The sequence below is a fragment of the Phyllopteryx taeniolatus genome, chromosome 9 (assembly GCF_024500385.1).
Source record: "Phyllopteryx taeniolatus isolate TA_2022b chromosome 9, UOR_Ptae_1.2, whole genome shotgun sequence".
Lineage (NCBI taxonomy): Eukaryota > Metazoa > Chordata > Actinopteri > Syngnathiformes > Syngnathidae > Phyllopteryx > Phyllopteryx taeniolatus.
The window spans coordinates 3,541,746-3,830,103 of record NC_084510.1 but is presented as its reverse complement, the minus strand read 5'-3'; the positions used below and the strand labels follow the sequence as shown (position 1 = coordinate 3,830,103).

At 42.8% G+C, this 288,358-nt stretch overlaps 5 protein-coding genes and 1 long non-coding RNA gene across 50 annotated transcripts in view; 2 read left to right on the top strand and 4 right to left on the bottom strand.

Moving 5' to 3' along the window:
- Nucleotides 1-6,229: 6,229 nt before the first annotated feature.
- LOC133484099 (uncharacterized) lies at nucleotides 6,230-14,289 on the top strand. The gene is made up of 2 exons (XR_009790288.1): nucleotides 6,230-6,354; nucleotides 13,913-14,289. It is a non-coding gene; the product is annotated as an uncharacterized LOC133484099 (long non-coding RNA).
- A 37,482-nt stretch (nucleotides 14,290-51,771) lies between these two features.
- On the bottom strand, nucleotides 51,772-259,819 carry nfasca (neurofascin homolog (chicken) a). 24 transcript variants are annotated; one of them, XR_009790021.1, is made up of 35 exons: nucleotides 190,552-190,785; nucleotides 168,043-168,092; nucleotides 160,575-160,742; nucleotides 158,171-158,188; nucleotides 156,803-156,908; nucleotides 154,901-155,097; nucleotides 154,282-154,404; nucleotides 149,379-149,549; nucleotides 148,954-149,001; nucleotides 143,663-143,774; nucleotides 140,618-140,802; nucleotides 140,400-140,531; nucleotides 140,095-140,238; nucleotides 136,776-136,887; nucleotides 136,536-136,702; nucleotides 127,702-127,849; nucleotides 127,274-127,398; nucleotides 124,957-125,001; nucleotides 122,655-122,756; nucleotides 110,647-110,844; nucleotides 110,402-110,472; nucleotides 104,884-105,106; nucleotides 97,876-97,991; nucleotides 97,583-97,793; nucleotides 97,082-97,204; nucleotides 96,712-96,885; nucleotides 92,303-92,329; nucleotides 85,115-85,357; nucleotides 82,204-82,326; nucleotides 78,956-79,105; nucleotides 77,997-78,125; nucleotides 73,618-73,669; nucleotides 73,240-73,309; nucleotides 68,293-69,312; nucleotides 55,708-55,822 (listed from the first exon to the last, which is right to left on the bottom strand). XR_009790021.1 is itself a non-coding variant. In XM_061783730.1 (33 exons), the coding sequence occupies exons 3-33, from the start codon at nucleotides 160,666-160,668 to the stop codon at nucleotides 55,594-55,596; spliced, it is 4,116 nt and encodes a 1,371-aa protein (XP_061639714.1). In that variant the 5' UTR covers nucleotides 160,669-160,742; nucleotides 168,043-168,092; nucleotides 259,673-259,819; the 3' UTR covers nucleotides 51,772-55,593. The 24 variants fall into 24 exon arrangements, 21 of the variants coding, with proteins under 21 accessions (XP_061639714.1, XP_061639712.1, XP_061639715.1 ...); XR_009790019.1 differs by lacking the exon at nucleotides 73,618-73,669; XR_009790020.1 differs by lacking the exon at nucleotides 68,293-69,312 and having other exon boundaries at nucleotides 55,744-55,822.
- LOC133483105 (uncharacterized) lies at nucleotides 100,024-104,415 on the top strand. Of its 12 annotated transcripts, none has more exons than XM_061783759.1 (5): nucleotides 100,028-100,289; nucleotides 101,145-101,208; nucleotides 101,705-102,629; nucleotides 103,723-103,834; nucleotides 103,916-104,340. In XM_061783759.1, exons 3-5 carry the CDS (start codon nucleotides 102,053-102,055, stop codon nucleotides 104,112-104,114), a joined length of 888 nt encoding a protein of 295 aa, XP_061639743.1. In that variant the 5' UTR covers nucleotides 100,028-100,289; nucleotides 101,145-101,208; nucleotides 101,705-102,052; the 3' UTR covers nucleotides 104,115-104,340. The 12 variants fall into 12 exon arrangements, 9 of the variants coding, with proteins under 9 accessions (XP_061639745.1, XP_061639743.1, XP_061639741.1 ...); XM_061783757.1 differs by having other exon boundaries at nucleotides 101,686-102,629; XM_061783761.1 differs by lacking the exon at nucleotides 101,145-101,208 and having other exon boundaries at nucleotides 100,025-100,289; nucleotides 102,458-102,629; nucleotides 103,916-104,415.
- A 1,910-nt stretch (nucleotides 259,820-261,729) lies between the features above and the next one.
- LOC133483478 (zinc finger protein 226-like) lies at nucleotides 261,730-267,229 on the bottom strand. The gene is made up of 2 exons (XM_061784796.1): nucleotides 263,930-267,229; nucleotides 261,730-262,662 (listed from the first exon to the last, which is right to left on the bottom strand). Exons 1-2 carry the CDS (start codon nucleotides 264,171-264,173, stop codon nucleotides 261,830-261,832), a joined length of 1,077 nt encoding a protein of 358 aa, XP_061640780.1. The 5' UTR covers nucleotides 264,174-267,229; the 3' UTR covers nucleotides 261,730-261,829.
- A 1,008-nt stretch (nucleotides 267,230-268,237) lies between these two features.
- Nucleotides 268,238-273,532, bottom strand: LOC133483479 (uncharacterized). Of its 2 annotated transcripts, XM_061784797.1 has the most exons (4): nucleotides 270,678-273,532; nucleotides 270,517-270,608; nucleotides 268,925-268,947; nucleotides 268,238-268,370 (listed from the first exon to the last, which is right to left on the bottom strand). In XM_061784797.1, exons 1-4 carry the CDS (start codon nucleotides 270,800-270,802, stop codon nucleotides 268,308-268,310), a joined length of 303 nt encoding a protein of 100 aa, XP_061640781.1. In that variant the 5' UTR covers nucleotides 270,803-273,532; the 3' UTR covers nucleotides 268,238-268,307. The 2 variants fall into 2 exon arrangements, 1 of the variants encoding a protein (XP_061640781.1); XR_009790127.1 differs by lacking the exon at nucleotides 268,238-268,370 and having other exon boundaries at nucleotides 268,772-268,947; nucleotides 270,517-273,532.
- A 3,938-nt stretch (nucleotides 273,533-277,470) lies between these two features.
- zc3h11a (zinc finger CCCH-type containing 11A) overlaps nucleotides 277,471-288,358 on the bottom strand; it is a 43,510-nt gene continuing 32,622 nt past the window's right edge. For 8 of the 10 annotated variants that reach the window (XM_061784789.1, XM_061784792.1, XM_061784788.1 and 5 more), the window contains one exon: nucleotides 277,471-278,357. In XM_061784789.1, the coding sequence (XP_061640773.1) occupies nucleotides 278,162-278,357 (196 nt within the window). In that variant the 3' untranslated portion in view covers nucleotides 277,471-278,161. Of the gene's footprint in view, nucleotides 278,358-286,648; nucleotides 287,332-287,408; nucleotides 287,671-288,358 lie in introns of those variants that run through there. The other 2 variants (XR_009790126.1, XR_009790125.1) reach the window with 2 other exon arrangements.

Below are 288,358 nucleotides of genomic sequence, written 5' to 3'. Positions count from 1 at the left end.
GCTGTTTGGTGCGTAGGCACAAACAACAGTCAGGACCCGTCCCCCCACCCGAAGGCGGAGGGAGGCTACCCTCTCGTCCACCGGGTGAACCTCAACATACAGACGCTGAGGTGTATACCCACACTCGCTCGCCGCCTCTCACCGAGGGCAACTCCAGAGTGGAAGAGAGTCCAAGCCCTCTCGAGAGGACTGGTACCAGAGCCCAAGCTATGCGTGGAGGCGAGTCCGACTATATCTAGTCGGAACTTCTCGACCTCACACACCAGCTCGGGCTCCTTCCCTTCCAGAGAGCTGACTGTCCACGTCCCTAGAGCCAGCTTCTGTAGCCGGGGTTCGGATCGCCAAGGACCGCCTAGCTCGCACTGGACCCGACCCCTATGGCCCCTCCCACAGGTGGTGAGCCCATGGGAAGGGGGACCCACGTTACCCTTTCGGGCTATGCCCGGCCGGGCCCCATGGGTGCAGGCCTGGCCACCAGGCGCTCGCCTTCAAGCCCCACCTCCATGCCTGGCTCCAGAGGGGCGCCCCGATGACCCGTGTCCGGGCAAGGGAAACCTGAGTCCATTTGTTGTCGTCATCATAAGGGGTCTTTGAGCCGTGCTTTGTCTGGTCCTTCACCTAGGAACTGTTTGCTTTAGGTGACCCTGCCAGGGGCATAACGCCACAGACAACTTAGCTCCTAGGATCATTTGGACACACAAACCTCTCCACCACGATAAGGTGACGGCTCAAGGAGAGGATGTTAATGATTATTTGCTGAAAACAATCAAGTTTATCAGTTTGAACGTTAAATATCTTGTCTTTGTAGTGTATTCAATTAAATATAGGTTGAACATGATTTGCAAATAATTGTATTCAGTTTTTATTTATGTTTAACACAATGTCCCAACTTCATTGGAATTGGGGTTGTAATTGCAGTTGGTGACTTAAACCATCATCATGATGAAAATGACATTTACTGTAAACAGAGGTGGGTAGTAACGTTCTATATTTACTCCGTTACATTTACTCAAGTAACATTTTGGATAAATTGTACTTGTCAGAGTAATTGGAATGCACCATACTTTTTACTTTTACTTGAGTATATATGTTAAGAAGAATCAATACTTTTACTCTGTTACAATGATCGACATGCCATTTGCTTCTTTTATTATTCTGGGCGTGATCTGTTTTTAGATTTCATCTTTTTATATTTTCATCAACCTCATTTCATCTTCAAGTCCCCTTTTGATCTTCAGTCAAAATGCTCTCTCAGCAGATTGACAGAGACCAGACATCCAGTGAGAACAAGGGGTCACTCCTTATTGATAGAACACGGTCACCCCGAAGTGGAGACCGAAAAGACTGCAAGATGGACCCCTTGTGGCTCTTTATTATATGTGTAGAGAATGAACAATGAAAAATCCCTAGTCTGTACAAACGTGTACAGGTCTGCATGAGTACCATACATGTGCGCCTTGATTTCTGTGTCATTAATGTGTTGATTATGCAAGTTTGGCGATGAGTCTGTTCATGAGGACTGTACAACAGTGTTTTATGCCAAAAGTATGAAATAACAATATTATTTGGTATGCCAGAACTAAGATTTCGGAAACAAGCTTGTTTTGTATATTTAATCTCTTCTTGAGACAGTTTCAAAGTTGGGAATATTTTTTGAAAATGTGCGAAATCTACACGTGAGTAGGGCGTGACCAGGGTACTTAAGAAACTTGGAACAGAAATCCGAGTTGGAGTGTGATCTCATTCTCCCACGACTCAGAGGTATAAAGGCAGACACACTTCCTATCTTATTTCTCTTGTTCCTGGCTCTGCTTCTGCGCCTGTCTACAGGACCCTCCCAGCTCCGGCTGTCCCCTCCCCCCTTTTTTCTTTGTGGTCGCCACGCAGCTGACCGGACCAAAAGAAAGACTTGGTCCGGCGCCAACACGGTGGTGCTGCTTTTGTTTTTCCCAGCCTTTCTAACTTGTCATGCGACTCGATGATTCCCGCAAGTTACCCTTCCAACTAAGCGTAAAAGTGTGGCCCGCCAAGATGTCCCACGACAGGAAAAGTGACGAGTACAACTTCCTGCAGCCACGTGACCATTAATTTACATTTTTTGTCCTTTTCCATTTTTCTTCCTTTTGTCCATCTTCTTCCCTGACATTTCAACTGCCTTACTTCTGTCTAAGACGATTTAAAAAAAAAAAAAAAGAGCCTCCCACTCTGCGACCACGTGATCCACGAATAGTGAGTAAACATTGCAGCAACTACCAGACTAAATACAAATTGGTGCACAATAGCTTGGGGTTACTTTTAAGATCTTATGAGTCCAAACTTGATTCTTTCTCAGCATGCATCAGTTCGAGTTCAGCCATTCACTTCTGTGTTCTGCTGTGTTATGTACTGTATTCTTGTCTTTAATTACGTAGTTAACTCCCTTTGCGTTTGTACCCCATTTCCCTTTAGTTTCACATTAAATGTTCTACATATCAAGCATCCTGTTGTGTACTGTATGTGTTTGAGTCAAAGATATTGACCTCTGCAATCGACAACTATTTCTATCCATTTTCTGAGCCGCTTCTCCTCACTAGGGTCGCGGGCATGCTGGAGCCTATCCCAGCTGTCATCGGGCAGGAGGCAGGGTACACCCTGAACTGGTTGCCAGCCAATCGCAGGGTACATAGAAACAAACAACCATTCGCACTCACAGTCATGCCTACGGGCAATTTAGAGTCTCCAATTAATGCATGTTTTTGGGATGTGGGAGGAAACCGGAGTGCCCGGAGAAAACCCACGCAGGCACGGGGAGAACATGCAAACTCCACACAGGCGGGGACAGGGATTGAACCCCGCACCTCAGAACTGTGAGGCTGACGCTCTAACCAGTCGTCCACCGTGCCGCCCAATCGACAACTAATTTTACATATCTTTGCAACCCTTTCAGAAAAAGATTGATCCACAAGGTTTTTCGTCGTTTTGCCCTGCTGTTAGCTCATCAACGACGTGGTGCCCCATTTTTACACTAACTTTATACAATACTCCTTAGTTAAAATATCCTCCCGTTTCACTTTGAACAGACCCCAAGGGAACAAAACAAACATCAAACATTATCGTGAGTTGGAAAATGTATGTTTCATATACTGTATACCAAATATTGCTTCTATTAGTTTTATACAACCTTCACATGCTTGATTGTTCCATGTTGTGACTACTAGCTGTTTTCCGGCCATGCTGTGCGTACTAGTTGTTCCCAGCCATGTTGTGACTACTAGCTGTTTTTCAATAAAGATAAGTTGAGTGCAGCTGGACAAAGATAATTGTTTGGCTTTCCTTTTCTTCTCTGTCTCTCTCACTTCTATAAACCGAAGGTGTTGCTTACTCAAGTAAATAATTGGACTACTTTTTACTTTTACTTGAGTCATATTATTCTAAAGTAACAGTACTCTTACTTGAGTACAATGTTTGGCTCCTCTACCCACCTCTAATTGTAAATTTAATTTATTGTATTTCATTACTAGATGATATTAGTTGGGTGCTCTCTCTCACTCTCTCTCTCTCTCTCTCTCTCTATCTCTCTCTCTCTCTCTCTCTTGCTCTCTCGCTCTCTCTCATTACCTTTGACCTTACTGATACAATTTTTAACACTGTGTTTAAAACACATCTTTTCTAGAATACACTATATGTAGCCATTATTGGTTTCTGGAGAATAAACAGTTTTTGGTGAACTGTTATTCCATTTAACAAATTCTGTGCCTTTCTATTTATTAGTGAGACTTTACATTGCTTTTGGGGCAGCAGTGTGCACCTCTTTACATGATTTGAGGAAATTAATGTTGTTGCAAATGGGCAGGAGTATCGTATTTCTCAACTGCTAAAACACAAAACCCTATTGTCTTATTACCCACTTATTAAATTGGTCACCTATTTGGTAGAACCTTAAGCACTTTTTACCTAGTTGTACACACTTTGCAAAGATATTTTCACCCACTAAAAAATATTTTGCAATCTGATGAACAGCTTTATGATCTGATCTTTGTTTTCCTTTTTCTCTTTTTTGTGTGTAATGACTGTTCAGTTTTTTATTTTTTTATTTTGATTGACTGAAGGTCTGTTTTGAGGCAATGGTTTGGTTTTGTGAATGGGATTGAATGAGGGACCTTCAGATCTTCAGTATAACATTCTCTAAACTGAGCTATTTCAGGCTGGAGAGAAGTTCAATGTTGAATTCCCAACGAATACATGGGCCTATGCTGCTGTCGCGAGGACAAAAAGTAAATATTCTGGGGAGTACAAAATGACACCAAATAGTTAAGTCTTCTTTGATCACCTGAAGAGGAAGTTGAACCCAGGGCCCTCAGAATAACACGAGAATGCCCAAAGCCCTGACATTTGGCTTTTCTACCTATAATGCCTCAAGAGGAGCCGAGTGGCTGGATTAGTTTGAAGTAATATCCCAACTCTGGTGTGAGCAGCCCAGCATTTTGGCTTTTTTTAATTTGCATGCCCAAAGGGCTGGCTCGTTGATTTTTTTTTTACCAGTCTTCACCATCTTGTCACCATTTTCTGTAAATGAGGCAATTACTCTGTACTCTCTTTACAGTTACTGAAAGAGAACTGATGTTGTTTTGCCTTTACCTGAATAAGTTGACAGAAATTACTGGCTGTAAGCTTTCACAACATTGCATACACTTTTGTTTGATACATCCCATTACAGATACACACCCAGACCTTTTTATAAACATATAGTTTATAGTTACTGACGTATCCCTGCCAATAGCCAAAACGTTCATTAGTAAAATTACAGAAAACGGAGCTCGCTCTGTCTCTGAGTCTCGGTCGGGTCACGGTGAGAGCGTCGGACTGAATTTCTGAACGTACCCTGTGTTGATATTTTGTTGTGTTCCTGTGACCAAGTGTAATGCAACTATATGTTTATAAGGAGATCTAGGTGTGTATCTGTAATGAGATGTATCAAACAAAAAGCCTGCAGTGTTGTATAAGCGTGCAGCCAGTAAGTATGTTGTAATGTAACGAGAGAGAGGTTGCGGTTTAGAACGAGTGTATAATAGTTTCTCACACCATTGTGTTCAACAGGCTAAAATTAGTAATATTTCCACTTTTGTGATCACAACAAAAAAATATTTTCCCCTCCCTTCTTAGTAAGAGTTTGACAATTTGTTTTTAATTTCTTGTTGATATTTATTGCTGATGCGTTAGATTCAAACAAGACTTCTTTACTTATAAATTACTGCAATGAAATATATAAACACACAAATCTGTGCAGCATGTGGATAAAGTGAGCTCTTCAATCCTCTACATCATGGTGTCAAATTCAAGGCCCGGGGGCCAGATGCGACCAACAACATTATTATTTTATGTGGCCTGCGAAAGCAAATCATGCTCGTCAACTTCCGTGATTTTTGCTAAAATCTGTACCCACATTCCAAATTGTCATAATAATAAACAATAATGTTGAGATTTTGCATTTTTCTGTTACCAATCCCTTCTTCTACAGTAACTTAAACAATACTTGAACAAACTATTATCCTTGTCTTGTGATTTCAAAAGTAGTTATCCCTCAATTTGTTGTGTAATGTAATGTTGTGTCTCCAGTCAACCTCTCTTTTCTGGTGGCGGTGAAGTCTACTCATCTGTAGGGTGATCATATTTTTTAGTTGTGAGCAATGAAATATGATGTGAGCTATAAAAACCATAACCAAGGTTAGAAATCTATGCAAAGATATCATTTGAATTATAATTCCAAAACATCAAGTATGCTTCCTCTGTATTGATTTAACATTGTTTTCATCTTTTCCTAAAACACAACTGCCATAATCAGCAAATGAAAATAGGATGTTTAGGAAATCTGACCAGAAGAAATTTTTGAGTCTGAACTCAGCTGCAGGGGAATGTCTTCTCCATCGGAGTCGCAAGGGTTGACTTGACTTGACATCGTTCACGCCGACACCGACCCTTCCTCCACATCAAACCCAGTAGGCCTGCTTTTACATTTTCCATCAATGTTTATATCTATTTTTTATTTATTTTCTTATTTTGTTGTTTTTACCAGGATTTTCTGTTTATTTATATAGCACACTTACAATGTCCACAGTGCACAAAGTGCTGCATGGTTATAAAAAAAAGTATGCATATATAACATGCACATTTCATATACACATGAAAGTAGTGCTATCAAGAAAAATTTAAAAAGCGTACCGCAATAAAACACTTCAAAATAAATTGAAGGGAATATAGAATACTTTATATTCTAATATGTAATTCTATATGTAATAGAATATAATATAGAGTTTCAGGGTCTAACTAGTTTGGAAGAGGATGTGTATTACAGTATAATCAGATAAGGGGGTAGGGGTTTTATTGCAGGAAAACCCCCCCATCGGGTGGTATTTGGAGACACATCTCAAGGAAGAAAGGAACTGCGGGGAGCCACTATAAACATTGAATGCAGGAATGTGAGCCGACATCTGCAGGCGACACCTGGAGCAGAAGTCTGGAGCCAGATCAAATGGTCATCATTCTGCAGGACAACGATGACGTCAGATTACGGACCAATCAGACGACAGCGATTACATACTGGCCTGTTTGAAACATTGTATAAGTCTGGGGTAGAATCAGATAGTTTCAGTTCGACTACTTTATCTGCTAAGGATAAGATGGGGTAGTTACGAACCCAGAGCTCTGCAAATGTATAGACTCCTCTGTCAGGAATAAATTGGTTGGTTTTGATACATTGTTGTGAACGAAGTTCTTTCACGAAAACGAACACGCTTGGAACCACGGGAGTTAGGAGATTTTAAAACACAGGTTCCTTTAAATGGTGACCCCGACGTGATCCTGAAAGGACATTAGTTAAAAAGACAGAGGTGCGGGCAGGAATTCAGTTGGACTGCAAATCTCCCCGGTGCACCGAAATAAAAAAGGTGAGCGGAAGCCTGTTTGATTATATCACGAATTCTGCACATTGGAAATGGCGAAATTTGGGAGACTTGTGGTACAGTTGTTTTGTTGTCAATAGTTAATAAGACGTGTTGTTAAAATTGCATAATTAAAAGTCAGGGTAACGGAGGACCTGACGTCAGGGTAACAAGGTACCTGACAGACCAGGATCAGAGAAAATCCTGGAAGTAGGGTAACAAGGTACCTACTTGTCCCGTCGTAGACTGACTTGAAATCGGACGCGGTTTCAAATTGTAACGTTTCGGTAGACGTTGGGGATTTTGGGACCCCCAAAAACCGATTTAGAACAAGATGAGTGTGCCACCAAAACTCGGGGTTGTGAATTGGACAGTCGAGTGTCGAGGTAATGAATGTGATAAGTGTCGGATTTGTGGATTGAAAGAGAAAGGCAGAAAAAGAAACAAACAGGATTAAGAAGTGTGTGGGCAAAGTGGAAAAAAAAGGAATGTAAGTTGTTTCACGTAACAGAGAGGTTATTCTGAAAGGGAAACAAAGAGGAAGGAAAAGTTGGATGCTGCAGGGTGGAGAGAGAAAAGAGACTTGAATAAGAAAATAGAAGAGAATGAAAAATTGAGTAGAAAAATGTATGAGATTTGTCTGGTGTGCCCTGCCATGGCAGCTGTTCAGCGAAGAAAAAATAAGAGCGACAAATTCCCCCGCTAAATACAATTTACGGACCTTTCCGAAAACGGCCCCAGTGACGTCACTATAACCGGCATTGCCGGTCAAGGGGCGGCTCAAATGGCAGACCATTTGTAGAGGGGAAATAAAACTCCTATCAATTCCGCACGAGCCCGCATTCAAAAAGGTGGGTAAATGTACAAAAATTGTCTTTAAAATGTTTTGAGTTTTTACAGAAACGGCTGCCCGGACTGGCTGTTGTTGGTGTAATTTGGATCCAGGGGCTGAAAAGTTGACGGACAACATGAGCCTGGCGTGTGGTGGCATAGTGAGATTGATACGCGCCTGTTGCATTTCGGTTCACCAATCGGATGATATTTTGACACGGTCGGGTCTGAATAATGTCGAACCTGAAATTTTATTTGCCCCTTTTGCTCCTATAGTATTTGCTGTGTGACATGTTCCCGTCCTCTTCCCCAACGGTGCCGAAGCTTCCGGACTTCAAACCTCTCATGGATCCCAGTTCTCACTTCGAACATTGCATAAGTATTTGGACAGATAAGAGAGGATCACATCCCTCCCGTTTAAGAGAGGCAAATGTTATTTATAGAATAGCTTTACTTGAGACCTTGCCGGTTGAAGTTAGGACTGAACTTATTAAAGACCCTGACCTCATGAAAGGGGGAGATAGCTTTTTTAATTGTCATGTGTCACACCATTTGAAACTTTTTGTCGACAGAAAACACAAATCATCAGATGAGGTAAAGGACATGCAGGAACAACTTTTGAAGCTACAATTGGCCCAGGCCCGTAAAGTGGCCATTAAAAAAATAAATAAATAAATAAAAATGGAAGCAGAAAAACAGATGTGGATGGCGCAGGGGTCAACGAGGAGACGAGGCGGGAGTCGTGACAGAGGACACCAACGGAGGCAGGGGAAGCCCTTGCCGACCTCCAACGGACCAAGCGTGCTTCAATTGTGGTCAGTATGGACACTGGGATTGCCAATGTACTGTTTACCCAATGATTCAACAATGACCTCCAGTGGAACCCGGAGAGGCCACACCTCAAAGAGGAGGCTACAAAGCTTCATGAGGGAGAGGTGGGCGCGGCCCGGCAACAGCATCTGCAGCAGGCTCCACAGCAACAAGAACCATCTCGCCAGTACTACTGCAATGAGGACTGGTCCGAATGCCCAATGAGCCCGGAGCCGGGGGACGGAGGAAAGACAGAGCCTCTGAACCCCGCTAAGGGAAGACAACCACCTGAATGAGCTGTGCAGGGGTGCCCATGAGTCTGCCGATTACGACACCATTAAAGACTGAAATTGCTGGACAGACACATGAACATCAGTTTGTCTTCATGAAAAGAGGGGCTCCAGTGAACCTGATGGGCAGAGATCTGCTTATCAAGACCAGGGCTACCATCCTTTGTAGCCCGGATGGACTGACGATATGGTTCCCCGATGGGACCATGATGAACTGTGGAAGAAGTTATCCTCCGGATGGAACATGATACAACATGAACTTCCGGAAGCAACTGCTGACATATATTGGGCCCGACTAAAACCTGAAACAAAGGAGGGAGGCGGAGTTTACTCGGCCTTCCTGCGGTGAAAGTCCTGGATCGACTCTCTTGCCCCCTATCGTCCACCAATTGATCCTCTCCATCTCACACTGTTGTATGATAAAAATGATGATTTGGTTTACAGAGAAGCGTTTGAGCCAATACAGGGGGAAAATGGGATGCTCAATAAGTAAAAGTATTTACATAAGGAAGCAAGGTGTGGCAGCGGCCTCCACCTTGACGCCAGAGCAGAGTGAGTGGTTTATGATGAGTTTGACATCTTTTCCACACTTTTTCACTTGCACTAGGTCATAAAGCTTGAGAACTGGGACCCATGGTGAGAAAATGCCAATTGGCAAATGATTGGCAACAAGATCAAATACCCAATGTGTTGTACTCTCCCAGTACTGAATGTTTTTGTATTCAAGGTACCATGGTGGACGGAGGGGTGTTGGAGCATGTGACTTTAGCGCGATTCCATGGCAGAGAACTCTCGGACCATGAGGACGCCGCACAGCTGTTGAGCTCGCTGCCGGACTCATTGTGGTCCGAGGGTCCTGCAGACGGGGGTCTGTGTACATCCGTGACTCCGGTAACATTCGAGGTAAACCCGACTGCTTTTGTTAACGTGCCGTAGTATACTTGTAAACAAGAGGCCATAGAAGATATCGCGGAAACCCAAATTCTGAAATCCCAATGCTTTCGTCCATAAATGATGTTATGAAACCCTCCGCTCAAGCTGCAGAACTGCTGGCCAGGTGCGGGGCACTAGAGTTATCTGAAGGTCAGAGTGTTACTATTTATTAATGGTGCTGAAAAAAGTAGCAGGCTAATAAATGGATGCTGAAGGAAAATATGTTGTTAAACGGGATCAGTTAATTGACTTTCTCCCTGCAGTAACAGTTGATGTGGTGCGCGACCTCCAGGAGGCGGCGCCGAAGGAAGACAAGCGTAAGTGGCAAGAGACAGGTGCTGAGTATGATGACAAGGAGAACCTAGGAGACTGATGTTACCTACAGGAAAGTTATGTGTCAATGCTGAAGAAGCTGCGCTTTTGGTGGCACCCTTATCTTCTGTGTAAGGTAAAAGATTTTTGTGTTTTTTGTGATATATGTCGAGATATCAGTGTTTGCCCTACAACGAAGAGGGAATTGCAACACACTGAGATGGGCCGAGGCCTGAATTTATGTGGTGGTAATGGACTGAACCGGCAATGGTAGTCCCTGTCCAAAGCATAAGGTACTTATTAATAATTGTCGGCACTTTTTCTGGATGGCCCAAAGGCTATCCTTGTGCAAAAAAAAACGTGCCGTCTGTCGACAAAGCGCTGGTTAACCATTATATTCCAACGTATGAGCTTCCACGAGTAATCAGATCGGACAAGTGATTCTACTTGTCCCAAACATGTCCTGCGCAGGCCTCTATTGTGAAAAAAACGTGGACTAAGTGTGAATGGTATAAATATTCGGTGCGATACGTTTTATAAATTGTGTACACAATATAAAGCAAACCTTAGAACTTTGATGAATAAAATTATATGACTATATATGTAAAAAGGTATAAAGCGCTTCAAAGGGTACCCATTATATTTATTAACTAAATAAATAAGGCATACATATTGTATGTATAAATAGGTATGCATATGATATTCTGGAAGATAAATTAAATAATAGATAAATTAAGACGTGTGCCGGACGGATGTGATCAAGCAGGAGTGGTATCGTGACTTTCTATTTCCGGGTCAGCAGAGCGGACCAGAGCGGCTCTGCGTGCCTGGGATAAAAGCCTGACAACAGTACGGGAGGTTTGTGGTCTAAGAAAACGCTTCGGAGTTTGAATAAATGACGTGCAAGTTGCTATCTGAGCTGGTGAATGGGATTTGATATATATTGCTTAGAGAGGGGGCGGCACGGTGACCAACTGGTTAGAGCGTCAGCCTCACAGTTCTGAGGAGCGGGGTTCAATCCCCGGCCCCGCCTGTGTGAAGTTTGCATGTTCTCCCCGTGCCTGCGTGGGTTTTCTCCAGGCACTCCGGTTTCCTCCCACATCCCAATAACATGCATGGTAGGTTAATTGGAGACTCTAAATTACCCGTAAGTGTGAATGTGAGTGCGAATGGTTGTTTGTTTGGATGTGCCCTGCGATTGGCTGGCAACCAGTCAAGGGTGTACCCCGCCTCCTGCCCGATGATAGCTGGGATAGGCCCCAGCACGCCCGCGACCCTAGTGAGGAGAAGCGGCTCAGAAAATGGATGAGTGCTTAAAAGAGCACTTGAAGTGAAGGTGCACCAAATGGTTTATGAAAGGTCACAGGGGTCCTCAGCTGGGGGGGGGGCAGCTTTACGACGGGCGTGTGTGAGTTTTCCGAGTTTATGGTATTGCAAGGGCCAGGGAGATTTACAATAGGATCGTTTAATTAATGCATTGTATAGAAGCCTGGTCTGTAGTGGTTTAGGTGTTATGGTTCAACCAATAAGTGTGCTGTGTTCAGTTTTGTCTGTGTGGTGTATGTGAGAGGACATTCACTCCTGGGTCCAGGTTAATGTTATTGTCTGTGAAGTCTCGATTGTCATGTCATGTTAATTGTTTATGTTTTGTGTTTAATGTTTGTGTCGTCTTAATTAAAAGCAGAAATGGAGCACTACTGAGCTGGCTGACAGGAGTAGTGAACGATGTGATCACGTGAAAGAGACTATAGACCTTTAGTTACCAATGAATAACGGTCTACAGACTGTTGAAAGACTGATTTGTTGAAATAACATTATTTTACAGGACGCCCAGGAGGATGGAGCTTGATAGTGTATTGCATGATGTTGGTGTGCTGACTTAACGCTGATTTTATGTGATGTGGTTTATCGACATTAACACTTTTGTGAGACAAATTAACAATTGGTTGGGGAATCATATCAATGTTGGGTGACAATTGCCGACTTGTCCCTTCTCTGGAGTATGTATACAGGAATTATGTAGTCCATCCCTTTGGCACGGGTATCTTTTGCAGAGTTGTGATTAATTTATATAAGGGTTTGTTTGCAGGTCTGGTCAGGGGCCTCTCCGACGAAGGAGACGACCTGCTTGTTTGTGTATGGTGTTGTGTGTGGGTACTGTGTTTTGGTGTTAAATTAGTCATTTAACAAAGGGGGAAATATGTACATCCTGTATGTCTGGTCAAAGAAGGTTATAATCATGACTCTGGTGATCTCCCTGATTACAGTTACAGGAATCTATTTTGGAATGCCTTCAATACAAGGAGAAAGAGTAACAAAGAGGGCCGTGAAGCCAGCAGGGGCCCTAGAATTGAACTACACATTGGGGGAAAAGACGTTGGAGGCAAGTGATTATCCACTCGAAACCGGGATACTGGGAGCCGACGAAGATTAGGACAAGATCAAATTGGAAAGAGTTAGTATGCACTCAGTAACCCCGAGGGACCGACATCCCGTATTATTGACCTTGTATGATATAACTAGCACCCCGTGGAGAGAGTGGGGTAGCGACCTTTACAGTCTTGACCTTGGGTATAGATGTCTCAGGGACTGATCCACTAGGACAGATTATTATTAATTGGATACGACCGACAAAAAGTTCATCTAGTCCGATAATGAGAAAATTTGCTAAGATACCAGCTTCAAAAAATGAGGATCCAGTGGTTTTTCGAACCTCTAAAGTGACGGGATACGACCTGAATAATGACTCGGTCAAAGGATCGGTAAATAGTCATTTAGTACAAAAGGCAAAGGGACGAGTGGCAGGACTTAATCTAGGTAATTATTGTCTTAAAGAGATTACTATGGAAGGTAGGGACGCAGGCAAAATCTATCAAAAACACTGTCTTGTTTGTGCTACGATGAATAACCTCAATTGGATTGTAAACCCTGTGGTCCAGGAAAATTATACTCCTGCTACTAAGTTCAAATTGACCTGTGCCTACCAGCTGATGACTAATGACAACCTGGAGGGTGAGTGCCAGCACTGGGATCAGGTTTATCCTCTGACTAAGGTGAAAGGTGCTCCCCTCTATAATGTCAATATAGGGGAGGGGTCCCTTCCCTTCCCTACCCTGCATCACACAAAATAAGAGTAAGGTAACTTTGGGCCCAAATAAAAAACTTTCCTGATCAATTGGCCACCTGGATCCACAGTTTTGTAAATTCACACTTTTTATTGATTGTTAGGATGCGGCCCGATTAAGTAAGATGAGGTCTGATTTGTGGTGGATGTGTGGTGTTGTTCTGTTGTGGGACTTCCTGCCTGGGGAATGGACAGGCACTTGTGCATTGGTTTCTATGATAACCCCCACTGTGATCAAGCCTCTCTCTCAGCAGGAGATCAACCATATGGGGAATTTCACCTGGGAGAGTGGGGGGTGTTAATTCATTTTCTCAGGAGACTTGTTCTCAGGTTTGCTCTCAAGGCCTTTGAAGAGAAGAACCCCCACTGCCAAGATCTGCAGCTGCCGTTGAAAGAGGACGGGGAGACGATGAGCGCGCTCGCTGCCTTGATCGACGCCTTTGTATTCACAAATTTTTTCAATTTGCTGTGTTTACATTAGGTTTTGTTGAGTTTTGTCGTGAAATAGGCTGCAGGTATAGGGGTTGTTGATCTTCTGATTATCAGAAGATCAACTTGGGGGATTGAAGGGAATATAGAATACTTTATATTCTAATATGTAATTCTATATGTAATAGAATATAATATAGAGTTTCAGGGTCTAACTAGTTTGGAAGAGGATGTGTATTACAGTATAATCAGATAAGGGGGTAGAGGTTTTATTACAGGAAAACCCCCCCATCGGGTGGTATTTGGAGACACATCTCAAGGAAGAAAGGAACTGCGGGGAGCCACTATAAACATTGAATGCAGGAATGTGAGCCGACATCTGCAGGCGACACCTGGAGCAGAAGTCTGGAGCCAGATCAAATGGTCATCATTCTGCAGGACAACGATGACGTCAGATTACGGACCAATCAGACGACAGCGATTACATACTGGCCTGTTTGAAACATTGTATAAGTCTGGGGTAGAATCAGATAGTTTCAGTTCGACTACTTTATCTGCTAAGGATAAGATGGGGTAGTTACGAACCCAGAGCTCTGCAAATGTATAGACTCCTCTGTCAGGAATAAATTGGTTGGTTTTGATACATTGTTGTGAACGAAGTTCTTTCACGAAAACGAACACGCTTGGAACCACGGGAGTTAGGAGATTTTAAAACACAGGTTCCTTTAAAATGAAATAAAACCATATTGAAAAATCTAAATGTCAATGGCAGTTTTGCACAAGGTCATTGAATATGGACTACGGAAGAAATAGGAGGGAGGCCTGTTGACTGTCTCGCCCTTATTTTGTGAAAAATAATCATCAACTTGCCTATGCTATTTTCAACATCACACAAAGTGGTGTTGACCAAAACTTGTTTTGATAAAACTCTCTTTTTTCGAGCTGAGCATTCTTGTGGACGACCACATTCCGATGTCCCTGTTGGACAATCAGTCAAGCACTTAACGCATTCAGGTCTGTGTACCGCTAATCTGGCAAAAATGGCTGCATTTACAAAAGAAAGGTGGATGATTGTAGGCCATTGAGTTGTTAATTTTAAACCAGAGAGCCTTTGGGCTGTCCTCTAGGCATTGCACCAGGAGTAAGAAAACCCTGGGTTTTCTAGTGTTAAAAGACTGATGCTCTACCAAGTGAGCTTTCTAGGTTTCTCTCCCCATATCCATTTGGCTTCTTAGGAAAGTCATCTACAATTCTGGGCAAGATTTTCTGTTCTAGGACAAGACACTGATGTCAGTAATCACCCAGTTCAGGGAGAGGTACACACTCTACTTATTAGAGGCCTCAGAAGTCTATTCACTTCAACATCAGTCCAGAAAAGACAAAGAACTATGCCGAAACCCCTGATTGAACTAGAGACCTTTAAAACTTCAGTCTAATGCTCTCTAAAAGACAAATTCAGTATTGCATATTGCATGCTGGTGTTGTCTTCGTCTTCGGAGGTCAAACGTTTTCAACAAAAAGGAGATAAGTTAACCTTTCTTTGGTGGCCTGAACAGCAATGTGAACCTTGGACCCTTGGATGTAAAGTCGGCAATGAGAAATTTCAGTTAGGGTTTTCAATTCTGAAGAAAGACACTGACATCTGTCATCATCCATTCCAGGCACAAATACATGACTCATTTGAGTGCTCACTTTTACCGTAACCTGGGATTGTCATGGGGGTGTGTTCCGGTTTTTGTCTTCCCCCTGTTTCATACACACCTGCTCCTGAAAGCATCTTCACCACCTGTGCCTCGCTCAGCCTAATTACACCTTGCATTTAACCTCATGTCTCATTCTTTCTCTCGCCAGTTCGTTGTACCTTGTCGTTGCGTTCCAGCATTCCTTGTTTCCACGTCAAAGACTCACAGTTAGACTAGACCCTCTTCCGATTATTGACCTTGCCTTTTTGCCTCATGTTTTTGGATACTGTTGCCTTTTTTGGATTTGCCTGTGTACCGACCTCTGCCCGTATATTAAACCTCTTTTTTTTTAAACTGTCCATTTGTTTTGGAGTCATGCATTTTTGGGTCCTATCCTCTGTTCCGTTCATGACAGGGATTGAACCAGGGACCTTTAGATCTTCAGTCCAACACTCTGGTTATTGTTGAATTTCCAATGGTTTGGAAGGCGTATGCTGCTGTGCAAAAAGTAAATGTTCCAAGTAGCACAGAAAGGCGGCAACTCTTCAACCCCACTTTAATCACCTGAACAGGGACTTGAACCCTGGATCCTTCATTCAAGTCTGATGCTCTAACAACAGAGCTCTTTAGGCCATTCGATCCCAATCTAATAGCCCACCAAGGACAGTCATCTATAAATGTCAGCAACCGATCAAATGGTGCAACTGGAAGGCACGCCCGCCATGGTTTCAAAAACGGTGTTGTTTGGTGATGGTCACTTTATTAGACCGTGCAACTTGTTGAAAATTATGAGCTAAATGTCACATTAGTATCAACCTTCCACACATGGACAAATCACCAGCCTATACTTTTGCATGAACTATATTCTGGGTTTCTGTCTAAAACATGGGTGCTGTTGTGACGATAGAGAAACAGCCACAATTGCACTGTAAATCCCAGTAAGAGTTTTCAATTCTGGGACATGACACTGATGTCAGTCATCATCCAGTTCAGGGAGAGGCACACACAAGTTATTTGAGTGCTCAGAAGTCTATAGACCGGAACATCAGACCAGAAAAGACACGGCAAGCTTAGTGTTGGCTTCCTAATGGTAACAAGGGCACTTGCTGCTGCTTCTGTATTCAGAGGCCAAAAAGTAAACATTCCAAGTGGCACAAATAGCAGGCACCAAATGAACCTCTCTTTGACAGTCTGACCAGGGACAACCTTGGAGCCTCAGATTTAAAGTGTGGACTGAGAAATTGCAGTTGGAGTTTCCAGTTGTGAGACAAAACAACCGTGTCAGTCATCATACAGTCCGTTCAGAGGTCCACACTTAGTTTATCTGAGAGCTCACATGACCATTCACCTCATCATTTGGCCAGAAAAGATACAGAAACATGCCAAAGACAGGATTGAACCAGGGACTTTTATATCTTCAGCCTAACGCTCTCCAAACTGAGGTATTTCGGCCTGGACAGGAACACCATCTTGAATTCCCAATGAATACAAAGGCCTATGCTGCTGTCGGGAGGATGAAGCAAAATGTTCCAATTAGCTCCAAAAGAAGCCAACTCATAAACCCGTCTTTCATCGCAAAAACTGGGAGTTGAACCCTGGACCCTCAGATTAAAAGGTTGATTCCCTCCCAACTGAGCTCTCCAGGCTTCTCTCCCCATCTTCTTTTGCCTCCTAGGACATCCATCCATCCATTTTCTGAGCCGCTTCTCCTCACTAGGGTCACGGGCGTGCTGGAGCCTATCCCAGCTGTCATCGGCCAGGAGGCGGGGTACACCCTGAACTGGTTGCCAGCCAATCGCAGGGCACATAGGAACAAACAACCATTCGCACTCACAGTCATGCCTACGGGCAATTTAGAGTCTCCAATTAATGCATGTTTTTGGGATGTGGGAGGAAACCGGAGTGCCTGGAGAAAACCCACGCAGGCACGGGGAGAACATGCAAACTCCACACAGGCGAGGCTGGGGATTGAACCTGGGTCCTCAGAACTGTGAGGCTGACGCTCTAACCAGTCGGCCACCGTGCCGCCCCCTCCTAGGACAGTTATCTATAATTTACAGCAACAAATTGTGCAAAGTCAGGAGGCACGCCATGGCTTTCTTTGATTGCCTGAACAGGGGTGTGAACCTTGAACCTGCTGATATAAAGTCTGCACTTTAAAATTCCAGTCAGGGTTTTCATTTCTGTGACAAGAGACTGACACTGATCAGATACTCTAGACAGTTACATTGGGTAATTTGCTCATGTTTATTGAGCTCAACATTTGGCCAGGAGAGAGAGAGTGAGAGAGAGCGAGAGAGAGAGAGAGAGCGAGAGAGAGAGAGAGAGAGAGAGAGAGAGGGAGAGGGAGAGAGAGAGAGACTTTTTAAATTTTGAAATCAGGCATATACACATTTTGCACTAGTTCAATGCCTAATAAATTATTTTTAAAACATACAAAAAAGATTAATAAATTAAAACATCAAAAGTGAATCTGCACACATTAACTCTCCTGCTGTGACACAACACAAAATATTCTGGTAACACCATTGGTTTTTGAATGAGTCCAAATTGCTGCTTGATAATATGTAAAATCAACCAATAATCTGGATTTTACCAGATTTTTACATACCAGAACTAACTCAACATCAAGGTTTTTCTTCACCTTTCTCTTTCTAGTAATGTACACTGCCATTTTTGCCTGCCCTAAACTGACACTTCTTCTTTTGTTGGTGTGTGTATTTAAAACCATAAACAAAGACCTCCTTACTAAAACGCTCATTAAAACTAGTACAAACAAATTGCGAAAACACAAACAAAGCTGTCAGACAGTGACGCTCACAAAAACAGTGAAAGATTCTCTCTTGAGCCACAAAATGGGCAACTTCTCCCGACAGAGTCATTGATTTTTGACACAAAAGCGTTCACTCTCATAATTCCAAGCAGCACTCTCCACTGCAAGTCTCCATGTCTCTTGCTCAATGGATACTTGTTGGATTTATCTTACCCAACATTATAAAAAATAGACACAAAAGGAATGAAGACGCTGGTTTCTTTTTCTCATGAGGAGGGCGTATGGGAGATTGTTCAGATCACAGCCTCTCAACACGCTCTAACCAATCTCTCCCGTCGCTCCTGCATTTATTTGAAAATAGGAGGGTTTTTCCCAGACATAATGTTCTAAACAATAAGACACAACACAAAACATTGGACCAACACCTGTCACGTCCCCGACCACATCCGATCACGTCCTTGGTCCAGGCGCCCTTCCATCGGATGATGCTGAGTCATCTTTTCGAAGGCGAGACATCTAAAATCGTCCATAATACTAATGCAAGCTAAGCAAATAAATGATAACTTCTAGAATATATTTAACATTTCCCTCCTGTTTATCATGTATTTGCACAAATTCTCATATCATCTTACAGTCACTTCATTTCGATTTTTAATTGTAGAATCATTTTTATGAAACAAATACATTTACACTCAGAGTAAACTTGTCATACATGAATGTTGTAGTTTAAACATCGTAATCACCTGGATCAGGAAACAAATCAGGTAAAACAACATCATCATCATCATCGTCATTATTATCAACCTCCAATAAAGGATAAATCTGCTCCATACGGTTCCATGTGGGTTATGGCTGTGGTGATTAATTTACTGATTAATGCCCGAATGCATGGGATACAACAACATCCACACAATGTCAGAATGGCTGCAAAAACAGCAATTGATATCAATATTGGTGAAATTAGGGTTTTATATTTACCAAAAACGTCCATTGAGCTGTTTCACAAGGAGTGTTGATTGAGGGTCCGTAGACCATCGATGGCTCTGGTCAAGCTGCCATCTGAAGCAGTATTGTTTGTTCTCCAAACATACCGCAAACACCTCCCTCTCTTGCGAGGAGCATGTCGACAGCTATGCGGTCTTTGGAACGTCCTTGAGCTGCTCGTGCACAGCTTCCAACCCACTCTGAGTCCAATTTCCTAATCTCTGTACATTGAAGTGGATATAGTTTATCCCATCAACATTTTTATTAATCGTACACCAACAGCATATGAAGTATTCAAATCCTCCTGCAACTTGGTCAGCTAATTTGTATTGATTAGGAACCCCACGAGGAACACCATGTATGTTTTATGTTGGATAATTTTGCCTCTGCCAGGATAAATCTCTTTTTTGTCAAGTATGTCCAAAACACACAAGGAATTTGTCTCCGGTAGTTGGAGCCGCTCTAGTACAACAGACAGTCAATTTACAGAACACTTTGGAGACATAAAGACATTGACAAAAAATAATTGTGCAAAAAGATGCAGTCCTCTAGCAGCAGTTTGAATGACTAATATCGCAATAGTCCGGTGCAAAGATCATTGTGCAAAGGGCGCTGAGACTTCAAGGAGTGTATGCGGTTTAAAGTGACGAGTAGTGCGATAATCTGGGACAATGGTTGTGCAAATGTTGCAGATGCTCCTCAATCAGTGTGCAAATGGAACAATACAATCTTGTGATAATTATGCCGGAACTATGCGCAACAAAGGCCTGGGACCCATGCAAACAACACAATCTTTTCTCGCTACATTTGCTGCTTGTTCCATCAATAGTAACCAATTGTTATTTTGTCCTGAAACTCCTGTGAAAACAAGGAACCAATCATCAGTAGTTATGTTGTTAACCATTAAAATTTGTCTACCTTTCTCTGAAGTTTTCAATGGCATTTTTGGTTTAACACGGTTCCTATAACACAATACTACTTGGAAGTGGGGATCTTTTCCACCAGAATAGGCCCACAAGCTCACTATCAAACACATTGGGTGACTTGATTTGTATTTCAATATTAAACTATGGGCCGTTTTGCTTATGTTAAACTTCTTTCTTTGTTCTTTTGCTGTTCTTTTTGACCAACTGGACCAATCATAACCTGTTTCACCAATAAGGTGTTTCCATTCAAAACCTATAGTTGCATACCAGTCATATCTAAATCCCCAATTCTGCCCATTCTCTTGAGCGTCATTGGTGAGAGCCGCATATGGAATTATGATTAAAGCAGCTTGATTTTGGGGGCACAAAATATTAAACCGTTTTGCCGCATTTGGAGGCCATGCCCACAATTTTGATCATCAGCTGTACTCCTTTTGATACGAGTTAATGATTCAAAAATTTTTTTTTATTATTATTATTGGGTTCATCATATTGGTCCAGTTGGTAGGTGATTTTCTATCTAAAAAATGGGTTTTATCATTGAGGGTGGGACGTCCCATGTACCACAAAAACAAAACCAACATCTTAGTAGCCAAAGTTGCTACGTAACAACTTATCGAATCTCATAACCAACGTGGGTGTGCCTTTCTGCTGAGTTCTCACTAAAAGGGTTGGTGTCTTTTTTCTTCACTGACCAGCAAGCGTTTTCAGAATCTACACATCTGCTCCCGCTCTGTTATCAGACTTTTGCTCACCTTCCCAATTTGAGTACTCAGCTGAAATGACTCTTACAGTGTGTTAAATGAACCCACGTGTTTCTTTCTGCTATTTTTTAGGGCTGTAAAGTGTCAATCTATCTGTGCCACCATCCCTCCAGTTGAGACGTGACACAGCATGTCTCAATATAGCAGCCCATTTGAATAGTTTTTTTTTTTTTTTTTTTTTTTCCTGTGCTAATGTAAATTTCATTCTGTAGTTTTGCACTTTGTTTTTCCCAATAATTGCGTTCTTGTTGTGGAATTCTCATAATGGCTATCAGTATAGATTGTACCATCTTTATTTATCATTAGTTTGCATGCCTCGATTAATGCTACTAATTCAGCAGCTTGTTCAGCCAATTCCTGTCAATCATGCTGCGTGCCTTCATCATTAAGGGTGTTAGTGTGGCTGGATTTAAGGTTGTGCATCGCTCAACAGTCAAATGTGGTTCTGATAGCAAGATGGCAATGCAAGATAAATGTCTTGCAGGTGATTTGCAATAGGAGAGCAGACACTGTATGTGGGACCTTTAGGGTGAACTGCTCTCTAGTTGAAAAATAAGCTATTGGTCTTATCACCGTATTGTTGTGTAAGTACGGAGGTCATGCAATAGCTTTTACAATCTACCATTTGAATGAATGTTTTATCATTAAATTTGGAAGGCCTAGCGCAGCACTGGAGACCAAATGTTGTTTAATGTCACAGAAGGCCTTTTCTGCCTCTGTACTCCATTAAACAGGTGATGTCATTTTAAGGTTGTTTTCATATATTAATTTTGACAATGGTGCAACAATTTCTGCATAGTTTGGAATCCATGCTGTACAATAATTTGTCAGACCTAAAAATGATTATTATGTTTCTTCGTCTGTGGTTTAGGATTTTTTTAAGACTATAGCTCTCCTGTCTTCTAATATAGTCTTTCCTCCTATACTTAAATTATGGCCTAGATATTTAACTTGTCTTTTACATCATTGCAATTTATTTTTGTTAACTTTATGTCCCTCTTCTGTTAGATGATGCAGTAAGGTCAATGAATCTTTGCATGTGTCTTCATCTGTAGATGCCAGAAGACATGCGTGTTGTCATAACTTGTGAATAATTAGTTAGACTTTCACAGTAACCTTGCGGTAATCTAGTAAATGTATATATATATATATATATATATATTTTTTTTTTTTTTTCTCAAATGTGAATGCAAACCAAAATTGACTGTTATTTTCTATTGGTACTGAAAAGAATGCATTAATGCATTAATGCATTAATGTCCACTACTGTAAACACAGTAGCGTCTGGTCTTAATGAATTTAACAATGTGCGTGGGTTTGGTACGCATGCTCTGTATTACTGCAGCTCATCACATTCTTTTTTATCTTCTATTTTTGTGATAAGCTCCAAGGCTGCAGACAACAGCCTTTCCCACGTTTAACGGTGGCTTGTCTTTTATTTTTTATATAATTTGATTCCTGCAACGCGGCTATTTTTTGTGTATTTAACCAACCTGTAAAGCCGTGTTCGGTTATCCCTGTCTCTAAATATAAAATTTTATCAGGATCCTGTTTCTTTTTTTCTTTTAAATTTAATTTAATGAACCTCCAACCTTTACACTGCAGTGTATTCCTGTTTTTTATTTTACTACTTCCTTTCCCCATTTGAAAGAATTTGGTTCAGTGTAATACTACCTAGGGTAGTCTAGAACACTGTTTCTTTTCAGTAGGACGGTGATTCAAATTGACTTTCTGTGGTAATTCTCACTTCAACTCTTTCGAGTGGAGAATTCTTGCCTTTGCATCCACAAAAGTCCACCGTTTACTTTCCCACTGTTTTGGTATGGAATGAAAAACCTAGTGGTTTCCCATTTCCCATTTACACTCTCATTCAAACAGTTTTCATTCACACTGGCTCGTCAGAGGACTCCGCCGTCCCATACGGAATTTAACTACGTCTGTCAACAGCTCATTAGAGGACTCCGCCATCCTATACGGAATTTAACTACGACGCCACGAAACTTTCCTAGTTTCTTTATTCTACCCGCCATTGACTAGTATCCACAGGGTTTATTAAACACGGAATTTAAGTACGTACAGGACTCCGCCGTCCTCGCGGAATTTCTGGACTCCGCCGTCCTTTTTCCTAAAAAAAATTTAAATTTAACTCACCAGTCGTCTTCAATCCTGTGGATTGTCGTCAACCTTCAGATCCCAGTTGAGGAGAACGAAGACCAGTCCCGTAAAGGGTCTTACTTGCCGTGGCCACGGTCTCTTAACTGGAAGTCGGCTTCCACAACTGGAATCCTCGGGTGTGTTGACATCCGGCTCGAAGGACCAATTTAATGTTGGATTTATCTTACCCAACATTATAAAAAATAGACACAAAAGGAATGAAGACGCTGGTTTCTTTTTCTCATGAGGAGGGCGTATGGGAGATTGTTCAGATCACAGCCTCTCAACACGCTCTAACCAATCTCTCCCGTCGCTCCTGCATTTATTTGAAAATAGGAGGGTTTTTCCCAGACATAATGTTCTAAACAATAAGACACAACACAAAACATTGGACCAACACCTGTCACGTCCCCGACCACATCCGATCACGTCCTTGGTCCAGGCGCCCTTCCATCGGATGATGCTGAGTCATCTTTTCGAAGGCGAGACATCTAAAATCGTCCATAATACTAATGCAAGCTAAGCAAATAAATGATAACTTCTAGAATATATTTAACAATACTTATACAACGACTCCCAGTGAGGTTTGGCTTTCAAGTCCAATACCAAGCGTTTTCTCCACTGAGTGTCAGTTAGTCCAGCTAGCCGTTTTTTTATTAAAAGTTTTTCCCAATAGTTTGTACAAAGTGTTCCCTGAGTCCTCTCCAGAGGAACTGGGTGTTCACGCTTTAGTAGGGGTCCAGAGCAGTCTTTAAAATCCACCCCCAAGAAAATGGTGGGAAACAGGTCCTCCTTATTGCAAAAAATAGATCCATCATGAAACATTTTGTCTGTCTTGAGTTGTCAATTTGTCTTTCAAATCGTCAAGACACTATTTTATAAACCTTGTGGATCTGATTTTTCAGAAAATCCGATTGTGTCCACCACCTGGGGCCCTGCCAGCTCCACTACCTGACCAAGTGTGGAGACCCCTACAGTTTGTAGCAGTCTGCACATTGTGGCCCCTGCCCAGGCAGGATAATCCAGAAAGGTTTCATGAACTGTATAATACAAAGAGACTCTCTGCAGCTCCCTTTGTTTTACAAATATGTTCCACACTATAAAAGCACTTTTTTAAAAGCCAGGAAGAGAGGATGCAATTAAGCCAAAACTACACAGGTCAAATCCCAGACCTAATAGTAGGATCTCAAACTCTGACGCAATTGATCATTTATAGACACATATGTACTTTTTGACGCCTGCAGGAGGGACAACTCAACTACTAGGAAACCCTCCTTCTCCTCAACAGTTCACCATTGTTTTCAAAGACGGAATTCTTCCTGGTAGACAGGAAGGGCATCCGGCTTAAAACTTTGCCAAACTAATATGAGCGTTCATCCAAAGAATTCCATACCGGATCGGTCGTGGCCCAGGTTAACAACGTCCCCCATCGGCGCCGTCAACCTGCAGGGCGCCGTTGAAAATTCAGCTACTGTGGGTCGAAGTCAAAGAAGAAGAGGTAGAAAGCGGGTTCTTTGGCAGAAAGAGAAGAGGAAAGCACAGAGCCTCGAACTGAATGTGGGGACTTTGAATGTTGGGACTATGACTATGACTCTGTTTAATTTATTTATTTTTGTGAATTATTCTGATGTTTATTGAAAATGCAGCCGACAGAAAATTATTTTAGGGGTCAGACAGAGGGACAGAACAGACAAGGGGATTAGGGGCGTGAACCACAGCAGAACGATAGTTAAGACCGTCTAGATATTTGACTACAAGTCAGTCAAATTGCATTCTTATGTGTGGACGGCAGGGAGGACACATCCGGTGAGGACATGCAACAGCTAACTAATAGGACAAGATGAGAGAGGACAGAAAGTGGTAGGCCCGGGTAGGACAGGACGTGGGAGATGAGAAAGGCAGTGGTAGTGATGAGCAACTTATTTGTGCAGTCACAATTGAGACAGTGCGGTGAGAGGTGTGTGGAGCTCCCAAAAGGTCAGTACTATCAAACAGAAAGATAGGAGAAAGATAGCATAGTAGGAATGAAGAGGATTTGTGCTGTAGTGACTCTGACCCAGTTGTCAAAAACTCCCCCACAACTTGATAAACTGCATTCTTCCCTGCGCCCCTGCTGTGAGACGGCCACTAAAAGGACGCCTGGCGTATGTCAAGTTGACACTAAATTAATTAGCAGAAAATCTCAAAATCTTGGTTTACAGTCATCAAAGAGTAGTTTTCTCCATTTGAACTGACAGCAGCCAAACGGTGGGACCCTCTCTCCAGGGAGACCAAGCTGGGACAGATCGACAATGGAATGCAAATACAGTAATGAACTATTGACTTCATATTCAAACATGCACGCAAGGCGCCACCCACTGGCGTTTGAAAGTACTGCAACCTGTGGGCTTCCATTCAGGGTTTTAACTGAAGATAAAATATCTTTTTTCATAGTTCACGAACTCTGCAGAAATATTCCAAATGTATGCCTTTGATGTCTGTGTCAGTGTGTCAACTTTGCAGGTGCAGCTGTGAGACTTTGAGAACTGTTTGTCTTGATTTGAAGCCCGAACAGCATGAAATGTGATTGAACCATAAACAGTTGATTTGCCAAGACTAAAGTTGAAACAATCATTCTATACGCTAGTTCTATGAGTAAAGAGTACAAAGTTGAGAGTATTTTATATTAAGATATTATTTTGAGATCACTTTTATGGCAGAATTTGTAGATTAAATTCAAGTCAATGGGCGTGGTCTTGTCAGGTTTCCCGCTCCCTTAGACACACGCCCTTGGTATTTAACCTCTTACTCCTGCCTCCTCTTTTTCTTTCGTTTCTGGCTGTCCCCTACCCCCTTCCTTTTCTTTTGTCGTCACCATGTTCGCCAACGCCCGCCGCAACCAAGCTGGTGGCGTTTTGATCAATGAAACCGGCAATGCGGGTTAGATCGTTTTTTTTCCCTAGCTGTGATTGGTTGGCAGAGCCTCAGCAAGCAACTAAATGCATCCCGTACCGGTCATGCACGCAGCTATTTTTCTTTGTTTCACCCTTATTCGTGTTTCCTTGTTGTAGTTAGACCCCTCTTTGTGTTTCCCTATAGATTCCTCATAGATTTCATAAGACTTTCTATAAAATTCCACTCTTTGTTGTGTTTTGCGGCGGCACGGTGGACGACTGGTTAGAGCATCAGCCTCACAGTTCTGAGGACCTGGGTTCAATCCCTGCTCCCGCCTGTGTGGAGTTTGCATGTTCTCCCCGTGCCTGCGTGGGTTTTCTCCGGGCACTCCGGTTTCCTCCCACATCCCAAAAACATGCACGTTAATTGAAAACTCTAAATTGCCCGTAGGCATGACTGTGAGTGCGAATGGTTGTTTGTTTCGATGTGCCCTGCGATTGGCTGGCAACCAGTTCAGGGTGTACCCCGCCTCCTGCCCGATGACAGCTGGGATAGGCTCCAGCACGCCCGTGACCCTAGTGAGGAGAAGCGGCTCAGAAAATGGATGGATGGATGTTGTGTTTTGCGTGTCAGGGCCGTGTGTGTCCAATTGTTTTTCTTTGTGTTGCAGTGTCTGGGTGAGTGAAGGTGGGCGTTGACATCGGTGACGCACCTGTCATGCATTGTAATCATCAGCCTTTTTAGGGGGCACCATGACAGTGTGTGGGCGTCGGAATATTCACTCGTTTTTGACCCGTGTTTGCCGCCGTTCTGACCGCTGTCCAAATTTAGGTTAGGTTTACAATTATACCACACTGAACTTTTGTCGTGTCTCACTGCGTTATCTGTTTTTTGATTCTCTCTGGTTGTGAGTCCCTTTAGCTTTGTATGTCTCGCCATCACATGCTCTGTCATTGAATTAAAAATTTTCAGACCTCTTACCTAGTGTCTCTTTTTTTAGATCTGCCCTTACGGCATTGCCGTCCGTGACATTGCATGTGTTTTGAGTTTAATAAGGAGACATCTGTCATCTAGGACTACATCCATCCATCCATTTCCTACCGTTTATTCGAGGTCGGGTTGCAGGGGCAGTTGCTTTATCAGGGACACCCAGACTTCCCTCTCCTCAGCCACTTCATCCAGCTCTTCCGCGGGGATCCCGAGGCGTTCCCAGGCCAGATGAAAGACGTAGTCTCTCCAGCGTGTCCTGGGTCTCCTCCCGGTTGGACATGCCTGGAACACCTCAGCAGGGAGGCGTCCGGGAGGCATCCGAATCAGATGCCCCAGCCAACTCATCTGGTTCCTCTTGATGTGGAGGATCAGCGGCTCTATTCTGAGATCCTCCCGGATGACCGAGCTTCTCACCCTATCTCTAGGGGAGAGCCCGGACACCCTGCAGAGGAAACTCATTTCGGCCGCTTGTATCCGGGATCTTGTTCTTTTGGTCACGACCCACAGCTTGTGACCTTAGGTGAGAGTAGGAACATAGATCGACCAGTAAATTGAGAGCTTCGCCTTTTGGCTGAGCTCCTTCTTTACCACAATGGACCGATACAAATTCTGCATCACTGCAGACACTTCACCGATCTGCCTGTCGATCTCCCGTTCCATTCTTCCCTCACTCGTGAACAAGACCCCAAGATGCTTGAACTGCTCCACTTGGGGCAGGATCTCATCCCCAACCTGGAGAGGGCACGCCACCCTTTTCCGACTGAGGACTATTGTCTCAGATTTGGAGGTGCTGATTCTCATCCCATCCGTTCACACTCAGCTGCGTACTGCTCCAGTGAGAGTTGGAGATCACGGCTTGATGAAGCAAACAGAACCACATCTTCTGCAAAAAGTGGAGATGCAATACTGAGGCCATCAAACCGGACCCCTTCTACGCCTCGGCTGCGCCTTGAAATTCTGTCCATAAAAGTTATGAACAGAATCGGTGACAAAGGGCAACCTTGGCTGAGTCCAACCCTCACCCGAAACGAGTCTGACTTACTGCCGGATATGAGGACCTAACTGCCCGTATCAGGGGGTACCCCATACTCCTGAAGTACCTCCCATAGGACTCCCCGAGGGACACGGTCGAACGCCTTCTCCAAGTCCACAAAACACATGTAGACTGGTTGGGCAAACTCCCATGCACCCTCGAGGACCCTGCCGAGGGTGTAGAGCTGGTCCACTGTTCCACGGCCAGGATGAAAACCACACTGCTCCTCCTGAATCTGATATTCGACTTCCAGACGGACCCTCCTCTCCAGCACCCCTGAATAGACCTTACCAGGGAGGCTGAGGAGTGTGATCCCCCTGTAGTTGGAACACACCCTCCGCTCCCCCTTCTTAAAAAGGGGGACCACCACCCCAGTCTGCCAATCCAGAGGCACTATCCCCGATGGCCACGCGATGTTTCAGAGGCGTGTCAACCAGAACAGCCCCACAACATCCAGAGCCTTTAGGAACTACGGGCGAATCTCATCCACCCCCGGGGCCTTGCCACCAAGGAGCTTTTTAACCACCTCGGTGACCTCAACCCCAGAGAGAGGAGAGTCCGCCTCAGAGAACCCAGACTCTGCTTCCTCATGGGAAGGCGTGTCGGTGGAATTGAGGAGGTCTTCGAAGTATTCTCCCCACTCCCCGAGTCGAGGTCAGCAGCGCCCCATACCCACGATACACAGTCTTGATGGTGCACTGCTTTCCCTTCCTGAGACGCCGGATGGTGGACCAGAATTTCCATGTATTTTTGTTTTGTTTTTGTTTTTGAATTTGTTTCTGAAATAAATTAAGTTTTATCCAAACGCCAATATACGCTACAGTGCCATATCCTTTGTCAAACATAATTTGACATTTGACAATATATAAATAGAGTGTTGTAGTGTATTTTTAATCGGCTTGAAGAGAAATTTTCACAGTGTAGCGGGATGCTTGCAGAGGTGTTGACTGCTTCAGGGATTTCTTTTTCAACTTTAAGCTTCAAAGAGGACAATTGCATTCCTTAGACCAAATGCTTAATAATCTCCCCTGCAGTTTACAGGGCAATTCGTCCTCTGGATAAACTATGAATCGAGCCATAAACGGGGCTGTTTGTGTCACATCAAAGGTTACGATCAAATCCAGACTCATTCATTCTTTTGGGGCTTCGGTTGATTCAATGATAAGAGGGCCACCTGGTGGACAAATCGTGACACCAAGTATAGGTAAGAGGAAGTAGCTGTGAAATTTAAACCTTAGTGAACCAATCAGGCCTAGGGGCGGTACTTAAGCGTACGCCCACAGATGCGAGACTTTATAAGCTCGGGCTGGGCTCATAGCAAACCTGACCATGAAAACAGCTGCTAAGACAAAGGCTTGTTCAATAAACCTGATTTAGCCCAACCGCCTGTGTCTCTGAGTATTCTTTGCTTCCACTCGACGTGAACGCTTTCTCAGACCTGGAAATTCACCTCAGTGTTAAATAAACATTGCAGTCATGCCTGTTTCTTTCATAATTAATTGTATGTCAATATTTGAAAGGTTTTATAGAACAAGCACATATCTGTTAAGTACTGTGTTTTTTCTATTTTTTGAAGAAAACGGGAATCTATAGATCAAAAAGCTGACGTGGTAAAGAAAAACTGAGATCCCGCGACCCTAGTGAGGAGAAGCGGCTCAGAAAATGGATGGATGGAATCTATAATCTTAATTATTTTTGTCTGTGAACGAATTCCATTTACATTCCATGATTCCATGGAATGTTCCATTCCATTGTTATCTCTGACCATGGCCCAGTACAGCTGGATGTTTTCCAGAATGCGTTAAACCATGGCTCACACGGTGGTTCGATCCTTTGCTGTTGTCTAGGGACTCTTTCAAGAAATTAAATTCCCAATAAAAGGATATTTTTGGGGAATTTAATCGCACACCAGATATGCTCTTAACCATCCTTTGTGAAGCTCTTAAGGCATACCTAAGGGGCGAGATAATATCTTATGAAGGCTACAAGAGAGAAAAAAACACAAACAACCTTTGGAAGAACTATCTCATAGCATAGCAAAGGTGGACCATAAATACGCAGAGAAACCAACGTCTGATCTTGACAGAGAAAAATTGTTAAAAACTGAATCATATAACCTCTCTACTAAACAAACAGAACGGGCATTCTTTAAATCGAAACAAAAGTTTTAAGGGCACGGAGAGAGGGCGGGGAAGTTTTAGCCCACCAGGTTAGACAATCTGCAGCTGTAAGTACTAGTCCTGAAATTCGAACTGATCTGGAGGAGACAAATACTAACCCCAATATGAAGAAATGCAAGTGATTAAATGCAGAGTGGCAAGGCCACGGGGCCTGATGTTGAGATATACAAGGAATTGGCTGACAAGCTAGCACCAATACGTAGCTAGTTGTGCCAGGACATTTTTGCACAAAAGAAATGACATCAAATCATGACACAGACCATCATTTCACGACTGCTAAAAAAAATAATAATAATAAAAAAATTGTCTTAGCACTTCTCCAGAGTGCTAAGGACCTCAGACTGGGCCGAAGGTTCACCTTCCAACGAGACAATGACACTAAGCAAACAGCTAAAATAACAAAGGAGTGGCTTTAGAACAACTCTGTGACTGTTCTTGAATGGCCCAGCCAGAGCCCTGACTTAAACCCAATTGACCATCTCTGGAGAGACCTGAAAATGCCTGTACACCAGCATTCACCATCCAACCTGACAGACCTGGAGAGGATCTGCAAGGAGGAATGTCCCCCAAATCCAGGTGTGAAAAACTTGTTGCATCATTCCCAAAAAGACTCATGGCTGTATGGCACTGTATATAGCACTTTATCTACACTATCACAGTGCCCAAAGCACTTTACAAAGCCTCACATTCACCCATTCACACACACATTCATACACTAATAGGTGGCTGCTCCCATGCAAGGCACTGCCAGACCCACTGGGAGCAAATTAGGGTTCATTGTTGACCAAGGAAACTTCGACATGCGGACAGTCAGAGCCGGGATTCGGACCAGCGACCCTTCGGTCACCGGACAACCCGCTCTACCTACTGACCCACAGCCGCCCAGTTCCTTCATTCAATAATATATGACACTCCCACTCAGCTGTCCGAACCAATCGCATTATTTCTTACTATTTGCCCTTTCACAGGTCTTGCAGAAGTGGGCATTACTGTTATCCCACGTGGTGACAAAGTTCATTAAGTAGCACTGTATGCGGATGAACTGCTTTTGTATACAGTATATCCAACCCAACATTATCAATACCAAAGCTGCTGTTTCTGCTGGAAAGATTTACACACCTCTCAGGTTACAAGCTGAATTATTCAAAAAAAAATATGGCTACAGTTCAGAAGACATTTTGACCTTAAACAGTATAGTAGGAAATTCCCAGTACCAAATAACCACTTCTTTCCTCGATCTGGGTTTGACAAAGCATTTCATTGTTGGCATGAATGTGGGTTGATATTTATTTTGTGACAATGCACCAAAATACCCCAGACATCTACAGTATTTTCATGCTATATGGGAATGCGCATCAATTCAATGCTTTTGGTCTGCAGAAACTCTCTTATATTTTGAACTGTAGGATTCCACTTTCCCCAATCGACCTCCCTAATAAATATTCACAAAAATTACTCGTACTTTAGCTACCGATAAGAAAACAATTCTATTCGACTGGAAAATCCAACAAGCTATTAACATCAATCACTGGCTAAATCTAAAAACCACTGGATTGACCTCCTGGAGAGCATTAATGGTGTGATGGAGGACTCACCCATGTTCCGTGGGTACTGGGACTTGCGCCCACCTTGGTCACCCGCTCTTGCTACTGGTGGGGGGCGATGGGGCCCCCGTCACTCCCTGGGCCTGCTTCCTCCTTTTCTCTCCGTTCCTTGTGTCCCGCTGTGGTCGCCTCCTCCTCTTCGCATTGGGGGGCCAAGTGGTCCCCTGCGAGGTGTGGGGCCTGCTGTGGGGTTTTTGTCCCTGCCTGGTTTGAGGCGAGGGGTCCACCTCCCACACTCGGGGACAAGTAGTGGGTGCTGGCTGGAATGTGGGGGAAGTCCCAGGGTCAGTGCTGGGTGGGGCGACCCTTTTTGTCTGTGGTTGTCCTGCCTGATGGGTCCGACCTGCAGGAGCCATACTTCCTAGCACACACTCACTGTAAATATTTTTCTCACTATCACATCACATATGGGGACACAGACATATCCAGGGTGGATATCGTGGATGACTGGTATGGGGTCGAGAGGGTGCGGGTGTTGGACCCGGGTCAGTATGTCAGTGCTATTTCCCGGTCTGGGCACCCTGCCCCTACGCCCTGCCTGCCCCCCAGGATTTTAATGCATCACACACACTCATCCCCATTTCTTTAAATGCACCACATGCACTCATCTCTGTGGGGCGGTGGGTCTTGTGTGGGGGGGGGGGATTTGGCTGTTATTTTTTTGCGAGCATCTCACCACTGTCTGCCCACCCAGTCTTTTCATTACAATAGTAGCATTTTTACGTATAGAAAATGTCTAAAAAATAAAAATTGGGTTATATCGAGTTATACACCTCTGCTCCCCTCTGATGTACCACAGTAAACCGAAAGTGACAGCAGCTATAGTAAAATATAGCATGTGAATGATTCATAAAGATTACTTTAAGGCTGTAGCGCCAATTAAAAAAAGATGTGCTTGTTTTAGCCTCCACCCCCTACTGATTTTTCTCCTCCACCATGCCTATCCCGTGTCAGCAAAACAGACCATACACAAGTTTATTCCCTGCTGGGACCCAGTGTTTGGGTAAATTGTCTGTTCAGTGAGGTGCTTCTAATCATGTGGCACTGGGGAGCTCCACACAAAGGTGGAGATGATACTTAGAGGTTTAGTTTATCAATCCAAACACAAAACCTAAAGAAACAGCTCATTCATAAAATGAGATGATTGAGAAAAATGATCATGCTTGCTAGATCATCAAGACACACCACACAGTCTTGAGTAAAAATGTAATGTATAGATTCTAATACATTTCTTCATGTAAAACCCATAACAAACCAATGACCAATTAGGACAACCAAGACAACGTCTGGGATTGCTGACTGCACATTGTGCCCAGCTGATGCGTCACATTTTGAATTACAATTACATACACAACCCCTTTAGACCACACATGCATTTCCTTAACGAAACACTTTTATTTCCACTTTCTAAAACAATTATTGGAGCATGCTTTTAGTTTTAATTGTGAGTGATTTTAACAGGTGCCCAGCAAACCGCGACTACTTTTAAATTTGAAAAATATACATGAATAAATAAATAAATACAGTGATGTGATGATCTGAGGCTTAATATTAATTAATTTTGAAAATCCTTCCTCTGTATTTCATCCAGCTGTATTTGGAACAAAATGCACTCTGTTTTGATTATAAACATTTTAAAATATGATTCCTGAAGACCAAAATGGTCTGTTAAAATCACTCACAATTAAAACTAAATGCATGCTCCAATAATTGTTTTAGAAAGTGGAAATAAAAGTGTTTAGTTAAGGAAATGCATGTCTGGTCTAAAGGGGTTGTGTATGTAATTGTAATTCAAAATGTGACGCATTAGCTGGGCACAAAGGACCAAACTAATTGCGGCTCATTGAATAATATCAGATTGCATTTCTAGGCATTAATTAACAAAGAGGCAAAAAAGGCAATTTTAATTTAGAGACTGTAAAATCTCATGTGAGGCCTGATTTATTATTATTATTTTTTAAAAAGCCTAAATTATTCAGTACAGTACATTCAGGCATTGTTAAAATTAATTGGACAATGTCTTTGTAAAGAAATAGAGCTAATTTAATGTCATCTCAATATGAGGCTATGCTAGTATGTCAGGTCCCACCCAAACACCCCTTCTGCTTCCCTTGGGGGTTCTTCCCTGACTCTTAAATGAGTTGCGCGTATGCACATTAGCCAGATGCCAGCAGAGAGCCATTAGCTCATGTCACATTGACAAACCCCTCCACCTACCCCTGCCCCAGGCACTTCATGTATCCAGACCACAGCCCCCTTCACTCTTCACTCCTCCTTCCTGCTACTGTATCTTCCTCAGTCTGGAACTTACTGTATTATCATATATACATTTGCTGAACAAGCGGTCATCCAGCCATCAATTTTCCATACCGCTTATCCTCACTTGGGTCGCGGCCGTGCTGGAGGCTATCCCAGTTAACTCTGAGCGAGAGGCAGGGTACACCCTGAACTGGTCACCAGCCAATCGCAGGGCACACATAGACAAACAACCATTCACACTCAGATTCACACCTGCGGGCAATTTAGAGTCTTCAATTAACCTACCATGCATGTTTTTGGAATGTGGGATGAAACTGGAGTACCTGGAGAAAACTCACGCAGGCACGGGGAGAACATGCAAACTCCAAATAGGGGGGGTCCTCAGAACTGTGAAGCAAGGGGGGATTGTAACAGATTATCGACTCTCAGCACAAGGACCACCAAAGTCCCAATTTGATTCTGTCTCAACACGCATCAGTTCCTTCACGCTCATCTCACAAGTTCAGCAATTCACTCTATATTCTGCTGTGTGTATTCTTGTCTTTTATTACATCGTTAACTCCCTTTGCATTTGTCCCCGATTTCCCTGTAATTTCACATTAAATGTTCTACATATCAAGCATTCTATTGTGTACTGTGTGTTTGAGTCATAGACATTGACCTCTGCAATCGACAACTAATTTTACATAACTGTGTCAACCCTTTCAGCAAAAGATTGATCCACGAGGTTTTTTGTTGTTTTGCCCTGATGTTATCTAATCAACGACATGGCGCCACATTTAGATGTAACTAAACACCCTTCATTACAATATTCTCCCGTTTCATTTGAAACGGACTCCAGGTAACAAAGGAGAATGCAAACATTATAATCTGACCCCTTAAGACACAAATTGCTTTTTTCTTTCTACAGTAGTATACAGTAGGTGTGGAACAATGAATTCACTACATTGGTGTATTGATTACATTTTCTACGAGCCAGCTGCATCGAACAGGGCTCTGAAATTTGGCCTTTTGGGGAAAAAAAAATCATTATAAAAAGGTAATCAATTGATTGTAACTGTCAAGGTTTTCCGTAGTGGTGTTGGAGGCAAAAAGGTGGCAGGACCCAAGTGGAGAGAAGCAAGGAGGCAAGGCAGGAATCTCAAAAGAAAGTATTTATTTTAAAAAACACAAGAGGGGCAAATGAGGCCCAAGAAAAAAATCTAAAGTAAATTAACAATAGTCTCAAAAAACAAGGTTCAAAGTAACAAAGAAACACTAGGGGTAAACTCACGACATAAAACAACATGATAAGAGAAACGTGACTCATAGCACAGACAACAACATACAACATCGACATTTGACAATGAACCAACAAGGACTGAAAGAAACCAGGGAACTAAATACAAGCAAACAGACGAGACTATGAGGAACACCTGGGAAACACAAGAGTGTCTGGAGGGAAATGATAGGTTTACACAGAAGAGGTGGTGAAAATAAACAAATGAGCACACAAGACATGAACAACATGGGACACAGGAAAACATGACATGAAACTAAATGCACTTTAAACTAAAACACAGACCATGACAGTTCGATGCTGTAGGAAATAACTCATTGGATTTAGGCACTGCAGACTTTAAATGGATGTGTGTGTGACTCACCTCGCTAGTGCGTTGAAGCCTTTCAAGCAAGCTTAGCTTTGTTCACATAAAGACTCATTTGTGATCAAAACATCGCTATAAGCAGAGATCAAGTGTCAGTGTCAAGTGTTGTGACTAACCTGTGAAAATGTTGCTGAAAAGTGTGACTATGTGCAGCCTTTGAAGAAATAGTAGTAGCTTTAGAAAGAACGGTAGAAGAGTAAGAGGAGATACTTTCTCATAAAAAGGAGACCAAGTGACGTCAACTCCTGGATGCTGTTTCCAAGCATGTTGTGTTACAAAGAGCATGTTTGTTCACTTGTTTACAAGCTCTCACACTATTTCCTCATGGAAAGCTCATGCTGCTTTGTTTCTAGCCATTAGTATTTGACTTGTCACTGATGGTGTAATGGTACACTCGCCTGACTTTGGTGCAGGCAGGGTGGGTTCAATTCCCACTCAGTGATGGTGTGAATGTGAGTGCAAATGGTTGTTTGTGTCTATATGTACCCTGCGACTGACTGGCGACCAGTTCAGGGTGTAGTCCGCCTTTCGCCCGAAGTCAGCTGGGATAGGCTCCAGCATCCCGCGACCCTAACCAGGATAAGCGGTGTTGAAAATGGATGGATGGATAGTATTTGACTTTTTAGAACAGGGATTTTCAAAACTTAAAAAAATCGATTTCAAGCCACTTGAATTGTTTCGTATGGTATTGGTATTAATCAATATTGTCCTTGAATCTAATCGGCAATCACGAATCGTGATACGAATCCTAATGTTGTTCAAGCGAATCATTGGTATAATAAATAATAACAATAATTACAGGAGGAGAGATTTCTTTGAAATAATGTGTTTTAGGCGGCAGGGTGACCAACTGGTTAGCACATCTGCCTCACAGTTCTGAGGACCGGGGTTCAAATCCCGGCCCCTCCTGTGTGGAGTTTGCATGTTCTCCCCGTGCCTGCGTGGGTTTTCTCTGGGCACTCCGGTTTCCTCCCACATCCCCAAAACATGCTTGGCAGGTTATTTGAAGACTCTCAATTGCCCATAGGTGTGAATGTGAGTGTGAATGGTTGTTTGTTCATACGTGCCCTGCGATTGGCTGGCGACCAGTTCAGGGTGTACCCCACCTCTCGCCCGAACATATACCTGGGATAGGCTACAGCATGCCCACGACCCTAGTGAGGATAAGCGGTACAGAAAATGGATGGATGGATAATGTGTTATAGCAAGCCTGCAGTTGTGTTATGTGGATTGTTGCAAGAGTTGTATAACTGTGGTGTCTGAATGGGATTTGTAAATGGATGGGTGTGTCGGGGGTGGAAGGAACAAGAACAGCAGCAGTGTGTCTGATGCATGAAGGCCTGAGGGAAACACTAACTGTCTCTTCAGAAAGTCTAATCTTTTACTTTTATACCTCCTTTCTTTAACCTTTGTGGAAAACATCAGATGCTTCCTTTCGAACATAGGAAAAGATAGCACTATTCAAAATGAATTTTACTCCACTTTTCCTAACCGACGTCATTGCAGGACAGCTATGGCCCTGAAGTAAGTTCCTTACATGAAACTCCAAAGTGTTTTCTCGTAGAGTAAACTTTGTCGGTGCCCTGTTGCCGTTAAGGTTTGTTGGTAACATATCTCTTTGCCTTCCACTAAGGTTGATCAGGAGTAACCTATTCTACAGTAAATGTGGGTTAAAAGTTGCATCAAGACACATAACTCAGCGTTTTCAGAATTTGAACAAACTTTCCTCCAAGTACTTCCAGGTCATCTCGCTCATTTTCTAAGCAAAAAACTAAATCTTAAGAGGCCCTAGTTGTTGGGAACATTAAAGGTCAGATGACAAAAATGTTATGGGGTGAGTTAAAATTCATATTTGCATTGTTTATATGTTATGTAATACATGCACGTCACTTCCAGCAAATTGTCAACTGTAGTTTTGCTAAAAATGAAGTCACTTCCCGAATATACCCGAAGCTTAAGACACCGGGGTGTAGTTACCCTATCCACCGCAAGGGTTTCCGGAACTGACGTTATACTCGATATATACTACACGCTATACTCTATACCAGTGATTCCCAACCAGTGTGCCGTGAGCACTCGTCCGGTGTGCCGTGAGAAATTCGAAAATTTTACTTAATTGCTCCAATAAATATTTATTTACAAGAAAGAATGTATATTTGTTCATTTATTTATGCCAATGAGGCATAGTGACAGACAGAACAAATGAAAGGTCTTCTATTAGATGGCAGGAAGTATATACAGTAATTAATGAATCCACTTTTTGTGACATTTTTGTTTGTTGGTGTGGCGTGAGATTTTTTAACTGTAAAATATGTGCCTTGGCTCCGTAAAGGTTGGAAATCATTGCTCTATACGCAATGGCAAGCAATGTGTTGGAACATGAGGAGGAGGAGGAGGATTTCGACATACAGGAGCACCCAACTGAACTTGGCATCGTCAAACCGTACATTTGAGCCGATCAGGAGGTTGGAACCTGACAGTGACGACAACGATCAACCAAGTAGCAGCTGTACAACAGAAAAAGAAGAGACGACACAATACCATGCAGAGCGGATTGGAAATACAGACTGGTATGTTTGTGCAGCCCATAAATCCATAATTTACTTGCTCCGGCATCCTCACTTGTCGATAGAAACATAGAATCATGAACAGACGCAGTATGAGCAGTCGGCCGTTCGTGTGGAATTCATAACGCGTCGGTTCATCCATCCATCTCTGTACCGCTTACATTTTTTTGTTGTCATATGATAGATAATTTTATTGTACGTGCATTATGTACATTTGGTCAGTGTCCGGGCTCTCCCTGAGAGATAGGGTGAGAAGCTTGGTCATCCGGGAGGATCTCAGAGTAGAGCCGCTGCTCCTTCACATCGAGAGGAGCCAGATGAGGTGGCTGGGGCATCTGATTCGGATGCCTCCCGGACGCCTCCCTGGTGAGGTGTTCCGGGCACGTCCCACCGGGAGGAGACCCCGGGGACGACCCAGTACACGCTGGAGAGACTACATCCTTCGGCTGGCCTGGGAACGCCTCGGGATCCCCCCGGAAGAGATGGATGAAGTGGCTGGGGAGAGGGAAGTCTGGGCGTCCCTGCTAATGCTAATGCTAGGTACATTGCATAAAGATGATTCACACGATAGATCTATCACATCCTTGGGAAGAAAAACAGAAGAGTTCTGCATCCTATGTTGTTAGTAGAATGCATGCTCAGTGGGAGAGTGAAAAGTACAATTTTTGTGGATTTAAATATCCATCCATCCATCCATTTTCTGAGCTGCTTATCCCCACAAGGGTCGCGGGAGTGATGGAGCCTATCGCAGCTATCATCGGGCAGGAGGCGGGGTACACCCTGAACTGGTTGCCAGCCCATCGCAGGGCACATATAAACAAACAACCATTTGCACTCACATTCACACCTATGGACAATTTAGAGTCTTTAATTAACCTACCATCCATGTTTTTGGGATGTGGGAGGAATATCCAAAACTCTAATTAAAACAGAACTTTGTTGAACCTGGTGCGTTCCTTTTTTCCACATACCACCTGCATCTTGTCAACCTTGTCATATTTCTCAACAACATTTCGCGGCACAGCTATCTCGCTTGCATCAACCCCAGCTGCCTCCAACGTTGGAAACTTCTGTCTGCTTTGCATTAGTTCATTCAGCAGTGTCTGGACATAGCAGTGTCTGGACAAACAAAAAATGTTTGGACAAATCTGAAGGAGCAGTATTCTTATTAAACACATACAATGCTGACCATACTTTCCATACCGAATCGGTCGTGGCCCGGGTTAACAAAGTCCGCCACCGGCGCCGTCAACCTGCAGGGCGCCGTTGGAAATTCAGCTACTGTGGGTCGAAGTCAAAGAAGAAGAAGAGGTGGAAAGCGGGTTCTTCGGCAGAAAGAGAAGAGGAAAGCACAGAGCCTAGAACTGAATGTGGGGACGTTAAATGTTGGGACTATGACAGGAAAATCTCAGGAGTTGGTTGACATGATGATTAGGAGAAAGTTGATATATTGTGTGTCCAGGAGACCAGGTGGAAAGGCAGTAAGGCTAGAAGTTTAGGGGCAGGGTTTAAATTATTTTACCATGGTGTAGATGGGAAGAGAAATGGAGTCGGGGTTATTTTAAAAGAAGAGTTGGCTAAGAATGTCTTGGAGGTGAAAAGAGTATCAGATCGAGTGATGAGGCTGAAACTTGAAATTGAGGGTGTTATGTGTAATATGATTAGTGGCTATGCCCCACAGGTAGGATGTGACCTAGAGGTGAAAGAGAAATTCTGGAAGGAGCTAGACGAAGTAGTTCTGTGCATCCCGGACAGAGAGAGAGTCGTAATTGGTGCAGATTGTAATGGACATGTTGGTGAAGGTAATAGGGGTGATGAAGAAGTGATGGGTAAGTACGGCATCCAGGAAAGGAACTTGGAGGGACAGATGGTGGTAGACTTTGCAACAAGGATGCAAATGGCTGTAGTGAAGACTTTTTTCCAGAAGAGACACGAACATAGGGTGACCTACAAGAGCGGAGGTAGAAGCACGCAGGTGGATTATATCTTGTGCAGACGATGTAATCTGAAGGAGGTTACCAACTGTAAAGTAGTGGTCGGGGAGAGTGTGGCTAGACAGCATAGGATGGCGGTGTGGAAGATGACTCTGGTGGTGGGGAGGAAGATTAGGAAGACAAAGGCAGAGAAGAGAACCATGCGGTGGAAGCTGATACAGGACGAGTGTTGTGCAGCTTTTCGGGAAGAGGTGAGACAGGCTCTTGGTGGACGGGAGGAGCTCCCAGAAGACTGGACCACTGCAGCCAAGGTGATCAGAGAGGCAGGCAGGAGAGTACTTGGTGTATCTTCTGGCAGGAAAAAAGAGAAGGAGACTTGGTGGTGGAACCCCACAGTAAAGGAAATGATACGAGGAAAAAGGTTAGCTAAGAAGAAGTGGGACACTGAGAGGACCGAGGAGAGGCGAAAGGAATACATTGAGATGCGACACAGGGCAAAAGTGGAGGTGACAAAGGCCAAACAAGAGGCATATGATGACATGTATGGCAGGTTTGACACTAAAGAAGGAGAAAAGGATCTATGCAGGCTGGCCAGACAAAGGGATAGAGATGGGAAGGATGTGCAGCAGGTTAGGGTGATTAAGGATAGAGATGGAAATATGTTGACTGGTGCCAGCAGTGTGCTAGCTAGATGGAAAGAATACTTTGAGGAGTTGATGAATAAGGAAAATGAGAGAGAAGGAAGAGTAGAAGAGGCAGGTGTGGTGGACCAGGAAGTGGCAATGATTCATAAGGGGGAAGTTAGAAAGGCATTAAAGAGGATAAAAAATGGAAAGGCAGTTGGTCCTGATGACATTCCTGTGGAGGTATGGAAGCATCTAGAAGAGGTGGCTGGGGAGTTTTTGACCAGCTTGTTCAATAGAATTCTAGCGTGTGAGAAGATGCCTGAGTAATGGAGGAAAAGTGTACTGGTGCCCATTTTTAAGAACAAAGGTGATGTGCAGAGCTGTGGGAACTATAGAGGAATAAAGTTGATGAGCCACGCAATGAAGTTATGGGAAAGAGTAGTGGAGGCTAGACTCAGGACAGAAGTGAGTATTTGCGAGCAACAGTATGGTTTCATGCCTAGAAAGAGTACCACAGATGCATTATTTGCCTTGAGGATGTTGATAGAAAAGTACAGAGAAGGTCAGAAGGAGCTACATTTTGTCTTTGTAGACCTAGAGAAAGCCTATGACAGAGTACACAGAGAGGAACTGTGGTACTGCAAATCGGAAGTCTGGTGTGGCAGAGAAGTATGTTAGAATAATACAGGACATGTACGAGGGCAGAAGAACAGCGGTGAGGTGTGCTGTAGGTGTGACAGACGAATTTTAGGTGGACGTGGGACTGCATCAGGGTTCAGCCCAGAGCCCCTTCCTTTTTGCAGTGGTGATGGATAGGCTGACAGATGAGGTTAGACTGGAATCCCCGTGGACCATGATGTTTGCAGATGACATTGTGATCTGCAGTGAAAGCAGGGAGCAGCTGGAGGAACAGTTAGAAAGATGGAGACATGCACTGGAAAGAAGAGGAATGAAGATTAGCCGAAGTAAGACAGAATATATGTGCATGAATGAGAGGGGTGGTGGAGGAAGAGTGAGGCTACAGGGAGAAGAGATAGCAAGGGTGGAGGACTTTAAACACTTGGGGTCAACCGTCCAGAGCAATGGTGAGTGTGGTCAGGAAGTGAAGAAACGGGTCCAAGCAGGTTGGAACGGGTGGAGGAAGGTGTCAGGTGTGTTATGTGATAGAAGAGTCTCTGCTAGGATGAAGGGCAAAGTTTATAAAACAGTGGTGAGGCCAGCCATGATGTACGGATTAGAGATAGTGGCACTGAAGAGAACAGGAAGCAGAGTTGGAGGTGGCGGAAATGAGGATATTGAGGTTCGCTCTCGGAGTGGCCAGGTTGGATAAAATTAGAAATGGGCTCATCACATGGACGGCCGAGGTTCGATGTTTTGGAGACAAAGTTAGAGAGAGCAGACTTGAATGGTTTGGACACGTCCAGAGGAGAAATCGTGAGTATATTGGTAGAAGGATGATGAAGATGGAGCTGCCAGGCAAGAGAGCTAGAGGAAGACCAAAGAGAAGGTTGATGGATGTCGTGAGGGAAGACATGATGGCAGTTGGTGTTCGAGAGGAGGATGCTCCTAGTAATCCGGACACCATCTGGAATAATAGTGATGCAAGATTAATAAATACTGGCACCCCTGCAGTCCCAATGCAGACACATAATGCTTTTTTTGTTGACTGTCTGACATGAAATCAGACTAAACTTTTCCTGTTTTAAGATTACCAAAATTATGTCTATTCCCTAAATCCCAGAATAGTGAGAGGAGGATACTTTTGTTACAATAAAATATAACAGGGATGCTCATAGGGTCAGACAGTTGAGGGGAAAAATGCATGTCTTTTTATAGTTATGGCTAGAAATAATGGCACCCCAGGGGTGCCAATATTTTTTAGCACAACTATACATATATATTCATATGTTTCAGTGACACTGCACAAGATTTTACATAGTATGCAGTATTCCTATACATTGTGTGCCCCTCGCTCGAGTAGCTTTATAACACGCTGCACAGAAAGTTTTGCAGTGTGTCTGTTGGCTTGTTATATAGGCAAAGGTACAGACGACACTACTGAAAAGTACTGCGTGGGTCTTTTTTTCCGCCCCCACTGCCCAGTGCATAATAACCATAATAGAGTCGTAGGTATATACAAGGAAATCCTCACCTCTTGTCTGCGCCGCTTCGCCGCGGCAACATGGCGGCTGCGAGATTTAGTTCTGTTGCTGGCGGTTGAGGTCCCGTTGACCGTAGGAAAAATAGTTGGCACCGCAGCTGGTTTCAGTCTCTGCCTAACTACACCTGTGTATCAAATGCTTTATGCTAAATGTTTCTCAAAACACGCTGGTTCGAAGTGATCAGCACAGAGTTTGGAATGCTTGTTAGGCACCCATAGGTGACCACGTTTCCTCCCCTGTCGATTGACTTTCCCTATCCACTAGTCACGTATTTATTTTCACAATAAAGAGGTTATTGATCGACTTTGTCTTTGTGGTCTAAACAGACCCTACGGCAGTGTTCCCCAACCTTCTTTGCACCGCGGACCGGTTAGGAGTCGGGATTTTTCTCACAGACCGGCTGTGGTGGCGTGCGTATGTGTGTGTGTGTGTCCTCAGTCGGAAAAGGGTTGAGTGCCCTCCGGGTCAGGAAGGAGCTCTTGCCTCAAGTGGAGGAGTTCAGGTATCTCGGGGTCTTGTTCACGAGTGAGGGAAGAAAGGAGCGGGAGATCGAGAGGCAGATTGGTGGAGCATCTGCAGTGATGCGGAAACTGTATCGGCCTGTCGTGGTGAAAAGGATTCCATTTACCAGTCGATCTACATTCCTACCCTCACCTATGGTCACGAGCTGTGGGTCGTGACCGAAAGATCACAGATACAAGCGGCCGAAATGAGTTTCCTCCCTGGGGTGTCCAGGCTCTTCCTTCGAGGGTGAGAAGTTCGGTCTTCCAAAAAGGCCTCAGAGTCGAGCTGCTGCTCCTCCGCATGGAGAGGACCCAGATGAGGTGGCTCGGGCATCTGGTTAAGATGCTCCCCGGACACCTCCCGGGTGAGGTGTTCCGTGCATGTCCCACCAGGAAGAGGCCCCGGGGATGACCCAGGGAACGCTGGAGAGACTGTGTCTCTTGGCTGGCCTGGGAACGCCTAGGATCTCCCCGGAAGAGTTGGACGAAGTGCCCGGGGAGAGGGAAGTCTGGGCTTCCATATTTAAGCTGCTGCCCACGCAACCCGACCTCGGATAAGCGGAGGAAAATGGATCGATAGATAGACATAAGAACATAGAGTATGTCTCTTGCTTCATGTCTATACCCAAAGATGTGATGCAACATGAATAATTTAGTCCTAATGCATTGAGTCTTTAGAGGACTTTTAAGCCCCTCAAGGGCTGTCCAGACATCATGCTCGAATAGTTTCCCAAATGAGAAATGACCATTGATGACATTATTTTCTGCAAGACATTGCATTTTTCTTCTTTGTCTAATGAACATGACATATAATAGACTGATGCGTGAAGGCGGACACAAACATTTACAACCATGAGGACCTTTTGTCCTGTTAATCAGGTTTCCTCACACTAGACAAGGAATGGAATAAATGTAATGGACTTTTAAAAAAATTGGATAGTCTTGGCTACTCTAGCTAATTGACTTGTCGTAAAAACCCAGATGAATTATATCATCTACAACAAGATTAATAGATATTTCTGACAGGTTAAAAGAATAAGAACTGATTAGGAGAGCAGATAAAAAAAGCAGATAAAAAAAAAATATATACAATATATAACTTACTCAACAGAACAGCTCTTCAAAGGTAGGAACATCTTTTATTTTGGTTTTGCTGCTTTCCACTTATTGACCATAGTAGCTGTTATTAATTGACTACTGCTCAGGATGGTTGCTTTTTGGTGGAACATTATATAAGAGTTAAATTACTGTTTGCTCATCTCAATGAGAATATGCAGCATTACAGGTTACAATCAGATGTTTGAATTGCTGCTCGTGTAAATTGGATTAAGTTAGTTTGTTGGATTCACATTTGAAGGTCAGGCTCATATCCAATAGACTGTATAGTAATAGAATCTATTAGCTATGAGGATGTTGCGCATGGCTATTAAAAGTCACTGATCATGCTGCTTTGACTATAATGTGTAAATAAATCATATTTGTTAGATCCTTTAAAATCAAATTTTATTTATATAGCATTTTTCATACATTAAAATGCAACACAAAGTGCTTTACAGAGATTAAAACAGACAATGGCTAACAGCTGAAACCAAGGATAGATATAAAATAACACTCAGAAAAATAAAACAAAACTAAAAATAATACTCAGGTACATTATTCCACATTCCATGGTTAGTGCAGTGCTTTAAATTGTCAGTTCAAATGAAAACAAACTATCTTTAAAAGAATCCTTCCCGAGTTGCCAGAGAATGTAAATTTCTTTAGTTTTCAGACAGTGGCTCATTCCTTATTAATATGCTTCACTATAAGGCTCGTACACAATTATTTATATGGATGTCAACAGAGATGGAAGCTTAGGGGTTAATTTTCACAGCCTTGTGCATGAACTGATGAAGCCTGCTCGGATTAAAGGCGAAACATGTTCGAAGACAACCAGAACAGTCCAGTTCCAATTGATTTAATGCCCTCAAAATGAAATGACCTGGATGAATGAGAATATTCTCGGGTAGTCCAGTTGAAACATAATATTTTACTACCAAGCACTCCAAAGATCGATTTTAGGGAGTAGGTAGTCAGTCCCAGTCAGACAGTTCTTTTTCTCAAACTGCCTTTTATATACAGCAGAGTAAAAAAAATTGCTTAACATTTTGCATTCAAATTGAAAAGAAACGGATTTATACTAAAATGGATCCTGGATAACATGGTGACGGAAAATCAACTTCCGGGTCACAGATGAAGCATTGAGGAGTTTCAAATAAGAAGCACCACGTCAGCACTGGTGGAGTAATGAAAGGTTATGGGTTTGACCATTCTGTGTGTAGTTTGCATGATCTCCCCACCCTCGTGTTTTCTCGGGAACTCAGACTTCCAAACACTAAAAGCGCGCATGGTAGGCTAATTGAAGACTAGCATTGGCTCCAGCTCTTGTTGTTGTAAGTTGTACGTTATAAACATTGAATGCAACGTAACATTACATACATTATCTAGTGATGGGCATGGCAGTTCTTTTGAGTGTACTGAAACATTAGAATCATGCATCCATTTTCCATACTGCTTCTCCTCACTAGGACGGCGTGCTGGAGCCTATCCCAGCTATCTTCGGGCGAGAAGCGGGGTACACTCTGAACTGGTCTTCAGCTAATCACAGGGCACATATAAACAAACAACCATTCGAACTCACATTCACACCTACAGGCAATTTAGAGTCATCAATCAACCTACCAGGCATGTTTTTGGGATGTGGGAGGAAACCGGAGTACCCGAAGAAAACCCACACAGGCACGGGGAGAACATGCAAACTCCACACAGTTTGAACCCCGGTCCTCAGAACTGTGAGGCGGATGTGCAAACCAGTCATCCATAAGATGCCGCCCCATAAGAATCAGTTCTTTAAGAAGATTCGTTCACCGAATCGTTCAGTTCTTTTTTTCACAAAATCATTCAAGTGCTTCCTCATTCAATAAATGATCTATCCCTGTGGATCATGTGCACTCAACATGTTCACCGAAGAACTATGCGTTGTTGTTGTCACATATTGTTAACTAGTGAGTTGGAAAATGTATGTTTTATATATACCAAATACTACTTCTATTAGTTTATACAACCTTCACATGCTTTATTGTTCCATGTTGTGACTATGAGCTGTTTTCCAGCCATGCTGTGCGTCCTAGTTGTTCCTAGCTATGTTGTGACGACTACCTATCTCTCTCTCTCAGAAAACTCTCGAACACCCGGCTTCGGTTGTGACTCGTGAACATGCGTGCAAGTGAGCTCAGCTACCGAACATCTTGTGACATCCTGTGACGTCCAGCTACGGTCTCACCGGTGTGACTTTTCTGCATTACACCGCGGTGGACAGCCTCGCTGACACCAACACCAGCACCCGCCACCCAGGCTTCACTCGCCTTACTGTTATTGTCATCTTATTCTTTTCCTTTCGGCTTGTCCCTTTAGGGATGCCACAGCGCGTCATCCTTTTCTATGTAAGCCTATCTCCTGCATCCTCCTCTCGAACACCAACTGCCCTCATGTCTTCCCTCACGACATCCATCAACCTTCGCTTTGGTCTTCCTTAAGCTCTCTTGCCTGGCAGCTCCATCCTCATCATTCTTATACTCACTATTTCTCCTCTGGACGTGTCCAAACCATCGAAGTCTGCTCTCTCTAACTCCAAAACATCGAACCTTGGCTGTCCCTCTGATGAGCTCATTTCTAATTTTATCCAACCTGGTCACTCCGAGTGCGAACCTCAACATCTTCATTACCGCCACCTCCAGCTCTGCTTCCTGTTGTCTCTTCAGTGCCACTGTCTCTAATCCGTACATCATGGCTGACCTCACCACTGTTTTGCCCTTCATCCCAGCAGAGACTCTTCTGTCACATAACACACCTGACACCTTCCGCCACCCGTTCCTACCTGCTTGAACCCATTTCTTCACTTCCTGACCACACTCACCATTGCTCTGGGCGGTTGACCTCAAGTATTTAAAGTCCTCTACCCTTGCTATCTCTTCTCCCTGCAGCCTCACTCTTCCCCCACCACCCCTCTCATTCATGCACATATATTCTGTCTTACTTCGGCTAGTCTTCAATCCTCTGCTTTCCAGTGCATGCCTCCATCTTTCTAACTGTTCCCCCACCTGCTCCCTGCTTTTACTGCAGATCACAATGTCATCTGCAAACATCATGGTCCACGGGGATTCCAGTCTAACCTCATCTGTCAGCCTATCCATCACCACTGCAAACAGGAATGGGCTCAGGGTTGATCCCTGATGCAGTCCCACCTCCATGTTAAATTCGTCTGTGACACCTACAGCACACCTCACCGCTGTTCTGCTGCCCTCGTAGATGTCCTGTATTATTCTAACATACTTCTCTGCCACTCCAGACTTCCGCATGCAGTACCACAGTTCCTCTCTGGGTACTCTGTCATAGGCTTTCTCTAGATCTACAAAGACAAAATGTAGCTTCATCTGACCTTCTCTGTACTTTTCCATCAACATCCTCAAGGCAAATAATGCATCTGTGTTGCTCGCAAATACTCACTTCTGTCCTGGGTCTAGCCTCCACTACTCTTTCCCATAACTTCATTGTGTGGCTCATCAACTTTATTCCTCTATAGTTCCCACAAGCTCTGCACATCACCCTTGTTCTTAAAAATGGGCACCAGCACACTTTTCCTCCATTCCTCAGGCATCTTCTCACGCGCTAGTATTCTATTGAACAAGCTGGTCAAAAACTCCACACCCACCTCTCCTAGATGCTTCCATACCTCCACAGGAATGTCATCAAGACCAACTGCCTTTCCATTTTTTATCCTCTTTAATGCCTTTCTAACTTCCCCCTTACTAATCATTGCCACTTCCTGGTCCATCACACTCGCCTCTTCTACTCTCCCTTCTCTCTCATTACCTCATTCATCAACTCCTCAAAGTATTCTTTCCATCTATCTAGCACACTACTGGCACCAGTCAACATATTTCCATCTCTATCCTTAATCACCCTAACCTGTTGCACATCCTTCCCATCTCTATCCCTCTGTCTGGCCAACCTGTATAGATCATGTTCTTTAGTGTCTAACCTACCTTTGCCCTATGTCACATCTCAATGTATTCCTTTCGCCTCTCCTCGGTCCTCTCAGTGTCCCACTTCTTCTTAGCTAACCTTTTTCCTTGTATGATTTCCTGTACTGTGAGGTTCCACACCAAGTCTCCTTCTCTCCTTTCTTGCCAGAAGACACACCAAGTACTCTCCTGCCTGTCTCTCTGATCACTGTGGCTGTAGTGCTCCAATCTTCTGGAAGCTCCTCCTGTTCACTGAGAGCCTGTCTCACCTCTTCCCGAAAAGCTGCACAACACTCGTCCTGTCTCAGCTTCCACCACATGGTTCTCTGCTCTGCCTTTGTCTTCCTAATCTTCCTCCCCACCACCAGAGTTATTTTGCACACCAACATCCTATGCTGTCTAGCCACACTCTCCCCTACCAATACCTTAGAGTCGGTAACCTCCTTCAGATTACATCGACTGCAGAAGATGTAATCCACCTGCGTGCTTCTACCTCCGCTCTTGTAGTTCACCCTATTTTCCTGCCTCTTCTGGAAAAAAAGTGTTCACTACAGCCAATTGCATCCTTTTTGCAAAGTCTACCAACATCTGTCCCTCCAAGTTCCTTTCCTGGATGCCGTACTTACCCATCACTCCTTCATCACCCTATTTCTTTCACCAACTTGTCTATTACAATCTGCACCAATCACGACTCTCTCTCTGTCTGGGATGCTCAGAACTACTTCCAGAATTTCTCTTTCACCCCTAGGTCACATCCTACCTGTGGGGCATAGCCACTAATCACATTATACATAACACCCTCAATTTCAAGTTTTAGCCTCATCACTCCATCTGATACTCTTTTCACCTCCAAGACATTCTTAGCCAACTCTTCTTTTAAAATAACCCTAACTCCATTTCTCTTCCCATCTACACCATGGTAAAATAATTTAAACCCTGCCTTTCAACTTCTCGCCTGACTGCCTTTCCACCTGGTCTCTTGGAAACACAATATATCAACCTTTCTCCTAATCATCATGTCAACCAACTCCCGAGATTTTCCTGTCATAGTCCCATCATTCAAAGTCCCCACATTCAGTTCTAGGCTCTGTGCTTTCCTCTTCTCTTTCTGCCGAAGAACCCGCTTTCCACCTCTTCTTCTTCTTCTTCAACTTCGACTCACAGTAGCTGAATTGCCACCGGCGGCGTCAACCTGCAGGTGGCGGACGTTGTTAACCCGGGCCACAACCGATCCGGTATGGAATTCTTTGGATGAACGCTCATTTTTGTTTGGCAAAGTTTTAAACCGGATGCCCTTCCTGACACAACCCACTGCATTTATCCGGGCTTGGGACCGGCCTACAGTTTGCACTGGCTTGTGCCCCCCATAGGGCTGCATTTGACTGTTATTGTCATCTGAGTAGTGAAAAGTTTATTTTTATTTATTTTAAATGTGTGCTTGTTTTCATGTGCTTGACTGACTCAACATTAGCCGTTGGCTTGGAGAAACGGCTGCTAGTGAAAGCTATTCCCACAAGGACATCAGGACTTGCACAAACTAATCACTCATCATACTAGTACATCGCTCCTTAGCAGATCACGAACGAAGAAGCACAACGAGCAAATCACTCGTCTAATGGATCACGAACGAAGATCAACGAATTAATCACTCTTAAGTTCTGCAGTTCTTCAGTACACCAGTACATTCAGTTCATTTAAGTCCCTCCCCCGAACGAATCACTGTTCAGTTCTTCAGTACACTAGTACATTCAGTTCACTTAAGTCCTTCCCTCGAATGAATCACTCATCAGTTCTTCAGTACACCAGTAGATTCAGTTCAACCCCAATTCCAATGAAGTTGGGACATTGTGTTAAACACAAATTGCTGGGCTGTTCACACCTGAGTTGGGATATTTGTTCAAACTAATCCAGCCACTGGGCTCCTCTTTAGGCATTATAGGTAGAAAAGCCAAATGTCTGGGCTTTGGGCATTCTAGTGTTAATGTAGGTCATTATGGTGGTACTTGAAGAGCCAAGTACTTGTCTTTTGAGGTGGTACTTAGTGTGAAAGGTTTGTGAACCATTCCTGTACAGGTATTTGATATAGCTTTTGCTATTTCTAATGTATAATGCACATTTTCCCCCGAAAAAATTGGCAAAAGTCAATAGTGCACATTATACACAGGCATAGGGGAAAATGAAAAAAACTCTCATTTGATAAATGTATGCCGCCATCTAGAGGTTATGAAAAAGCTGTACACTTTCATTCAAATGTCACCGCCACCTAGAGGTTATGAGAAAGGTGCACACTTTCATTCAAATATGCCGCCACCTAGAGGTTATATAAAAGGTGTAGCTTTCACTTTCATTCCAATATGACAGTGGTACGTATGACTGCATATACTGTCTATACAGTTGTGCTCATAAGTTTACATACCCTGGCAGAGTTTGGGAAATATATATATATATATTTTTAAATATGACTGAACAACAACCATCATTCATTTCTTTATGGTTATGTTTTATTTAATGCTAATGCTTTTATGAAATGCTTGACAGTTTAATTTGAATCCCATTAAAATTAAATTAAATGTATTTCGCCTACCCCAAGAATTATACCCATTTTACAATTTATGCCTGGGTAATCAAACATATGAGCACAACTGTGTTTTCTCATTTACTTGATAAAAGTAGGGCTGTGAATTTCAAAATAAGAGGAAGTAAATAAAGTATTACATGTTCAAATAAAGTGCTTAACTTCCAAATAATTATTTGAAAAAATACTTTTTGATCATATAGGTAGAAAAATCGTGCATGGTAAAAATACATTATACATAGGTAGAATGGTTTTCCAGAATTTTGAGGTCAACTTTGGGGGTGCATATTATACATGGGTGCGCATTATACACGAGAAATTATGGTAGTTATTTTACTTTTTGCATGTGGTTATTGCATGGCATTAATGTAGCTCATGTAGTTATTTCGTGCAAACTGTATGGGTATTTAAATTGGATGTTTATTGCTGTAGCTATAATTTATAACTATTATTGTTTATTCACTTATGTGCAGGATTTTTATTTTGTGGTAAGGGTATTCATATTGTATTTCAGATTTATTTTATATTGCAATTTGTGACATACAATAATATGTAAATTGTGTGATATGTTATCCTGTAAATGAAAGACATTGGTAAAAATTATTTGATTTTTTTTTTGTAGCATAAAGTAAGTCAATTGCTGGTGTAGCATAAAGTAAGTCAATTGCTGATGGAGGGGGCGTCATAAAATCTCGCCAACATTGGCACTGTTGTGTGTGCTTTTGGAAAGAAGTTGGAACTGTTCTTTCCTTACAAAGTCTTGGAAATTGTTTACTGTACAACAGCATCCAAATCTGGTTAGACAAAAAGACCAGCAGTCAGAAAGTAGAGAAAAGAAAATAGCTTTACTATAAAGAGGGCTTCGCTAGCAGAAGTTGCAACATCGCATCATACACGCGTACATGGTGAATACGTTTGACTTTTATTTTATTATTGGGTAGATGTTTCTTACAAAAGCTGTTAATTACATGTCAAAACAAGACACACTGCTTTGATAAACATAATAAAAAAGATGTCCATGTGATAATTGTATAAAAGCCAAAGAGCATAATAAATCATTAAGTTGCAAATGTTCTATTGTATAAGTAAAACACAGTGTACAACGGCACATTGACATTTTTTCCTTTCATGAAAGGTCAGGGGTAGACAGTGAGAAGATACACTGGACTCGTTTCCAATGAAAAAAATGTGCACAACAAAAGGACAAGGAGGGTAAATATGCATATTTTCTCTTGTTTGTCATGTGACCAGTTTACAACATCTGCTTTCTATGAGCTCCTGGCTGTGGGCATTATTTTGAGTAAGCTGCTGAAGTACAGTCAAGTACACTTTGGAGTGGACCATGATTACAGGGAAAGAGGTATCCCTGGGGTTTAAAAACATGGCCAGAACTATGGCTGTTGCTTGAATCAGTGTTTTTGTTCCATGTATTGGATGTATAGGACTCATTTCACACTCATCTTGAAAATGTTGGAAGACCTTTTCAGACACTACAGTTTATAGTGTGGAATTTGCCATAAGTATTTTCTTGCACCTCACAAGATTCTTAAAGGTTCAGATTTTATATGAGATTATTCATATTGTATGAGAAATAAGAATAACACCAAAACGAAAGTTAGGTTTACCAAATGTATATTTTTCCAGGCCTATAAACCCAATGTGTGCTACAAATGCAAAACGTCAGTTAAACTTCTGTACTGTCATATTTTCATAACAGAGAACTTCTTTTCCGTTCGGTTTCTACAGTAGTCATTTTTGAATATTTACTTAAAACCATCAATAAAAAATAAACTGATGTATTTGGGACAGTGTCTTACAATGTCAAAGCAACGGGTAACATTAAGTGGAGTGTGATTTTTTTTTTTCTTCCATTGTGCAAATGTTAGTCAAAGCTACATAGCAAGGGTGCCTGACATATTAAATGCCTGTTGCATTTTCTTTGTAGGTACAAATTAGTGACTGTTATTTTTTGTTGTTGGATAAAGCATTTGGGAAAAAACATTTCAATATTTACAAGAGTGGTTATTTGTTTGTGTGGATGCAGATGTACATAATGTATGCCAAATAAATATTAAACACCAACATTTCTTTTCTGTGTGGACGGACATAATTCTGAATAACAAGAGCGACAGTAATAGAACATGGGTACAAGAAGAGCAGCACAATGTCTCAATGAACATGACCATTTTCTGATGTATGACAACAAAATTAATTTGTTATTTCAGAAAAGCCAGTTTCTACAAAAATATATTGAACATGTAACACTTCCATACTGAGTTTAAGGTGTCATAATGAAAAATAACTGATTCTGGAAACATTTTGGCTATTTCTCACATCAAACAAATTGGTCTAAAATGTTTATCTAATAATTATTAAATAAATGCTTACTTTATTATTAGTATTAATTAATTAATAGTCGCCACATAAAGCAATAAATATAAGTACAAAATAAAAGTCTAATATAAAATGTTAACTTCAGTTGCTTACTGAAGAAAATTTTAAATCTTTTGGATTTAGCACTACTTTCTAGTGCTAAATTTAATTGTGCTGAATAAATGTAGATAGTCAGCCATTCTCGTTAGAATACAGACATGACAAATCAGTAAGCAGCTGTGGGAATAACAAGCGACGTACATTGTGTACACCTGTTACTGACTTGTTTTTCTTCTAAAAAGAGGGCCTTGATGTTTCTCATTTCCCTGTTTTGTGTCAAATGAATGTATTTTTGTCATGCTACGTTTCTTCAATTTATATGCATATCTGAAGCTTTGTTCAACTGTTTAAGGAATGGATTGCATTTAAAAAAACAAACAAGGATGTTTAAACTACTGTAAAAGATAGGTTCATATTAAACTTGAAGATGATTTTATGGATTAAAATTTGATGCAAAGTTGCCAAAGGATTGTTTAAAAAGCCTATTTGGACAGACTGACACATTTCTGTCCTCCAGAATAGAGAAAAGAGATTTGTGCCATTACTTTGCCATCAGGTCCTGCTATTGTGATGAACAAGACCATTATTGTATACTCACAATGCTACGCATACTGTGGTGTGTTTTGCAATTACTTGCAAATAATAATAATAATAATCAAACATTCCTATTTGCCTTGATATGTGTATGATATCGTTACTACTTCAGTGGGCTGTCTTCCCAAACTCAGCACTTCATCTATTCAGCTGGCCCAGGTCAGATATTAACAACCTTATTCAGGTTGGGCGAGGATACAACTACCTACATATTGCAGTATACAGTACCGTGAATCTTGATTGATGCCAAATCTATAGATGCAAACTGTTTTCTTATTAGATGGAAAGAGGTGGTACCAAACTAAAGAACCAATGTGAAATATTTTGCTTGAAATGAAACAAAGAAAAAAAAAAAATATAAACACACCTTCAGGATCTCAGATTCTGACACTCCATTCATGCCCTACAATGAGACTGCATGCATACCTGTATATGTTCTAATCGGTATTGATCTCAGCTAAAAACAAATGGGGAACTTTTGCTGCTGTCACCAATAAGAAAATACTTTTAAGAAAGTAGTAGGCTATAATAATATATAATAGCTATTTATGCCATTATCATGTGTGATTATGAGATTATTATGTTAAATAGATGCTGCAGTTTTGGTATGAAATGAATTAAATAAAGTGTGAGTAAACAGTGGGAAAAGATAATCATCATGTACACTTTAGAATAGATCAGTAAACAAATGTGACAGAATCAGTCAGCATACTTACAAGAGAATATTTTTTTTTCTAGTGGTGTTCCTCAAGCAAAAGTAACTCTTTGTTGCCTTCCAATTTTTCTTTAATTAAACTACTACCATGCTCAAAAATAAGTAGTTTTTGTACAAATGGGATACATTACCAACATACTCTGTCAGAGCTGCTATTAGCAGATATGGCTTTTTTTGTGTTTACCATATAGGACATCTGCACTACAACATTGGATTCAATGTTAGAAAAGCATGTTTACCACAGTTTAAAAGGCAAAGTGATTGTAATAGTGTGATATAGCCAGCAAGGGGTACACAAAAGAAGCTGTGTATTAAGGAATGTGGAATGGCATGGTGGTGGTGGTAGTGCATAGATGTAAGGGGCACTTAATTGTGTGCCAGGACTGCGTACAGTATTCATTAATATTTAATGAGTCATCTACCAGCAAACTCTTTCTTTGCGTATATCTCAATATGATAAACATATCTGCTAGCATCCTGGTGAGTTTGTTGGTTATAGGCTGAACATCACTGTCTAAAACCAAAAGAGTGACTGAAAATTTTGATGAAATAATGGAAAAAAATATGCAGAGTGCTTTTCGATGGCTTAAACCGCTGAAAGCTACCCCGAAGGCACACTGAAGTCTGTGTGGATAAAAGGTAGGCTGAGCACAAAGCGAAATGAGCACTTTGACCAAATTTCTTCTCCATGGGACGATTTTCCAAGTTCTGGAAATGTAAAATAAAGGCATGAATTATAATTTCTCTCCAGTATTATCTCACTTTACCTGCAGAGGAGGGCCTACAAAGTCACTGAAGAGGACCAGTTCTTTTCCTATTTTCATAGACAGTCTTCATCTGTGTGCGCATCAACAACACTCCAAAGCAGGCCATGTAAATGAGTGTAAAAAGTTGTGTAATGCAGTACTATGCCAGGGAGTAGATGGCATTGACCGGTGAGGTGGCCTCTGAGCTCTCATTGCCTTCTGTCTCATCCTTGTCCTTCTTCACTGTGTACTGACCGATGAAAGACCCATCCTCATTGAATTGGCCATCGCCGCCTTCACCGTAGTCCACCAGGCTGTCGTCGCTCTCCTTCACATTGCCCTCCAGTGATGTTTGGCTACCTTGAAGAGGCTTGTTGTCCTCATCGCTGCTGCAAGTCAAAGCGAAGCAGGGTCTTATTCTGTGATGTCAGAATGAGTATGGAAGGTCATGTATCTCAAAGAATCAACTGAGCACTCGGGCCAAGCCATGGAAATCTATTACCCAGTTCTTTAATATGATCTATCACTAAGCTGTGGCGTGCAAAAGAGTGTGCCGAGAGGACGGAGGCGCTGGGCATCTAAATCAGGGGGGGGAGCATCCAAATGAGTTTGGGTGGGCATTAAACCCGTCTCACCCGTATTTTCATCGGGAACATTTTTCATGAGCAGCCACACACCTCACACCCCCGGTTAACAATTGTTTGGTTTTGTTTTGGCAAGGGGCATCACTACCATTTGCATACCAATGTCACTGTGTCAATTTTCAATAATTTTTTCACATGCATGCTCGTGCCATTTTTACGTTTTCTATTCCTGTAATAAAAAAATACATGTCTCTCTTATATACAGGGAGAAAAAAAATAAGCCTTTTGTTTTTTTTGAGGGACTTACAATATTTCTTTTTCCCCTAATTACAACAATATTGAAGCCATGTAAATCATAAATATGAAAAATGAAGCAGCAAAGTGAAACACAAAATATGAGCCACAGGCAAAGCCTTTCGCCAAGTCTGTTGTACTAGTGACACCCACAACTTAAAAGAAATTACTTGATCATTAAAAATAGAAATTAGAAATAGATATACTTCCACGCAGGACAAAAAGTGTGTGTGTGTGTGTGGCCTCAACGAGCAGCTGCTGGGATCCCTGACGGATCCCACACGCCTCTTTGGGCCAGAGCTCGGCTCGCCACCAGGTCAACCGGCAGGGAAGTTATGAGCGCATCCCAAATGGGACAACAACTTTCCTGTCCTATTTCTTTTTCCTTTTTGCGCATCTGGGTTTTCTTCAACCAAACCTCCTTCGTTTCCGCATGAGATCTGGAGGAAGACCACCCCCAAAGACCAGCTGATCAGCATTCGTGAGTCGACACTGCAATCCTTACTATGATGTACAACATGAGTGCGTAATAATTGTGGGGAAATTACTAGCTTCATACGAAATGCCAACTTTGCCTTCTCTCGCTCTGACTCAACGCATTACCCGCTCACACACTCATTTAGTTTAGCACAGCGACCACACACGATGTCCTAATTTCCATTTTCGTATGCCTTATTTTCTTTCTTTCGTTTACCCTTAGTGTTATTTTCTTGTTGTACTTTCTAGTCCCCTCCTTGAGCCGTCACCTTATCGTGGTGGAGGGGTTTGTGTGTCCCAATGATCCTAGGAGCTAAGTTGTCTGGGGCTTTATGCCCCTGGCAGGGTCACCCATGGCAAACAGGTCCTAGGTGAGGGACCAGACAAAGCACGGCTCCAAAACCCCCTATGACGAGTACAATAAATGGATTCAGGTTTCCCTTGCCCGGACGGGGGTCACCGGGGCCCCCCTCTGGAGGTGGGGCTCGAAGGCGAGCCTGCCCCCATGGGGCCCGGCCGGGCACAGCCCGAAAGGGTAACATGGGTCCCCCTTCCCATGGGCTCACCACCTGTGGGAGGGGCCATAGGGGTCGGGTGCAGTGCGAGCTGGGCGGTGGCCGAAGGCTACAGAAGCTGGCTCTAGGGACGTGGATGTCACCTCTCTGGCAGGGAAGGAGCCCGAGTTGGTGTGTGAGGTTGAGAAGTTCCGACTAGATATAGTCGGACTCACTTCCACGCACAGCTTGGGCTCTGGTACCAGTCCTCTCGAGAGGGGTTGGACTCTCTTCCACTCTGGAATTGCCCACGGTGAGAGGCGCCGAGCAGGTGTGGGTATACTTATTGCTCCCCGGCTCGGCGCCTGTACGTTGGGGTTCACCCCGGTGGACCAGAGGGTAGCCTCCCTCTGCCTTCCGGTGGGGGGACGGGTCCTGACTGTTGTTTGTGCCTATGCACCAAATAGCAATTCAGAGTACCCACCCTATTTGGAGTCCCTGGAGGGGGTGCTGGAGAGCGCTCCTGCTGGGGACTCCATCGTTCTGCTGTGGGACTTCAATGCTCACGTGGGCAATGAAAGTGAGACCTGGAAGGGCGTGATTGGGAGGAACTGCCCCCCCCGATCAGAACTCGAGCGGTGTTCTGTTATTGGACTTCTGTGCTCATCACGGATTGTCCATAACGAACACCATGTTCAAGCATAAGGGTGTCCACACGTGCACTTGGCACCAGGACAACCTAGGTCGCAGTTCGATGATCGACTTTGTGGTCGTGTCATTGGACTTGCAGCCGCATGTCTTGGACACTCGGGTAAACTGTCAACTGATCACCACCTGGTGGTGAGTTGGCTCCAATGGTGGGGGAAGATTCCAGTCCGACGTGGCAGGCCCAAACGTATTGTGAGGGTCTGCTGGGAACGTCTGGCGGAATCCCTTGTCAGAAGGAATTTCAACTCCCACCTCCGACAGAACCATCGCGTGGACATCGGGGACAGTGCCTCTGGATTGGCAGACTGGGGTGGTGTTCCCCCTTTTTAAGAAGCGGGACCGGAGTGTGTGTTCCAACTACAGGGGGATCACACTCCTCAGCCTCCCTGGTAAGGTCTATTCAGGGGTGCTGGAGAGGAGGGTCCGTCGGGAAGTTGAATCTCAGATTCAGGAGGAGCAGTGTGGTTTTCGTCCTGGCCGTGGAACAGCTCGACACCCTTGGCAGGCTCCTTGAGGGTGCATGGGAGTTCGCCCAACCAGTCTACATGTGTTTTGTGGACTTGGAGAAGGCGTTCGACCGTGTCCCTCGGGGGGTCCTGTGGGGGGTGCTTCGGGAGTATGGGGTACCGAACCCCCTGATACAGGCTGTTCGGTCCCTGTACGACCGGAGTCAGAGTTTGGTCCGCATATCCGGCAGTAAGTCGGACTCGTTTCCGGTGAGGGTTGGACTCAAAGGCTGCCCTTTGTCACCGATTCTGTTCATAACTTTTATGGACAGAATTTCTAGGTGCAGCCGAGGCGTAGAGGGGGTCCGGTTTGGTGGCCTCAGTATTGCATCTCTGCTTTTTGCTGATGATGTGGTTCTGTTGGCTTCATTAAGCCGTGACCTCCAACTCTCAATGGAGCAGTTCGCAGCCGAGTGTGAAGCGGCTTGGATGAGAATCAGCACCTCCAAATCTGAGACCATGGTCCTCAGTCGGAAAAGGGTGGCGTGCCCTCTCCAGGTTGGGGATGAGATCCTGCCCCAAGTGGAGGAGTTCAAGTACCTTGGGGTCTTGTTCACGAGTGAGGGAAGAATCGAACGGGAGATTGACAGGCAGATCGGTGCAGCGTCTGCAGTGATGCGGACTTTGTATCGATCCGTTGTGGTAAAGAAGGAGCTAAGCCGAAAGCCGAAGCTCTCGATTTACCGGTCGATCTACGTTCCTACCTTCACCTATGGTCACCAGCTGTGGGTCGTGACCGAAAGAACAAGATCCAGGATACAAGTGGCGGAAATGAGTTTCCTCCGCAGGGTGTCCGGGCTCTCCCTTAGAGATAGGGTGAGAAGCTCGGTCATCCGGTCATCTCAGAGTAGAGTCGCTGCTCCTCCACATCGAGAGGAGCCAGATGAGGTGGCTGGGGCATCTGATTCGGATGCCTCCCGGACGCCTCCCTGGTGAGGTGTTCCGGGCACGTCCCACCGGGAGGAGATCCCGGGACGACCCAGGACACGCTGGAGAGACTACGTCGTTCGGCTGGCCTGGGAACGCCTTGGGATCCCCCGGAAGAGCTGGATGAAGTGGCTGGGGAGAGGGAAGTCTGGGCGTCCCTGCTAAAGCTACTGCCCCCGCGACCCGACCTCGGATACGCGGTAGAAAATGGATGGATGGATGGATAGTTTCTAGTTGTATTTGTGTGTTTCATTAACTATACCATAAAATTCCACTCATGGTCGTATTTTGTGTGTGTTCTGAATTTAAGTAAACCTCTGTAACCTAGGACTCAAAATGTCAGAGTATAGCAACCTACAGATCATGAGACTGATTTAAAAAGGTTTGTCGTCATTTCGCCTAAAGTTAAACTTGAAAAAACTGATGTGGAGCCCTTTTCGAGACATTAGTTTGATTTTTAACAATTAAATTAAACATGATAAACCGGAAGTAACGCAAACGTCGCTCCCGGCTTATTACTTTATCCTAAATTAATTACAATTCTTATTTCATACATAATCGCTACATTATTGGTGCCCTGTGTGACGCGATTTCAAGTTTTGAATTCAGAACACACAAAAATACAACGTATTTTCAGTAAGATCGACACATCGCCCGCCATCTTGTGTGTGGCATGTCTAAACGTAATCTGTGTTGAGCTGCATTCCGTACCGTAGACGCAGCGTTGCAGTGCTTGCAAACGTGAGAAAACTCAGATTAGCCTCTCAGTAAAACTAGAGTGTTTTTGGGGGAAAACGTGGCATCTGCGGCGGCCGCCATTTTGTCTGTCTGCTTTGTGTATTTCAACCATGAGGTTCGCCATGTGGTCGTTCGCGTAACACTTAGAGCCTTATGTAGCCCGCCATCTTTGCCGTCCACGTGACATCATGTGGCTCTTCTTCGGTTGGTCTGTGCGCTCGACTGCCATCTCATGGACGTTTGCGTCATGATGTAACCTCTGACCCCCCACACACCCCATTCGAAGTTAGCCATTAGCCACCTACCCGCTAGCAAGCTACTGACGATCGCCTGACCAATCGATGATTGTTACTTTGGGAACAATAAACTTAGCATGTGTCTGTCGCACCACGTTATGATTTTCTGCTGTTTGGCTTGTGCCTTTTCGACTAGTTTTAACCACGCTGCGCGCCGCGAGCCACCGCCCTGTCCGGGAGCCTAGCGTAACCTAGCAACCGCTAGCCGCTAAACTACCGCATACGCCGAATGCCGCGATTGCTTTTATTAATTTAAAAGCTTCCGTTTGTGACCGCTTTCAAAACGCTGAGAGCCGCGATTTCTTTTATTAATTTAAAGGTTGATTTTTTTCTTTTTCTCTCGTTTGTAAAACGGCTAAAGCCATTCAATCCGATTGCGATTGTGATTAATTTAAACATTCCGGTTGTCGCTAGTTTGCTTAAACACAACCGCTACAATTTTACGATTGAAGCTTTGTGCTTTTTTAAATTTTTAACCAATTTTGAGACTTACATCATGAGAGTATGACAAGCTTTAACAACGAAGGCCCTGCATCACCCAAGCGATAAACTCCATCTTCCGTCTGCATACGTGCACTACACATTACAGTAACCAGTGACTTACTCTTTTACAAAGTGGTTTATTAATTAATTGCTTGTCTATTTTTTATCACTTTGGGTTTTATTTACAAAAACAACATTTTTATTTTTGCTTCAAAACTAATTTGTCTGGAAAGTTTTGCTTTTTGAACTTTTTCTGCTTTGCCTCTCTCCTCTGTTAGAGCCAATATTATTGGAAGCCATACAAGCAATTAATTAATTCACAAACCTAATTATGAGTACATTTAACTTCTACCCAAAGTTAAATAAAACTTATGTGAATTAGCTAAAGTCCTACTTGAGTTCACAAATTGAATTGACTTGGAGTGACACCGTCACACACCGTCAAATCAATTTGCATAACTAAATCATAACTAGATTTAATTTATTTACCTGAGCCAAATAAATTAATTAGTTGAATTAGTTTAAAACTTAGTTGAAAAGCTGATTCTTCTCACTCCACCTGGATGCCTTCGCAAGGGTTTTGAATCAAAGATTAAATTGCTCAACCTCGCGCAGCAATTTTAATTCGATCGAATTAATTTGTATACAAAATTTTACGACAATTTTGTTCTATGTGATTACTGCTTCTAAGCATGTTCTCAAATACTTTTAAAAGTTACGTGATGAAGATTGACACCATAGTTTGCAAACGCTATTTAATTGTTTAACAATTAATTACACTGCTTACATTGTGCATCTCTTCCAAACTAGACGCACCGTGTACAGCAACTGCACACACAATGCAATTATGGCAGAACTTGTAAAAAGTCCCAGCCATTATGACAGTCTCAACTTGTTAACACAGCTTGTAAGTAAACTTACAAAAGACCTCGTTCCAGGCTATGCAGAATCTGTCAAAGATGCTAGCCTTGAAGCCCTCAATAGCAACATGGCACAAATTATGACTGACACTGAGCATAAAACCTAAACAGATAAAAATCTTTTGCGGACGCTCAGATGCAAAGTTGTAAACTTAGTGTCGCAGCTAAAATGGTGCGATGGGGAAGAGAACGGAATTAGACTCAAATTAGAAGCTGAACAGCAGCAACAAACCAATTTAAGGGCACAACTAGCAGAGTCCAACACTCGTTTAAACCTTGCACAAGCTCGCCTCGTTGATTTCGAAACGCAGCTTGAGATGCTGAAAGAGGAACATGCTCAACGTGTCGCGTCCTAATGTGAGCCCCTGCTTGGAGGCCACGCCCCCGAGCTCGGCCAGCCCGCCGTGATGGTCTGTTCTGGCTCTGACGTCTCTGTGCATTCGGCTAATTACCAATGACAAGCGTCCCGTCCAACAGACCGTGGGCAAGCACATAACCGACCACTGCGATGACCAGTTAACACCCGTTACTAAAATCAAAATTCGCGGACCAAAACCCAGTTCGACAATCCGAACTCGATAGTCTCCGACCATGCCCTGTGACTCACTGAATGACTCACAGGGAATGTTAATGAAACATCAAGGAAATTTTACTTGACAACCACACTTGAACTTAGGTTCCAATAGGACAGACTCGTGGATACTGCAGCAGACCTCACTATCATGTCCGAGGATGTGTTTGACCTACTGCGTGACAAAGTACAGGAAGACAGCCGTACATTCAACCTTCAACACTGAAATGACAATTTGCCCCCTTGCTTTGGTGAACACCCACTTAAGCTCGCGAGTGTTGTTGCAATGGACAATAGGGCCACATTCCATAATTCATCCTGTGTTCGTGTCATCTGTCAAGTCAGTACCTTTGCTCATTGGACAAGATCTGCTAAGTCGTTTCATGCCATTAATTGACTAAACGAGGCGCGAGATTTATGCACAGGTGCGCCGGCCCCTGGAGCGGCCAGAACACAAAAGAGAATCCTCCCAGTGCTACACAAGACTCCACCCACGATGCACCATACACGAAACAAAGGATTGTCAACACGGTGAGACTGGACCGGGCAAGCAAGCCCAGCCTCCGTGACAGCATCCTTGCTACGCCAAGTCCGCCAACACAGATGCTCAACCAAGAAACAGGTGAAACCAAACTTGCTTCTCCGCTGCAAACCGCTAACATAAGGACCAAAATAAAACGCATCCACAGTGCCCCCACCGGGGACGTCTGTAGCGTTACTACTATCGAGAGACAACTTCGGGAATTGCAGTCCAAAATCCCAAACACCCGACAACGCATGGCTGACAAAGTAGTCAATTCCTGGTCAATAAGCAACCTGCTACAAGTAGCCATTTTAGTTCTTAACATTTGCTGTGTAATTTTAAACCAAAATAGCCAGGCCATAACCACACTGTTGATAAACGACTATGTGAAATTGCGCCCTTTCTAGACAACTTTGCAAAAGATAGAATTCTCCCACATTTGGGACCCCTCAGCTCTTTTAAAATCACTCTGTCTATGGCCCTGACAGGCCCCACCAATCCGGCCCATCTCAGGTCTTTCCTTACAAGCTCCACGGCTCTGCATGTCAATCCTGAGTTCCAAAGAAAAAACATTCTTGTCGCTGGCGCAACCAAAGATGCCCTCAAAGATGCCACGCTGCATAGTGAGGATGCTGCTTGGTACCACCTACCATCCAGCAGTTATGACAGCCCAATTGTGATTTCTAAGTTTCTCAAACAGCGCAAATTTGAAAAATGAAAAATTAGATTTGAAGGAACTCAGGTGTTTGAGATCACCAACACTAAGGTGTCAAAACCCCTGTTTGCACATTCCGGCTGTGCTACAGATCTTAACTTTGTGGCCCTAACCATCCTCGACCACTACATGATTTTCAGCCGAGCCTCCCTGCTCTACCGAAAGACCCAGGAGCAGTGGCGCTGCTCAGAACAGCACTCCAATGCTTGCCTGAGGTCTTCTGGTAGAAAGGAATGGCCGAGCTCGTAAATGTCCCAGCTCAAAGCGTGCAGGAGGTCCTCCCCCTCTGACCGAACGTTCCCGGATCTCCTTGCTTCCTCTCTGACTTAGGCTAAGTTTCCTTTCCTTTGTACAGACTAGAACACCTGGCTTTCACCTCTTCTTTTTGGTTACTATTTGAGTGATTCACCCCTTACAGTAGAGTTTTATTTTTCCCTTTTTCTTGTTTTTGGAGACTCCCTCTGTTTGCTTGGAGGGAGCGGGGCTGAATGACTTTTTTTCTTCTTTCCCTTCTTGTCTCCTCTTTCTCTTATTTTTGGAGAGGCCAACAAAGACTCTTCGTCAACGTTTGTGGTAGTCTTTTCCCCTGTTTCTCGCAACTGCACAGCCTCTTGACCTCACCACATAGAAACAACATTGACATCTATATTCACATATTGACACACACATTGAGTAAGAAGCTGTCATGGACACCTGTTAAAAAGGGGGGAGGGGGTAGTATGCACTAATGTTGTACTCTGGGAACCGCATAGATGTCGCCAAAGCCCGCCATTGAGCCGAACTTTTGCCGACGAAGGGGGGATATGTAGCGGACATGCACGGCGCAACTTTGAGGCGTCACAGAGACTCGCGACCACCTGAGAACTCCCACTCCTCCACGCTGCCCTGCTGTGAGATGGCGACTAGGACAGGGCCTGGTGTACGTCAAGTGGACCTTAACCTAATTAGCAGCTTCCCGTCAAATCTTGATTCCTGTCTTCAAAAGACTCCTTCCCTGACCAAAAGATTGGAGGGACACTCCCTTCAAGCAGCCTATGTGGTTAATATTCACCCATACGTGTGAGGCGCCACCCACTGGCGTTGAGAGGAACTGTAAACAGAACTTGTGGACCTTTGTTTGTTAACAGAAAATAAAATGTCCGTTTTTATACCTTGCAAACTGTAGAAATATTCCAAATGTATGCCTTGGTGTCTGTGTCCCCATTTTCACTTTGACAGGTCCTCTGCATGATTTCGAAAGCTGTTCATGATTTGAAATCAAACAGTACGAAATGTTGTATTGAATAATAAGGAACCCATCTGCCACGACCAAAGCTTAAACAATGAATCTATGCGTGAGAGTACAAGGTTGGGAGTGTTTGAGATTATTATTTTAAAACCTATTTACTCAAATTTGTGGGCAAGATTCAGGCTGGTGGCGTGGTCTTCTCCAAATCGGCACTCTCTCTTCCTACGCCCCACCCCTGGGGTATTTATCTCTAAACTCACACCTTTCTCAGAGTAGAGTAGAATTGAGCTGAGTTGAGGCTTCTTTTTCCTTCTGTGCTGGTAGCTCGCCAGCTGGGTGGCCTCGGGCCACCCCTCCCCCTTCTTTTGTTCCCCTTTTGTCCTCGGGCACCGCCGGGTGCCACCACGTGCGCGAACGCCCGCCGCAACCAAGCTGGTGGCGTTTTCGATTGAAGAAGTCGACCATGCGGCTCCGATCGCTTTCCCTAGCCACGATCGGTCGGCGGGGCCTCAATGAGCAGCTGCTGGGATCCCTGACGGATCCCGCACGCCTCTGAGGGCCAGAGCTCGGCTCGCCACCAGGTCAACCAGCAGGGAAGTTATGAGCGCATCCCCTTTTGTCCACATCTTTCCTTTCCTATTTCTTTTTTCTTTTTGTGCATCTGGGTTTCCTTAAACCAAACCTCCTTCGTTTCCACCTGAGATCCGGAGGAAGACCATCCCCAAAGACCAGCTGATCAGCGTTCGTGAGTCGACACTGCAATCCTTACTATGATGTATAACATCAGTGCGTAATAATTGGGGGGAAATTACTAGCTTCATACGAAATCCCAACTTTGCCCTCTCTTGCTCTGACTCAACGCATTAAACACTCACATGCTCATTTAGTTTAGCCCAGCGACCACACACGATGTCCTAATTTCCATTTTCGTACGCCTTATTTTCGTTCTTTCGTTCACCCTTAGTGTTATTTTCTTGTTGTAGTTGTAGTTGTGTGTTTCATTAAATATACCGTAATATTCCACTCGTGGTCGTATTTTGTGTGTGTTCTGAATTTAAGTAAACCTCTGTAACCTAAGACTCAAAATGTCGTAGAGTGTACCAACCTACATATCATGAGACTGATTTAAAAAGGTTTGTCGTCATTTCAGCTAAAGTTAAACTTGAAAAATTTGACGTGGTGCCCTTTTCGAGACATTAGTTTGATTTTTAACAATTAAATTAAACTTACGATAAACCGGAAGTGACACAAACGTCGCTCCCGGCTTATTACTTTATCCTAAATTAATTACAATTCTTATTTCATACCTAATCGCTACAATTATATAAACGCCCAGCCCTAGTCTGGGCCAAGATTCAAACCCAGAACCTTTGACTGTGAGGGAGACGTCCTAACCTCATTCGCCACTATGCTGCCCTTTGTGGGAACTGCTAGAGGCCGGGTGATCATTAAAGATGCTATATTTTACCAAACCAACTTTTTCTACTATTTGGGATGTAATATTGTCTCAATGGTGCCTCAGTAAACATGTGAAATATTAATTAAAATCTTCCACACATTCCTGTGTTCCAGATGTTTTTCTGCCAAGAGGCCTGAAATTAGGTCATTGGAATTTCTCTACCTTATCTACATTACTACCGAAGATCTCCGCCTTCCCTTTCCGCTCCCGAGCCAGCGCTGTCAACATAACAAACGTGCGCTCTCACAAGTGTGTCTTTCTAAATGGAGGCAACCAATCTGAGGAAATATGGACAAAGTGGATACAAAACTGTGTCAAACCAAAGTAGCTGTCAGAGGGGCCTTTTCTGGAGACTCATATGACAAAACCAAGGTGTTCTTTGAAATGAAACTGGCACTTTTATACTAAGTCCATATTAGAGAGTCACTCTATGGAGGTCTAAATAGCCAAAATACGGGACCTTCAAGGATGTCAGATATCTGGCTCTCCCTCTGATCCAAAGTGATTTTTCTGCATCACTTTGTGTATTTCTCAGTGTGCATGCTTTTTAAATAGTAACTAATCTATAAACGGAAGGAAAAAAATCCTTTACAGGTAACACAATTATGCTAATTATCTCATACAGACCACTGGGTTCACAAGCAAAGCTAATAGCAGTCGGCTATATCATGATGTGACTAAAGGGACAAATGTGACTTTCTTGAATTAAAAATATCTTGAATTAGATTCAACTATAAATTACCATTGACTTATCCAAAGTCGATAATGTGTTTAAGGTTTGAACTTGAACTGCATGTGTGTGTGTTTAAAGAGTGGAGATGAAGGCTTTGGGCTTTATTTTCGTAGACTGTACATCTGCAGCGGGGCGCAAAAACTGCCGTATCCTGATTTTCATGAAAGCGCAAGGTTTGCTTGCGTGTTTGCCAATTTGGCAGACTGATCAGCGCCAAGCTGAGTGTTTCGGCACAATGAGGGTGTGTCCTTGAAGTTGGGACACATTTGGTGGCAGAAAGTCTGTTTAAACTAAATTTACTGCTCAGACCCTGTCCAACTGCCAGCACAGTTGGTCGAACGCGTTTTTCATATATTTGATCAGGGCAAAGGCAGACAGATTCTGAGGTCTGCAGACATGTGGTGGATGTCAGACGTATTCCATTCATGAATATGTGAACAGTGGGCATTAGACCCTCTGAATAATTGTAGAATCAATTCATTGAAGGCATTATTCTTCTTCCTCTACTTATTATTATTATCATTATTATATTTTGTAAATCATCTCACTGGCCGGTACAGCTACGGGGCCACACATACGATTGGAGATTAGGATAAATGCATGAGCTCATGGACATATTTATGTCATCAGCGGTTATCACCAGCTCATTTTGTATTGAATAAGGATGCCAGCTCACATTGTCTGTTGCCACACCGGCCAAGAGCGATTACGCATTGTCCTCTTCCGCACAGAGAAATCTCCATGTAAGACTGTGAGTGCGCTGCATTCAAAGGGAATGAGAGGAGCCGCTTTGATTGGACAGGATTGATGTCGACTGTGATCACGCTCACAGCAGTGCAGATGTCCTTCTTTTAGATGCACTGGAGTGTGCTGGTACACAAAATTACAGTGTAACCCACTGCCACGCAGAGTTATGTCACGCATCACCGTGGATTTGCACCAGCCATGAAAATAGAGCCCAAAATCTTGGCTTTTATTGATTGGTTTATTTTTATGCGATCAAAATTGAAAATCCATAACAAGTAAGGATGGCACTCTTTCGAGATTGACCTCGACCATAAAGCAGATGTTTTATTCTTTTTTATGCTTTAGTCAAACAGGCTGTCAACACCTATTCTGATATCCTCATTGCAAATCCTGGACATGCACAGTGCCAGGAGAAATACCTTGACAAAACCAAAGTACCTGCGCTTGTTTTGGTACCTGTATAGCATAGATGAGTCATTTCGGCGTATGAGAGAGAGACAAGTTGGGATGAAAGGGCAAGAAAGGAGTGAAGTGTTAGCTTGGAGGAAAGCGGAGCGCTTCACAAAAACACGGGGTTCAACACGCTTCAGAAATGAGTACATGAATCTGACCACAGGGTCTGAATGTCACAGTGATTAGTCATTACCATACATAAAGATTTCCCACAGCACTAAACCAGCAAACACCAGCACCCATCGGGTGATAATAAATGCTCAATGTACTGTATACTGTACATTGCTCGCATAACTGAATAGGAACAAAATGTTGTGACATCAAAGATACCTCCCTATCATTCATTCCAAGACAGAATTGCATACTTCGAGCATTAGCTTTTCAGCAAAGGTGAGACTTTAAAAAGCATGCAGTAAAATTAGTAATTCAAATAAGTTTTATATTATGTAGTATCAAAACATCCATCCATCCATCCATTTTCTGAGCCGCTTCTCCTCACTAGGGTCGCGGGCGTGCTGGAGCCTATCCCAGCTGTCATCGGGCAGGAGGCGGGGTACACCCTGAACTGGTTGCCAGCCAATCGCAAGGCACATAGGAACAAACAACCATTCGCACTCACAGTCATGCCTACGGGCAATTTAGAGTCTCCAATTCATGCATGTTTTTTTTGGGATGTGGGAGGAAACCGGAGTACCCAGAGAAAACCCACGCAGGCACGGGGAGAACATGCAAACTCCACACAGGCGGGGCCGGGGATTGAACCCGGGTCCTCAGAACTGTGAGGCTGACGCTCTAACCAGTCGGCCACCGTGCCGCAAGTATCAAAACAATGTGACTAAAAATAAAGTTTTATGTAAGGTTTACATTGATTCAGAATTATTTCAGCTAGTAGTGTAAAAAAAAGGTAAGGGAAGTTAAGTGTTGTTAGCATGCAACACAAAACACGTTTTAGTCTAATTGGAGGGAAACAAGACATTAGTCATTGTTCTTTAACAAGAATGATGCCTCAGCAATCAGTAGGACCTGAAAGGAGCAAAAGAGACAATACACCACAGTAAACACTTTTGGTCTGACGTAAAACACTTAAATATGTCCAACTGCTTGTTGTTTGGAGACAAAGTTTCTTCGTTTAAGGATGACAGAATACATTTTCAGAACCACTGAACCATGCCCGCTGCAAGTCACACAGGAGGTGTTTGGGAAAGTCACATTCGTACAATTAAATGCGTGTTTAATGCCACTCTTTGCTACGTCCAGGTTGAATCTCAAAACGTTCGAGGAATTCATGGCCGCGATTTACAGCCTGCTTTTGACAGTGGATGAGTTCAATGGGCCTCATTCACTAATAAATGCATAGAGATGGTCTTACTCTGCACAGTTTAGCGTATACGCAAAATTACCGTCGGATTCATGACACCTGTGTACGAGCCACTTTTCTTCTCACCCCCGAGCATATGTTAGTGAATCAGAATTCATTCAAAATGAGGAGTACATGTCCGCGAGCAATTTGTTTAAACCACACCCCTATTTCCCTATAAAAGGCTATCTGTTTGATACATCTAAACCAATGCGAGGAGGTTTAAAGTTGTGAGAGATGTCGCCCAAAACTGAATATTTTCTTAATCTTTATCCTATTTTCAAAATTATCCGAAAATTTATCCGAAAGCTTGCTAAACATTCAGAAACATCCATCCATCCATTTTCTGTACCGCTTATCCTTACTAGGGTTGCGGATGTGCTGGAGCCCATCCCAGCTAACTACGGGCAGGAGGCGGGGTACACCCTGAACTGGTTGCCATCCAATCGCAGCATTCAGAAACAGAGGATATATAATAAGGATGTTAATTATTCATCTATTTTCTAATTGAAGACTCTAAATTGCCCATAGGTGTGAAGGTGAGTGCGAATGGTTGTTTGTTTATACAGTGGGTACGGAAAGTATTCAGACCCCCTTAAATTTTTCACTTTTTTTTATATTGCAGCCATTTGCTATAATCATGTAAATTCATTTTTTTCCACATTAATGTACACACAGCACCCCATATTCAAAGAAAAAAAAATGTATTGTTTAAATTTTTGTTGATTTATTAAAAAAGAAAAACTGAAATATCACACAGCTATAAGTATTCAGACCCTTTGCTATGACACTCATATTTAACTCGGGTGCTGTCCATTTCTTCTGATCAGCCTTAAGATGGTTTTACACCTTCATTGGATTCCAGCTGTGTTTGATTATACTGATTGGACTTGATTAGGAAATCCACACCCCTGTCTATATAAGACCTTACAGCTCACAGTGCATGTCAGAGCAAATGAGAATCATGAGGTCCAAGGAACTGCCTGAAGAGCTCAGAGACAGAATTGTGGCAAGGCACAGATCTGGCCAAGGTTACAAAAAAATTTCTGCTGCACTTACGGTTCCTAAGAGCACAGTGTCATGGGTGTGTGTTCCGGTTTTTGTCTTCCCCCTGTTTCACACACACCTGCTCCTGAGAGCATCTTCACCACCTGTTCCTCGTTCACCCTAATTACCCCGTGCATTTAACCTCGTGTCTCATTCTTTCTCGTCGCCAGTTCGTTGTCCCTTGTCGTCGCGTTCCAGCATTCCTTGTTTCCACATCACAGACTCACAGTAAGACTTGACCCTGTTCCGATTATCGACCTCGCCTTTTTGCCTCATGTTTTTGGATACTGTTGCCTTTCTTGGATTGCCTGCCTGTGTACCGACCTATGCCCGTCTATTAAACTTCTCTTTTTGGAAACTGTCCATTTGTTTTGGAGTCGTGCATTTTTGGGTCCTATCCTCTGTTCCGTTCATGACAGAACGAACTGGCCATAACCTTGTCGTCGCGTTCCAGCATTCCTTGTTTCCACATCACAGACTCACAGTAAGACTTGATCCTGTTCCGATTATGGACCTCGCCTTTTTGCCTCATGTTTTTGGATACTGTTGCCTTTCTTGGATTGCCTGCCTGTGTACCGACCTACGCCCGTCTATTAAACCTCTCTTTTTGGAAACTGTCCATTTGTTTTGCAGTCGTGCATTTTTGGGTCCTATCCTCTGTTCCGTTCATGACACACAGTGGCCTCCATAATCCTGAAATGGAAGACATTTGGGAGGATCAGAACCCTTCCTAGAGCTGGCCGTCCGGCCAAAGTGAGGAATTGGGGGAGAAGAGTCTTGGTGAGAGAGGTAAAGAATAACCCAAAGATCGCTGTGGGTGAGCTCCAGAGATGCAGTCTGGAGATGGGAGAAAGTTCTAGAAAGTCAACCACCACTGCAGGCCTCCATCAGTCAGAGGTTTATGGCAGAGTGGCCTGACGGAAGCCTCTCCTCAGTGCAAGAGACATGAAAGCCCGCATGGAGTTTGCTAAAAAACACCTGAAGGACTCCAAGATGGTGAGAAATAAGATTCTCTGGTCTGATGAGACCAAGATAGAAATTGTTGGCATTAATTCTAAGTGGCATCTGTGGAAAAACCAGGGACTGCTCATCACCTGTCCAATACAGTCCCAACAGTGAAGCATGGTGGTGGCAGCATCATGCTGCGGGGGTGTTTTTCAGTTGCAGGGACAGGGGGACTTTTTGCAATCGAAGAAAAATGCGGCCAAGTACAGGGATATCCTGGACGAAAACCTCCAGAGTGCTCAGAACCTCAGACTGGTCGAAGGTTCACATTAAAAAAAGACAATGACCCTAAGCACACAGCTAAAATACCGAAGGAGTGGCTTCAGAACAACTCCGTAACTGTTTTTGAATGGCCCAGACAGAGCCCTGACTTAAACCCAATTGAGCATCCCTGGAAAGACCTGAAAATGGCTGCCCACCAACGTACCCCATCCAACCTGACAGAACTGGAGAGGATCTGCAAGGAGGAATGGCAGATGATCCCCAAATCCAGGTCTGAAAAACATGTTGCATCATTCCCAAAAAGACTCATGGCTGCATTAGCTCCAAAGGGTGATTCAACTAAAAACTGAGCAAAGGGTCTGAATACTTATGGCTGTGTGATATTTCAGTTTTTGTTTTTTAATAAATCAGCAGAAATTTTAACAATTCCGTTTTTTTTCTGTCAATATGGGGTGCTGTGTGTACATTAATGTGGAAAAAAATGAACTTACATGATTTTAGCAAATGGCTGCAATATAAAAAAAAGAGTGAAAAATTTAAGGGGGTCTGAATACTTTCAGTACCCACTGTATAAACAAACAACCATTCGCACTCACCTTTACACCTATGGGCAATTTAGAGTCTTCAATAAAAAGAAATTGGGGATGTGGGAGAAAACCGAAAAACATGCATTAATTGGAGACTCTAAATTGCCCGTAGGTGGGAATGTGAGTGCAAATGGTTGTTTGTTTGTATGTGCCCTGCGATTGGCTGGCAACCAGTTCCGGGTGTACCCCGCCTCCTGCCCAATGATAGCTGGGATAGGCTCCAGCACGCCCGCAACCCTAGTGAGGAGAAGCGGCTCAGAAAATGGATGGATGGACAGAGTAGTGAATCGGTTGTGTATCCTTTAAATGTTTTTGTATTCATTATGGTTCTTTTTTCATTTACTTTTTTTCCAACAAATTACCATACTTAATTTGTGTCTTTCTAACATTGTCTGTTTGCCTGCATTTGTTTCTTGCACGCTTATACTGTTTTTGCTATTACTTTCAACTTTAACACGACTTTAGAGTTGAGCTTTTTCCACCTGTCGTAACCATCTTTGGCCAAGGTAAGTTGCCCAGCTGCGTGGGGAAGCGGTGAACTCCCCAACGTTTGAAACATCTTAGTGAACGTAATAGCATGGAGGCAAAATGAACAATAGTTGTCAACAAAACTTCTATTACAAGTGGCAAAGCAAATTGGATGCTTCGGAGAGGCTTGCTTTATGGTGGAGATTCTCTAAGTGAATCTGAACTGATGATAAACAATGGCAGGTTGTGTTTGGTGACACTCACTGGTAATCAAAGGATCCATCTGGGTCTTTGTGATCAACAGCATCCAAAGGAAGATCTTTTTTATCTCGGACTGAAAAAAAAAGGAAAATGTGCCAGACTGTTGTTATCTTTTGTATTTATTGACCATTTAAAAATTACATATTTAACTGGATGAAATTTGTGTGTGCAGGTCATTTTATTCATACATACAGTACATTCATCTAGAATGTATTACTTTGTCAGCTGTTACAAACACCTTCAGTTCTACTGCCATTATTTAGTCCCAGTGTGGTAATGAACTCCTTTCAATGGTCATATTTAGTTCATTGCTTTTCTGTTATTGCACTCTGTTCAATGTGAATGTTAGTTCAAAACCTTGCACATAACAGCACCACCTACCTAGACGACTTGGGAAACCAGTGATGCAACCACCATCTAGACATTATAGAAACTGCAAAACATTAAAGTCATCTATAAAGACGTAAAAATGAATTAAACAAAAAAAAAAATCTCGTGTTCATTGCTAATTGTAACACTCCAAAAACTGTTAATTGTAGCTGTTAACAGTAATCACTTGTTAATAAATAATCAAAAACAAATTGCTGTTTTACTCTTTAGACTGTTCAAACAGAATCAGAAACATTTTCATAATATTTATTGAAAAATTAATGAATGTCAAATGTGATTCTATTTTACTGAGTCAGTTGCCATATTTCAACTTTTGCCCTTGAATTGTACCTTTTTTAACCAATGATGACATAATCCATAAATAACCTCATTTTACACTCTAACTCTTGTGTTCAAAGCCCAAATGAAAATAAGGCAGACAGAACATCTGCTGAGAACCTTATACAACTCCAATTCCAATGAAGTTGGGACGTTGTGTTAAACATAAATAAAAACACAATACAATGATTTGCAAATCATGTTCAACCTATATTTAATTTAATACATTACAAAGACAAGATATTTAATGTTCAAACTGATAAACTTTATTGTTTTTAGCAAATAATCATCAACTTAAAATTTTATGGCTGCAACACGTTCCAAAAAAGCTGGGACAGGTGGCAAAAAAGACTGATGAGCATTCCTCAACTTTCTCAAACACCTGTTTGGAACATCCCACAGGTGAACAGGCTAATTGGGAACAGGTGGGTGCCATAATTGGGTATAAAAGGACACATGGGCTCAGGAACACTTCAGAAAACCCATCCAACCATCCATTTTTTGCTGCCAATTATCTTCACAAGGGTCGCGGGCGTGCTGGAGCCTATCCCAGCTATCTTCGGCAGGAGGTGGGGTACACCATGAACTGGTCCCAGCTTTTTTGGAACGTGTTGCAGCCATAAAATTCTAAGTTAATGATTATTTGCTAAAAACAATAAAGTTAATCAGTTAGAACATCAAATATCTTGTCTTTGTCGTGTATTCAATTAAATATAGGTTGAACATGATTTGCAAATCATTGTATTCTGTTTTTATTTACGTTTTACACAACGTCCCAACTTTTACTGGAATTGGGGTTGTACTACTGGTTGCAGCTAAAATTTTCTGGATTTGCAAATGTACTTAAACATCTATCCATCCATTCTCAACACTGCTTATGCTGTTCAGGGTCACGAGGCGCTGGAGCCTTTCCCAGCCGACTTCGGGCGAAAGGCGGACTATACCCAGAACTGGTCGCCAGTCAGTCGCAGGGACTTAAACATTTTTTTAAATTTTACTTTAGTTCATTCCCAGATAGGAAATTTTCGTTACATTCAGCTGTTTAGGTTACAGTACATGTATAACAGACACACATCCAATCCATGCCACGCATGTACAATGGATGTTACAATCATGTAGGCAAGGGAGGAGTGAGGTGGTCTTGAAATGTCAAGTCATTAAGAGTTTGTCGGTTTATTCGTTCAAAGGCACCTCGAAAATGCTCATCAACTGACAGGGCTTCTCTCCACCAGCCAGGAGTGATTTTGCATCAGTTCTCAAACCAACAAGCCTTCAGTCTCCAAGGGAAGTTTTGAATTTTTGCTGTATGTTTAATTTTGTCTGCTGGGATAGGCTCTAGCTCACCCATGACCCTCATGACGATAAGCGGTACAGATATTGGATGGATGGATGTTAAAATAATGTAATTATTCTCATGATTTATTAATAATTAATGGTAGATTGAAGTTAGAGATATGCCATTGATTGAAGACTGCAATTAGTACAGATATTAATTTAACAATGTGACTGTTATAAAATCAGGTGTTTATTTGCAACAAACACCAAATTAGGAAAAAGCTTTCATTTTTTGGGGTTCACTTGGGCAAAAGGGCCTCAGCACTAGGGATTTAACAAGGCATGTATTAGTATTCCTTATTTTTAGTCTGGAACATTTGGTACAGTCGAGCGTTCCCAGATGGAACATACCTGTATTAGGTAAAGTATAAGGAAATATAACTCAAGCCATACGTCTACTCCCTGAACAAATACAGTCAGCCTCTGACGAGTGGATGTCATGGCTAGCAATATGCTTTTGGCCGTATGTCAAACTTATTGACTAATTTGAAATGGCTTCACACAAACGTGAACATTAGCGCAGCATAGAAAAAAAAACTAGCAAGATGAGAACTCGACTTATAAACAGCCTCTCCTGGGTTCTTCAGACCAAGCCAAAGCAATAAATACCATTGTTGGTTCGAGCTTAGCATAATAATTAGGACTGTTCCGACTATATACTGTATATGTGTGTGTATATATATATATATATATATATATATATATACACACACATACACACACACATATATATATATATATATATATATATATATATATATATATATATATACACACACACAGTGGGTACGGAAAGTATTCAGACCCCCTTAAAGTTTTCACTCTTTTTTATATTGCAGCCATTTGCTAAAATCATTTAAGTTCATTTCTTTCAACATTAATGTACACACAGCACCCCATATTGACAGAGAAAAAAGAATTGTTGACATTTTTGCAGATTTATTAAAAAAGATTCAGACCCTTTGCTCAGTATTTACTAGAAGCACCCTTTTGAGTTAATAGCCATGAGTCTTTTTGGGAATGATGCAACAAATTTTTCACACCTGCATTTGGGGATTATCTGGCATTCCTCCTTGCATATCCTCTTCAGTTCTGCAGGTTGGATGGTGAAAATGATGCTCAATTGGGTTTAAGTCAGGGCTCTGGCTGGTCCATTCAAAAACCGTCACTGAGTTGTTCTGAACCACTCCTTCAGTATTTTAGCTGTGTGCTTAGGGTCATTGTCTTTTTTTAAGGTGAACCTTCGGCCCAGTCTGAGGTTCTGAGCACTCTGGAGAAGGTTTTCGTCCAGGATATCCCTGTACTTGGTTACAATTTTTTTTTTGCTGCACTTAAGGTTCCTAAGAGCACAGTGGCCTCCATAATCCTGAAATGGAAGACGTTTGGGACGATCAGAACCCTTCCTAGAGCTGGCCGTCCATCTAAACTGAGCAATCGGGGGGAAAGAGCCTTGGTGAGAGAGGTATAGAATAACCCAAAGATCACTGTGGCTGAGCTCCAGAGATGCAGTTGGGAGATGGAAGAAAGTTCTAGAAAGTCAACCATCACTGCAGCCCTCCACCAGTCGGGGCTTCATGGCAGAGTGGCCCGACAGAAGCCTCTCCTCAGTGCAAGACACATAAAAGCCCGCATGGAGTTTGCTAAAAAAAAAAAAAAACACCTGAAAGACTCCAAGATGATGAGAAATAAGATTCTCTGGTCGGATGAGACCAAGATATAACTTTTTGGCCTTAATTCTAAGCGGTATGTTTGTGTGGACTGTCCAATACAGTCCCAACAGTGAAGCATGGTGGTGGCAGCATCATGCTGTGGGGGTGTTTTTCAGCTGAATGGACAGGATGACAGGTTGCAATCGAAGGAAAGATGAATGAGGCCAAATACTGGGATATCCTGGACGAAAACCTTCTCCAGAGTGCTCAGGACCTCAGACTGGGCCGAAGGTTCACTTTCCAACAAGACAATCACCCTAAACACACAGCTAAAATAACAAAGCAGTGGGTTCAGAACAACTCCGTAACTGTTCTTGAACTGCCCACCCAGAGCCCTGACTTAAACCCAATTGAGCATCTCTGGAGAGACCTGAAAATGGCTGTCCACCAACGTTCACCATCCAACCTGCAGAACTGGAGAGGATCTGCAAGGAGCAATGGCAGAGGATCCCCAAATGCAGGTCTGAAAAATTTGTTGCATCATTCCCAAAAAGACTCATGGCTGTATGAGCTCAAAAGGGTGCTTCTACTAAATACTGAGCAAAGGGTCTGAATACTTATGGCTGTGTGATATTTCAGTTTTTCTCCTTTAATAAATATGCAATAATTTCAACAATTCTGTTTTTTTTCTGACGATATGGGGTGCACGCAGCACCCTATATCGTCAGGAAAAAACATTAATGAGGAAAATAATGAACTTAAATGATTTTAGCAAATGGCTGCAATATAACAGAGTGAAAAATTTAAGGGGTTCTGAATACTTTCTGTACCCATTGTACACACACACGCGTGTGTATATGTATGTTTATTGTATAAATTTTGTTTATTCAAATCATCATTAAATCTGTATCTGTTCCTTTTTACAAAAAGGACAAGCCCTTTTGTTTTGATGTTTCATTACTGTACCAAATGCAAATGTAACCATGACCTTAAAACCAGGGAACCGTAGCGTACTGTGAATTTTGGCACACTGTTACACCCCTTCTCAGCACCTCAGTCAAGTCTCACCTGGATATTTGCCTCCACGACTCCTTTTGATGAAGCAGACAATAAGAAGGATCAGTATGATGAGGGCAATGGCGCACATCAAGCCAATGAACCAGCCCTGAGTTGCGATGTCTACCTGGTCAATGTAGGCTGGTGAAATGCACAAAAGACAAGACACACAGGCATACACACATACACCAAGTGGGGCAGGAGAAGAGAGAAAAGTGAAGACAGTATAAGTTTTTTTCTCGGTCAAAGTATAGGGCAATTCGTTTAAATTTCTGCACGAAATCCTTGTCACATTATTATTAGGTACGCAAGGAGATCTCATTAAGAATAAGTTATCCAATGATTCAGTCCTAAAAGAAATCTTACTGAGAAAACAAGCTATTGTAAACAATATGAAGAGCAATAGTGCCTCAAGTACACATTGCTATCTCATATAGAAAACACCTCATTTGATTAACGAATGGTTATCACCATCTCTGGGACCATACAATACAGAGCAGACCTTTAAAAAAATAAATCACATTATTAACAGGTTTATTTTTAAGAAACATGAAAACCACCTTCCATTAGTAAAATGTGACAATAAAATGAAGTGTGTTAAATGTGCTGTGCTCAAATTCAGTAATTTTAAGAGAGATCATATTACCATAGATGCTGGTCTTTATAAAGCTGATATATTTTAAATTCAGTACAATGTGTGGATGTGCATCCACGGTAAATGACCAGAATATAAATGCTGTTTCACCAAGCCAGTTTTAAATACTGTATTTTCCAACTAAATTCAGCTCAGATATCATGATCGAAGCTTTCCCACTCTTTCAAAATGACAACTTTTACATCCATTTACAGTATATGTAGACCACAATAAAAGACAAGGATTAGGTTCGGCACTTTGAAACCAATTCAGCCTCGCAACCAGTGTAGCCCATCTGCCTGCGAATCTGACTCCACAAGGCCAGGTGCGGTCTCACCTGCTTTGGTCTCAAAGGTGACAGATTTGCTGGTGACGCTGCTGAGCTCATGGGAGTAAACCCTCAGATGGTACTTGGCACCCACAATCAAATCCGCCACTGTAATAGGGGGTTGTTGTGTCACTCGTACAGTTTTCATTGTCTTGTCGCCTTGGAGACACAAGAAAGGGCCAATCATACTCTAAGGGGGTGGTGGCGTTATGTTTAACACTTACGCCTACTACTAAGGTTTTCAAAGGACCAAAGATCATCATGACTTTTTTCTTGTTTATGACAGTATTAATTTCAGGGAATTGAAACTGTGTGACGCACATCACCATCATTATCATCCAGGCTGATTTCCCTCTGGAATATGTAGAGTAAGCACACATACTGTAAGATCATTTTGAAACTTCATCATTGTAGCCAGTGGGTGAGGGTCAGTTATACTGACAGCTTCATGTTGTGATACATTTGTTTCAAATGGCATTTTTTTCCAGAGGTAATCACAAAAGTGCAAGGAAATGGAGCACGTGTTCAAAAAAGCAAAACCAATAGACATCAGAATCTTTTTCTTCAAAGTGCCTCTTCTCATTGTTTCCAACAGAGTGAATTGGAAAAAACAAACCAGTGTTTGCAAGCCCTCAATTAAGGAAATTGCATCTCCAGTAGAAAATTATAACTTGGTCAAGACATGCATGACACTGAGGAGTGAAAGGGAGAAGGCAGCACAATGTGGTGATGTCATGCATCATGCTTTCAACCATTTCAAGGTTGAAGTTATTCAACAGAACTCATTCAAAAGTGCTCCTTTCAACACCAATCCATCAGCCAAGCAAAACACAAATATCACAAGGGAAACATGCCACTCCTCTACCTCCTCCATGAATTCCAAGGTAGGTATTTAGACCACTTAATACCCCATTGTTATAAAAGAGTAAAGATGATTCATCTTTCTTATTCATGGTTGGATATAATAATGAATTATTTTATTGTGAGTATTTTTCCTCCATCCCCCTTTTTTTAACCCGCTAAACACACTGTATGTATATATAGCTAAAATGGATACCTTTGTAGAAATCATTATTTGCACTTGCACTGTGAAAATAATGGATGCCATTGCCAACACAAAGGCACTTATTGGAGTTAATTAAAAACAATATACAACAATTGTGACGTGGTTGGATTTTAGGTTAAATTATTGTTCTTGCAAAAATGGCTGGTTTGTGCATTTGAATGCAAGTAGGTTTAAGTGTCATTTCTTTTTTTGTTTTACAAAGGCATTTCTCATTTTATTTTTATTTTTCTCATTTTTTTGCATTTGAATGCAAGTAGGTTTAAGTGTCATTTATTTATTTAAAAAAAAAGGCATTTGTCATTATTTTTTGTTGAATTTAATACTGAACAGAACTGTAATTATTTAAAGACAATACAGTCAGTTAATTAATTGTACGGTAATTATTTTTGTTTTCTAATTTCTATAAATACCACAAATAAAAAAAAAAACATTGCTGTGCCAGAATCATCTAATCTTTTTGTTCTAATAATACACTGATTGAACATGTGACCTATACCTGTGTTTATATATTTTTTGTAATTTGAAAGATAAATGATGTCTCCAAAAATCTGAAGACACAGAACTTGCCAAGTCCCCTTAGTCACATTCTGGGAAGGTAAAAAACAAAAAAAGGCTCAAGTAGAATAGCACAAAATAAGGGCCACTCCCAGTTTAGAGTCAATACTTTTAAATACGACCTTGAAGCACAAATGATGGCTGGGACAATGGGTGGGGTGGGGAAGTCCATTAGGTCAGTATCTTTTTCCCACCTCCCCCAGGCACCCTGTCTTTCTCATGCTGTTGAAAATCTAACATCATTAATAATTAAGACATGGCCAGCGTACATAAAAAATAAATAGGCTCGTCCATGCTTGATAGAGGATCAAAGATTGTTGAATTGGTAAAAAGCAATGACAGAACTTATTTATAGTGCCTACAAAATATATTCATGGGGTTCACTTTTCCCATATACCAATGGCTTGAAATAATTAATCTCTCTTTCAAAACACAATACTTCATGAAGACAAAATCCATCCATCCATCCATCCATTTTCAACACCGCTTATCCTGGTTAGGGTCGCGAGACGCTGGAGCCTATCCCAGCTGACTTCGGGCGAAAGGTGGACTACACCCTGAACTGGTCGCCAGTCAGTCCCAGGGCACATATAGACACGGACAACCATTCGCACTCACATTCACACCATCACTGAGTGGGAACTGAACCCACGCTGCCTGCACCAAAGTCAGGCGAGTGTACCACTACACCACCAGTGACTTTGAAGACAAAATACAAAATAAAAAAAACTCTTCTCATCTTGCTCTTGAAATCTCTTCAATTTCTGAATCATGTAAACCACTTTGATGTTTAAGACCTTCAACGCTGCGGAATTGTTTCGATACCCAGATCTACAATACGCCTTAACACACTGTTGTCTCTTGAGGTCTGCAGACAATTTCTTTGGCATAATGGCTTGTTTGTGCTCTGACGCTCACTGTCAAATGGAGGATCTTACACAGACGTGTGGTGCCTCACCATTTTTACTTAACCACAGGAGACTGAAGTCAAGGTGTAGTCACAACTAATAAAACAGGATGCACTGCAGAGACATTTTAAGTTTCATGTTTCATTTTCTGAATTTTTTTTTACATTCAGTTTAAAGTTTTCTTTCACTTGTTATAATTGGTTAACTCATTTAATATGTGTAGAACTATGAGGGTCATCTATTTCAGGATGGGGCTCTAACATAACAATGGAAAAAATGAAGGGGGTGCATACGTTTGTATAGGCATTGTATGTACATGCAAGGGTATCCAATCTCAACAAGCACTATGATTCCAGGAAAAGAGGGGTGATGCATGTTCGACAAAAGCCGACTCAAAACATGCACAAGACACAAAAAACAAAAGCAATTCTGCAATTATGGACTGCAAGAAAGATAAATTCTCAAAAAGCAAATGAGAGAATATGAGCCAAGCCACTTATTCAATGTACACTGCACAAGTGTATACGTAAAGTACAAAGTCTATAAATATTTTTTTTTATTTATGGATTTCATAATGATTGCTGGAAAACTCTACCATAGTATGTTTAGCGCTCCCAACAATATGTTTTTGTCATAAAAGGACACATCTGATTTTTATATGATTAGTATCTCACAAATGGCATTGTCTTTGAGCTTTATAAAGTAATGGGCTTGATCTGGATTCTTACTGTCCAGTGTGAACTCTAGCACAAACTTGCTGCTGCCGGCCGGGAAGTTGTGTCTCCAGCTGACGTTAGTGTAGTTACTGTTGTGCTCCACCGTCAGATTCCAGATCTCTCGCCCATGGGCCACTGCATAATGGGTGTCAGAGGTAAAGGGTCAGTGATGTCAGGGCACAGATCCAAACACCCAATGGGGGACCAAATTTAGACCTATAGATGGTGGTACCACTAGGGGGTGAATTTTTTGTTTTAATAACAAGAATTGCAAATAACTTGTGTATATATATATATATGATATAATGGATTGAATATTCACCCTTAATAAAATAAAATGTCTGATGATTTTTCAACCCATTAAACTAATCGCAATGTTTATCTCTGAGTTTGGAGTGGACGTTGGAGTGAAAAAAAGATGAATTACACATTGAAGGGTGCACCCAAAAACAATAGTTCTAAAAGTTTAGCTTCACACTTCTCGACTACATTACTACATTTCTGACTACGTTTCAATACAGTGAAGTATTTTCCTTTTTAGTGGGAGGTAAACTTTATGTTTACTGTTTCTTCATGTGAGAACGGGCAATTCATTTCACATACAGTATCTACAGTGGAACCTTTAAAGTCAAACACCTTTAAACACTGGTAAATGTTTTTTGGTTTTTTACAGAATTTGACATCGGATTTAACATTTAAGAAGGCCTATAAAATCTGACTTTGAACAGTCATCATGCATGAGATCACATTAGACACCAGCATGTTGTACTTCTTCAGCAAGCAACAAAGGGATAATTCTGTGCATGGGTTTTGCCATTTATATGGAATTTTCGCAACTCTTATCCTAACCTAAAAGCGATAGGAGAGAAGAAGCCACACTGGAAGTTATGTGACGTAAGATATTTATATTTAAAGCAATTAGACTCCAGAATTAGCATACTTATCACTTATCATCAAATTTAAGATACAGTAATCATTCATCGCAGGGGTTACGGTCAAGAAGACCACTGCAATAGACAAATTCCGCTAAGTAGCAATCAATTTTCCATCCATCCATTTTCTGTACCGCTTATCCTCTCTAGGATCGCGGGCGTGCTGGAGCTTATCCCAGCTATCTTCGGGCGAGAGGCGGGGTACACCCTGAACTGGTCCCCAGCCAATCGCAGGGCACACATAAACCAACAACTACTCGCACTCACATTCACACCTACGGGCAATTTAGAGTCTTCAATCAACCTACTATGCATGTTTTTGGGATGTGGGAGGAAACCAGAGTATCCGGAGAAAACCCACGCAGGCACGGGGAGAACATTCAAACTCCACACAGGCGAGGACGGGATTTGAACCCCGGTCCTCAGAACAGTGAGGCAGATGTGCTAACCAGTCGGTCACATGCCTTTAAAAGGTGGGTGTGCTCTGCTTGAGTGACATGAACGTCAATCCAAGCGGACGTGTAAAAGATAGGTGATTTGCTGGCTAAACCATTAGGCAATGTGCCTCACAGTGACGGCCTCGGTGTTGTAGACAGCGCAAAGCATCATGGTGCTTACTAATGCTTCCCAGAATTCCTTGCAATGTTCTTTTTAACTACAGGTTAGAGAAAATCAAGCTAAATGTTGCTCTTTACTTGCATTTGTTCCATATAGTTATGATTGTGTGCATTAGCTATAATGTATGTCTGGCTAGGTTGGTATCTGGTATTTCATGAAACTCACTGTGGCTTGTGTGTTAACCAATGGCGTGCTGATCATGTTCACTGAATTATTTGGCAATTTACCAAATGTGTGAATTGAAATTACTCAGCAAGGTTTCCTTATGTAAGTCATTGCTGACACATGATAGTCAAATAGCCACAAATGATAAATGAAACAGAGACGTGTAGGTGAGTAACTGTGCTGTACTGATCATCAAAAAATTATCTGCAATGTACTGAATCAGCAATAAGTGAACCGCGATACAGTGAGGGATTAGGGTAGACTGTTTAGTTTAGTTTTACATTTATAGTTAATAAGCCGTTTGGAAATCGTCCCTACACTTTTTTATTATTTCATTTTAATTTTTACTTAACACCGTCACCATTAGCATTAGAAGGGACATTTTATGAATTTAAAAAAAAAAAATTATTTCCAAAATTACTTGGATACAAAAAGCTTTCTGAAAATGTGTCTGTGAACGAGCTGTTCTGAATTTTGTTGAAGGTAACTGTGCAGCTAATTTACATAATGCTGCCCCCACACTGAGTTTCTCCACCCATAACTTGGCAGCTAGACTGGGCAAAGATCTGTGACTTTCAAGTCACTATCGTACGACATTGTTTGAAACACTATGTCAAAGTCAAAGATGAGGACAGCTGCATTGTTAGCTAACAGCTTTTATCAGAATAATGGAATGTTCAGCAAAGGTGGCTACCATGGGCCAGAGGGTGTTCATGTTTTAGTGATGAGTCCACTACATGCGCCGCATGCACGGATTCACTACACTAACTGACCATGTGTAATTTGTTGGCTTGGTGATAAGCGTTCACTGTTTTCTTCACGGGCAGGACTTGTGGTAGCTCTCACCTAGTTGCAAACCCTCCAACCATGGTAACGAAAGCCATATTCTTTATTGGCCCAGTAGTACAGGGGCATGGGGTGATGAGACCCCCCCAGAAAAAAAAAACCCAGAGAGATTTCAATCTGAGAATTACAAGTGGCTGTTAAGTCCACTCTAAATCTCTATCCTTGTGTAGTTTGACCAAACAATGTCAAAGACATTATCAAGACACCTGTAAACTGTTTCCAATTGTGTACTAAAAGACTTACTTTCATATTAATTTGGGAAAAAACATTAACAAATCAGACCCAGCTTCCTAGAATGTTTTAAGTTCAACCTCAGAGGTTCCACTGTATCTGAAGGCCATGAAAATCACAAGAGAATGTACCCAACACATTCTTATCAATATTCTTGTTGATGACCAGCACAGGAGGTGGAGTGGTAGGGCCTGCCTCAGTTGTATCGATGGTAGTAGCAGTTGTTGTAGTCGTCGTAGACATTGTAATAGTGGTCGTGGTAGTAGAAGTTGAGGTACTAATGGCTGTAGGAGCAGCAGTAGTGGGAGGAAGAGGAGCGAGAGGAGGAGGAGTAACAGTGAAATCTGAAGCCCAAGAGGCATCCGTAAGCTCAACTACAAGGGAGGAGCGGTGAAAGAACAAAGAGTTACAGACAAGGCACAAGGAATTTAACATGTATATAAACACATGACAAGGTTCATAAAGGCTCGAGTGAAAACAAAGATTGTTCCTCACAAGCGACACTAAATAATCACATCTGAATTAAGTCATTTTACCTCCTATATAAAAAACACTGTGGGCCGAGTGCGATTAATTTAGGATTGAAACTTGGGTATCACTACCACCAAGTGGACAAACACAAATATTACATTAGGGGAATATTTGTGTGGATGCTATGAGGAAGTGTCTGGGGGTGGTATAAAGGTATATGTGTGCCAGTGTCCGATGTCGATGTATATCTAACCCGCTACTGTCTTTAAATTGATGGAGTTTGTGTTAGTGTTGTTTCCCATGTATTTCATTCATGTGATGTAGCTCTTTTTTTTTTCTCTGAGACAAACTCCCCCCTGCAGGAGACCAATGAAGTAGCCTGAAATGGAACCTGAATGCTGCATATTTGATCAAAAACATTGACGCCCACGTGCATTGTGTATAATACATACTACAGTACAGTACAAAACATCATGACCACTTGTTCAATATATCAAACACAAGCACTATATCTGGCTGCCTTTACAACCTTAATAATGTTCAGTTTTGAGATGTCAAATATGTTTGGTATTGTGATTGTACTTTGCAGTGGTGAACAACTGTCCCAAATATTTTTGACTCTCTCATGTTACTGAGGTGAGCAAAATGTGAGACGCATCACTCATTATTATGCTGAACAGTTTTACACCACTGCTAACAATCACAATAATTGGCATATAGTATTCTTAAGGCCACTAAATTTGAATTGAGGCAACTGGGCAGTGACACACACATACGGTGTCAATTAAAACAGGGCATTATTGTCTTCATGATGATGATATATCCTGAGTAAGTGGTCATAATGCTGTGGAAGGTCTGTCAATATGTGAGTATATCGGTATTTCAACTTTTATTTTACCTTCGTCTAAATGTCGTTTCCTTCAAAATATTGATTGTTCTTAGAGTTTCCATCGTTGAGAATGAACTAAACATGTTTTACCTTCTTATATACAGCGGCTGAAATAAGTATTTAACACGTCACCATTTTTCTCACAAGCTATACTTCCAAACGTGCTATTGACCTGAAAATTTCACGAGGCGTTGGTAACAACCAAAGTAATCCATACATACAAAGAAAGTAGAACAAATAAGATCAGAAATTAAGTTGTGTCTAACGATGTGAAATGACACAGGGAAAAAGAATTGAACACTCCAACTGGTATGTATTTAATACTTTGTACAAAAGCCTTTGTTTGCAATGACAGCTTCAAGATGCCTCCTGTATGGAGAAACTAGTCGCACACATTGCTCTGGTGTGATTTTGGCCCATTCCTCCACACAAGCAGTCTTCAAATCTTGAAGGTTCGGTGGGCTTCTTTTATGGACCTTGAGTTGCAGTTCTTTCCATAGATTTTCAATTGGATTTAAGTCCGGTTATAGGCTGGGCCATTCTAGCAGCTTTATTTTTTTTCTTTGAAACCAATTGAGAGTTTCCTTGGGAGTACAGTATGCTTTTGGATAATTATCCTGCTGAAATGTCCACCCTTGTTTCATTTTCATCATCCTCGTAGATGGCAGCAGATTTTTGTCAAGAATGTCTCGGTACATTTGCCCATTAATCCTTCCTTCAATAATGTGAAGTTTACCAGTACCATTTGCTTAAAAGCAGCCCCACACCATCATGTTCCCACCTCCCAACTTTACTGTTTGTATGGTGTTTTTATGGGCAAAGTGCAGTGTCATTTCTCCTCCAAACGTGGTGTGCATTATGGCATCCAAAGAGTTACATTTTGCTCTCATCAGACCAGACTATATTCTCCCAGTATTTAACTGGCTTGTCCAAATGTTGTACAGCAAACTTTAAATGAGATTTGACATGCTTTTTTTTCAGCAATGGGGTCTTGAGTTGCGGCACGGTGGGCGACTGGTTAGAACATCTGCCTCACAGTGTTCAAATACCGGCCCCACCTGTGTGGAGTTTGCATGTTCTTCCCGTGCCTGCGTGGGTTTTCTCCGGGTACTCCAGTTTCCTCCCACATCCCAAAAACATGCATGGTAGGTTAACTGAAGATTCTAAATTGCCTGTAGATGGGAATGTGAGTGCGAATGGTTGTTTGTTTATATGTGCCCTGCAATTGGCTGGCGACCAGTTCAGGGTGTACCCCCCCTCTCGCCCGGAGTCGGCTCGGATAGGCTCCAGCACATCCACGGCATACATACATAAATATGTACATACATTACTCACTGTTTTCCTTGTGACAACAGTACCCGCTAATTCCAGGTCTTTTTGAAGCTCTCCACAGGTGGTCCTTGGCTCTTGGACAACTTTTCTGATTACTCTGCACTTCTCTGTCATAAATCTTGCGAGGAACACCTGATCAAGGGAAATTTATGGTGGTATGATTGGCTTTCCACTTACGTATTATGGGCCCAACCATGCTCACTGGAACGTTCAGATGCTTAGATTTGCGCCTGTAACCATCCATCCATCCATCCATCCATCCATTTTCTACCGCTTATCCGGGTCGGGTCGCGGGGGCAGTAGCTTTAGCAGGGACGCCCAGACTTCCCTCTCCCCAACCACTTCATCCAGCTCTTCCGGGGGGATCCCGAGGCGTTCCCAGGCCAGCCGAAGGACGTAGTCTGTCCAGCGTGTCCTGGGTCGTCCCCGGGGTCTCCTCCCGGTGGGATGTGCCCGGAACACCTCACCAGGGAGGCGTCCGGGAGGCATCAGAATCAGATGCCCCAACCACCTCATCTGGCTCCTCTCGATGTGGAGGAGCAGCGGCTCTACTCTGAGATCCTCCCTGATGACCGAGCTTCTCACCCTATCTCTAAGGGAGAGCCCGGACACCCTGCGGAGGAAACTCATTTCGGCCGCTTGTATCCGGGATCTTGTTCTTTCGGTCACGACCCACAGCTCGTGACCATAGGTGAGGGTAGGAACGTAGATCGACCGGTAAATTGAGAGCTTCGCCTTTTCGGCTTGACTCACACCTTGGCAATGAAACCTTTTTGTAGGCCATCAATTAGGACTGAACTATCCATCCATCCATTTTCTGAGCCGCTTCTCCTCACTAGGGTCGCGGGCGTGCTGGAGCCTATACCAGCTGTCATCGGGCAGGAGGCGGGGTACACCCTGAACTGGTTGCCAGCCAATCGCAGGGCACATAGAAACTAACAACCATTCGCACTCACAGTCATGCCTACGGGCAATTTAGAGTCTCCAATTAATGCATGTTTTTGGGATGTGGGAGGAAACCGGAGTGCCCGGAGAAAACCCACGCAGGCACGGGGAGAACATGCAAACTCCACACAGGCGGGGACGGGGATTGAACCCCGCACCTCAGAACTGTGAGGCTGACGCTCTAACCAGTCAGCCACCATGCCGCCCAGGACTGAACTAGCAGATATTAATTTGCACTGACAAGGGGCTGGATTGCTGTTTGATTATTGATAGATTTTAGATTTTTGGCTTTCCATGCCTTTTTGCACTTCCCTTTCTATGTGGTCAATATTTTTTCCCTCTGTCATTTCACATTTTTACACACAACTTAATTTCTGAGTTTATTTGTTCTACTTTCTTTGTATGTATGGATTACTTGGATTGTTCCCAACATCTGGTGACATTTTTAGGTCAATAGCACCTTTGGAAGTACAATTAGTGAGAACATTTTTGACGTGCTAAATACTTATTTCAGCCGCTTTATGCAGTGGCTATGAACCAGGTTTTTGTGACGTAAAAAATGAGAAAAAGATAAATCATTTCAAAACTTTTTCCAACATTAACATAACCTATAACCTGTACAACTTAATTGAAAAAAAGAAAATAAATATTTTCAGTAGGGGAAGTAAAACATAAACAACTGAGGCAATATGTAACTGGGTATGTGGCTGTGTTCAGAATTAACCATTCAAATTTATGTTACATGGGAGTTAGCACACAACTACCATCATTTAAAGTGCCTCTGATTAACACCACATACAGTAACCTGACATTTTCTTTGCTTTCTCCACAAGTCTGAAGGTTTTGCGCTAACAGTGAATGGTATTTGGGACTTCATAATTGCATTCACCTTGACCAAGGCCCCAATTCCAGCTGAAAAAAACAGACCCAAAGTATAATACTGCTACCACCAGTGCTGGACTGGCAATCGGGCAGTCTGCTGGAGCCCTTTGTAATATAGGTCCACCTCCCGCTCCCTCACATAATTCTTTTTTTCTAACAGACCAGCCCACAATTTAGAGGGGGCGGCCCATGTGTCCATTTTCAATATAAAAAGTAAATTTAACCATAAAGAATATAGGACAAAATTAATAATGGGATGAAAGGGGATCAGCTCTGAGCCCCTTCCTCTTTGCAAGTGATGGATAGGGGGACAGATGAGGTCATACTGGAATCCCCATTTACCACAATGTTTGCAGATGACATGGTGATCTGAAATTGGAGGATGTAGCAGGTGAAGGGACGTTAAGAAAGTTGGAGACTTGCAGTGGAAAGGAAAGGAATGAAGATTGGCCAAAGTAAAACAGAACATATGTGCATGAATGAGGGGGGAGGGGTATTAGTGAGCGAGGGTGAAGGACTTTAAATATTTATAGGGTCAACAATCCACAGCAATGTATGGTAAGGAGGTGAAGAAACGGGTCCAAGCCAGGTGGAACGGGTGGAGGAAAGTGTCAAGTGTGTTTTGTAAGAGGAGTCTCTGCTGGGATAAGGGGAAAGGTTAATAAGACAGTGGTGAGGCCAGTCCTTATGTACAGGTTAGGTCAATGTTGTTTTCTGTGTTTTGGTAGCCAACCTGACCAGTTTTCTTCCGTACCATATTTTCTCCGCTTCATGCTGATTGTCTTCACTGTGTTCCAGAGTATATTTAATGCCTTGGAAATTCTTTTGTAGCCTTCTCCCGACTAATACCTCAGAATAATGATATCACTCTGATGCTGTGGAAGCTCTCTGCGGATAACGACTTGGCTTATTTTTCAATTGAGTTGTAAAGGTTACAAGCCACATTAATGGTGTAAAAAGTTTTGAAATGATTTATCTTGGTCGTTTTTCTTTATTTATATCGTCAAATCCTGGCATTTGAAGAGACATTCATGCATACATAGTTGTAGTATTGTGGATCTTTATACATCTTTGGCTGCATTTCATATGCAGTTTTGGTAAAGCCTATATCCAGAGTTCTTGAGAGTTTTGCTCAAAAACAATACCTCTTGCAGACTAAGATAAAACACTGATGCAACTACAATTTTTAAAGTTCTATTCTTGTTCTCAGGGCATTAAATCGATCGCACCTGTCCAGTTGTGATCGATTCGATACCCTGAGAATTAAAATACCTGGATGAATGGGAATATCCATTTATAGGCATGTTCTATTCTTGTTCTTGTCCACATGTGGCTAATTCAAATTGGAAACCATTTCTCAAAGGTTCCAATATGAACTGCGGTTCACTCATACTGTACCTTGATGTTAAGGTCATCTACAGCCACCAAAGCTTCCATTAACAATGTTTCCATCACAAACCACTCTATTACATGATAGGTCAAAATGCCAGCATGCTTGCATAATATTTTCCAAGCATGCTCAAAAGCAATGAAGACATTGGCATGTTTGGTAGCAGATGCAACGCAGTCACAGAACTAGTTCAGTCAAATGTACCATGTATGACTGAACAAGTTAATGTTTAAGGATGGCAGAGTGACATGACCTTCGAAAAAGCTCTGAAACCAAAATGATCAAGCCAGTGAGTAAGTGGGCTAGGCAGTCATGTGCTGTCCACCTAAGATTCAAACATTTCACGTGTTTCCTTCCATTCCAAGCATACTCAGCAACATGCCTGTTATAAACTGCATTTTGTGACAAACTGTGTAAAAATAGCTGTTGTGACAGAATTCTAACTTGCAGCAGTTGGCAAAAATTAGGAATACTGCAAGATTGTACAAAAACAGAGTACCATCAGGGATCAGTTCCAAAAAAATCTCAAATTTCAAGGTCAACATAAAGTAAATACGGAGAGCATTCATGAAGACTCGTAATACTGTAGTTAAGCATGTATGGGTAATCAAGTAATCAACACATGAAAAATAATCAATTATTTCACACACATATTGTGTGAAATATGTAATCTGATTTCTTTTTGTGCCATACAGAGTATAATAATCACTTGGGATATGACCAATAGTAATGGTCTTATTCAATCCCTGATGGCAACTAACCACAACTTTATGCAAAGGAAAGAGATCAGAAGGCAGATCGGCAGATAGATGTTCGAGAAAACAACAAAACGCATGAACAGCAGCACAGTCCACGTCTTAATATTGTGACCAGGAGCAATGTAATTGACGTTATCTTATTTTCATTTAATAACATTTAATAAATAATATCTAATCAAGATAATCAAGATTAATAAATTATGAAAGGGGATAACAACTGTTCTGTACACAATGGTTGACACAAGTGTTTCTTCACAATAAAGAAATTTTTTTATGTACTCTGTACTGTATTTATTCATGATGCACTGGTACCAGCATTTCAGAGAATACATTGAACTGGAATTGTATTGACACACAATTACCGTATTGTTAGAATCCCATGATTAGACTTTAAATTTCATGTGCTGGAAAATCTGTTCTTATATTATGTTTCATTTATTTCTAGACACAGGATATTTGGCTGAAAAGTTATGAGACATTAACTCATACAGACAGGTTTAAAGACATTTTTTAAACTGCAAGCACTGATCCTGCCGTGTAAAAAAAAATGTAGTGGACTGCACTGCTGCTATGTGCTCAGGTGGACAGATATAAAGTGAGACATGAAGGATGGAGGTGGGAACAGGCAGATGAGTTTTTCTTTCTCTATTACCTAGACCTGTAGCATCAGTAAAGTTTTCTGCCAACAAAAAGAACAGAAGAGACAATGGACAGGGAACAAGTGATGGACAGAAGATGGTGACAAGAACTATAATTTTAAAAGGTAGATAAAACAAATACATTCACATTCACACAGTCCCCCTTATGTAGCTTGGTTTCATTTGTTCCCGTTTTTTTTCTATAGCCTTTAACTGTAAATAAATTGGAACATGTAAACAACATTTTCCACAAAATACCCTTTTCATGAGAAGCCAACCACCTTTAAGGTGGTCATTACTTCTGCTACCCATATTTGTCAATGGAATAAGACTTGAGCAAATCAATAATGTAAAGTAAGGTGAGTTTGTTTTATTATTAAAAGTTTATTCATGTCCGTCTTAGCATGCATCAGTGCAACAGTTTGTCAGATCCAGGTTACAAGCATACAGGAAGACTAATCTTTTATTTTTTTGTTAGATTTTTTTTTTTGCACAAAAAAATGCCTATATCATATACTTTTTAGACAATAACAAGTGAAAGTAGTGAAAGTGATACATTTTAGTAGAATAGGTTGTTTAAAAATGGACCGTTGAAATGCCTGGAACGAAGACAGCCACGTCATCCCACATGAGGTAAGTGCTTGCAGATTCATTTCCGCATATATAAGCGGATATTGTCAGCTCCATTTGTATTTGTATTGACAAATGCCTCTAAGACTTTTGAAAAGAGTTCTGTTGGATGACACAGATGTTTGTGTAGGGTGCATAGTGGCATTAGTGGCTGCATTGAGAGCTGTAATGGACTATGGCCATGGTTGTGCCTCATGGGGTCCTCCTCAGTTGCCATATGTGGCTCCTCTTTAGCCACTATTCTGGGGCTCCGTGCTGGTGTCCTGTGGCTTGTGTCTGTTGTCTGCTTTTCGTGCAGACAGCTCCCTGAGATGGTGTTTCCTCACTTGGATTCACTGTGACCATTACATTATTATTTTTAACCTGTGTATGTGCATGTGTGTGTGTGTGTGTGTGCGTGTGTTTGTGGGTGTGTGTATGTGTGTGGCCGTGTGTTTTACTAACGTCGTAATTTTGTCCGGACAATTAAATTGTGAGCCAAAATTGCCCTTCTTTTCCTACAAAAAAAAACTTTTGTTCTCATTTATACTATTATATCATGTACAAAAATGTAATTTAATGATCTTATTAATTTTAAAGAAATTAATTTGGTACAGACTCTTATTAATTCTCATTCCTGGGATGTGTAATTTGTAGACGGTACCTAACACAGAGAATAGAATCAAGTGCCGTTTTTGCTGTTATTGCATATACATTTGTAGTGACAACAAACCCAGCTGTGTTTTTTTTTTTCCAGTTTCTGAAATTCTCCTCCACATACTACACATGATTTAGTGTAGTTATGAGGCCAAGTACAAACATGTGAGAACTGAATGTTCGGTGAATGTCAACCGTCCGGCTAACTTTCTCTCGCTCAATTCTGACCACGCTGAGAACAAACTAATTTTAAGATTTACATAAATCTTCACAGAAAACAAGAATAACAATAGCTCATCACGTCGATATACATATCAATTGTGTCGAAATCCTTTGGCGCCAAAATCCGGTAGGCCAAAATTGAGGAACATTTTGATCTTTCCAGGAAGTACAAAGAAGACTAGAAAGAAAAGTATGCATTCATCCTACCTGCGTTTATAAACACCAAGCCAACTTGTCTCATCTGCAACGAGGTTGGAGCCAGAACCTGGGTTGAGCGGAGCGGTGGTCCACCGTGGAGCAAGTGTAACTGTGGCAATCCTGCGCTGTCCAGCATACTGGGGCTACAATCGCATCACCGATTGGTGGCGATTGAAAATAGTATCTTAGACATTTTCACTACAACGTAGTGCATGTAAGACAGTAATTGCTCCAATAACTACAGCCATGGCCCAATGGTTAAGATCATCGCCTGCCACCGTGGGGGACCTAGGTTCAAGACCCCGACTGGACCATCTGCCAACATACCCCGGACTCATGGCTGTGGTGTCCTTGAGCAAGTCACTGATACCCCGAAAAGCTCCCTGGGTGCTTCAGCTGCCCCCTGCTCCAGTGTGTTCCACTAACATGTGTATGGGTTAAATGCAGAGAACAAATTTCGTGTGCATGCATGCATGTTCATGACAATAAAAGATGATTCTTCTTCTTAACTATTTTCTTCAAAGAGGGCAATTACATTCCTGGGACCGTTTGGTTACCTACCAGATAGGGCTGCAGAATTAATCGAATTTGAATTATGATCGCAATTTTGGCTGTCACGATTAAATTAGCCTGATCGTCGGCGATTTTTTACATTTAAAATGCGGGTACTGCTGCATGGGAAAAGTGCTTTATTTGCAGCACTGCCCGCAACGTAGTCAGCCACCCACCTGGGGGGCGAATGTATGATTAAGGCTTTTTTTAAGGGTTGGCACTGTGCTCCGCAACCAATTTAAAAAAAAAAAAAAAAAAGCTTAAAATGGCATTGGTGCCCAATGTAGTATTATATGAAGCTTTTATTTTGAATTTGGCCCTCTCAGCACATTGGCGGGCCACGGTAAGACACTATTAACAATCGTTGTAGCGGGTGCATTAACTTCAACTTCTCTGCTGGCCTGACCACAATGAAAAAAACGGCGGGGGTAAATAGAGTGGGAAGTCACAACTGTTGAGTTCTTTGCGGTTTCTGACTGTGCATGACTGACCAATGGTCAAGCAGAACAACCGAGATGTACCCGTCCTTGACAATTCACTTTATGGACGAAGATTTTAAAATGAAAAGTCGGTGCTTACAGCCTAATGTTTTTTTGTTTTGTTCATGCATTAATTGTATTTGTTTCCATTAAGTCGCAATTCGTGATTGCACTTTGTAATAGCAGTTATTCAGTTAGCCCTTGGTAAAGTAGAATTATTTGGGGTACATTTATATTTTTATGATTATCTATCAAGTACTCAGTCCGCCCTTGGTAAGGTAGATTTTTTTTGGGGTACACGTTTTTTTTAATTGATTATCTATCATGAATTCCTATTTAAAGATTCATTTTGCACTGAAAACTGTTACATAATGTTTGTTGGAAAGTAGTGCAATAAAAACAAAGATTTTTCCCTAACATGAGGAATAATCGTGATTAAAAATCAGGATTACAGTATTGATCACAATAATTGTGATTATTATTTTGGCCATAATCGTGCAGCCCTACTAGCAGGTCTCCCCTGCTGTTTATGGGACAATACTTCCGCTGGTTAAAACAGGAGGTGAGCCATAAAACGGGACTGCCGGTGTACTATCAAAGATAACGATTACCATTTGGTGCAGGGGGGGGGCTTTTTGGCACCACATGAACCTCCAGGGATACGGTAGATTTATGGACTTCATTGTTCCAGCTAATCGGAGGGTGTCGTTCGTCCGGAAGAACGACACCCAGACTCCCACGAAAACCCCTCCACAACTGAAAAGAGAAAAGTGCCTTTTTGAGGTCACAAAAATGATTTTCTTAGTAGACCACAAGTATAGGGGTGGAACCTGATCAGTTAAAACTGCAAGTTTATTGGACAAGTCTGCCCCTACTGATTGGCAAGCTATGGGAATGACTCACTTCCTTGCTGAATGCATTCCTAATGTGACCGCAAACCACTCATATCCATTAGAAAAAGGAACTTCAACAATATTTCACCCAGAATACAACATATGATGATGGCCTTGCATCATTATGACATGATTAATCTGCAGGCCAGGGAAATACATAGTGCAGCATGGCGTATGCTTTATCAGGAGCACCAACATTAAGCAATGACAAGCTCTATAACTGATGATGCTAAAAGTCACATGGTGACTGCTTCATTCCCAGCGTCCGATGTTATGTTGCATCAGAGTGTACAGGAGACAGAAGAAGATCCTTTGCTATAAACTGTCCCATCATATCCAAAACGGCTGGACAGTTCTACTGTGCGTGTGCAGATATGCGTATGGCTGATTGTTTGGTGCTGAGATAAGATAGCATCTCACAGTCAACGCTTCAGTATATCCATGAGGGACATCTCAGCGTGGAGAAATGTAAAAGGAGAGCAAGAGAATGTACTGTACAAAGAACAGAAACAGAGCATGTTTTTCTTGCTTTCCTCAGTCTGTCCACCAGTTCTTCCGATTGAATTGCAATTGTTAGTTCGTTCAGTTATAAATTTTGGCCTGAACTTGATTTTGAAACACACTTAACGAATTTGTTTGAAAAGAAAGCATTTCATAATACCCTTGTCACAGGAACTGAGAAACCAATGCACTGGTGCACCGTTATCTTTATATCTTAATGAGTTTGTCTAGTGTATGTTCAGATAAGGCCAAGTGTTATGTCTTTGATTTTGTTGTGAGCCAACCCAGACAAGACCACAGAGAAATTCTAACCTTCATTGGCAAAGAAGGGGGATTCCTCAGCAAAGATCTCCCCTGCTCCCACCTGGGTGAGCGCTGACAGGTAGAAGTTGTAGCGGGTTGATCGATCCGGAAGACGGAGTGTGAACTCTGTTACATTTGGAAGGAAAGTCTCGAGACGAGGTCGACCTTGCCTGGATCCATTGACTAACACACACACACACACACACACACACACACACACACACACACGCACACACACACACGAGTGAAAGACACAATTACATAATGAAAAAGCTGCTTTACACATTCTCATTCTGAATGTCATTTCAAATTTGCAATTAATACAAATATACTGTATACTGACAAGTAAAATTTAAATATAAAAATTAAAGAGTTAAACCTGTTTGGTATTTGAGCTGGTATCCAATCAGAAGGCCATTTGGCTCCAAAGGTTTGTCCCATTCCAGGTGAATGGAATCAAAACCTCTTCGCTTGATCCTGAAAAAACTGGGAGCATCCGGCACTACACATTCACAAACACACAGAGGAAAAAAAGATCACAACTGAAAAAAGATGCCACAATTATATGCTCAAAGTATGTCAGCAATGCAATGCATATCATATTTTAATGTTAAAGGCAGTCCAATAATTTTGGCAGTTGCAACTGGTTTTACATGCCATATTGGGTTGAAACTTTTTTTAAATGTTGCTTTAATCTGGATTCCAAACAACCACCTAATCTATGTTTAATGTATGTACCATAGGAGACAATGGATTTACACATTTGCAAAAGAAATCCTGATCCAATGTTTCTTTTTTTTCCCCGACTTGTACCATTTAATATGGTAAGAAGACATTTTGTAAGTACAGTACGTATACATTATGAATTAAGCTTTATCACCTCCTTCCTTTGTGCTGAATTCAACAGTGTTGCTAGGTGGACCCTCGTAACGATTGTTGGCTGCAACCATAAACATCTTGTATCGCGAGAAGGGCACAAGGTCACTGAGGATGGCAGACGGCTCAGCCACGGTGGTGTAGAAACCTTTGGTCTTGTTCTCCTTACGAAACACCAAAGCAGGGACATGACTGGATTCACGCCAGTAGTACAGCTAGGAGGGACCAGATGCAGGTTTAAGAGGGATTAAAAAGTGTCAGAATAGTCTGCTCTCATTAAATTGGTGTCACGCTCACTCTGTACTCTTTGAATTCTCCCCGGACTGAGACCTGGTCGACAGGCTTCCATTGGATGTTTGCTTTGCTACTGTCCACCTTAGAAACGCGCAGCTCAGTTGGAGCACTGGTGGGTTCTGAAGATATAAAAAGGTGATACAGACAGTGAAGACTAAAAATGGTAAAATTTTTTGACAAGCTGATTCTTCTCACTCCACCGAGATGCCTTCGCAATTGTTTTAAATCAAAGATTAAATTGCTAAACCTCCTGCAGCAATTTTAATTCCATCGAATTAATGTGTACACAAAACTTGACGTCAATAATTTTGTTCTATTCGATTACTGCTCCACAATATAATCAAAAGGTTCAGAGAATCTGGAGAAATCACTGTAAGCGGCAAGGCCAAAAACCAATATTGAATGCCCGTGACCTGCGATCCCTCAGGCGGCACTGCATCAAAAACCGACATCAATGTGTAGAAGATATCATCACGTGGGCTCAGGAACACTTCAGAAAACCAATGTCAGTAAATACAGTTCAGCGTTACATCCGTAAATGCAACTTGAAACTCTACTATGCAAAGCAAAAGCCATTTATCAACAACACCCAGAAATGCCGCTGGTTTCTCTGGGCCGAGTTTATCTAAGATGGACTGATGCAAAGTGGAAAAGTGTTCTGTGGTCCGACGAGTCCACATTTCAAATTGTTTTTGGAAATTGTGGACGTCGTGTCCTCCGGGCCAAAGAGGAAAAGAACCATACGGATTGTTATGGACGCAAAGCTCAAAAGCAAGCGTGTGTGATGGTATGGGGCTGTGTTAGTGCCAATGGCATAGGTAATTTAAACATCTGTGAAGGCACCATTAATGCTGAAAGGTACATACAGGTTTTGGAGAAACATATGCTGCCATCCAAGCAACGTCTTTTTCATGGATGACCCTGCTTATTTCAGCAAGACAATGCCAAACCACATTCTGTTACAACAGTGTGGCTTTGTAGTAAAAGAGTGCGAGTACTAGACTGGCCTGCCTGCAGTCCTATTGAAAATGTGTGGCGCTTTATGAAGGGTAAAATACGACAACGGAGACCCCGGACTGTTGAACAGCTGAAGCTGTACATCAAGCAGGAATGGGAAAGAATTCCAACTCCAAAGCTACAACAATTAGTGTCCTCAGTTCCCAAACATTTATTGAATGTTGTTAAAAGAAAAGGTGATGTAACGCAGTGGTAAACATGACCCTCTGCCAGCTTTTTTGGAACGTGTTGCAGCCATAAAATTCTAAATTCATGATTATTTGCTAAAAACAATCACGTTTATCAGTTTGAACATTAGATATCTTGTCTTTGTAGTGTATTCAATTAAATATAGGTTTAACATGGTTTGCAAATCATTGTATTCTGTTTTTATTTATGTTTAACACAACGTCCCAACTTCATTGGAATTGGGGCTGTACTCATAAAAATTAGGTGATGAACATTGACACCATAGTTTGTGAATGCTATTTAATTGTTTAAACAATTAATTACACCGCTGTTATTGTGCATCTATTCCAAATTAGACGCACCGCTCAAACAAGCTAACATTACAAACCATTCAGTTGCGTACCACATACAGCTACTGCACACGCAACGCAATTATGACAGAACTTGTAAGAAGTCCCAGCCATAATGACAGTCTCGCCTCGTTAACACAGCTTGTAAGTAACCTTACTAAAGACCTAGTTCCGGGTTATGCAGAATCTGTCAAAGATGCTAGCCTTTAAGCCCTCAATAGCAACATGGCACAATTTATGACTGACGCTGAGCATAAAACCTTAACAGATAAAAATCTCGCTCATTTGCATAGTTGTAGTGTAACTTAGTGTCACAGCTAAAATGGAGCGAGGTGGAAGAAAACAGAATTAGACTCAAACTAGAAGCTGAACAGCAGCTACAAATCAACAGCACAGCTAGCAGAGTCCAACACTCGCTTAAACCTTGCACAAGCCCGCCTCGTTGATGTTGAAACTCAGCTTGAAAGGCTTAAAGAAGAACGCTGTAAAAGCATTGAGTACTCATTTGAACTCAGGTCACAATTGACAGTACTAGAATCTGACATGCGCCACCTGCAAAACCTAAGGCTGGAGCAGGAAGCCGAAATAATACTTGTTCGACGGGAATTACAGGCAGCCCTCGAATTACCTGTCAACTGGCGAAAGTCTTCCTACAGCAAACACTGTCTAATGACATCAATGAATGCACACCTGTCAGTCTGCCTTCTAGGATCGAGAAAGCAGAGCTTGGTTCCGATCTCCCTGGGATAGGGTCAACGGCCCCTGCCCCTTCGGACCACCCCTCTACAACCCTGGCACTGCCACGTCGGGAGCTCGCCACGCGAACTGCAGCCCGCCTCAATGCCGCCCCTGCGTTTGTCTCTTATCCTTGCATCACTACAGGTATGAGCTTAAAAGACTTTGACAGAAATGCTTGCAACATTCCGAGATTCTAACCTAAATTTGACAGCTCACGCGACACAGCCGCGTACCTCAAAGACATTGACTTTTACCTTAAACGATTTCCTTGCGCTACCACGGATGATAGATTGTATCTTATTAAAGTTACTTCTAACCAAGAAGTAAGTAGCTTAATTGAATGACAACCAGGACTTGTACTGTCTAACTATCAAGACCTCTGTCAGGCTTTGTCCCATGAATTTGACAATCCGGAGGCTGCAACCGGCTTATCGGCAGCTCTTACTATTAAACAGGAGAGCCTCGAAACGCCACAAGCTTACTACTGTCGGTTGCGTAATGCGTTGTTTGAAAATTTTAACGAACCGAACATGGAAGAAGACATACATTTTAAGACGCTTTTTGTTGAAAACATGCACACATATTAAACAACATTTGGGCGTGGCAGTATGCCCCCGCACACTGTCCAGCTCACAACTGCGCGACCTAGCCGCTAAAGGTTTCGCTAAGCACAAAACGACCAACACAAAGCTGTCGGATCATAATATTTTTGGCTTGAGCTACCAAAATAATGACGCGCGCCAAAACTTTGAACATTTGCTGGAAACTGACGCCTGGTCAACAGTCATGCATCCTCTTTCACAACCCCACAAGGGGTCACTAACAAAGAATTGAGTAGCCTATTCTTGAGATCATCCGCAGCTTGGCGAATAATATGAAGCAAGACCTATGACAGCCTGAGCCCCTGCTTGGAGACCACGCCCCCGAGCCTGGTCAGCCCGCTGTGATGGTCTGTTCTGACTCCGACGTCTCTGTGCATTCGGCTGATTCTCCAATTAGCGATGACAAGCATCCCGTCCAACAGACCGTGGGCAAGCACATAACCAACCACTGCGATGACCAGGTACCCCCCCTTACTAAAATCAGACCAGAACCCAGTTCGACAATTAGACCTCGACAGTCTCGGACCATGACTCCAGCGACCTATCAAACAAAAAAGACAAACCGCCATTTCAGCACCTAGGTAAGCTCACCGTTAATGACACGTCAGGGAAATCTTACTTGACAACCACACTTGAACGTACGTTCCAATATGACGGACTCGTGGATACTGCAGCAGACATCACGGTCATGTCCGAGGATGTGTTGGACTTACTGCGTGACAAATTACAGCAAGAAAGCCATACACTAAACCTGCAACACTGCGAAATGACAATTCGCCCCTTTGCTTTGACGAACACCCAATTAAACTCGCTTGTGTGGTTACATTGGACATTAGGGCCACATTCCATAATTCATGTGTTCGTGTCACCTGTCAAGACACTTTGCTCATTGGACAAGATCTGCTAAGTCGTTTCATGCCATTAATTGATTATACTAGGCGTGAGATTTATGCCCAGGTGCGACGACCAGAACACACGAGAGAATCCTCCCAGTGCCACGCTCTGTGCCTCCTGGATGCGCCGCCTCTCTCAAAATTGCAGCCAGATGACAGCTTGACAAAAGGGGGGTGTACACCGGTAACGCTGAAGATGTCCACCAGTGGTCGCTCTCGCAACACCAACCAAGCTTTTGAGACCACAGGACCCTTTGGTGAGATGCAAAACTGCGCCCTCTGAGTCGCATAACATCATTGGTCCACCTATTCAGCTGTCACGCTAACCTTGATTGTGTCTTTCTTGAATAGCTGGCCATCACTCTCAGTGGCCGCTAAGTCATTGTACTTTTTTTGTGATTTTCACACACGCATGGCTTCAACGGCACAGGACATGTGGGCGTTGTCTCTTATCAGAGACCTCGGACTTCCTGTGCACTGGTTCCCTACACCTTGCAAAGTGCACCCCGGTGCTATTTCGCCCACCCCTCCCACCAAATGCCGGGGACCCGACTATTCTGGTGCTCCTGCAATGACCACTTGTGATGTGCAATTCCTTCTGTGTTGGGTCCCAGCCTTCCTCTTCTCCACTGCGTTATTCGTGATGTCGACTGCTTTTCCTTTAATCTTTCCGTGGCTTGCCTTGGCGGCCACCCTTTCAATTCTTCCTTCCTGCGCGTTGTGCAAGCTTAACTCTGGTTGCTCCTTGGCTTTGCACCTGCTCATTTGCATTATCGTGGACTTTTGTTACTGCGCCTCCATGGCGCTCACTTCTCAGCCTCTCGGAGCACCACGGAGCGAAAGGGGGGGTCACACAAAGTCACACGTCTGTGCCCGAGGAAAGACTTCACACCTGCCCCCAGCTGGTCTGCTGCGTCCCTTGCCTATCCCGAGCCGCCCTTGGTCCCACATCGCCTTGGACTTTATTACCGGCCTACCCCCCTCTGAAGGTAACTATCATTTTTATTATTATCGTTTTTCCAAATAACATCCATTGCAAATCCCTCCCCAAGCTACTATCTGCCTTTGAAACTGCTAACCTCCTTGTCCAACATGTCTTCAAAGTCCATTGAATCCCCATCGATATCGTCTCGGACCGAGGTCCTCAGTTCTCCTCCCTTTTCTGGAAGGAGTTCTCTAAAGCGATGGGCACAGCAGCCAGCTTGTCTTCGGGATACCATCCACAGACCAATAGCCAGACGGCAACGTGGGCAAATCAGTCCCTGGAATCGGCCCTTCGCTGCGTTGCCGCACGCAACCCCACATCCTGGAACTCATTCCACACATGGATTGAGTACGCCCACAACTCCCTCATCAGCTCCGCTACTGTTATGTCTCATGGACTGCTACGGTTTCAAACCGCTATTATTCAGAACAGGAGCAGGTGGTGGCGGTTCCCACGGTAAGGGATCACCTTAAGAGGATCCAGGCCGTTTAGAAAGACGTCAGGGCGGCCTTAACCCGGTCCACAAAGAGAAACAAACGGCTCGCGGACCTTCGTCGCTCTCCGTCAGTCCGTTTGGCTTTCCTCCCGTGACCTCCCACTCCAGAAGGAATCCCGCAAACTCACTCCGTGATTTATTGGAAAATTTACGGAAAATCAACAATCCCACGTCTGTTCAACTGAAACTTCCGCAATCTCTGAAAATGTATCCAACGTTCCATGTGTCACTACTCAAGCCTGTCTCCACCTGCGCTCTTAGCCCTCCGGCCGTAAGCCCGCCGCCCCTCCGCGTTATCGCCAACCATCCGGCCTTCACGGTTTTGCACATCCTCGATGTGACGCCCAGGGGGAGGGGTTACCAGTTTCTGGTAGACTGGGAGGGGTATGGTCCGGAGGAACGCTCCTGGATTTCCCGTAAGCTGATCCTTGACGACTCCCTCATTACGGCCTTTTACGCGGCTCACCCAGAGAAACCGGGCAGGACGCCAGGAGGCGTTTGTTGAGAGGGGGGTACTGTCATTAGCTGTGCCCCGCAGTTCTTTTGTTGGAGCTTAGGTGGCGCTTTGTGCCCCTCTCGCCCTCTCTCTCTCTCTTCCCAGTAATCAGCACCACCTTGGCCACACACCTGTCATCAATCAGCCTTCATTATCACCTGCATAAAAGCCTGCCAGATCCCGGAAACCCTCGCCAGAGTATTAACGTTCTCCCGTGGTACACCGGCTCTCGAACCAACACGTAAGCTACGTCAGTCCTCGCTATCCTTCTGACCTCCGTGTTTTTCCTTGTCCTCAGTGCTCCTTCCGTGTTCCCCGCCGTGTTGACCTCTTCCACCACGCTGCCAAGCCATCCACCTGCTCACGCCACAGCCTGCCACTCGTTCCCTGTCTCGACAACCCGCCAGTACGCCTCAAAGATCCCTCTCCATATCCTCTTCAATAAACCTTTCACCACAAACCTCTCAGAGCCTCCACTTGCTTCTGGGTCCAGTTAAAACCGTATCGTGACACAACAGTTCCGACACTTTCACAAATTCATATCTATTCATTCATATCTAAGAAATAACACCATTTATTTTACCCTTTTCTATTGTGTGAATGCAAAATGGCTGGCTCATCCTGGTACTTTAGCTCACAGATCCCTCTGGTGTATTGCAACAACATAATGAGGCTCTTTCCAGTGGCATTAACCATAAAGAAAGCTTGAGTGACAAAGACTAACCATTTGTAAAAGAAGCAAAAAAAATAACTGAAGACACTAAGATGCATTTGTGTTAGATTTCATGGAAAAAGCATATAAAGCAATAGGGAAAAAAAGTCCTATATATCCAAAAATGTAATTAGCATCTTCAGAAACTTGTTGCAAATAATGAAACTTCATTTGGGAAAACTAACAGCAAATACATTTTGGCATTACAAAGTTTGAAAAATATTACTTTAGAATATTTTTTTCTTAGGAACAATCAATGTTTGAATGATAACAACTGCCAATAATTCAAATACTCACATCAGTAAAATTGAGTTTTAAAAGGAAATTCAGTTGGCCATGTCTTTACTGTTATTGATCAAATATATGAAACTGACCCATTTAATTTGTTTTTATATACAAACATGAAAGTACTTCTCAAATACATACACATGAAATTGGAAACAAATGGAAGAAAAATATACATATAGTATAAAATAAAACAAAAGTTCTAAAGAAAGACTTAAAGTTACCCCAAAAGATTACTCTGAGTTGGGACTAAGTGTGCATCTACTTACTGTCTTCTCCTGAGTATCCAATTACCACATTAGACTCTGGTCCTGCTCCAAGCTCATTCCTGGCCTGGATTTTGATCTCATAGGGCACATAGGTTTCTGTGTTGCGAACAACATGTTTGATTCCTATTATGGTCACATTGTTCCACTCGCCATCAGAATCTTTTCGTCTCCACCACACGCAGTAGTGCAGATTAGGACCGTTTTTCTCCAGATCTAGCAGGGGCTGAAGAAAAAAACCAAAATGCAGTGACTGGAAAGTAGATGCCTTTTTTTGTAAATATCTTCAAGATCCTGGAATTTTTGTTGAGTTAGGTCTGACAGCTGTTTTTAACTAATTTTTGGGTGTGGAATCCAAAACGGATCTCAGTTTTTCTCTATCATGTCAAGTTTTTGAACAAAGTGAGAACAAAGTGGAACAAAGGAAATATATACCTATGTAAATAAAACACTATGATGGAATCGTTACAAGCTTTGAAAACTTAAAAAACAGCATAAAACGAAATAGAACTTACAAAGGTATTCCCATGGTTACAAGGTTAAGAGAAAAGCCAGTACAATTCCTCTTAATTCCTACTATGCTAGCTTTCTCTTTGCAGATATGGATAGTACTGACCTATTGGGAGCTGTACACACACATCACCGCACTGTCTCAATTGTGACTGCACAAACAAGTTGCCACGGAGTTGTAGATGAGTCCAATCGTAATGAGCTGGCAAGTCTTACTACAGCTAATCAGTGGAATTTTGCTTTTCTGGAGTGTAAGCTGTGGAGAAAAAAACTCGACATGCTAAAAAAATAAAACAGACTACAATTTTGGAATCAGGATGCCAATTTTAGTTTTAATCAGCATAAAAATCTAACTCAACAGAATGTTTTTTTCAAATTGTTCCCCAGTGTATAATCAGTGTTGGGCAACCAATGGAAAAGGTAGCGAGCTAAGCCACAAGCTATTCTACATTAAATGAATCTTAACTACACTGAAGCTATATAACATAAATGGCTAAACTAAATCAAAGCTTTTTTTGATATCAAACCAAATTTTCTACTGTAATTTTACCATCGTGGGATGAATGAACACTTAATTCTACAATGTTTGGATAGTCATGCTTCTTACTAGCAATGCAATATCAATGTCCCAGATTAATGCATTGACTGCAGCTGTGATACGCGCACACTAACAGTTACGGCAAGTGAGGAGGGACACTAGTATGGGGAATTTGCAGCCTCTGGTGGAGTTGCCCTCTAGACTTGTCTTACATTTGCTCTCCTGCTTCCTGTTACAGTATATCAATATTTATTTCAAGTTTTAAGTCTCATTGTACCGCTGCTATTTATTTCTGTTGACTGAGAGACTAGAAGTCGTTTTGTTTTTGTTTTTTTAGGTTTTATTGCATGTGCTTTACATTTTATTAGTCTTAGTCCGAGCCAGTTCTCAGCGGGTACACACCCTATGCATACATACCCGTAGCAAGACATATTCATTTAGACACATTGTATATTTTTTCATGCCTTGCATTCTGTATATACCTGTACTTATAGATAGATACAGTATTTTCACTCGTTATTGTCTAAAAAAACATCCAGACTCTCAATCATGAGGCATAATGCCATGGCTGCCACAGCGTGACGGAAGAGGCGGAGTTTTACAACACTTTTCAGACAGTGGAACTTTCCAGATCGTTAATAGATTTCCTCTAAAGCTATCTTCAACACTTAAATTTGCTTAAAATGCGTAAAATTGACAGATGATGTGGGGACAGACCAATAGTTTAGCACCTGCAAAATCCATCACTCTCTACATTCTAAGTTGACAGTTCAATGGCGCGCTCTGGGAGCAGGCAGTTCTTTAGTGGCGCTTCGACATCACTTCCGGTCTGCAGCTGATAATGATTTTGCTTGATCAATTATTATGTTGCCCTTTGTCACCGATTCTGTTCATAACTTTTATGGACAGAATTTCTAGGCGCAGCCGAGGCGTAGAAGGGGTCCGGTTTGGTGGCCTCAGTATTCCATCTCTGCTTTTTGCAGATGATGTGGTTCTGTTGGCTTCATCAAGTCGTGACCTCCAACTCTCACTGGAGCAGTTCGCAGCCGAGTGTGAAGCGGCTGGGATGAGAATCAGCACCTCCAAATCTGAGACCATGGTCCTCAGTCGGAAAAGGGTGGCGTGCCCTCTCCAGGTCGGGGATGAGATCTTGTCCCAAGTGGAGGAGTTCAAGTATCTTGGGGTCTTGTTCAAGTGTGAGGGAAGAATGGAACGGGAGATCGACAGGCAGCTAAGCCGAAAGGTGAAGCTCTCGATTTACCGGTCGATCTCCGTTCCTACCCTCACCTATGGTCACGAGCTGTGGGTCGTGACTGAAAGAACAAGATCCAGGATACAAGCGGCCGAAATGAGTTTCCTCCGCAGGGTGTCCGGGCTCTCCCTTAGAGATAGGGTGAGAAGCTCGGTCATCCGGGAGTTTCTCAGAGTAGAGCCGCTGCTCCTTCACATTGAGAGGAGCCAGATGAGGTGGCTGGGGCATCTGATTCGGATGCCTCCTAGACGCCTCCCTGGTGAGGTGCTCCGGGCACGTCCCACCGGGAGGAGACCCCGGGGACGACCCAGGACACGCTGGAGAAACTACATCCTTCGGCTGGCCTGGGAACGCCTCGGGATCCCCCCGGAAGAGCTGGATGAAGTGACTGGGGAGAGGGAAGTCTGGGCGTCCCTGCTAAAGCTACTGCCTCCGCGACCCGACCACGGATAAGCGGTAGAAAATGGATGGATGGATGGAATTATTATGTTCAATTCTTATTCAACGAACGCTAATCAGAGTACTGTGTTTTGACTAGTGCTGGCACATACAATGTATTATTGCTGTAAATTTTGGGAGCTTTAGTTCCCCTTTTACTTCGGGAAATACCTGACTGTGTCCTTAAATTCGTGTTGGTTGCCTTGGATGTTAACAGGAGCTTCTTTTTGGGTTTGCACAGTAAACACACCCAACACAGTGTTCTGTGAGGACTGAATAAGTTATGGCCATGAGGACTGACAAAATGTACACACCTCATCTGCCATTGTCGCCTGTTGTGCTGCATTATCAGACAATTAATTCACAGGCATCTTTTTATATAGTGGGTACGGAAAGTATTCAGACCCCCTTAAATTGTTCACTCTGTTATATTGCAGCCTTTTGCTAAAATCATTTAAGTTATTTTTTTTTACTCAATAATGTACACAGAGCACCCCATATTGACAGAAAAAAACAGAATTGTTGAATTTTTTGCAGATTTATTAAAAAAGAAAAACTGAAATATCACAAAGCCAGAAGTATTCAGACCCTTTGCTGTGACACTCATATATTTAACTCGGGTGGTGGCCATTTATTATGATCATCCTTGAGATGGTTCTACACCTTCATTGGAGTCCAGCTGTGCTTGATTATACTGATTGGACTTGATTAGGAAAGCCACACACCTGTCTATATAAGACCTTACAGCTCACAGTGCATGTCAGAGCAAATGAGAATCATGAGGTCAAAGGAACTGCCTGAAGAGACAGAATTGTGGCAAGGCACAGATCTGGTCAAGGTTACAAAAAAAGTTCTGCTGCCCTTAAGGTTCCTAAGAGCACAGTGGCCTCCGTAATCCTTAAATGGAAGACGTTTGGGATGACCACAACCCTTCCTAGAGCTGGCCGTCCGGCCAAACTGAGCAATCGGGGGAGAAGAGCTTTGGTGAGAGAGGTAAAGAAGAACCCAAAGATCACGGTGGCTGAGCTCCAGAGATGCAATCGGGAGATGGGAGAAAGTTCTAGAAAGTCAACCATCACTGCAGCCCTCCACCAGTTGGGGCTTTATGGCAGAGTGGCCCGACGGAAGCCTCTCCTCGGTACAAGACACATGAAAGCCCACATGGAGTTTGCTAAAAAAACACCTGAAGGACTCCAAGATGGTGAGAAATAAGATTCTCTGGTCTGATGAGACCAAGATAGAACCTTTTGACCTTAATTCTAAGCGGTATGTGTGGAGAAAACCAGGCACTGCTCATCACTTGTCCAATACACTCCCAACAGTGAAGCATGGTGGTGGCACCATCATGCTGTGGTGGTGTTTTGCAGCTGCAGGTACAGGACAACTGGTTGCAATCGAAGGAAAGATGAATGCGGTCAACTACAGGGATATCCTGGACGAAAACCTTCTCCAGAGTGCTCAGGACCTCAGACTGGGCCGAAGGTTCACCTTCCAACAAAACAATGACCCTAAGCACACAGCTAAAATAACGTGGCTGCAGAACAACTCCATGACTGTTCTTGAATGGCCCAGCCAGAGCCTGACTTAAACCCAATTGAGCATCTCTGGTGAGACCTGAAAATGGCATTCCACCAACGTTCACCATCCAACCTGACAGAACTGGAGAGGATCTGCAAGGAGGAATGGCAGAAGATCACCAAATCCAGATGTGAAAAACATCATCATTCCCAAAAAGACTCATAGCTGTATTAGCTGTAAAAGGGTTCTTCTACTAAACACTGAGCAAAGGGTCTGAATACTTATAGCTGTGTGATATTTCAGTTTTTTTTTTAATAAATCTGCAAAAATTTCAACAATTCCATTTTGTTCTGTCAATATGGGGTGCTGTGTGTACATTAATGAGGAGGAAAATAAACTTAAATTGTTTTAGCAAATGGCTGCAATAAAACATCCATCCATCCATTTTCTGAGCCGCTTCTCCTCACTAGGGTCGCGGGCGTGCTGGAGCCTATCCCAGCTGTCATCGGGCAGGAGGCGGGGTACACCCTGAACTGGTTGCCAGCCAATCGCAGGGCACATAGAAACAAACAACCATTCGCGCTCACAGTCATGCCTACAGGCAATTTAGAGTCTCCAATTAATGCATTTTTTTGGGATGTGGGAGGAAACCGGAGTGCCCGGAGAAAACCCACGCAGGCACGGGGAGAACATGCAAACTCCACACAGGCGGGGCCGGGGATTGAACCCGGGTCCTCAGAACTGTGAGGCTGACGCTCTAACCAGTCGCCCACCATGCCGCCGCAATAAAACAAAGCGTGAAAAAATTTAAGGGAATCTGAATACTTTCCGTACCCAAAACACCGAGTAGGGCAGGAATCAGCAGGAGGATAGGTACTTGACGGCAAACAGAAGAGATTCATTTAAGGTTTAAAACTGCCTAGGGAAATGTAGCTTCTGCTGAGGGTACTGTGGTATATTATCATGAAAGTAGCTTAGCTACTTAAACTCTATTTGATGTTGAAGATTGCAGCGTTATGACCACACTACTGAGAAATGTAGTTAATCTAGGAACACCACTGTTTACATCGCCACTGTCCAACACTTAAAAAGACACTATTCAAAACCACAAAATATATTTTGGTATGTTACGGATGGACATGGTATAAAAGAGTATACAGGGTGTGTTTATGTGATTTTGTATATAAAGAGTTTCATATGGTACACAACCCCAATATGAACCCTCACAGGATGTGCTGCTAATGCCCAACATGCACATAACTTACCTCCCAAGTGATCTCCATGTTGTCTTTCTCCGAGCCCCAGCCTCGGAGGCCTCTGGGTATGACGTCAGGAGCTTTATGTGAAATATAACAATCTCAGACAATAACTCATACAATAATTAGAACAGGTAGAGGTGATTTGTAGTCCTTCACAGCCTGTTCTTGGTGAGTAATATAATGTTTTAGTTAGCAGTTATCTTTAAGACCAATTTTTTTATAGGCCTACTCCCAAGCAGGATGCTACTCACCAGCGCTACTCGTCTGGTATTTTGGTGAGGGGTGGCTTGGTTCACTGTGGCCCACTGCATTAATGGAGATAACTCTGAACTGGTAGTTGACAAAAGGAGTGAGCTGCAGAATGACGGAGTTGAGGTCCCCGGGATAGGTGGCCAGGTCCTGCCATCTACCTGGCTCCCAGCGGTCCTCCTCAAACTGGACCAGAAATTCTACAAAGACACAAAACAAAAAAAATCTGAAAGACTGAACAAATGTATTGCTCTCATCTCCACTTTGCACCTAATTTACTCTACCCGTGATGTTTTCCTTACAGCTGCCAAGTGTGAAACCATGAGCTAGTTTGGATTGCCATTTGCTGGTTTGTTTGTTAATTTGCTGGATTATGCAAAAACTACACAACACATTTCCTTTTTAAATTAGGGAGGAGTATCTGAGCAACAAATTATTTTGGTCAATCAAAATAAAATGGAGTTAATTAGTTTAGAATAGATCCAACACAAGAGGCTGCACCGGTTGGCCTGCACATTATGAAGCCTTCTTGTAAACCTCTTGTTTTTAGCTAATTGCACAAAACTAGGCAATTATTGTCTATATTAAAAATAGCATTTCCTGCCTTTTAAAATGTCCTATTTTTGTCATGGCCTTTTCTAGTCCACGTCTTCGAGAGAGAAATTCTACCATTTCACTATTTTGTAAAAGTTAGGGATAGCTTTCAGGTGATACCTAAGGAAAAACCTCAAATGTACAATAATTAAGTATTCAGTCCTTCTGATGATCCCACTCTGGAGAAGATTGTTCCTGTGGTCCGATTAGTGGTGCGCTCCCGTTGAAGTTGGAAAAGAGGATGGCTGATGTTCAAGTTCGGAATGTCCTCAAGACAAGTCCTCTCATAATTCTCCTACTGGTCTACTGCTTTTTTGCTTATCCCATCCCACCCTTGGTCTCAAACTGCCCTTATTTCATCATCAGTCTTCCGACATCTCATGGCAACACAGTCATTCTAAGCGTGGTTGACTAATTTTCGAATACGACTCATTTCCTCACCCTTTCCAAGTGAAACTGTTGATTTGGCATGTGTTCCCCTTCAACCTGCTTTCTGGTACCACTCTCCATTTCAGGTCTTCTCCCAGGCCTGGAGCGTGCTTTGCAGGGCAAAAAGGGCTTCTGCAAGCCTTCATCTGGATATCATCCCCAGTCTAACGATTAGACTGAGCGGGCAAATGAGGACCTGGAAGCTGCACTCTGTTGTGTCTCCCACTGGCATCATTCTTCCTGGTCACTTCACTGTCTGTTCGGCACAGGAATGTCATCTTTTAAGACTGCTTTTGGCTTTCAGCCTCATGTTTTTCCCTTGTAAGAAACCTATATTTCTATACCGTCAGTCCACCTTGACCGCCGACAAATCCATCGTGTATGGTGGGCTACACGAGAGACGAACTCGTCATGCTTTTCCCTCGTCTACTTACATTTTTAGGTTTTACTTTTACCTTTGTTTTTACTTTTTGAGACAATTTTGAGTTGAATATGAATTGAGAGCGGAGTAACCCCGTTTTTGAGGCTACAAGCTTCAGCTACACGGCTGCCGGACACCAGATAAGGCTCTTCAGCAATCTCCCAGGCGTCGCCTCCAATACTCAGACCAAATAAATGTGAGTATGGACTCGTGCACCACTTGCACCCTTCTCATTGAGAGGCTTTCCCTGCTAGAAGGACATGGTCACCAACTAGAGCAGAATAGTTTTCTAATTGTAGATGTGGCGGGCACACCTGATAGTGTAGGTTTTACCCAACCTACTTGTCCTGTTATCATTAGCCCCAAGTGGCTAGCTAACCACAGCCAGCCTGTTCAGATGTGAAACAGATTCACTCCTTTAGCTAGTCCCATTCCAACTCAGTCTACTGGCTCCCACACGTTAGTCATAGGTGACTCCATCATTTGTAACATCAAGCTTTAAAACCCAGCCACTGTATTGTGTATTCCGAAGGCCAGAGCACCCGACATTGAATCTAGCTTTAGGGATCTTACCCTCAAGAGGCCTAAACAGCAGCATGGGACTAACAACACTAGCTACTTGGATATGGTGATACATGTCGGCTCCAGTGATACAAGGATGAGGCAATCAGAAATTACAAAGAGGAAGATAGGCAGGATTTGTAATCTGGCCAGAAAGGTGTGTCGGCATTGAGTATTTATCTCTGGCCCCTTGCCTGCGAGAGGCAATGATGAGAGGTTTAGCAGATTATTCTTACTTAACCGGTGGCTGGCTAGCTTCTGTAGCGAAAAGGGACTGCAGTTTGTAGATAATTGGCTTTCGTTCTGGAGGACTCATGGTTTGATGAAGGTGGACGGCTTCACCCTAATAGCTTCACCCTGTTTGAGCTTTCCATGACAGTACACACTAGAGCAAGGTGGGACACAGGTGATAAGCGAGCCTCTTAGAACGGTTGTGGAGTCTGTAGGGTTAAGGCTAATTAGCGCTATGCTGGACTCTAACAACAGACATAGTCCTATATGTAGAATAGAGTGATATACTACACATTCTGATCACTAATGCATTCAATCCATCCATCCATTTTCATCAACCCTGAACTGGTTGCCAGCCAATCGCATGCATTGCAGACTGTTATGCTTTCTACTGAGGTAGGACTGTGTGATGAGTTTAAGCACTATTCCCCGGTTCGTTCTACCCATGACAAGTTGAGAAAGAACTACCAGATTCCTGCATCATTAGTCTCTCCCCGTGCCCACAGCAACTCAAAGTATAATATGGGTTCCCTACGATGCAATCTTATTAATATTACTACTATGAATACTCTGGGGTCAAATAGCACCTATCAGCTCACTTAAATGAAAATCAAACTTATGACTATTAGACCAGTTTTCTTACAAGCTTTGCTAGTAAATGATCTTATCAGAGACCATAATCTTAATAGGATTGGTGTTTGCGAGACTTGGTTAAAACCAAATGAGTTTTCATCACTTAAAGAGGCATCTCCCCCAAACTTTGTGAGTTCACGTTGCGCGTCCTATTACGAAGAGAGGGGGCATCACCCTCCGTTCCGAATCCGTTCTCAACCTTAGCACTAGCCCAAATATCAACTTAAAACAGTCAAGGTTCTCGTTATGCGATCTACAGCACCATTACCGTTCTATCTCTTTCTTTCTACCGCCCCCATCCCATACGCTGGCTTTTTAGAGGAATTCTCAGAATGTATTGGTGACTTGGTGACCCACGCAGCCAATATATTAATCATGGGTGACTTTAATATTCATATGAATTCCCCGTCAAAACCTCTTAGTGCAGCGTATCAAACAATAATTGTCACTTTTGGTTTCATGCAATTAATACATCAACTGACCCATAATAATGGTAATACTTTAGATCTGGTTAAAACCTGGGGCATTGCGACCTCAAATGTAATGGTACTTCCCTATACCACAGCTATGTCCAACCATTACATCATAAAATTTGAGGTCTTGGCCCATTGCCATCGTTCTGACCACAACCAAACCTATAGCAGTCATAACATTAGTTCTCCAACAACTACTGCACTCGCTGAGCTATTACCTCAGCATTTACCTGATGTCCTTCTTATGTGGGTCCTATTGATAATCTCCCAAATTATTTTAATGCGACTCCCAACACCGTGGCACCATTCCGACTTAAAACGTGTCCTAAGAAATGTACTTATTGGTTCACAGATGAAACCAGAGAACTAAAACAAGCATGAGTGCAAAAGACATGCGACTAAACTTGAGGTTTTCCGTCAGCCATAGCAGCGTAGTTTTACTGAAATACAAACAAGCTCTCATTTCAGCTAAAAGTAATTATTTTTCCAATCCATCCATCCATTTTCTGAGCCGCTTCTCCTCACAAGGGTCGCGGGCGTGCTGGAGCCTATCCCAGCTATCATTGGCCAGGAGGCAGGGTACCCCCTAAACTGGTTGCCAGCCAATCGCAGGGCACATAGAAACAAACAACCATTCTCACTCACAGTCATGCCTACGGGCAATTTAGAGTCTCCAATTAATGCATGTTTTTGGGATGTGGGAGGAAACCCGAGTGCCCAGAGAAAACCCACGCAGGCACGGGGAGAACATGCAAACTCCACACAGTCGGGGCGGGGGGTTGAACCCCGGTCTTCAGAACTGTGAGGCTGACGCTCTAACCAGTCGTCCACCGTGCCGCCTATTTTCCCAATAGTTAGTCTTAATAAAATAACACTAAATACTTATTTGATACAGTAGCAATGCTAACCCAAAAGCAGCCTGCTTCCAACAGCCCCTACTTTTCAGATAAAAGAACTTATTAGGAATGAGATTAACTCATTCACTGCCGCTGACGAATACACTTGTCAAATAAAATCTGAGAATTCTGATGAAAGAAGAGAAGCTTTTTTTTTTTTTTTTTTTTGTTTTTTTTTTTGGTTGGTTGCATGTTTACATAGCCCGAGAACAATATTCCGTGGGCCTTGAAAGAGCAGCCGAAATGCTCTAAAACAGCTGGCACCGAGAAGCTGTTAAAGACACAGTGCCTCAAGCCTGGTTTAATTAATGAGATTAATATGGGCACCATTGCGGATACCCATCCAGCTACCCCCTCTCATTTTGAGGAAGTATCTCTTGACAGACTCACAAAATTTGTTAGTGCGACAAAACAGACATGTTTGTTCGACCCCCTTGCTGGGAAACTCGTTAAAGAGCTGTTTTTAATCAATCTTAAATATTATAAATTGATCACTCTCCTTCGGTGCTGTACCTGCAGCTTTCAAGACAGCCGTTATCAAAAGACCCAACCTCGACCCTGAGCGTCTTGCAATTATAGGCCGGTGTCAAATCTCGCATTTATTTCAAAAATTCCTGAAAAGAATTGGAGCACAACATCTTAAAGGTCAGAGGACAAAGATGTCAAAAATCTTGATAACTCTAGAACCCCTTTACAAACCACATCTGCTATTTTGAAGTGGTTATATAATAGATATACAGCAGTTAAATAGATAAATATGATGCTGAATGCGCCTTCTGCTTTTTGCATCCAGCGCCTTCCGGTCTTCGGATATCACTGTGACGTCACACGAGCCAAACAGCCTGTTCATTCAGCTTTATGTGCTATTGTTCCCGTCCTTGTATATTTGCTGTCCTATGATTTAGCGATGTCACAATGGTTTATTGTGTGGCATTTGGTTGTACAAATGGTTCAGGCAGTGACAAGAGTTTTTCTTTGGCTTTCCAAGTGAAAAAGGTATCCGTGACCAGTGGATATGGAAAGTCAATCAACAGGGGAAGAAACTCGGTCGGCTATGGATGTCAATAGCAAGCCTATATCAAGCATTCCAAACTGTGCTGATCACTTCGAACTGGCTTGTTTTGAGATAGACTTATGAGAAAGCATTGGATAAAGAGGTAGAGGCTGAAACCAGATGCGGTGCCAACTATTTTTCCTACGGCCATCAGGACCTCAACCGCCAGCAACAAATCTAAATCTCTGCATACTATGTAAAAGCGTGTACGGTGGCACTGAAACATGTATGAATACATAATACGTATAGTCGTGCTAAAAGCTATTGGCAACCCTGGGGTGCTATTATTTCAAGCCATGACTGTATAAAAAGACATGCTTTTGATGTACCGTCACATGGTTCCAGTGGCCACTTTTTTGTTGTTCTACAGCTGCTTCTTGGCTGCTCGTCGTCTACATTTTCAAATATAAAATTAATTTAAATATACCACAACAATTTATTTTGTACAGAAAATAATCTGCACAAACAAACAATACTTAAGACCCAAGGGGGGGGGGGGGGGGGGGGGGTGTCTAGCACAAGGTGCCATTTAAGCTAGGAGCGCCACTGAACACACACACACATTTTATTTTATTTTTTTAACAATTGCACTGCTTGCTGAATGGTGACTAACTTTTTTAACTTTAAGTCGTGATGACTACCTTTGGTTCATAACTGGCTCTGTGTCCTCCTTAGTTTCTTCTTGGGTCGCAAACTACCAACACTGGAACGTATAAGTGGACTGAATAGGCTCGAGAAGAAGCATTAGTTTAATAAGATATATAGCCCATTGGAATTCTCGACATGTACCCACCTTTGCCTTATTGTTTGCATGTTTACAATCTGCGGCGCACATTTCGCCCTCAGCCCCGGTGTCGAAGGCGGACTTATTACATAAGGTACGTAACGTTACGTTGCATTCAATGTTTACAACTGCCGGAGGAAATATAGCATCTATACATGCAAATCATGTCGCTGACGTCATAGTGTCATGTTTCGTACTCCTTGAACACTGGCAGGTAGATCCATTCAACACATCCACCATCCACACACAGATGTTCTTCTTCTTTTCCTTTCGGTTTGTCCCATCAGGGGTCGCCACAGCGTGTCATTCTTTTCCATGTGAGCCTGCATCCTCCTCTCTAACACCAATTGCTCTCATGTCTTCCCTCACTACATCTATCAACCTTCTGTTTGGTCTTCCTCGAGCTCTCTTGCCTGGCAGCTCCATCCTCATCATCCTTCTACCAATATACTGACTCTCTCTCCTCTAGACGTGTCCAAACCATCAAAGTTTGCGCGCTCTAACTTTGTCTCCAAAACATCTAATCTTGGCTGTCCCTCTGATGAGCTCATTTCTGATTTTATCCAACCTGGTAACTCCCAGAGTGAACCTCAACATCCTTCTACCAATATACTCACTATTTCTCCTCTGGATGTGTCCAAACCATCGAAGTCTGCTCTCTCTAACTCCAAAACATCGAACCTTGGCTGTCCCTCTGATGGGCTCATTTCTAATTTTATCCAACCTGGTCACTCCGAGAACGAACCTCAACATCTTCATTTCCGCCACCTCCAGCTCTCCTTCCTGTTGTCTCTTCAATGCCACTATCTCTAATCCGTACATCATGGCTGGCCTCACCACTGTCTTATAAACTTTGCCCTTCATCCTCACAGAGACTCTTCTGTCACATAACACACCAGACACCTTCCGCAACCCATTCCAACCTGCTTGCACTCGTTTCTTCACTTCTTGACCACACTCACCATTGCTCTGGACTGTTGACCTCAAGTAATTCGAGTCCTCCACCCTTGCTATCTCTTCTCCCTGTAGCCTTACTCTTCCCCCTCCACCCCTCTCATTCATGCACATATATCTTAATTCGGCTAATCTTCCTTCCTCTTCTTTCCAGTGCATGCCTCCACCTTTCTAACTGTTCCTCCACCTCCTCCCGGCTTTCACTCCAGATCACAATGTCATCTGCGAACATCATGGTGCACGGGGACGCCGATCTAACCTCATCTGTCTGCCTATCCATCACCACTGCAAACAAGAAGGGGCTTAGGACTGATCCCTGATGCAGTCCCACCTCTACCTTAAACTCCTCTGTAACACCTACAGCACACCTCACCACTGTTCTGCTGCCCTCATACATGTCCTGTACTATTCTAACATACTTACATAGTCCACTACTCTTTCCCATAACTTCATTGTGCGGCTCGTGTACTTTATTCCTCTATAGTTACCACAGCTCTGCACATCACCTTTGTTCTTAAAAATGGGCACCAGCACACATTTCCTCCATTCACTAGAATTCTGTTGAATAAGTTGGTCAAAATCTCTACAGCCACCTCTCCTAGATACCTCCACAGGTATGTCATCAGGACCAACTGCCTTTCCAATTTTCATCCTCTTTAGTGCCTTTCTAAATTACCCCTTACTAATCATTGCTACTTCCTGGTCCACCACACTTGCCTCTTCTACTCTACTTTCTCTCTGATTTTCCTCATTCATCAACTCCTCAAAGTATTCTTTCCATCTATCCAGCACACTGCTGGCACCAGTCAACACATTTCTATCTCTGTCCTTAATCACCCTAACCTGCTGCACATCCTTCCCATCTCCATCCCTCTATCTAGCCAACCTGTATAGATCTTTTTCTCCTCCTTTAGTGTCCAACCTGGCATACATGTCATCATATGCCTCTTGTTTGGCCTTTGCCACCTCTACCTTCGCCCTACGTCGCATCTCCATGTATTGCTTTCTCCTCTCCTCAGTCCTTTCAGTGTCCCACTTCTTCTTAGCTAACCTTTTTCCATTTATGATTTCCTGTACTTTGAGGTTCCATCCCCATGTCTCCTTCTCCATTTTCCTACCAGAAAAGCCGCGCAACACTCACTTCAACCAGCTTTTTTTCTCATTAATGTACACACAGCACCCCATATTGACAGGGAAAAAAATGGAATTGTTGACAGTTTTGCAGATTTATTAAAAAAGACTGAAAACTGAAATATCACACAGCCATAATTATTCAGACCCTTTGCTGTGACACTCATATATTTAACTCAGGTGCTGTCCATTTCTTCTGATCATCCTTGAGATGGTTCAACACCTTCATTGGAGTCCAGCTGTGTTTGATTATACTGATTGGACTTGATTAGAAAGCCACACACGTGTCTATATAAGACCTTACACCTCACAGTGCATGTCAGAGCAAATGAGTATCACAAGTTCAAAGGAACTGCCTGAAGAGTTCAGAGACAGAATTGTGGCAAGGCATAGATCTGGCCAAAGTTACAAAAGAAATTCTGCTGCACTTAAGGTTCCTAAGAGCATAGTGGCCTCCATAATCCTTAAATGGAAGGAAGGAATGCAGAGACCTGAAAATGCCTGTCCACCAACATTCATCATCCAACCTGACAGAACTGTAAAGATTGGATGAACGCTCATATTTGTTTGGCAAAGTTTTAAGTGCCCTTCCTGATGCAACCCTCTGCATTTATCTGGGCTTGGGACCAGCCGACAGTGTGCACTGGCTTGTGCCCCCCATAGGGCTGCATTAGCCCCACACAGATGTAATTGGGAATATTACACCGGGGCGGACAAATATGGGAGCGCTTTGGCCTGAGGTTCCGCCTGTCACAGGAGTTGACGAGACCAGAAAAAACACTTCTGCCGCTTCTGCTGTAAAGAAGTAACGGTACTTTTACTCCATTAAAATGTCGCTCGCTACTTTTATTTATCAATTATTGCTTATTTATCAACTATTTAGTGCACGAGACTACGACTTCGATTTACGCATCGGGCATTGTTTGTGCCAATCCAGTTTAAGCGCCAGTGACTAATTCACCAATCAAACGACCCAAGAAAGTCACATGACCTCACACAACGTCTTCTATTGAGCTTCCCGTGCATTGGTATTAACACTATATAAGCTAGCCCGGCGGATTCTCGTGGCTACGTGGCGGCCATGTTGGGGAAGGTCGACGTTATTATGAAGGCAATGGCGTGCTACTCTTGTTTACATTTAGATGAACAAAACAACAGCTTTCATGTATTGAAGTATTTGTCTGGCACTGTCTGCCCAAACGCGGATATTTCAACTCACTTATAACTTTATAAAACACAGTGCAGATGTTTTGACACACACACCGCAACATCAGAATTTGCACATTCACATTTAATTTTGTAATTTTTTATTTTTTTTTTAATTGATGTTCATGCTGTGGTTAAAAAGAAAATCAGAAGTTACTCACTATTTACTCAGTACTTGAGTACTGTGTACTTTTTACTCTTAAGTAATTTTTGGAGGACTACTTCTTACTTTACTTTAAGTAACAGTACTCTTACTTAGGTACAATATTTGGCTACTCTACCCACCTTTTATTTTCACAGAACTGTAGTGCAAAGGTGACACAGCAATTTATATTTGTGTGCTCTTGAAACTTTGGATCCTTTAGCCTTAAGTGTCAATGTCGTTTAAGTGTTGTGAGCCCTCCAGTTGACAAAATTAGCAACAACGGTTTTCTTGAAAATAGCAGTAAATGTATTCTACAGCCCCACGGGCCAGATTGGACCCCATGAGGGGCCGGTTCTGGTCCGCAGGCCGTACATTTGATAAACTACATATGGAGTACGGCAACCCGCAGCAGGCAGTTTGCAGACTGCCACAGGATTCCAGCTCCTTCTTCCTGTGCCGGTCAGGAGGTTTTGTTTTCCACACAGGATCTTCATTTGGCGGAGGTTACTTGGAAGTCTGGTCCTTGTTTCGTCCGTCCTTTTAAAATTGACCTGGTCATTAACCACATTGCCAAGCTTCCACTAACGCTCAAAATTCACCCAGCGTTCCATGTTGCTCTGTTGCAGCTTGTCTTCATTAGACCGCTGAGTCCTCCATTAGGGTGTCCTCCAATGGGGAGCCAGTTTACATGGTAAGGTCTATTTTAGATTCCAGAAGGCGCAACGACCCCCACAATATCTTGTCAAGAGAAACGGATATCGTCCAGAGCAGCATGAATGGGTCCCCCGCTCCTGGATCCTTGATCCAATCATTCCACTCATCCAAACCAGGTAGACAACCAGGGGCTCATTTGTTGAGGGGTTGGGGGGGTTATATTGCTAATCACCATTGTTGTGGTTTAGCATTGCCAGTTACCAGTATTCAAGAGGTGGGTAGAGTAGCCAAATATTTTACTCAAGTAAGAGTCCTGTTACTTTAGAATAATATGACTCAATAAGAGTAAAAAGTTGTTCTCCAAATATTTACTTGAGACAGAGTAAGAAAGTACTCAGTGAAAAAACTAATCAAGTAACTAGTGAGTAACTTCTGATTTATTTTGTAAATAAGACCATGAATGTCAACTAAAATAAAAAATATATATATATTCATACATTCATCTTCCGTACCGCTTATCTTCACAAGGATGAATGTGCAAATTCAGATATTGCTGAACAATGTCACTTAATCTAAAAGATTCATTCATTCATTCATCTTCCTTTCCGCTTATCCTCACACATGTTTTTGGGATGTGGGAGGAAACCGGAGTACCCGAAGAAAACCCACGCAGGCACGGGGAGAACATGCAAACTCCACACAGGCGGGGCCGGGATTTGAACCCTGGTCCTCAGAACTGAGAGGCAGATGTGCTAACCAGTTGTGGTGCCACCTTAATCTAAAAGATAATAAATAAAATCTTTATAAAATAAAATATTTATAAAAGGCAAATTCAGCTCCAAGAAATGCTTTTATACTATATTCTTTCGAGTTGTTAGACAGCACAACACTGTAGGCTCACCAGGCAGATTACAAAAACAGGAACAAGGCTGCAGCGGATTTAAGAGGTATACACATCCCTGTTCAAATGCCAGGTTTTTGTGTTGATCGACCAAGATAAATCATTTTAAAAACCTTTTCCACCATTAATTTGGACAACTCAACTAACTACAGGCAATTTAGAGTCTTCAATTAACCTATCATGCATGTTTTTGTGATGTGGGAGGAAACTGGAGTACTCGGAGAAAACTCACGCGGGTAGGGGAGAACATGCAAACTCCACACAGGCGAGTCCAGATTTGAACCCAGGTCCTCAGAACTGTGCGGCGGATGTGCTAACCAGTCGATCATTGTACCGCCCTCTAAATTGCCCGTAGGTGTGAATGTGAGTGCGAATGGTTGTTTGTTTATATGCCCTGCGATTGGCTGGTGACCAGTTCAGGGTGTACCCAGCCTCTTGCCAGAAGATAGCTGGGATAGGCTCCAGTACGCCCGTGAGCCTAGTAAGGATATGAGTTACGGAAGATGAATAAATGAATACTTATGTGATTCGTGCTTCTACCTTGTGTAGATCATGTTGTTTTGGTTGTTTAGGAGTACTCATGCCTTCCTTCCACCGTGGCTCAGTCCACCTCTTTTTGGTCGTGTAATACCTCCGACTCATTGTTATTCATGATGAGCTCTTGTCGTCGTTGTTTTACGGTTTCACTATTTAGGTCGTGTACTTCACATTCATGTATTCTTTTGGTTTAATAAATTCTGCTTGATAGATCGTCATCTGTGGTGTCTACTTTGTGATCCATCCTTCTGCTGTTTGCCGACCATAACAAATACATTTCCTGATTTAATTAGAATTTGTTTTCAAACAGTCCTCTTCATCATTCTATTCACAATTGTGTGTGTGTGTGTGTATGTGTGTGTGTGCGTGCATGCGCGTCTGTGCATGTGTGCTTGTGTTTAGTGACCTGTCACAGGGCTTCTGTGGTCATTTCCAGGGATCCAGGTGAGGCGAACGCTTCGGGCTGCTGGATCTGACAGTTCTAGATCCATTGGAGGATCTGGGCGGTCTGCAAGTAAACAAGATCTTAACACACATTTCACAGGCACTGTACAGTGGGTACGGAAAGTATTCAGATACCCTTAAATTTTGCAGCGATTTGCTAAAATCATTTAAATTCAATCTAAGAACATGGTCCTCAGTCGGAAAAGGGTGGCGTGCCCTCTCCAGGTCGGGGATGAGTTCCTGCCCCAAGTGGAGGAGTTCAAGTATCTTGGGGTCTGGTTCACGGGTGAGGGAAGAATGGAACAGGAGATCAACAGGTGGATCGGTGCAGCGTCTGCAGTGATGCGGACTTTGTATCGATCCGTTGTGGTAAAGAAGGAGCTAAGCAGGAAGGCGAAGCTCTCGATTTACCGGTCGATCTACGTTCCTACCCTCACCTATGGTCACGAGCTGTGGGTCGTGACCGAAAAAACAAGATACAGGATACAATCGGCCGAAATGAGTTTCCTCCGCAGGGTGTCCGGGCTCTCCCTTAGAGATAGGGTGAGAAGCTCGGTCATCCGGGAGGATCTAAGAGTAGAGCCGCTGCTCCTCCACATCGAGAGGAGCCTGATGAGGTGGCTGGGGCATCTGATTCGGATGCCTCCCAGACGCCTACCTGGTGAGGTGTTCCGGGTACGTTCCACCGGGAGGAGACCCCGGGGACGACCCAGGACACGCTGGAGAGACTACATCCTCCGGCTGGCCCGGTAACGCCTTGGGATCCCCCCCAGAAGAGCTGGATGAAGTGGCCGGGGAGAGGGAAGTCTGGGCGTCCCTGCTAAAGCTACTGCCCCGCGACCCGACCTTGGATAAGCGGTAGAAAATGGATGGATGGATAGATGGATGGATTTAAATTCTTTTTTTTCCCCCATTAATGTACACACAACACCCCATATTGACAGGGAAAAAAACTGAATTGTTGAAATGTTTGCAGATTTATTAAAAAATAAAAACTGAAATATCACACAGCCATAAGTATTCAGACCCTTTGCTATGACACTCACTCCACCAGTCTGGGCTTTATGGCAGAGTGGCCAGACGGAAGCCTCTCCTTCGTGCAAGACACATGAAAGCCCGCATGGAGTTTGCTAAAAACACACCTGAAGGACTCCAAGATGCTGAGAAATAAGATTCTCTGGTCTGATGAGACCAAAATAGAACTTTTTGGCGTTAATTGTAAGCGGTATGTGTGGAGAAAACCAGGCACTGCTCATCACCTGTCCAATACAGTCCAAACAGTGAACCATGATAGTGACAGCATCATGCTGTGGGGGTGTTTTTCGGCTGCAGGGACAGGATGACTGGTTGCAATCAAAGGAAAGATGAATACAAGTACAAGGATATCCTGGACGAAAACCTTCTCCAGAGTGCTCAGGACCTCAGACTGGGCCGAAGGTTCACCTTCCAACAAATCAATGACCCTAAGCACACAGCTAAAATAACGAAGGAGTGGCTTCAGAACAACTCCGTGACTGTTCTTGAATGGCCCAGCCAGAGCCCTGACTTAAACCCAATTGAGCATCTCTGGAGAGACCTGAAAATGCCTCTCCACCAACATTCACCATCCAACCTGACAGAACTGGAGAGGATCGGCAAGGAGGAATGGCAGAGGATCCCCAAATCCAGGTGTGAACAACTTGCATTATTCCCAAAAAGATTCATGGCTGTATTAGGTCAAAAGGGTCCTTCTACTAAATACTGAGCAAAAGGTCTGAATACATATGGCTCTGTGATATTTCAGTTTTTCTTTTTTAATAAATCTGCAAAAATTTCAGTATGGGGTGCTGTGTGTACATTAATGAGGACAAAAATGAACTTAAATGATTTTAGCAAATGGCTGCAATATAACAGAGAGTGAGAAAATTAAAGGGTTCTGAATACTTTCCGTACCCACTGTATGTTTAAAATTATAAGATGATTTGAACAAAGTCAGTGCACTTCCTAACAAAAGTCAAAAGAGCTTGATGACGTCAAACTATTGTACCAATGAGCAAACGAGACACATTTATTGTGCTACTGAATGACTAATTGAAAATAACTGGGGGCATGCCTATAAAAAAAAAATAGTACTGAATGCAGTCACTTCAAAATCTGTGAATGTGAAGTACTGATCATCATTAGAATATAAAAGAGGCACATGTGAATAGTGAAGCAGATCAAATAAGGCAAAGCAGTAATGAAACACAAGAAAGGGAAGAAAATCCATCGAAATTGTATGTTACCTGGAGGCAAGGCACTAGAAACTGAGGGGTTGAGGGAGGCTTCTTCTGTAAGGGGGGGGTCAAGGACCAGGAAATGTGTACAGTGGTTAGTTGTTATTAACAGAAGTGATTTGGTGCACAGTAAATCTAACTAGGCATTAGTTTGAGAAACAGTTACATTTGACACGTTTGAATTGATGATTTCAAATTATTGCCAGGAATGTGAAAACACGTTTCATACTTGTGCCCTGTCTATAATCTGCCCAATCAACCATTAAACAACTGCCCATTTAAGCCCCTGTGCAAAAGAGGATTTTTTTTCCCTTCCAATATATAAAGTACCGTATTTTCACGACCATAAGGGGCACTTAAAAGTGTTAAATTTTCTCCAAAATGGACTGGGCGCTGTATAATGAGGCACGCCTTATGTGTGCACCGAGTTCCAAAATCTATAAATGTTGTTGTGTGATGAGCGCTCCGCTTGACTGATTGGGAGCATTTCCTGCCGACACGCTGCTTATATAGAGGAAAGGCGGACGTGGCTGAGGACAGCATCCGGCCGTTAAAGGGGGAACGGTGCGCGTGAAGGAGGACGCTAAAGGCACGCCCCCAGTAGATATATAGCGCCGGTATGTACATTGTGTAAAACAACATCGGTTTGGCTAAGGACCCCTGAAAATGGCACCTACGAAGAGACACGCTTTCGAAGCACGGTTTAAACTGCAAGCTATCAGTTACACGGAGGAACATGGGAATCGAGCATCCGCAAGAGAATTCAAGATCAACGAATCCATGGTTCGCAAGTGGAGGAAGCAGGAAAACGATCTTCGCCAAGTCAGGAAGACGAAGCTGAGTTTCCGCGGAAACAAGTCGAGGTGGCCCCAGTTGGAAGACCAACTCGAGCAATGGATTAATGAGCAAAGAACAGCCGGGAGAAGCCTTTCTACAGTCACCATTCGACTGAGTGCAATAACTCGGAGGTTTCCATCATTCCGGGAGGCTTGACGAAGGAACTACACTGGACATCGGTGTAAACAGGGCGTTCAAAGTGAAGTTGCGAGTGGCGTGGGAGCGATGGATGACAGATGGCGAACACAGCTTTACTCTGACTAGGAGGCAGCGCCGGGCGAGTTACGCCACAATTTGTGAATGGATTGTGGATGCTTGGGCTAACGTGTCTGCTTGCACTGCACTGTTGTTTCGTAAAAGCCGGCATAATTTCTGAGGAGCCGCACGGCAACGAGACTGACTCCAACAATGACGAGAGGGAACCTGGCGTGTTTGATAAAAAATAACGTGAGTACAAATAATTGTATTATTAATTGTTAAATACTTCAATAAAGTACAACCAAACTCAGTTTTGCTCCCGCTGCCTTTTTAAAAACATTGTTTTAGTGTGGATGCAGGCTATCATATGTTTTACCATGCCTGAGCCCAATAATACGGTGCGCCTTATGTATGTGTTAAATACAGAAATAGACCCCGTAACTGAGACTGCGCCTTTTAATACGGTGCACCTGATGGTCGTGAAAATACGGTATATCTTCTGAAAATACTGAATATTATTCATGGAAGTAACATACAATCATCACTGTAAATGTATCAAATGTTTAAAAGCAGGTGTACACACAACTTTGAATTTTACGACAATACTTTCGACGAAGCACACAAAATATCTTGTTTAATCATCCATCCATCCATCCATCCATTTCCTGAGCCGCTTCTCCTCACTAGGGTCGCGGGCATGCTGGAGCCTATCCCAGCTGTCATCGGGCAGGAGGCAGGGTACACCCTGAACTGGTTGCCAGCCAATCGCAGGGCAAATAGAAACAAACAACCATTCGCACTCACAGTCATGCCTACGGGCAATTTAGAGTCTCCAATTAATGCATGTTTTTGGGATGTGGGAGGAAACCGGAGTGCCCGGAGAAAACCCACGCAGGCACGGGGAGAACATGCAAACTCCACACAGGCGGGGACGGGGATTGAACCCCGCACCTCAGAACTGTGAGGCTGACCCTCTAACCAGTCGGCCACCGTGCCGCCTTGTTTAATCATATAAATGCAAAGTTAAAGGAAAGTTAAAGTACATGCAATGTAATTAGTGTGTATTAGTATCATGCATGATATGCGTGCAACATACAACAGCAAAGGCTTTGTGTGAGTGTGTACGTGCGTGTGTGTGTGTGTGTGTGTGTGTGTGCTTGCGTGTCTGCCAGTCTATTCCACATGTGGAATTTGCTTCCACTTTTAATGGAGTACCACAGTGTTGTGTCTGAAAGTGAGGCTAAATGCTTTCTTCCAACACTGCTGTGTAAAGTACTGTATGTGAGTGTACCTAAGACAGTAAGACGGGCCGAGGCTGAGTCCTGGTCAATCTCTGTTTTAACAGTACATGTGTAAATTCCCTCATCTCCCTCGTTGATGTTAGGGATGGTCAGTGATTCCTCATCTTTCCTCAGCCTGGTAGACAATGACAAAGGATAAATCATTACATAGCATATAATCTTTATTTATGGTTTACTATTTATCAGAAAAGTCATAACTGCATAGAATCTGTCAGAATGTTTTAAGACAGTATGGATAGGGGCAAAATGAGGTAGAATACGAAGCTAAAGTGTGTTAAAAAGATGGAAAAATAAGACATAAATACCATATTTCCATGCTCCCCGCCACATATTACTGAACTGCTACTCATTTGGATATGCACTTTAGTTCAGGTCTAAAATTCAGAGCTGTGTGAGGGCCACCCAAAGGTGTCATTACCTCCATCCGAGATAGATAGGCTTGTCATCCTTTGTCCAAGCCACAGTGACAGGCAGGCTGGAATCAAACTTCACTTTACAGTCAAAACGAGCTGTGGAACCTCTGATGGCTGACTGGTGTTCGGGGGCACGAACTATACGACTCGGCTCTAAGGAAAAGTGAGTTTGAAGAGGAACACATACATACAACTGTGTGACTATCACAATGATTTTAGTATAGTGCTTATGGGCTGAAATACGTGCCAGCAGGAAGTGAATCATTACGATTTGAATTTGAATTGATAAACTTAAATAATTACATTAAAAAAAGTGAATTTGAAAACCCTAATTTGAATTTGTATTGTTTAATTTGGAACATTGTATTTAAAAACTGAATCTGAATAGTGTAATTTGAAATTGAATTTATTAGTTTGAAACTAGTCCAGTAAACTTGAATGTGAATGTAAGATTATTTTATCCACAATAAAGGATAAGCGGCATGGAAAATGGATGTATGGATAGACAATTCAAATTGTATATTTTCACATTCAGTTTGATCATTTCAGGTTCAGTTCGACAAATTCAAACTCAAATTTGCTGTGACAGAAATCGGGGTACTGTAGGAATAGCAATCGATTGGTGATATACAGGGACGGTGGACGACTGGTTAGAGCGTCTGCCTCACAGTTCTGAGGAACGGGGTTCTATCCCCGGCCCCGCCTGTGTGGAGTTTGCATGTTCTCCCTGTGCCTGCGTGGGTGTTCTCCGGGCACTCCGGTTTCCTCCCACATCCCAAAAACATGCATGGTAGGTTAATTGACAACTCTAAATTGTCAATGAATGTGTGTGTGAATGGTTGTTTGTTGGTATGTGCCCTGCGATTGGCTGGGGACCAGTTCAGGGTGTATCCCGCCTCCTGCCCGATGATAGCTAGGATAGGCGCCAGCACGCCCGCGACCCTAGTGAGGAGAAGCGGCACAGAAAATGGATGGATGGATGGATGGTGATACACCGATCTCCTCTTCGGCCAATCAGTGACTTTGTTTTAGAGCATGTGACATAGGGACTCTCCGGGAAGTCAAATCTTCTAACCAGCTACAGTATTTTAACCTGCATCATGGTCAAAAAGAGATCAAAAGGTGCTTCCTTTTGAACATAGGAAAGGACAGTGTATTGTGTATATCAGACCGACGTGGCTATGTCATCTTTCCATCTAACCCTTTACTGACACCTAGGGGTAGAAACAGCACAAAGCACATATCGATCCAGACAGCACTGTTTAAAATGAATTTAGGGGTCTACATGAATGAACTGTAGTCCAGTCCTTATGCACCTTTCTCCATTTTTTTTTCTATAGCAACGAAAAATGGTGCACCGAAGTCACGGACCTCAGCACACACTGCAGCCCAGATTTGGAGTTGCAGCTTTTGAACTATAAGCCATTCTACTTGCCTCGTGAGTTCACATCTTTCATTGTCACCGTTGTTTACATTCCTCCTCAAGCTAACACAAATGTTGCACTGCTCACGCTCGCCTGTGTGGAGTTTGCATGTTCTCCCCGTACCTGCGTAGGTTTTCTCCAGGTACACCGGTTTCCTCCCACATCCCAAAAACATGCATGGTAGGTTGATTGAAGACTCTAAATTGCCTGTAGGTGTGAATGCGTGTGCGTATAGTTGTTTGTTTATATGTGCACTGCGATTGGCTGGCAACACTCTAATGTTATGTGCCACATTAAAGGTGAAAAAATGCTTTTGTCTCATGGTGTTCTCTGAAGAACCGTAGGAGTTACAAGGCTGTCACCATTAGGGTTGGGCATCGTTTGAATTTGAGCAATTTCAGTCCCAATTCTGGTTCCTTATTTCGATTCCGGTCCCAAACGATTCTCGATTCCGATTCTTTTACGGGGCTGGGTTCAAAATGTTTGCATGGTTTAAATAAGGGGTGTCCAAATTATGAACAGCCATTTTCTTAGCAGCCCACAGCATAGACTAAAATTAACATTTGGCTCAGGGTTATTTATCACCATTATCAATATCAAACCTATGAACTAAAAGGCAATGTGTGGAAATAACCCAATTGACTTAATATTGATTAATTAATGTTTCAGCTCACGGAACGGTGGGTGACTGGTTAGCACATCTGCCTCACAGTTCTGAGGACCGGGGTTCAAATCCCGGCCCCGCTTGTGTGGAGTTTGCATGTTCTCCCCATCCCTGTGTGGGTTTTCTCCGGGTACTCCGGTTTCTTCCCTCATTTTAAAAACATGGAGGGTAGGTTAACTGAAGACTCTACATTGCCCGTAGGTATGAATGTGAGTGCGAATGGTTGTTTGTTTATATGTGCCCTGCGATTGGCTGGCGACCAGTTCAGGTTGTACCCTGCCTCCCCTGATACCTGGGATAGGCTCCAGCACGCCTGCAACCCTAGTGAGGATAAGCGGAACGGAAGATGAATGAATGAATTAATGTTTCAGTTCAAAGTTAAATATATATGGCATTGTTAAAATAGTTATTTGCGACTGTTTTATCACATCAAATTGTTTATATGTGCAAGTTTTAACTTGACTTCATGTTTTAAGCATGTAGCCTGTTATTTTGAGGAGTAAGCACTGGAACTCAGCATTTTTGCACAAAAGGTAACTTCACACGACACTGATGAAAACAAAAGTAAAACGAGGCAGCATGAAAAAGAGTAATGAATGGAATCAAATGCTCTGTAAAACGTTGATTCCTTTACCCATCTACCGATGAGGCACAAGGAAGGTTAGTGTTTGTGATACTGTGAGACAACATTTATCTGAAATTCGTGCCAATTAATTGTGATGTAAAGTTGGTAGTTTGATCATAATCTCAGTTGTTCTTCATTTAACTTTTATAAGGTGTGAATACTTTTTTAGTTTTATGATTTTTGAAAAAGAAATATTACTATGTTGCAAATAGAGCAAGATTTTATGACTGGACTTGCAACTTGCTTAAATCAAGTAATTACTTTCCTCAACTTGCTTGAAAGTTAGTGGTTACTTGACTTGCTTGGTTCTTTCCCACAGTGACTTGGGACTTGCTTGAGACTTGCATATATGTAAAGGTAAAGGAAAGGTGGTCTAAAGGTTAAAATGCTGTAGCTGGTTAGAAGATTTGACTTTCCGGAGAGTCCCTACGTCATATGCTCAAAAATGAAGGCGCTGATCGGCCGAAGAGGAGATCTGTGTATCGTCGATCTGTGTACTGTCGATCGATTGCTATTCCTACAGTACCTGTATGTCCATCACAGCTTATTTCAAATTTAATTTGTCAAACAGAATCTTAAGTGATCTAACTGAATGTCCATCCATCCATCCAAACATTTTCTAAGCCGTATATCCCCACAAGGGTCGCGGGCGTGCTGGAGCCTATCCCAGCTATCATCGGGCAGGAGGCGGGGTACACCCTGAACTGGTTGCCAGCCAATCGCAGGGCACATACAAAGAAACAACCATTCACACTCACATTCACACCTACGGGGCAATTTAGAGTCGTCAATTACCCTACCATGCATGTTTTGGGGATGTGGGAGGAAACCAGAGTGCCCGGAGAAAACCCACACAGGCACGGGGAGACCATGCAAACTCCACACAGGCGGCAGTCCTCAGAACTGTGAGGCAGACGCTCTAACCAGTCGGCCACCGTGCCGCCCTAACTGAATGTAAAAATATATAATTTCAATTTTCATTGCTACTCTTTTTCTACTTAATCTGCTGCTTCTCTCTCGCTCTCGTACAGTGCAGACACTTTTTTACTCGCTCAACTTGCTTTGCCTCTGTTTACATTTTTTCTTGCTGATAAGTTTGTTTTTCTTCTTTATAAAAATAGAAGCAGCGACTCCTTGATATTTTTAAACCTGTGGGACTACTTTTTTATAGAGACAGTCAGTTGTTGCCATATTCCAATATTTTCTGATACCCTCTCACCATTACATGAGCATCGCCTGCTAATTAGCACAAGCCTGCTATTATCAACAAGACCAGAAATCAAGATGCCTCCCTTTTCCACTAAGGACTGTCATGGACTGCTGCAGAGGATGTCAATTCCTGGAAACGAAAATTCACCATCTTGAAGTGTATGTGGATGTAAATGGACAGTCGGGAAATGAAACCACTCTACCAATGTCTCAAAATGTTGAGCAGAAGTGTGCTAACAGACAGCCACTTAGCTCTACAAAGAGGACGGATGTGGACTGTGGAAATGGTAATGGATCATCCAGCAGTTCTCCCTGGGATTTACTGGGAGCAAAGCCCAAAGATATCGGACAACATCTGAAAGGGAGGACAGAACACCAGAGGAATCCGGCTGGTCTGCATTGCGCGCTGCTTCAACCCCGAGTGAGTGGACGGTCGCTACAAAGAAGTGCAAGAAAAAAAGGACGCGAGTCAATGCAAAACATAAACATCAGACTTACAAATAGATTTGAGCCACTTCTAGAAGACCCTGGCCAAGAATGCTCATCCCCCACCACCACGGAAAGGTATAAAACTAAATCATACAAGAAAAAAATGGTACCCCGAATGTAAATAGTTGGTGACGGAGCTGTCAAGGATGTGAAATGTTTTTGCAGTGAGAAGAAAACCAAAGTATTGTGTTTTACAAATGACATGGTGTCTGATATCTCAAAAAAAAAATCCTGGAAATTACTAATCAGCACCCAACTGTGAAATTTGTCATTATGCACACAGGGGCCCTGGATGTTGTCAAGCAGCAACCAGAGGTACTGAAGCAAGATTTCATTGATCTTACAAAAGTGCAATGTTTGGCTGCTGTGGGTTTCATAAGTGGACCTCTCCCACTTGTACGATTTGGAGATGAATGTTTCTCGAGGCTCAGTCAATTAAATAAGTGGCTCAAGGAAGTGTGTACTGCACAATCTGTGACGGTTTCTGTCTAAATAGACAAGGGGTTAAGTTATTGGCTGCCAACATTTTTTACTGTTTACGTCATTCAGCGGCCTTGTTGACACGGCTGAAAGACAAAAAGATGCAGTTGTTGCCAAACAATCGGAGGAACAGGAGATAAGGCAACACCAGGCGCAGACGGATTCATCAGGGTCATCCAAACAATCGGAGGAGCGAATGAGGAATGAGATGAGCCAGCACTCCCACACCTCTCCCTGCCCCATTGGAGCAAACCCCAACGCAAAACTCACTCTCTACTAGTCTAAATTCCCTGTAGGTGTGACGGACACGATGAAGACTATTGTCATATTGGAATCCAACGCACACCACGCCAAGATCTTCCTCCCATCCCCCCTCGCCTGAAACCACCGTCCACTAAAATGTCAAGGGCCCCTCCTCCATCCATGAAGAATCTCATCTGCGAATCTGACTGATATCTGCGGGGTCTTTTCCAGATTAAGTCAGACCCCTACGGAGATCAGGCATTTTTCATCAGTGTAATTACAAGGGACAAAAAGTTCGTCAAATAAATATGGCGCAAAAAAAGTAGAGCTACAAATGTGAATCTATCAAACCATTGTCTCCAGTTATCTCTGCGAGACTCGCTCTTTTCAATATCAAGTCACTGGGTAATAAATCAATGTTGATGAATGACATCATTACAACATATGTTCTGGATTTTTTGTTACTAAATGAAAGTAGCTGTAATACCATTTTAAAGGCAACACCAGCATTTTTTTATTTTATGAACAAATGTCGAATAGGGAAAAAAAGGCGGTGGTATGGCTGTTATTTTTAAGTCATTATTTCAGTATAACGAAATTATACTGGGTAATTTTAGCTCTTTTGAATATCTCTGTTTTTTAGTTAAAAGTGATCCAAATGTTTTTGTTTTAATAATTTATAGACCTCCAAGATACAATGGAAAATTTATGGAGGATTTTTCAGAACTGATGTCAGTTATTTGTACTGACTACAACTATTTTTTCATAATGGGATACTTTAACATTCATGTTGACAATAACGGCCTGCGATTGGCTGGCGACCTGTTCAGGGTGTACCCCGCCTCCCGCCCGAAGAAAGCTGGGATAGGCTCCAGCAGCCCGTGACCCTAGTGAGGATAAGCGGTAAAGAAAATGGATGGATGAATGGGTTGACAATAACATGGAAAAAAAAAATCTAAAGAACTCTATGCTATACGAGACACATTTGACCTCTCTCAACATATTAAGAGTCCAACCCACACTCAAGGTCACATCTAAGGATCTTCCTCCCAGCCCCCCTCGCCTGAAACCACCACTTGCCTGGGAACGCCAAGGGATACCCTCGGAAGAGCTGGAGGAAATGGCTGTGGACAGGGAAGTCTGGGCTTCCCTGCTAAAGCTACTGCCCCCGCGACCCGACCTCGGATGAGCGGAAGATGGATGGATGGATGGATGGATGGACGCTTCCATGTTAGCAAGCTATAGACCCATCTCAAATCTCCCTTTGAAAGCCAAGATTGTTGAGAAAGTAATTTTTAATGAACTTAGCAATTTCTTGAACTTAAATGGACTTGACAAATTTCAATCAGGTTTCCGAACTCATCACAGTACAGAATCTGCTCTTATCACAGTGCTAAATGATATAAGGTTGAATACTGACTCAGGAAAGGTATCAATTCTGGTCTTGTTGGACCGCAGTGTGGCTTTTGATACGGTAGATCATGATATACCGCTCAACAGGTTGGAAACGTGGGCAGGACTAAATGGAACAGTCCTTAAATGGTTCAGATCCTACCTGGAGGAAAGGAGTTACTTTGTAACCATTGGAATTGTTCAATGTCATCGAATGGCAACGACCGATAGGGTCCCTCAAGGGTCAGTTCTTGGACCCCTCCTGTTCAGCCTGTATATGGTACCCTTGGGTCAAATTCTTGAGAACTTTAATTTTGACTATCATAGCAATGCAGAGGCCACACAGTTCTATCTAGCAGTGTCCCCAGATGACTACAGTTCAATTGAGGTGTTGTGTCACTGTCTAAAACAGATAAATAACTTGATGAGCCAAAATCTTCAATTAAACTACAACAAAACTGAGATAATTGTTTTGGGCAGTAAAGAAGAGGCTTGCTGTTAGTCAATACCTGGAGTCACTCTCTTTAAAAACCAAAGACCAAGTCCAAAACAATGGTGTGCTGATAGATTCCTACCTGACTTTCAACAGTCATATCAAATCAATTACTAAAACTTCCTTCCTCCATCTGAAGAACATATCCACAGTGAAGGCTTGCATGTGTCAAGCAGACCAGGAGAAGCTCATCCACGCATCTGACTGGACTCCCCAAAAAGAGCATTAAACAGCTGCAGCTCATTCAGAATGCTGCAGCTGCTATTCTGACCAGAACAAAGAGGTCAGTGTATATTACTCAAATTCTGAAGTCTTTACACTGGCTTCCAGTCAGCTTTAGAATAGATAGTTCTCCTACTGGTCTATAAATCACTAAATGGTTTAGGTCCTGAATACATGAAAGAAATGCTCAGGGAATATAAACCCAGTAGGGCTCTGAGATCGACAGACTCAGGTCAAATAGTGGAGCACAGAGTCCAAAGCAAACATGGTGAAGCAGCATTTAGCTATTATGCTGCACACAAATTAAATAAGCTGCCAACAGAAGTGACATCAGCGCCAAGTGTGAATGTTTTTAAGTCCAGGTTCAAAACTCTTCTTTTTTCTCATGCTTTTTAGAGCAATTCCACTCTTAAATGATATTTCTTGCACTGTATGCTGTTTTAATTGTACTTTTACTTTTTTTCCTCTTTGTTTTATATGTTTATAACCTTTTTGTTTTGTTTTGTTTTGAATGCTTTTAATCATGTAAAGCGCATTGAGTTAACTTGTGTATGAAATGAGCTATATAAATAAATTTGCTTTGCTTTGATACAGCGGCACGGTGGCCGACTGGTTAGAGCGTCAGCCTCACAGTTCTGAGGTGCGGGGTTCAATCCCCGTCCCCGCCTGTGTGGAGTTTGCATGTTCTCCCCGTGCCTGCGTGGGTTTTCTCCGGGCACTCCGGTTTCCTCCCACATCCCAAAAACATGCATTAATTGGAGACTCTAAATTGCCCGTAGGCATGACTGTGAGTGCGAATGGTTGTTAGTTTCTATGTGCCCTGCGATTGGCTGGCAACCAGTTCAGGGTGTACCCCGCCTCCTGCCCGATGACAGCTGGGATAGGCTCCAGCACGCCCGCGACCCTAGTGAGGAGAAGCGGCTCAGAAAATGGATGGATGGATGGATGCTTTGATACATACATACACTAATAAATTCAATTCCAAACTATAATATTCAGATTCAGTTTTTAAATGCAGTGTTTCAATTTGAAACAATACAAATTCAAATTATGTGATCCAAATTCATTTTTTTCCATACAATTATTCAAGTGTAGCAAGTCAAATTCAAATATAAATGATTCAAATTCAGTTCCTGCTGGCACATATTTTAGCCCATATGTGCTTATCAGGACAATCCAGTATTCCCCCCCAAAAAACTACTTTAGGATCACAACCAATATAATGAAAGTTTATTTGACAAAAACCAAACTGCTTGTTGACTAAAACCAATGTGTGTGAAGCAACTCCTTTTGTTTTATGAATGAATGTGATGAACTCACCTGCTTGAACAGTTGGGTACAAAGGAAAATTATTAAAATTTACAAATAAACAGTGAACTGAAACTAATCCCTTGGTTTAATGACCTTTTCATAAACAGCACAGAAAGCTATGGTTTTTTTTACCAGCAGTGTCAGCAATTTGGCACATTGGAAGAGTTCACACATGGTTAAAAGCAGCGCAATGATACACAGGTAAAACCTCACAGTGTCAGACTGAGAGAGATAAGTTATAACAGAGTGATGCTGTGTTTGACTCCTGCACAGATGTTGTCTCTGACCTTTGACCTCCAGGCGGACCTGGTTTTCGGCCATGCCCAAAATGCTGCTGGCCACACAGGTGTAGGTGCCCTCGTCCTCTGCTCTGGCCCGTTTGATCTCTAGGGTGCCGTTCATGTAAACACGATACTGACCACCATCCAGGCCACTGCCCTGACCGTTCTTAAACCTAGGATGAAAAAAAAAAAATTATACTTTTTTTTCTAATTGAATTCAGCCCCAAAACACTTACACACACTTACCAGCGTAACTCTGGAAAAGGGGAACCGAAGAAGGGACAGTCCAAAAAGGTGCGGTTGTTCTCAATGACTTTTATCAGTTGATTTTTCGGGCCGAGCATCCTTGGACGCATATCTAGATGGAGAAAATATTTTTCAATTTCACGTCTGGTCACATATAAAATGAAAATAAGAAGTATGTGTGAAACACTGAAAAGGAAATGGGCACGGTGGCCGACTGGTTAGAGCGTCAGCCTCACAGTTCTGAGGACTCGGGTTCAATCCCCGGCCCCACCTGTGTGGAGTTTGCATGTTCTCCCTGTGCCTGTGTGGGTTTTCTCCGGGTACTCTGGTTTCCTCCCACATCCCAAAAACATGCATGAATTGGAGACTCTAAATTGCCCGTAGGCATGACTGTGAGTGCGAATGGTTGTTTGTTCCTATGTGCCCTGCGATTGGCTGGCAACCAGTTCAGGGTGTACCCCGCCTCCTGCCCGATGACAGCTGGGATATGCTCCAGCACGCCCGCGACCCTAGTGAGGAGAAGCGGCTCAGAAAATGGATGGATGGATGGATGAAAAGGAAATGATTAATACGTGAATAAACTTAGACAATAGCATCATCTTTTTTTTTACATGAATACAATTGTTATATTATGAGTACAAAAGTAATGTTTAAGGTAAGGATCAAGTACCAATAACACATTCACAAATAACAAAACTTTGTTTGCTTGTTTCCTGTGTGTAATTTTCCTTTGTGTTGCAGTTCCTTGATGCTGGTTGGTAGGCGCAGTCTCCTGCGCCACAGCTGCTGGTAATTTGTCCTCAGCAGTGCATTTAAACATGGGAGACGCAGGAGGAAAATGCTGATAAATTGTACATTGCTTAATGATGCATCTTATATAGCTAGTATGGGGCCAAACCACTGAAATCTATTCTATTAGACCAGGGTGCTGGGTTAGCGGTCAGCTGCCTGTTTCCAAGGATTCTGAAGAGTGACATAAACTGGAATCGCTCGCTATCTCTACTGTCCAAACAATGTCCAATCTCTATGCTGTAAACACTCTCCAAATTGTTGTAGGCTATACAAACTACAGTCTTTATCCAAACTCTAAGCTGTCGGCAATTCTAAAAAAAAATAAAAAAAATAAAAACACACACACATTTTGAATGGAGCCTGCATGAGTGGTTGATATGGCTGTCAAGCCAAACTGAAGTGCTTCCCACATGGGTCACGTGGTTCAGCCAGGCAGCGAGGCTTCGGACGTCATCACTTCCGGTTCCTCCCCAAAATGAAGCAAGTCTCGATACGCGCTATGCGGAAACGCCCCTTCCATAACCCGACACATGCCTAGAAGACTCGGCACATCTCGTAACATCACTACTGAGCATGTTTTACAGACTTTGTCTCGCCAAAGGGACGTTCGGGAATTTGTGATGGCCTGCTCGGTCTGTGCCCGCAACAAGGCCTCCCATTGCGTTCCATTGGGGTTACTGCGTCCACTGCCTGTCCTGTCCCATATCGCATTGGACTTTATCACCAGGCTTCCTGTGTCCAGGGACAAAACGGTGGTTCTGAGCGTTGTGGACAGATTCTCCCAGATGGCCCGCTTCATTTCCCTTCCTAGGTTGACGTCTTCCCTGGTGATGGCCAATCTGCTCATTGAACACATTTTTTGCATTCATGGTCTTTCCTCGGATATGGTCTCTGACAGAGGGCCCCAGTTCGTGTCCGGAGTGTGGAAGGCTTTCTGCAGGGTGATGGGCGCTAATGCAAGTTTCTCATCTGGGTACCAACCCCAGTCTAACGGCCAGACTGAGTGGGCGAACCATGACCTGTAAGCGGCGCTGCAATGCGTCATCCCTCGTCTTGGTCCGTCAGATCGGCTACAGGTATGTCATTGTTCAAGTCTGCTTACGGCTATCAGCATCCTGTGTTCCTGTCTCAGCAATCATCCATCTCCATTCCCTCTGTTCACAATCACCTTCGGCAGACCCATCGTGTCAGGGAGGACACGTTCCAGGACAGTGGTGCACAAGCAAAAGTTGGTGGAGAGTCACAGGCTTCCTGCTCCGCAGTATTTTCTAGGTCAGGTGTGGCTCTCTACCAAAGACTTGAAGGTTGCAGGTGCTACTAAAAAGCTAGGCCCAAGCTTCATTGGACCTTTTGAGGTAGACGCTGTTGGGAATCCTGCTGCCATACGGCTTAAACTCCCGCCTTCTCTCAGCATCCATCCTGTTTTTCATGTCTTTGCTGAAGCCGGTTTCCTCCAGCCCGCTGAGTCCTCTGGATGTCACCCCCCCCCACCCCCGAACCTCCCTCCTTGCTTGATGGACAGTGAGCAGTTTTTCTCTGTTAGGCTGATTCTGGACTCCAGAAGGAGGGGCAGCAGGGTATAGTATCTGGACGTCTGGGAGGAATATGGCCCAGAGGAACGGCAATGGGTTCCTTGCTCCTGGATCCCACTCTTATGTGTCTTCGACTCACATCAGCCTGGGAAACCTGGTTGGCTGCCAGAGGGTGTCAATTTGTGTGGTGTGGGGTACTGTCATATCCTGTTTTGTTTGCTTGTTTTCTGTGAAATCTCCTATGTGTTGCAGTTTCTTGGTGGTGGGCAGAGTCTCCTGTGACACAGCTGCCGGTGATTTGTCATCAGCAGTGCCTTTAACTAGCTGGACGCAGGAAGAAATTGTACATTGCCCGTTGCCATTGCTTTGCCAGTTTTGTTACTCTCGCGCATTCCAACTTTCATTCCGTCCTGCCGGTAGCTATTTTTGTCAGCCATTTGCTAGTATTGTAGTATAGTGTTTGACGCAGCCGTAACAGAAACGTTTTGTGCCATCAACACTATCTGTATGAGCAGTTTACTGTTGCAAACTTCAGTTTCTATTACACAAAAACAATTATAGATTGAAATCTCCCATCTTCACAATTTTCTGTATGTTCCATTATCAGTTTTTAACACATTTAATATTAAATATCCTCTCTATTGCATATATGACAAGTACCTAGGGAGAGAATGTGATTGTTGGTCTCACACTGTTTTTAGGTTTGGATGGAATTAATGAGCTTAAAATTGACTTTCTCAAAAGAATGACTTTTTTCTTTTTAGCCATATTACTTTTTTGTCTTTTTGGCATAGCCCAAATACTCTTTGTAAAATACTGGATCAATAAAACTGTGTAAGGAAAAACAACTTTTTTTATTGTGCTTTTCACCATCCGTTTCTTGTAAGAAGAATAGGAGGACTAACAGCACTAGCATGACCCTAAACACACAGCGCTCAGTCAGTCAGTCAATGAAACGACTCAGTGTTTCAATTGCATCCCACCCTCTGTCTCACCAATGACACTGACGAAGGCATTGGCCAGCAGATAACCGTGCTGGTTCGAGGCGTTGCACTGGTAGACTGCACTGCTTCCCATCTGCACTGAGCGGAAGATGATGGTGTCACCCATCATTTGTCGACTAGGATCGGGCAGAGAGCCTTAGAGGAGGAGGGGAGGAGAAAAATGACATTATCTGGTTACATTTAGTGGCAGTGAATTGTATTGCACAACTAATTCGACTCAAAACCCTTGAAGAAATGTGACCTCAAATGACCCTGCAATGTACTGGTTACAGACATGAACTTAAGACAGTACTTACTGTCTATAGGTAGACCATTAACCAGCCATTGGATGCTCGGTTTAGGGTTGCCATTTGCCCGACACACCAGGCGTCCATTCTCTTCTGGAGCTAGCACCAGATTTGTTGGTTTGTCTAGCCAGTAAGGAGCCGCTGTGGAACACAGAGTGAATGGTACAAACTCAGTCTCATATAATGTCAATAAGCAGACAGAAAACACCTGGCTGTAATTAACTCACCTTTGACTTGAACAAAAATGGAGTGACGTATGCTACCTAAATGATTGTTGGCCATGCATACATATTCCCCAGAATCCTCCTCTGACACATTGATAATCTTCATTGTCTTGTTGTAATTCTCAAACTTCACTTTCCGTCCTGGCAGATCACCGCCTTTCTTGAACCATTTGGTAGTCGGTGTGGGGCTGCGGGGGAAGACATACACAGATCAAAACATGTAAAATACATATTCTCTGTAGCTATATTGGTATGGTACACAATATTTATTTTAGGATAAATAACACCCCCGCCCCACGCCCCTCAAAATATCAACAAGTTCAGATAGCAGAGTTTGCCATGGTTTAAGGACCTTGCATCCCACAGAAACTTTACACTGAACTAGAATTTTTTTGCAGGAACTTGGTGTGTTCACACCTCAGGAACTCTTCTTAAAATAAAGTTCCTGGTAATTTTTCAAAAAGGGTTCCTGCTACGGGGTAGGAGTTTTGGTTTTAATGTATGGGCTGGAGGAGGGGATGTAGTCCGCGAGCACAAAATTTGACAAACTAACGAAGACTCAGAAATTTCGTTTTTGAATCGATTTTTAAACAATAATATATTTATAATATTTATATATTATAGTTATTTATCTGTTTTTAAATACAGTACACAAACACAGGAAGTATGTTTACTGCATTAACCACAAAAAAAATTATAATATGTGCACATTGTTACAGTATATGTAAAACTACACGTAAAAAAGGTCAGTGTTGTCACAAAGTCAGCCAAGCCCATCATTTACATCTTCCGTCTTCCATTCCGCTTATCCTCACTAGGGTCACAGGGCGTGGTGGAGCCTATCCCAGCAATCTTCGGACAAGAGGCGGGGTACACCCTGAACTGGTCGCCAGCCAATCGCAGGGCACATACAAACAAACAACCAACCAGTCACACTCACATTCACACCTATGGGGAATTTAGAGTATTCAAATTAATCTACCCTGCATGTCTTTGGGATGTGGGAGGAAACGGAGTACCTGGAGAAAACCCACACAGGCACAGGGAGAACATGCAAACTCCACACAGACAGGACCGGGATTTGAAGCCCGGTCCTCAGAACTGTGAGGCAGATGTGCTAACCAGTCGTCCACTATGGCGCGTCATCATTTTCAATTGAAAACAAATGAAAGAGAATAATTTTCCTTTGTGGCAGTTTCCTACCACATCCCAAAAACATGTGTGGTAGGTTGATTGAAGACACTAAATCCCCTGTAGGTGTGAATGTGAGTGCGAATGGTTGTTTGTGTCTGTGTGCCCTGCGATTAGCTGGCGAGCAGTTCAGGCTGTACCCCGCCTCTCGCCCGAAGATAGCTGGGATAGGCTCCAGAACGCCCGCGACCCTTGTGAGGATAAGCAGTACGGAAAATGGATGGATGGATGAATTTCCCTTTTTAACAATGTAATCAAAATCAAATTGACAGCTGCTATCACAACCTACTATTTATGATGATGATGATTATTATTATCCAGTGATGACAACTTTAAGTCAATGAGGTCAGCTTCTGTTTTATGCTGTGAATTCATGCATAAAGTTCACTCTATAACCTCCATCTTTATGTAAACAGCCAGCCAACAGTTCTGGGTTCTTCATCACTGCTGGTAGAAACAATTAGTTAGCTCCGGGCCCCAGCTAACAGCAGAAAGTCACACGCTACTACTAAGTAGCTTGTCAATTACAAGTGACCCCCCACATACTTGCAGTTTGTCATCCCGGATTCATCTGTCTTCAGATTTTTTTTCAAATTGTTTTCTTTTTTTTCAATTGATGCACTCCATTGTCCTTCCACAGATGTGCTGTGTTGTTTTTGTTTTTTTCCTCTGAGGTGGCAGTCCATATGAAACTAGAAGCCATAGTTCGAAATGTCTTTATGCCAAAATGTTTGGCGAACTCATGATACAAGCTAAAATTGGACTTCTGACGTTTTGACTGCCAAGATGCCATTTCACAGTAGTGAGTACTATTATAAATAAATAGATAAATAGATGAAACAAACTGCTGCGACCAAACTGGAAGGATTATCACAAGTGGATTGACTCAAGGTAAATACTGTAAATAGCATAAGTTGCTAAAGGATGTAACGTCACGCTATTTTTCAAGGTGTTGACCAGTTAGCTAACTAGCCACAAAGTCAGCTTATAACTAACCGTTAATGGTGTCATATTGTGGATAGCAGAGTAAATGTAAATAAATGTATCATACAAAAATATTTGTTTTTATTTATGTTGTCTTTGTTTGCATGTTTCAGACAATCAAGCTGAACCCGTTATAGCCCAGGCTAATGCCTGTGCCAGCTTGAGCCTGTTGGCCATTTCTCCTGAACAAAGACAGACAGACAGACAGACAGACAGACAGACAGACAGACAGACAGATAGACAGACAGACAGATAGATAGATAGATAGATAGATAGAATTGTGTGAATTCAAAATAACAATGGGCTACGCGAACTTTTTGTCCCAGGAACTAATGGTAATTAGTGGTGTAAAAGGGCTTTTAAAGGAACATTTTAATGACAAGTATGTACAGCATCCATTCATTAATTTTCCATCCATCCATTTTCCGTACCGCTTTATCCTCACAAGGGTCACGTGCGTGCTGGAGCCTATCTCAGCTATCTTCGTTGGTACTGTGCTGCCACTATGTACAGCAACATGCAGTATTAAACCATTCCCAAAGAAGCGCAATGTATGTAGCAACTTGCAACAAAACAACGGATTCTTTCAGAAAACATTGCCAAGGCATGGCTCCGCCTGCCTGCAACTGCATCCATTGTGAAATACAAAATGTAACCAAAAAAAGGCACACCTGCGACACACCTATTAACAGCATTAACAGCAATTTACAGCAGTTTACTTAGAATTGTGAACATGTGAAATTATATCAGTGCTTTTTTTTGTTTAGGTTTTATTTTTAGTTATTCTATACAATTAATTTATTTCTATTAATTTATTTTACTATGTGTGTGTGTGTGTGTGAATGTGTGTGTGTACAGTGTATGTAAACTCACAGTCCAGCAGCAATACACTCCAACAACAGTTGCTCGTCTCTCAGCACCATTTTGGCACTCTCACTTCCCAACGGTGAGAGGAAGGTTGGCGTCGACTCAACAACTTTACGGCCTACAGATGAAGAAAAAGGGGGCATTTAAACACCTTCAAACCTGTTCATGATGAAATCCAATAGTATTACAGGTTCTTTATTGCATGACACACTGTCTACTCTGAGCTTATTATTCTCTTTGTAGCAACTGCCACCTAAATACAACTCCATTATTCTGATAATTTCCTCATGGCTGTGTTCCATTTCCGCAAGGCATTGCCACTCTCTCCAGTCTGTTGAGGTTACTATGGTCAGTAAATGGGTCCAACACCCTCTGGCTTCTCTCACAGGAAGACATTAAGAGAAGCAGAAACAACAACAACAGGGTCATTGATCTTCCTTAATGTTTGCCAAGGGAACAGAGGTGGCGGAGACTGTCTTTAAAGGCTTAAAAAGAGCAGTCAGCCAAACCTATCCTATATTTTTTCTCCGTGATGACATTAGGGTGGCATCACGACGACGAATATTTTAAATCATTCGTTTGATACATTTTTATTTGGTTCTTAAAGTTATGGAGTTGGTTGCTTTTTCTGCTCTGGCAAGACATTCTTGCCAAAATGAAAGTCTTTCGCAGAGAACCTTCGTCTCTAGGAGTTTCACGATGTCAGGTCTTTTGTAGAAGCTAAGCAATGTCTGACATGGAGGCAGGGTGACAGAGCTCTACAAGATGAATAGTGAAAATGGTTGATGCCAGGTTTGCCCAGCAGATTGGAATGTGAGCAGCAACAAAGTGCTGTCTTTGTCCACAGCAAAAATATCCAATTGTGAGTGGTATTTTAAACAGGTGCTAAATCCCTCGCTTTATCACGGTTCACCTATAGCGGAGTCAGTGCACATGTTTTTAATCATATTTATCATGCTGACAATTTGCCATATCAGAGGATTTCTTTATATGTTTTTATTGTCGTAATAAATTAAGCATTTTCTACACTAAAAAATCCATCCATCCATTTTCTGTACCGCTTATCCTCACTGGGGTCGTGGGCATGCTGGAGCCTATCCCAGCTATCTTCGGGTATGAGGCGGGGTACACCCTGAACTGGTCGCCTGCCAATTGCAGGGCACATAGAAACCATTTACACTCACTTTCACACCGATGGGCAATTTAAAGTCTTCAATCAACCAACCTACAACGCATGTTTTTGGGATGTGGGAGGAAACCGGAGTACCCAGAGAAAACCCACATACAAACTCCACACAGGCAGGGTCGGGATGTGAACCCCTGTCCTCAGAACTGTGAGGCAGATGTGCTAACCAGTCTTCCACCGTGCCGCCTAGCCTAAAACTTTTTTTTTTTTTTTTTTAAATCATTAAAACACATATTATAAGGATTAAAATGCCTATACAGGACAAGAAGTTGAGATTTCCCAGTGTCTTTGAACGCATCACTTCTCCATTCTTGTGGGCGTTCCAAGGGGCAGTGGAGCCGAGAGAGTTTGTGTTACACTACTTTATCAATAAATGTGAGATAAATAGACAATACTTTATTTCAAGCTCTATGATGCTGCCCCAATGTTCTATGCCTTCCAAGGTACCTGGCAGTTGGCAGAAGAGGAAGATGCTAGCAGTAGCAGCTAACTAGCAGAAAAGATGCAACTTCTCAGCCTGTTGAAGGAAGGAAGAAGGTTTGCACCTCTCGGTAGCCATTATAAATGAATCTTCGGTTTGGTACATAAAGAAGTACGAAAATGATATCAGGGTGACAGCTGTAGTGCTCTTTGCTATGCAGTACATTCAAATTCGGCATCAACTTCAATGGTGAGTCCCGTTATAGAATTTTCTACGGTGTTAATATTATGTATGTTTAAGAGCATAAAAAGTGTTTAAGAGTATAGGAAATGTTTATGACTATTGTAGAGGTTAATAAGAGTGCAGGAAAGATTCATTAGTGTGGGACTGGGGAGATTCATACAGCTTTAAAATATATGTAAAAAAAACAAAAAAAAACAAGGGTGGGTAAACAAGGGATTGCTGTACCTAACATGAAAATACAGTGGTGCCTCCAGATACGAGTGACCCGACTTACGAGTTTTTCGAGACACGAGACGTCAATTGGTTGAGTTTTAGCTTTGACTTACGAGCCCAAACTTGAGAAAGGAGTGCTGTATGGCACCAGGAGGCTGCACTCACTTGACAACAAGCAGCACTTTGGCTGATATAATTAGTAAATATTCTTCTAAAGAGAGGCCTCGAGCTGTACATTGCCACTACTAGTTGGAGTTTGCTTGAAAACTAACTATAAAAGAGAGAGAATGACACGTGCATTTGAAACAACCACAGCCTCCTTCAAGCATAGGATGGAAAACATCACAGCCACAATGGCTAACAATTAACATAATACAAAAATAAAATACATTTAAAATACGTTTAAAACAATTTAAAACTGCGGACAACAGATCGCCAGAGAAGTTACAGAGATAAGTCTACAGAAGACCCAAGCATTTGATGTGGAGGAATCACTCGGAGCATGCCAATCGGCATGCTAAACATTATTAAAGAAGAACTGAATGTCGTCGGGTGCAAATGTTGCTGCTGTGTGTTTGTACACAATTCCGTGTTGTTGAGTGCAATTTTTTTTGTATTAAAAGACATGTAAAAAAAAAAAAAAAAAAAAAAGTTATTGAACCCGAGGCGAAACACACAACCTTTCTGCACAAAAGAGGTAGGGAGGGCGAGTGTAAGAGAGAGACAGAGAGAAAGAAAGACACACTCACTCACACACACAAACACACGGCACTTTTAAAGGTAAAGTCACATAAATAAAACAGTTTGTGTTTGCATGTGTGAGACATTTGGCTTGATTACACTTGAAAAAACGATTAAATATCTTTGCATTCTCTTCTCTTATGTTTTTATGACTATATTTTACAATATCCTGCCACTTGTATATTTTAAAACCTGTTTTTAAAAAATGGTGGTGTCTTTTGGGGGACTGGAACGGATTAATTGCATTTTCATTCGTTTTAAAGGTCCAGTATTTTTTCAAAACAACTTTTTCTCGTACTTGGGATGTAATATTGGCTGTATGGTGCCTCACTAAACATGTGTAGTATGAATTAAAATCGTCCACGCATTCCTGAGTTCCAGAAGTTTTTCTGCCGAGAGGCCTGAAATCATCCATCCATCCATCCATCCATTTTCTGAGCCGCTTATCCTCACAAGGGTCGCGGGAGTGCTGGAGCCTATCCCAGCTATCATCGGGCAGGAGGCGGGGTACACCCTGAACTGGTTGCCAGCCAATCGCAGGGCACACATCAATAAACAACCATTCGCACTCACATTCACACCGAGGGGCAATTTAGAGACTTCAATTGACCTACCATGCATGTTTTTGGGATGTGGGAGGAAACCGGCGTGCCCGGAGAAAACCCACGCAGGCACGTGGAGAACATGCAAACTCCACACAGGCCGGGCCGGGGAATGAACCCCGGTCCTCAGAATTGTGAGGCTGACGCTCTAACCAGTCGTACACCGTGCCGCTGGCCTGAAATCAGTTCATTTGAATTTCTCAAACTTATCTACGGCACTAGCGAAGATCTCATTCCCATTCCGCTCCCGAACCAGCGCTGTCGACTTAAGAAATGTGCTCTCACAAGTGAGTCTTCTACACGGAGGCAACCAACCAGAGGAAAGGGGGCTGTCCTAGCCAAATATGGACAACGCTGATACAAAACTGGCTCAAACGGAAGTAGCTGTCAGAGGAGCCCTTTCTGGACAATTGCATGACAAATGCAAGGTGTTTTTTGGTTGTTTTTTTTTAAATGATATTGACACTGTTATATCAAGTCCATGTTAAAGAGTCATTCACTCTATGGAGGTCTAAATAGATAAAATATGGCACCTTTAATGGGTACATATGTTTTCCATCCATCCATCCATTTTCTGAGCCGCTTCTCCTCACTAGGGTCGCGGGCGTGCTGGAGCCTATCCCAGCTGTCATCGGGCAGGAGGCGGGGTACACCCTGAACTGGTTGCCAGCCAATCGCAGGGCACATAGGAACAAACAACCATTCGCACTCACAGTCATGCCTACGGGCAATTTAGAGTCTCCAATTCATGCATGTTTTTGGGATGTGGGAGGAAACCGGAGTACCCGGAGAAAACCCACGCAGGCACGGGGAGAACATGCAAACTCCACACAGGCGGGGCCGGGGAATGAACCCGGGTCCTCAGAACTGTGAGGCTGACGCTCTAACCAGTCGTCCACCGTGCCGCTACATATGTTTTGAGATATTAATTTTTTAGATAAGAGCATGGTCACGGAACAAATTAAACTCGTACCTCAAGGCACCACTGTATACATCTACATAGTCAACATGGGTAAGATAACAGTTCTTCCAGTACAATGATGTCCATAATTAATCTTACAATAAACAAATTATTTGTTTTGATGTGAAACTGACACTATGGAGTCAAACACCCTAAAGGTCTCAAGGAACTAACTAAATATTCCTCTATAATCACAAAAACATGGTTGTCAAACTATTATAATTTGTTATATTACACGAGACATCAGTAAATCTTATCAGACTTCAAGCATATCTCATGATCATTCAGCATAGTAAACAGTAAAGCCTAATTCCATGTCTTTTCTTGGCCTGTCTATTTTATTTGTTTCATTTTTATTTATTTTTTGGTGATGGCACTGCAGAAGGCTATCATGGCAAAGAAGAAAACTATTATGAAGACCATCGAACTGGAAATTTACACACAACATGGTACATGTGGTACAGGCATCGCTATCCTGGCTGCTCAATACAATATTGCTAGTTTAAAAAAATAAAAGAAAATAATCTTCCCTGGTAAGTAAGTTGGATTCAATCTTTAAGGCTTTAAAAATTTTGACTACTAAAAAGGGAATGCGTGAATCATTGAGATTTGCATTCGGAAAATGGTTACATGATGGAAACAAACTGTTAGCAAAGTCAATGAATGGCTCAGATGTTGCAGTCTTATGTTTTAGTTTGAACAAGAACTATCTATCCATCCATCCATCCATTTTCTGTGGGTTGAGGGTGAACTGGAGCCTATCCCAGCTGACTTTGCTTAATTTACAAGATTCAACAAATGTTGGTATGTTAAATTAATGCTTATGTTTAGTCAGGGGTCAGTAGGTAAATTCAGCATGACTAAGCTACTTTTTTGCTAATCATGTTACAATTAGACAGGAGACGGAACTGTCCATACATTGTGACTCACCACCATATGGGTCACTGTCATTGTAAGAGGTGTCATTATAAGGATCGTCTGAAAACAAACGTATGCACATACACAGACATCCACTCACATAAACGAACCAAAAGTCAACACATTCAGATAACATGCGAGCAGTGCAGTAATGACAAAAAAAGCTGTCACATAACATCAAGAAAATCTCTTTTCATTTTGCTCTTAGGATAAATGCATCTCACGCCAGGACATGTCATCACCTCTAGATGGGGATGCATTCCAAAAGACGTACTGTGGTGTGCAGTGCTTGTCAAAATTAACACACCCCAAAGACTAAATGTGTTGTAATACAGCTTGCATTTGCTTGTTCATAATGTTATTATATGACTATGACTATATGTTTTATCGGCATAGCGTGTCTGTGTTTGGAGTATGGATGAGTGTTGTCCACTCACTGGTAAAAACTTTGAGAGTGAAGGGGTTCTTCTGCTGGATCGTGTGAGTGAAGAGGAAGCGAGCACTGCAGCTAAAGTCATTCTGGGCATCTTGGGCCATGACATTGGAAAAGTACAAGTCTCCATTTAAACCCTTGGACACTCGCTTATCCTGTGGGATCGGACTCATCACTGGGACAGTGACAAGGGCAAAGACAGAGGACTTAGTCATCAGATAATCATTCATCAGTCTAAGAATTTTAGACAACCTGACAAACACAACTGGATTTAAACAATATTTAACTTGCATGGTGGATGGTGACGCATGTTTGTGATTGTGCACAGTGCACGTATTATCATATGATATGCAGAAAAAACAATACATTTTATGATAAAAACAATACATTTTATGATAATGAAGAAAAAACATCTACTGTGCATATCTCCCACAAGTATTGCAACAGTAAAGCCAATTCATGTATATTTGTTGTAGACTGAAAACAAGAGAGTTTGACATCAAAAAAGGAATAAGAGACAAAAGATTTAACATTTCAGCTCTTCTTTCCAGGCATTTACATCTGGTTCTGATGTGGAGCACAATGATAGCACTCTGTACCAAAGCAGTTTTAAGTTTTTTAGGTGCGAAAAAGTATTGGATCTCATAAACTAAAGAGAATGAAACAATATTTAGCTGCACATGCTTTACTTGCAATAAGTGTGACTGACTGCAACTGTTTCAGAAATGTTTGTCATCAATGGCTTTTCTTTGGATTTTCTTTGGTCTGCCTGTTCTTTCTTCTTCAGGACATTTCTCATGTTCATCTTTAAATCCAAATGTTTTCTGCCCGCAGCACAAATAATGGAATCGGCCACATTGTTGCAATAATTCTGGAGGGTACCGTACAGTTTATTGGACCCCCCGCATATTCGCGGTTCGGCATCAACGGATTCACTTATTTGCAGATTTTTTTTTAAATTACCCCCATTTTTCATGGCAGCTGCTTATTGGCAGTATTTTCCATTTTATTCATGCTTTTTCGAGGGGGGGGGGGGTGTATATATATACACCGTATTTTCATGACCATAAGGCGCACATAAAAGTTTTAAGTGTTCTCCAAAATGTACTGGGCGCCTTACAATGCGGCGCGCCTTATGTGTGTTCCAAAATCGATAAATGTTGTTGTGCGATGAGCGCTCCGCTTGACTGACTGGGAGCATTTCCTGCCGACACGCTGCTTATATAGAGGAAAGGCGGACGTGGCTGAGGACAGCATGCGGCTGTTAAAGGAGGAAGGGTGCGCGTGACAGAGGAGGCTAAAGACACGCCCTCAGTAGGCATATAGTTCCGGTATGTGCATCGGTTTGGCTAAGGACCCCCGAAAATGGCACCTACGAAGAGACGCTTACGAAGCACAGTTTAAACTGCGAGCTATCAGTTACGCGGAGGAACATTGAGCAGCCGCGAGATAATTCAAGATCAACGAATCCATGGTTCGCAGGTGGAGGAAGCAGGAAAACGAGCTTCGCCAAGTCAAGAAGACGAAGCTGAGTTTCCGCGGATATTAATCCATTGCCCGAGTCGGAAGACCAACTCAAGCAATGGATTAATGAGCAAACAACAGCCAGGAGAAGCATCTCTACAGTCACCATTCGACTGAGTGCAAGATGGCGAATGCAGCTTTAAACTAGGAGGCAGCACCGGGCGAGTTACGCCACCATATGTGAATGGATTGTGGATGCTTGGGCTGTTCGAGCTTTCGTAAAAGCCGGCATCATTTCCGCACGGCAACGAGACTGACTCCGACAGTGACGAGAAGGAACCTGCCGTGTTTGATGGAGAACTTGCCCAGCTGTTAATTTCGGATACAGAAGATGAGGACTTTGATGCATTTGTGGATGAGGATTAAGTTTTCTCCAAAATGTACGGGGCGCCTCCAAAATGTACGGGGCGCCTTATAATGCGGCGCGCCTTATGTGTGCACCGAGTTCCAAAATCGATAAATGTTGTGAGATGAGCGCTCCGCTTGACTGACTGGGAGCATTTCCTGCCAACACGCTGCTTATATAGAGGAAAGGCGGACGTGGCTGAGGACAGCATGCGGCTGTTAAAAGGGGAAGGGTTCGCGTGACAGAGGAGGCTAAAGACACGCCCTCAGTAGGTATATAGTTCCGGTATGTGCATCGGTTTGGCTAAGGACCCCCGAAAATGGCACCTACGAAGAGACGCTTACGAAGCACAGTTTAAACTGCGAGCTATCAGTTACGCGGAGGAACATCGAGCAGGTACCGAGACGTGACGAGAAGGTACCTGCCGTGTTTGATGGAGAACTTGCCCAGCTGTTCATTTCGGATACAGAAAATGAGGACTTTGATGCATTTGTGGATGATGATTGATAAAAAAATAACATGAGTACATTGTTAAATACGTCAATAAAGTACAACCGAACTCAGTTTTGCCCCCGCTGCCTTTTTAAAAAAAATGTGTTTGCGTGCATGCATGCTACCGTATGTTTTAAGATAGCGTATGTTTTACAACATGCCTGCGTCCAATAATACGTTGCGCCTTATGTATGTGTTAAATACAGAAATAGACCCCGTAACTGAGACTGCGCCTTTTAATACGGTGCGCCTTATGGCCGTGAAAATACGGTAGGTGTATATATATATATATATATATATATATATATATATAGAAAGTATTCAGACCCCTTTAATCATTTAAGTTCATTTTATTTTCCTTATTAATGTACACACAGCACCCCATATTGACAGAATTGTTGAATTTTTTTCAGATTTATTAAAAAAGAAAAACTGAAATATCACACCGCCTTAAGTATTCAGACACTTTGCTCAGTATTTAGCAGAAGCACCCTTTTGAGCTAATACAGCCATGAGTCTTTTTGGGAATGATGCAACAAGTTTTTCACACCTGGATTTGGGGATCCTCTGCCATTCCTCCTTGCAGATCCTCTCCAGTTCTGTCAGTCTGGATGGTGAACGTTGGTGCACAGCCATTTTCAGGTCTCTCCAGAGATGCTCAATTGGGTTTCAGTCAGGGCTTTGGCTGGGCCATTCAAGAACAATCACGGAGTTCTGAAGCCACTCCTTCGTTATTTTACTCCGCTTAGAATTAAGGCCAAAAAGTTTGATCTTGGTCTCATCAGACCAGAGAATATTATTTTTCACCATCTTGGAGTTGTTCAGGTTTTTTAGCAAACTCCATGGGGGCTTTCATGTCTTCGACTGAGGAGAGGCTTCCGTCAGGCCCCTCTGCCATAAAGCCCCAACTGGTGGAGGGCTGCAGTTATGGTTGACTTTCTAGAAAGTTCTCCCATCTCCGGACTGAATCTCTGGAGATCAGCCACAGTGATCTTTGGGTTCTTCTTTACCTCTCTTACCAAGGCTCTTCTCCCCCGATTGCTCAATTTGGCCGGACGGCCAGCTCTCGGAAGGGTTCTGGTCATCCCAAACGTCTTCCATTTAAGGATTATGGAGGCCACTGTGTTCTTAGGAACCTTGTATGCAGCAGAATGTTTTTTTTAACTTTGGCCAGATCTGTACCTTGCCACAATTCTGTCTCTGAGCTCTTCAGGCAGTTTCTTTGACCTCATGATTCTCATTTGCTCTGACATGCACTGTGAGCTGTAAGGTCTTATATAGACAGGTGTGTGGCTTTCCTAATCAAGTCCAATCAGTATAATCAAACACAGGTGGACTCCAATGAAGGTGTAGAACCATCTCAAGATGATCAGAAGAAATGGACAGCACTCGAGTTAAATATATGAGTGTCACAGTAAAGGGTCTGAATACTTATGGCTGTTTGATATTTCATTTTTTTTCTTTTTTAATAAATATGCAAAAATTTCAACAATTCCGTTTTCTTCTGTCAATATGGGATGCTGTGTGTAAAAAAAAAAAAAAAAAAAAACCTTAAATGATTTTAGAAAATGGCTCCTATATAACAAAGAGTGAAACATTTAAGGGGGTCTGAATAATTTCCGTACCCACTGTGTGTGTGTGTGGGTGTGTGGGTGTGTGTATATATATATATATATGTATATATATATATATATATATATATATATATATATATATATATATATATATATATATATATATATATATATATTTCATGGCAGGTGTATATATAATATGTCATGGCAGTTATATAATGCCATCAATTATTCATGCATTTTTGCTATTTGCGGTCGGGACCGGTCCCTATCCCCCGCGAATAGCATAGGTCTACTGTACATAAATTGAAGAAATCACACACACACAATGCCTGGACTCTATACAAAGCCTATGTCGTATCTATACAGTATGTAAGGATTATGTGTTTTTGTGTGCATTAAGGGTGTCAAACTCAAGGCATGGGGACCAGATCCGGCCCACAACATCATGTTATGTGGCCCACAAAAGCAAATCATGTGCGTCTAATTCGATGATTCTTGCAAAAATCTGTACCAAGATTTCAAATTGTCATATTTAATATGTAATAACATTGAAATATTGCCAGCAGGTTTTTTTAATTTTTTTTTACCAAACACCTTTTTACAGTAACTAGAACAATAGTTGAACAAAGTACTAAACTACTATTAATACTGATTTCAAAACCAGTTACACATCCATTTGCTGTGTATATGGAATGAAACATTTGTGGTTTCACAGCAATAACGGCTCCCTGAGGTTAAACGTAACTATAATGTGGCCCGCGACAAAAATGAGTTTGACACCCCTGGTGTACGTCATAGATGGGATGTGATTCATATCTTCTACAAAGTGTAAACCTTGAGTTAAATATATGTATTGTTTTTTTATATTATCAATTAACACAAATCTATTGATTACAGCCTCGCTGATTTTATCATTGTCTAGCTAATGTTGTGAAAGGTGTGTGTTTTCATGTATAATTGCTGCTCACTACTGTTCATCCAGAAAGTGAATGGAGGAGGGAGGCCTGGAGGTGGGTTGCAGGGGAGGACGAGTGAGGAGCCTTCAGTCACCACCACTGGCTCCAGCACCTCCTTAGGCCACAGAGGTGCCTCTGGAAGATGGCAAGGGGGAGAAATGCGAAATTAACGTAAACAATTTTTAAAGAAAGCAATGCAATGTGTAGACATATACAGACTTCCTGAAGGTACATGAAGAGAGGAAAATTTCAGTTTTGCCTGTGCACATGAAAGTAACGTGATACATTTTCCTGTTGCATCGTTTTACTCAAACGCTTGTAGTGGCATAATGGCCATAAAGCCTAAAAATACAAACAAATTAAAATGACAGCATTATTAACTGCAGAATTCACAAAATGTTAACAATTATAACTATTTTCACAGGCTAGCAAATCGATTATCAGCAGAAGTAGCGTATCCGGTGCGGAAACAACATTGCATTAGTTTCACGTGCCCATGCAAAGATAATATTTGTTTTCCTTTATGTCCCTTTAAGCGCCCCTAGATATACGTATATTAATCTACTATGATAAAGTTCAAAAGAAAAGGTAAAGGTTTTCTGATACATATACTGTGTGTTGATATTCTTACTGGAGACCCGGAGTAGAATTTTGTTGGACATCGCCAAGCCATGATCATTGCCGGCAAAACACTGGTACTCTCCTTCATAATCTTCTGGCCGTCCTCCATTACGAAAACCGATTTCAAGGGTTCCCGAGCGTTTCCGCATTGTTACACGCGGATCTTTTCCAATGTTGAAAAACTTCCCATTCCTTCGCCATGAGAACCTGAGCCATGAAATAGAGAATGAAGAATTAGTATTGAATTCTTCTGTCGTGTTGTGCAGAAAACACAAAAACAGAAAAAAATAAAAACACTAAAGCAGTTACTACAACAACTGGAACTTTTCATTGTGTTTACCATCCCAATTCTAAGCATCTAGTAGTATTGACATTACAGTATCCACATCTTATTAAATTAATCATAGTTTCATTTACCATTACTGTGAAGAAAACGATGCATTATGCAAATTCAGATAATGTTCTACCTTAATTGGAGTGGTCTCCCAGACTGTCATTTTGACCATGAAGGAATGCAATTCCCTCTCACCATTGTGATACTGTACTTTCTGTCACATACTGCATCAGTGAAACTGCAATTTATGTTTGTTTTAATTGTGGTGCTGCTGAAGGGCATGATGACGCGTGCTGATTATATCATGGCTTTGTTTTTAGAGTGAAAAGAGGATTTACCTGATTATTATCGACACTACAGACACGGTAGGTCTGGTACAGTACTGAGCAGAGGTGGGTCGAGTTGCCAAAATTTGTAATTAAACTTCAACAGTTTAAAATGTTTTTTAGTTCTGCTAACTTGCATCTTTACCTTCAGTGATGTGCAAACATTGCAAATTGCTTTTCTCCCTGCTCCTTTTGAAAGCACACACCACTTTCTACACAGAAGAACAGAGACTGACTGGGTCGGAGAAACTGCATTTTGTATTTACATGCTGTGGTTGACCTGCTGGCTTGATTCCACACAGCATTACATTTTGCAAACGCAGACCGAGACAGCCTCTTGTATGGTTCTCAAGTTCCAAGTGGAGTTATTGTAGGCTGAAATGATGATATTTCAGGCATACACCGATGACAGTGTATGACAAGCTGTTCTTTTTCATAGTCCATCCAGCCATTTTATATACCGCTTATCCTTATTCAGGTTGTGGGTAAGCTGGAGGCTGTAATGTAAACATATATTTCTGGCATGTTTGACATAAATTAGTCACTTACAGTCTCTCTGACAAATCAATATAGATTGCACAAGCAACAATAAATACCTGTAAGATAAAAACACAAGTAGCGAGCGGAATGTAGCTCAATGTAACAGAGTAAAAGTTGGGTTTCTTCCTACCAAAACTACTCAAGTACTGTAAATGTAAAAAGTATGGTGCATTAAAACTATTCTGACAGGTACAATTTATCTGAAAAGTTACTTAAAAGACTCACTTAAAAGACTAAAATTTAAAAGAAACGGATCTCATGTAGCTTGTTACTATCCATCTCTGGTACTGAGCATGAACACATGAACGTTTAGTTGCCAGAAATTTTGAAGCGATTGAGAGTTACGTGAAGTATTCCAATTTATCTCCTGGGTGGGCTGGTAACACCTCAGGAACCCTCTTGAAGAGCTGGACAAAGTAACAGGGGAGAGCAAAGTCCATTCTTCCCTGCTAATGCTGCTGCAACCTATGACTCTGCCCCAGATAACCGCAAGAAAACGTTTGGAAGCATGGATGGATACATGGATAACTACAGTATGTGTATGCAAGTGTGTGTACACCCGAGTCACCCCAAATAAACAATGTGCCACTGTCCTGTCCTACTGGTGATGTAACCATTAGAGAAACTGTTTGTGTTCGTGTTCGTGTTTGTGCATGTGTGTGTGTGTGTGTGTGTGTGTGTGTGTGTCTGTGTGTGTGTGTGTATTCCTTACGTTGGCACCGGGTTGCCCTTGGCCTCACACTCGATGATGATGTTATCTCTGGGGTCAACAATGTAGTCCTTCACCGACTGCTTGGTTATAGTAGGGGGCTGTCTCACTGAGGGGAGAGGGGAAACAGGAGAGTGGTTGCATTATTTGCTATATACACACACACTATAACACACACGGTATAAATTGCAGTGTTAGTGTCTGTTTATGAAACTCAACACCTCATGAGGCTTGAGTTTCTGTGTTTTATAATTAGAGTAAGGGAAATTGCAATTTGTTTACGATATCAGTCTAAAACAGCCATACAACCTGATCTGATAAATGAACAGACCATCATGTCCACCTCCAGCTGTTTTCAGTCCACTATACATATTTAATGGCTCAGTAAAGACAACCCCCTCACTAAACAGAGCCAACATGTATTTGCCCACTTGCTTTTCTAGCTCACTGAGCCCTCCAGGGCTTTAAATCACTACACACAAACACACTCACAGTTATACACAATACAAATATCCAGTGAGAGACTCCAAATTGGTCAGAAATCAAACTTGCTTAACTATATTAAAAAAAGGTCTATTCCTGCCTGTCATTAGAAAAGCCTTTTCTTTCTTTTGGCAGAGGCTTTACAAGCTAATCTCAGCCACAATTTTGTATTTTTTTTTTTTATTGTACACGTATCCAATGCTGCCATGTCAACCATCTGAGTACTTATGATTAGGTTAGTTGTGCTACAAGTTAGACTGAAATATAATTATTACAGAAATGACTGTATATAGCAGCTAAAACCTGCATTTTTGGTATGCAGTTTCTTAACTTCATATTAATACCAATTGGGATTCTTCTGCTTCCTAAAGATGTATTATGCGTTTGGCTTGCCATACCTACATTTAGCATGTGTTACAGTGTCTGATGTCAAATGTTAAGTGAGTAGGTATGAGTAATGAGCAAAGATGCCAGAGCAGCTCAGTAAGAACCAGATTTTTTTTTTTAAACTGCAATTCAGACAAAGTCACTCCACTGAAAATTAATTATATGGCGAGAGCAGGAAATAACCATGTCCTGATCTGACATTAATGGCCTACCTTTGATCCAAACAGCTCATTAAATTAATTCAGAATTTCACATACAACCCTACAGATCTAGCGTGAATGCCCCCAAAGCCCTAAAAAAAAATTTTCCCCCAGTTTTATTTGACCCAAATCTAGTATGAATGACTCCCATGATTTCGAATTAGGACTGTCAATAATACTCCTACAGTTATGGTTTCTGGCAGCAGGTTCCCATAACTTGTAGATAACCTAGGAGAGTAACCACATACTGTAATTTGAGTGTTAAAGACGGAGCGCTAACATGTTAACATGAAAGACTTACGGTCTGCCAGGATCTTTGCTGTTAGTCCAACGTAAAGCAACATGGAGACAGAAAATGTGGGAAAATTGTAAAAAGGATGTTAATTATATTAAACAGACACACACAGTATTCTATCCACAACGTTAGCATATTGTTACAGTCTCCAATGACATGAGTTTCTGCTATATTAATGTAACATTGGGATTGATAACTTACCTGTTTGTAGTTTTCACATGATGAGCAAAGATAAAGAAAACACAAACCATGGTGAGTAATTTATACACTGCAGACATGATGAACATATTTAATGGCTAATGCTTCATTACATATGTAGCATTAGCCATCAAATGTGTTTCAATTATACCAGCTCTTGATAGTAGTTGGTGGTGTGGAAAGAAATGAATTTTACAAAGAATAGAACTCTTATGATCAATTCATCAATGTTATGTGAATACATTAAGACGAGGTCATTCGGTTGCAAAAGAATTATACAAATTCTTTGTGCTTTGTGTGGATGAGTGTTTCAGAGCAATAGCGCATCACCTTGGGTCGAAAGGTTAGACAGACTGAGATGAACCCATAGGGTGTCAAAGCAGCTGACTGCAGCATTTGTGTGCGCATGTGCTCTTTTGATCTGTATGGCAGGAGTCCTGGGGCTCTCAGTGTAAAAATACACGTCAATGTAAAACTGAATTACATTTAGCACCATTCAGCGCGTGTCTAAAAATCAATGCGTGCACATTTACTCACTTAAGGGTGTGTATTTGATGAGAGGGAAGAAAAATAAAATACATGACCTATTTTTGTTCTTTGCGCCAGTTTTCAGTTACTTGGGAATGTATTACACCTTAAAATCCTTTATGGTGGCTACATGTGGGTACTTGCACATGCGCTGTTCACGGGAAGGTCTGTGTGTTGAAATTAACAAAAACCTATGAGACACAATATCATAATATGAGAGTGAAAGATTTCTACTACAGCTCCGGTAAGCTAAACAATGTTTTTTTTATGCTCAAATTAATTGATAACATGCCTTGATGCATGTAAGGGTGTACAGGGAAGTACAATGAAGCTAATGGGATGAAAATCAGCACCTAAATCTGAGGATGATTCTTAGTGGGGAAAGGTTGGATTCCGGACTGTTATGGACACAAAGTTCAAAAGCCAGCATCTGTGATGGTATGGGGCTGTGTTAGTGCCAATGGCATGGGGAATTTACACATCTGTGAAGGCACCATTAATGCTGAAGGGTACATACAGGTTTTGGAGAAACATATGCTGCCATCCAAGCAACGTCTTTTTCATGGACGCCCCTGCTTATTTCAGCAAGACAATGCCAAACCACATTCTGCACGTGTTACAACAGCGTGGCTTCGTAGTAAAAGAGTATGGGTACTAGACTGGCGTGCCTGCAGTCCAGACCTGTCTCCCATTGAAAATATGTGGCGCATTATGAAGCGTAAAATACGTCAACGGAGACCCCAGACTGTTGAACAGCTGAAGCTCTACATCAAGAAAGAATGGGAAAGAATTCCACCGACAAAACTTCAACAATTAGTGTCCTCAGTTCCCAAACGTTTATTGAATGTTGTTAAAAGAAAAGGTGATGTAACAGTGGTAAACATGACCCTGTCCCAGCTTTTTTGGAACGTGTTGCAGCCATAAAATTCTAAGTTAATGATTATTTGCTAAAAACAATAAAGTTTATCAGTTTGAACATTAAATATCTTGTCTTTGTAGTATATTCAATTAAATATAGGTTGAATATGATTTGCAAATCATTGTATTGTGTTTTTATTTATGTTTAACACAACGTCCCGACTTCATTGGAATTGGGGTTGTATATATATGTTTTTTCAAAACCAAAAATGTATTGTGTTTTCGAGGTCGACCCCCCCCCTCCCCCCGCCCCATTTTAAAAGACACTTTTTTTCTCTTTTAAATCTGCTAATAGGTGCATCTGCGGGGCCAAATCATGAGTATGCGGCGGTCCAGTATAATGTGGTTGCTGAATAGAAATACCTGAGCCATTTAACCGTCAAACTATGTTCCCACCTTCACGAACGTTCACAAGCTTTGGGTGGTCAAAAATACTGAGTTCAAATCAGTTATCAGTTCCAAAAACAAAGTACATTTCTCATGCTTAATGTTAACCCTTCACATGAAGTTCATCACTTTAGTTATTTGTTGAACATTTGAGGTGATTTTAGCATTCCAATTAAATCAGTTAATGATAGATGCTGAACTTCAATATTTCTAGTCAAATATAACACGGGTCAACATCAGATGTATCAGGCTTCCATTCTAACTGTATCTGTAGAAAATTAAAATTCATGTAATTTTGTTCAAGATCTCATTGAATAAACAAAATAGATTTAGGCTTGGTAAAACATTTGAATCAGATTATTGATTGATTGATACTTACGGTCTTGTGGTACTTCGATAGTCACAGATTCGTGCCATAGCAGCAGGTGCAATAACATTAAAGCCAGGGCCAATTGCCTGCCCTGCATCATCATCTCTCCCCTGCTGATTGGCTGGTCTTACCACTTCTGACAGACTTGATATTTCTCTGATCAGTCACACTGCCGACCTGTTAACAGACACAGAGACAGTAGTTAGAAACACTTCAGTAGTAGACTGTACTTTATGTATATGCAGTATGAGCTGTTTGTGTGTGTGTATGCATGCGTGTGTGTGTTTCCGGAGCATAAATGTGTGTTTTGTGTTGGTATATTGGCATAAGAGGTTGTATGATGCCCTACATTCACAGCTGAGTCTGTGTGTCACTCCCTAGATAAATTAGCTTAGATACTAAGTCCTGGAAAAGCAGTTGAATTAATCAAAGTGTAACAAATTCAATTTGAATTTCAAATTGACCCATTTGCAAGGGGTTTTGGTGTTCAAGGCTATTGCATTCAATTGACAAACCGCATAGATGTCAAACTTAAACCAGGTCACAGACTAATTTTGACCTATGGGTTGCATAAAACTAAAAAAAAAAAATAAAAAAAAAAAAAAGGATTTTGATGGCATGGTACCGTTACGCTTTCATTGTCCCATTCATTATATTCACCTCAGATATAAAGTTGTCGTTGCAATGTTCTGCTTGTCCCATCAGGTTGCCACAGGGATTCATATGATTGTTTTTATGCCAGATCTCCTTCCTAACTGGGCGGCTGTGCCTCAGTAGGTAGAGCGGGTTGTCCAGTGACCAAAAGGTCACTGGTTCAAATCCCAGCTACGAGTGTGAACCCTAATTTTCTCCCAGTGGGCCTGGCAGCAGCGGCACAGTGAACGACTGGTTAGAGCGTCAGCCTCACAGTTCTGAGGACCCGGGTTCAATCCCCGGCCCCGCCTGTGTGGAGTTTGCATGTTCTTCCTTTGCCTGCGTGGGTTTTCTCTGGGCACTCCGGTTTCTCCCACATCCCCAAAACATGCATGGTTGGTTAATTGCCGACTGTAAATTGACCGTAGGTGTGAATGTGAGTGCGAAGGGTTATTTGTTTATATGTGCCCTGCGATTGGCTGGCGACCGATTCAGGGTGTACCCCGCCTCTCGCCCGAAAATAGCTGGGATAGGCTCAAACACGCCCGCGACCCTTGTGAGGATCCCGCGACCCTTGTGAGGATAAAGCGGTACAAAGAATAGATGGATGGATTTTCCTGCAAATAAATATTTTATCTAATAATTAAAGGCAAGCAAAAGGCTTTTTCTCTCGATTCTAGTCTGATTGGCCGAAGAGGAGATCGGTGTATCACCATCCATCCATCCATTTTCTGTGCCGCTTCGCCTCACTAGGATCGCGGGCGTGCTGGAGCCTATCCCAGCTATCATCGGGCAGGAGGCAGGGTACACCCTGAATCGGTCGCCAGCCAATTGCAGGCCACATATAAACAAACAACCATTCGCGCACACATTCACGCCTAAGGGCAATTTAGAGTCTTCAACTGTGAGGCAGACGCTCTAACCAGTCAACAGTTATGTTAAAAGACTCAAAGACTTTAAAATCTTTTTCCAACACAGTCAATAGACTGCATATTTTACATATTTTAATTTATGTGAGAGTGTGAAAGCACTACAGGTATTAACACATGCTCTTCCCCCAAAGCCTCCAAAGTGATGATGTTTTTGTGTCTCTTCCTGATCATTGTTTCAATGCAATCTAAAAATGAATCTAATTGCCAGCACATTATATATAAACCATCTGGTGGTAAATCACATGCACGTTGCTACCGGTAGCTTATAACGCCACCATTGCCTGGCGCAAGGTGCCAAACCTCGCAGGTGCCAAGCGAGACGGATAGGACATGTTCACACATGAATGAGGAAACACACACGCACGCACGCACGCACACACACACACAAGTACTGTATGTTTCTTTGCAGACCAGCTAATTACTGAATTCATATACTTGGAAATAAGGTAAAGAATTTGATACAAACCTGTATGAGCCTTGCTTGTGTAAACCTTTTAATTTAACCCCAGTATAGAGCTACCGTATGTAAGCACTATATTTACACAAAACTTCACGAAATTATAAGCCATAGTTCACTTCTTGATGACAGTATACTACTAAAACACACTAACTAGAAAACAATGGTTGATTTAGGATCAAAATGGATTCACAAACTAACTTCAGAAAAACTTAAAGTATCAAAATAAAACAGTATGGACCCTGAAAACATTGTTTCTCAATAAGAACACTAGGAGTTGCAGCTTTTCCTTTGCAGGGAGTTGGTATCTATACAAGGACCAATCACCGAGTGTGTGGGACTGAGCTGCCGACCATATTTCAATCACGATTGGACACTTCAGTCGTGTGTTGGGCTGAAGACACTTGGGTCAGGGTGTACTGCTGATCAGATGTTCCATTTGGAAGATCTCAACCATGGTCTCATTCACTACCAGCTCGGAATTCCTGCCACATCCCATTTTTGCTTCATCAATCACTCTTGCTTTCCCACACTGTCAAGAATTTTGCATTCATCATTTTGATAGCACTTCATCCGTCTGATTATCTCTCGACCCTCGACACCCAGGGCGACAGTAGTGTGTAAAGATTTTGCTGTAACTGTAAGGTAATTGGTTCAGAAAACAATAGGCCACTCGGGTGCATAAAATAATTCTACAAACTAGAAAATTACATATTATTTGGGAGGTGCTAGCTGGCTTCCCAAGCACTGCAGAAGTGCCCTTAAGCAATGCACTCAACCCCCAACTGCTCCATGTACACCCTTATGCTGGCATCCTCTCTATTGCAAGTTATAATTAGTGTGTATGCCCTCTTGTTTATCTGTATATACAAGTACAACTGTCAAAAAATATCAATATATCCCCTCCAGGATCTTCTTCAGTCCATTGTTGCCATTCTTAAAATACACATATTGAATTGAATTTTTGAATTGAATTAAATTTATTTCAGAAAGCATGATGATCATATACAAAATTCCAAAGTTCCCAAAAAATATATATATTTCCATATAGCAGGCCAAAAGGCTTAGGGTTCAAGCTAAAAGATAATAAATGCCCTAACCCAGATTACAATCTTAATTTTAAAGTAAAAAATGAATTGTTTCTGTTGAGGCTTTCCAGCAAATATACTGAAATGCCATATATGACAATATATGCCACTCTCTCTCAGTTCAACCCATACCCAAACCATCGCAACCTGTTCTTCACATATAAATGCTATGTAGTCCACCACCTCCCTACTACCAACTCTTTAGTCATTCCCAGAAATCTATTCAAGAATACGCTTCAGGGGATGGTCCTCCATTCCCACCACAACTAGATATTCCACGTGTTCTCGGGAATGACAAGTCCTTTGTCTTTACCGACTGTTGTGTTGTGGACAATGGTAGAGAATAAATAAACTACTGCATAATAATAAAACACAGCATTAATGTAGAAGATGACTGCTTCAAGTGCATATCAGACAATGAAGTCATGAGATCAGTCTAGTATTCACTACAAGGCTTAGGTTGCAAATAACACATTAAGCTTGTAATCTTATCAACAAACACAACTTTGTGATTCATATGTGGGTAACGCTTTATTAATCCCCAAAGCTTCTTACGATTGTATGACATCTATAGAATGTTTAAATTCTTACACATTTAGAAAGAAGGTCAAGGTCCAAAGAAGGGAGAAGATTCCATTTCTGCCAAGGAAGCAATACTCATTCTCAAATGCGTCAACAGACTTTGTTTTTTTTTTCACAAATAACCAAACATCATAAGTGAAAGGGAACATTGGAAGGGAAACCTTGTCATAATTTAATAAAAGTTACAGTATTTAGCATTATCTATGCTGCATTTTATGCCTTTATTCAACAAGGTGTCACAGAGCCAGAGTCAGTCTCTGGAACCATGACGTCAATGGAGTTTGATCTGACCGTGGATGCATTCGTGATATTTCTGTAGAGGAATAGTGGTGAGCAGTGTTGGGAAAGTTCATTTTCTATGAGAACCTCAAAGTTCAATTCACCGTTCCAAAAATTAACCAGTTCTGTTCATAGTTCATAATACAAAATTTTGAAATAAGTTCACTGTTCAAAAAAATGAACTAGTTCTCGTAGTTCCTTTTAGTTCTTTTTCCCCCCGATGTTGTTGATGGGCTATTTCCCTCAAAATACTGCCTTTTCATTTCCTCATTGTTGTCACCCATTCTGTCCACACAAGCAGCCAGCTGCAGCTTTCACCCGACATTCTCAAAAACATGAGGAAAAACTTGTTGCTTGAATAGTCTTTTTTTAAATGAGGAAATAAAACAAAAACAGGACTTTAATTCTTAATGCACAAACAAAAACGTGCAACACAGTATGACAGAAACGATGGTGAAAGGACAACGATAACTTCATTTCTCGCAGCTCTGGCTGGCTACATTAAAAACATATTTTAGCTTCTCTTTTCTTATAATAAAAAACGAAATCAATTCCATATTATGACAGTGTGATCATACAGTGTTTTAACTAAAGCATTCTGATACAAATAATAATTTTATTAGTAATCAGTTTTTACAATTATGAACACATTCGCTCCCATTTCCGCAGTGTCCCTGAATGCACCTCGCGCACTCGAGCAGTTGCGATGTAAACATGAATGCCATTCATGAGGCCACAATGAATGGGTTGCCAAATACTGTGTTTTTACCTCGATAAATAAAGGCTTGTATACAGTGTGTTAAAACAGGTTTTGCCCTGGAAGTCCCTAACAAAACCTGGGACTCTTGAATGAAAATGAACTTTTCGGAAACGGTTCACAGACACCAGAATGAGCACATTCTCATTCACGTTCATCAGGCAGAAATGAACTAAGTTCACGTCACGTTTGCCCAAAATATGAACTAGTTCATATGAACTTTCGTTCACTGAACTCGTTCAGGTACAACACTGGTGGCGAGGGTATGTCTTTGGAGGGCACATCAGTACAAAAAAAAGCATTGGGAAGGCTGGTATGGATTCACTCGAAATGTAGTGGCGTTGGTTGGGTTTCTAATTGACCTAGCTTACACACTGTAATCGTTTGCACAGACAGACACACACACACACACAAACATATACACATGCACATAAATCACATAGGTAAGATAAACACAACCAGGTCAACAAACAAACTGTATTTTGGTCCATTACATCTGTCTCAGTTTCCAAGACAATCAAAAATTGCACATTTTCTAACGTGCATTGTGCAACGTGCATGCAATATATTTGATTATTTAAGATGACAATGCCTTTTGATTTAGTAATATCCATAATGCTATTATGTGCTTTGACAACATTTGTATGTGAACCCTTTGAAATAACCTGGATTTCTGCATAAATTAGTCATAAAATGTGATTTTTTTTTTTTTAATTATTTTTTTATTTTATTTTATTTGATGTATTTATTTATTTTCAGTTGAGTTGTAGGCCATACATTAATGGCAGAAAAAGTTTTGAAAACACTCTTTTTTTTTCAATTACAAAAACCTGGCATTTGAACAGGGATGTGTCGACTTTTTGATATCCACTGTACACTACTCAACATTAAAAAAATAATAAAGTTTTAGTGGTTGAATGTTATGCTTGATTAATTTCTGACTCCACAGAGATGCCAAGTGAGCCAGGTCAAAGTTGAGTACGTATACAAAGATCAATTTAGTTTTAAATCCTCATTCCTGTTGAAAGAGTGCATTTAGGCACTAAATAATGCTGAATGGTCACTGGAAGAAAAAATATATTTCTGGTGTTGGTCTAATGAATTTATTTAGCCCTCAATAGCTTTGTGAGCTACCACAAATTAAGTCAAACCTAGTTTTCACCTTAAACATAAATTAGTCATTATTAAGTTTATTACATTAAAAATTAAGTTATTATGTCCAATACCTTGTTCCTGCCTAGAGCCTCGACATAACAATTATATTGGGGTATCTTTCATAAATTCATACACTGACTGTGTTCACTGGCAATAGTGAAATCACAATGCACTGTGATATGTACAAATATATAAAAAATGCATAATCCCTGTAGGTCACATCCGTACCCTTTTGAATAATTCTGGTTATAATTATGTGTAAAATATGAAGATAATGGTAATTAGCATTCCCATGACGCAAACTAAGCATATTTGTATTTTGATGCATGCAGAGCCACTCCTTAATGGAAAAGATAACATTATATAACATGCTATTGCTTCAGCTTGGCTGCTTTTAGCACAGAACAGCCAATGAAAAAATGTTAGCAATTCCTTCAGCTTTGACAGTGACTAACCATTGTTCATACCATGAAGTATAATAGGTATTGAAAGTACAATATCGTGTACTGTATTACTGTATGTATAAAGTAGAGTAATTAGTTTTTCATTTTTATGACAATGGCGGCACGGTGGGCCAAACTGTTATGTCACCCTTGTGAGGATAAAGTGGTACAAAAATAGATGGATGGATTTTCCTGAAAATAAATATTTTATCTAATAATTAAAGGCAAGCAAAAGGCTTTTTCTCTCGATTCTGCTACATTTTGCAACAGTTATGTTAAAAGACTCGGACTTTAAAATATTTTTCCAACACAGTCAATAGACTTACATATTTTAATTTCTGTGAGAGTGTGAAAGCACTACAGGTATTAACACATGCACTTCCCCCAAAGCCACCTCTCTGACCTCAATATGCCCCCCCAAAATAACATCACAGATTCAATAAATAGTAGTCCACCCGTCATAGACACTTAGCCTCAACATTCTGCTGTAGTCCTGCTGAGATTGGTGGGAGCAATGCATTCATGTTCGCACAAATAAATACTGTATAATATGTGCAACCAAGACATATGGGACCGTGAAATAAAAACTAGTGGGAAAATTTTCATCCATCCATCCATAATCTGAGCCGCTTCTCCTCACTAGGGTCGCGGGCATGCTGGAGCCTATCCCAGCTGTCATCGGGCAGGAGGCGGGGTACACCCTGAACTGGTTGCCAGCCAATCGCAGGGCACATAGAAACAAACAACCATTCGCACTCACAGTCATGCCTACGGGCAATTTAGAGTCTCCAATTAATGCATGTTTTTGGGATGTGGGAGGAAACCGGAGTGCCCGGAGATAACCCACGCAGGCACAGGGAGAGCATGCAAACACCACACAGGCGGGGACGGGGATTGAACCCCGCACCTCAGAACTGTGAGGCTGACGCTCTAACCAGTCGGCCACCGTGCCACCTGGGAAAAATTTATTCTTGGAAAACATAAGACATAGATACATACTGTAAGTTTCCATAATGTAAACGTAAATTTTGATATTTCTAATGTGGGTGTTGAGCTGAAAAAAATTTGGGTTGTAGACAGCCGAGGATCAGTCAGAGACCAGTCAACCAAGTATTGTACATCCAATAGAACATGCAGATACAATGACTTACCTTAATAATGATGAAGACACAAATATTCCGTCTGTGACCAATTTGCGCACCTGATGAGACAGAAAGCAAAAGAGATATTATTCATTTTTATTTCTGTCGAGCAAACTCCAAAAAATGATTCAATTACATTTTTTTGCGGTTGTATCATCAGATTAAACATCGTGGCATAGTCATCACAGCTAAAAAGATTTGCTAAAATTTGTTGTGCAAAGCAAGATAATTTTTACGGTCACTGTTATTGCTTTCTCAATTAGTCTCTCTGAGCCTGAGCACAGGAAGAAACATGTTGGAGCAGTGCAGACAGGAGAGACAGTGCAGACAACACACATGCCTCAGGACTGTCTGCAACTGCGTGGTTTCTTTAACTAGCTTCTGCTTTCAAAGAGCTCATCTTTACGCCAGCCGGGGTCTTTAGGATCAAAAGATGCTCTTCTTTCTCTGTGTTTTTGTCCTTTTTTTCTGTGTTGCCCATGGTTGTTAGGTCCACACTATAAGACAGTGTGCCTGGAGGACTGTGGAAAAGCCTTGAAAAGACTCTTCAACACTGCACAGACTCAACGTGCATTGAACTAAAACAAATAAAAATAGGTGCTATATACACAAAGTGTCTGCGAGAGCCCCAAAGCCACACATATTGACACGTGAAGAGAAAATGTCATTGATGAGTGGATGAAATATGTGGGGGAAAAAGTGGATGAAATATGTAGAAGAAAATAAATCCTAGTATTGCTCAAAGGGATGGCCCATATTGAGTAAATGTGGGCCACACAAAAATGGAGGATGACCCGCAAATGGTTTGACACCACTGCTGTCAGAACTGCAAAGCCGTGTAAAAGTTTATATTGAGAAAATGCGGGCCACACAAAAATGGGGGATGGCCCCCAAATGGCCCCCAGGCCATTGGTAGGTCACCACTGCTGTTGGACAAGTGCAAAGGTAATACTGAGTAAATGCGGGTGTTGGAAAAAGGTAATGGACTCTTAGACCTACTACACTACTATATGTATTGTTGGTAATTATGGTGGGACTTTTAAGTACTGTGAATGTTACATTTAAAAGGTCGTAGATCATTTTCTGTTGAGTTTAGGACATGGGTGGTAATTACAATTTTGTTCGTGTGGGGGTGCTACACGCGTGTAGAATTTTCATAGGCGTAGGTGCAACGTAGCGCAAAAAGGTCTTTGATGAACTGTCACCATGTTCAGTTTTGTGGCGAGCTCAGAAAAGCTACGGTTAAAGAGCTGCCAACGTCATATTGGATGTCGGGAAAAAAAGCTTGCGATAACTTTTAATGTCCAAGGTGTTGAGATGGTACTGACAAAGTTTGAATCGGATGAAACCTGTAGGACAAGTGACACCTGTTAATTTTTTGAAAGTGTACCTTTAAAAGGCCGTAGTTCAGTTTATGTTGAGTTTAGAACATCAATTGTAATTACAATTTTAGAGGTGTTGGGGTAATGCACTTACCTGCCAAGTTTGGTAAGTGTAGGTGTGACGTACCACAAATAGCTCTTTAAGTATGGCATCGGCAAGCGTGCGAAAAAGGTAGAACTGTACAATTACGAGGTCACAGCTCACTTCCTATTGGGTTTAGGATGTGCGTGTTTTTGCCATTTTTGTAGGTCTGGGGTCAATACAGGTGTGAGACGGTTTTTGTAGCTCTCGGTGAAACGTACCGCGAATGAGTCTTTGATGAAGTTTAGGCATTTTCGGTTTTGTGGCGAAATGTGGAATGAAAAGTTTGAAGCCTCAGGGCTCATATAGTTCGTCGGATGAAAAAGCTTTTGATAACTTTTAATGTCCCATGTCTTGAGGTGATACACACCAAGTTTGAAGTGAATCGGTAGTGTGGTGTTGTACAATGTTCATTAAGATGGCAGAAGAATCCATTTAAAGAGAAAAGACACCACACGATAGACACCTTCGATGGTTCTGCCTCCAGGCTGTAGTTATGTCTGCACGCTATTGTTTGTTACCAACACACTAATAAAGGTGCCGACATGTGTTGGGGTTACCAACAGGTACCTTGACAGTAGTTCAGAATTAGATTGGCATCTTGCCAACTAGTTGTGGGACTCAAACCAGGATCCTCCAGTTTCAAAGACCAAGTCCTTAAAGATAAGCTATTGCCGCCCCAACAATATAAACGATATAGCCCTTCTGACTGCAGTATGTCACATACTGAATATCAAGATGAAATGATAAACTGGGTTAAGTGCATTGCCAAAGGGCACAGTAGTTTATTTGCCCCACTTGAAGAGAATATGTATGAGAATGGCAACAATGTGTAACAGTGCACAGAAACAAACTGAAACTCTTTTTGACAGCATCTTAACACAATGGTTACAAGTTTCTTTTTGGGAAAGATTTTCTTTTCTTTATCCTTTTAAGGTTACAGCCGCCAAATGTACAATCACAATTACTGACGTGCTAAGGCATCCCAGTAAATTTTACAGGGCTCTGAAATGGAAAAAGCAAAATCCGAACAACAATTAGCGCACACACACATACACACACACACACACACACACACACATTCATCCATCCATCCATTTTCTGAGCCGCTTCTCCTCACTTGGGTCGCGGACGTGCTGGAGCCTATCCCAGCTATCATCGGGCAGGAGGCGGGGTACACCCTGAACTGGTTGCCAGCCAATCGCAGGGCACATACAAACAAACAACCATTCGCACTCACATTCACACCTACGGTCAATTTACAGTCGGCAATTAACCAACCATGCATGTTTTTGGGACGTGGGAGGAAACCGGAGTGCCCGGAGAAAACCCACGCAGGCACGGGGAGAACATGCAAACTCCACACAGGCGGGGCCGGGATTTGAACCCGGTCCTCAGAACTGTGAGGCAGACGCTCTAACCACTCCTACACCGTGCCGCCCAAACACATACAGTATATACATATATCTATAAAAAATGCATGACATAAATGAACAATATAACAAGTTAAACAGCAAACGTTAACTACGTTAGTAAGCACGTAATTCATAGAAATGTGATCGCAAAATACCTGGTAATCTATAATTTGACTGCTTCGTTTTAACCAGCTGTGCGTGCTTCTTTCCGTTGACGTGATCGACCAAGCGCGTTCTCCCTCCAGATTCATACTTCACATCCTGATGACACAAGATGCAGTATGCCTTCCCAGGTTCTTTAATCTTTCTAATATTTTCGTGAAGGTATTCATTTCTGACTTTTAATTCCAGCCAGCGCCTTGATCCCGTTATCCTTATCAATCTTCTTTACAATGTCGGTCTTGCCGTCCTCCCTCTGTACTATGTCCCTCCGTGACATCGAGATACCGCAAACTTATTAATGTAAAAACGTGATAGCATACAATGAATTTAAATGTGTCGGAACATCGCACCGATAAACTATAAATGACGGCAGTTTTGCAGCTTGCCTGGCATAATACGGCCTTCAATGCTGTAAATACTGTATGACAGTCACGATTACAGACCGTCAATGTCGACAGAGTACTACGTTAACCCCAACCACAGAATTTTCTTTGCAAATTTACACGATTTACATAAATGATTTATCTACGAGGAAAATCCGCTGACTTTTCACAGTCCTGATTTTATCATTTTAGGTTTACTAAATGTGCATACTAGAAATCAAATATTTATCTGCAGTACAAAACTAAGTCTAAGGCCATGTCCACACATATACAATACATGTTGGCCCTTTGTCCACATGCAAAAACTTGTTTTTGTTCTTAAAAACTGAGATTTTGGAAAATGCCAGGATGCAGAGCTTCCAAAACTTTAGGTGAAGAGCTCTTTTTCCAACTCTGTGACATGATCTGATGTATGTGATGTAAACCTTACTTAACAATTGAACATGTCAAATGGTGTTATTTTCTCACGTGTGCTGATTCCATTTCATGCGACGAAAGAGGTGAGTGCAATCTGTAACGCATACGGCCGATTAAGACGGTCTCCCAGTCCCCATGTAGAGCAGCACTGATCTAATTACCAAGGCGTCAGAATGTCTAACTAAAACTGCTTATGCAGCTTTTTCAGCATTCTGATTGGGCAAAATCTGCTTGAGAGCCGGCAAATGTGTTTCCATGTGGACAGACTTTTTATTTTAAATCTGTTGTGTGTTAATGTTATCTTTTTTAACCCAGAGCTAGGAAAATACATGGTTTTAAATCCATATCTGTATTGATGAGTTAAAACAAAGAAGTTTCCCATATTACCCATGTTTCATTGTCTTCTCTTTACAGACTTGCATCATATGATGCATAAAATCAGACCGCATTTGATAACCTTATTGGGGGAAAAAAATGTCATTGGTGCTCATACATTAACCTTCTGTGTAAGGTTACAAATCGCCTATGCCACCCAATCAGGCGTACTCTTTTTCACTTAAAGATGGGAATCCACTCCAGAAATATTTTGCCTCAAAGTGCAACAACACAGCTCATAATTTTTGCATCAACAATGTATCCAAAGTAAGCCATCTACGCTTCCACACAAGAATAAATCTAATGTGTGAGGTGAATAACAGAATACAGAATAACAGTCACAGACTCCATTAAACATGCACTTTTGCAAATCTCCTGGGACAATGAATGTGCTTTGTATGAGAGTGGACACTTTGATGTACAGTCTATCACCTGCTTTTCCCTGCTGACCTGCAACAGGGCAAGTCCTAATGAATGTCCCAAAGGTCACCAGCTATGGTCCTTTAACACACACATGCACGTACACAAAAATAAATGGATCTTACTCACACAAAGGTCACAGGTTACGTGCTAAAGTGGTTGTGGGGGACGTGCCTGTGTCACATCATTTCCGTGGTGCAGATGTCTTTTAAAGGAGTTTCCATGACAACCACTCTTGATGGGATAATCGGGGAAAATGTGGGGGATGCAAGGCTTGGTATTCGCATGAAATGAACTAATTAATCGTGATAAATGTCATTTGTGTTTCTTTACAAACAATAACGCGAATGATTTTAAAAAAAAGATTCCTATCTGCAGTAGTAAAAATATACTAATACTAAAAAAATACGCCTATGATTATATTATGCTATGGTGTGTTTATATACTCTAAAAAAAGTAATGCTTCACTATCAAGTGAGTGATGCTTTTATATTAGCAACTGACTGAATTTCCAATACACACAGCCATCTTTTAACGAAACATAATTACCGACTACTATTCAATAAATACAAGATGACTTATAGGGTAGCCTGTATGATGTCAACAAAGCCATGCACAAGCGCACCGGCCGCGCACACGTCAGTTAAGGGGCTGCCGCTTGCAGCATACACACGGCTGGCCGAATGGCTCGGCCGGAGTCAGCGTCAGACTTTGTGACTTCATCGGACCACTTGCAGATCATTGTCTCGTTTCAAAAGCCCCACCATCATCCCAGTCCCCAAGAAACCTGCAATCTCGGGTCTGAATGACTACAGGCAGGTCGCCTGGCATCTGTGGTCATGAAGTCCTTTGGACGCCTTGTGCTGGACCACCTCAAGAGCGTCACAAGTCTCCTGCTGGAGCCTCTCCATCCCTAATTCCCGGGCTGAATTTTGGGCCCAGTACATTCCTGGTAGAAATTGAGCGTTTAATTGCAAGTCAACATCATCATCAATCAGTATTTTGATTTGGTGCAGACAACTCAAGTGTAGTACAGGCAAAGTAGTATTCATGTGAGCGCTACAAGAAAATCTAGTTCCTTTATAAGCTCTAACAATAAATACAGAGTACATTTGTACATTTGTTTCACCTTTCTACTTTTGAACAAGGGTAGGAGCAGGAGCAAAACAAAACTGTCAGATTGCGAGCCAAGCACTCTGTTCTGCTCACATCCTCTATGGAAGGTGTGATGTAGGAAACAAGATTTGAGTATAAAGGGGGGGGCAGGTTGATTGAGCACTTGTCAGCAAATGTGTGTGTGTGTGTGTGTGTGTGTGTGCGTGTGTGTGTGTGTGCGTGCATGTGTGTGTTTATATGTACAAGTGTGCATGTGTGTATGGATTTCATGCTTGGAAGGAGCTGTGGCTCAATGATGCTGACTGACCTACTTTTAATCAAAAGAGGGAAAGAACAAATGGATGGAAAGTGAAGAGATTGGGGTGCTGTGGGAAAAGGCAGATCAATCTGAGGAAAAAAGGGATGAAGAAGGAGAGTGCAAGGTGATTTCAATTTGAAAGTATTCCTAATTGTCTTGCAAACAAGGGTAAAAAAATATGAGGCTGTGAAGAGACAGTAAAAGCATACAAAGCTGATTCATTGGTCAAATGCTTGAGGGCTGGCTTTGGGGAGGTGGTGTTTGACGGGGGATCCTACTGTAGATAAATCAGTTCCATGGTTCCTGGAGTGATGTTAGCCAAAGCATTTTCTGTGTCCACATATCATCTTTTAAGAGTCATCTTAAATTATGATTTTTCAGCAATTGGGAATATACGTGTAGGGACACAGTACAAGATTAAACACATTTAGACAGAAGCTGATAGCGACTGACTCGATTGACAAAGAACAAAACAGCCAAAACACCCTGTTTTAACACTCAAGTCTCATAACTGCTTTTCAGGGTCATGCGTGAACTGCAGCCAATCCCCATTGACTTTGGGCAAGAGGCAGGGTACACCCTGGATTGTTCGCCAGTCATCCAGCACGAGAGATGTCAAAAGTACTGCTATACGTCCCAATGATCCTGGGAGCTAAGTTGTCTGGGGCTTTATGCCCCTGGTAGGGTCACCCAGGGCAACCAGGTCCGAGGCGAGGGACCAGACAAAGCATGGCCCCTATGATGAGTATTAACAATGGAAGACGTTTTCCCTCGCCTGGACGCGAGTCACCGGGGCCCCCCTCTGGACCCAGGCCTGGCGGTGGGGCTTGATAGAGAGCGCCTGGTGCCCGGGCCTGGTCCCATGGGGCCTGAAGATGCAACGTGGGCCCCCCTTCCCATGGGCTCACCACCTGTGGGAGGGGCCAAGGGGGTAGGGTGAGGTAGAGAACTGGGCCGCAGCCGAACGTGGGGACCTTGGTGATCCGATCCCCTGCTACCATGTTCAAACATAAGGGTGTCGATACATGCACTTGGCACCAGGACACCCTATGCCACAGTTCGATGATCGACTTTGTGGTAATGACATTGGGCTTGCGGCCAGATGTCTTGGGCACTCGGGTGAAGAGAGGGGCGGAGCTGTCAACTGACCAACTGGTAAGTGTGTGGGCTCCGACCTGGCAGACTCAAACGTATTGTGAATGTCTGCTGGGAACGTCTGGCAGAGTCCCCTGTCAGAAGGAGTCTTAACTCCCACCTTCATCAGAACTTCAACTAAGTACTAAGACATCAGGGAAGCTGTCAAGCTGAAGAAGGAGTCCTGTCGAGCCTTTTTGGGCAGTGGGACTCTGTAGGCAGCTGATAGGTACCGGCTAGCCAAGCAGAATGCAGGTTTGGTGGTCGCTGAGGCAAAAACTTGGGCGTTGGACAATTTCAGTGAGGCCATTGAGAACGACTTTAACGGCTTTTTTGGAAATTCTGATCCACGATCCGGCGTCTCAGGAGGGGCAAGTCCGTTAACACTGAGTATAGTGGGGACGGAGTGCTGCTGACTTCAACTTGGGACCTTGTGAGTCGGTCGGCCGAATACTTCGAAGACCTGCTCAATTCCACCAACACGCCTTCCTATGATGAGCCCAATTTACCTTTCGAACAATAAAAAAAAAATTCTGACATTTTCACAGTTTGTAGTTGAAATACTGGTGGTTCCCCTTTTAAAGGAAGAAATTCAATCACAGCTCTCTACTTCTGACCGGCATCTGGCAATGACATCATTTCCAAAATGGCTGACAGGAAGAAGACATGCTTAAATAAAAGTTTTTTTTTTTTTTTTTTTTTTTTTTTTTTTTTAAATAAACCTTCAAACATGTATTTTCACTAATAACTGGCCAGGGTTGGATTCGATTTAGTTGTAGCTGGAGGCTTTCATGAGGTCTCTCTTTTACTGCTAACTGACATTGGCCCAGTGCATATTAAGCTATTGCATTTAATAACACAGCTCTGCTGTCTGGATTTTTTTGTCTGTCAAAACAACATCATATCCACACAGATGGGAAAAAGTCATTTGAGCCGTTACATTGCTATCCAGATTAGAAAAGAAAGCTTAGCAGATCATGCAACCACATTGTTGGATGACATTAAAATCCTTTGCAGCTGACCCATAGCTATTGACCAGTAAAAGCTCATACCCTCTAAACGGGTATTAGAAAAGACAAGAGACCCCAATCAGTTTGTTGCCCTCTGTCAGTTTCAACCCATCAGCACACCAAAGAAAGGATGGAGACGTGTACAGGGAGGGTGACTGGAAGAGGAGAGGCAAGAGAATAAAGGTACAGGCCGGAAGAAAACAGCAAGAAAAACACGGAATGAAACACGCAATGAACAAAAATAAAAAATGAGATCATAAGGGGGAAAATATAAACTAGATTATATTATTCCTAGTGTTAATTATTGATGGCACGCCATTTAAACAAGGTAGACCATTGGTACAAAATGTCTCAGTTAAGCATGTTTTATTATCATTTAGTTTTGTTTTGATCCTTCTCAGACATTACCATTAAACGTTTAAACAAAAATGACTTACAATGCAGCTCGGCCTCGTGCGTTCTGTTTCTACATGAATTAACAAAGAATCTTCCTCCTCAATACACTGAAATATTGAAGACCACATGCCGTCATCCAAATCTCAATAACTACCCCCTCACCTTTGTCATGACATTACATTTTAACACAAACAAAGAGGCCATTTAGTGGTCCCTTCAGGCGCACTGCTCATAGTACAAGCCACTCCCACACGCTGGCCAAGACATTCATGGTCCAAAAAATGGTTTGCCAATAGGAGTACCTTATCTTTTTCAAATATCATAACTAGGGTTGGGCATTGTTTGAATTTGAGCGATTCCGTTCCCGATTCCGGTTGCAAACAATTCTCGATTCCGATTCTTTTAGGGGGTTGGGTCAAAAAAGTTTACACGGTTTAAATAAAGGGTGTCCAAATTATGAACATCCATTTTCTTACCAGCCCGCAGCATAGTCTAAAAGGAACATTTGACTCAGGGAACTTTATCACCAGTATCAATACCAAACCTATAAACTTAAAGGCAATGTGTGTGGAACTAACCCAATTGACTTAATATTCATCAATTAATGTTTCAGCTAAAAGTTAAATATAGCATTGTTAAAATCTTTATTTGCGACTGTTTTATCACGTCAAATGGTTTATATGTGCAAGTTTTAACTTGACTTCCTGTTTTAAGCTTGTAGCCTTTTATATTGAAGGGTACGCACCGGAACTCAGCCTTTTGGCACGAAAAGTAACTTCACACGGCACCGATGTTTTTGTTTGTTTTTGTTTAATGCATGGAACCAAATGCTATAAAACATTGCTTTTTATGTGAATTTTGTCTCAATTCATTTTTATGTAAAGTTGCTACAGTGAAGTTTTGGCTCAATGTTAAGCATTTTTTTGTGTGTGTCATCGGCTCTTAAGTTGGTTTGAAGACTAAAAAGAACACTAAAAGCCATCAGTGTAAAAGTGCAAGCAGCCGTTTACCTTGTTAGCTGTCTCAATGTTGGCATAGACGTATTTTATTGTTTAACTCACCCAATTGACTGAGAGTTGACTTCACTGAAGCTATGCGCGGTGGAGGCTGAGGCTCGGAGCGCGTCAGACGCTACATATTGTGAAAGCCTCCTTTGCACAATACAATCTTATTCCAACTGTTGCACTGAGGCGACTGGTCATTCATTTGAACAAAGTTAAGACACACTTTGTTCACCGCCGCCACCGTTGGGCACAAGCACTTTTCGTGCTTGTTCTTCTTCTTCGCTGGTTTTTGCCGCTTCTTCGAAGGTTTGCCCCATTTCTTCTTCGCATCTGGAAGACTAGGCATCGAAATTGGGAACCAACATTTTTACATTTGAACGGTTCCGGGAGAACCTGAACGTTAGTCCCGGTTCCAGTCGGTTCTCGATTATATATATCTGTTGACTGATAATATCTTCCATATAATAATAATACGTCTGCCTCACAGTTCTGGGGACCGGGGTTCAATCCCCGGCCCCGCCTGTGTGGAGTTTGCATGTTCTCCCAGTGCCTGCGTGGATATATATACACACACACACACACACACACACTGTTCAAGGATGTGTGTGTTTGGAGTCCAGAATTTCCCAATCCTTTGTGCCAAAATAAATTAGAGCATACAGTCTGGCCATGTCCCTTTCATACATTCATTTATTTCCTCCTCTATCAAGACCCCCACCACGAGAAACAGGCAACATCTTGATTTTAAATTACCTCTGCCTCACGTCCTTCATCTTCTGTCTGCTCTTTCTTCTCTTTGCCAATGAATTTTTTATTTGATTTTAGTTTTTTAATAGTCAAGTGTTTTTCTGTACTTTACTATACATATGTCCCATCAATATGGTTATGTGCACCAGCCCCATCATTTCCTCCATGCATAGCACAACAATGTCGGTCAACATGGAACCAACCTCATTAGCACATCTGGATTTCACTCCTCCTTAAACACCCTCAGTACCCCTCAATATGAATCCCCCTCCTTTGACTTCATCCTCTCCTTCCTGTCCAATGAAAAACACCCCGAGTCAGCAGGTCTCCCTAGCGACAGTGTCAGACGGATGAAAATGGGGGCAGAAAAAAATGAGGGCGATACAACTGTGATGGGTGAGGAGGGGTGAGGTCGTTGTGCCCGTGTGCGTGCGCAAGTGAAAATACTGTAGACTGGAAGAATTTAAAGGTGTGCTCTAAGTGCCAGAGAGAGAAAATGCAATCAGTTTTTTTTAAATATTTTTTGCATTGTGTGTGCGTGTGTGTGTTTTGTGCTGTATTTATAAGATAAAATGAACAAAAGCTGAGCTCAACAAAATGAAAATCTACTGTGAACACAAAGGGCATCCATTCAAATCCTTGCCACCAGCTAAATCTAAAAATGTGATGATGGGATAGCGTGACCTGAGTCACCACACAGCCTCAATGAATACTTCCTGTATATTCATATATTATTTAGAGCGACAAATAATAATTAAAAAGTGAACCCTCATTCTATGATTTATTGCATTTTCACCTGTGGAGGCAGCACTTTATCACCAAGTTGACAACTTTGGTGAACATTCAAGTAGAGTATGTTCTGGTTAGCAGACGCTAACACTGATAACACTGTTAACACGAATCCCAGCTAACACTACAGCTCTCTTTACATTTTTGGTTTTGACATGATAGTACTTCCGTGTAGGCCGAACTCTAGCTTTTGCTTGAAAAGCTGCAAAGTCAGAAAACTTGGCATAGGGGCAACATCATGTAAATTAGACAAATTGTGATGTCACAATTTAGAAAGATTCAAAAGTGCACGCTTGCAGAAACATTTTCTGAAATAGGCAGAGAGGGGATTTACTCAATTGTTTAATTTCATACAAGGATGCAGGCACTCCAGAGACCCAACTGTTTGTATACAAGCAACAATTTATGCCAACTTTCTGTAAGACTGTATGTCCCCTTTAAAAATTAAGATGTGACCATACTCTGCAGTAACGTGAACCAGGCTGAGCATTAGCTCGTTTGCATGAAACAGGACCTCCCTAACCAAAACACGTCTCAAACTGAAGGTCCATGAGCCAGATACGGCCCTCCACATCATTTTACGTGTGACCTGTGAAAGCTTACCAAAATTTCACCTTGACTTCTGTTCAAGTTATCCATCATAATGCTAAGAACAAATTATTATTTATTATAACAACAATAATAATCATAATTATTATGATTATATGGAAGATATTATCAGTCAACAGAACAGATATCCCAAAGCAGTTCACATCATAGCAGCTTATCACACCAATTATTGTGTATTGACATCGGTCAGTATGCAACCGATGTACAGTGGACCCACCACATACTTGCGGATTCAACTATTCTCAATTTTTTTGGGAGGGAACCAACTCCAAAAAAAAAAGCTTATTGGTGGTTTATCCCCACTTATTCAAGAATTTCATCCATCCATCCATTCTCTGAACCATTGATCCTCACTAGTGTTGCGGGTGCTGGCAACTCGCCCAGCTGACTTTGGGCGAGAGGCAGGGTACACCCTGAAGTGGTTGCCAACCAATCGCAGGTTTGAAAAATGTTGAGGGGTTAAGGACACCATCACCACAGTCCTCCACCCTGGGCGGACACACCTGGAGTAGCAAGGGAGCGATATACGGCTGATCTTTGTGGATTTAAGTTTGACATTGAATACCATAGACCCCAACAGTTTGTTGTCAATTACAATTTGTGGGATGCACAGATTACATTTTGATAACAGTGTTAGCTTCTGATATGCAGCACATACTTGATTGGTTGGTAGCACACTGAATGTGGGGCGTATTTGTGTTTTCTCATGTATCTGCTTCATGCACCACATACCATACAAGCATCTGCATTCTAATATAAAAGTGTATTTTGGAAGCTTGGTAATGAAACGCTGAGTCCATGAGGGAAAACTCAATCCAGTCTTTGTGGGGGCTCACATGCGCCTCACGGTTCACACTTGCTTTTTTGACAAGGGGGTGAACATGCAGGCCCCTAGCTCCACCCCTCGTCGTCATGGTAATGAAATTTATTTTACATGAAAACATATGGGGAATAAAGTCTCCTGTAATCCTTGAGGTGTTTTGACAAAGTCACAGGCGTGTTATTAAAGGTCCCAAGCCATCAAAATATTTTTTTTTCTACTGTTAGGTCCGATATCTATGCATATCTATCTATCGCTGTGATGTAGTTTCATCAATTAGTATTCAAATACCTGCTCACTTCGTGGTTGGTACCCACCCACTCAACTCAGCTGAACAGCAACACGGCATTTCCGGATTTTAAGCGCGCGGGTCTTAGCCGCCAAGCCATAAAAATACAGTCTATAAAGTTTACATATGTTGTGCTTTACAACAACCTTTAATTCTATTTGTAATTTATAATTGCAAAGCTTGCATTCATTGTTGCTAGCGACGACCGTCAGGTTCAATTCAAGTGAATGGGAGCGGATGACCTAAAAATATCCCAATCTCTATTAACTTTCACCCATGTCCCCTTTCAGATCACATTCCTCATGAGTGGGCAATCCAATGCTTGGTGAATTGTCTTTCACAATGATAGTAAGACCCCACATTGATGGATCCAAACACGTTGTCGCAATGATCATTTGGCCGCCACAAAATGCCGTGATATTGCCACGGACCATTTAGATCAAAGCTGTTTTGCATATTTAAATTAAGACGAACAGCGATCCAATCAGAGCAAAACCTATTTACACATCAAATATGATTAAGAATTTCCTGACGTCTCAATCGCCAGGCGAAACAGACCAACTGGAATAGCTTGAAAAAGGGCATCCTGGGCATTTCCAACTCATAATAAAAAATAAAAATATCTGGCATACCCAATAAAAGGACATCAAAGATGAAACAAAAATTATGGCATGGGACCTTTAAGACATCTGGGGACTGTAGTTAATTTTTTTATATTCATTTTATTTTTGAGAGAGCAAAAACTGCATTTTATTGACCATGTATATTTAATGCATGACAAACTACAGACCATGTTTTTGCGTGCGCGCATGCATGCATGTGTGTGTGCGCGCATGCATGCATGCATGCATGTTCGTGTGCATGTACACATCTGCAAGGGTGGTTAGCATGTCTTCCAGGCCTAATTTGCTGAGATGGGCCCGTCTGCCTTGAGGTTATGGTGGTGATTAAAGTAATTTTGCCATTGGATGGTCTATCTCTCTCTCTCGCTCTCTCTCACACACACACACACACGCACACACACACACACACACACACACACACATACACACAGTTGTCCTGTGCCATTTCTCTACTATAATTATCCCATTACCAAATTTCATTTACTCAGACCAGACTCTCTCAATTTCTCTTTTGCGCTTCCTTTCTTGTACTAAATGATATTAAATCCATTCAAAATCAAATTTAGTCCATCAAGAGGTGAATGTGTTTCACGATCTGTAAGGGCATAGTGAACAGAAGCATCCCTGAGCCGCTTCTCCTCACTTGGGTCGCGGGCGTGCTGGAGCCTATCCCAGCTATCATCGGGCAGGAGGTGGGGTACACCCTGAACTGGTTGCCAGCCAATCACAGGGCACACACAAACAAACAACCATTCGCACTCACATTCACACCTACGGGCAATTTAGAGTCTCCAATTAATGCATGTTTTGGGGATGTGGGAGGAAACCGGACTGCCCGGAGAAAACCCACGCAGGCACGGGGAGAACATACAAACTCCACACAGGCGGGGCCGGGGATTGAACCCCAGACCTCAGAACTGTGAGGCAGACGCTCTAACCAGTCGGTCACCGTGCCGCCTATTCATTCATATACAATGATATTATGTATAGTGTCTTAGTTTGGTGTTCAACAGTGAGTATGCCAATTATGCTTTTACATAGATTATTCAGAATGCAACTAGAGGGATGTCCACTATTCTAAAAAATTTTACTTTATTTGAGAATTCATTGTTTTCCAATTTTTGTGAGTATTCGTGTGTATGTGTGTATGAATGTGTATGAGTGGATGGGTTGGGGAAATCCCCTCAGGTTCCCCAGAGACAAAGGTGTTAAAATGATAGACATGTTAGTGTGTGAGTGTTTGCCAGTAATAGTGGAATAGTTAAAATGTGTGCATTATATATACCAGATGGTGTGTTGCACGTAAATTGCAGAGCGAATTAAAAATAAATAAACAAAAGCAAAGAATGGTGAAAACTGCCTTGTGCTGAACGCCACATGCTATCTTCGGTGCTGTTTGAAGAACCATGTGAAATTAAACTTTATTGCAGCATTATAAACTTGTTGACACACATGGTGCACAATGGCATAACTAATCCCAAATCAATCCATGTGTAATAAAGTTGCATTTTGAGTTGGATTCAGAAAAGAAAAAACATGGCCTGTTGCAGCAGCAGCATTGGTCGCAAATTAAAGGAGCCATTTCACGAATGAGTGGAGCATCGGCCATTGGCAAGCTGAGACCTTTGTCCCAGCCTATCAAGAGACTCACTGGGTGGAAAAATACATGTGAAAAAGCCACCCCCTAAACTGCATTTTTAAACAGAGGGCAGCGAAAATGCAATACATTTTAAAATGAGGTGTTGCATTTAGTATTCAGTCGAATAATAATAAAGTTAAATGATGACAGCATTGCTATTGCTTTTTTATCCATCCACCCATCCATCAATCCATTCATACATACATTCATCTATTTTCTATAGCGCTTGTCTTCATGAGGGTCAAGTGAGCTGGAGCCTAGCTCAGCTGACTTTGGGTGAGAGGAAGGGTACAGTCTGGATTGGTCTCTTCAGCGTTTGAAAAAAAAAATAGATGAAAAGAAATCCCTCTGCACACAATTGCATGGTGTTAAATATAGGTTGTCACTGCCTGCTCCACAGTGCAACGACTATGATACTGCATCTTAGTGAAGCAGACAGATGTATCCCCGAGCCTTTTATCATACACATGAATTGACAGAAGCAAAAGCACCAATGTAGGTTAAGTACCTGACTAGGGCGCATAACATCTGTATACCCACCCGGACTCCTGCAAGGCATCCTCATCTTTCCTCTTGAACTAACTCTTTCAATTAAACATTTTAAATTTACAGTCTACAAATCATTTTTAACAACCACTTTAACAGTAGAAACACAAAAATGTCTGAAAAAAATGCTGCTCATTTAGAGTAAAAAAAAAATCCATCCATCCATCCATTTTCTACCGCTTATCCGGGTCGGGTCGCGGGGGCAGTAGCTTTAGCAGGGACGCCCAGACTTCCCTCTCCCCAGCCATTTCATCCAGCTATTCCGGAGGGATCCCGAGGCGTTCACAGGCCAGGACGTAGTCTCTCCTGGGTCGTCCCCGGGGTCTCCTCCCGGTGGGAGGTGCCCGGAACACCTCACTGGGGAGGCGTCCGGGAGGAATCCGAATCAGATGCCCCAGCCACCTCATCTGGCTCCTCTCGATGTGGAGGAGCAGCGTCTCTACTGACACCCTGCGGAGGAAACTAATTTCGGCCGCTTGTATCCGGGATCTTGTTCTTTCGATCACGACCCACAGCTCGTGACCATAGGTGAGGGTAGGAACGTATATTGACCGGTAAATTGAGAGCTTCGCCTTTTGGCTTAGCTCCTTCTTTACCACAACGGACCGATACAAAGTCCGCATCACTGCAGACGCTGCACCGATCCGCCTGTCGATCTCCCGTTCCATTCTTCCCTCACTCGTGAACAAGACCCCAAGATACTTGAACTCCTCCACTTGGGGCAGGATCTCATCCCCGACCTGGAGAGGGCATGCCACCCTTTTCCGACTGACGACCATGGTCTCAGATTTGGAGGTGCTGATTCTCATCCCAGCCGCTTCACACTCGGCTGTGAACTGCTCCAGTGAGAGTTGGAGGTCACGGCTTGATGAAGCCAACAGAACCACATCATCAGCAAAAAGCAGAGATGCAATACTGAGGCCACCGAACCAGAACCCCTCTACGCCTCGGCTGCGCCTAGAAATTCTGTTCATATAAGTTATGAACTGAATCGGTGACAAAGGGCAGCCTTGGCGGAGTCCAACCCTCACCGGGAACGAGTCCGACTTACTGCCGGATATGCGGACCAAACTCTGACTCCGGTCGTACAGGGACCGAACAGCCCTTATCAGGGGGTTCGGTACCCCATACTCCCGAAGCACCCCCCCCACAGGACTCTCCGAGGGTCGAACGCCTTCTCCGAGTCCACAAAACACATGTAGACTGGTTGGGCGAACTCCGATGCACCCTCGAGGGCCCTGCCGAGGGTGCAGAGCTGGTCCACTGTTCCACGGCCAGGACGAAAACCACACTGCTCCTCCTGAATCTCCAGCACCCCCTCCAAGGACTCCACAAAGGGTGGGTACTCTGAACTGCTGTTTGGTGCATAGGCACAAACAACAGTCAGGACCCGTCCCCCCACCCGAAGGCGGAGGGAGGCTACCCTCCCGTACACCGGGGTGAACCCCAACGTACAGGCGCCGAGCCGGGGGGCAATAAGTATACCCACACCTGCTCGGCGCCTCTCACCGTGGGCAACTCCAGAGTGGAAGAGAGTCCAACCCCTCTCGAGAGGACTGGTACCAGAGTCCAAGCTGTGTGTGGTGGCGAGTCCGACTATATCTAGTCGGAACTTCTCGACCTCACACACCAGCTCAGGCTCCTTCCCTGCCAGAGAGGTGACATTCCACGTCCCTTGAGCCAGCTTCTGTAGCCGGGGATCGGATCGCCAAGGTCCCCGCCTTCGGCCACCGCCCAGCTCACACTGGAGCCTATCCCAGCTTACTTTTGGGCGAGAGGCGGGGTACACCCTGAAACTGGTCGCCAGGAAATCACAGGGCACATATGAACAAACAACCATTCACACTCACATTCACACCTATGGGTAATTTAGAGACTTTAATTAACCTACTACCATGCATGTTTTTGGGACGTGGGATGAAACCGGAGTACCCAGAGAAAACCCACGCAGGCACGGGGAGAACATGCAAACATAGGCGAGGCCGGATTTGAACCCAGGTCCTCAGAACTGTGAGACAGATGTGCTAATCAGTCGTCCATCGTGCCGCCGATGGTTTCACTACAAATAAGATAAATTCACTCGGTGACATTTTGCGTTTTTGCAGTCTAAATTTCATATTTCTTAACTTTCGTCATCTCACTTAATCTATTTGAAAGAAAGAGAAGTAAATCATGTCCATTATCAGATAACTAAAAAGGTATCTTTGATCTGGTCTATTTATTCATTTAGGATGAATCAATAAAATGACAGTAGTTTATCTTCAGTATGTACCAGTATGTATGTTTTTATCAATTGAAAAGACTGAAACATAATTCTTAAAACAAACTAGATCTGGCATCACATGCATGAACGTGTGGGAACTGCTCTTTTTCTCTTTCTTTCTCTTTCTCTCTCTCTCTGTCTCTGTCTCTCTCTCTGCCAACAGATTAACTGAGGAGTCATCACCAATGCTAAATCTCCATGATTCCATCAATCATCAAAAACAGATATAGAAGGCAGGAAAACAATATGTTCCAACCAATAAGCCACTACATTCTAAATATTTATTCAAAATAACGTACCAGGTCTCAGCAGTTACAGCGATATAACCCTCATAGAAACCCATCCATCCATCCATTTTCTGAGCCGCTTCTCCTCACTAGGGTCGCGGACGTGCTGGAGCCTATCCCAGGTGTCATCGGGCAGGAGGCGGGGTACACCCCGAACTGGTTGCCAGCCAATCGCAGGGCACATAGAAACAAACAACCATTCGCACTCACAGTCATGCCTACGGGCAATTTAGAGTCTCCAATTAATGCATGTTTTTGGGATGTGGGAGGAAACCGGAGTGCCCGGAGAAAACCCACGCAGGCACGGGGAGAACATGCAAACTCCACACAAGCGGGGCCGGGGATTGAACCCGGGTCCTCAGAACTGTGAGGCTGACGCTCTAACCAGTCGCCCACCGTTCCACCCCTCAAAGAAACCTCATACCAAAAAAAATAATCACATGAAAATGCTTTACAATGCTGCCACAATTAGAAATTTTACCAAAATGTCACATGAAATTCCGCATATCTTGTAAAAATCCACTTTCATCAATAATAAAAGGGGAAAGGAATGTACACTGCAAGCTCGATTTAAGGAAAAAGGTTGTTAAGTGACTATTCACATATCTAGTCTTATTGTGTATATCCCGGCGGCTCGGTAGCCGACTGGTTAGAGCGTCTGCCTCACAGTTCTGAGGACCGGGGTTCAATTCCCGGCCCCGCTTGTGTGGAGTTTGCATGTTCTCACCGTGCCTGCGTGGGTTTTCTCCGGGCACTCCGGTTTCCTCCCACATCCCAAAAACATGCGTGGTCAGTTGATTGAAGACTCTAAAATTGCCCGTAGGTGTGAATGTGAGTGCAAATGGTTGTTTGTTTATATGTGCGCCCTGCGATTGGCTGGTAACCAGTTCAGGGTGTACCCCGCCTTCTGCCCGATGATAGCTGGGATAGGCTCCAGCACGCCCGCGACCCTTGTGAGGAGAAGCGGCTCAGAAAATGGATGGATGGATGGATGGGTATATTCCAAGGCTCGATTTATGGCACTTCCATATCAAATCTCACCTTGCCCAACTATTTACAGTAGTTATCGTCTCTTCCGCACTCTGTTAGATTTTTCGAAATGCTATTTGCTAGTCAGCGCTAAAGTTATGAAGGAAATGAAAAATTTTGCTTCTGAGAAAATGAGGTATTATTGTCGAGCATTGATGTGTGTTTCTGGCTTCTCAATCAATCAATCATTCAATCGAATCCAGGGTCCGAAATAACCAAAAATTTTTGCATCGCAATATTTGCTATACAAAATTGTTTTTGTATAGCAATTGTGGAGATTTGTGTAGCAATTTTTCAACACATTGTTTTGGGCAGTAATTTGAATAAAAGTTCCACCAAGCACTAGGGATGGGTATCGTTAAGATTTTAATGATCTAATATGAATAAAGTAAAGTAAATCGATTACTCATGCCTGAAAAGTGAGACACAATGAATGCTGGGATGCTACCTTAGCACAGCAAGTTAGCAACAACAGAGCTAACTCAAAAGCACCACTATTTTCTCTTCGTGTACATGCAGTCATTCTAACAACCAAAAGCTTTATGGCCACTCCACAACACCTTGACTTATCCTGATCAAGCAGCTAAACTACAACTATAGTAAAGTATATGTAGCAATAAAACCAGGTATACAATTAGAAGTTAACCTCTCTAGTTTTAGATGTATTATTTTCAAGTTGAAAATAAAAAAATACATTCCCACGTGTTTCTAATAAGCAATCGGACTTGCATCCAAACCGCTAGCCTGAGGATTGTTCTTTTATGAAACCAAAGGTAAGGTCTATTCAGAGGTGCTGGAAAGGAGGGTCCGTCGGGAAGTCGAATCTCAGATACAGGAGGAGCAAGTGTGGTTTTCATCCTGGCCGTGGAACAGTGGACCAGCTCTACACTCTCGGCAGGGTCCTCGAGGGTCCATGGGAGTTCGTCCAACCAGTCTACATGTGTTTTGTGGACTTGGAGAAGGCGTTTGACTGTGTCCCTCGGGGAGTCCTGTGGGGGGTGCTTTGGGAGTATAGGGTATGGGTTACCGAACCCCCCCTGGGCTGTTCGGTCCCTGTACGACCAGAGTCAGAGTTTGGTCCGCATATCCGGCAGTAAGTCGGACTCGTTTCCGGTGAGGGTTGGACTCCGCCAAGGCTGCCCTTTGTCACCGATTCTGTTCATAACTTTTATGGACAGAATTACTAGGCGCAGCCGAGGCGTAGAAGGGGTCCGGTTTGGTGGCCTCCGTATTGCATCTCTGCTTTCTGCAGATGATGAGGTTCTGTTGGCTTCATCAAGCCGTGATCTCCAACTCTCACTGCAGTTTGCAGCCGAGTGTGAAGCGGCTGGGATGAGAATCAGCACCTCCAAATCTGAGACCATGGTCCTCAGTCGGAAAAGGGTGGCGTGCCCTCTCCAGGACGGGGATGAGATCCTGCCCCAAGTGGAGGAGTTCAAGTATCTTGGGGTCTTGTTCACGAGTGAGGGAAGAATGGAACGGGAGATCGACAGGCGGATCGGTGCAGCATCTGCAGTTATGGGGACTTTGTATCAGTCCGTTGTGGTAAAGAAGGAGCTAAGCCGAAAGGTGAAGCCCTCAATTTACCGGTCGATCTATGTTCCTACCCTCACCTATGGTCACGAGCTGTGGGCCGTGACCGAAAGAACAAGATCCGGATACAAGCGGCCGAAATGAGTTTCCTCCGCAGGGTGTCCGGGCTCTCCCTTAGAGATAGGGTGAGAAGCTCGGTCATCCGGGAGGGGCTCAGTAGAACCGCTGCTCCTCCACATTGACAGGAGCCAAATGAGGTGGCTCGGGCATTTGATTCGGATGCCTTCCTGGTGAGGTGTTCCGGGCACGTCCCACTGGGAGGAGACCCTGGGGACGACCCAGGACACGCTGGAGAGACGATGTCTTTCGGCTGGCCTGGGAACGCCTCGGAATCCCCCGGAAGAGCTGGATGAAGTGGCTGGGGAGAGGGAAGTCTGGGCGTCCCTGGTAAAGCTACTGCCCCCACGACCCGACCTCGGATAAGCGATAGAAAATGGATGGATGGATGAAACCAAAGCCGTGTACTGTAAACTCAGAGTACAATTTGCTCTATTTTACCCCTTGTGACAATAGTGAGAAGGGGGTAGCAGACATACAGTATGAGAGCTCTCAACCAAATAGTTGGAATGGAAGACTGGAAGACCACACTGGCTATTAAAGTCTTACTCTCTCTCTCTCTCTCTCTCTCTCTCTCTCTGTCACACTCTCAGTTTCTTTTTCTGTTTTCTGGGTGCATTAACCTCAGCTCCACAGTGCTTCAGAACAAAGAAAGGGCTGTGTGTGTGTGTGTGTGTGCGTAGGTGCGTGCGTGCGTGCATGCGTGTGTGTGTGTGCATTCGCGTGTGACTTGTGTACCACTGTGCCTCCCACATACTGGACATCCATGCCCCAAGACTACACACAAACACACACATAAAAAAATACTTGAAATAAAATAATCCTCACCCCTGCATACGTCATGCACAGACATTCACATACATGCATTTTTTCAATGCATGTTGAGTAGTCAAACCTCCTAATTAGTCAACAAACCGCATGTTCACAAGTTGCAAATATAACCAGCGACACAACACATACGCAGATTCAAAGTGTCATCTATACTGAAGGAGATCTATTTTCACTCGATATTTTTCACTAAAATCAGTAGGAAATTCCTTATAGAATTCTGGATTAGCATAATCCAGACGGTAAAACAGGAACTACATTCTTCCAATGATATTTATAGAAGAGTTTACGTTCTTGTGCTACTATGGAAGACACCCGTCTTCATGAGCAAGCTCAATATGTCATCAGTCTCAAGCTAATTTAACAACTACAGGTTGAACCCCACCTGAGCATTGAACGTTAAATGACAACCAATAGCTTCTGAAGACTGAAGATGCCGTAGCCAATGCAACAGCATGCACCCAAAACATACTGTAAGCAACATAATTTTCCAGTAATTTGTGGCTGGCCAATTAGTCTGTGAGTGTGCATGGTTGTGTGAGTGCATTGGCAAAGAAAGTCATTCCTGACAAATTAAACCATGTGGCATTTACCCTCATTGAAAGAGCCTCAAAAACAAACAAACAAACCTTTCAGGCATTTAATAATCCACAAACATATACTGCACATTAATTGCATAACCAGTAAAACGAAGTGACAGTTTCAGTTAAATATTGACTTACGCAAGAATCACGTCAGGAGAAAAACACAAGACACACATGTTACACACACACACACAAATACACGTGGAGCTAGACATCCCTACCTGTCACAATGTAACTCTTAAATCCAGGTTCTCATACAAGTTCTGTATCTCCATATGTTTCAATCCCCCCCCCAAAAAAAATAATTGACACACCACAGGTGACAGATGTGAAAATGTCGTTGTTGCTATTTGCTATTCATCTTTTTCATTCATCCTCTTTTTTTTCTTAATCTTTAATCTTTCTGTGTTTCTCTAGCGCTCTCAGATCTCAGTGCCTCTCGGACTGTATGCGATCTCTGCTCTCCCTCTCACACTGTTCTCCATCTGTCACCGCCCCCTCTGATTAACCCCTCCCACTTCATGAATTATTAATGAGCCTCAGACAGACACACTACAGACAGACTGTTTGTAAAGAGGAAAATATGATTAATAAAAAATTAAAAACATTCTAAACATGAAATCATGAATAAAAGTAAGAATGTTGGTCAGGAGCAACACATAGTGTACAGAATACAGCATTAGATAGTTAGGTAGGTACGTAGGTAGATAGAGAGAGAGAGAGAGAAAGAGAGAAAGAGAGAGATCGATCGATCGATAGATAGATGTTTTCGAACATTACAGTCTTCAATCACTTGCAATCCAAACTGCCTTCTCTTGACTTTATTTTCCCAGTGCTTCTTCACATTCGTCACTTGTTAGTTCACATTTCATACCAGTAATGACATCACGGCAATTGGCGACTCCCCACTGCACATAAGGCAATTAAACATCGCACATCTAGTGACAGACTGTAACACAAAAACTGCAACCCCGTATCATGTTTTGAGGCTCCACATACAATATAGTGTATCGTATTGTTTTTTTTTTTATAATGGAACCGCAAAAACATGGCATGATTGTCGAGGAAGAAGCAGATGGCCACAAAGAAGAGGACAAACGGGCGACAATAAGGAGAGAGTGTGGATATTTTGTGAGGCTGTTGGTAATGATCGATCGCCCTAGCACCAACTCCACCCATGCATTTCGTCAACAAAGACTCGACCAGCTTTTGTTTTCCAGTTTCTAGTTTTTCAAGCTACGACCTGTTGTTCGGAAGCTCTTTTGCTTTGACGAGTTTGAGACGGTGGCAGTGAACTCAACTCAGCTCACTTCACAACAAGCAGTAGTTTTGCTGCTAGTCAATAATTATTCAGGCTGTTTAATGCCATTCCCAGTTGTTTACTATAAAACTCAATATAAAATAAATATGAGATGCCTATGTAAATAAAACCAGAATACAATGATTTGCAATACTTTGCAAATTATTGTCATCTGTTCTTATTTACGTTTTACACAATGTCCCAACTTAATTGGGACAATGGGGTTTGTAAATTCTAATATTTGTTTCATGAAAACACATTACTGTAATCCCAATAATCTATTGTCTTCACTTCACAGTGTTTCTCTTGGCTGAACTGCTTCCAGTATGTGTGGCTGTCTGATGAAATAAATCCATGAATTCCTGTCACACTGTTAACACATGAAGATGTAACCAAAAGCTCCAACACACGGCAGCCATGCATGAACACATTCACACGCAAAAAGCACAGGTCACCGAGAAGACAGGGCTGATCATGCATGAAGGTAGGCGAGCATGCATACAGAAAACTCTATTTCGTTCTCACACACACACACGCATATACGTAAATAGAAACACAGAGCTGCCCACGTATGTAGTACAGGCTAGAAAGCTTCCCCCAGCTTGAGGCAATCTGAGATTTCTCATGGATGCGACATGGCTGGAAGGAAGGTCAGTCACGGTAAATCACGGTAAATTAGTGTGCACCCATATTAGTGTGTGCATGTGTGAGCTAAAAATTGGGTAAACACAAAAGAGCAAAATGTAACATTTTCTATTGGGACTGACATTTTTTCAAATAATCAAGCAGGTCAGACATGATTTAATATACTTAATTATTCATTTACTTAATTATTTTTTTGGCAAGGACAAATATTAGTAGACTTTAGATTGAGATTTAAATTACATATTTGTTTGCGCAGGGCACATATAAACAAACAACCATTTGCACTCACATTCACACTTACGAGCAATTTAGAGTTTTCAATTAACCTACCATCCATGTTTTTGGGACCCTAGTGAGGATAAGTGGTTCAGAAAATGGATGGATGGATTGGGAAGATGGCAGTTGTGGCTCCATATTCATTGTAATAATAAAAATGAAATACTAATTGATATAAACACTTAAACTGATCTCACAATGAAAATTTTAGACTAAAATAGGAACAGATACAGTAGTTCTTTGATCAACGTGTACATCATCATATATAAATGTCACATTTTTACACATTCTAACTCAATGGAGTGACGATGACACCGAGAAAAAGCAAGTACATAGGCTTTCAGGCCATACTGGAAAAAAATTACCTTCTCAAAACAAGTTCAAATATATTAAAAACAAGGCACTCTGTCCCTAAACTAAGTTAAAATATCTGTCAATCGAGCTAGTATAAATTGACTTGATAGGATTCTTAAAATAAGAAATTAAGATTGTGTTTTTCTTGCTGAGAATTTAGAAAACAAGTCTATACTGTCTAAGAATAACTACAGTAAGATATTTTCACTAAATATAGGATAAATTCACGAGGTAAGATTTTAAATTTTTACAGTGCAGAGACGGTTTTTAAATGTCTTTTTCACTAATGTTGTCTGCTGTGCCTTCCTGTCCTCAGCCAATATTTTCAGCCTCTGTCAAGTCACAGCCCTACCCCCAACACCCCAATATGCCTGAGCTGTGACATGCAAATGACCCTTGCATTTCAATACTGTATATCATATTCCCTGGCAACAAAAGGAAGTCCTCATCTCCTTTCTCGTTTTCCTTAACATGAGCGCCAAGACACACACACACGCATGCACGCACACACATACAACAAGCAGACAAAGCAAGGACATCAACTCGTGTCCAGATGGACTGCAACAGTTGACCTCTGTTCATCTCGGCGCACAATAAACCCTAAATAGACACTTACAGACATATGCACTTAAGCTTCCTCACACACATAAACACTCGCGCACACATTCACAAAAACTTCCTGACATTTATTATGACAAAATGCAATTAATATGACATGCAGGTTAAAGAATAATCTAGATTTATGATCTAGAATTTCTATGATACAACCATCATTGCTTTTACGATAGAAGCCCATAGATAACAGCTGTATGAATTATCATTACTGCCTTATTACTGGCATTTTGTAAACAGGAAAGAGAACAACAACCTTTAATAAAGATAACTTAAGGCTCCATATGAAAGGAAACTGATAACTTCACGCCAGAAGTATAACTTTTCAAAAGAATATCGTGTCTTCAAAAGTGCTATACTGTACAGTATATACACTAAATTGCCAAAAGTATCAAAAAAGTTTCACCTGCCTAGACTCAGATATGAATTAAAGTGACATCCCATTCTTAATCCATAATATGACATCGGTCCACCTTCAGTGTGTGACCTCACAAATATGCTCCTGGAAGAATGGTCCAAAAATTCCTATAAACTAAATTCTAAACCTTGGTGAACGCCTTCCCACAAGAGTTGAAGCTAGTATAGCCGAAAAGGGTAGACCAACATCATATTAAACCATATGGATTTAGAATGGGATATCACTTAAAATCATATGTGAGTCAAGGCAAGTGAGCGAATACTGTTGGCAATATAGTGGAAGTGTCATTTATTGTTTTGCTTAATAAACTATATTATTAAGGCCACAGCCTGATTCTTACCATAACAAGTATTATCATTAGTTTTATTTATCACATTAAAAAAAAAAGTGTTCTACTCATCCTAACTTGAACAAACAAATGGAAACAAATATACCATTAGTCAAGGGAAACCTGTACTGAAAAATAATGAAACAAAACGGGGAAGGAAAGGAAATGTGAGGAGGGATAGAAGAAATTAGGACAACGTAAGCGATTTATGCCCAGGGGTTTCTTGCATTAATTAACTCTGCAATGACCCTTACACACACACGCACGCACACACGCACGCACACACACATACACACACACACACACAGCAACCGTTTCCAGTGGTTATTGAACCGAATGTTGGGTCAGAGTCGAACCAGGGCATTGGCCAGACACAAACACACACATTTATGACTCATTTAGGACCCACGATTTCTACAAATATGAAAGTATTTATTAGTCACAAGCCTTTGACAAATTTTAATTTGAGTGCGCTACTTGTTCTATAAATGCATTGTATATGCGTGGGCTTTGTGTAGGAGCCCGCTACCTGAAACAATGCACTGATCATATATAACGAAACTATAGACACAAATACTGTACATACTCTGTGTTTTGTGTGGATGGATGGGTGATTTCAAATTCATTCCCATCATTAAAATCACATAAACAAGTCTAGTAAACATAAGAAATTGTGTGCGTGCGTGCGTGCGTCATATTCGTGTGTGTGTGTGTTGGGTGTGTGTGTATACAGTACGTGCATTCGTGCAGATGTGAGTACGTGTGTGTGTTTGACCCATTCTATGCATGTGTGTGGGCTACTGTCAATTAGGCTTTGTTCATGTGAAGGAGGATTGTGAATTGTAGATTAAGATAAACAACACAGAGAGGGAACACACTACTGTACTATTGTGCAGCAACAGTCCCCTGTCTTTTCTCAAATAACACACAGAGACATTTCACTGAGCTGAAACATGGTTGCAATACACTCAAGTAACTGTGTTGGCACTATTATAACAATACATCCATCCATCCATTTTCTGAGCCGCTTCTCCTCACTAGGGTCGCGGGCGTGCTGGAGCCTATCCCAGCTGTCATCGGGCAGGAGGCGGGGTACACCCTGAACTGGTTGCCAGCCAATCGCAGGGCACATAGAAACAAACACTCATTCGCACTCACAGTCATGCCTACGGGCAATTTAGAGTCTCCAATTAATGCATGTTTTTGGGATGTGGGAGGAAACCGGAGTGCCCGGAGAAAACCCACGCAGGCACGGGGAGAACATGCAAACTCCACACAGGCGGGGACGGGGATTGAACCCCGCACCTCAGAACTGTGAGGCTGACGCTCTAACCAGTCGGCCACCGTGCCGCCTATAACAATACAGTAATTGAGTATTTTACTTATTGGCAGCCCTTGTTTATGTCTTTAGCATTATGCCCTGTTGTTTTTACCGTTATGCAAGAAGTGTACTTCAATGGGCCACCACCATTTGCACTGTCAATAAGAATTGCCTTTATTTTATGAATACCTAAAATTTTAATTCATCAATAACTTTTTGAAAGTAGGACTTTAAGAGTATATGCTGTTTCAGCATGGAAGTGTCTACCTTTTTTTTAACTTAATCAGTAATTTTACTTTTACCAGAGTATTTTTTTATATTTTATTAACATTTAATATTTTATTTCACTGGTTTTAAACCACAAAATAATCCTTCAATGGAAAAATAACGCCAAAAGGCAGTCCAATCCCTCGGTGTTCGCGAAGGTGGTAGACAAGGAGGGGGGCGGGGGGGGTGGGGTAAACCCCCCCTTTTTGCTCTGGCCATAAAAAGGGGGTCGGAGCAGGGAGAAGTTGAGAAGGTTTTGGAGTCTTGGTGCACAAGTGTTTTCGGTCACTCCGACCAACTCGCCGACGACTGCGCCAGGCAGGACACCCACCTCACCCGAGGTGACAAGGACACATCGGACGATCCCCGGCTGCCACTTCCTGCAAGCGCTCCGACCCACCCTGCTTGGGGGCCCGAACTCAGTCTGAGGGAACGGAGGCGGCCGCAACGCGCCCGCTCCGAACATCACCCGAGAGACGTCCTGCCTGAGAACTCGTCGGCCTCCTGTTTTTCCTCTCTCCCTTCCGTCGAATCCAGCTGCTCACGGTGCGGACCAGGCTGGTCGAACACTCGGGAGCATGATTCGCCAGCTTCAAACATGTTCCAGACACTTAAGTCCAACATTGCGGTCTACTAAAAGTACGGATTAGTGCATCTTCTTCTTCTTCTTTTCCTTTCTCCTTGTCCCGTTAGGGGTCGCCACAGCGCGTCATCCTTTTCCATGTAAGCCTATCTCCTGCATCCTCCTCTCGAACACCAACTGCCATCATGTCTTCCCTCACGACATCCATCAACCATCTCTTTGGTCTTCCTCTAGCTCGCTTGCCTGGCAGCTCCATCCTCATCATCTTTCTACCAATATACTCACTATTTCTCCTCTGGATGTGTCCAAACAATCGAAGTCTGCTCTCTCTAACTTTGTCTCCAAAACATCCAACCTTGGCTGTTCCTCTGATGAGCTCATTTCTAATTTTATCCAACCTGGTCACTCCGAGAGCGAACCTCAACATCTTGATTTCCGCCACCTCCAGCTCTGCTTCCTGTTGTCTCTTCAGTGCCAGTGTCTCTAATCCGTACATCAAGGCTGGCCTCACCACTGTTTTATAAACTTTGCCCTTCAGCCTAGCAGAGACTCTTCTGTCACATAACACATCTAACACCTTCCTCCACCCGTTCCAACCTGCTTGGACCCATTTCTTCACTTCCTGACCACACTCACCATTGCTCTGGACGGTTGACCCCAAGTATTTAAAGTCCTCCACCCTTCTCCCTGTAGCCTCACTCTTCCCCCACCACCCCTCTCATTCATGCACATATATTCTGTCTTACTTCGGCTAATCTTCATTCCTCTTCTTTCCAGTGCATGCCTCCATCTTTTTAACTGTTCCTCCAGCTGCTCCCTGCTTTCACTGCAGATCACAATGTCATCTGCAAACATCATGGTCCACGGGGATTCCAGTCTAACCTCATCTGTCAGCCTATCCATCACCACTGCAAAAAGGAAGGGGCTCAGGGCTGATCCCTGATGCAGTCCCACCTCCACCTTAAATTTGTCTTTCACACCTACAGCACACCTCACCGCTGTTCTGCTGCACTCGTACATGTCCTGTATTATTCTAACATACTTCTCTGCCACGTCAGATCTCCGCATGCAGTACCACAGTTCCTCTCTGGGTACTCTGTCATAGGCTTTCTCTAGATCTACAAAGACACAATGTAGCTCCTTCTGACCTTCTCTGTACTTTTCCATCAACATGCTCAAGGCAAATAATGCATCTGTGGTACTCTTTCTAGGCATGAAAACATACTGTTGCTCGCAAATACTCACTTCTGTCCTGAGTCTAGCCTCCACTACTCTTTCCCATAACTTCATTGTGTGGCTCATCAACTTTAGTCCTCTATATTTCCCACAGCTCTGCACATCACCTTTGTTCTTAAAAATGGGCACCATTCCTCAGGCATCTTCTCATGCACTAGAATTCAATTGAACAAGCTGGTCAAAAACTCCACAGCCACCTCTCCTAGATGCTTCCATACCTCCACAGGAATGTCATCAGGACCAACAGCCTTTCCATTTTTCATCGTCTTTAATGCCTTTCTAACTTCCCCCTTACTAATCATTGCCACTTCCTGGTCCACCACACTTGCCTCTTCTACTCTCCCTTCTCTCTCATTTTCCTCATTCATCAACTCCTCAAAGTATTCTTTCCATCTAGCGAGCACACTGCTGGCAGCAGTCAACATATTTCCATCTCTATCCTTAATCACCCTAACCTGCTGCACATCCTTCCCATCTCTATCCCTCTGTCTGACCAGCCTGTATAGATCCTTTTCTGCTTCTTTAGTCTCCAACCTGCCATACATGTCATCATATGCCTCTTGTTTGGCCTTTGCCACCTCTACCTTTGCCCTGTGTCGCATCTCAATGTATTCCTTTCGCCTCTCCTTGGTCCTCTCAGTGTCCCACTTCTTCTTAGCTAACCTTTTTCCTTGTATGATTTCCTGTACTGTGAGGTTCCACCACCTAGTCTCCTTCTCTCCTTTCCTACCTTTCCTACCTTGTTTGTTTTGTGTTTGTCTGTGTTTTATCCTGTAGAAACCCCTTTTCATTATTCAATTTTCTATAAAATTCACCGCTTGCATTGATTATGTGTGTGTTTGGATTCGGAACGAAACCTTTAGAAAGTCTAGAACTCAAAGTTCCTAAAATGTAGTCACCTTCCGATAAGAGACTGATTATAAAGGTTTGTTGTCATTTCGCCTTAAGTTAAACTTGTAAAAATATGACGTGGTGCCCCTCATATTTATCAAATATCTTGATTTATAACGCTGTAATTGAACATTACGACAACCCGGAAGTGACACAGGCGCCGCTTCCAACTCATCGTTTTCTTCGAAATTACACACAATTTGAATTTAGGGATTTCATCATCTACGGTCCATAATATCATCAAAAGGTTCAGAGAATCTGGAGAAATCACTGCACGTAAGCGGCAATGCCGAAAACCAACATTGAATGCCCGTGACCTTCGATCCCTCAGGCAGCACTGCATCAAAAACCGACATCAATGTGTAAAGAATATCACCACATGGACTCAGGAACACTTCAGAAAACCAATGTCAGTAAATACAGTTCAGCGCTACATCCATAAGTGCAACTTGAAACTACTATGCAAAGCAAAAGTCATTTATCAACAACACCTAGAAACGCCACCGTCCTCTCTGGGCCCAAGCTCATCTAAGATGGACTGATGCAAAGTGGAAAAGTGTTCTGTGAGTCCACATTTCAAATAGTTTTGGGAAATTGTGGACGTCGTGTCCTCCGTGCCAAAGAGGAAAAGAACCATTCGGACTGTTATGGACGCAAATTTCAAAAGCCAGCATCTATGATGGTATGGGGCTGTGTTAGTGCCAATGGCATGGGTAACTTACACATCTGTGAAGGCACCATTAATGCTGAAAGGTACATACAGGTTATGGAGAAACATTTGCTGCCATCCAAGCAACGTCTTTTTCATGGATGCCCCTGCTTGTTTCAGCAAGACAATGCCAAACCACATTCTGCACGTGTTACAACAGCGTGGCTTCGTAGTAAAAGAGTGCAGGTACTAGACTGGCCTGCCTGCAATGGTCTTTTCTGTCTTTGTTGCCACCTGTCCCAGCTTTTTTGGAACATGTTGCAGCCATAAAATTCAAAGTTAATGATTATTTGCTAAAAACAATAAAGTTTATCAGTTTGAACATTAAATATCTTGTCTTTGTAGTGTATTCAATTAAATATAGGTTGAACATGATTTGCAAATCATTGTATTCTGTTTTTATTTATGTTTAACACAACGTCCCAACTTCATTGGAATTGAGGTTGTAGTTGTAATTCTACTTAAGTACAGCGTGTGAGTGGTTTTGTCACCTCTGGGATTTAGGATGCATTATAGTGAACTAATTAAACTAGATAAACCAGCTAGCCTTTGAAACGACATCTGAACACAACTCCGAACAGAATGTGACACGAGCTCAATGACCATTTTTTTTTGTTTGTGCTCGGCACGTGTAACATGTCACGTGTGACTACCATCATAGAAGCAGAGGAACAGGGACAGGGAGAGAAAAAGAGTGAAGCAGGCCATGTGAGGGAGCAGCTGTTCCAGAGAGAGAGCCTCACAATAAACAAGAGACACACCTGTTATTGAGATACTGTTGCTATGGCTACACTGATGCTGGATATCGGGCCATGCCCAAAATCAGTCTCACAAAAACACACAGAGATGGCTTGTTGGCTCCATTTAATCTGGTACTAGTCCGAAGAAGAATCACCTTTTATTGTCATGAACATGCTGCGTGTACACGAAATTTGTTCTCTGCATTTAACCCATCACAGTGAACACATACACATGGGACGACACAGCAAACGACAAACACATTTCATGAATGCAGAACTTCCGTATCACCCTTAAAACTATTTTTAAGATACAATGTAATCTTAACATATTTTAATCTTGACACATTAATGAAAGCAAGCAACGTGGCTGAACAAGATACTACTGGACAATCGCGAACAAATTGCAGTCTACAACTGATCGTCACACAACTTGCTTGAACTCTCGCGCAGTGTGCGGGGTTCGGCAGCTACTTTGATGAGTAGCCGATTGCTCAACCCAGGGGCGTCACTAGGTTTTGACATTTGGGGTGGCTTAGCCCCCGCCCAAAAAATTGTAGTCGACGGGCAGAGGCATTTTGTGGATACCAATATTCAGGGGCTAGGCCAATAAAACTTCGCCAAAAACGCATACTGCCAAATATTTTTGGGGGGCTTTACAAGGTTTTAGGGGGGCTGAAGCAGATTACAACCAATCAAAATGCACATAAGCTTTCACTCACGCTAAAAATACATTACCGGGTTTCAAGCAACAAGGCCCAGCTGGCGGCTGTGCTACCACCAAGCCATACCGTACAAATACAGTATATAATGTATACATATATTGTATTTTATAACAATACATAACTGTACTTAGAATTTCATATATACCTGTGAATGAAATAGCAAAGCTTGTGGCCAAAATGTAAGCGATCTGTATGTACATTAAAGTGAACGGGAGCAAGCTCATTTTATCCCCATTCTTCTTTTTATTCTCGGCTACGTCCTCTCCCTGTAGCAACCCACTTCTTCCTTAAACTTTATCTTTTTATGGTTTAATAAGTATGATAAAGTACAATATACTGAATGTGCAACCTTAAAAGCCTGTAGAGGCTCTTTGTTCAGCGCGTCCATATATTAAATCACTCAATGTGCCAGTGTGAGTCGCCAACTCTCATTCTATTGAGATGGTTCCGTCAAATCAGGTTCGACCACATCGCGCGGTGTACGGCGGGAAACTGACGTCCTTATCGGGAAACAACATTATGAAGCGCCCCCTATATTATTTTATTGAACCACACACACAAAAATGGATTGCCCTGCCCCCCGTAGCAACTGTATATTTTCCGTTGGTAGAGAATACAAAAGGAAAGGGTGGGCAAACAGAAGAGACAGTTAAAAGACATCATACATTTTCATGACATGAAAGGGATATTTTTCAGTTGCGTCATTCGGTTTCAGGTTGGTGAATATGCATCCTTTGCAAATTTCTCCAGGCTGCATCCAGAAATAATTGATTGGTGCTGGCATCACTGACCACATAAACACTAAGATTTGTGCAACTTTTGTGCATGCGGCAACAAGACTCTCCATAATGCATGTGATGTTCTAAATATGGTTAAATATTTTAAACAATAGACACCGTATATTGTTCTGAGTTGTCAGTGGCAGGCTATATATTTCATAGTACTCATAAATTTGAATAAAAATATTTTTTGTGGGAAAATTTCTAAGATAGAAGCTGGCATTTTGATTGGCCAATACTGTTCCTGTTGTTGCGACATCATTCAGCCACACTAATTCCAGACTGTCGCTGCGCAGCGCAACTGTATTGTTTAGTGGTGTTCAGTTGTGTCACTCAGTGTGCGTCTGGCTTAAGTCAGCTATTTTCCACCTCTACTGTACTGATGTGGAATAGAAGGGCTGAAGTGGACCTGGGAATTAGCCAGCTTCCGATGTACTGCAGATATATCCAAGGCTCATGTCTTTTTATTGAAATAAAATGTCACTGTTATGATGAAATTGCCAGTACCAGTATCAGTATCTGTCTCAATACCGTATGTCTGTACTCGTACTCGTAGAGATGCGCCAATACTGACAATACCGATAATACCGATACTACTTCATCAGCCTCACAAATACATTCCGGGCAGATTGAGTAGAAGCCATGTCAGCCGTGTGACGATACTTTGGCAACAATGAAGTTGAATGTAAATTAAGCTCTAAAGATGATTTATGTTCAGCCAGCTGCCCTCTGAGTTGATGGCCGCTTTGATGATCCTTAGAAACATTGAGCCGAGTGCTGGCCCTCTGTGGCAGCGCCACCTCATTCAAATTTGTCTGCCCTATCCACTTTCGTGGTACTTTCTGTATCTAACATTGAGACAACGGGAGGATGAAAACCGAAACAGGATAATAACAATAATAACATTTTATTTGAAAGTGTCTTTCAGGCCCTCAAGGGACAGATGGTGGTAGACTTTCCAAAAAGGATGGAAATGGCTGTCGTGAACACTTTGTTCCAGAAGAGGCCGGAACATAGGGTGACCTACTAGAGCAGAGGCAGAAGCACGGAGGTGGATTACATCTTGTGCAGACGATGTCATCTGAAGTACGTTACTGACTGTAAGGTAGTGGTAGGGGAGACTGTGGCTTGACAGCATAGGATGGTGGTGTGTAAGAAGACTCTGGTGGTGGGGAGGAAGATTAAGAAGACAAAGGCAGAGCAACGAACCATGTGGTGGAAGCTGAGAAAGGAAGAGTGTTGTGGGGCTTTTCGGGAAGAGGTGAGACAGGCTCTTGGTGGGCAGAAGGAGCTTCCAGAAGACTGGACCACGGCAGTCAAGGTGGTCAGGGGAACAAGCAGGAGAGAACTTGGTGTATGTTTTAGTAGGAAAATGGAGAAGGAGACTTGGTGGTGGAACCTCAAAGTACAGGAAATCATACAAGGAAAGAGGTTAGCTAAGAAGAATTGGGACATTGAGGGGACTGAGGAGAGGAGAAAGGAATACATGGAGATGCGACGTAGGGCGAAGGTAGAGGTGGCAAAGGCCAAACAAGAGGCATATGATGACATGTATGCCAGGTTGCACACTAAAGAAGAAGAAAAAGAAAAAGAAAAACAGGTTGGCCAGACAGAGGGATAGAGATTGGAAGGATGTGTAGCAGGAAATGGAAATGTGTGGCGGCAGAGTGGAAATGTGTGGCGGCAGAGTGGGCGACTGGTTGGCACATCTGCCTCACATTTCTGAGGACCGAGGTTCCCGGTCTTGCCTGTGTGGAGTTTACATGTTCTCCCCGTGGCTGCATGGGTTTTCTCCAGGTACTCCGGTTTCCTCCCACATCCCAAAAATATGCATGGTAGGTTAACTGACAACTCTAAATTGCCCATAGGTGTGAATGTGAGTGCGAATGGTTCTTTGTTTGTATGTGCCTTGCGACTGGTACGCAACCGGTTCAGGGTGTACCCGCCTCCTGCCCGATGATAGCTGGGATAGGCTCCAGCACGCCCGCGACCCTAGTGAGGAGAAGCGGCTCAGAAAATGGATGGTGAATAGATGGGTCTGTATGTGTATGAATGAGAGGGGTGGAGGGGAAGAGTGAGGCTACAAGGAGAAGAGATAGCGAGGGTGGATGACTCTAAATACTTGGGGTCAACAGTCCAAAGCAATGGTGAGTGTGGTCAGGATGTGAAGAAACAATTCCAAGCAAGTTGGAAGGGGTGGCGGAAGGTATCAGGTGTGTTATGTGACAGAAGTGTCAGCTAGGATGAAGGGCAAAGTTTATAAGAGTGGTGAGGCCAGCCATGATGTACGGATTAGAGACAGTGGCACCGAAGAGAAACAGGAAGCAGAGCTGGAGGTGGCGGAAATGAAGATTTTGAGGTTCGCTCTAGGAGTGACCAGGTTAGATAAAATTAGAAATGAGCTCATCAGACGCACGGCCCAGGTTAGATGTTTTGGAGACAAAGTTAAAGAGAGCAGACTTTGATGGTTAGAGACATCCACAGGAGAGAAAGTGAGTATATTGATAGAGGGTGATGAGGATGGAGCTGCCAGGCAAGAGAGCTAGAGGAAGACCAAAGAGGTTGTTAGATGTAGTGAGGGAAGACATGAGAGCAGTTGGTGTTAGAGAGGAGGATGCAGGAGGTAGGCTTACATGGAAAAGGATGACACGCTGAGCCGACCCCGAATGGGACAACCCGAAATGAAAAGAAGAAGTCTTTCAAGGTCCTCAAGGACACTGTACATCAATATAACAACAATAAAAATGAAATTATACAAAATAGGGAGCATAATTTATATAACAATCAAAATGAAATTATACAAAACAAGTAAATCAAATACAGTAGATAAAAATACAGGGCAGTGCAATTTGAGTGAGTAGGAGATATTGAACAGATATTGAATTGGTGTGTTTTAAGTTTGGATTTGTGGTGAAAGAGTTTGAATTGTGAAGGTTAGGAGGCAAAGAGTGCCGAGCGGCTGAAAGCTGTGCTCCCCATGGTGCTGAGAAAGGCAAGGGGTAAAGACAGGAGAATGGAGGAGGTGGATCTGAGGCTGGATTGGCGATGTGGACGAGTTCAGACAGATATGGTGCGGCGACTTTGTAAATGGCCTTCTAGGTACACAGGAGGAGTTTGAATTGAGACGATTGATTTGTGCCACACATCATTGACGGTCACTGATGGTGGAGTGGTACATTCGCCTGACTTTGGTGCGAGCAGGGTGGGTTCAGCTCCCACTCAGTGACAGTGTGAATGTGAGTCCGAATGGTTGTCCATGTCTATATGTGCACTGCGACTGGCTAGCGACCACTTCAGGGTGTAATCCGCCTTAGGCCGAAGTCAGCTCGGATAGGTTCCAGCACCCCACGACCCTGAACAGGATAAGCGGTGTTGAGAATGGATGGATGGATGGATGGACACGTCATTGACATGACATCATCTTTATTTGCCGTCTCCATTAGATGATGACACTGAGGAACGAAAATCTAATTTCTTCAAACATTTGTCCCTCCTTGCTCCACTGTTGTTTTCTTTATACACATATGTGTTTGTCTAAAGTTCTACTCGTCTCCTCAATGGGCTCTCCTGTGGGAAGCACTAAGATGTAAACAGAGGGCTGAAGACCAAGGAAGTTACAAATTAAGAAATGAGATTTGGCTGCTGACGTTGACTTCCCACCATACCCAGCAGCAATTGTAAATCCATCCATGATCCGAGCCGCTTATCCTCACATGGGTCGCGGGAGCGCTGGAGCCCAGCTATCATTGGGCAGGTGGGGTACACCCTGAACAAGTTGCCAGCCAATCGCAGGCAATTGTAAATAGTCCCAGCTAATTGCATGTTTTATCATTAATGTTAGTTGTTCTTTGTCTTTCTCCGTAGTGTAATTATAATTGTGTGTGTGTTTTACTTACTCGTTGCGCATCATTTTGTTGCACCATAAGTAAAGTTAGTGTTTTTTATAGTGGTCACCTTGTTCATTTAACCACTATGTCATGATCCATGCCCTGCAGTTCCTCCTTTGTTGCTTGGGTGGCGCCTTGCGCCTTTTGTCTCTCTCTCTCCTTCTCCCCAGCAATCAGCATCACCTTGGCCGCACACCTGTCTACAAGCAGCACTCATTACTGCCTGCATTTAAAGCCTGTCAAGTCCAGCAGCCTTTAGTATTGGCACTTGTTAGTGACTCAGCGGCCGACTCTCGTGCTTCCAGGTTTTGTGTATGCAAGTAGCTATCCGACAACCTGCATCTGTACTCACCCGATTGTGTTCTTCTCCGTCTCCAGTGTTCCTTCCGTGCCTTCCCCGTCTCGTTGACTGCTCCAGCCACGCCGCCAAGCTACCCCAACTTTTCCTGCTTCCTGCTCGCTCCTTGTCCCGACGGTCAACCACCTCACCTTAGATATCCTTACCCTGAGCCAATGCGCAATAAACCATTCTAAATATTCTCCCTCCACATCAGTCTGATCTTGAGTCCAATCCAATTCATATACAATTTCGAAATGTGACAGAATACTCAGGCCATGATGGAACCAGCAACTACAGAAGCGTTGAAGGAAGTGCTCGTCCACTAGGGCGCTCATGTTAGCCGACAGGACGAAGCCCTCCGCAAGATCATGGATTCACTAAATGCCCTTACACAACAAGTATCCCTCCTGTTCTCCCAAAGTCACCTCAGTAATCCTCCCGTGAGTATTCCTCCCGAGCCCGTAGCCAACCCCGTCTCCCATACAAAGAGCTTCACGTTCCTCCTCCTGAACCTTACTCGGGGGACCTCGGTTCATGTAATAAATTTTTACTAAACTGCACAGTAGTATTCGATCTACAACCGCTGAGATATCCTACCGACAGATCTAAAGTCGCATACATCATCAACGTCCTGCGTGGAAGAGCTGGCAATTGGGCTACTGCGCTTTGGCATAACTACTCCACGGTACTCACATTATTAGACTCCTGTACGAACTCAAGAAAGTTTTCGATCACCCGGTGAAGCGCAGGGAAGCCACTCACCCCCTCCTAGCTCTCACCCAAGGTTCGAGTTCCGTGGCGTCTTAGTCAATTGATTTCCGGATACTCTCGAGTGAATGCAGGTGGGACGACGCACCGTTAAGGGGATTTTTTTTTAAACTCGACAACCGCCCCCGAGAGAGAGCTTGTGAGCGAGGAACAAAGACAGGTAGTTTCGCTCCACCCACGGGGGCTGCGCCTCCAACTACTCCGCCGCACACTGAACTCCCTGCCGCCTCCCCTTTACCCCCCACTGGACCAGAGGAACCTATGGAACTACGCAGGACCCGGTTAGACCCCCAGGAATGACAGTGCCGCCTCACTCAGCGACTATGCATCTATTGTGGACAGCCTGGTCACTTCATTGCCACCTGCACTCTTAAGCCAAAAGATCGCAAGACCTCTCCCTCCCGCATGACCAGTGATCACCAGTCACAGCCCTCATTAACTCCGGCGCTGATGACAATTTTAACCATGAGGGCTTGGCGTGTCAGCTCCAGCTTCCTCTTGAGCCCCTCCCGTTCCCTAAGAAGGTTACGGCCCTGGACGGGTGACTCATCTCCCCTGTCACCCACCAAACTGTACCATTCAACCTGCTCATTTCTGGCAATCACCGTGAAACCCTCCAGTTATTTGACATCCCTTCCCTGGAAACGCCACTGGTCCTTGGCATCCCTTGGCTCAAACAACACAACCGTGCCATAGATTGGACCCACCTGTCTATCATTGGTTGGACTCACTTCTGTCATTCCCACTGTCTTCTTTCAGATGTCCTGTCCACCACCACTCCTCAGCCACCAGTAACACTTACCGATCTCTCCCGGGCCCAGAAGATTATCACGACCTATCCTCCTTGTTCAGCAAGGATTTCGCTCTCTCCCGCAATGGCAAGCCTGATGCCCTCTCCCGTATGTATGCACCCCCCTCCAGCCCAACAGAACCAGAAACCATCCTTCCTTCCTCTTGCTTCGTTGGAACAGCAACTTGGGAGATTGAACAGGTAGTTAAAGAGGCTCAGAAGACTCACCCAGATCCAAAGACCGGACCTCCTACTGTGTGTACCCGATTCCGCAATGCCCTCTGCATTTGAGACTGCTAACCTTCTTGTCTTCCACGTGTTCAGACTTCACGGTATCCCTGTTGACATTGTATCGGACCGGGGTCCTCAGTTCTCATCCCAGGTCTGGAATGAGTTTTGCAAGGTGGTGGGTGCAGCAGCCAGTTTGTCTTCCAGCTACCACCCCCAAACCACGGGCCAGACGGAGCAGGCAAATCAAAACCTGGAATCCGCTCTTTGCTGCGTCGCTGCTCGCCGTCCTGCCTCCTGGTGCACCTTCCTCCAGTGGGTGGAATATGCCCACAACTCCCTCACCAGCTACACCACAGGTATGATTCTCTTTATGGCATGTTATGGTTTCCAACTTCCTTTGTTTAAGGACCAGGAGCATACAGTGGCGTTCCCGCGGTGAGCATCTCCGACGGGTCCAATCTGTGTGGAAGGACGTCAAGGCTGCTCCAACTCAGTCTACGGAGAAAAATAAGCGGCTGGCGGATCTTCATTGATCCCTTACTCCGGAATGCGAGGTGGATCAGATGGTTTGGCTCTCCTCCCATGACCTCCCACCCCAAACGGAATCCCGTAACCTCGCTCCTCGCTACATTGGTCCATTTCCTATTACCAAACTCATCAATGCCATCATCAAAATCCATCCAACATTCCATATGTCTCTGCTTAAAACGGTCTCCACCAGTACCCTTAGCCCTCCGACCGTACCACCTCCACCCCCCATGTCATCGATAACCATCCTGCCTTTACGGTGTCGCATATCCTCGATGTGTGGCCCCGGGCAGAGGATTTCAGTTGTTAGTAGACTGGCAGGGATATGGCCCTGATGAACGCTCTTGGATTTCACGCAAGCTTATTTTGGACGACTCCCTTGTTAGGGACTTCTATGCCACTCACCTTGGGAAGCCTGGTGGGACGCCTGGAGGCGTCCGTTGAGAGGGGGTACTGTCATGATCCATGCCCTGCAGTTCCTCCTTTGGAGCTTGGGTGGCGCCTTGCGCCTTGTCTCCCCCTCACTCTCCCCAGCAATCAGCATCACCTGGGCCGCACACCTGTCTTCGAGCAGCACTCATTACTTCCTGCATTTAAAGCCTGTCAAGTCCAGCAGCCTTTGCCTGAGTATTGACACTTGTTGGTGACTCACCGGGTCTATACTTCCAGGTTTTGTGGTATGAAATTGCAATGAAGTTGGGATGTTGTGTTAAACATTGATAAAAACAGAATACAATGATTTTCAAATCATGTTCGATCTATATTTACTTGAATACACTACAAAGAAGATATTTAATGTTTAAACTGATAAACTTTATTGGTTTTAGCAAATAATCATTAACATGGAATTTTATGGCTGCAACACGTTCCAAAAAAGCTGGGACAGGGTCATGTTTACCACTGTGTTACATCACCTTTTCTTTTAACAACATTCAATAAACGTTTGGGAACTGAGGACACTAATTGTTGAAGCTTTGTAGGTGGAATTCTTTCCCATTCTTGCTTGATGTACAGCTTCAGCTGTTCAACAGTCCGGGGTCTCCGTTGTCGTATTTTACGCTTCATAATGCACCACACATTTTCAATGGGAGACAGGTCTGGACTGCAGCCAGGGCAGTCTAGTATCCGCACTCTTTTACTACGAAGCCACGCTGTTGTAACACGTGCAGAATGTGGTTTGGCATTGTCTCGCTGAAATAAGCAGGGGCGTCCATGAAAAAGACGTTGCTTGGATGGCAGCATATATTTCTCCAAAACCTGTATGTACCTTTCAGCATTAACGGTGCCTTCACAGATGTGTAAGTTACCCTTGCCATTGGCACTAACACAGCCCAATACCATCACATATGCTGGCTTTTGAACTTTGCGTCCATAACAGTCTGGATGGTTCTTTTGCTCTTTGGCACGGAGGACACGACGTCCACAATTTCCCAAAACAATTTGAAATGTGGACTCGGACCACAGAACACTTTTCCACTTTGCATCAGTCCATCTTAGATGAGCTCAGGCCCAGAGAAGCCGGCAGCGTTTGTGGGTGTTGTTGATAAATGGATTTTGCTTTGCAAAGTAGAGTTTCAAGTTGCACTTATGGATGTAGCGCCGAACTGTATTTACTGACATTGGGTTTCTGAAGTGTTCCTGAGCCCATGTGGTGATATCCTTTACACATTGATGCCGGTTTTTGATGCAGTGCCGCCTGAGGGATCGACGGTCATGGGCATTCAATGTTGGTTTTCGTCCCATCTTTGCTTGCGAATGCAATTCAGGGAAGCTCCTTTTATACCCAATCATGGCACCCACCCGTTCCCAGTTAGCCTGTTCACCTGTGGGATTTTCCAAACAGGTGTTTGATGAGCATTCCTCAACTTTCTCAGTCTTTTTTGCCACCTGTCCCAGCTTTTTTGGAAAGTGTTGCAGCCATAAAATTTAAAGTTAAAGATTATTTGCTAATAACAATAAAGTTTATCAGTTTGAACATTAAATATCTTGTCTTTGTAGTGTATTCAATTAAATATAGGTTGAACATGATTTGCAAATCATTGTATTTTGTTTTTATTTATGTTTAACACAACATCCCAACTTCATTGGAATTGGGGTTGGAGCTATCGGACGACCCGCATCTGGAATCACCCGATTTTGTTCTTCTCCGTCTCCAGTGTTCCTTCCGTGCCTTCTCCGTCTCGCTGATTGTTCCAGCCACTCCGCAAAGCTACCCCACCTGCTCACGTTCCTGCTTCCTGCTCGCTCCTTGTCGGTCAACCTCGCCTTGGATATCCTTACCCTGAGCCAACCCACAATAAACCATTCTAAATCTACTCCCTCCGCCTCAGTCTGGGTCCAATCCAATTCATATACGTTTTCGAAACGTGACACACTATTTGGGCGGCACGGTGGACGATTGGTTAGCACATCTGCCTCATAGTTCTGAGGACGGGTTCAAATCCCGGCCCCGCCTGTATGGAGTTTGCATGTTCTCCCCGTGCCTGTGTGGGTTTTCTCCGGGTACTCCCAAAACATGCATGGTAGGTTAATTGAAGACTCCGTAGGTGTGAATGTGAGTGTGACTGGTTGTTTGTTTATATGTGCCCTGTGATTGGCTGGCGACCAGTTCAGGGTGTACCCCGCCTCCCGCCCAAAGATAGCTGGGATAGGCTCCAGCACGCCCGCGACCCTCGTGAGGATAAGCGGTACAGAAAATGGATGGATGGATGGACACACCATTTGCTATGGGTTGTTGCTAAAGCAATATATGAACTGTAACCCAAACTTTGTTCAAGTCAACAATGCCGCGATGCAATTGGAAGTAGTCAGTGCTATGTAGGTCAACAGAACAAAGTAAGAATATTCTTTGAGTGTTCTCTCTTCATAAAAGTACTCCAGTATGACTAAAATGTATGTTGCATTGAATTCACTCTGACAAGTACATTTCTAAAAAGTTACTCAAGTAAATGCACGTTATTACCCAAGTGTTATATTTGAGTGAAAATGTGTGCCAATCTTGAATAAAAGTTTGAGTTTTGTGTTTTTGAACAATATTTGAAAAAAAAAATTGTTACCACATTTTCGTCAAAATCGCAAGATGTAATGGCATTATAAACCGTGTACAGAAAAATGTACCTCATTTTTTAGGATAATTTTTATTCATCACCAACCGTAATGGTTTAGGTTAATCCCAAATGTTAATAAACCTCAAAGAAGAATGTTTAAGCAAGTAAAACTGATGTTTAGGCTTTCTTAAGAGCGTATCACGTGGACAGTTATCAGGCAGCTATTGGTGTGCAGAATTTTTACGCAACTAAATGAAAAACAAACATTTTCCTACCTCATTTTGTAATTTTTTTTGTTTAAGTGAGAATTATAAACAAACTACTCAAAACATTCCAATAAAATTGATAGAAAAAAGTGACAAATATAGCCCCCCTTCTTTTCTATAACAGTGATCAGCCTTCCATCCGTGTCTGTCAGTGTAGACAACAATAATGGATCGCGCCGTCTGTTTATAAGAACAAAATGGTACGGTACTGCTCGCAAGCAGGGAAAAAAACCGTTATGTAGCCTAGCAAGCTATTGCTAGCACTAACGTTTATAAGTGAACATGCAGGTGTTCTGTCGAACCATGCTCTAAAGTTTTGGTGTGTGTGTAGTAATTTAATTATAATAAATACATTTAATTACAGTAAGTTAGCACCCATTATTTCTGTCATGTTGTAATGTTGGTTTGACCTGACTGATTAGAATACATGATCTGACTAGAGCAACCTTTATGGAGCCAAGGCACATATTTTACAATTGAAAAATCTCACAGCACACCCACAAACAAAATTGTCACAAAAAGTGCATACATTAATTACTGTATGTACTTCCTGCCATCTAATAGAAAGCCATTCATTAGTTCTGTCTGTCACTATGCCTCACTGGCATAATTAGATGAACAAAGATACATTCATCCATCCATCGATTTTCTAAGCCGCTTCTCCTCACAAGGGTTGCGGGAGTGCTGGAGCCTATCCCAGCTATCATCGGGCAGGAGGCGGGGTACACCCTGAACTGGTTGCCAGTCAATCGCAGGGCACATACAAACAAACAACCATTCGCACTCACATTCACACCTACGGGGCAATTTAGAGTCATCAATGAACCTACCATGCATGTTTTTGGGATGTGGGAGGAACCCAGAGGTACCCGGAGAAAACCCACGCAGGCACGGGGAGAACATGCAAACTCCACACATGCAAACTCCACACATGCAAACTCCACACAGACGGGGCCGGGGATTGAACCCCGGTCCTCAGAACTGTGAGGCAGACGCTCTAACCAGCCGGCAAAGATACATTCTTGATTGTAAATATAATTTTTTTGAGCAATTAAGTATACAAGTATATACAGTAAATGAACAAGTCATTTAAATAGACACATTGCTCCATCTTTAGATCGGATCGGTGATCAGTTATCGTTTTTTTTAAACTCGCTGATCGGTGATCGGCCCCAAAAATCCTGATCGTGTAAAGCCTATTCTTAATTGGGTACAGGTCAGATGAGGAAGGGGGCCATGTCATCAGTTTTTTGTCTTTCAAGCCTTTACTGGCCAACCACGCAGAGGAGTACTTGGATACATGTGATGGAATATTAACCTGCATAAAAATCATGGTCTTTTTGAAAGATGTAGACTTCTTCCTGTATCACTTGCCTGAAGAAAGTGTCTTCTAAAAACTGATAATATGTTTGGGAGTGCATTTTGCGCCTATCTCCAACCCGAAAAGGTCCGACCAGCTCATCTTTAATAATACCAGCCCATAACTGTATCCCACTTCCACTTTGCTGGCATCTGAGTAGAAGTGGCGCTCGTTTGTGATGGTCCGTCAAGAGGCACTCTCATTTCATCAGTCCATAAAACCTTTGAGAAATCTGTTTTCAGGCATTTTTTGGCCCAGTCTAAAGGGTTCAGCGTATGTGTCTTGTTCAGTGGTGGTCTTTTTTCAGCTGGTCTTACCTTGGCCATTGTCTCTGAACACTGAAAATCTTTTATGTCGATGTATTCGACATCTACTGTAAATGCAGTGTGAAAAAGGCTACACTGTCAGCTGGTTAGGGCAGCAGTATACTACATGTGTCCAACAAGCCTCCACACTTCTTTCTTAATTGTCAAGTCGAACACGTGCCATGGCTATTGTGTACACCCTAACCCCCCATTACCTCAAACAAGAAAAGCTGTCTCACCCCCAAAGGCCCATGTTAACGCCAATCCCCATGTTTTGTCTCCTGCAACAGAAGGTGTGTTTTTTTTCTTCTTCTTCAGTTAATGAGTTAGCAGGGGGCCACATGGTCCAAGCGGAGGCTCGAGTCATTTATTCATTTAGCCCGTTAAATCTCTCTGTAACCTCAACACCCTCCACACTTACCCCACCCCCTAACAAACACAAAGACACACACGCACACAATATGCAAATAAATGGATCACACAACTCAAAGTGATTAAATATTCCAGCTCATGAAAAATTAAAGATATTAATGACACACTTGTTTCAATTATTTGTTTTAAGTTATACACAGCCACATAAACACACTGAAATTTTTTTGGGGTGTTTGGTGACAAAATAAATTGAAGTAGCAGGTGGTCAGCAGTAGCCCTAGGAGTCACACAAAAACATGCAACATGTACAAGCCCCTGCATAACTAATGACATACGAAGACGACATAAGCACAAGTGGAGACAACTTGACTGGCCATCTGTGACATGGAAGCCGTGAGGAACATCTGCATCAATCAATAACACACTCACTGTCATACACAAACCAAGGCATGCTTGAGTAAACATAATAGGCCAATACACATATCCATACTTGAAATATGACAAGTTTCTGTTCTCTTCCATTTAGAAGGTAATTATAAATGTCAGTAAGAGGTAATAACATACAAGTACCACACTTTACGAATAAAGTAGTATTTTTTCCTAACGTTTGCATCTTTTTACATATTTCATTGCATTTGGTTTCATTGTGGTGTCGACTGATCACTTCAGCGACAAACACAAACCAGCAGATTACAAGTGAATAAAAATTATATTTCCAATATTGTCTTTTCAGGGAAATTAACACATCACAACATGGTATTGCTTTAACAAAGACACCAGGATTAATGTATACTGTATAGTGAAGAGGTTTACACATATACACACACACACACACACACACACGCACGTTTTTTTGGAAAGCACCCACTGCACTGTTTTTTTTTATTCTGTTGAACACAACATGAAGTTATCAATACTAATTAGACTCTTATGCTTGATCATAAGTAAGAGTTATAGAACCCAAATATACAGGTCAGGATACATGCTTCTAGTTTGATGAAAAGAATGATGTGGACAATGATGTAAGTGTAGAAACAGAGTTGCCAACCTAACCCTAACCCCACTTCCAGATCAATTTGTCCAAATTTGTCAGGATTTGCATATTTTCACAATTTTGTCAAAAACATTTCCGTGCGTGGTCGTATATTATTTTATATTTATATCTCTAAACACGCATTAATTGGCCTATTTTGTTGTTCAAAGTTGGTTACGCTCCGCGAAAACGTGGTTCAAGCCAGCCCTCCTGTACTCCTGTACCACCAAATCAGTTATTTCGATGTTTTGCGACTGCTTGTAATGATAGTTAAGCAATTAGCGCCTCGTCCACTCTTCGTGACACTTTTGTAAGCATGGTAAGAAGTGTAGCTTATTCGCTACCGTTGAGGCGATGATCAGTGACTTACAATGCATTCACATCGGACGAAGGGAGAGGTTTCGCCTCCGCGGCTTGGCAGCCGGGGGGCGTAATAAAATAGCGTGCACCAAGCAGCTGTTCAATGTGGACACGCCTGTAATGTCAGATGCTGTATTTGTTTTTTTCCCAATATCCGGAACAATCAGTGTTACGGCCGTAACGAGTCAACGTTCAGTGATTTCTGTGACAAAATACGGACGTTCCGTAACATTTGGCAGCTCTGTAGAAAGTATTCAAACGATAAACAGTGCAATATTAATATTCTCTGTTAATAAGTCATTTCAGCGAGAATAGCTTTGGGAGCCAATACAAGTGGCTGTAATGCTGTAGTACGTATTGTAAGTCATTTCAAACTAACATGGATGTGAACTGAGAGAAGAGAAAACATAGCTAGATGACATTGGAATGCCTCATGATAAAAGTGTGCTTGCGTGTGAGACCTAAATGTGTCAAGTATGCAGGAGAGCCCAGGGCTTGGGTTTAATTTAGAAATCACAATTTAAGTCAACCAGTAAGGACACACACACTAAAAAACATACAGGGGTTAGAGACAGGATTATTGTCTTTTTGTGTTCCAGTGAACTGAGCTTGAAAACATTTCATTAAATAATTCATCCACGAGTCTGGATGATGAAATAATTCAAATTGGGAAATACACCGTGACTTTAATTAATTCTTTTTAATTAATTAAAGTCACGGAAGGTGCTATTTGACATTTTCATGTCATGGAAGGTGCTATTGACATTTTCATATCAATAGCACCTTCCATCCATCCATTTTCCATACCGCTTCTCCTCACTAGGGTCGCGGGCGTGCTGGAGCCTATCCCAGCTATCTTCAGGCAAGAGGCGGGGTACACCCTGAACTGGTCGCCAGCCAATCGCAGGGCACATATAAACAAAAAAACATTCGCACTCACATTCATACCTACGGGCAATTTACAGTCTTCAATCAACCTACCACGCATGTTTTTGGGATGTGGGAGGAAACCGGAGTACCCAGAGAAAACCCACGCAGGCACGGGGAGAACATGCAAACTCCACAGAGATGAGGTCGGATTTGAACGCGCGTCCTCAGAACTGTGAGGCAGATGTCCTAACCAGTCGTTCACCGTGCCGCCTCAATAGCTCCTTTGGAAATCTATTTAATCAGAAAAATGGTGACGTGTTAAATATTTCACCCGCTTTACTTCAGCAAAACGCTAACGTGACAGATAGTTGCAGACGACAAGCTACTAAGAGCTATGAAACCACTACAGCACACATTTTGAGTGGGTAGTAATAAATACAGTATGATTAGACCGTTTCTGTCATGGTCTGTGTTTTGGGTTTGGGTTGTGTTTAGTTTTGTTCCATGTTTTCCTGTGTTCCATGTTTGTCGTGTGCTCATTAGGTTGTTGTGTCCACCTGTTCTCGTCTATTTTGTGTCGACCAATCAGCTCTCTCCAGCCACTCGTGTCTTGTCCAGGTGTTCCTCGTTGTCTCGTCAATTTGTTTGTATTTAGTTCCCTGAGTTCTTTCAGTCCTTGTCGGTTCATTGTCGTTGTCACATGTCTTGCCATGTTATAGTCGCCAGTTGTTTTTGTCATAGTCGCCAGTTGTTTTTGTCATAGTCGCCAGTTGTTTTTGTCATAGTCGCCTGTTGTTTTATCATTGTGATTAAATATTATTATTTTGAGATTCCCGCACTCCTGCCTTGCCTCCCTGCTTCCCTGCAATTGGGTCCACCATGTTCTTGCCTTGCGTTCCTCGCCGTCGCCCTAACCATGTTCTTGACAGAATGAACCGAACAGAACAGGACCCAGCGGGAAGAACATGGCGTCAACCTGGACGCCACCAAACTGCCTCCCACCGTCCTCAGCCTGCCATCCATACCTACCGTCCTCCAGTAAGCCCTATCATTCAGTCTTTTCTGTCCTTTTCCTCGGGTCCCCCCACTTGTCCTAGTTATTCACCATGCCCTACTATTGTACATCCACATGTTTCTTTAGATTCAGATTTTTCTGATTGTGAAGATGGCCCTGATTTAGTTAACCTCCTGTCGGATTCTGACTCTGACACAGATTTAGATTTTTCTGGTTCCTTCCCTAGTTTATCCCGTCCTCGTCAGTTTTTGTCACGTTTCCACGTTTCCAACCCCAGTGAGTCCAAATCCTTTCCCTCTGACCTTTTCTTGGGCACCCGTTTGGCCATCTACCCGGGACCGCCGCGTGGTGGCCAACGGAGGCGCCCAAGTAAAGGTCAAATTTTGCCCCCTCGTTTTTTCCCCACTGTTCACAAATCACTTGATTTTTCACCTGTTCCCGCACGTTGTTCCACGGATCCTATTAAGTCACGTCTAGTCAAACCTGCCCCCAAGCCATGTTCAGTACCAGCCATTTTTCCTAGTTCACCTTCCCGAGACCTTGTGCACTCTTCCACTCCCGTACCCTCTACTCCCACACCTCAATGGCGGCAGGCTGAGGAAGCGACTGCAGCTCCCGTTCCGGCTAATCGGCAGCTGCGCCAGGCTCCCGTTCCGGCTCCTCGGCAGCTGCGCCAGGCTCCCGCACCGGCGGCGCTCGTCCAGCGGCCGCCACCCGTCCTTGCTCCGGCGGCGCTCGTCCAGCGGCCGCCACCCGTCCTTGCTCCGGCGGCGCTCGTCCAGCGGCCGCCACCCGTCCTTGCTCCGGCGGCGCTCGTCCAGCGGCCGCCACCCGACCATGCTCCGGCGGCGCTCGTCCAGCGGCCGCCACCCGTCCTTGCTCCGGCGGCGCGCGTCCAGCGGCCGCCACCCGTCCTTGCTCCGGCGGCGCTCGTCCAGCGGCCGCCACCCGACCCTGCTCCGGCGGCGCGCGTCCAGCGGCCGCCACCCGACCCTGCTCCGGCGGCGCTCGTCCAGCGGCCGCCACCCGTCCTTGCTCCGGCGGCGCTCGTCCAGCGGCCGCCACCCGTCCTTGCTCCGGCGGCGCTCGTCCAGCGGCCGCCACCCGTCCTTGCTCCGGCGGCGCTCGTCCAGCGGCCGCCACCCGTCCTTGCTCCGGCGGCGCTCGTCCAGCGGCCGCCATCCGACCATGCTCCGGCGGCGCGCGTCCAGCGGCCGCCACCCGTCCATGTTCCGGCGGCGCTCGTCCAGCGGCCGCCACCCGACCGCGCTCCGGCGGCGCTCGTCCAGCGGCCGCCACCCGACCACGCTCCGGCGGCGCTCGTCCAGCGGCCGCCATCCAACCCTATTGCCTGGCCCCTGCATTACCATTGGGTTCGGCACCGTGGCCGTCCGCCTGAATGGCCCTGTAAAGACCCTGGTGCTTGGCGTCCTGGACGACCTCCTGAACCGCTCAGCCAAGCACCTCACCTCGGGTGGCCTGGATGGCCACCAGACTGACCTGAGGGGTGGACTCTGTACCCTCCTCCAGGCCCCCTTCCGCCCACCCTGGGTTGATGACTTTTTGGTTGTGGTTTGGGGAACGTCTGGGATCCGTTCCTTTAGAGGGGGGGTTACTGTCATGGTCTGTGTTTTGGGTTTGGGTTGTGTTTAGTTTTGTTCCATGTTTTCCTGTGTTCCATGTTTGTCGTGTGCTCATTAGGTTGTTGTGTCCACCTGTTCTCGTCTATTTTGTGTCGACCAATCAGCTCTCTCCAGCCACTCGTGTCTTGTCCAGGTGTTCCTCGTTGTCTCGTCAATTTGTTTGTATTTAGTTCCCTGAGTTCTTTCAGTCCTTGTCGGTTCATTGTCGTTGTCACATGTCTTGCCATGTCATAGTCGCCAGTTGTTTTTGTCATAGTCGCCTGTTGTTTTATCATTGTGATTAAATATTATTATTTTGAGATTCCCGCACTCCTGCCTTGCTTCCCTGCAATTGGGTCCACCATGTTCTTGCCTTGCGTTCCTCGCCGTCGCCCTAACCATGTTCTTGACAGTTTCAGCATTATGTATTTTGTGTTCAATTACAGTTAATTGTGATTATTCTTACCATTTATATTATTTCTATGTTGAAAAACAACATCAGAAGTAGCAGGTAAACCTACTGTTAATCTAACCTCACGAGATGTTACTTGCACTTTATTAAAAAAAAGTGTAAATGCATTTGAACTTAGTGCTTGTTTGTTTATTATATCCATAATTAATTTTACCTGATACCTGTACAAGAAACAAATGTGATTAAGGGAATTTCACCTGCACTGTGAAATATGCAGGTATTTATTTCACAGTCACACTGGTTGAATTTTTGGCTAAAACTTACTGAATCGATGTCAAGTCACTGAATCATTTCTGATCGTATAATTTTTAAAGAACCAATATCCTCCTTGAATTGAATCCCCAACCACGAATCAAATTGCTGTTAAAATGAATCGTTACACCCCTAGTTCATTGAAGCAAAAAATAACAGTGTCAAAGTCACTGAAAATATCTTTTCACAAAGAGCTTCTTTTTGTTCGAAAATAGGTGATTTGGATGAAACCAACCTATTTTCTACTGCCGAATACTAAAAAATGGAATAAGGAATAACCCAAAAAGTTTCTGCTGAAAGAAGAAAGTCTATTTCATTTGGTCGTCTCCATGTTTACATATTAAAAAATATATATTCTGTGGGTCTTGCAAGATCAGTCAAAATGCTCTAAATCGGCTGGCAGATTGTCTTTTCTGAAAAAGGCTGGCATTGAAAGAGTTAAGAATATTACCAAAACAGTTTTTTCATCTCCAAAGTACTGCTAAGATACGGCCTATACTATCCATGAGTGATATAGAGATCAAAGATCATCTCAACTATTGTAACGTGTTGCTTTCTGGTCTTCCCATGTCTAGTACAAAAAGCCTGCAGTTAGTACAAAACACTGCAGCGAGACTTCCAAAAAAAAATTCCTTATCATATTATTCCGATACTGGCCAACTTGTATCGGCTCCGGCTCCACTTGAGATGCGATTTTAAGGTTTTGTTACTTACTCATAAAATATTACAAGGCCTGGCACCCTCCTATCTCGCTGACTTAGTGGTACCATATGTTCTGTCCCGAAACCTACGTCCGCAACACGCTGGTCTTTTAGTGAATCCAAGAGCCAGAAAGAAGTCCGAAGGCTCTAGATCATTTTCTATTCAGGCTCCATTCTCTAGAATGCCCTACCCGCAGATATTAGAGCTGTTATCGCAGTAGAAGTGTTTACATTTTGACTTGATTTTTTACACTTCTGCATTTAGTTAAAGTACACATAGGCCTCTCCTCTCTGCTCCCCGATCCTCTCCTGCTCAGAGAGGGGTCGAAGTGGTGATGACCCAATCTGAGGCTGTTGCTGTATGGATTCTGCACCTAACAACTTGAACAAGATCTGGGGTGGACCACTTCCCCAGAGGTGTCTGAGGAGGATTCTGCTCCAACTGACTGGGCCACATCCTGAGGCAGAACTACTTTCCTAAGGCATCTACCTGTGGCGCTTCATTTCTTTAAATTTACTCTAATATAGTCATATATATATATACACACACACACACACACAGCGGCTGAAATAAGTATTTAGCAAGTCACCATTTTTCTCATTAAATATATTTCCAAAGGTGCTATTGACATGAAAATTTCACCAGATGTTGGGAACAACCCAAGTAATCTATACATACAAAGAAAGTAGAACAAATAAGATTAAAAAAATTAAGTAATAATATGAAATGACACAGGGAAAAAGTATTGAACACGTCAACTGGTATTTATTTAATACTTTGTACAAAAGCCTTTGTTTGCAATGACAGGTTCAAGACGCCTCCCGTATGGAGAAACTAGTCGCATGCATTGCTCTGGTGTGATTTTGGCCTATTCCTCCACACAAGCAGTCTTCAAATCTTGAAGGTTCCGTGGGCTTCTGTTATGGACCTTGATTTTCTATTGAATTCAGGTAAGGTGATTGGCTGGGCCATTCTAGCAGCTTTAAAAAAAAATTCTTTGAAACCAATTGAGAGTTTCCTTGGCAGTATGTTTTGGATCAGGATCCTGCTGAAATGTCCACCCGGGTTTCATTTTCATCATCCTCGTAGATGGCAGCAGATTATGGTCAAGAATGTCTCAGTATATTTGTCCATTCATCCTTCCTTCAATAATGTGAAGTTTACCAGTACCACTTGATAGAGGAAAGCCCCACATCATCATGTTCCAACTTCCAAACTTCACTGTTGGAATGGTGTTTTTAGGGTGATGTGCAGTGCCATTTCTCCCCCAAACGTGGTGTGCATTATGGCATCCAAAGAATAAAAGTTTGCTCTCATCAGATCAGACTATATTCTCCAGGTATTCAACTGGCTTGTCCAAATGTTGTTCAGCAAACTTTAAACAAGCTTTGACATGCTTTTTTTCCAGCAACGTGGTCTTGCGTGATGAGCCTGCATACAGGCCATGGCGGCGGAGTGCATTACTCACTGTTTTCCTTGTGAGAACAGTACCTGCTAATTCCAGGTCTTTTTGAACCTCTCCACAGGTGGTCCTTGGCTCCTGTAGAACTCTTCTGATTATTCTTTGCACTCTGTCAGAAATCTTGCGAAGAGCACCTAATCAAGACTAATTTACGGTGGTATGATTGGCTTTCCACTTACGTATTATGGCCCCAACCGTGCTCACTGGAACGTTCAGAAGCTTAGATATGTGCCTGTAACCAATGCAGTCATTGTTTTGCAACAATTAGTTTTCGATGGTTTTGAGACAGCGCTCTGCTCTTATCCATCATGTGATGTGTCTTGACTCACACCTTGGCAATGAGATATTTTGGTAGGTCATCAATTAGGATTGAACCAGCTGATATTCATTCATTCAAGAGGCTGGATTGCTGTTTGATTATTAATAGAATTTAGGTGTTGTCTTGGCTTTCCATGCCTTTTTGCACCTCCCTTTCTTCATGTGTTCAATACATTTTTCATTTTTCAGTTTCATTTCACATTTTTACACACAACTTCATTTCTGAGCTTATTTGTTCTACTTACTTTGGTGAAATTTTCAGGTCAATAGCACCTTTGGAAGTACTGTATATTTAGTGAGAAAAATGATGATGTGTTAAATACTTAGATATTTCAGCCGCTCTGTGTATGTGTGTGTGTGTGTGTGTGTGTGTGAGGGTGTGTGTATACACATATAATCATATAATCAGAAATAAAGTGTGCACAGTATAATATTTCCTGTCAATGGCATTTAGTGAAGGATCACTCTATTAAGTCTGACCTCCATCACTCAAGCATTGTTAACCTGCCAACACTGACTCAATGTGTGTTTTAAAGATCACATGCTGAAGGGATTGGAAGTTTTCATGTTCTTGACTGAGCTTTAATTCCCATCTTGGCATTTCATTTTAAATGCTTTCTCGCATGGAATTAATTCTGAAATCGACCTGCCAGCATGTATAAGACTAATATTTGTCAATGCTCAGAATATAGTACAATTATACAGCTCAATTATCTGAATTACTATATTCTTTACAGGTTGAAGAGAACCTTCAATACATCCATATACTATAGTGGCTCTCATAAAGAAAATCTGCCCATGCAGGCCTGTGAAGTGAACCATTTTATAGTGTGGTCTTTGTCCTTTGGAGGACACCACAATAATTATCTTTCTGTTAGACCCATTGACTTGAACTTTAGCAGGCATATCAATTCAGTTTTAATACATAAAAGTGTGTGTATGTGCGTGTGTGTTTGTGTGTGTGTGTGCGTGCATGCATGTGTCATGTTCCTCGAGAGTACGACCTTTGGGTAATTGGCCATCCGCCCAGACAAGATGGGACCCCTATACAATCAATCTTAATTAAATGCAAAGATATAACCTGATAAGAGAGTAACTCGGTGAAAGAAGACCGCAAGAATTCACCTTTGCTTTTTGATCTTGTATTTATTTTACCTCCCTCTCTCCTATATAACAAAAGTCAACATTGTGGAGTCAGTGTGCATTTACTGTACACTCCCCTCCAAACGTATTGAAACAGTGAGACCAATTAATTTATTTTTGCTGTAGACTGAAAACTAGTGCTATGCATGAATCGGTGGCGACTCATATTGGCATTCAAGTTCATCGAAAAAAAACGAATGCCGAATCAGAATTTCCAGATCCGAATCACAATTAATCATCGAAAGAAAGAAAGAATAAGATGCTACTTACTTTATTCTGAAAATGATGCCACACTGCATTTACTTAAAAAAATATAAAAACAAAATATTTCCTGATTTTTAGCCTTTCTTTATGGGTGACGTCATTTGGACTCACTGCGCATGTGCAGTTTGTTTACAAAAAAAAAAAAAAAAACGAGATCTCCGCGGAAGGAGGCGTCTTCACGGCGACCGCGGCAAAATGAAAGGGAGAAAGTTCATCTAACACAGCGTGGCAGATAGCCAGATGGTTAGGTAGCTCTTGCTATGTAGTCAGCCGGCTAGCTAAAAGGAAGCAGCTGGTCCAAGGCTGTGTGGATTTACGGCACCGACGGGCGCAAAATCAACCCAGGGATTCTACGTTTGGCCAGGGTACGGAAAGGGATCCTGGTTAAAGTAAGCCGTTTTAAACTAAAAAGAAAAACATTTCGGAAGGTAGGCGCAGCAAATTGGGTTTTTATTTGTTGGACTATTATTTTGGAATAGTACAAGGTGATGATGATAATAATAATGATTCGATTCTGATTCGGAAGTCATTAGTTACTGTCAATACGAACAGCAAATGGGTACTTAGAGGGAAAGTCCAAGCCCTATTGAAAAAATGCTGGTTTGACATCAAAAGATGAATCTTCTTTGCCTTTCGGCTTGTCCCGTTAGGGGTCGCCACAGCGCGTCATCCTTTTCCATGAGAGCCTATCTCCTGCATCCTCCTCTCGAACACCAACTGCCATCATGTCTTCCCTCACGACATCCATCAACCTTCTCTTTGGTCTTCCTCTAGCTCTCTTGCCTGGCAGCTCCATCCTCATCATCCTTCTACCAATATACTCACTCTCTCTCCTCTGGACGTGTCCAAACCATTGAAGTCTGCTCTCTCTAACTTTGTCTCCAAAACATCGAACCTTGGCTGTCCCTCTGATGAGCTCATTTCTAATTTTATCCAACCTGGTCACTCCGAGAGCGAACCTCAACATCTTCATTTTCGCCACCTCCAGCTCTGCTTCCTGTTTTCTCTTCAGTGCCACTGTCTCTAATCCATACATCATGGCTGGCCTCACCACTGTTTTATAAACTTTGCCCTTCATCCTAGCAGAGACTCTTCTGTCACATAACACACCTGACACCTTCCTCCACCCGTTCCAACCTGCTTGGACCCGTTTCTTCACTTCCTGACCACACTCACCATTGCTCTGGACGGTTGACCCCAAGTATTTAAAGTCCTCTACCCTTGCCATCTCTTCTCCCTGTAGCCTCATTCTTCCCCCACCACCCCTCTCATTCATGCACATATATTCTGTTTTACTTCGGCTAATCTTCATTCCTCTTCTTTCCAGTGCATGCCTCCATCTTTCTAACTGTTCCTCCAGCTGCTCCCTGCTTTCACTGCAGATCACAATGTCATCTGCAAACATCATGGTCCACAGGGATTCCAGTCTAACCTCATCTGTCAGCCTATCCATCACCACTGCAAAAAGGAAGGGGCTCAGGGCTGATCCCTGATGCAGTCCCACGTCCACCTTAAATTCTTCTGTCACACCGACAGCACACCTCACCGCTGTTCTGCTGCCCTCGTACATGTCCTGTATTATTCTAACATACTTCTCTGCCACTCCAGACTTCCGCATGCAGTACCACAGTTCCTCTCTGGGTACTCTGTCATAGGCTTTCTCTAGATCTACAAAGACACAATGTAGCTCCTTCTGACCTTCTCTGTACTTTTCCATCAACATCCTCAAGGCAAATAATGCATCTGTGGTACTCTTTCTAGGCATGAAACCATACTGTTGCTCGCAAATACTTCTGTCCTGAGTCTAGCCTCCACTACTCTTTCCCATAACTTCATTGTGTGGCTCATCAACTTTATTCCTCTATAGCTCCACAGCTCTGCACATCACCTTTGTTCTTAAAAATGGGCACCAGTACACTTTTCCTCCATTCCTCAGGCATCTTCTCACGCACTAGAATTCTATTGAACAAGCTGGTCAAAAACTCCACAGCCACCTCTCCTAGATGCTTCCATACCTCCACAGGAATGTCATCAGGACCAACTGCCTTTCCATTTTTCATTCTCTTTAATGCCTTTCTAACTTCCCCCTTACTAATCATTGCCACTTCCTGGTCCACCACACTTGCCTCTCCTACTCTCCCTTCTCTATCATTTTCCTCATTCATCAACTCCTCGAAGTATTCTTTCCATCTACCTAGCACAATGCTGGCACCAGTCAACATATTTCCATCTCTATCCTTAATCACCCTAACCTGCTGCACATCCTTCCCATCTCTATCCCTCTGTCTGGCCAGCCTGTATAGATCCTTTTCTCCTTCTTTAGTGTCCAACCTGCCATACATGTCATCATATGCCTCTTGTTTTGCCTTTGCCACCTCTACCTTTGCCCTGTGTCGCATCTCAATGTATTCCCTTCGCCTCTCCTTGGTCCTCTCAGTGTCCCACTTCTTCTTAGCTAACCGTTTTCCTTGTATGATTTCCTGTACTGTGAGGTTCCACCACCAAGTCTCCTTCTCTCCTTTCCTGCCAGAAGATACACCAAGTACTCTCCTGCCTGCTTCTCTGATCACCTTGGCTGCAGTGGTCCAGTCTTCTGGAAGCTCTTCCCGTCCACCGAGAGCCTGTATCACCTCTTCCCGAAAAGCTGCACAACACTCGTCCTGTCTCAGCTTCCACCACATGGTTCTCTTCTCTGCCTTTGTCTTCCTAATTTTCCTCCCCACCACCAGAGTCATCTTACACACCACCATCCTATGCTGTCTAGCCACACTCTCCCCTACCACTACCTTACAGTTGGTAACCTCCTTCAGATTACATCGTCTGCACAAGATGTAATCCACCTGTGTGCTTCTACCTCCGCTCTTGTAGGTCACCCTATGTTCGTGCCTCTTCTGGAAAAAAGTGTTCACTACAGCCATTTGCATCCTTGTTGCAAAGTCTACCACCATCTGTCCCTCCAAGTTCCTTTCCTGGATGCCGTACTTACCCATCACTTCTTCATCACCCCTATTACCTTCACCAACATGTCCATTACAATCTGCACCAATTACGACTCTCTCTCTGTCTGGGATGCTCAGAACTACATCATCTAGCTCCTTCCAGAATTTCTCTTTCACCTCTAGGTCACATCCTACCTGTGGGGCATAGCCACTAATCACATTACACATAACACCCTCAATTTCAAATTTCAGCCTCATCACTCGATCTGATACTCTTTTCACCTCCAAGACATTCTTAGCCAACTCTTCTTTTAAAATAACCCCGACTCCATTTCTCTTCCCATCTACACCATGGTAAAATAATTTAAACCCTGCCCCTAAACTTCTAGCCTTACTGCCTTTCCACCTGGTCTCCTGGACACACAATATATCAACCTTTCTCCTAATCATCATGTCATCCAACTCCCGAGATTTTCCTGTCATAGTCCCAACATTCAAAGTCCCCACATTCAGTTCTAGGCTCTGTGTTTTCCTCTTCTCTTTCTGCCGAAGAACCCGCTTTCCACCTCTTCTTCTTCTTCTTTGACTTCGACTTCGACCCACAGTAGCTGAATTTCCAACAGCGCCCTGCAGGTTGATGGCGCCGGTGGCGGACGTTGTTAACCCGGGCCACGACCGATCCGGTATGGAATTCTTTGGATGAACGCTCATATTTGTTTGGCAAGGTTTTAAGCCGGATGCCCTTCCTGACGCAACCCTCTGCATTTATCCGGGCTTGGGACCGGCCTACAGTTTGCACTGACTTGTGCCCCCCATAGGGCTGCATTCATCAAAAGATGAATATTTCATTTAAATTCTTTATTTGGAACCGCATCTGTCCTCAAGCCTTGCTCCTCTGTTTAGACATTACCTCCTCCCACCAGAGATCCATCGAGGAGTGAGATCTTTGCTCCTCACTGTCATCATCTCATGAAGACTTCAATTCACAAATTCATGTGTCACAAATCAATCGTCTCCAACCTTGTATGCATTATTTCAATGACAACACGTCCAATTTTTGCTTCATATTTCAAGTGAATTAAACTAAATGCAAACATGATCAACAATATACTCTAAACAACTCTATGCGTGTTATCGTCACGAGCAAAGCCGGCTTTCCCAGGCTTAATCCGTCAACGCGCCCCACGCTCCAGCTTCGGAGCGCATGTTTACTGTGACTTGTAAATATGTACACTATTTTACAGTGTTGATATGTTGCTGTGTACAGGGCCAGCCCATGGCATAAACAGTTTATGTGCTTGTTTAGGGCCACAACCACTAAAATGGGCCATATTAATTTCTGCGTATATACCATTACCGGTGTAAACTATCCACAAGCTGCCGTAGTATGCTATTTATTTAGCCGTGTGATAAAATGTCATTCAAATGTGTGGCTCTTCGAGACTGCCCAGTTATGAGACTGATGACAGAGGCAGTGGAAGGAGTTATTTCGCCAGGTTACATGACACTCAAAGCGAATGATCCTCCGTGGCTCTGCAGGTGCGTTGCAACGTGTTGCAGCCATACAATTCTAAGTTAATGATTATTTGCTAAAAACAATCAAGATTATCAGTTTGAACATTAAATACCTTCTTTGTAGTGTATTCGAATGGTTAGCACATCTCCCTCACAGTTCTGAGGATCAGGGTTCAAATCCCGGCCCCACCTGTGTGGAGTTTGCATGTTCTGCCCATGCCTGCGTGGGTTTTCTCCGGGTACTGCTGTTTCCTCCCACGTCCCAAAAACACGCAGGGTAGGTTAATTGAAGACTCTAAATTGCCCGTAGGTGTGAATGTGAGTGTGAATGGTTGTTTGTTTATATGTGCCCTGCGATTGGCTGGCGACCAGTTCAGGGTGTACCCCGCCTTTCGCCCGAAGATAGCTGATAGTGTTCCAGCACGCCTGCGACCCTAGTGAGGATAAGGGGTACACAAAAAATGGATGGATGGACAAATGGGAATTAATATTTTTGTAAAATAAACTATTCATTTTTATTCATTTATCTAAATAATTAGTTAATTGATTTATTGTAAATAAAATACAATATTATTCAACAATGAATTAGTATTTTAACAACAAATTATTATAACAATACACGATTTTTTAATAGACATTAACTATTTCTCTTACCTCATCTCCAAAAACCTGGTCCATCATTTTAAAAAATCCAATGTACTCCTTGAGCACAAAAACGTTTACTCACCCCAGTTAGATGTCATTTTGGCCTCCAAATGTGATGTAAATGGGACACATTTATACACAGTGGAACCTCGATTTAACAGACTAATAGGGGCGGGGGGTCGTCCGATTGTCTGTTATATTGAAGCACTTTTGGGGGGGATAGGCACCCATATTACTGTACAGTACAAAACTATTGTTTTGTACTATTTTGTGGCCTAAAACGCCCAGTACAGTACAAAGGTATTGTCAATAAATATTAAAAAAGCTTGAAAATATTACAAAAGTTTAAAATTGTATCTAAATTTACCACGCTGCTGTGCTTGATGGTGACATTGTTGACGTACAATAGGCATGTCAAGGCGAGTCACGAGGAATTAGCTTGTTTCCTAGTTCCAAATCCGTTGCCATTGACAAACGTCTTGACGGCAAATAAAAATAATAAAAATGTTACTATACCAAAAATAGCATGTTCCTGACTCCAGAGACCGGTGTGTTGTATTTCTTTTTCAGTTAACACTGCAGCTATGTGCATGCTCTGTGCAAAGCTCTATGTGACAATAGATAGAACTCCTACCATCATGGCCACCACGTCAATGCATGGCCTGGAAATGTTGGCATATTCAACAAGGCGGCCAAATGTCAATATATTGCCTTTGATGGAATGTCGCCATATTCAACATGGCCACCACGTAGGGACAGGAGGCACGTCTGTTGGTTGGATCTAGTCATTTTGTATATCTGTGACCTGTGATCTGTGAAATACGTATGTCCCATTCTCTGAGTTTATTGCGCCACAGCGCCAGTAAACAACAATGGCCAATTCTGGAACTAACAGACTTTGTCAACGCAGGTTTGAGTGACACCTGAAAACTATTTCTGGACACATGTACTGTCGAGACAGTCCGTTGGTTCCAATATCCGTTAAATCGAGGTTCCACTGTACAGTATTTGGGGCCACACAAAAAATCTTGTTTAAGGCCACCAAAGTGCTGGTTGTGTTTCATGCAATGAATAATGTTTAAGTTTTAATTCATGACTTTTTGAGGAGAGACCGTGAACACAGATTGCCATGACAGTTCATTGCCTGAGACCACACTGAGCGTCTCATCATTTATAGCCTTGTGCGACTACATGAGCACAACTAAGTGTAGTCAGTCACACTAACAGGCTATCACCATCGCTTCGTCAACATTAGTCATCCCAGATTGTCTGCTGACTGAGTGACTCCAACTCAGTTTAAATACGCTCAGTGGCCTCTTTACTTGGAATAAGGCACTTCCATAATTATGCACAAATTTAAACTGGGATTATGAATTTCATTTATTACAGAATGGTTGTTTCGCCTGGCTGTCACACTTGGGGATTATGGCTACTGAGGGAATTGTCATAATCTGCATTTTTGTTGACCTTTTGGATTTGTTTTGCATTGTTTTATCTGATTTGATTTTGTATCTCAATGTCTTTTTTTGCCTTCCCTGTCTGGTTGTTATGTCCTCTTCTCACCTGTTCTCGTCAGCCCTGTTCTTTGTGGCTACCAATCAGCTCTCTTCAGCCACAAGTGTCTTTTCCAGGTGTGTCCCGTTGTCTCGTCAGCATGTTTGTTTGTACCTGTATTTAGTTCCCAGTTTCTGTTCACTTGTTCTTGGTTCATTGTTAAATGTCCTTTTGTCACGTCATGTCGCAACGTAGTCTGTGGTGGTGAGTGTTTTCCTTGTGTTTCTTAGTTAAATAAGTATTTAGATCCTGCAACGCCGTATCTTTTGTTTTGCCTTTTTGTGATTATCCCTGCTCCATTGCCTTGCCTCTCTCTTGTGCTTGGGTCCACTTGGCTTGTTTGCCTGCACCCCACTGACACAGAAATCCTCAAATCATGAATATTTCGGTTGTGGCGGAGAGCTAAATGTTTTTACTGGCACTACTAAATCTAAATTTAATCTAATTTTGGTGAAATACCGACTTTCTACATCAATTACATGTTCCTTGGTGCTGTTTTGGATCAGATAATCTAGAAAGGTTATGCTGCATTCAGAGGCTCCATTCCATATTAAAATGTACAGTGCAACCTCCAAAGATGGCCCCCAGCCGTGCAGCATAGTTTGTCTTTTTGTTTTTTAATAGATGTTGCAGAGAAGACAAACGCATTTAAGTCAAATGAAAGGGCAAATAAATTAGCTCTACAGAGAACAGAAGTCTTCATTTACACATGATGATTTATATAATTTAGACAGAGCTTTCTGAATTCATGCTGGGAAGTGAAATGAGTCACCTGCAGTGAGTGGCTGATGTCTGAATTTAAAAAAATAAATGAATAAATAAAGAAAAGAAAATATGGGTGACAGTGAGTGAGATTGTGGGAACTATAGAGGAATAAAGTTGATGAGCCACACAATGAAGTTATGGGAAAGAGTAATGGAGGCTAGACTCAGGACAGAAGTGAGTATTTGCGAGCAACAGTATGGTTGCATGCCTAGAAAGAGTACCACAGATGCATTATTTGCCTTGAGGAGGTTGATGGAGAAGTAGTACAGAGAAGGTCAGAACGAACTGTATTTTGTCTTTGTAGATCTCGAGAAAGCCTATGAGCGAGTACCCAGAGAGGAACTGTGGTAGTGCATGAGGAAGTCTGGAGTGGCACGGAAGAATGTTAAAATAGTGTAGGGCATGTATGAGGGCAGCAGAACAGTGGTGAGGTGTGCTATATGTGTGAAAGAGAATTTTAAATTGGCGGTCGGACTGCATCAGGGATCAGCTCTAAGCCCCTTCCCCTTTGCAGTGGTGATGGATAAGATGACAGATGAGGTTAGACTGGATTGCCCACGGACCATGATGTTAGCAGATGACAATGGGCCTCATTCACTAACGTGCATAGGCACAAATTTGTGCTTAAATCATGCATATGCGTTTGACGCACAAATTTTGGATTCGTCAATATGTTCGTACTTGTTTTTGTACTCTGCGAACCTCCACAGACCATGCGGATGCACAAATACTGAATGATCAGCTTTAGAAACACACGTCAAACACATTTTTTGGCAAAATGCACAATACTGCAATACTAATAATTTATTTTAAAAAAACAATAATAATAAATTACCGTGAAAAGGACACTTCAAGTTCAAGTGCTTGTAATTACTGTATGTATGTTTGTCGCTGTCTGTGTGTTGGCAGTTGTCATGCAACGGGCAGATTGTGCGAGTTCAACCGGGAAAGCCATCAACCCGTAACATTAATCTAAGGCTTGAGAGGAGAGATAGTGCGTATATTGGTAGAAGGATGATGAGGATGGCGCTGCCAGGCAAGAGAGCAAGAGGAAGACATATGAGAAGATTGACAGGCAGTTAGTGTTAGAGAGGAGGGTGCAAAAGATAGGCTTGTATGGAAAAGGATGACGTGCGGTGGCGACCCCTAGCGGGACAAGCCCAAAGGAAAGGAAGAAGAAAATATCTGGTGAAAAAAGTAGTTTCACCCTGAAGCTGTATTTGGGATGTGACTAAACTCACAAGGAATTATGTTAAAACCTGAAATCCTTGGTAACAAAATAATAGTTTACTTCCGATAAAAATATATAGTACAGACAATGGATGGATAATCTTATCCAGGGGTCACCAAGATGGTGCCCAATGGCACCAGGTAGCCCCAAAGGACTATATAAGTAGTTTGTTGTTTAAAAAAAAAAAAAAAAAAAGGGGGGGAGGGGGGGTTAGCACAACTTACTAGTGAACTAAATATAAAGTTTTTGGTGCTATTGTCTTTTAAATTACATTTGCATTGGTCTAAATTTGGTCATCTTTAAAAAAAACAAGTATAGTTCAAATATCAGTATCGAAGAGCATGACCAAACCATACTATTCGTAGAGACAAGTTCGCGGGCACAATGATGATGAGATGATTCATCCCCAAATAATTTAAGCAACTTTATTTCATAAGTGTATTTCAAGCTAGTAGCATTTGCATAAATCAGTACCCAAGAAGCAGGGGCGGAGCAAGACATTTTACAGCATGGCGGCACGAACGTGACCATAAATTTTGAAGGGTGGCCACGAATTGAAATTGAGTTGGGTTGGGGTGGGTGGGTGTTGAACCAAGTTTCTCCTCCTTGAAAACCGATCGTCAATCCTTTGCACTAAACACTTATTGTCACCGTAGACTTGTTTTGGCAGGTAGGATTTGAACCACATAGTTGACTAGTCGACGTGTCAACTTTACTACTCCACATTGAGATTTAAAGCATGAAGTCAGATTATCGTTAATCATGTTTTTGGCATCTCGTCTTCCAGTCAACCAATTTCAAGAGGAATTTCAACGGGACTATAACGCTGTATAGAGCGAAATGTCCGCCCAACAAGGTAACAGTCTATGTCTATGCATGGATGAGAATATGAAAAAATAAGATTGTTGTGGATGAGCATTGTGGCTAGCCTCGCAAGGCTAGATTTGGCTAGTCTTAAAATATTAATTACCAGCAGCAGCGGGACCATGAGACTGGTGTGGAGGAACAAGGGCGGTGGCGCAAAGTGCATGGTGCATGGACAACAACTGTGCTACCAAGAACTCAATTCATCATAGAAGCTGTAGGATACAAGACACACCAACATCACAAAACTTGTCACTACAACACTGTGCCGTAACACTTGGTAAATGGTAAATGGAGTGCACTTATATAGCCATTTACGTACACCATCACGGTACTCAAAGCGCTTTACAGAGGCTCACATTCACCCACTCATGCACACATTTATGTATACACCAATGCAGTTGCACTTGCTGCACTTGTTGCAGTACGACACACGGCCGTACTATATGGAAATATTTTACACAAAATGACACCGGTAGCATGGTCACTTGCAAAGTATGCAAAGGCTATCTTCAAATACAATAAAGGTGCAAGTAAAATAGAAGCAGTAAAACAGAGAAACTCTTAAGATTTTTGAGCCACGCTATGTTGTCCCATCTTACAACATGCTATGCAACACAATATAAGACCAGTTCGCTGAAGAGGAACGTGCCAGGCTACCACCCAGGTGGTATAGCCTCTACTAAGTTGGTGAGGCCCAAGTTCCTCTCCCTTCACTCTGCTTCTGTTTGTTTATGCTTTTGCAGTTGGATTATGCCCAGTTGTGTGCAAAAAAGGATGGGCATTTTTTATTTTTTTTTTACAGGGACAGATATTCCACAATAATTTCAGCAAAGCTCCTTAAATCCAAGGTACCGGGTCAGTGCTAGGCTGTAAACGCATTCTGTCTCTGATTGGTTGATTTTCCTCGGGTGCACTGATTTCTTAAAAGTAAAATCAGAGGTACAAGATTGGCCCAGAGAAGGAAGATTTTTTTTTCACAGATCATTTTACTAATGCAGTACTATCAAGTTATACAGTATATGACATGCTTTTTTTTCATTTGCAAACTCTCCCATTAACAGATAAACATGTAATTCTGTAGCCCTTTATAAAGCAATAAAACATTATTTGTAACTAATGAGACACCACACTGTAAAGCAGTAGAACTATATGATTTCTCAGAGCTAATCACCTATGAAAGGTAATGATCAAAATGCCAAGCATCTACCCGTTTTCTACCATCATGTTCAGGGTCACAGGTAGGCTGGAATGTATCCCAGCTGTCTTTAGGCGAGAAGTAGGTTCCAATTTGGTCTGGTGTCACAATGCACATGAAGACATATAAACATTCACTCACATTTGCAAACCCAAACTCCAATGAAGTCCATCCATCCATTTCATGTACCGCTTATCCTCAGTAGGGTCGCGGGCGTGCTGGAGCCTATCCGAGCTATCTTTGAACTGGTCGCCAGCCAATCGCAGGGCACATATAAACAAACAACCATACCATTTTTAGGATGTGGGAGGAAACCGGAGTAGTTTTTTTTTTTGGTGCAAATATTCACTCATTTTGAATTTGATGCAACACATTCCAAAAAAAAAGCTTGGACAGGGGCATGTTTACTACTTTGTTACAACATCACCTTTCCTTTTAACAACACTCAATAAGCATTTGGGAACTGAGGACACTAATTGTTGAAGCTTTGTTAGTGAATTATTTCCCAATCTCGCTTCATGTACAACTTCAGTTACTTAACAGTTTGGGTTCTCCGTTGTTGTATTTTCCGCTTCATAATGCGCCATACATTTTCAATGGGAGGAATATCCGGCCTGCTGCTAAGCAGGCCAGTCTCGTAATCACACTCTTTTACTCCGAAGCCATGCTGTTGTAAGACCTTTTTCCCTGAGGAATGTTTTGTCTTTTGATCATTCATCAACTTTCACAGTCTTTTGTTGCCTGTCCCAGCTTTTTTTTTTTGGCACATGTTGCAGGCATCAAATTCAAAGGAAGAGAATATTTCCAAAAATGAAAAAAAACAATAACATCTTTGTAATATATTCAATTGAATATAGATTGAAAAGGATTTGAAAATCATTATATTCTATTTTTAGTTTTGACATAACATCACAACTTCATTGGAATTGCGGTTTGCACATCTTTGAACAATCTAGAGAGCTTTATTAACAGAGCATGCATGTTTTGGTGTACCCAGACAAAACCCACACAGACAAAAAGGCTAATTACACTCTCCACTGTACTGCCATGATAACAGTGTAAAAGTTACAATTAAGGGAAATTAAATAAATGTTTTACACAGGTATATAGATTTTTTTTCATTATTTTTTCACTCAAGAAAAAAAAAAAACCTAAAATTTTCAAATTTCCCGGGGTAAAAAAAACATAATATAAATTTGGTCATCGCTGAATACAGTAAGTTATCCTTAGTAAAATTGTGACAGCACTGTAATTCTTCTCTGTCGAATTTAGACCACATTAGTGTTTTGGTTGAAGGACACAATTCGAAAACGATGTCTCTGTCATTATGATTTTCAATCACTGTCACGTCACACAAACCTGACAATATAAAATCAGCAAAAGATGTCTGCAGACTGGTATATAAAAAGATATCATTGAATACAATTCTGAGAGTAAACGTTTTACTCCAAGAACCCCCAACCCTATCCACACAAGATTCATCCATCCATTTTACGTAGCGCTAATCCTGTTCAGGGTCACAGAGAAGCTGAAGCCTATATCCACAGTTGATTTAGGAAAAAATCTGGAATACACTATGTAGTCAGTCCCAGGATGATTGTGAACAGCCCATTAAGTAAGAACAGAATGCCAAACCTTCCGCAGTCAGCAATATGAACCACTACATTAAAAAAATTGTTAACTTTAGATTCATTATTGATATGTCACCGATGCCTGCTGTCACTCTTCAATATATTTTTTATCAACTGCCACCATGTTTTTTATCCATCTCATCTCTCCTTAATCTGTTTCTATTTAACAAATCTAACCCCCGGCCGCGTCGCTTCATTTCAGTCTTGAACTCCTATGCCCCACCCCTCTAGGTTGATCTGGTCATTTTTGCAATCACTGCCCCCAGCTTTCTCAGCCCTTCATCCCTTCTGTCCACTGCTGCTGTCTGTCTTAACCCACTTTCAAGACCAAACAATAGAGACAATGGTGAGTGAGCCCCTGAGGCAGCGGGAGGGGATGTAGATCGCAGGGCTAGTGAAACTATCAAAAGACTGCTCCCCACAGAGAGAGGGAGAGGAAGAGAGAGAGGGGAGAGACAGTGAGAGATGCCTACTGCCCATCTGCTGAGGTCCTGAAAGGAAAGAAGGGGGTTGACAGACAGACGACAAAGAGGGAATAAGATTGTGATCTGTGCGAAGGATGGTGATGGATATTATTCTCCCGCTCATGTTCTCACCTTATTATACACAGGTTTAATATACCTTTTGTCAGCTGTTAATTGTTCTGCCTGTCACTATACATCGCTGGCACGGATGAAAAAATATATATTTGGAACTAATGGATAATAATTTTCAGATAATTACATTATTTTTACAATGACCCAGTAGAAAAGACTTCTCCGAACCTGTAGCTGGATAGATTTTTTTTGTTTTGTTTGTTTTTTGTTTTTTATCAATTTACCAACCTGCTGCTGTCTTTTATCTGCATGCTAAAATCGTCAAGTTCAGTGTGGCCTTAATAGCCTTCAGGAAAAAATCATCAGGTTTCTCTTTTTAAATCTGAAAGTCTGGGCGAGGTCGGAAATTGCGCTTTTGTTTGCCAAACCCTTCACTTCCACCATACCTCTAAGGCATAGCCATCAAACTCAAGGCCCGGGGGCCAGATGCGACCCGCCACATCATTTTATGTGGCCCGTGAAAGCAAATCATGCTCGTCAACCTCTGTGATTTTTGCTAATATCTGTACCCAAATTCCAAATTGTCATAATAATAATGTTGAGATATGCATTTTTCTGTTGCCAAACCCTTCTTCTACAATAACTTAAACAATACTTGAACATACTATTATCCTTGTCTTCTGATTTCAAAACTAGTTATCCCTCAATTTGTTGTGTAATAGTAATAATATGTTTTGATGATGATTAAACATTTACATGGTTTCACTGTTCTACGGCCCTCTGATGGAAATCATAACTACAATGCAGCCCGAGACAAAAAAAGAGTTTCACGCCCCTGCTCTAATGTATCCAAGTAGTCACATTAGATGATAGACGTTCTACAAAACTATTGATTGATTAGTTGAATGCTTTAATCAAATATCTAAACAGAAAAAAAGAAAAATATCTACACAAAAATAAGATAAAAACAAATCAAATTCCAATGAAGTTGTAACGTTGTGTTAAACATAAATAAAAACAGAATACAATGATTTGCAAATCACGTTCAACCTATATTTAATTGAATACACTACAAAGATATTTAATTTTCAAACTGATAAACTTTATAGTTTTTAGCAAATAATCATAAACTCAGAATTTTATGGCTGCAACACGTTCCGCTTCCCTGAATTCATTCACAAGCAAAGATGGGGCGAGGTTCCCTTTATGAACAAGTGCGTGAGAAAATAGTCGAACAGTTTAAGGACAATGTTCGTCAACGTACAATTTCAAGGAATTTAGGGATTTCATCATCTACGGTCCATATCATCAAAAGGTTCAGAGAATCTGGAGAAACCACTGGTTGTAAGCGGCAAGGCCAAAAACCAACATTGAATGCCCGTGACCTTCGATCCCTCAGGCGGCACTGCATCAAAAACCGGCATCAATGTGTAAAGGATATCACCACATGGGCTCAGGAACACCTCAGAAAATCAATGTCAGTAAATACAGGTCGGCGCTACATCCATAAGTCCAACTGGAAACTCTACTATGCAAAGCAAAAGCCCTTTATCAACAACACCTAGAAACGCCGCCAGCTTCTCTGGGCCCGAGCTCATCTAAGATGGACTGATGCAAAGTGGAAAAGTGTTCTGTGGTCCGACGAGTCTACATTTCAAATAGTTTTTGGCAATTGTGGACGTCATGTCCTCCGGGCCAAAGAGGAAAAGAACCATCCGGACTATTATGGACGCAAAGCTCAAAAGCCAGCATGTGTGATGGTATGGGGCTCTGGCATGGGTAACTTACACATCTGTGAAGGCACCATTAATGCTGAAATCTTTTTCATGGACACCCCTGCTTATTTCAGCAAGACAATGCCAAACCACATTCTGCATGTGTTACAACAGTGTGGGTTCGTAGTAAAAGAGTGCGGGTACTAGCCTGCAGTCCAGACCTGTCTCCCATTGAAAATGTGTGGCGCATTATGAAGCGTAAAATACGACAACGGAGACCCCGGACTGTTGAACAGCTAAAGCTGTACATCAAGCAAGAATGGGAACGAGTTCCACTTACTTACTTCAACAATTAGTGTCCTCAGTTCCCAAACGTTTATTGAATGTTATTAAAAGAAAACGTGAAGTAACACAGTGGTAAACATGATTCTAAGTTAATGATTATTTGCTAAAAACAATCAAGTTTATCAGTTTAAACATTATATATATTGTCTTTGTAGTGTATTCAATTAAATATAGGTTGAACATGATTTGCAAATCATTGTATTCTGTTTTGGGGCGGCACGGTGGACGACTGGTTAGAGCGTCAGCCTCACAGTTCTGAGGACCCGGGTTCAATCCCCAGCCCCGACTGTGTGGATTTTGCATGTTCTCCCCGTGCCTGCGTGGGTTTTCTCCGGGCACTCCAGTTTCCTCCCACATCCCAAAAACATGCATAAATTGGAGACTCTAAATTGCCCGTAGGTGTGACTGTGAGTGCGAATGGTTGTCTGTTTGTATGTGCCCTGTGATTGGCTGGCAACCAGTTCAGGGTGTACCCTGCCTCCTGCCCGATGACAGCTGGGATAGGCTCCAGCACGCCCGCGACCCTAGTGAGGAAAAGCGGCTCAGAAAATGGATGGATGGATGTATTCTGTTTTTATTTATGTTTAACAAAATGTCCCAACTTCATTGGAAAAGGGGTTGTACAATAGATGAAAAAAGTGGCAATAAATGACATCAATCGGCATAGTGTACATGTTCAAAAGGAGTAGGAGATCCTAGTCCTACCCCTTAGTCTCTAAATAGTTTTTAACTTACAATGATAATATACATATCAGGGATCTCGTTTGACGTGCATCCCACGTCCTAGATGCACAAAAATTATCACGGACGCAAAAAGCATGGAGAATCTGCATTCACTGACATACAACATTGCTTACCTACGTACTGTATGTGTGCAAGGCTCGAATTAAGCGGTCTCATATTGTAGTTTCTGGGGTCAAAATTTGCATCTTGCGCCTCAAAATACATTGAAAAGCAAAACTGCAAATCAAGTTTACCGCAGAGACGGTCGCGAAGAAGGAAGCAGGCAGTGGCGTATGTCATACAATAGGCTCACATCACCGATGTGTGGACGCCGAAGTGAAGCGTTCGATTGAGGAGCAAGAAGACAGCGGTTGCAAAATGTGATGCCGAATTGAGAAGAAAGTGTGGAAGCATTTCATAGTGAAATGCAAGGCAAGCACCCGTTCATTGTAACACAGATCTTTCTCTCCGCTGAGCAGGGACGTACTGGGCCGAAAAGTCAGCCCAAGAATTTCGATGGAGAGGCCCCCCGGTGTGCAAAACCGAAGACAAAATTTTATTCGTTCCTCCTGCCTTGCAACAAATCCCTGAATACTAACCATTAAGCGGGGACCTTGATTTTCGGTCTCCTAATTTTTGCTGTATACACTGTATGCATAATAGAATGCCCTACCCAGTACAGCAGCCTTACACACGACATCTCTACCAGTCTGGTTATTGTTGCCTGATCCATATAAGAAAATGCCATAAATCAGGCACGAACGCTCACGCACACACACACACACACACGCACACACACACGCACACACACACATCCACACACAGGAGGAGGATTTATATTTACACCAGAGTAATCCCACTCATTTCTTCACATATCAGATAACATGTAAGTATCCCTTAATTGCTTAAAGTGTAAATCACAAAGTCAGGTCACGGAGACTTGATCATTTCCTGACGGTGAGCAACAACAAGAATCAATGATGCTTGCAATACATAAGGACTAAAGTATTTAACTATTTTGTATAACAAATCATTTGCAAAACAAATGCATGTTCTGCTGGGACTAATATTTTGCCATTTTCCCACCGTGCCCACGTGTAGTCGTGCTGCTGGATCCTTCTTCCACTGAAAAGATCTGTCAGCCTTGCACATTTTGGTTCCCATCTGCTGTGGGTTTAGTGGGGTGGAGACGACTTGCTTAGGGCTTGTCTGCTGCTTAGCAACAAGTTGGTCGCACCGCGTACGGCACAACAGCAAGGGTCCGACGAAATCACAAATCATAAACACATGCTGCAGCTTGCAGGCTATAATCTATACCACTACTCCGGCCGGCGGCTGGGACACTCGGCTTGGCGTGCACTGCGCACGCCAACGATGTGCTCATACACTGCTTTGTTGACATAAAGCCACCCTATAAGTCGCCTAGTATTTGTTGAATAGTAGTCTGTAATTATGTTTTGTTCAAAGATGGCTGTGTATTGAAAATTATATAAGAATTATCCTATTTTTTAAAAAAAAATTTTTAAAAGACTGTTGGTTATATAAAAAAGGAAATCAATTCGTTGTACGTTATTAAGTGAAAGGTTTTATTTTCTCTTTTGCTCTCAAAATTTCTCTTTAACCAAGCAAAGATATAGTTTATCCAAATAAATGATTGTTTGATAGAATTTTCAGAAGGATATTCGTACTAAAATATTCATTAGCTACAGCCTACATTCAACTCCCCCATTATATTGTCATGTTTTTATTGTTTCATAAAATCCTTGCTTCGGGTCAAAAAAATCCTCAAATGAAGAAATGATTAGCAAAACTGCTCTTCAAAGAAAAAAAATATATTTTGAGCCTTGTGTGTGTGTGTGCGTGTGTACGTGCGTACGTGTATGTGTGTGTTACTGAAGCGCTTCAGCGAATCATTATCCACTAAAAGTACGAGCCCTGTCTTGGTGTTAGCCAATCAGAAGAACAGTAGGGCGGGTTATCGTTTCATAAATACAATGGACACGAGACTTTTTTTTTCCGGACTCGATACATTTTCATGTAGTTCTATTTATTACGTTCGCTAGCTCACGAGTTAACGAGCTCGTGTGCTACGGAGCTAAACAGCTCACTCTGGCTCACTCGATTGTTGCGACATCGCTTAAAACAGAGCTCACCAACTCGTGGTTCTTGTCCAGACTCAGAAGCAGTGCCAAACGGATCAAACCCATAGCCAAAAAAGAAAGGTTATGATTCAAGGGTACATACAGGGTGCTTCTATTTTATGCAGCATATTTTAGGCTTTACGGTCGAACTGTACCGACCAATCACATGCGAGTTCTGCCACCCTTTCAGCTAATCAAATCTGCATGGCAGGCAGTAATTTCTGAAATCACTGACTGCTCAAAGACCAGACAGAGACAAGGAGAGAGAAAGAAAGCGTGTAAGTTGAGTTAATGATGGCGAAGGTTCAGAAAATGACCGACAAAGGAAGAGAAAATTTGGAACAAATGACGCTTGAAATGGAACGGGCAGTCATTTTTGTTTGTACTTCTCAGTGGGAAGTTCCCACTGGAAGCTCTTATTAAAAGTGCATATAATTTGTGGAACACCATTATGAAACAAAACAAAGGGTTTGAACAAACATAACCTCTAAAACGGTTTGGTAAAGATTTGTTAAATTAAAATATGTAAAATTGTTTGACACGTCACTGTAGTGTCAAGATGCCAAACAGAAAAGGGGAAACTCAAACTTTATTTTTCTTAAGTTCACCACTTTATTTTAACACATAACTTTCTCTTTTTATTTACTTTACTGCACCTATGGGGCCCAGCCGGGCACAGCCCGAAAGGGTAACGTGGGTCCCCCTTCCCATGGGCTCACCACCTGTGGGAGGGTCCATAGGGGTCAGACGCAGTGTGAGCTGGGCGGTGGCCGAAGGCGGGGACATTGGCAATCTGATCCCCGGCTACAGAAGCTGGCTCTAGGGACGTGGAATGTCACCTCTCTACCAGGGAAGGAGCCCGAGTTGGTGTGTGAGGTTGAGACGTTCCGACTAGCTATAGTTGGGCTCGCCTCCACACATGGCTTGGGCCCTTGTACCAGTCCTCTTGAGAGGGGTTGAACTCTCTTCCACTCTGGAGTTACCCACGGTGAGAGGCGCCAGGCAGGTGTAGGTATACTTATTGCCCCCCGGCTCATCACGTGTATATTGGGGAGAGGGCAGCTTCCCTCCGCCTTCGGGTGGGGGGGACGCGTGGGGGACGGGTCCTGACTGTTGTTTGAACAGCAGTTCAGAGTATCCACCCTTATTGGAGTCCTTGGAGGGGGTGCTGAAGAGCACTCCCGCTGGGGACTCCATCGTTCTGCTGGGAACTTCAATGCTCACGTGGGCAATGACAGTGAGACCTGGAAAGGCGTGATTGGGAGGAACGGCCCCCCCGATCAGAACCCGAGCGGAGTTCTGTTATTGGACTTCTGTGCTCATCATGGATTGTTCTTAATGAACACCATGTTCAAGCATAAGGGTGTCCATATGTGCACTTGGCACCAGGACACCCGACGCCGTAGTTTGATGATCGACTTTGTGGTCGTGTCATCGGACCTGCGGCCGCATGTCTTGGACACTCGGGTGAAGAGGGGGCGGAGCTGTCAACCGATCACCACCTGGTGGTATGTTGGCTACAATGGTGGGGGAAGATGCCAATCTGACCGAGCAGGCCCAAACATAATGTGAGGGTCTGCTGGGACTGTCTGGCAGAGGGAGTGCCGTCAAGCTGAAGAAGTCCTATCGGGCATTTTTGGCCTGTGGGACTCCTGAGGCAGCTGATGGGTACCGGCTGGCCAAGCGGAATGCAGCTTTAGTGGTCACTGAGGCAAAAACTCAGGCATGGGAGGAGTTCTGTGAGACCATGGAGAACAACATCCGGACAAAATTTGGGTCCACTATCCAGCGTCTCAAGAGGGGGAAGCAGTGCACCATCAACACTGTGTATAGTGGGGACGGGGCGCTGCTGACCTCAACTCGGGACGTTGTGAGTCAGTGGGGAGAATACTTGGAAGACCTCCTCAATTCTACCGACACACCTTCCCATGAGGAAGCAGAGACTGGGATCTCTGAGGTGGGCTCTCCCATCTCTGTGGTTGAGGTCACCGATGTGGTTAAAAAGCTCCTTGGTGGCAAGGGTGGATGTGTTTCGCCCGGAGTTCATAAAGGCTCTGGATGTTGTGGGGCTGTGCTGGTTGACACGCCTCTGCAACATCGCGTGGACATCGGGTACAGTGCCTCTGGATTGGCAGACTGTGGTGGTGGTCCCCCTTTTTAAAAAGGAGGACCGGAGGATGTGTTCTAAGGGGATCACACTCCTCAGCCTCCCTGGTAAAGTCTATTCAGGGGTGCTGGAGAGGAGGGTCCGTCGGGAAGTCGAATCTCAGATTCAGGAGGAGCAGTGTGGTTTTCGTCCTGGCCGTGGAACAGTGGACCAGCTCTACATCCTCGGCAGGGTCCTCGAGGGTGCATGGGAGTTCGCCCAACCAGTCTATATGTGTTTTGTGGACTTGGAGAAGGCGTTCGACCGTGTCCCTCAGGGAGTCCTGTGGGGGGTACTTCAGGAGTATGGGGTAGGGAAACCCCTGATATGGTCTGTTCGGTCCCTGTATGTCAGAGTTTGGTCCATTTACGGTGAGGGTTGGACTCCGCCAAGGCTGCCCTTTGTCCGATTCTGTTCATAACTTTTGTGGACAGAATTTCTAGGTGTAGAGGGAGTCTGATTTAGTGGCCTCAGTATTGCATCTCTGCTTTTTGCAGATGAGCCGTGATCTCCAAGTCTCAGTGGAGCAGTTCGCAGCTGAATGTGAAGCGGTTGGGATGAAAATCAGCACCTCCACATCTGAGACGATGGGTGGAGTACCCTCTCCAGGTCGGGGATGAGATCCTGCCCCAAGTGGAGGAGTTCAAGTATCTTGGGGTCTTGTTCACGAGTGAGGGAAGAATGGAACATGAGATCGGCAGGCAAACAGTGCGTCTGCAGTGATGCGGAATTTGTATCGGTCCGTTGTGGTGAAGAAGGATATAAGCCGAAAGGCGAATTTAGAATTATGCCGCAAAAAGACTATAAGAGTAGCAAACCAAAGCTGCAGAACCGATCAAGGCGAGTCCCCCCCCCCTCCCCCCACGCATAACAATAATACAGTTTTCAAGTTCTGTAAATGATCTTTGTGAAACAAATAAGGATATATAGGCAACTGTGAAGTCTCATGTCCACCATTAATGTAAGACAGCATCAGCTCAGTGTCTTACTTCACTTAATACTGCCACGGGACTCATACTCCAAACACACGAGTTAAGTTCTTCATTAAAATAATTTTGAAAAGGTTCTAACAAATGTATTTCGTTGTAATTTTATGTACAGTATGGCATGTTTTGAAAACAACTATATTGTTACCAAAAACAAAACAGTTATGCTCGTTTGTTAACAGAGAAATGTTTTTATCTTCATATCACAGTTTTTTCCCTTAATCTAAAACCCCCAGGTATGATGATATTAGGTTAGAGTTATGCTGCTGTTCCATTAATTTAAGAACAGCATTTATGAAAAGTTAAAACAAATACAGGACACATACAATACATGTAAACACCTACATACCTTTTGTTATTCTTTGGTTTTATCGAAACTACCGGAGACAAATTCCTTGTGTGGTTTTTGGACATACTTGGCAAATAAAGATGATTCTGATTCTGAAACATGTTTCCATTCTGTCTTTGTAAAATTATATAAAATAAATTACCTGTTTAGTCAGCCACTGCTTGTTGCAGACAAACTTCATATTCAGAGTAATATATTTTGCAGACATAAGTTGTGGCACGGTGGACGACTGGTTAGCACATCTGCCTCACAGTTCTGGGTTCAAATCCCGGCCCTGCCTGTGTGTAGTTTGCATGTTCTCCCTGTGCCGGGTACTCCGGTTTCCTCCCACATCCCAAAGACATGCAGGGTAGGTTAATTGAATTCTCTAAATTGCCCGTAGGTGCGAATGGTTGTTTGTTTCTATGTGTCCTGCAATTGGCTGGCGACCAGTTCAGGGTGTACCCCGCCTCTCGCCGGAAGATTGCTGGGATAGGCTCCAGCACGCCCGCGACCCTAGTGAGGATAAGCTGAACGGTAGATGAATGAATGAATGAATGAACTTGAGTCACTGTTAATATTTAACATTTAAAAGGTTACGTATGCCAATTACGTTAGACGACAGACACATCATGCATGGTCCAGGGCTACCAATGGAAAAGTTGCTGTAGAGCCTGTAAGTGGTTTATTTTACATTATTTATTTATTTAAGCGATTGTATTTTTTTATTGAAATGTTTTAATTTATTATCAGATATTTACGAACACTTAAGTGATGCTGTGGTGTTTAACATTCAGTCATGTTAAGTAAATCTGTGCTTTCCCCTGGCCTTATTATATCTGAAAAGGCCAATGTGTTGTCTCTGCCTTTGATTTAGATTGTAATGCTGCAGCAAGACAGAGTTTGAAAGATTTACAGCTCTGGTGTAGCACACAAATGTATCCATTAGTCTCCTCGCCTTGCAGCAGTCTTCATTGAAGAAGCAAAACGGTTGGTAGAATAAAAAGAGGAAACATTTATAATGGGAAATTGGTGTACTGTACGATACCACTAAGCTCATTAGTTATTTTTAATACAGCTGTACAACAAAGAGATCTATATGATATAGTTCAGGAAAGGCACAAACCTGAAGTACAGTATGTCAATATCAAGGCATACAAAATAGATGAGACAAGCAGCATACAAAACTTTAATTATCCTGACAACATCTGTCTGACTTGCAGATTTGACCAAATAAGATGCTTTGTGTCAGACGATCTGAACTGCTGAATGTATTTTAATCTCAACGACAGGGCAGCTTGATTTAGAAAATAGCCTGTAGCCAAATCGTTGTTGGAGTTTTGTCAGTGTGCATCATCTGAACAGACTTGCGACCTTTTGTCTACTGCCAGGCTTTCCTCATCGCTGCTTTGTCTGCAGATATTAGACCAAATTCTGGAATACACCCAGTAAGCATGGCCAAACATTTATAGAACTAATAGGAACTTCAAATGACTAGACCTTATTAATCTCATCAAAGATCCAATATGCTATGTAAAGCAAATTAACAAAAAATATTGAGAATCTAAAAACAAGACAAGCATTTGTAAATTGTATAAAAAATATTTCACAATAAAGATTATCGTAATTTCTCGTATATAATGCAAGTTTTTTTCCCCCTAAAAAATGTAAAAAATCAATTGTGCGCATTATACATAGGTATAGGGGAAAATGGGCGAAACAACTTTGCCATTTTATAAATGTATGCTACCATCTAGAGGTTATGAAAAAGCGGTACATGTTCATTTCAATATGCCACTGCCACCGAGAGGTTATGAAAAATGTGTAGCCTATACTTTAATTTTAATATGACAGGGGTACGTACGTATGACTGCATATATGTACAGTTTTGCTCATAAATTTACATACCCTGGCAGAATTTGTGAAATATTGTTTTTTAAAATACGACTGATGACTGAACAACAAGCATCATTAATTTCTTTACGGTTATGTTTTGTTTGATGATAATGCTTTTCTGAAATGCTTGCCAGTTTAATTTGAATCCCATTAAAATAAAACTAAATGTGTTTCACCTGGCCCTTCATGTTTTCTTTCAAGAATTGTACCCATCTTCCAAATTCTGCCCGGGTAATCAAACATATGAGCACAACTGTGTGCTTTCTCATTTACTAAATAAAAGTAGGGCTGTGAATTTCAAAATAAGAGCAAGTAAATAAAAAGAAAGTATTGCGTGTTCAAATAAAGTGCTTAACTTCAGAATATTTTTTTGAAAAAAACTAACAAAATAGAGATAACACTTCCTTTTGATCATATGGGTAGAAGCAAAATCATGCATTGTAAAAATGCATTATACATAGGTAGAAGGGTTTTCCAGAATTTTGAGGTCAATTTTGGGGGTGCGTATTATACATGGGTGCGCATTATACACGAGAAATTGCAGTAGTTGTCTTTCGGCTGATGTAAACTCAGCTAGGCTCCAGTTACCCGTGACTCTAATGAGGACAAGTGGTATAGAAATTGGATGGAGTAAAGATTAGTAAAGAAGATTAGTAAATGTCATGCAGTCACCATGGCATCAACAAAAACCTTAGCTGGGAAACTGTTTGTAATTCATTTCATTTTTATCATACCGATCGCATGTCCAATGTAGTACTATAAGTGAAGTCTTTGAATGTGGTTTTATTGTCCTCAATGTTAGTTATTAATCAGAAAGCATTCACAGATCAGAGTATCATCCTCACTCAGCAATGATTGGTAGTGCCCAAAATTTAATTACGAATTAATTTAAACTACATTTTTACCAGCCTATTTGCCATTGCACTACATGCAACTGCCTTTTGTGCAGATGGCGCAGGTTCGATTCCTGGCCAGTTCACCAATACTGGGTGGGTTGCATCATGAGGGGGCATCCAATGTAAAAATTGTGCCAAACAAATAATGTGCGTTGTATGGGACAAGCCGAAAGTCGAAACAACAACTCACTGGTCAAAAGCCCTGTACTATACAGTGGGTATGGAATGTATTCAGACCTCCTTAAATTTTTCACTCTTTGTTATATTGCAGCCATTTGATAAAATCTTTTTAGTTAATTTTTTCCTCATTAATGTACACACAGCACCCCAGATTGACAGAAAATAAAGGAATTGTTGAAATGTTTGCAGATTTATTCAAAAAGAAAAACTGAAATATCACACAGCCATAAGTATTCAGACCCTTTGCTCAGTATTTAGTAGAAGCACCTTTTTGAGCTAATACAGCCATGAGTCTTTTTGGGAATGATGCAACAAGTTTTTCACACCTGCATTTGGGGATCCTCTACCATTCCTCCTTGCAAATCTTCTCCAGTTCTGTCAGGTTGTATGGTGAATGTTGGTGGACAGCCATTTTCAGGTCTCTCCAGAGATGCTCAATTGGGTTTAGGTCAGGGCTCTGGCTGGGCCATTCAAGAACAGTCATTGAGTTGTTCTGAAGCCACTCCTTCATTATTTTAGCTGTGTGCTTAGGGTCATTGTCTTGTTGGAAGGTGTACCTTCGGCCCAGTCTGAGGTCCTGAGCACTATGGAGAAGGTTTTCATCCAGGATATCCCTGTACTTGGCCGCATTCATCTTTCCTTCGATTGCAACCAGTTGTCCTGTCCCTGCAGCTGAAAAACACCCCCACAGGATGATGCTGCCACCACCACGGTTCACTGTTGGGACAGGTGATGAGCACTGGCTGGTTTTCTCCACACATACTGCTTAGAATTAAGGGCAAAAAGCTCTATGTTGGTCTCATCAGACCGTAGAATCTTATTTCTCACCATTTTGGAGTCCTTCGGGTGTTTTTTTTAAGCAAACTCCATGCGGGCTTTCTTGTGTCTTGAATTGAGGAGAGGCTTCCGTCAGGCCACTCTGCGATAAAGCCCAGACTGGTGGAGTACTGCCATTTAAGGATTATGGACGAAACTGTGCTCTTAGGAACCTAAAGTGCACCAGAATGTTTTTTGTAACCTTTGCCAGATCTATGCCTAGCCACAATTCTGCCTCTGAGCTCTTCAGGGAGTTCCTTTGACCTCATGATTCTAATTTGCTCTGACATGCACTGTGAGCTGTAAGGTATTCTATAGACAGATGTGTGGGTTTCCTAATCAAGTCCAATCAGTATAATCAAATACAGCTGGACTCCAATGAAGGTGTAGAACCATCTCAAGGATGATCAGAAGAAATGGACAGCACCCGAGTTAAATATATGAGTGTCACAGCAAAAGGTCTGAATACCTATGGCTGTGTGATATTTCAGTTTTTCTTTTAAAATCTGCACAAATTTCAACAATTCCGTTTTTTTTCTGTCAATATGGGGTGATGTGTGTACATTAATGAGGATAAAAATGAACTAAAATGATTTTAGCAAATGGCTGTGAAAAATTTAAGGGAATCTGAATACTTTCCGTACCCACTGACTATGCATGCACTCAGCACTTTCTGTTGGCAGCTCTCTGCTGCTCTCAGCTGGATGATTGAAACCAGCTGGGCAACTGAGTTGACTGATTTGATTCATTGAGAAAAGCCAATGAAAATAGACAGTGTTTTCTAAAACTGAGAATTTACAACCCCAACGTCCCAACTTCCAATGAAGTTGGGACGTTGTATTAAACATAAATAAAAACAGAATCCAATGATTTGCAAATCATGTTCAACGTAAATTTAATTGAATACACTACAAAGACAAGATATTTAATGTTAAAACTGATAAACTTGATTGTTTTTAGCAAATAATCATTAACTTAGAACATTATGGCTGTAACACGTTCCAAAAAAGCTGGGACAGTTGGCAAAAAAGACTGAGAAAGTTGAGGAATGCTCATCAAACACCTGTTTGGAAAATCCCACAGGTGAACAGGCTGATTGGGAACGGGTGGGTGCTATGATTGGGTAGAAAAGGAGCTTCCCTGAATTGCTCAGTCATTCACAAGCAAAGATGGGGCGAGGTTCACCTCTTTGTGAACAAGTGCGTGAGAAAATAGTCAAACACTTTAAGGACAATGTTCCTGAACGTACAATTGCAAGGAATTTAGGAATGACATCATCTACAGTCCATAATATCATTAAAAGGTTCAGAGAATCTGGACAAATCACTGCATGTAAGCGGCAAGGCCGAAAACCAACATTGAATGCCCGTGACCTTCGATCCCTCAGGCGGCTCTGCATCAAAAACCGACATCAATGTGTAAAGGATATCACCACATGGGCTCAGGAACACTTCAGAAAACCGATGTCAGTAAATACAGTTTGGCGCTACATCCGTAAGTGCAACTTGAAACTGTACTATGCAAAGCAAAAGCCATATATCAACAATACCCAGAAACGCCGCCGGCTTCTCTGGGCCCGAGCGCATCTGAGATGGACTGAAGCAAAGTGGAAAAGTGTTCTGTGGTCCGATGAGTCCACATTTCAAATCGTTTTTGGAATATTGTGGATGTCATGCCGGGCCAGAGGAAAAGAACCATCCGGACTGTTATGGACGCAAAGTTCAAAAGCCAGCAACTGTGATGGTATGGGGTTGTGTTAGTGTCAATGGCATGGGTAACTTACACATCTGTGAAGGCACCATTAATGCTGAAAGGTACATACAGGTTTTGGAGAAACATATGCTGCCATCCAAGCAACGTCTTTTTCATGGATGCCCCTGCTTATTTCAGAAAGACAATGCCAAACCACATTCTGCACATGTTACAGCAGCGTGGCTTCGTAGTAAAAGAGTGCGGGCACTAGACTTGCCTGCCTGCAGTCCAGAACTGTCTCCCATTGAAAATGTGTGGCGCATTACGAAGCGTAAAATACGACAACGGAGACCCCGGACTGTTGAACAGCTGAAGCTGTAGATCAAGCAAGAATGGGAAAGAATTCCACCTACAAAGCTTCAACAATTAGTGTCCTCAGTTCCCAAACATTTATTGAATGTTGTTAAAAGAAAAGGTGATGTAATACAGTGGTAAACATGACCCTGTCCCAGCTTTTTTGGAACATGTTGCAGCCATAAAATTCTAAGTTAATGATTATTTGCTAAAAACAATCAAGTTTATCAGTTTGAACATTATATATCTTGTCTTTGTAGTGTATACAATTAAATATAGGTTGAACATGATTTGCAAATCATTGTATTCTGTTTTTATTTGTGTATAACAACGTCCCAACCTCATTGGAATTGGGGTTGTAATTGCCACACATTTTTTTCCTTATTTGTTTATTAAAAACTAATGATGAGAAACATATCTTACAGAAACTGCAACCTGAGCTTTTTGTAATGTGTTTTTTTGGGGGTGGCGGGGGGTATGCTATAAATTCATGTATTCATCTCAGTGGTGGTCTCAGTGGATGCTGTTGCCTGGAGCAGCACCAGACTCCAGAATGCTTCCCTGCCTCCATTCAGCCCTCTGTACTCTCCATATCCTACTTATCCTCAACACCTGGCAGGCAGCCAGCCCTGCCATTGGCCTTCCTCAGCGCTCCCCACCCTGCAATAATACCGTACATTATTGACCATATGAAATAGTAGTTGATGAAGAAAAAAAAGTCATGCACTTGCAACAGCAGAAGCATACAGTGTTAAATTAAAGTACAACTGTAAGGAGGTATGATGCAGGGACAGATACACCTTCTAAAGTGTTACTGACAAGGAATTGCTGTTTATAATCTGAAAAACTAATATTAGAATTCATGTGATCTATGACACACACAGGAGCTACAAAAGCAGAAAAATCAAAAGGATGCTAAACAGACTTGATTGACAAGCCAGTGACTAGGACAACTCCTTCAATCCAGTGTTATTAAAATGAATGTCTACCTGTTAAATAAGTCCACACTTTAATGTTAATACAGAGTTACTTTTTGTGACAGAGCAATTAAATAATAAAGAAATGGAACCGATCAACCAATCAAAACTGTTTTAGTAACTGCATCAGTGATTGGTTAGGTTCTGACAAAACGTATTTTCACTGCTTGGGGTAAAAGTGTTTGAGTTAAGCATTAATAATGAGAATGACAAAATTTCTACAGTTTGATTTGAACAAATAGTATGCAAATTGTGGCCATATTAATATAAAATAGTCTTGTAAAAACACAGATAAAAGTGCAACCACAAGTATTTTTTATTTTTTATTAATATTCTTATTTTATTTCTCTGACTTTCAATTTAATGTCAGTGTTTTGGCACATAGGGCAGGGTCTCGGAACGTGTGAAAAACAACAACACTGGGAAAAATAAGAGCAGTGTCACACACACAAAAAACGGGGAAATCTTTAAAAAAATGGGGAAATCTTAAGACTTACATTAATAAAACATCATAAGCTAAAACAATATCCAAATCAAGGGCTTCAATTTAATCTTTTTCAGTGCCAATATTTGTTCCAGTATAAATATATCTGTATTCTCCAATGCCAAAATTTATTTTCAATGACAAAACTTATTGGCAGTGTTTTGGCTCAAAACATAAAAAACACTTTCCTATACTGAGAATGGAAAATGGTTCAGTTTTGATTATGCATTTTGTTTTACAATACTGACCTCCTCTGGCAAAACCCTGAACTGAACAATACAATAGCAAAAGGAGACCGGATTTTAAGAAGCTTTAGGTTTAGGGTAATTAATTATTACATAGAGAATATATATATACATATATATATATATATACACACATATATATATATACCCTTTATGTTCTTAATTAAATGCTATTAAACTTTGACATATAAAACACAAAGCCTCAAGGGCCCAATAAACAGAAACCTGATTCTATGCCTAAAAACATAAGTACAACTATTTTAACAATGTTTCAGAATAAAATAAATGAATGTTTAGAGGAATCTTCAGCACCAAGAAAAGCTGCTTTTACTTTTTGATTTACAAAATGTTTCTAAATAGAGAATCAGCACCTCCAAATCTAAGACCATGGACCTCGGTCGGAAAAGGGTGGCGTGCTCTCTCCAGGTCGGGGATGAGATCCTGCCCCAAGTGGAGGAGTTCAAGTATCTTGGGGTCTTGTTCACGAGTGAGGGAAGAATGGAACGGGAGATCGACAGGCGGATCGTTGCAGCGTCTGCAGTGATGCGGACTTTGTATCGATCCGTTGTGGTAAAGAAGGAGCTAAGCCGAAAGCCGAAGCTCTCGATTTATCGGTTGATCTACGTTCCTACCCTCATCTATGGTCACGAGCTGTGGGTCGAAATGAGTTTCCTCCGCAGGGTGTCCGGGCTCTCCCTTAGAGATAGGGTGAGAAGCTCGGTCATCCGGGGGGATCTCAGAGTAGAGCCATTGCTCCTTCACATAGAGAGGAGCCAGATGACGTGGCTTGGGGCATCTGATTCGGATCCCTCCCGGACGCCTCCCTGGTGAGCTGTTCTGGACACGTCCCACCGGGAGGAGACCCCAGGGACGACCCAGGACACGCTGGAGAGACTACATCCTTCGGCTGGCCTGGGAACGCCTCAGGATCTGGATGGATGAGCTGGATGAAGTGGCTGGGGAGAGGGAAGTCTGGGCGTCCCTGCTAAAGCTACTGCCCCCGCGACCCGACCTCGGATAAGCGGTAGAAAATGGATGGATGGCACTTCTAAATACAGAATTATCGAGGAATTATATTATAGATTCTGTTTTGTCTTCATCACTACACTGTTACAAAAAGATAATAGTAAATTACATACAGGACAATATGTATCTTTTTATCTGCCTTTGTAAGATACGTTTGAATATTTTTTTTAAAACATATTGGACAACTACAGAACATGGAACAGTATGCATTCTCCCCCCTCTTAGCTTTCTCTCCAGTCATTCATGAGAGGAAGTCAAACTACTGACACCTGATACCCAAGGCTCACATTTTCCTGTAAAGGACATATACAGCTATCCTTGTATCTGCATGTTCAAAGGTTTGAATTAAAAACATTACATTCCTCTTTATTTGTTCTTGTTTCTATGCTTTCTGATACACAACAGCAGTTTACACTAGAAAAATGCCTGCAGAAATTTTAAATGGGTCTGCTAGCTGTGGCAAATCTGTAACTTGACATTTATGTACATTTTTGTGGAAGCTTTTTAATTTGGGGCCCTTCGATCACGTGATCAGTATTTATTTGTCCACTATGTTGGCGGTTGAGATCAGAGGGGTATTCCTGAAAGCAGGTTATGTGAAAATTTGGAGGACGTTAACCGTGAGATGAGGGACAGAGATATTCTGACTGTCACCACCAGGGCCGGCGATACGCTGGGTCAAGAGGGGGCACGGCTCCCTCAAACAAACGCTGTGCCCCCTCAAATCAAATTGCACAATCACACATGCATCCACAAGTCTCCTCTGCTTTGTGCCAACTGTCTGATCTACTATCTGCAGTAAGACTTAGAAAGGGCCATAAAGTCATTTATTGTTTAAGGAAACATGTTTATGTTTATAATTTAAGTGCCTTAATTCAAAGCCCGTTTGCTATGTTGCCTCTTTATTCCATACATGTTCCCACTGAAAACCCATGCACACATTGACTTGTTCAGTATCTTTTTCAATACATGTTGCTGGACATACCCGAGCCAAGCGGCCTTGAACTATGTACCTACTGTATCTACAATACATACAGTGGGTACGGAAAGTTTTCAGACCCCCTTAAATTTTTCACTCTTTGTTATATTGCAGCCATTTGTTCAAATCATTTAAGTTCATTTTTTTCCTCATTAATGTACACACAGCACCCACCCCATATTGAAAGTAAAAAAACGTAATTGTTGAAACCTTTGCTGATTTATTAAAAAAGAAAAACTGAAATATCATACAGCCGTAAGTATTCAGACCCTTTGCTGTGACACTCATATTTAACTCGGGTGCTGTCCATTTCTTCTGATCCTTAAAAAAGAGTGAAAACTTTAAGGGGGTCTGAATACTTTCTGTACCCACTGTACATTGCAGTGCTGCATGAGCACAGTAAAGCAACAAATTATATTTATTACATATTTATGTTGGTTTTACTTTTACTAACAAACATCATTTAAGAACTTCAAGTCTTCTTGAAACACAACATAAAGTTTTGTTTTGGTGCCACAGACTTTATGCAGCGAGCACTGACACATACCTTAGCTGATTCTCATTACGCACATCCGTTCAGCTCTCATTACACTAGTCAATTCTAGCCTTTCTAAATAGATACAGGGTTGTGGAAAAACAGCTCACTACACCCTTAGACTAATGATTCTAAAATACATCATAAGCCTTAACTATGGATTTGCCTTACTGCACTGACATGAGTATAACAGTTTTTTATGGCTTCGTGGACAAAGAAATTGCTAAATGTAGCAATTTCTTTATCCAACTGACTCACTAGTCATCGTGGAAAACAGGAGCACCCTTCCTGTCCCAACAACCTCCCGGCATGGATAGTATGAAGTTTGCTATCAATTGTTTGACTGGAAATTGAAAATGTTAGGTGTCTTTGAAAAAGTATCACTATGGCCTTCACCACATTATGACTGTAAATTAACATTTTTCTTGGGCCTGTCAGTCACCGGCCCTCAGAGCGGTCAAGTCAGCCTCCACTCGTACAGTAGCAGTCAAGCCAGCCGCCCCTAATTGTGTTCATACTAGGCATTAGGGTAACAGGTCGGCAACTCGCCGCGACGGACGTCAATGCTCTTCGGTTAAGGAATGCAACCAGCAAAGTTAATTTGAATCTTGAGATGCATTCAAAAATGTAGTTTATTTGATATCTTATGAAAGATAAATCGTAAATGGACTGCACTTATATAGCGCTTTATCTACACCATCACAGTGCCCAAAGCGCTTTACAAAGCCACACATTCACCCACACATTCATGAACCAATGGGCGATGCAGTAATGCTGCCATGCAAGGCGCTGCCAGGCCCACTGGGAGCAAATTGCGGTTCAGTGTCTTGTCCAAGGACACTTCGACATGCGGACAGTCGCAGCAGGGATTAAAACCTGTTCTACCGACTGAGCCAAAGCCACCCTAAAATAACCCCATTGGTATCGCAAGACAAGTCCAGATCTGTGTGACAGACCACCAAGGACTTCACAAAAAGAGGTTTGATGAAGATCTGATATTGTATTTCAAAATAAAAGTCTCTGAAAACTGCATATTTTGCTGTCATTACCCCTGACTGAAAAAATCTGTTAAATCTTTTTAATGAGATATCGCAACACCGGTCCAGTTCTGGCGGACACTACACCACCCCAGGTCTCCAACAAAAGAGGTACCATCCAAATCTGATGTGGCATTTCAAAATAAAAGTCCCCTGAAATTGGTATATTTCACTGTCATTACCACGGATTTCAAAAATTCATTTAAAAAAATCTGTGATATATCGCAACACCAGTCCAGTTCTGGGGGACACTACACCACCCCGGGTTCCCAACAAAAGAGGTCCCATCCAAATCTGATGTGGCATTTCAAAATAAAAGTCTCCTGAAATTGGTATATTTCACTGTCACTACCACTGATTTAAAACATTAATTTAAAAAAAATTAAGAGATATCGCAACACCAGTCCAGTTCTGGGGGACACTACACCACACCAGGTCTCCACCAAAAGAGGTTTGATCAAGATTTTAAAAAAAAAATAGAAAACCGTCTTTATTTTAACTATTTAAAATATACTGTTGGCGGCACAGTGGCCGACTGGTTAGAGCGTCAGCCTCACAGTTCTGAGAACCGGGGTTCAATCTTCGGCCCCGCCTGTGTGGAGTTTGCGTGTTCTCTCCGTGCCTGCGTGGGTTTTCTCCGGGCACTCCGGTTTCCTCCCACATCCCAAAAACATGCATTAATTGGTGACTCTAAATTGCCCGTAGGTGTGAATGTGAGTGCGAATGGTTGTTTGTTTGTATGTGCCCTGCGATTGACTGGCAACCAGTTCAGGGTGTACCCCCCCTCCTGCCCGATGATTGCTGGGATAGGCTCCAGCACGCCCGCGACCCGAGGAGAAGCGGCTCAGAAAATGGATGGATGGAAAATATACTGTTTTCCTTCCAGTTACTGATGGTGTCGTGGTTCATGCGCCTGACTTCAATGCAGCCAGCGTGGGTTTGGTTCCCACTCAGTGATGGTCTCTACAGTATATGTGCCCTGCGACTGACTGCCGACCAGCTCAAGGTTTTTTTCTCTCTTTTTCCCGAACTCAGTAGGGGTAGGCTCCAACACCCCTCGACTCAACAGGATAAGTGCTGTTGAATTGGATGGATCCATGCATGTCTTCCTTCCAGTGTTAGATGCATGAGAAATTACTTCAGTTGTTAAAGTGTTAATGTTGATACCCAAAAAATCATATTTAATGATAAAACAATCTGAGTTTTTAAAGATTGCAGATATACTACATCAAATGATGATGGTAGTAATGTAGTAGCATCCTGTAATTGTCTCCTACATGTATGAAGGGTAAACGTATTGCGATATGAACAGGATTATTTCTAATTATTTCTTTAAAGAAGTAGTATGGACAGATTTTTTTAATGAATGTTTTAAATCAGTGGCAGTGACAGTGAAATATGCATATTTCAGGGGCCTTTTATTTTGAAATGCCACATCTGATTTGGCCCCTCCTTGAGCTGTCACTTTGGTGGAGGGGTTTGTGTGTCAAAGCACACAGCAAAGACAAAGCACAGCTCCAAAAATCCCTATGATGACAAACAATTGAGGAAGACGTTTTCCCTTGCCCGGACACCTCTGGAGCCAGACCTGGAGGTTGGGCTCGAAGGCGAGCGCCTGGTGGCCGGGCCTGCACCCATGGGGCAGAGCCCGAAAGGCTAACAGGGATCCCCCTTCCCATGGGCTCACCATGTGCGGGAGGGGCCATAGGGGTTGGGTGCAGTGTGAGCTGGGCAGTGGCCGAAGGCAGGGACCTTTGCGATCCAATCCCCAGCTACAGAAACTGGCTCTAGGGACGTGGAATGTCACCTCTGGCAGGGAAAGAGCCCAAGCTGGTGTGCGAGGTCGAGATGTTCCGACTAGATATATTCGGGCTCGCCTCCATACACAGCTCTAGGGACGTGGAATGTCACCTCTCTGGCAGGAAAAGAAGGAGCCCAAGCTGGTATGTGAGGTTCCGACCACACACGGCTTGAGCTCTGGTAGCAGTCCTCTCGAGAGGGGTTGGACTCTCTTCCATTCTGGAGTTGCTAACGGTGAGAGGCACCGAGCAGGTGTGGGTATACTTATTGCGCCCTGGCTGGGCGCCTGTACATTGCGGTTCACCTCGGTGGACGAGAGGGTAGCCTCCCTCCGCCTTTGGGTGGGGGGACAGGTCCTGACTGTTGTTTGTGCCTATGCACCAAACAGCAGTTCAGAGTACCCACCCTTTTTGGAGTCCTTGGAGGAGGTGCTGGAGAGCGCTCCTGCTTGAGACTCCATCGTTCTGCTGGGAGACTTCAATGCTCATGTGGGCAATGAGCTGGTATGGCGTGATTGGGAGGAACGCCCCCCCATCAGAACCGCAGCGGTGTATTATTCTGTGCTCATCACGGATTGTAAATAACAAACACCATGTTCAAGTAAAAGGGTGCCCACACGTGCACTTGGCACCAGGAAACCCTCGGTCGCAGTTCGATGATCGACTTTGTGGTCGCATGTCTTGGACACTCGGGTGAAGAGAGGGGCGGAGCTGTCAACTGATTCCCACCTGGTGTTGAATTGGCTCCGATGGTGGGGGAAGATGCCGGTCCGACGTGGCAGGCCCAAACGGATTGTGAGGGTCTGCTGGGAACGTCTGGCAGAATCCCCTGTCAGAAGGAGTTTCAACTCCCACCTCTGACAGAAGTTTGCGTGTTCCGGGTACGTACAACCGGAAGTGTTCCGGGTACGTACAACCGGAAGGAGACCCCGGGGACGACCCAGGACACGGTGGAGAGACTATGTCTCTCGGCTGGCCTGGGAAAGCATCGGGATCCCCCCGGAAGAGCTGGATGATGTGGCTGGGGAGAAGGAAGTCTGGGCGTCCCTGCTTAAGCTACTGCCCCCGCGAACTGACCTCTGATAAGCGGTAGAACATGGACGGATGGATGGACATCAGATTTGGGTGGGACCACTTTTGTTGGATACCTAGGGTGGTGTACTGTCCCACAGAACTGGACTGGTGTTGCGATATCGTCTAGATTTTTTTTAAATGAATGTTTCAAATCAGTGGTAGTGACAAGTGAAATACACCAATTTCAGGGGACTTTTATTTTGAAATGCCACATCAGATTTGGATGGGACCTCTTTTGTTGGAGACCTGGGGTGGTGTCGTGTCCCCCATAACTGGACCGGTGTTGCGATATCTCATTAAAAAGATCAAACCTCTTTTCGTGGAGTCCTTGGTGGTCTGTCACACAGCTCTGGACTTGTCTTGCGATACCAATGGGATTATGTTGGGGTGGCTTTGGCTCAGTCTAGAACAGGTTCGAATCCCTGCTACGACTGTCCACATGTCGAAGTGTCCTTGGGCAAGACACTGAGCCCTAATTTACTCCCAGTGGGCCTGGCAGCGCCTCGCAAGGCAGCAGTCGCCCATTGGTTTATGAATGTGTGTGTGGATGTATGCCTTTGTAAAGCGCTTTGGGCACAGTGATGATGTCGATCAAGCGCTATATAAGTGCAGTCCATTACCATTTATTTTTCCTAAGACATCAAATAAAGTACATTTGTAATGTATCTCAAGATTCAAATTAACTTTGCTGGTTGCATTCCTTAACCGAAGAGCACTGACGTCCGTATTATTGGGAAGCTTTTATTTTGAAGGTGGCTTTATTACCGTAATGCCTAGTATGAACACAATTAGGGGCGGCTGGCTTGACCGCCAGTCTTCGAATGTCACTTTCGTCCCACTCGCGACGCCCCGACACGACATTCGTGCACTGTACTCATTTGGTGGGAGCAACTGCCGCAATAGTACAAGGTCACTGTGTAAAATGACTCCACACAAATTGCTCCCCTTGAAGAAAAAGACAAGCGTGTCCATGATTAAGACATGATATAAGCCAATGTCGCTTGCCCCATTCCCATTTCAATACGTTGTGGTGTAGCTGTGAGACAATTGCGGCTCGCCATGTGCATCCCATGCTGCAACCTTGGGGGGGCTAAACCAAGCAAATACAACTTGACAGCTATTTTTACTCCCACCTGTCCGCAAATCCTCTGCAAGGACAACTACTGGATGCTTGCATCACACAAAGTCAAAAGGCCTCTGCAGAAGGAGACAGCGAGTCAAGGCCCTTTCATTTCAGTGGACTTTGGAACATGTACCTTCAGCTTGCGCAGAGCAGCAAAAAAAACAAAAAAGATCCCAAAACCGCAGCATCATCCAGCGGATGCGCGCGCGGGGGGGTGCGTAGTTGGGGGGGGGGACTCAATCTTGCAGTACTGAATCCTGTTGTCATATATTCTCCGTTTTAACATCACGAGTCGACCGCGAGCCGATGCGTCACTTTGATGGGCGTCACAACTCCAAAACACCAGAGCAGTGTATGAAGTAGAAAAGCGTCCATTTACCTGCAGCTCTGCGGCGACTTGCTCTCGATGCTTTGGTCACTTTGCTACCGGAGGCGGGCGGGGGGGAGGACGCCGTGCGTTTCCTCTCAATGCGACGCAGGTTCTATCCTCTCCCACTTCTTGGATTCGGCACTCCTCCTCCCTCGGTTTCTCAGCTGTTCTCGCGTTGTTCCACGCAACCAGGAGGTGAAGCAAAAAAAATAAAAAAAATAAAATAAATAAAACTGTGTCACACTGGTGGCCCGTGGGCCAGATCCGGCCCGCCACATCATTTTATGTGGCCCGCGAAAGTAAATCAAAATTGCTCATTGTGTTCTGGTGTAATGCCACTGAGATATTTGCAAGCATTTTTTTTTGTTACCAATCCCCCCCCCTTTGAAAAGAAATGTAATTGTTGAAAAACATGTTTTTATAGGCTTCTGATTTCAAAACTGGCTATTCATCCATGTGTTGCGTATACTGTATGTAATTACAGTATATGAGGTAATCTTTCACAGTTGTAGTGGCCCTCCGAGGGAAGTCATAACTACGATGTGGCCCGTGACAAAAATGAGTTTGACACCCCTGCTGTAGGACTACCAGTATAAAGCACACACTGTTAACAGTTGCTGATTCTGTGCCAAATGCAGCGGATTTTGATTTACAGTTATCCATTGCCACGATATTTGTTCTGTATAATTACAGTTCTATATGCTCACTAATTGCTGAGACTTTTTGAATGAGGTTGGTATAAGAATTCATGTTAAGATTTTAGTTTTACTTCATTTTTAGACTAAAACAATATTGTAGTAGGCCTACTACTGTACGATTTATTTCAAATGATGTAATTTTGTCTGTCAAATGTCTGCTGAGAATAAAAGCTTAACCCTCCCCCTAATTTTCGAACATGATAGCGACATAGCTATGTACAGGCACGTGCACATATAGCCACTAGGCGTGCTCAAGTACCTGTCCTTTTTCCCAGAACCAAAAAATGCCCGATTTGCTGGAGCCCATTTTTTTCTTCATTCGTCAATATAATATTCAAAAATGATTTCAAAAGTGTTTTGAAATATGATAAGCATTTATTTGAGCCCTTGTTCATATTTTCCCACCTTGCCCACAGCCCCTCTCCGTCGCCTTCCAAAAATTTGAACATGGGTGTGTTGACTTATATCCACGGTAGCCTACCTTCACCTCCTTTGTTAATACTTGAATTATTGAATGTGTTGTGTTGACAGAAATAAATACAAAAGTTAAATACTTGTTTGAATAATTTTGGCTATGTGTGTCCTTTTTTTTTGGCTAGAGCACCTGCCTCCAAAAAAGTCTATGCATACGCCTGGCTCTGTACGTCTATTATGTTAAAATTTCTGATCTGGACCAGAAATACGAGCATGCACAAGCAAACCAGGCCACCAGTACATGGACTTCAACTAAACGAGATGTGAAGGGAGTGCACATAAATGAGTGACTTGCAGGTTATGTGCCTTGCTCAAGAGTACCTCAGCTCAAGAAGTAGCACCCAGACCTACTAGTTTTACGCTCTGGTCCACAGCTATACCTGAACCATTTGGTGACCCAACAGTACACTGAGAAAACAAGAACCTCATTTTTGGCTGCACATAATTACAATGTGGAAAATTTATGTAATTTTACCCTTTTCCTCAACAAAAATATGGCTACCCAGTTCCTCTCTCCCCCCTGGACTTATTGGTAAACACGCCTATTTAAAGTACCTGGCTTTCATCACCTCTATGTCATGTGACCAAGCTCCCACGCATTACCACAGCAACCAGAAACCACGTGACATATATGCACAGGTACTAAATTATGGCTCCTACATGACCAATACAGTGGATTATGGTTCACATTGCTATTAGATTAGTATAATTAGGCCTCTTACTTACTATATTCTCACATTAAATTTTTTTTGACAAGAATTAGAAAAAAAAACGTTCAATGGAATATTTGAAAATCAAATCATTGATGAATCTTCTTGCTATAAGCTTTAATTGCAGGATGTGGGTTGCAGAAAATGGACTGTAAAAAAAAAAAAGGAGTTGAATAAAACAATGCACCACAGAACACATTTTATTCACACAGAGAACATGAAACACTGCAGAGCCTATTTGTACATGTACAGTACATGGTTGTGCCGAGAAGCATGAATTTAATTCAGTTTTCTGTCGACTGAGGGTTCCTAGAAAATGGCGCTTGGCTCCAGCTGCCTCGTTCTTTGGTGTGGAGCCTAAAATGGGTGTTAAGGTGTGCAGACTGATTGAAGCATTTGCCGCACACATGGCAGCGAAAGGGCTTCTCCCCAGTGTGGATGCGATGGTGCCTCTTCAGCATGCTGACCGTAGTGAAGCTCTTTCTGCACACCGCACAGCTGTAGGGCTTCTCCTTCGTGTGCCAACGCATGTGGACTTCCAACTGGCAGGCAAAGCTGAAGGCTTTGCCACACACTTTACAGCAGTGCCACCGCTGTATGGTCGGGTGAGAGGTACGAGAAGGGGCCGACTTGTGGGATTTCATGTGTTTTAGCTGCAGTAAGTTAACACTTTGCTTTTTATTTGTGCAAAGAAGTCCTTTCACCTGCTGTCCGACAGATCCTGGCAGATCTTTCTGGGTGGCTGTGCAGATATTTGCAGAAATACCACTAGGATCACTGTGAGTGTCTTTTCCATCTGACTGTACAGTCTGAGTGGATGATGAGCTGCTGGCTGCAAAGTGTTCTTCATTGTCCCAGTCTGTCTTTGTCTCCTGGGATGGCAAAGGAGAAGAAGAGGCAGTATCTCTACTACACACTGTTTGAACTAACAGAGAATGTGAACTAAGTTGTGTCTCAAATTGACCACAAGGTTCTTCTTTTGGGTCTCTTCCATCATGCACACACTCGCTGTGAAGGTCTCTGAGATTGGGCTCTTTTTTCACTTGTGGTTGCACACTGCTTCCCCTTTCAGATTCATAGATGTGGTGGTGATCTTGAGACTGGACAACACAAGCTTCTGAAAAGACAAACATCACTCAGGTACAGAATTAGGTATGAAACTATTATTCATCCTGGCATTCCAGCTCACAGATCCCTCTGAGGTATTGCAACAACATAATGAGGCTCTCTCTTAGTGACAAAGAAGGACCGTTTGTCAAAGAACCAAAAAAGTAACTCTGAACACACCAAGATGCATTTCCATTGCCTATTAGCAATAGGAGATAAATCCTATATATCCCAAAATGTAATTAGCATCTTCAGAAAACATGCTGCAAATCCATCCATCCATCCATTTTCTGAACAGCTTCTCCTCACTAGGGTCGCGGGCGTGCTGGAGCCTATCCCAGCTATCATTGGGCAGGAGGCGGGGTACACCCTGAACTGGTTGCCAGCCAATCGCAGGGCACATACAAACAAACAACCATTCACACTCACAGTCACACCTACGGGCAATTTACAGTCTCCAATTAATGCATGTTTTTGGGATGTGGGAGGAAACCGGACCCGGGGATTGAACCCGGGTCCTCAGAACTGTGAGGCTGATGCTCTAACCAGTCGTTCACCGTGCCGCCCATGCTGCAAATCATGAAACTTCATTTCAGACATCTAACAGTAAAGACATTTTGGAATTCAAAGATAAAAAAAATATTAAATTGGAATATTTAATTTTCTTAGAAACAAGTATCTTGTGACGGATAACAACTGTCAATAAAATGAATACATTTTCAAATTCATTTTTAAAAATTCAGTGGGCCATGTCTTTACTGTTATTGATCAAATTATATGAAAATTACCCATTTAACTCACAAGCTCTGTGATGAACATTTTTTTAACAGCAACATTTCTAAATACTGCAATCCTTTTTTTTGTTGTTGTTGTTGTTGTCAACACGTGCAGTACACACACGATCAAACTCGTGACATCTTCAATGTAGAGAGATGTTTTAATACGAAACCTGTTCATATTGACAAAAACTAGAAAAAAATATTACAAAGTTATGAGTTTATGAATACTGTAGTGCCATTTATGGTCCCTTTATGATGAATATAATTCAGTATCCATTTATTATCTTGTGCATTTTGGGCAAATGATTTTATCTGTAGTTTTTGTTTTTACTGAGCTGTCCGTTTGTGATGGTGAAAAAAATAAAACAAATGTTAGTAAAGGTTGGATCGCCAAAAGCTTTAACACTGATACCCACGAAGAAACAAACAAAATAGCATACGCTGTGGCGTGATGCGACAAAAACATGCTCGCCATCAGCGGGTACCTCTCGTCCTTACCCGATTGCAGTAAGAGTCGTTGGACGGCGACATTGAGGAGGCGCTTCAGGCGCTCGTTCTCTTCCTTAGAGCGGCGAATTTCACTCTGGTATCCGACGAAGGTGTCTTTGACGGCTCGAAAAATCTCTTGAGCGGCCGCTGTAAGTCTGTCGTTCAGAAAGACGTTGAACAGCTCCAACTCGGTCATGTTTTCCGCCTGCGAAACGCCCTTCTGTTTACGTCCGTTGACCCGGAAGTGAAACATGCTAGCTTCTGTTGGGTTTGTGGCTATCGTCTATTGGACGGTACGACGAAACTCCCAAAGGACAATCCCAGTTTTCAAATACTAGTGCTTCGGCTGCAGCACCGACTTGCATACAGCAATTAACTCTACTTTATTACGACTTACAACTTAGTTAGTAGACTACTTCCTATATACGAATGCCCTGCCTTTAAATGGAACTCTTATTATAAACGGAGGACCCCCCGTACTTTATTGTATTTTGTAGGGTTGTGGTTTAACAGATCATTTTACTAACAGTTATAACCTTGGTGGAATTCAAAATTCATTCATTCATCTTCAGTTCCGCTTATTAACGGCCATATTCTCCCGTTCGCACGCAATACCAGACTTGTGACATGGAAATTATTATTTGATCGCTCACTGATTATATAAATTCACCCACTGACAAAGACGAGCGGTTGTTGAAGGAGACTTTTCTCCGCCAGTCCTTCGCGTGTTCGTTGAATTTCGGATGATGAGAATGTTGGTCAGAATCAGAGACTGGAAATGAACTTCTTTAAGATCCTTATTGCAGAATATTCTGGACACAAATGTTCTACAGGCAAAGGCTGCAGCTGCTCAAATGAGCTCAAATGTGCGCTTTCTCAGCGTTCAGTGCGAGATTATATACAGTGTTCAGGGCGGTGTTCAAAGCTTGAGCAGGATGGATCCAAGGCCACAGCAATATCTCTTCTTGGCACAAAACATCCTGTTCTGCGGCTGATATGTAGTTTCACAGTTACACAATTTATCAGAACATTTTGCTACTGAGGTTAGGTTACACAACATAACAGTGCACAAATAAGTCTATGTATGATCATGACATCATTATATCGCGTGCGAGGGCCTTCAATCCCCCTTTCGGACTCGAAAGAGTCCGACACCAGGATATGTTAAATAGTATGTAAGAGAATGTACGATTACAAAAATATGCCCGCGGAGTCATCGAGCAACTCAGCAACTTCCCCTGAAGACAAGAGTGGCATCATCTGGGCGGGGTTATTAACATCTCTTTTTTCGATAGCTGCTGTAATGAGTCGCTGGCTAAGAGAGCGCAAGCAAGGAATGCAACAACATCCACATGTTGTGAGAAAAGCAGCAAACACAGCAATAGAAATAAAAGTAGAAGATACCAGAGCCTTATAACGTCCAAAAACACTCATCCAATTGTCCCAAATAGAAGTATCTACCCCTGAATGTTTTTAAATTTTTTTGTTTAATGTTCTGAGCCCTTCAATTGCAGAGGTTAGGCTGCCATCAGAAGCTGTGTTATTAGGAATAAAAGTGCAACATTGTTCGCCAAACATGGAGCATACGCCTCCTTTTTCTGCCAGGAGCATATCTAAAGCGATGCGATTTTGGAAAGCCATCAGAGAGGTGGCGGCCAGTTGACCATGTACCGCTTCAAATCCGCCTTGTGTCCAATTTCCTAAGCGTTGGACATTGTAATGTATGTAATTAATTCTATCTGTGTTTTTATTTATAGTACACCACCAACAAAATGTGGATTCAAATCCTGCGGCTACCTGATCTGCGAGTTTATATTCATCGGGGACCCCTTGTGGTATGCCAATCGCATCAATGTATGTGGGGTCCCCCTGATCTTGCCATGTGCTAGTAGATCGTTTGGCTTTTTGTAAGTGGGATAAGTTCTGTGGTCCTAAGTTTGTAATAGTTTGCATCAACACATGAACCGTGGTTGGAAAGACCTTTACTGGCAGGAGGAGAGAAATCAGTGCACAGTAACCGGCGTGGTTCAAAGGGAGTTTGTCGAATATCCGGTCATCACCGCACCACCACCAGATGTCGCCCCTGGATTGTGGCCGAAATGATGATCCTACAAAGATGAGTGACTGACATTGTTGTGCGTGGTTTAACCTTCCCAATTGGCCATTGTTTCCTGTAATGTTAATACAGGTGAAGTTGCCTTTTGCAACTTGGTTTGAAAACAGAGGTTTATCATTTTACCAACGGGTGTATTTTGTCCCATTTGGAACAGTTTTGTGAGGGTAGTGTTTTATTCATCAGTTCCATAACACATTGTGTGTCAACTTTGGCAGGGACCACCCGTAGTAAAGGACGAGGTCCCATGCAAACCACACAATTATCTTTAGTAGTCTTTGCCGCTTCCTCAGTTAATAATAGCCAATTGTTGCTGTTTCCTGTTACGCCTGTGGTAACTCGAAACAAACCATCCACGCTATTTATGGGTAAAGTGATGGCCGTCACCTTGATAGTTCGTGTATAATTATTTAATATGGGCTGATCTAGTTGTCCCATAGTAGTGTTTTCACATATGACAACGGGAAAATGAGGGTCTGGTCCTGATGACCAGGCCCAGAGTAAAAAAAACCCAGGATGAAACATTAAAAATGGTTGCATTTGGTGGACGCAACATACCATTGGGGAGAGCAAAGGTCAGTTTAAGTAGATCCCCTTGTTTGGTAAGGGTGACTTTGTCTTTGAAAAAGACAGCGTCTTTGCTCTTTCCCGATGGCCAATAGTTACCTTGTTGAGTGGTTATTAAAGAATCCCATCTTAAATCTAGCACGTTTCCTGTCATATACCACCAACAACCTGTCCAGCCCTCCCCCGTTATCTGAACGGTGTTTCTGAACCCTTTTTGAGATCTAATTGGTATTTCAACGGCGGTAGAGGTCTTTGGTGGCACTGTTAAAGTTATTGAATGGTTGTACGTCCATTCTAAAATCCAGGGAATAGACTGGGATATAGGTACAGTTGGGTGACCTGAATTGAGTTTTCGCTTACTTCTCTGTATTGTTGTTAAGTTTGAGGGCGCACCAAGAGGCATCCAAAGATACCAAACAGGCAAGAGCGTTAATACAATAAAAAGGGTTGTGATGTAACAACAAATTGAAACATTGTCCCACTTGCGGGCCATTGTTGGGTGGTGTTTTTTCAGGATTGTTGCTAGAGAGCGCTGTCAGCTTCTTCAGGACCTGGGGTTAGACTACCCGGTCCTAGGTTGAGTCACCGGGATTATTCTGCCCGTGTACCGTGATCTCAACCTTTGATGAGTGATGTCGTCACTGGGATGGGATCTGGTCTGGCGTTGACGTGCAGTCAGTACTTGCGGCAATGATGATCTGTCGGGACGGGGTCTTTGCTGGTCGTGTAGAGGTGAGGTGGTACCACGTCTCCCCCTTTCCTTGTAGGCGGACAGCAGACGATGTTCTCTCCGTCACTTTATGAGGACCTGTCCACCTGGGTTCAGACCACTTTCTTTTGATTACTTTCAACCATACAAATTTACTTTCATGCATTACCAAAGGAGCGTCGGGTTGTTTTGCAGTTAGTTGCGAAAAAGCAAGCGTTAGTTGTTTGAGCTCCGGAGGGCCGGAAACATCTGTTGTCGCCAGTGGAGCTGTTGGAGCCGGAAACGGTCTGTTAGTATGACATTCAAATGGAGTCCAGCCTTTGGCTGAATTGAGTGACATTCGTACATTCATCAAAGCCCAAGGAAGGGCTTGTAGCCAATTGAGATTTGAAGTAGCTAAAGCTTTGGCCAATTTTTCCTTAATGTTCCGATTCATTCTTTCTACTTGTCCTTGGGACTGTGGGTGATATACTGAACCAAATGTATGTTTCAGTCCCAGGGCTTTTTCTACTTCCTGCAAATGTTTGTTTTTAAAATGGGTCCCATTATCAGACCTTATTTTACTTGGGAACCCATGAGATGGAATATAATGGTTAATCAAATGTTTAACCACTATGTTTGCCGTATCTGTTTTGCAGGGATAGGCTTCAGGCCAACCGGAGAAGGAATCCACTATCACTAGTAGATACCTGTAACCGGACACACTTTTAATCATGTCTGTAAAATCCATCAAAACCACCTGCCCAGGTGCCGTCACGTCCGGATCGTGAGTTCCCTGGGGTGGTTTTGTGGTAGGCATGCTGTTATATCTGCTACAGACACTGCAATCCTGTAGTTCATTTTTAACAATTGCTCTCATGAAAGGATGCCACCAGGTGTGGAGTCGTCTCAGTGTTTCTTCCACGCCTACATGGCATGCTCCATGAGCTTCGCTTATCAACAGTTAACTGTCTCTTCTGTTACTTCCTGTCTGTCTTTTAATTCTGTTTCACTTACAACTAGTTGTAAGGTGGGAAGATAACCAGCCGCTGCTTTCCCCGCTTTATCCGCTGCGTCATTTCCTGCTGATACAAAATCATCCTTTTTAGTGTGTCCTTTACATTTTAAGACTGCCACTGCTTTGGGCATCATTAATGCTTCTTTCAATTTTAATATTTCTTGATGATGTTTTATGGGGACTCCCGTTGCGGTCATGAAGTCATTTCGTTGCCATTCGGCCATGGCTGTATGTACTACTACATGAGCATATGCCGAGTCAGTGTAAATGTTGGTCGTTTTGTCTTGGGCAAGCTGGAGAGCGGCTGTTACTGCCATTATCTCTGCTCTTTGGGCAGATTGTTGCCCTTTGAGTTTTTCCGCTTCTATTGTTACAAATCCTGTATCAGTTAGTTTTGTTACAGCAAACCCTGACTGGAGCCCTTGTTCTCCTTTAAAACAGCATCCGTCCGTGAATAGTATCAAGTCAGGATTTTGCAAGGGCATGCCATATAGATCTTCCCTAAATGTGTTATCTGTTATGATTCGTTGGGTACAGCAATGAGGCTGTCCTTCAAAAAGCCCTTCAGCCATGTTAATGCCTTCGTGTGTAAAAAGGATATGTGGCTGTGAGTATTACCTCAATTTTCCTTTGTCTTCCTCCTGTCATGGTGAAAACATGCCTTGTCACGTACTGTACTGTGAGAAGTGCGTACTGTCAATGGATGATGTAAGACGATGTGTGATGTTTTTTGAATGAGTCGAGCTAACGCAGAGGCAAACGCCGCGCATACTGGATGTCGCTTTTCGTATTTTTCAAGTGGCGTAGAGGCATATAGACAAATTTGTCTTTCTCCTGATTCCCCCTTCTGATAAAGAGCAGTAGATACACTGCTGGTCTTTTCAGAAACATCCAGGAAAAACATTCTGTTGTAGTCAGGAATAGCCAATGCGTCAGCTGAGGACAAGTGCTGTTTGAGGTTTACAAAAGAGTTTTCCGCTTCAGTGGTCCAAGTGAGGATATGTGACAAATTTCTCATTCCTTCAATGTTAACCATTTGGCGAAGAGGATGTGTAAGTTCTGCAAAGTCCGGGACATGATGGCGTGAGTAGTTGCACAGTCCTAAGAAGGCGAGCATTTGTTTGACATTGACAGGTTTCGGGTGGTGTAAGATGTCATCTTTGTGTGAGGGAGACATCCCTGTGCCTTTGCATGAAATAAGGCGTCCCAAAAAGGAAACTTGTGACCTTGCAATTTGTAGTTTGCTTTTGGAGCACTTAAGTCCTACTGACGCTAGATGAGACAAGAGTTGCTGGGTGGCTTGTAGACATGAGGACCCGGAAGGGGCGGCCAACAATATGTCATCTACATATTGTATTAAGAGCACGCCTTCCGGAAGTTGAAGTGGTGATAAAAGTTGTGTGAGATGATCATTGAACAGTCCTGGTGACAGAACAAAGCCTTGTGGAAGTCGGTTGTAAGAATAGTAATCATTATTCCAAGTAAATGCAAAGTATTGCTTCATAGATGGGTCAAGAGGAATGCACAAAAATGCATTAGCCAGATCAATGCAAGTAAAATGGGTGTGAGACGGAGAGAGCTGAGACAGGGCTGAGTGTGGATTGGGTACTGGAAGTGTTGGTGTCAAGACCGCTGCATTTATTGCCCTAAGGTCATGTACCATTCGGAATTTTCCAGTATTTTTCTTTTCAACTGGTAGAATGGGTGTATTATACTCTGACTCACGTATTTTGCACAATACTCCTGCTTTTAGCAAGCCTTCAATGGTTTCTGTAATGCCAATTCGACCTGCTTCATTTTGAATTTCACCGGCTGTACTTGACACAATCCCACGTCTGTTGGGTCTGTAGACCACAGATGTAGAGGCAAAGATTGTACCATAGGATTGGCGAATTCACTGTCAGTTGTTTCTCGTCCATGATGTCTGTCCAACAAGCAGTGCTCCAGGGTTGATGTTGGTGTATACGGTGCTGACTGTATCCAGTATGCATCGAGAGACCGAGAATATAGCAATGTGTCGTGAAAAGTTGGCTGCCAATCAATAGCCTGTGTGCAGTTTAGGACAAACGGACCCAAATCCTTTGCAGTATGCTGTGGTGATACCATCAGGGACACATGAGGATGACATGGTGGAATAGTGGGATCTGATGGATGAGTCATCATATACCATTTTTGTTGTTCAGGTGTTAGTGAAATTGAAAAAGCCACACCTGGTTTTCCCACGAACAGGTCACCCATTTGTAGTTCCCAGATGTTGCCTTCTACATTTTGGAAAGCCTCGCTGTACACCTCATCTCCTGTCCTGTCATAGTACAGAGTGTAATGCATACAATCAGAAACCATTTCATAGGGTCTGAGGTGACGAACCCACGGCGACCATTGAGTCCAAAAGGTCTCTGCTTCCGTCCATCCGGGTGAGTCAGTGTCCATTTTCGCCCAGTAGATGTCGGCGGTGGCGCACGTCATGCTTGGTAGTTGTCGCTCTGAATCCTGCATCTAGATGTTTGATGTGTCGTCACCGGAACAACAGTAGGTGTGTCCATCAGGAAACTGTAATATCAGTCGATCCGGGCTGCACAGTATTGTTGGAGCTGTTTTGATGAGAAGATCCCTCCCCAACAGGTTGACAGGGCAATTGGGTGCATACACAAACGAGTGTAAAAGAGTTTGTGTAAAACACTAAGTATGTACGGGTGTAGTCATTTGCAGGATAGTTTCTTCACCCCGGAATCCAACAAGGGAAATGCCTTTTGCAGTAAGGGAACTTTCAGGTGTTAATGTCATAACAGTTGAATGTCTGGCTCCCATATCGACCATAAAAGGTAAAATAGTTCCTCCTACCGTCAGTCCGATTATTGGTTCCTGCAGACCGTGGCATGTAGATTCGGGGCCCCATCATTGCGGATACTGGCCCCCAGACGGTGGCAGGTGCTGTTGGTTCGGCACTTGAGGGTAAGACTTCTGCTGCGGATATTGTTGAGTCATAACCTGCTGCTGTTGCTGTCCGTATCCTCTTCCTCTTTGCTGGCCATAACCACGCCTCTAGGCGGGCCACTTCCTCCTCTGTCTCTGCCCTCCAGGGGACGCGCTCGGCAGTCTCTTGCCCAGTGTCCGTTACGACCACAGCTGAAGCATTGATTTCTGCCAGCAAACGGAGCACCTCGACCCATGAATGGCCCTGTTTGATACATCATGCACTCAGAAACAACATTAGGTAGCGAGGCCCCAACGGAAGCCACAGGTGTGATTTTAATATTTTCTTCTTGTTTTTTGAGACTTTGTAGTTGCATTATAGCTAATTGCGATTCGGTGGTTCTGTGTTTCTCATGCTTTGACTCTTTTTCTTTTGCATGTCTCCTCAAGTGGTGTTTCAGATGTGACAACCAGCGAGCATGATCTGCTCCAGGAAGGTCCGGATTCGCCTCCATGGCTTGCACCACAGACTTGGGAACGCCCTTCAGCACTGCTGCTCTAAATACTTGAGAATACAGAGCAGAGTCAGTTGGTAAATGGCCTGTTTTTGAAGAATATTCAACAAGAGCGCGGTCAATATATGCCGCTGCTTCCTCATCTGTTCTAGGAGCAAATACTAAGTTGGAGATGACTAGATCAGGAATGGGAAACAACGCGCTTAGTGCAGTGAACAACGTTAAGTAATACTCTCTTGTGAGTGCCTCATTGTCCATTATACTTATCAGACAAGAATTCTTCATCAGTGTTTCCAGTTGGGAGAGGGGACACGCATGTGTCAACAATGCGCGCATGTCTCCTGCTGTTAAAATTTGTCCTGTGACAGCCCTTTGTACCGATCTCAGCCAGTTCTCTCCTCCATTCTGCATTGGCGGAAGTTTCTGCATCAAAACACTTAGATCAGAAGGAGAAAGAGGTTTATAAAACATGGCAGTGGCTCCAGTAGCCGGATCAACCTTGGCCAGCATTGGAGCTTGGACAACAGTTTGAGAGCGTGTCATTGGTCGCAGTGGAGTGGATTCAGCAAAAGGGGGCGCACTTTTATTTTATTGTGTCTGTTGTAACAGGGAGTCCGGGTGTGTTCCTGACAAAGTCTGCACTTGGTACTTTAAGTCAGCCACCTGATTTTGCAAATGTGCGATGTGATAAGTGTTTGCGACCGCATGGGGAAGCCCCTTCTGAGCTTCCTCTGCTGCTATCTCCTGTTCCCTTTGTCTGAATATTTTATCTCGTTCCGCTTTTTCACGCTGCATCTGTTCTGTTATTTCAGCGTTAACAGTTTTCTCAAAACGGGAAGCACGCGCTAAAAGCTGTTCTCTTACCTTTTGTGGCACTTCAGGGTGTCTATTTAAGTCCACCGTAAACGCTCCTATTTGGTTTAACTTTTTTTTTTTTTTTTTAACTCACTCTCGACTTCCTTCATCAGTGAAACTAAACAGGCAGCAGTTGATAATGGAGGGAACCAGCCATCCTCACAGAATTCATTCATCCATTTATACGGTTGTTCTTTCTTTCCCTGTCTATCTTTCTCAGACAATCCTCCCACACATACATCACATGCATTCTTTACTTGCTCACTTAACAGTATTTTTTGACCATGGTCTGGAATGACACGCAAGTCGAACCATTCCGATTCTCGATTGAATTCCCCTTCCATTTTTCAGCTGTTTTTTCTTCTTAAGTACTTATTTTTTGTGGATCCACAAATAAAAATCCTTTATTTCTCATACTTCAAAGACACTTGCTTATTAGCCAAACAAAAGCGTCCGAACTTTAATTTCGCAAAAGTGGTCTAAACTTTTTTCTCTTAAACAAAAGTACTTGACATTTCATCCAAACAAAAGTACTCAAACCTTAATTTATCAAAACCACTCGATACTTATTCTCAAACTTCAAAGACACTTGCTTATTAGCCAAACAAAAGCGTCCGAACTTTAATTTCGCAAAAGTGGTCGAAACGTTTTTCTCTTAAACAAAAGTACTGGAACCTTAATTTATCAAAACCACTCGATACTTATTCTTCTTATTTTCTTATCTCCTTGTTACTTGTTTCACCGGTATTTTGTACATAATTTCTTATATAAGGATTTACGGACTTTAGGATTTCACTGTAACATGAAACAAGTCAACCTTATATACCAAATTCTGTTATTTAAAGTTCATCCAGTCAAACATTCAATTTAGATTCCAATAGAACATAAATTCTTGCCTTGTATCAGTCGACAGACAGAAGATCAATTGGGAGGATAAATGTCCTCTTACCTTACATTCGTGTGGGCCCGATGTTCTGTCAGTCGCCCAACACTTCAGCCTGAAATCACGTCGGGGTCACCAATTGTTGAAGGAGGCTTTTCTCCGCCAGTCCTTCGCGTGTTCGTTGAATTTCGGATGATGAGAATGTTGGTCAGAATCAGAGACTGGAAATGAACTTCTTTAAGATGTTTATTCCAGAATATTCTGGGCACAAATGTTCTACAGGCAAAGGCTGCAGCTGCTCAAATGAGCTCAAATGTGCGCTTTCTCAGTGTTCAGTGCGAGATTATATACAGTGTTCAGGGCGGTGTTCAAAGCTTGAGCAGGGTGGATCCAAGGCCACAGCAATATCTCTTCTTGGCACAAAACATCCTGTTCTGCGGCTGATATGTAGTTTCACAGTTACACAATTTATCAGAACATTTTGCTACTGAGGTTAGGTTACACAACATAACAGTGCACAAATAAGTCTATGTATGATCATGACATCATTATATCGCGTGCGAGGGCCTTCACGGTCTATAATAATTATTGCCAGCGCCAATATGTTAACTGTGAGAGACAGACTATCTGAAATAAAACCCAGCAAATCATTTCAAAAAGGTAAAAATGTATTTGCATTTCATTGAGTGAAATCAGTGTTTGATCCCCTACCACGACTCCCACAGACTAGTCCTCCCACTTTAAGAAAGTACTTCTAATCTAAACTCGTTAGCTGTATAAAAGACACTTATCTCAACTTGTAACCTGTATGAAGACACCTGTCCTCAGAAAGAAAAAAAAAAATCAAGCTGTTTTTAATCAATTTGACTCGCCGTGTTTGTAGGAAGAAGAATTCAGACCATGACCCCAAGAACACCACCCCCACCATCAATCATGGAGGTGATTATGCTTTAGGAGTGTTTCTCTGCAAAGGGGACAGGTCACCTTCACCACATGGAGGGAAATATGGACAGAGCCTTGTACTGTGAAATCCAGGGTAACAACCTCCTCCTCTCAGTCAGAAAACTTAAAATATGTCGTGGATGTGCATGATGATGACCCAAAGCACACAGTCAAGAAATGAAAGTGTGGTTAAAGAAGCACATTAAGGTCATGGCGTGGCCAGCCAGTCTCTAGACCTAAATCCCATAGAAAATCTGTGGAGGTCGCTGAAGTTTCGAGTTGTCAAGGCGCAGCCTCAAAACCTTAAGGATTTTGAGAGGATCTGCAAAGAGGAGTGGTCCAAAATCCCTACCAAGCAAACCTGGTGATCAACTACAAAAAATGTCTGACCTCAGTACTGGCCAACAAGGGGTTTTCCACCTAGTACCAAGTAATGTTTTGATAGGGGGTCAAATACTTATTTCCCTCAATGAATTGCATAATAATTTGAATTTTTTGTTAAATGTGATTTTCTATATTTTTTCTTTTTGATATTCTGTCTCTCCCTGTTGAAATACACTGATTATGGGTGGGGGGCACAGGGAGTTGCAAGCCTAATGCTGTGTGTGTGTGTGGGTGGGGCGGGGGGCACTTCCCAGATGCATCTGAATGTGGTGGTTTTTGAAGCTCATTCCATTCTTTCTAGATCCCTGCTAGATTCTTGAATCTTCTCTGTTTGATAATGCACTGAAGCCCACTGTCATCTCTTTTGCTGGTGCATTTTTTCCTGCCACATTTTGCCCTTCCACGAGACTTTCCATTGATATGTTTGGGCACAGCACTCTTTGAACAGCCAGCCTCTTTAGCTATGAATGTTTGTGGCTTACCCATCCTATGGAGGGTATCAATGACGGTCTTCTGGCCAGTTAAGTCTACAGTCTTCTCCCTGCCACAGGAGCTTTTGAGGCAGTTCTACACAGCAGTCATCGAATCAGTCCTGTGTTCTTCCATCACAGTCTGGTTTGGTGCTGCTACAAAAAAGGACAAACTCCGACTGCAACGAACAATCAAAACTGCTGAAAAAAATTGTTGGTACCCCCCGATTTACCCTTGAGGACTTGGATGCTGGCATAACTAAGACAAGAGCATGCAAAATCCTCTTGGACCCTCCACATCACAGTCACCACCTCTTCAAGCTTCTTCCCTCAGGTAGGCACTATCGAACAATGCAAACTGAAACAAGCAGACATTCCAACAGCTTCTTCCCTCTTTCCATTAACTTCTTAAACAGTTACATTACAATTCCATTGTAACATGCTGCCAATTTTGTCTTAGATTGTCACATCTCTCTCCGGCCAATTATACATCACTTGCGCACTCACTGTAGTAGTCTCGCCACTCTGCACTATTTGCATATCTGTTGTTGATCAATACTGCTTGAGTAGCATCTGTACTATTTGCACAATTGGCATTGTCCCAGATTATTGCACTACTAGTCACTTTAAACTGCATCAATTTTGTCATGGTCTGTGTTTTGGTTGTGTTTAGTTTTGCTCCATGTTTTCCTGTGTTCCATGTTTGTCGTGTGCTCATTTGGTTGTGTCCACCTGTTCTCGTCTACCTTGTGTCGACCAATCAGCTCTCTCCAGCCACTCGTGTCTTGTCCAGGTGTTCCTCGTTTTCTCGTCAATCAGTTTGTATTTAGTTCCCTGGTTTCTTGTGGGTTCATTGTCGTTGTCACATGTCTCTGCAGCATGTCATTGTCAGGTGTCATTGCAGCATGTCATTGTCAGGTGTCATTGTCTCTGTCTGTGCCATGTCATAGTCGCCAGTTGTCGCTCAGTTATTTCATCAGTCATGTCTTGTTTCTTGTTTTGGGTTTAATCAAGTGTTTCTTTGTTACTTTGTGTTTAGATTTTGGACTCTTAATTTATGATTTAGACTTTTTCATGATCCTTGTTTCCCTTTGTTTTTGGAATTAAATAAAACATTTTATATACTCTTGCACTACTGCATTGCCTCCCTGCACTTGGGTCCTCCATGTTCTTGCCTTGCCTTTCTCACCTTCGAACAAACCCCAAACGTGACAAATTTCTTGAAGTCTCTGCGCCTTTTGCACAATGGTCATTGCACCGGACTATTGTTCTATTAGTCATTTCAAACTGCTCTAACGGCGAGAGGACGCTGCATCTTTTTGCACAATTGTCAAATAAATAAATAAATTGTACCAGCATTACCGGTAACCTTTTATTGCTCAGTGACTGTCAGGCACTGGCCCTCAAAACCGCCACCGCACACACAGAAGATACTGTCTATCTACAGACCCTTTCCAAAAAAAATTAATATCATGGAAAAGGGATTCCCAACCAATTACTAAAGATTACATATCGTTTCAAAAGTACCATATTTTGATTGAATTGTGACCTAATTATTTTCTTTTTCTACAAAAACTGAGGTAAATGATTTTTTCACAATATAAATTTTTTTTTGAACTCCTGATTTCGTGGGCTTTATGAGCTGGAAACCCAAATTATGTAAAAAAATACTTGAAATTGTTTAAATTGTGGGCCTTGAATCTATAATCTAAGAAAGTTTCACTTTTTGAATGGAATTATGGAAATAAACTTTTCCATGATATTCAAATTTTTTGGAAAGGGTCTGTATCTGCGACTTCTGGTTGTCCGGAGACGTCTTCCAGACATCTCTCGTGAGAATGCAATCAATATTTTGATCTCCGGGTCCCCGAGTAGCAGTGACGGATTGGTCTCAGCAACGTCTCGACCAGTGAGTTAGGGGTCTTGGTACTTAAATCTACACTGTAGTGTTGACTTTTTAAACAGAAATGTCACATTGATCAAACATTTAATTGGGTTGTTTCAATAAAATAGTATAATGGCATGGAACTAAATAATCAAAATTACTGCCTATAAGTGATATGCCCTGTAATCCACATGGAAAGTAGAAGCTTTGTCTCTCTATATGAAATCTAAATTATGTACGTAAAGTATGTTCGTATTTTCACCTGCTGGTTTCTTCCAGAGTATGAGATTGCTTCGTATTGGCAAGGAACTTAGCTGTTAAATAAAATCATTTTTTATTTACAGTCATTTGGACAAACCACTTTGAACAGTGAACTTGAAGAAAAGTGTTGTGATAAACAGATCTTTTCTCAGACTTTTCAAAGCAATGCAATAAATGACAAAATAAAAAAAGACTGCATTGCTTAAATATTTCTCAGAGATGCATACAAACATAAAAATCGTTCCCTGAGGCGTCAACATAAACCATTTTAACTTTGGCCCACTGAATAAATCTACTGGTAATGGTTTATGAAATAAAGAATATACATTTTAGGGGGGGGGGGGGAATAAAAAAAAAAAAAAAAAAAATCACACAGAGAAAGATGAGCAACGTGAGATTTCCAACACAAACAACATTCACATTCACTCCTTTTAAATAAAAGTCAATATGAAAGTGACAATGCTTGCTAGAACAAAGCAGAAAGAGCAGCAGAATTTTTTTATATATTTATATTTTCCTAGTGCATACAGTGTACACAAATGATCACGTTTGTCTTTTTCAACACTTAAAACCTACCAGGTACTGTTAATGCTGCTTTCGGAAAAGATTACAGAAAAAGACAACAAACATAAATCCTAAGTAAATGGGGGAAAGAAGGGGTTTATGTATAAATATATTTAGCCAGCGCTAACATTGTTGGTGTTGTTGAGTTGGGCCAGGGTATTTTCTTTGATGGGAAAAACTGCCTCAGCTGTCAATCATGTCTGACAGTTCCTGCAGCAGATCGTCCTCCCCAATGCCAGGGTCCACATCTCCATCTAGATGATCATCTGTGAATTCGTTGATCAGCTCCTCGAAGTCATCTGCAGCCGAGGTTGAGTTGCGTGACCCTACCACACTTTGTCTCCGTGATTTACTTTGAGGAGTAGTCTTCAGGACAGAGCTAATACAGAGAGATGCTCATCAGAATTTCCTTTGTCCATAGAAAGCACTAGCAATATTTACAAACGCAAATCAATCAGGTTACTGACATCATTCGTTCTCGGCACACTTCTCTGTGAAGTTCCAGTTTAAATGCATTGATTGCATTTATTGCCATGTCTACACTAGGTGGCAACAATGCTCCTTTCAGCTTGCTTAGCAAGGAAGAATGGCTATTGAAACACTACTTTCTACTCAAACACAGTAGACGAAAAGTATTTGGGCCTATTTTGAGCTTGATTGCCCCTACTACTAACGTCTTCACACTCACTTATCATACTCGGAACACTATTTTTAGGGTGACATTAATTGGGGTAACTTGTGGTAGAATAGGGGCAAATGCGCTGCAAACGGCCATATGTTGCATAGCAGGAATGACGTAAGACGAAAACACACAAGCACATAAAACTGCAAAAGAAAACCAAGATAAAAAAAAGAAAAAAAATCCTGCAATCAGAGAAAACAACAGCAACAGTACGGTTGAATCCCGTACAATTACAACAGGGAAATGGGACTTTGTTTTATATTTAATTATTTTGATTTTTATCAACTGTGCATTGATAGCATACGCTTTGGCGTTGACAAAACAGTAACCCTCATGAAAATCCGTTGAGAAATGAGCAAGTTACGTACGTAGGCATGTCGGTTAGTCGGGCTGTTACAGGGTGCTGGCGTACCAAATATCTTTGAAAGGCACTCCCTGGTCTCATAGCACTAGTTCACGCCCCCTTGTACTAGAGTGGCTCTAACTACTTCTTTTCCTTTCGGGTTGTCTCTTTAGGGATCGCCACAGCGCATCACCGTTTTCCATGTAAGCCTATCTCCTGCATCCTCCTCTCGAACACCCTCATCATGCCCTCATGTCTTCCCTCACGATATCCATCAACCTTCTCTTTGGTCTTCCTCTCGCTCTCTTGCCTGGCAGCTGCATCCTCATCATCCTTCTACCAATACACTGACTCTCCTCTGGACATGTCCAAACCATCGAAGTCTGCTCTCTCTAACTTTGTCTCCAAAACATCGAACCTTGGCTGTCCCTCTGATGAGCTCCTTTCTAATTTTATCCAACCTGGTCACTCCGAAAGCGAACCTCAACATCTTGATTTCCGCCACCTCCAGCTCTGCTTCCTATTGTCTCTTCAGTGCCACTGTCTCTAATCCGTACATCATGGCTGGCCTCACCACAGTCTTATATACTTTGCCCTTTATCCTAGCAGAGACTCTTCTGTCACATAACACACCTGATACCTTCCTCCACCCGCTCCAACCTGCTTGTACCCGTTTCTTCACTTCCTGACCACACTCACCATTGCTCTGGACGGTTGACCCCAAGTATTTAAAGTCCTCCACCCTTCCTATCTCTTCTCCCTGTAGCCTCACTCTTCCCCCACCACCCCTCTCATTCATGCACATATATTCTGTTTTACTTCGGCTAATCTTTATTCCTCTGCTTTCCAGTGCATGCCTCCATCTTTCTAACTGTTCGTCCACCTGCTCCCTGCTTTCACTGCAGATCACAATGTCATCTGCAAACATCATGGTCGACGGGGATTCCAGTCTACCCTCATCTGTCAACCTATCCATCACCACTGCAAACAGGAAGGGGCTCAGGGCTGATCCCTGATGCAGTCCCACCTCCACCTTAAATCCGTCTGACACATACAGCACACCTCACCACTGTTCTCCTGCCCTCATACATGTCCTGTATTATTCTAACATACTTCTCTGCCACTCCAGACTTCCGCATGCAGTACCACAGTTCCTCTCTGGGTACTCTGTCATAAGCTTTCTCTCGATCTACAAATAGACAGCTCCTTCTGACCTTCTCTGTACGTTTCCATCAACATCCTCAAAGCAAATTATGCATCGGTGGTACTCTTTCTAGGCATGAAACCATACTGTTGCTCGGAAATACTCCCTTCTGTCCTGAGTCTAGCCTCCACAACTCTTTCCCATAACTTCATTGTGTGGCTCATCAAAACTTTATTCCTCTATAGTTCCCACAGCTCTGCACATCACCCTTGTTCTTAAAAATGGGCACCAGCACACTTTTCCTCCATTCCTCAGGCATTCTCACCCACTAGAATTCTATTGAACAAGCTGGTCAAAACCTCCACAGCCACCTCTCCTAGATGCTTCCATACCTCCACAGGAATGTCATCAGGACCCACTGCCTTTCCATTTTTCGTCCTCTTTAATGCCTTTATAACATCCCAGTTACTAATCATTAGCACTTCCTGGTCAACCACACTCGCCTCTTCTACTCTCTCTTCTCTCTCATTTTCCTCATTCATCAACTCCTCAAAGTATTCTTTCTCTCTATCTAGCACACTACTGGCACCAGTCAACATATTTCCATCTCTATCCTTAATCACCCTAACCTGCTGTACATCCTTCCCATTTCTATCCCTCTGTCTGGCCAACCTGTATAGATCATTTTCTCCTTCTTTAGTGTCCAACCTGGCATACATGTCATCATATGCCTCTTTTTTGGTCTTTGCCACCTCTACCTTTGCACTGTCACATCTCAATGTATTCCTTTCGCCTCTCCTCGGTCCTCTCAGTGTCCCACTTCTTCTTAGCTAACCTTTTTCCTTGTATGATTTCCTGTACTGTGAGGTTCCACCACCAAGTCTCCTTCTCTCCTTTCCTGCCAGAAGATACACCAAGTACTCTTCTGCCTGCCTCTCTGATCACCTTGGCTGTAGTGGTCCAGTCTTCTGGAAGCGCATCCTGTCCACCGAGAGCCTGTCTCACCTCTTCCCTAAAAGCTGCACAACACTCGTCCTATCTCAGCTTCCACCACATGGTTCTCTGTTCTGCCTTTGTCTTCTTAATCTTCCTCCCCACCACCAGAGTCATCTTACACACCACCATCCTATGCTGTCTAGCCACACTCTCCCCTACCACTACCTTACAGTCAGTAAACTCCTTCAGATTACATCGTCTGCACAAGATGTAATCCACCTGCGTGCTTCTACCTCCGCTCTTGTAGGTCACCCTATGTTTGTGCCTCTTCTGGAAAAAAAGTGTTGACTACAGCCATTTCCATCCCTTTTGCAAAGTCTACCACCATATGTCCCTCCAAGTTCCTTTCCTGGATGCCGTACTTACCCATCACTTCTTCATCACCCCTGTTTTCTTAACCAACATATCCATTCCAATCTGCACCAATCACGACTCTCTCTTTGTCTGGGATGCTTAGAACTACTTCGTCAAGCGCCTTCCAGAATTTCTCTTTCACCTCTAGGTCATAGCCACTAATCACATTATACATAACACCCTCAAGTTCAAGTTTCAGCCTCATCCCTCGATCTGATACTCTTTTCACCTCAAAGACATTCTTAGCCAAGTCTTCTTTTAAAATAACCCCGACTCCATTTATCTTCCCATCTACACCATGGTAAAATAATTTAAACCCTGCCCCTAAACTTCTAGCCTTACTGCCTTTCCACCTGGACACACAATATAATCAACCTTTCTCCTTATCATGTCAACCAACTCCCGAGATTTTCCTGTCATAGTTCCAACATTCAAAGTCCCCACATTCAATTCTAGGCTTTGTGCTTTCCTCTTCTCTTTTTGCTGATGAACCCGCTTTCCACCTCTTCTTCGACTTCGACCCACAGTAGCTGTATTTCCACCGGTGCCATGCAGGTTGACGGCGCCGGTGGCGGACGTTGTTAACCCGTTGTTAATAAAGATTCTGATTTACAGTTGTTTTCTGTGATTGCAGCATTTTGCCTTTTCAGTTTTCTGGGATTGCAGAATTATTATCGTGCAGCATTTTTTTTTGGCAGTTTTTTTGTGATTGCAGCATTTTTCTTTTGCTGTTGTTTTCTGTGATTGCAGCATTTCTCTTTTGCTGTGTTTTATGTGCTTGTGTGTTTTGTATTTTTCTTGCATTTGCAGCATATGACCGTTTGAAGCACATTTGCCCATTGACGTTTTTTTTTTTTTTTTTTTACTGCTGTTAATTGTTATGAATTAAATACAGACTATTTTTTTCAATTTAAATTCAAATGTAAATCTAAAAAAAAATGTTTGGCATTTGAATCTGTGGGCCTGTTTGACACCTGTATACATTCATAGAGGTTCCAACTCTTATAAAAGGCATGTTTTTCATCCATCCATATGCAAAACAATGGCTTCAAGCAGTTATAGCATACAGTCCCCTCCAAAAGTATTGGAATGGCATGGTCAATTTGTTTTTGTTGTATACTGAAGACATTTGGGTTTCAGATCAAAGGATGAATATGAGACAGAAGTTCAGAATTCTGCGGCAGGGTGCACGACTGGTTAGCACATCTGCCTCACAGTTCTGCGGACCGGGGTTCAAATCAGGGCCTCGCCTGTGTGGAGTTTGCATGTTCTCCTCGTGCCGGCGTGGGTTTTCTCCGGGTACTCCGGTTTCCTCCTATATCCGAAAAATATGCACGGTAGGTTCATTGAAAACTCTAAATTGCCCGTAGGTGTGAATGTGAGTGTGAATGGTTGTTTTTTTATATGTGCCCTGCGATTGGCTGGCAACTAGTTTAGGGTGTACCCCGCCTTTCGCCCGAAGATAGCTGGGATAGGCTCCAGCATGCTCGCGACCTTTGTGGGGCTAAGCGGTAAAGAAAATGGATGGATGGAAGTTCAAAACTCCAGCTTTTATTTCATGTTATTTACATCTAGATGTGTTAAACAACTCAGGACAGAGCACCTTTTAATTGAAGCCACCCACTTTTCAAGTGAGAAAAGGTATTGGAACAGACACTATTAAATTAACTTAAAGTGAATAACATTTAATATTTGGTGGCATAACCCTTACTTCCAATAACTGCATCAATCCTTCAACCCATTGACTTCACCAGACTGTTGCATTCTTCATTTGAAATGCTTTTCATTACTGCAGCCTCTTGCAGTTCTTGTTTGTTTCTCCCATCAGTCTCCTCTTCAGGAGGTAAAATGCATGCTCTATTGGGTTAAGGTCCGGTGATTGACTTGACCAGTCTAAGACCTTCCACTTTTTCCCCCTTATGAAATCCTTTGTTGTGTTGGCAGTGTGTTTTGGGTCTTTTGTCTTGTTCCATGATAAAGCTTCTCCCGATTAGTTTGGAAGCATTTTTCTGTAAATTTAGTCATTATTCATCTTCCATTCCACTTATCCTCACTAGGCGTGCTGGAGCCTATCCCAGCTATCAATTTAGAGTCTTCAATTAACCTACCCTGCATCTTTTTGGGATGTGGGAAGAAACCGGAGTATCCGGAGAAAACCCACGCAGGCACGGGAAGAACATGCAAACTCCACACAGCCGGGCTGGGATTTGAACCCCAGTCCTCAGAACTGTGAGCCCGATGTGCTAACCAGTTGTCCACAGTGCCTTTTCTGTAAATTGCCAGAGAAAATGTTTTTGTAGACTTCAGAATTCTTTCTGCTCCTACCATCATGAGTTACATCATCAACAATGACTAGTGAGCCCGTTCCAGAAGCAGCCATGCAAGCCCAAGCCATGACATTACCTCCAGCATGCTTCACAGATGAGCTGGTGTGTTTTGGATCATAAGCAGATCCTTTCGTTCTCCATACTTTGGCCTTTCCATCACTTTGGTAGAGGTTAATCTTGGTCTCATCAGTCCATAAAACGTGTTCCAAAACTTTTATGGCTTATCTGTTTTTCTTTGCAAAATCCAATGTGGCCTTCCAATTCTTTTTGCTGATGAGTGTCTTGCATCTTATAGTGCGACCTCTATATTTCTTCTCTCAAAGTCTTCTTCGAAGAGTGGATTGTGATACCTTCACCCCTTTCCTGTGGAGGTTGGCAGTGATGTCACTCACAGTTGTCTTTGGGTGTTTCTTCACGGCTCTCACAATGTTTCTGTCATCAACTGCTGTTGATACCCTTGGCGGACCTGTTCAACGTCTGTTGTTCAGTACACCAGTAGTTTCTTTCTTTTTAAGAACATTCCAAATTGTTGTATTGGCTATGCCCAATGTATTGGCTATGCCCAATGTTTGTACAAGAGCTCTGATCGATTTTCTTCTCACAGCTTCAAAATTGTTTGCTCTTCTCCCATAGACAGCTCTCTGTTCTTCATGTTTAACAGCAAATGCAGTTTTCACAGGTGAACCCCAAAGCCAAAAACAAGCACTATCTAATGGTTAATCACTGCCAGCCTTCCCAGTTAACATGGATATTTGACTTCTAAAGCCGTCAATGGCAGTGAATGTGTTAAGCAATCAATCTAAAAGGCAGCACCCATCAGCCAGTCACATGTTCCAACACGTTTGCTCACTTGAAATATGGGTGGGTTAAAACAAAAGGTGCTCTGTCAAGTTAACACATCTAGATAAAAATAGCATGAAATAAAAGCTGAAAGTTGTGAACTTTTGTCTCATATTCATCTTTTGTTTTGAAACCCAAAGCCGCTCCAGTACTTTTGGAGGGGACTGTAGATATAGCACTTCTGTCACTCCAAAACAACCCCACCCCTTCGTTTTCTTCTCGTAGGAATTTAAAGTACAATTTGGGTCTGCTTTCTGTCCACACAGACCATGCTCCAATATTTGATCAACAGAAGTAAATACATGCAAGTGGAATTTGGTCTCCAAACAAATAGTGTGGGTGTGGTAATCCAACTTTTAAAAAGTTTAACATGGTCAAATTAAGGTGTTACTGTGCATTCTAAAAGTCTGGTTTCAATCAAGTACATTCATACTTAAGAGTAGGTTTTCTTTAGTACATGTAAGCATACTGATAGGTGTTACTCATGGAATAGTCTCTCAAAGGCTCAAACCTTATTTCAAAACACCACAAATACTTCATTTACAATATTGCCACTGGCAAGAGGAAATCTCTCATGTCCAAATTTGGTCAATTTATATATATTTTTCATTTGTTAAATTTCAAAGAAAAAGTAGACATACAGTTGGGGAAATAATTATTTGATCCCTCACTGATTTTGTAGGTTTACCCAATGACAAAGACATGAACGGTCAATAATTTTAATGGTAGGGGTATTTTAACAAGAATAGAATCACATTAAACAAGAAGTTAAATTTTTTTTGTCTCGTTTTTCTTTGCAATTCATTGAGGGAAATAAGTATTTGAACTTTTATCAAAACATTACTTGGTGGAGAACCCCTTGCTGCCCAGTACAGAGGTGGCTGAGAGAATTAAGGAGGTTGTCACTCAGGATTTCACGGTACAAGTCTCATCTATATTTCCCTCCATGCAGTGAAGTTGACCTGTTCCCTTTGCAGAGAAACAACCCCAAGACATAATGCTTCCACCTTCATGCTTGACGGTGGGGATGGTATGCTTGGGGTCATAGTCTGAATTCCTGTTCAGAGTCAAATTGATTCCAAACAGCTCGATTTTTGTCTCATGTAACCACATCACCTTCTCCCAGTCACTCTCTGAATCATTCAGGTGTTCATGGGCAAACTTTGGAGAGGCCTGTACATGTGCCTTATTGAGCAGGGGGACCTTACAGGCGCTGCAGGATTTTAATCCATTACAGCGTAATGTGTTACCAATGTTTTTCTTGGTGACTGTGGTACAAGCTGCATTGAGATCATTAACCAGCTCCTCGCATGTAGTTCTGGGCTCGAACCTCTCTCATGATCAGTGATACCCCATGAGGTGAAATCTTGCAAGGAGCCCCACACTGAGGGAGACTGACAGTCATATTATGTTTATTCTATTTTCTAATTATTACACCAACAGTTGTCTTTTTCTCACCTTGCCAATGGTCTTGTAGCCAATTCGAGCCTTGTGCAGATCTACAATCTATTTTATTTTAGATATTCTCTCTAGATAAAGCTACCAATAAAATCATAGACCGCTTATGTCTTTGTCAGTGGGTGAACTTACAAAATCAGTGAGAGATAAAATAATTATTGCACGAGGGCCCCAAGATACCTTATTATATTACTACGTAATATAGCTCGTCGGGGGGAGATGGCTCAGTGCTGCTGCAAACGATGGGCATGGCTCGGAGCAACGATTTTAGTTTAATGACAGCGTAATTAAAATTGAGATTTTTTTTGTGACTTACTTTAGCAATGGAACATGATTTTGGGAAGGTGTTGTATTGATGTTAGTGTGCAACAGTGTATGATAGCATACCGCTATGATATATACAGTGGCTACGGAAAGTATACAGACCCCCTTAAATTTTTCAATGTTATATTGCAGCCATTTGCTAATTTGTTAATTTTTTTCCTCATTAATGTACACACAGCACCCCATATTGACAGAAAAAAAGTAATTGTTGGCATTTTTGCAGATTTATTAAAAATGAAAAAAATATCACACAGCCATAAGTATTCAGACTCTTTGCTGTGACACTCATATTTAACTTGGGTGCTGTCCATTTCTTCTAATTATCCTTGAGATGGTTCGACACCTTCAATGGAATCCAGCTGTGTTTGATTATGCTGATTGGACTTGATTAGGAAAGCCACAAACCTGTCTATATTAGACCTTACAGCTCACATTGCATGTCAGAGCAAATGAGAATCGTGAGGTCAAAGGAACGGCCTGAAGAGCTCAGAGACAGAATTGTGGCAAGGCACAGATCTGTCCAAACACTTGTGGTTCCTCAGACGACAGTGGCCTCGATGATTCTTAAATAAAACACGTTTGGAACGACCAGAACCCTTTCAGATCTGGCCGTCCGGCCAAACTGAGCAATCAGGGGAAAAGAGCCTTGGTGAGAGCGGTAAAGAAGAACCCAAAGATCACTATGGCTGAGCTCCTGAGATGCAGTCAGGAGATGGGAGAAAGTTCTAGAAAGTCAACCATCACTGCAGCACTCCACCAGTCAGGGCTTGATGGGAGAGTGAACCGACGGAAGCCTCTTCTCAGTGCAAGACATGAAAGCACGCATGGAGTTTGCTAAAAAACTCCTGAAGGACTCCAAGATGGTGAGAAATAGGATTGTCTGGTCTGATGAGACAGAGAGAGAACGTTTTGGTCTTAATTCTAAGCGGTATGTGTGGAGAAAACCAGGCACTGCTCATTACCTGTCCAATACAGTCCCGACACTGAAGCATGATGGTGGCAGCATCATGTTGTGGGGGTGCTTTTCAGCTTCAGGGACAGGACGACTGGTTGCAATCAAAGGAAAGATGAATGCGGCCAAGTACAGGGATATCCTGGACGAAAACCTTCTCCAGAGTGGCCCAGCCAGTGCCCTGACTTAAACCCAATTGAGTATCTCTGGAGAGACCTGAAAATGGCTGTCCAACAACGTTCACCATCCAACCGGACAGAACTGCAGAGGATCTGCAAGGAGGAATGGCAGAGGATCCCCAAATCCAGATGTGAAAAACATGTTGCATCATTCCCAAAAACACTGTATAAGCTCAAAAGCATGCTTGTACTAAATACTGAGCTAAGGGTCTGAATGCTTATGGCTGTGTGATATTTCATCCATCCATCCATCTTCTCCCGCTTATCCGAGGTCGGGTCGCGGGGGCAGTAGCTTTAGCAGGGACGCCCCGAGTTCCCTTTCCCCAGCCACTTCATCCATCTCTTCCGAGGGGATCCAGAGGCGTTCCCAGGCCAGCCGAGAGACGTAGTCTCTCCAGCGTGTCCTGGATCATCCCCGGGTTCTCCTCCCGGTGGGACGTGCCCGGAACACCTCACCGGCGAGGCTTCCGGGAGGCATCCGAATCAGATGCCCCAGCCACCTCATCTGGCTCCTCTCGATGTGAAGGAGCAACGGCTCTACTCTGAGATCCTCCCGGATAACCGAGCTTCTCACCCTCTCTCTAAGGGAGAGCCCGGACACCCTGCGGAGGAAACTCATTTCGGCCGCTTGTATCCGGTATCTCGTTCTTTCGGTCACGACCCACAGCTCGTGACCATAGGTGAGGGTAGGAACGTAGATCGACCGGTAAATCGAGAGCTTCGCCTTTCGGCTTAGCTCCTTCTTTACCACAACGGATCGATACAAAGTCCGCATCACTGC

Bases quoted from the DNA above. Each gene is read 5' to 3' on its own strand.
- LOC133483105 (XM_061783758.1), top strand. From the start codon at position 102,053: ATGGCTTCAACGGCACAGGACATGTGGGCGTTGTCTCTTATCAGAGAC. The intron at 102,630-103,722 runs GTAACTATCATT...CTCTCTTCCCAG, and splicing joins CGGCCTACCCCCCTCTGAAG to TAATCAGCACCACCTTGGCC. The intron at 103,835-103,915 runs GTACACCGGCTC...CCTTGTCCTCAG, and splicing joins AGTATTAACGTTCTCCCGTG to TGCTCCTTCCGTGTTCCCCG.
- nfasca (XM_061783730.1), bottom strand. From the start codon at position 160,668: ATGATGATGCAGGGCAGGCAATTGGCCCTGGCTTTAATGTTATTGCAC. The intron at 85,358-92,302 runs GTAATAGAGAAA...CCTCCCTTGTAG, and splicing joins TACTGATGCTACAGGTCTAG to TTGAGCTTACGGATGCCTCT. The intron at 82,327-85,114 runs GTACATTCTCTT...CCCATTATGCAG, and splicing joins TATTGATAAGAATGTGTTGG to TGGCCCATGGGCGAGAGATC.
- LOC133483478 (XM_061784796.1), bottom strand. From the start codon at position 264,173: ATGTTTCACTTCCGGGTCAACGGACGTAAACAGAAGGGCGTTTCGCAG. The intron at 262,663-263,929 runs GTAAGGACGAGA...TTGTCTTTTCAG, and splicing joins ACGACTCTTACTGCAATCGG to AAGCTTGTGTTGTCCAGTCT.
- LOC133483479 (XM_061784797.1), bottom strand. From the start codon at position 270,802: ATGCAGGATTCAGAGCGACAACTACCAAGCATGACGTGCGCCACCGCC. The intron at 270,609-270,677 runs GTGGGTTCGTCA...GTACTATGACAG, and splicing joins TTTTGGACTCAATGGTCGCC to GACAGGAGATGAGGTGTACA. The intron at 268,371-268,924 runs GTAATACTCACA...TTGTATCAGCAG, and splicing joins GAAGACAAAGGAAAATTGAG to GAAATGACGCAGCGGATAAA.